This window comes from Agelaius tricolor, unplaced genomic scaffold (genome assembly GCF_023055355.1).
Source record: "Agelaius tricolor isolate 1412-34295 unplaced genomic scaffold, bAgeTri1.0.p SCAF_31, whole genome shotgun sequence".
In the NCBI taxonomy this organism is placed as follows: Eukaryota; Metazoa; Chordata; class Aves; order Passeriformes; family Icteridae; genus Agelaius; species Agelaius tricolor.
Window position 1 is genome coordinate 1,405,334 of NW_027269291.1, and position 226,137 is coordinate 1,631,470.

At 50.6% G+C, this 226,137-nt stretch overlaps 12 protein-coding genes across 28 annotated transcripts; 4 read left to right on the forward strand and 8 right to left on the reverse strand.

Moving 5' to 3' along the window:
- Positions 1–3,088: 3,088 nt before the first annotated feature.
- On the reverse strand, positions 3,089–27,990 carry CDC27 (cell division cycle 27). 5 transcript variants are annotated; one of them, XM_071451090.1, is made up of 19 exons: positions 27,751–27,990; positions 23,236–23,311; positions 20,529–20,676; positions 19,407–19,532; positions 18,393–18,490; positions 17,751–17,905; positions 17,415–17,629; positions 16,826–16,940; positions 14,765–14,898; positions 14,528–14,627; positions 13,708–13,915; positions 12,643–12,812; positions 11,240–11,392; positions 9,788–9,996; positions 8,926–9,043; positions 8,563–8,691; positions 7,784–7,858; positions 6,855–7,035; positions 3,089–4,421 (listed from the first exon to the last, which is right to left on the reverse strand). In XM_071451090.1, the coding sequence occupies exons 1-19, from the start codon at positions 27,775–27,777 to the stop codon at positions 4,339–4,341; spliced, it is 2,520 nt and encodes an 839-aa protein (XP_071307191.1). In that variant the 5' UTR covers positions 27,778–27,990; the 3' UTR covers positions 3,089–4,338. The 5 variants fall into 5 exon arrangements, with proteins under 5 accessions (XP_071307191.1, XP_071307193.1, XP_071307190.1 ...); XM_071451092.1 differs by having other exon boundaries at positions 14,765–14,880; positions 27,751–27,989; XM_071451089.1 differs by having other exon boundaries at positions 12,643–12,815; positions 27,751–27,989.
- Positions 27,991–31,875: 3,885 nt separating this feature from the next.
- On the reverse strand, positions 31,876–36,843 carry MYL4 (myosin light chain 4). The gene is made up of 7 exons (XM_071451151.1): positions 36,710–36,843; positions 35,878–35,905; positions 35,162–35,311; positions 34,466–34,639; positions 33,985–34,062; positions 33,200–33,243; positions 31,876–32,107 (listed from the first exon to the last, which is right to left on the reverse strand). Exons 1-6 carry the CDS (start codon positions 36,794–36,796, stop codon positions 33,215–33,217), a joined length of 546 nt encoding a protein of 181 aa, XP_071307252.1. The 5' UTR covers positions 36,797–36,843; the 3' UTR covers positions 31,876–32,107; positions 33,200–33,214.
- A 45-nt stretch (positions 36,844–36,888) lies between these two features.
- On the forward strand, positions 36,889–46,776 carry LOC139601833 (parathyroid hormone/parathyroid hormone-related peptide receptor-like). The gene is made up of 13 exons (XM_071451163.1): positions 36,889–39,737; positions 40,607–40,712; positions 41,103–41,213; positions 41,331–41,455; positions 41,607–41,701; positions 42,046–42,208; positions 42,555–42,708; positions 42,847–42,907; positions 43,453–43,519; positions 43,806–43,904; positions 44,156–44,293; positions 44,379–44,420; positions 44,640–46,776. Exons 1-13 carry the CDS (start codon positions 39,666–39,668, stop codon positions 44,964–44,966), a joined length of 1,560 nt encoding a protein of 519 aa, XP_071307264.1. The 5' UTR covers positions 36,889–39,665; the 3' UTR covers positions 44,967–46,776.
- A 217-nt stretch (positions 46,777–46,993) lies between these two features.
- Positions 46,994–63,278, reverse strand: DDX42 (DEAD-box helicase 42). Of its 3 annotated transcripts, XR_011683021.1 has the most exons (19): positions 63,127–63,278; positions 61,038–61,264; positions 60,277–60,427; positions 59,624–59,685; positions 58,590–58,626; positions 57,026–57,175; positions 56,698–56,802; positions 56,017–56,136; positions 55,464–55,640; positions 54,853–54,981; positions 54,527–54,626; positions 54,275–54,322; positions 53,698–53,795; positions 52,590–52,866; positions 51,908–52,134; positions 50,615–50,725; positions 50,017–50,118; positions 47,899–49,475; positions 46,994–47,186 (listed from the first exon to the last, which is right to left on the reverse strand). XR_011683021.1 is itself a non-coding variant. In XM_071451082.1 (18 exons), the coding sequence occupies exons 2-18, from the start codon at positions 61,256–61,258 to the stop codon at positions 48,339–48,341; spliced, it is 3,252 nt and encodes a 1,083-aa protein (XP_071307183.1). In that variant the 5' UTR covers positions 61,259–61,264; positions 63,127–63,278; the 3' UTR covers positions 46,994–48,338. The 3 variants fall into 3 exon arrangements, 2 of the variants coding, with proteins under 2 accessions (XP_071307183.1, XP_071307185.1); XM_071451082.1 differs by having other exon boundaries at positions 46,994–49,475; XM_071451084.1 differs by lacking the exons at positions 58,590–58,626; positions 60,277–60,427; positions 61,038–61,264; positions 63,127–63,278 and having other exon boundaries at positions 46,994–49,475; positions 59,624–59,674.
- Positions 63,279–63,465: 187 nt separating this feature from the next.
- Positions 63,466–73,466, forward strand: CCDC47 (coiled-coil domain containing 47). Its single transcript, XM_071451120.1, is given in 14 exon segments — positions 63,466–63,525; positions 63,528–63,564; positions 65,604–65,869; positions 65,991–66,098; positions 66,606–66,780; positions 66,963–67,084; positions 67,642–67,707; positions 68,455–68,556; positions 69,379–69,489; positions 69,801–69,886; positions 70,597–70,655; positions 71,181–71,290; positions 71,461–71,628; positions 71,869–73,466. Coding segments are annotated over 14 exon segments (1,536 nt in total). The 5' UTR covers positions 63,466–63,480; the 3' UTR covers positions 71,950–73,466.
- A 918-nt stretch (positions 73,467–74,384) lies between these two features.
- STRADA (STE20 related adaptor alpha) lies at positions 74,385–85,993 on the forward strand. 5 transcript variants are annotated; one of them, XM_071451128.1, is made up of 13 exons: positions 74,385–74,464; positions 74,910–74,989; positions 76,018–76,075; positions 76,977–77,005; positions 80,681–80,783; positions 81,272–81,393; positions 81,510–81,618; positions 81,733–81,856; positions 82,278–82,449; positions 82,997–83,101; positions 83,249–83,490; positions 84,161–84,203; positions 84,592–85,993. In XM_071451128.1, exons 2-13 carry the CDS (start codon positions 74,954–74,956, stop codon positions 84,742–84,744), a joined length of 1,296 nt encoding a protein of 431 aa, XP_071307229.1. In that variant the 5' UTR covers positions 74,385–74,464; positions 74,910–74,953; the 3' UTR covers positions 84,745–85,993. The 5 variants fall into 5 exon arrangements, with proteins under 5 accessions (XP_071307229.1, XP_071307230.1, XP_071307231.1 ...); XM_071451129.1 differs by having other exon boundaries at positions 74,910–74,965; XM_071451130.1 differs by having other exon boundaries at positions 84,533–84,631.
- Positions 85,994–86,301: 308 nt separating this feature from the next.
- On the reverse strand, positions 86,302–91,157 carry LOC139601817 (E3 ubiquitin-protein ligase RNF113A-like). Of its 2 annotated transcripts, none has more exons than XM_071451139.1 (10): positions 91,002–91,157; positions 90,536–90,612; positions 90,332–90,436; positions 89,674–89,781; positions 89,286–89,395; positions 89,006–89,112; positions 88,407–88,496; positions 87,724–87,817; positions 86,841–86,947; positions 86,302–86,437 (listed from the first exon to the last, which is right to left on the reverse strand). In XM_071451139.1, the coding sequence occupies exons 1-10, from the start codon at positions 91,099–91,101 to the stop codon at positions 86,358–86,360; spliced, it is 978 nt and encodes a 325-aa protein (XP_071307240.1). In that variant the 5' UTR covers positions 91,102–91,157; the 3' UTR covers positions 86,302–86,357. The 2 variants fall into 2 exon arrangements, with proteins under 2 accessions (XP_071307240.1, XP_071307241.1); XM_071451140.1 differs by lacking the exon at positions 91,002–91,157 and adding an exon at positions 90,709–90,959.
- A 1,643-nt stretch (positions 91,158–92,800) lies between these two features.
- Positions 92,801–104,388, forward strand: LIMD2 (LIM domain containing 2). 5 transcript variants are annotated; one of them, XM_071451158.1, is made up of 5 exons: positions 92,801–93,152; positions 100,894–101,004; positions 102,663–102,707; positions 103,102–103,241; positions 103,689–104,388. In XM_071451158.1, exons 2-5 carry the CDS (start codon positions 100,954–100,956, stop codon positions 103,846–103,848), a joined length of 396 nt encoding a protein of 131 aa, XP_071307259.1. In that variant the 5' UTR covers positions 92,801–93,152; positions 100,894–100,953; the 3' UTR covers positions 103,849–104,388. The 5 variants fall into 5 exon arrangements, with proteins under 5 accessions (XP_071307259.1, XP_071307256.1, XP_071307261.1 ...); XM_071451155.1 differs by having other exon boundaries at positions 92,803–93,152; positions 100,859–101,004; XM_071451160.1 differs by having other exon boundaries at positions 92,808–93,152; positions 100,894–100,995.
- Positions 104,389–106,635: 2,247 nt separating this feature from the next.
- MAP3K3 (mitogen-activated protein kinase kinase kinase 3) lies at positions 106,636–139,374 on the reverse strand. The gene is made up of 17 exons (XM_071451095.1): positions 139,082–139,374; positions 132,659–132,780; positions 132,004–132,093; positions 130,703–130,743; positions 127,651–127,750; positions 126,921–127,034; positions 125,578–125,698; positions 121,373–121,506; positions 120,522–120,583; positions 120,063–120,130; positions 119,738–119,830; positions 118,750–118,941; positions 116,670–116,818; positions 114,797–114,928; positions 114,021–114,150; positions 113,147–113,324; positions 106,636–110,679 (listed from the first exon to the last, which is right to left on the reverse strand). Exons 1-17 carry the CDS (start codon positions 139,083–139,085, stop codon positions 110,451–110,453), a joined length of 1,959 nt encoding a protein of 652 aa, XP_071307196.1. The 5' UTR covers positions 139,086–139,374; the 3' UTR covers positions 106,636–110,450.
- A 5,109-nt stretch (positions 139,375–144,483) lies between these two features.
- Positions 144,484–160,774, reverse strand: DCAF7 (DDB1 and CUL4 associated factor 7). The gene is made up of 7 exons (XM_071451138.1): positions 160,318–160,774; positions 155,500–155,658; positions 155,087–155,198; positions 153,945–154,063; positions 151,864–152,073; positions 151,175–151,292; positions 144,484–150,673 (listed from the first exon to the last, which is right to left on the reverse strand). Exons 1-7 carry the CDS (start codon positions 160,453–160,455, stop codon positions 150,501–150,503), a joined length of 1,029 nt encoding a protein of 342 aa, XP_071307239.1. The 5' UTR covers positions 160,456–160,774; the 3' UTR covers positions 144,484–150,500.
- A 956-nt stretch (positions 160,775–161,730) lies between these two features.
- Positions 161,731–194,786, reverse strand: KCNH6 (potassium voltage-gated channel subfamily H member 6). Of its 2 annotated transcripts, XM_071451073.1 has the most exons (16): positions 193,770–194,786; positions 190,539–190,769; positions 182,037–182,192; positions 179,307–179,416; positions 177,291–177,594; positions 175,582–175,793; positions 170,560–170,988; positions 169,453–169,852; positions 169,032–169,231; positions 166,755–167,007; positions 166,124–166,317; positions 165,529–165,628; positions 164,695–164,982; positions 164,048–164,228; positions 163,000–163,198; positions 161,731–162,659 (listed from the first exon to the last, which is right to left on the reverse strand). In XM_071451073.1, the coding sequence occupies exons 1-16, from the start codon at positions 193,843–193,845 to the stop codon at positions 162,372–162,374; spliced, it is 3,621 nt and encodes a 1,206-aa protein (XP_071307174.1). In that variant the 5' UTR covers positions 193,846–194,786; the 3' UTR covers positions 161,731–162,371. The 2 variants fall into 2 exon arrangements, with proteins under 2 accessions (XP_071307174.1, XP_071307175.1); XM_071451074.1 differs by lacking the exons at positions 177,291–177,594; positions 179,307–179,416 and having other exon boundaries at positions 193,770–194,784.
- Positions 194,787–201,242: 6,456 nt separating this feature from the next.
- ACE (angiotensin I converting enzyme) lies at positions 201,243–220,636 on the reverse strand. The gene is made up of 25 exons (XM_071451072.1): positions 218,241–220,636; positions 214,801–214,968; positions 213,420–213,507; positions 212,694–212,837; positions 212,261–212,452; positions 212,019–212,116; positions 211,314–211,486; positions 210,807–211,030; positions 209,295–209,439; positions 208,871–208,969; positions 208,544–208,666; positions 207,864–208,075; positions 207,230–207,366; positions 206,800–206,958; positions 206,300–206,387; positions 205,957–206,100; positions 205,572–205,763; positions 205,142–205,239; positions 204,712–204,884; positions 204,048–204,271; positions 203,670–203,814; positions 203,369–203,467; positions 202,844–202,966; positions 202,127–202,314; positions 201,243–201,874 (listed from the first exon to the last, which is right to left on the reverse strand). The coding sequence occupies exons 1-25, from the start codon at positions 218,448–218,450 to the stop codon at positions 201,684–201,686; spliced, it is 3,837 nt and encodes a 1,278-aa protein (XP_071307173.1). The 5' UTR covers positions 218,451–220,636; the 3' UTR covers positions 201,243–201,683.
- Between the last annotated feature and the right edge of the window lie 5,501 nt (positions 220,637–226,137).

Below are 226,137 nucleotides of genomic sequence, written 5' to 3' on the forward strand. Positions count from 1 at the left end.
CCGGGCCTCTGTCCAGTGCCACCCCTGCCATGGCAGGGACACTTCCACTGTGCCAGGGAGACCCAATGTCCAGCCTGGCCTTGGGCACTGCCAGGGATCCAGGGCAGCCCCAGCTGCTCTGGGCACCCTGTGCCAGGGCCTTGCCAAAGTCTGAGTAAAGAATTTCCTCCTCACATCTATAATCTAATTCTCTTCCAGTTGGAGAGAATTCCCTCTCTTGTTCTCAGTTCCCCCTCTTGTTCTATGTGCCTGTGTAAAAAGTTACTCTCCCTCTTTTTTCCTAAGCCCTTTTGAGGACTGGAAGGAAGTTTGAGATGCTCCAAACACACTTTGAGAGGTGGCCATGCTGATCCCACACAGAGCAGCTGCAGTCACTGTCCCCACACAGACACTGTCCTTGCTCTCCTTCCCCAGGGAACATGAAACAGCCAGGTTGTTTTTCCTGGTTATCCAGGAAAATCCAGACTAAGACTTTATTCTGAGGTGACAAAGTTTAAAAGCACTGGGATCCCTGGCTTAGGAAAACCCAGTTCCATTCCATTAAAAATAAAAAGCAATTCATGCTCGTGGATCAGCTCTAAAAGTTGCAGATTTGGACAGAGGGACAGAAAATAAGATGTTGTAGCACCAGAGTCAGTAGTGAACAACAGAACAAACCTTGGTAAGATGTAGGTGCTCCTAAAGAGCTCCTGGTGCTCAGCACACGGCTGTGATTCAGCCCTGGAACGATGGACAAATCCAACTTCATCGCTGCTTTGCCTTTGTCTGAAGGCACCTAAAGCTCAGCCTGCCTGAGCACAGCCTGGGTGCAGCACTAGGCAGAGCCCTTGGGGGAGGCTGCAGAGGGGCACAGGAGAACAGCTCAGCTCTCACTGCACCCAGACACAGGAACACACATCCAGGAGCAACAGGACCATGGGGGAAGCAGCTAGGAATGGGTTAATCTCAGTGTTGCTTGTACAGCCAAACTCGGCTCTCAGAAATTACCAAATAGGTTGGGCAAAAATGAGTGGTAAAAGGTTCAATCCAAGATGCCCACGTGCAGCAGGAGGAATTTCTGCACAGCCATGAGCCTTCCTTCCTGGCAAGCTTTTCCTCCAGCTCTGCAAGTGTAAGACACTGTGATAATTAATTTCTCTGCTGAGCAACAGCAGCTGCAACCACAGGGTGAGGACCTGCTATGGAAGGCAGAAAAAAAAAAGAAAATAAAACTAACCTGCTCCATACCTGAGAGCTTCTTGAATCTCCTGTCGCTGCAGGATGGGAGGTGAGGATGAGCAGCAACAACTTCTCTGGACACCAGGAAGGATTCATCCCCAGTATCCCACCCATCCCTGCCCTGGGCAGTGGATGGACACGTGGCAGGACACATTCCCTGTGTCCTGTCCCTCCATCCTTGTCCCCAGCCCCTCTGCAGCTCTCCTGGAGCCCCTTCAGGCCCTGGCAGGGCTCTGAGCTCTCCCTGGAGCTTCTCCTCTCCAGGTGAGCCCCTCCAGCTCTCCCAGCCTGGCTCCAGGGCTCCTCTGGACTCATCCCAGCAGCTCCAGGTCCTCACACCCATGTCACACCCATGTCACACCTCCCACCTCACCCAAAACTCCAGCCAGGGCCTTGCAGCCCGTTTGGAAGCTGTGGTAGATTTACAGGTGACACAGGACAGAAAAGAGCCCTGTGCACCCCAAGGTGCCCTTAAACCTTTCCCAACCTCTGTCACTTGCCCAGCTCCTGAAGGGCAAATCCCACCCCTGACCCAAAGCAGCTGGGGCTAAGCCTGCTTTTAAAAGTAATTTATTTGGATTTTCCACATCCTTTCATGAATTGCAAATATATTAACAGAAAAGAATTTTTTCCCCCTAGGACTGTACAATTTTTGAAATTAAAAAAAAAATCAAGAAAAGCAAAAAAAAAAAAAAAAAAAGGACAAATTACATTGTTTCAATGCAAATAGCAACACCACACCCACACTTTGCATTCTTCCATAGTTTTGTTGTAAGAAAATGAAATGACAGTTCCCTAATTCTCTTCAGTGAACACTTGCTCACCTCCCTGCCAGTGTCTCCGTGCTCAGCCTCTTCCTCCCTGTCCCTCCTCAAAGAGCCAAATTTTAGTCCTTCAATACTAATTTTGTGTTTTTCCTTAGAATGTAAAATAGCAGCAAGGGCTAAATGTGACCCTGGATTCTTGGGAAAAAAGAAAATACCTTTAAGGTAGGATGACCATACAAAGCCAGGAATGTTTTTATGTATTAAATCTTCCAAATAGCACAAACATCCTTTGAACATCCCAGCTCAATTAAGAGCTTTTTCCAAGGGGTTGAAAGTTTTACTGCAGTTTTCAGGGAACAAATAAAAAAGGAAAAAAAGGCCCCACAATTCCTGGATCTCTGGTCCCCACATGAACAACTTTTGTTATGGAAAAGTAAATAGCACCTGCTTCCTCCTGCTTTTTGTTTAGAAAATATGCTGGGAACCAAAAGGAAGCCAATTAACAGGGTAATTAGTGGCGTTCCACAAGTGCTGCCTGCAGACCTTACCGGGAGGTGCTGCTCAGACTCCTCTGGTGAGGGATGTGCTGGAAAACCCCAACCACAGCAGGAGAGACCCAGGAGCCTCAGGAGCTCCAGGCAATGCTGAGCCCTCGGGGAAGGGGAATCACCCAGAGCAGCCTCAGCCCCAGGAACGGATCCCTGTGAGAGCCTCGCTCCAGCCCAGATCCATCCCAGCCCCAGCTGATCAAAGTGCAGGGCACAGGCACAGAGCTCCTTTAACCTCTGCTCATTCCTCAGATTTTAGAGGGGTTTTTCCATTCCCTCCGAGGGGAATTGAAGCCTATTTTTCACTGCCCATCCTCCTACTTCAAAAAAAAAACCCCACTGCACCACAGAATTCTATTTTTGCTCAGAACTTGGGGATGATTTTTCAAAGGATAAAGGTGTCCATGTGGCTCTTGATCAGAGAGAAGCTGGGACAGAAGAGGTGCCAAGTGGACAAGGACAGAATTCAAAAGAAATTGAAGTGTGAAGGAAACTAAAGAGACACCTAAAAACCAATAGATTAAGAAAAAAAAAATTAAGACTGATCACAACAAATACGGTGCTATGAAATTTGTATCATTCCCAATTTATTAGGCATAAATTGCTCTTTAAAACTGCTTGTATCATACACTTTCTTTATCATCACTGCACAAAGGGCACCAATTGCTGCTGCAGAATGCTACAGAGAGCAGTTTGGACTCACTAACGTGGCACAGCTTTCTCCTCTCAGAAACAGACCCTCGAGGAAAGGAAAGTGTTCCTAGAATGGGAAACTGAAAGAACAGCTTAAAAAAATAAGGAAAAAGACAAATAATTGCACATTTTTGCATCCTGCTTGGACCACACTTTACAAAATAGTTTTCAAAGTGATAGCAGACCTAAGGAGATACTGATCTGAGACAATTATTTGATGCATTTGACCAAGGTTCTGATTGTATTAAGGCTTCCAGTCTTCCCACTCTCACAGGATTAGGGGTTTGATGTTTCACGTTACACTTGTATCTACATTTCTCTCTTGATTTTTCCCTTTATTAATTTTTATTCTTCAAAGGGGAAGAACAAGTTCAAGGGGTGCATGAAAAACGAAGCAAGGTGGTGCTGACAGAAATACAAAGTAAACACTGACCTTTCCAAAACCGGGTGAATAAATTAACTCATGGTTAGAACACGAAAGCATTTGATGAAAGCTCTGATCCTGCAATGTGATTCTCCTGCAGTTGCACCCTGGGCAGGGCCAGGGCTGTTTCACGTGGCCTGACACACGCCCAGTCCTGCTTGCTCACTGGAGACACTGCAGCTTTAAGGTCATTGACACTCCCTGGCATTTAAGTTACACTACAATATGCAAAAGTCTCGAACAGCCTGTTTGTCAACACTGTCCTTGGAGAACTTGGAAATGAGGTTCAGCACTCTGCTTACCAAGAAAGACCCAAACTAAGACACATTTCTGGAAAAAGAACAAGACACCTCGTCATTAGTACTATCCCCACATCTACTGGCTTCCATACAGCAAAGCACAAGTCTGTCTTCCATGATATTTTTTTCCAGCAAGGGGGAGTTCAAAACCAGCATTTTCTCCTCAGTCACTGCCATAAATGTGTAAGAGCCAACTAGTCAGACTCAGCAGCAGCTGGATATTGCACTGCCATGAACTCTGCTAAGCTCAGGTCTGAGGTGCACTCGTGGTGTCAGTGGAGAACAACGACAGTGCTGGCTCAGAGATGTAGAACCCAGGATGCCAAGGAAGGGGAGAACACGACAGTACCAGTCACACACACTCAAGCTCAGACACTGGCTCTTGGAGGTTAAAATTCATCACTTTCCACGGCGTGGAGCTGCGTGTCGTCCGCGTCCGTCATGCTGCTCTCCTGGGACTCGTCTGTGCCCACTGTGGGGACAAAGAGACCTCGGCTCAGGGGCTGTCCCCCTGCACAGCTCCCCCTGCCACCAGCCCAGCCCAGCCAGGGCAGCCAAAGCATCCACAGGAAAATTCTGCTTCCCCCCCCAGATTACCTGAAATTACTTTAATTTGTCCCATGTAGCCCGGGGACTCATTCAGCTGAGGCTGTGGAACTCTTCCACACTTTCTCTGCACAGCCAGGGAAGCTGAACAGTGACAACCCAACACTTATTTTGTTTATGCTTATTGGACAGATTAGGCTGTTAGGTTTTTTCCCTTTTTAATTTTTTTTTCTTGTTTGGTTGGTTTTTGGGTTTGTTCTGCACTGCTCAGGTGTGGCTCAGCAGTTCCAGTCTCTGTCTCCATCTCCTGGTCAGAACAGGCTCAGCCCAGGGAGCTGGGGCTCAAAATCACCCCAAATACAACAGCAGGGAGAGAAAAACTGGGCACTTCCAGAAGTGCAGTGCGGGGTAAAGTTTCCATATTAAAAACCACACAGGACCAATAAAAACCAAGGTGATGTACAGCTGTCACCTTGCCCTATTATTCAGTTGAGAATCTGCAATTGCAGGACACAGCCATTTGTCTATTAGTAAGAATCCAAATCCTGCTGTAGGTCCTTCTTTGTGGGAAGAGAATTAAATTGCTTATTAGCATGTATTTTCTATCTCCATTTCAGCCTGCAGACAGGTCAATATTTATGACTGTCCATGCTTTATGGAATTTATGTTCATAATCAAAAGCTGAGAGAAGAAAAACCTGGGCTATTCCTTTCTGTCAATTACTCCCCATAGTGTTTTATTTTCTCTTGATCCAAATCAAACTGCTTCCATGACCTTCATCAAAAGCCACCTTTTATATTCAGCACACCACGTATTTGGATCCAACATCCAGTTTAACTTCTGAAAAAAGCATCTGCAGACAACTTTAGCTGCAATTCATTTACTCTGAAGTTATTTGATGCTTTATGATGGAATATTTGCAGCCCTGGGAATGTCTTGCTCTCCTGGGATACTCTTAAAGCCACCCATGATTTGTATAAATTTAGAGTTACCACAATCTCTGTTGAAGTACATCTAAAGGAATTTCACAACCCTTCATGCCATGCTTTCTGTAGGGACAATATAGGAATGTGCCCTCTGTTAATTGAGTGACAAAACTATCCTTTGTCTCCTCAAAAAAAAAACCAAAAAAGCCCAAAAGTTTCTCTCCTTGATTAGGTGAAAAAGCCACCTCATAGGCCTAGGGGACTTCACCTCAAACTTAAAGATAGATAATTAGACAAAAAGCCATGAAGTCCCACCTAGGCAATCTGGGGATGAAAAGAGAACAAAGAAACAAATCACTTTTGTGTTTTACCAAGAGCAAAAACCTCTTGCACCTGACTCAGTTTTTCTCTGTTTATTTTGCCTTTTATTAAATCTTTTTGTTTCCAACACTGCTGATTTTATGGCCCCAAAGGTAGCTGAGCTATCTTGAGTAACAGACCTCCAAGGGCTTATGAGACCTGGCTCAGAGAAGCAACTATTACTGGACAATGGATGAATTCTGAGTGAAGAGAGCCTCCAGAGCTCTGACTCACTGGGCAGAATGTTCCACCTGTTAAAGCTGGGCCTCCCCAGGCTCAGGGCAGGGGCTGCAGCACAGAAATGTTAAAGCTGGGCCTACCCAGGTTCAGGGCAAAGGCTCCTGGAGCACAGAAATGTTTCAGCTGTTAAAGCTGGGCCTGCTCAGGGCAGAGGTTCCTGGAGCACAGAAATTTAAAGCTGGGCCTACCCAGAGTTCAGGGCAGGGGCTGCAGCACAGAAATGTTAAAGCTGGGCATACCCAGGGCTCAGGGCAGAGGCTGCAGCACAGAAATGTTAAAGCTGGGCATACCCAGGGCTCAGGGCAGAGGCTGCAGCACAGAAATGTTCCACCTGTTAAAGCTGGCCCTCCCCAGGCTCAGGGCAGAGGTTCCTGGAGCACAGAAATGTTAAACCTGGCCCTCCCCAGGCTCAGGGCAGAGGCTCCTGGAGCACAGAAATGTTAAACCTGGCCCTCCTCCCCAGGCTCAGGGCAGAGGTTCCTGGAGCACAGAAATGTTAAAGGTGGGCCTACCCAGGGCTCAGAGCAGAGGCTCCTGGAGCACAGAAACGTTTCACCTGTTAAAGCTGGCCCTGTCCCCAGAGCTCAGGGCAGAGGCTCCTGGAGCACAGAAATGTTAAAGCTGACCCTGTCCCCAGGCTCAGGGCAGAGGCTCCTGGAGCACAGAAATGTTTCAGCTGTTAAACCTGGCCCTCCCCAGGCTCAGGGCAGAGGCTCTTGGAGCACAGAAATGTTAAAGCTGACCCTGTCCCCAGGCTCAGGGCAGAGGCTCCTGGAGCACAGAAATGTTTCACCTGTTAAACCTGGCCCTCCCCAGGCTCCTGCAGCACAGACCTGACTCGTAGGGGTAGCACTCGCTGATCTGCTCCTCGCGCGTGATGGGCTCCTCGTCGTCGGGCAGGTAGCGTTTGTCTATGGCCTCCTTGATCTGGTTGTTGGCTCCTTTGGGATCCAGGTCCATTGCCCAGGAGAAATTCATTAGGGCCAGATGTGTCTGACCCAGCTTTTTATAAACCTGAACAGAAAAGAAAAAAGCAGGAAAGGCTGCATTTACATGAAGCTGCTACTTGAAGGTTTGGGGAATGAATGTTCCACAGTTCAGTGATGTTTTATGGAAAGCAATAGAGGGTGGGTAGGAAAAACTTATTATTATGTGAGCCCCAAGGGAAATAAGAATGTGTAGAAAGAGCAAGTGTTTCTATTTAAAAATAAAAAGAAATAAACTAGCAGCGAAGAGATTCTTTATCATTCAGGGCAGATGGGGAAGTTATTTATCTGTGTTAAGGATTTAAACAGTGAAAATCTTCAGTTTGTCTAGACATGGTCACTCATGTCAGTTTGGAGGTCCAGCCACTCCTGGACAAATACCAGTGAACACATTTCAGCACAAATCCTTTAACTCTCTCCAGTTCAAACAAAAGGAAGCAATCTTGCTGATAGAGAGGTCTCCAGCTCTGTGTCAGAGGGAAGTTCCTCTTGGTGCTCCCAAGTGACCAGACACTCCCCACAGAAAGCTGCAGAAGTTATTTAAAGCTTATCAGCAGAGGTGGTGGTGGGAAGGAGGATTTCTGTCACTAGATCACTTCTCTGGCATTTCACACAAGACGGGTTGGAATGTAGCTGCTTCTTGTTCAGTATTTAAAGCTTTGGGAATTTTTAGAAAACTGCTCCAAGTGGAAGCATCTTAGTGACAGGCATCAAATTTTCTCATTAAGCAGCAAAGGAAGTCAAGGAAGTTAGGATCACAGTGAAGTTTTACCTACCTTTCCTATTAAAAAGTAAACAAGAGACTCTTTGGGAACAATCTGTTTCAGTTCTTCAAGTTCTTGTAAAGCCGACTGAAAGGTTGGAAAGAGTGTTTGTATTAGGCATTTGAAACCAAACACTTGTAGTGAAACTTCTACTTTACTTTTAAATTAGTTCTTGATGCTGGAGCTGTTTACTCTGCTGTGACAGTCACCTGGCATCATTAAGAAATTCAACTGAAAAATATTTAGTCTGCAGTTAGAAATAAAAAAAAAAGTTTGAAGTAAAGTTTTCCCTTTCAGTGTGCAGACATGTTTCTGAGGCAAGTTTCAAACAGAACTTGGCTTGTCTTCTGGAGCCAAAAAACATTGGCCTGAGGAAAAGCTGCTGGATAAACAGTGTGGGAAGATCTTCTGTTCTAAACAGGGTTCAGGTCAGCAGGGAATCAGCCCAAAACTGCTTCACTTCTGACTTTGCACTCCACAGCACAACCTTGGAAACAGCTGGTTCTTATTGCTGTAATTGGATATGGGGCAGTTGGCTGAGTTCTTTTTAGAAATTTAGTATAAATGATAGTGGGTCAGACTAAAACAATAATTTAAAAAGCAACACCTGGTGGCCCCAGATTTTATTACAACCAAAACATTCAATGCCACCCTGCTGAGGGTGGCACTTGCCAAAGGAAATGCTTCCCATGTCCCAGGCTCTTGCTGCAAGGCCTGGTGCTCCCCAGATGACCTGGAAACATTCCCAAGGCATCCCCATTCCCAGCTACAGGAATTTCACCCACACTGACCTTGTACTTCTCATTTGCAAACAACACCGAGGCTCTGTGGAATTTGCATAGTGGGTTCTTGGGGTCGATGTTGATTGCTTTGTTCAAAGTGTCCAAAGCCTTCTCAGATTTCTTCAGTGCATGTTGGACCTGGCACACAAAGAGAGAACAATTCCAAAAGGGAATTGTTGGAAAAAGAACAGCTCATCTGCTGGGCAAGGACAAACCCTTCTGCCCATGTTTACTTACAGCCTGCTCCTTTAGGAAAGTACTTGCCCACTTCTAGACCAAGTCTGAGTTTTCTTCTACAGGAAGAAAAATCCTCCTCACCTCCTCTGCACCCCAAGCCCTTCTCCCCACCCACGTGAAGTGCCATGTACTTACTACTCCAATGTGACACAGCAGGACTGAGCTCTGGGGGTTGATATCAAGTGCTTTCTGGAAATGCATTTCTGCCAGACTGAACTTCTCCTGTTTGTAATAAATCATTCCCAACCCGTACCTGCAGCACAGAAACAATTCTAGTAAGTGGCACTGGATTTTAACCAAATTAGTTCCTGTTAGTGAATGTGACATAGCAGGAATGGTTTTTAGCCTTGCCAACACCATCTAGGGTGGGAAAAGATTTCCTGGTGGAAAAAGCTGTCTAAAATTTTATTTTTTTGTTTTCCATTGGGTGGCTGAAGAACTGATGTCTGATACACAGCAAGACTGGCTAAATAAAAGGACACAAAAGTTATTAACACTATCACACTCACAGATCTAACTTTTATTGCTTTATATATTAAAAAGCTGTAAGAAACAAAGTGTGTCCTAAGGTAGGAAGAGGCTGAGATCTCATCTCTCCAACTGCAACTGAGGACACATAATGCACAAAGAATGCTGCCCAACAGGACAAAATAATGGGGTAATACAGCCTAAATAATCTGTGAAAACAAACAAAAAAAAAATCAATTTTTTGCCTTCCTTGTGAAAGTAGCCCCCCACCTTCTGCAGGAATGGCTTTGCTCTTTTCCAGGAGGGAAGAGCAGTGGGCAGAGGGTGGGATGGTGGCTGTCCCATCCCTGGCAGGGGCCCTGGCCAGGCTGGATGGGGCTTGGAGCAGCCTGGGCTGGTGGAAGGTGGCACTGGATGGGCTGTGAGGTCCCTCCCAGCCCAAACCAGACAGACAGAGCTGTTCCTCCAGAGGGAATCCCTCAGCCCAGGGAGCAGCAGGGTTTGTAAAGGTTTGGAAAGCCAGACCTACCAGGCGTTGTAGTGCCGGGGGTTGACCCTGATGGCGTTTCTGAAACAGGCCAGAGCCTTGTCCAGCTCCTCTGTCAACACAAACTCGTGGCCCAGCAGGGTGTAGGCATAGGCATAGTTTGGATCCACCTGGATGGCCCTCTGGAAGAACTTGATGGCAATGTCGTGCTCCCTTTGCAAGCTGAAGCAGTTTCCTGCTGCACACCAGGCCTGCAACAACAGCAGGGCAGGACCAGAAGCCTTTTTACTACTCTTGAGTGATTAAATTTGAGCTGAACACATTTATCTATACTGCTTTAAATAATCGTAAATAACTTCTAGACTAAAAAGTAAAAATAGGAATAAATCAACAGTTAGTTCAGGCTCATTCCTGTGAAGCAAGCAGGGCTAAACACACCTTCTAAAATAAATAAAGAAGCAAGCTGAATTACAGAAATGGAGAATCCATGGACACCCAACAAGTCTGCACCAATTGGATCCTTTGATGACTAATGACTAAAGCTTTTGAAGGTGTTGAAAAGGCCAGAAATAAACCATCTTTAAGAATAACAAAGGGGGAGATGGTATTTTATTTCTTCAGCTCCCTCCAAGTGACAAATCTGGAAATCTGCAGAGGAAGAATTTTAGCAACAACCTCCTCTTTCCCTGCTGCTCAGCACCCATCAAGACTGTAAATACCACAGCCCAGGGTCCCCCACTTCCCCAAATTTTTAGCATCACTGCCAAAGCACATAACTATTTTCCACTGCTTGGATTAGAATCTGCATTTCCCTCTATCCTGACTAATCTTACTACAACCACCAACTGTTCACTGAGTTTGCTTTCCACTCTTAGACAAACTAGCAGGATAACATGAATTGGATTTCCTCCTCCACCAAAAAGATTTCAAATATCCTCTACAGTTTGCTCAATTCTTAAGAGCACATTTATCAACTCACATATTTTATTTTTACTGTGGCACTTATTGAAAGATTTCTGGGTTTTGGCATATTGTGACTACATTACCACACACCCTGCAGTTTAATGGACTTTGGTATAAAAATGTGCAACATCATGTCTGCAAATAAATTCTAGAACAAATATTTTAAGTGCCAGCAAATTAGCTACAGCAATTAAAAGGTACAGGAAAAAGATATTCCTTATCTCTGCACACTGGCAGCAGCAAGAGTGACTGACTAACCCATGATCTTCCTGGTTGAATAGTGCCAAGGCAAATTTAAATAACCATTAACAGATAAAAGGTTTCAACCTGTTCCACATAAGCTGATATTCAAATTTTAAGGAGCCATTTCAGGCATCAGCAGTTCATGCCAGCTCCCTCTGCAGTTTTGCCATGTTCAGGTGTATTCCCATTGGAGAGAACACTGGATTAGAGCTCAAAGTTCTGTTCTGAATCACTGATTTTACCACATACAATTCCCCTCTTCTCATTCAAGCCCACAGCATTTTATACCTCTGGTGAGTTTTTATCCATGTCTGTCAAATCCTTAGAAAGAACTGAAAGGGCAACATCTTTCTGCAGATGCCAGAGTGTTGTTGAATAGATTTCCATGCCTTCTACTCTGTAGTTTTCAATCCTCCTCACTTCTGAAAATATTCTCTCAGCCTGAGAACAGAAATGAAACTTGAAATAAAATTCCACCCACCAAGGCAGAGCACAGAGGTCAAGGTCCAAGGCCTCACATCCAGCCTGAGCATCCTCTCTGCTTTTTAAGTGTTCCACACAGAGCTGCAAGCCCTGAACTTTCCTTTCAAGGGAAGGAAGTGACTGGATCCCAGGATATTTATGCCAGCAGGAATGCAGCCAGCTCTCCCTCCTGCTGACTCAGCTGCATTCCTGTTTCTGTCCATGCATGAGTGAGGCAAAACCATCACCCACAAAATCAGAGAGAGTGCAACAGACTTTGATGGGCCAGCTGTTATGGGTAACCATCCAATAAAGAGTGACAGGATAAGGGGTGATGGTTTGAGGTGAGGAGGGATACTGGGCAGGGATTGTTCCCTGGCAGGGTGGGCAGCCCTGGCACAGGTGCCCAGAGCAGCTGGGGATGCTCCTGGATCCCTGGCAGTGCCCAAGGCCAGGCTGGGCAGGGTTTGGAGCAGCCTGGGACAGGGGAAGTGTCCCTGCCATGGCAGGGGTGGGAATGGATGAGCTTTGAAGTCTCCTTCAACCCAAACCACCCTGGAATTCTGTGATTAAAATCTGTAGGCTCACCTTGCTAAATAATCTATGGAAGCACCCAGCATCTGTTCCACCTGGAAACAGACTGTGCACAGCTCCAAACCTCCCTCTCCTTTGTCTCCTGCACACATTCTGCCAAGGAGTGCTGAAAACCCTTAGCAAACAGGCACATCAGCTGTCAGGACAACAGTGCCAAGGAGAGGAACTGTGGGACTACCCTGAACTGCTCACTGCTGATTCTGGAGCAGTTTGGCATCACCTCAGCTGTGCCAGTGCTTCCCTTGTGAGGCTGGGAGGGAAACTGGGTCACTGATGTGATCAGAATTAACTAGAATGGAGAGAAGTGTTTTGGTTTAGAGCTGAAATTGTTGAGTGATCCATTCTAAAACAGTGCAGTGCACACAATTCCATCAGCACAGCAGGAGACAGAGACAGGACACACAAGGAGGAGACCCCAACACTTGGGCACAAGAGGAAGTAACATTAAGAAAAAATTTTAGGAAAGCTCAACGAGGAAGCAGATTCAAGACCTAAATCCATTCCAGGTGTAACTTTTATATTTACCCATTTACCACAACTGCAAACTTTGCCATGGATTTTACAGGAGATCTGCAGGTTTTGTGTAAAACTGCCAAAGCAAAGAGAGGAGAGGAAGGCCTGGCCCCCATTCCTACCTGCATGTATTCTGCCAGCTCAAAGTAAGCTCTCCCAATTTGGCACAGCACCCAGCCTGTGTTGTAGTGGTGGGATGGCAAATGGCTCAAAATATTGATGGCTTCTTTGCAGTTGTATGAGCACAAGGCCAAATAACCTTTCCCCATGTCCCGGAGAAGGCTCATCAAACCTTCTAGGAGAAAAACACAATAAATAAAAGTGGGAAAAAAAAAATCACAGCTGAGACTTATTTAGTTGGAAGTGCTAATCCCAAAATCTCTCCCTTGTGCACTCCTCCTATGAAAACCTTTCAGGAGTTCCCAAACAAGGTTTATATACTCTTAAAATTATACACTTCATTAACATGAGCATGATATTCTGATTATCAGCTAGAAAATAACGAGTCCTTAAACTCTGGGGCTCAGAGTGAGTGGAGTTCTGCATTTCCAGCAGCTATTCAAACATTTCTTTAGGTCTGAGCAGTTCCCACAAGCCTGGTAGCCATGGATACATCCTCTTGCTGCCTGGAAACATTACTGAGCCAAAAGAGGGGAATTCAGCATTTTCCTTAGGATTTTCTGACAATCTGAATAAAGATTTGGTTTTAAACAAACGGGAAACATCAAGGGAGAACAGACCACATAAAGCCCATGTTAAGAGGTGACTGGGTTATGAGTAACTCCTTTGGATCAGTTTCCAAGGATAATACTGTCATAAATTACATACTTTAAATTTTTGAAGTTCTACTTTATAACAACGTAACATAATCATAATAATATAACTTATTCTATTATCATAATTTATACATTGCATAACAATTTATAATACTTTATATACTTTGAAAATACTTTAATCATTAATAAGGACCAGAGCTTGCAAGATTTATCTGCTGACAATTACCACTCTCAATATTCCTTCACATGTTTCTAAGTTAACAAGACGTTGAATTAAATCAGTTTTTATCACTACACAAAGGTGAGAGCTGCGTGCTAAACGAAATGGGAAAGAAGCAAATACTGAAGCAACATTAAAACCCAGATATATCAGATTTTACTCTTCTAGAGACCAACAGTGCTCAAACAGACCTGCTGCTGCCTTCTGTAGCGTGAAAGCTTGGATTTGTGGTGCAACAGTGGAAATTTTCCCTTCTGAAATGATGGAAGAGTCCAGTTTGGTAATTTCCAAACTGTCATTTAAGTTTGGTTGAGTTATTCCTCCCTTATTTGTTTTACTTTTTGTTTTTCTGTTTGGAATCTTAGGCGGAAACTTCATTTTTAATTTTTTGCTATTTTCCTGCAAATAAGAAAAAGAAGAGTTACATATAAAAGAATCTGTTCAATCCAGAAATCTAAACTCAAGAGTAAATTGTGTAGAATTATGTGTAACAACCATGCCCTGCTCATGGCAGGATCTGTTCTCAAGGTGCTGTCGTGAACGGCGGGAGAAATGTGACACACTATATGTGTGAATAGCAAATCTCCAAGTTTATTGAAAACTTACACATATTTATATTGGTGTTAATGAAGCTTATACATATTGCAAAAGTTGAGTTTATTATTGGTTAAAGCACACTTAGATTAACTACACTTACTTCTATCTTCTAACAATTATTTTGCTTTTATGTTTTTCTACTTAAGATATTTGCATTTTTTGGCAAGTGATTTTCTCTTCTGTCTTCTCGTTTTAGAGAAGGTTACTGTGACTTTTGTTAGTGATTGGACACTGGTTGCTTAGTTCTCAGCTTGTTTCTCTTATTTTTATCTATTGGTATCACATCGAAATGTTTTTTTTCAACTAACTAATTATTTAAAAAACTCTTTACAAGGTGCTACAAGTGCTGTAATACGTGGGAATTCACAGCTGGGTGAGGAAGGCAGGGATTTGCAGCACTGGCAGCTTTGGTACCTTGGTGGTGGAGCTGTCACTGGTAAAGAGGCGAGAGCTTCGCCGAGGCAGCGCGTTGGGTGGAGCAGCAATGGTTGGGCTCAATACCTGAGGTGTTGTACTGGAAAGGAAAATGGAAAAATGACACATGGACAGGTGAGCTTCTTTGCCCCACTTCTAATAATAATAATAATAATAATAATAACAGCTTTTAGATTTGCTTTAACCAAAACTGCTCCAGTACCAGGATTGTTTTACCTTGTCTGGGGACCAGAGCTCTGTGTTTGTGCAACAAGAACTGGAGTGACTTCCCGGCTGTTCCCGCTCTGGGAGAACACAGATTTTGTTCCAGCCTGGCTGATCCTGCTGACAGCCTGCACAACACAGAGTTTCTACAGGTTTGTTATTATGTCACTCAGGAGTCTCCATTTCTGCTGTGCCAAAGCCATCCCACTCCACCCACCAAGCACTGCACGAGGAGAAACAGAATTATTTGAATAAAGGAGAGGGCTCCCCCATGCCCAGGGAAAGCCATCCAAAGTGCTTCTCCTTCTACCTGTTAATAACAGCAAGTCTACAAAGCTTATGCACTTCATTTGAAGATAGAGAATCTCCATCTAATGGCAAGAAACTATATGTTAAAGTGCTTGTGCAAGAACAAAAGGGAATTAAAATGCATCATATCTAAAGGCTTTTTCCTGCAGAAAGTTGTAAAAAAAACCCACAAAAAAATAGAAAGATTTTTAAATTATCCTATTACAATCCCATTCAGAAGCCATTCACAAACTGCACAGCAACTCAGCCTCTTTTCAGAACAGATCCTCCTCTTCATATTTTAAAAAGCATTAAAAAAATTATCTTTCTGCCTCCTCCAGGGACACCAACATTCAACTCAGTGATGGCTGTTTGGAAGAGACACCAGAAAGGGACAAGGGGACCAGCACCAGCACAAGCAATGTCACTTTGTGCATTATCCAGCCCCTGAGGCTCTGTCCTTCTGATCCTTTCCCAGATTCTGTTACCAGAGCATGGTTTAGTGGCAAGGAAACTTCCTGCCCACTCAGACAGGAAGCCCTTGGATTCATCCTAATGCTTCACTCACTTATGTAAGTGTTTCCTAGGAAACTGCCTCTGTTCAGCCACAGCTCCACCAAACCTTGTCTGACACAAACTGGGAGAGCAAAGTGGAACTGGCACAGTCACTGCTTGCACTGGACAAAGCATGAAGCAGAATTTAGGTTGTTTATTAAAATGTATTTGATATTTACGTTTTTGTAGTGGCACAGCTCCATCTGGGCAGGGCCTAAGTGTGGAGTAGTGAAATTTACACCTCAGTGCTGCTGTGTCACACTCAGCAAAGCAACAAAACAGCAGCAAATCCAACTTGGTTTCCCAAAGCTCTTCAGCTCCCAGAAGAGCTGCACCTTACAAACTTTATTTCCATTTTCAGACTCATGGAAATTTCCCTTCCTATATGTGCACAGTCCAGCACAAGCCACTGTTTCCAAAGGGTCCTGAGCAAGCACAGGGTGGGGATTGGATCAGGCAAACAAAGCACATTCCTCACTGACTGTTTTAGCACAAGTCCCAGATTTCCCTTTCAGAATGGCACAGCATCAAGATTTGTCCAGAGCAAACGTGGCAACTCAAGTTATAATTTTCAGAGATTCAACATTATTTCAAAATAGTTCCCCCTATAAAACACCAACACCCCTCATGCAACTTGTAGATTTACTAAAAATACAGGGGAAAATCATCAGGTTTTTGTTTTTAGAAAGGAACAAATAGTTCTTCAACTGTCACCAACATTCCACCTCTCATTTATCACTATGGCAACTACAGCAGTTTCTTCCTGAGTAAAGCAGGCATTTTTTAGTTTTAGCAAGACTTTGCTGAGTGAAACAGCACCATTCTATCAGTCCTTCACAGACCAGCAGCAGGATTTTTATTACTCTGGTCTGTAAACTACAACTCAAGAACTACTTGCAAGAGATCAGCAGCTTCAGCTCTCTTGAGGCTTCAGAAAATACATTAAATAAATAAAACAAACAACTCCAAGTCTTCGCACTCCACCCTGCAAACTGCAAAGTTTGGATCTGCTGTTGTTGGGAAGCTTCAGCGTCTGTACAACCCCTCTGTGATGGGAGGTGGACAGAACACAAGAGATCTTCCCTAGGTTAGCCCAGCAACCACAGCCTGGGCATCTGGGGGGGAAAACTTGGCTCCCATGTTTTTTTCCTCTGCATTATGGATTCTTCTTTAAAGTGCACTGCAGTGCCAAGCTCTGGGCAGAGGAGCTGGGCTCAGAATGCCAGGTACCTTCTTTGAAGGTGCTCCGGTGGATGGCACGTCGATGACAGAGGAGGAGTTGGTGTAGTTCTGTAAATAGGATCCATCTCCAGGGCTTGGGGTTTCTAGTGGCAAAATTCCAAAGCTGAGAACAAACCAGAGAGGAAGGGTCAGTGTGTGAATGTTAGACCTGGTGAGCTGGGCTGATGCAGGGCTTAAAACACAGACCCAGAGCATGGAATATCCTGAGCTGGCAGGGACCCACAGGATCACCAGGAGCTGGACTTCAAGAAAAGCTCTTTACAGTGGCCTTTCTTCATAATAAAGTTTATTCCAGAGCAGTAGCATATTCCTTCAGAGATTGTTTTCAAGTGAGAACATGGCAATAAGCAATATCTTGACTCAACAATTCCTCTCCAAATAACCAACTGCTTGTTTAAAAACCAGAAGAGATCAACACTAGGAGCAAGAGCAGTTCCTGAAGTTGTTTGGGTTTCCCAAATTCTCCCACCAAGTGTGTCTGAGTGTGCTGTGCAGCCCCAGCCCTCCTGCTCCAAAGCCCAAAGAGCAGCAGCAGCAGCTCAGCCCTGGGCAGAGCTTGGCCATGCCAAGGACTTACCTTGGAGTTAGTGGGCTCAAAGCTGCAGGTCCCCCCAGTAAACTCCTTCCAGTTTTTGGTTTATTTTGAGCCTGTTTGGACAATATGGCAGTTCCTGACCCCAGAGGGACAGAATCTGAGGAAATCACAGCCGAGTCAATGTAAGACATGGAGGAATCTGAATTCAAGGAGGAATACTTTGAATTGGAGGACTCTAGGTTGATTCTGTTCAACTCCTGAAGAATAAAAGGCAGCTCTTAGGTACTCAGGGTATAGTTTAATTAACATCTTTCAGTTAAGCTGGAAAAATGAACTGATTTCAGTAAATGATTTTACAATGATTTGAGAAAAACTCACAATTGTGTCCTGGGGTGTCTCCATGAGGACACTCTCGGGCTGTCTGTGGGATATGTTGTGATTAGACACCACTGTTGTGCAAGTGTTGGGCAGACAGCTGCTGAAATTCTGTAAGGATGTTAATTTAAATGTTTGGTCAGGGTCTGGCTTTTCACCTGTAAGAATGGAAGGAGATTTAATAGTTATTCCTGGGTCTATACACTGAATATTCTGAGTCTGAATCAAGGACAGGGGACAAAGGGTTTTAGAAGTGTTTTAAAACATTTGGGTTGGGTTGGAAGGGACCTTTAGGAACATGTCATTCCAACCCTCTGCAATAAGCAGGGACACCCTTCACCAGACCAGGTAACTCTTTGTACTAAAGCAGAAGTATTCTTCTACTACAAAACCCTGGACAATCAATATTTTTTATAATTTTCATGTATTGGTTTTTCAAGCTATTCTCAGAAACAGGTTCTAAGTGTCTACTAAATGTAGGCTGGAAAGCACATTTGGATTCTTAGATCCAAAAGTGTATAAATAATGAAGATGGAAGAAAACAAAGACAGAAGTTTTAAACAATGGCTAAGTATTTTAAACGAATTGTTGCTCACAAAAACCTCTCCCAAGAATGACATGAGTGAAACAGTTCTGCAGACTCACCTATTTCACATAGTGATTCAAAAGGGGACCAGAGGAAAGGATTTAAACTAAGGCTCTTTTGGTAACATTCTGATCCTTTGGCAAGCCGGTCTGTCTTGCTGCAGAAAGAATGAAACAGTTCACAGGGAAACTTCAGCACAGCAGCTTTGCTCAACAGAGTTTTCCAGAAGAGGAGTTGAAAAACAAAAACATGTTGAGAGGCATAGAAACATTCCTCATCTTTCAAGCCCAAGAAATACTGAATTCTTTTGAAGTTACTTGACATATTTAGACACAGTTGTCAAAAAAAGTTACATAAGCACTAGAATAGCTTGAGAATTTTCATTTTTAGGGAGATGCAGTTCTTTGCAACAGCTTGTTTCTTTTTTGCCAACAGTAACCTGATTGCCAGCCTTCCAGCCATCTTGAGTATCTATGGATAATATTTTTGCAAAGAAATTAGCAGCTAAACTGAACACTTAAGTATTTGGCTACAAAGAAATAATATCGAGAATAATTGAGAATAGATATAGTAGAGAAGAATCCAAGAGCCCAACTACTCAGATCATTCACATTTACTGAAACCATTCTTGCATCTTGGCAAAATCAAAACACAATTGGCAAATTATTCTGCCCAGCACCCTCAGAACTTTGATTTGAGGGTTAGAGCTACACAAGCATAACACAGATAGTAAAAATCTAAATGGTAACACTGAGAAACAGGCTGAGAGTTTTCCTTAGGGAAGAATTCAGAGCAAATCCAAAGGTATCTAAAAATCTCAGACTTTTGGATTGCATTCTTACCCACCCGGAAAAGAGGAATTTGTGTTTTCAGTCTTTGGGTGAAAATTAAAACTAACCATTCCCAAAGCAGCCTGATTCCACAACTATCCACCTGAACTTATCATGCTCCAAAATGGTGTAAACCAGAGAGAGGTGTCTCCTGTAATGACTAAGGATATGTTTGGCTAAACCTGGGCTTGGTCAAGTAAAAACCTTCCAACTTTATTGGGCAAAATGAAAAAGCAACTTTACCAGTAGACATGTCCCAGTAAGGAGAGTGTAAAGCATGCAGAGTCACCAAACTCCATAACAATGTCATCATGGCTTTTCTGTTTATTCAACACTCCACCAGACAAGATCTGCTCTCCTTCTGCAAGCCTTTTTAAAAAACAAGAGGTTTAAAGGGGTTACAAGGCTCACAGTACTGGCACTCCAGTGTTTTCACCCTGCTGCAAACAAAAACAGAAATCCACTGTCAGTGTTCACAGGTTTTAAACCACAAACCAGTTCCTGCAAATGAATGTTAAGCAACCCATGGATTCCTCTACAACAGGGAGGTTCAGGACTCTGCAGTCAAACAGCTCTACTGGGAGGGAAGAAAAACAAAACAAACCCAAAAGCACAAAATTCAGCACGACTTTTCCAAAAGTGACCAATCCTGACATGAAGGACAAGAGAATCTTCAAGACACTTGATCTTTGAAGGTGCTTTATCTAAGCAAAACCAGTGCTTAATTTGGCTTTGTTTCCCAAAGAAATACAATCTGTAAGGCCCCTCATGCACTGAGTTAAGAGCCAATGTTGGAATATGGCAGAGATCATGGGTTTTAAAGCCTTTCTTTCTTGCAAGAAGGGCTCAAAAGGAGAATGAAGGGTCACTTTGCACCTCCTCCACCTGCAGGAGCAGCAGCACTCACACAGAATGGGCTGTCAGGCTTCAAAATTACTTTATACAACTGCTGGGGTGGGAGGCATTTTTCAGGCATCTGAGCCCAAACACCTGAACAAACAAATCAGCTTTTCTTGCCACTGCTTGAAATTTTACTTGTAGGTGTATGCTTCTATCAGAACAGACCATCCCCACAAGAAAATAAGGCAGAGCTGTATAAATGAGCCCATAAAGGATCTGTTTTCTTTCTACACAGATTGGCAATTCCTGTCTAAGTTACTCAACAACTTTTAGAGGTTTTTGCAACATGGGTTAATGCTCATTAGATCCATATCTGAAAGCAAAATAAATTGAACTCAATTTTTTTATGCTGAAGGACCAATGAATTTCTAGTTTATACAAGACAACATCTTCCAAAGAGAAATCCAAGCAAAAAAAAAATAAATCCATTTGTAACCCTGGACAGAACATGAAGGATTTACTCACTTGCTGAGGTCCACACAACATTTTGCAAGCAGGTATTTACACTGTGGGGTGGTACAGCTGTGTCCCTTTAGGAGCCTGTAAGCTTTGTAGGCCTTTCCTGAGCGGTAGTAACACGTTGCCAGTAAAAACAGTGCTTCTTCTGAGTGAACTGGGAAACAAATCATCAGTTACATGTTAATCATTTTAGTACCAAAAATCTGGGGGCAGAGAGTAAAAGCCAGCTATGGATAAGGTGGAATAAAATGGGTATGGTATTAGAAATTCATGCCTGAATGAAGTGTTCTTTATCTGTTGGTGGTTATCTCCCTATGCCATTTTCTTGGCTAGTCAGATGAACTCTTGACATCTACAGCTTTGAAGGAACTTTGATCCTTCTGGCCACCCAATCTGATGAATGATGAGCCAGCTTGCAGGTAGAACAGCAGCAAGCCAAGCAAAGCAGCCAGGCCAAAGCTGCTTCTTTACCAACCTGCTGCTCCACCGAGGCTGACTTGGCTCAGTGTCACCACACTATTTACAACTATTTACAACTGATGGCTGTTGCCAAATTTTCTTCCACTGCAATGAATTATGTACCATACTGAGGATGTTCTATTCAAAGAGCTTGAGTTGACATCCAGGTTTGAGACTGAGGTCAGACCCACTCATGGTTACACCATAAATGACAGAATCAACCCCTGAAGTGACTTTAATCTTTCCTGTAAATTCACTGATTTGGTATATCCATGGTGGCTTAACCCACTCTGTACTTCCCCAAATGTTACACTCATATCACCCTCACACAATGGTATTTTTAAATCAAAAGCTGTGCATGAACACAAGCAACTTCAAACTCCAACCACTCAATAAACCCACATTACCTTTATACTTTTCAGAAGACATTATCCTGCAAATGGAATTCAGCATTAAATAAATAATTTTGATGTTTGTTCACCCACCTATAGGGAAATCTTTAGAAAAATCAATACGAGCACTGTATAAAAACCTCTTTGGGAATCTGCCCAAATCCTTTGCTTCACTGAAAACTGACTATTTTAAGTTTTTGTCATCACCTGAACAGTGACAGTGGAAACAGAAGACCCAAACAGAGGACATTTTATTAAGCTTTATCCTAAAAACACCAGAAGACCTTTTTGAAAATTCAAGTTAAATCAATTTTTATCCCCTACTTGAACAGATTTTGAGAGTTCTGGGAAACCACCAAGCCACAGATGTCCCATCAAGGACAGTAATTGCAGATAGACCAAAAAGAAGTTTCTCTCAGGGTGAAATCACTCCTGCCAACATGGAGCCCCTGTATTCAAGTTCTGCAGCTTCCACTCTGCAGTGCAACCACTTCTTTTAAGCAGGAGCCAGATGTTTTGTTAGCAGTTAATTGCTTGCACCAAGTGTCAGCATTCATGCTGCTTTCTCTCAGCACTGCTGGCCACTGAAAAAGGCTGTTTGAAGTGTTCTTGCAGAGAATTATTCTGCAAAGATGTGTCACTATCAGGTATTTTTCTACTGGCTGCTGCAAAAAAGTGGATTCTCTTTGTTCCAAAATCCTTGGCAATTACCTTCAACCTACCATTTCCCTGCACCTCACAGTGTGTTGTGTTCAGGGGAGCTCTGTTATCCCTAAAATACTATTTTCTTCACAAACACCTGGATTATCAGGTTCCATAATACCCTACACAACATTTCTCATTTCAGCACCAGATCAAACACCCCAGACTCCATTTGTAACCCTGACACAAGGAAAAAGAAGCCTTTATTTCTCAAAACTTAGGTTTGTGCTTCCATTGTTGAGACCTGCATCGTGGGCATGGCAGGCAAAATATTTCATTACAAAACAGAGCATGAAATAGCTTATACAGTTTTAATTCAAACTATAAGCTTGGGTTGTTTAACATGAGAAATTATATGACACTTGTATTTCAGCTTAAGGATTGGGGTTTTTTTGTGTTAGTGGTTAGGGAACGATACCTTTCAAAACAGAGAATGAAAGTTGACCACCAGTATCAAGGAGAAAGAAGTACAGAAGAACAAAAAGCTTATCTGAGGTCATGGAGAAAAGGTTAGAGAAATAAAAGGTGCTAGAACACAGCAAAGGAGTGTTTGAAGGAGAAAGTACAGAGAAAGCACAGATTGGTGTTAGTGCTGCCTACTCACTGTCCAAGATACCCCAGCTTTACAAGGAAGTAACAATTAGCAGGGATTCAGCAGGAGATACCTGCTCCATATGTTCTGATTCTCACTGTCTCAGTTTCACAGTGCTTTTCTCTCACCATCACAAGACTCTCTTTGAGCCAATCAACATATCTGAGCAGCATTATCAGCAAAGACAGCTTTCAATGTCAAGCCAATTTGTAGAATTTGTGTGCTGCATCTATCCTCAAGTGCCCTTGGAAGACATGCAATGCTTGAGGGTTATTAAAAAACCCCCAACATTCTCCCATTTGGTATCATAAACCAGATCACTGTAAACACTGTGCTTAAACACACAAATCTGAATTTAATTTTCAGGAGATTTTACTGTAAAATAACATTGCTGCTGTTACATGATTTGATTTTCCAACCTAATTGCGAGGCATCCCTCTGCTTTCCCCAAGCAGAAAGCTTAAACTTCATGATGAGAACAGGAGGAAAATAAAGCAGGAGCAGAGGCTCACAAATCCCAAATTAGAATTGAAAGAAAGCATCAGGTTTACAATTGCAAAGTACACACCTTCAGCATATAACCTCTCTGCCAGGAACACGGCATCGCGATAGGCGTAGTGGTTCAGTGCTTGCCAGATAGCAGCCTGCAAGGCAAGAAAACCATCTTCATTTAGCTCTGAAAATGCAAAAAAACCCATCACCTCTCACTGGCAAAAGGCAAAGTTCAGCTTGGTTTTATAGAGCTATAAAATGAGAGGGGAGGATTAACATGCCAGCCAAGTTGTATTTGTTTCAGCTATTAGGAAGGAGGTTTAAAAAGCCCCACCAAACTCTGCACTGAAGTCATGTATCAACCTCAGAGTGTTTCTTACTCATTACCAGCCACAATCATCCAAACCCCTCAGAAATTACTGAGTCCTAGCCTGGTGCACAACTCAACACCACACAACAACACCTTCAGTGAAGATAAAACCAAAATCCAACCCCAACTGGTCAGAGTATCCCATTGAAGCATCTCCCCAGGATGCCAAACCAAAGCCCAACAGGCCCAGAAACCTCTCAGGGTTGATCAAGATGAGACTTGTGATCTAGAATTTCTCTAATACTCAGCAGCAACCAAAGACAAATAGAATTTGCTTCTAAAACCCATGAGACACTCCAAAACGAAAAGAAATATTCCACAGAGAAAGCAATACTGTCCTGCAGAGCTATTCCCAGCTGGAAAGGCAAGTGCCAATTCCATCTACCAAAAAAAAAACAAAAAAAAGAAATTTAAAAAATCCAAACATCACAGAGTTACATGTACCATATGCTACTTCTTCCAACACAAACTTGACAAACACAGGGTGTGAAAACTGTGCAAGTTCTCTTCACGGGAAGCCCACACAGCCATCATGAACAGCACACACCAGGGCTCCCAAGTACTACAGGGAATGTTACAAACAAATCTCTACAGGGAATCTGTTTTCTCCTATCAGTAGATCCCCAAGAATATGCTTAAGAAGTCAACAGGTGCTTTTAAGCTCGTGTGAAAGTATTTGGGAGTATTTAAAAGTGAATTCTCTTAGTCTGATCATTACAACACAAACACACTGTTGTTTCTCTCTGCTTGTATCCCATATTTCAGATAACTGAGCCTCAGAGCCTCCTGAAGTGATTCCTCCCTGCTGCCTTGAAAGGATCCCAGGCTGAAGGTGGTTCCACGCCCTGCAGGCAGAGCAGGACAAACAGGGAGATAGAAGGTCAGGGTTACAATCTTTGAAGCCATCCTGAAGCCAGAGCAGCCCAAGGTCTCCCATTTCTCTTGCTCCCAAGAGCAGTTCTTCCTTCACCAAGTCACAAGTGACATTTAGATGAACCCAGCCAAGTTGTGGCAGGTTAAAAATCCTGTCTTTGCAGGGCTGTAACTCAGCCAGCTTACAAAACAAAGGTGTGGGGGTGGGAGGGGGAAAATCAGGGTCATCTGACTGCTGAAACCAGAGCAAGTTGCCAGGAACAATCCTGCCAAAGGCTAAGAGGGGACACGAGGGATTTGGGGCTATGTCACAGCCACTTTGTAAGAGTTACACTACACCCTGGCTCAAATAACAATTGTTGTGGAGCAGAGTCCCAGTGAAAGCAAGAAACGAGCTGGTAGAATCCCTGTTCTCTAGCAATTATCATTTTGCAGCCCAAAATGTGCCTCCTGCCCTCAGCTGCCCCGTGCTGGAGCCTGGATCCTCACACACACTCTCCTAAAAGAGCAGGAAGAGGAAAGGAAGGCAGCAGGGAATCAGCCACACGTATGCAGCAACAATTGTCCATGGGAACAGATGCCTAAACCATGACTGTGCCTCAAAAAAGAGGATTTCTTGCCCACTGTCTACAAGGATTAATCTCAATATAGCACAGTAATTTAGTTTGTTCTAGAAGAAGCACAATGCATGTACACTGCACCAGTGGCACTAAACCACACCAGAAGAGTGTTCTCAGGGCTGCCTCATAGGAAGGAGAAAAGTTGGAAGTGTTTCCACATACTATTCAAGTGTGCTTGCAGAGAGGATGAACCTCCAGGTCCTAATCACTCTTTTAAAAAATAATTAATTTGAAATGCAAAATTAACAGGGGATTCCAAAACTACCATACACAGCCCTGCAGCAAGGCATCTTCATAAAGGAGAGCAGGAAAACAAAATCAGATTCAGACAGGTCCATCTTCTACCCAGAAAATCCTGTGCACTGTCCAAGTGTCACCTCATATCTAAGCCAAAGAGCTCTTAAAAGAGATGTTCTCTTGTGACAGTTATACAACCTTGGAAATTGTTTTCCAAGCTGTTTAGGCTGTATTGCCATGCTAAGCAGATTCTGCCATGGTTTCAGTCTTCAGGGTGGGCAGGGAGGAGGAGAGCCCTGGGATGGGCCGTGCTGCATTCCCCAGTTACACAAACTCTGCCCACTGAACAAGCACACGTTGGTCCTGCAGCTTGCAGCCAAGTCCAAGCACCATTGCAGTGAGTCACAGCAGATGATCACATTGAACAGCTAAATTCCAAGCAAAGTGCTCATTTTCTTTCCAAGATGTTTTGCAGAAGTATTTGGAAGGCATCCAGCCTGTTTCTTAGCACATGGGACACAGTTTTATGTTGGAGCTGAAGGGTTTTAAATCGACCGTATCAGGAAGAACAGCACAGGGCTGTAAACTCTGGCACTCCGTTCAACTTCAAAGAATTTTAAAAGTTAGCAAAAACCTAACCAGTGGCCAGAATGCCTTCTGGGACGTGAATTTCATGTAATTAAAGCACAACATTTATAAGGCTACATACAAACACAAATTCTGGTATTTATCTGTCACGCTGTGACAAATAAGTAACATCACAGCTGTGAGGATGTAAGGATGACAGTTCTTTCCTGGAATGCTGAGCCCTGTAGACATCTGAAAGGCTGGGGGAGAACAGACAAATAGACAGGAAAAAAATCTCTGCAATAACAAAAATGAGAACTAGTGTCAACTTTCCCAATCATTTCATTTAAGTAAATTATAAAAACAGAGCTAAGTACGTGGACTTCAGCTAATGTGGGAATTCAGAAATGCAATGGACTTTACCCAGACACAAATAATTCCTAAACTTATCAGTGCTCCTGTAAGTAAGGAACAGCAGTAAAACTGACAGCAGCAGAACTAGTGCTAAAGGAATGATCTGTCACTTAAAAGCAGAATCTAACTAGATGTAGTCAATCTAAATAGATTTATTCAACATAGCAAAGCCTCATCAAAACATCCAAGTTGGGAAGAGGTTAAGAATGGAGAACAGCACTAGAGGGGTCTTTACCCTGCTGAAATACCACAACAAGACCCCACTGTTCTATCAGGGAGCTCTCAGGAGAGCAGATATTTCCACTTGGTCAGTCTAGTTAGCACAGCACTGGAAACATTTGGTATTGTTTCCTGTCAGCTTCACTCATTCACACTGCAATGCATTCTTGCTTCCTTTTCTATTGTAATCCCATGTTTTCCTAGAATGCCCAGCTGGTGCAAAACAACCAGCCCAGCTCCACAGCTAACACCAGCGGTGCAGGATGGCCTCTGCAGGAGAGGGACCAGCTGGCCAAAAGCATTTCCACACTGCACTGACCCTGCTCTCAGAGGGGATGAGGAGAGCAGTGCCATCAAGGACACAAACCCCTGGTCTACAAGAATGTCCTCACTGTCACCATCTTCACAGACAGGGTCAAGTCAGCAGGATGGGTTTCCACAGGAGCCTTTCTTCCCCTTCCACCTTTTCATTAGAAAGAGAAGAGCCAAAAGCAAGAATTCTCACTATGTCCATTACAGAACACAATCGTGTACTAACAAGAGACACTGCTGCCAGGAACCTCTTGCTGTAACTAGAAAAAAAGCCCAAAACATCCTGTTAAAATGCTAAAAATATATTTTAGAAAAGAATGGGAATATGAATGAGACGACTGATTAATGAAAATTATGAATAGTTAGAGAATGGGCATACAGGAACTGCGGAAAGAAGAAGCAGCTTTGAATTCTGTGAATCACGACTTTTGGATGGGAAGGCTGAGCACGAGAACAGGAAACCCATCAGAGTAACTGCAGTGAGACTGAAACGCGAGAGAAAAAAACTGAAATTTACATTATTTTCTCTCCCATCAACCCGAAAAAACCAACTCCTTGGGAATGAGGAACGTCCTTCACTCGCACGACACGGAGGGATCCGAGCACGCTGCGAGCATTTAAACACGACACGGCAGCAAACGCAGGAAGGTGAGCGAAGTATCAACAGGTCTCCCGGGGGACCCACGGGCCCTTTCCTGGGAGCCCAATGGGCTGAGGAGCGGCGGGGACACCGACACCGACCCCGGGGGCCCGGGGGGCAAAGGGGCGAGCGCGGCCGGCCCGGGGATAGGAACGGGAGGCTGGAAGGGGAAGCCTGGCGGGCTCCGGCAGGAGGGAGGGCGGAGGAGCTGGAGGTCCTGCGGGCCCACCGGCCGAGGGGCCGCCGGGAGCGGCCCGGAGCCGCGGCCCCGGAGCGGGCGGGGCGGCCTAACCCGGGCCGGGCCAGGCTTTGGGGCCTGAGCCGCCCGGGGGTCGGTACCTGGACGGGTTCCTGCAGCACCGTCATCCTGCTCTCTCCGGCCTCCGCCTCCTGGTCGCTGAGCCCGAGCGGGGTGGCCCCGGTCCCGGCCCGGCTCAGAGCGAGTCACGGCGGGGCCCGGCCCGGCCGCGGCTCATTTGAACCCGCACCGACCGTTACCGGAGCGAGCGAGGCCGGCGGGCGCCGAGTCCGCCCGAACCGGCGGCGGAAATACCCGAACCCTCCGCCGGAAATACCCGAAGGCGCAGGCGGAAAGAGCCGAGCGTCGACGGAAAACAGCTGGGAAAGCCGCGCTCGGCAGCCGGGAGGAAACTCGGCGCCGGAGATAGCCGAACTGGGGCGGAAATGGCCGAGCCTAGACGGAGATGGCCGAGCTGGAACGGAGGTGTCCGAGCACAGGCGGAGATGATCGAGTGAGGACGGAGATGGACGAGCGTGAGGGGGCTGGTGGAGCCCGGCCGGGCCTGTGGCTCGTCCCTCAGAGCGCCCGTGGAATGCAGAACTCACACTTGGTGCCACAGAACGGGCTCTGGGGATCCCCAGGTGTGTCAGGAACCCCCGCGTCTCTCGGGGTGCTGGTCCGAGGGCTCCCCCTGCCATCACCAGTGCGTCCTGAGCCAGCCCGGCCCCCGCCCTGGGTTGGGCTGGTGGTTCCCGAGTCCCCGTTCCCATTGCCGGGGTCAGCACGGCCCAGGTCGTGTCCCTGTCACTGAGGGGTCCATGCTGATGGTGCTCCCCACATAGGCTCAGCCACGATATCACAAAATCGAAGGATCATGTGGGTTGAGAAAGACCTCCCAGATAATGGAGTCCAACCTGTGACCGACCGATTGCCACCTTGTCACTAGAGTGCCACGTCCAGAGCACTGAGTGCCACGTCCAGTCGGTCCTTGGACATCTCTGGGCATGGGGACTCCGTCAGCTCCCTGGGCAACCCATTCTGTGGAGAAATTCCTCATGAGGTCCTCATATCCAGGAGTAAAACTGCAGACAGGGGTGTAAGTACAAGGCAGGTAATTTACCAGTTACAACTTGGATGTGTTTGAAAGTGCAATATCTGGCACATAGAGCTTTAGCAAAAGAATGGAATAAAGATGCACAAATAAACCTCAAATTGTTAAATGCACTGACCTATCAATAGCCACCTGCAGCTAGCAGAGGCCTTCCTTCTCCAAATCCTTCTGTGGGCTTGCTGAATGAGCCATAACAGCAGCCCGATGCACACACACCTACACATGGACTCTGTGCTCTGTCTCTGTTCAGTGCTCTGTGCTTGCACTCGGGCCCCAAGGTCAGATTCTGATGTGCTGCCAAACACACGTGGGCAGGGGCTGTATCTTTATGTGAGAACAAAAGCTGTGTGTGGAGCTCAGCCTGCCTCCTTCCCCTCTTTCTCTGCACTTCTGCAAGGTGTAGTTACAAATTTGTTACAGGCAGCAAATCTGCGCGTGTTTGCATGAGCAGGTAAAGCTTTCTTCAATCCTTCACCTGAGACAAATAACAAATTTTAACTGCAGAACAGTGCTGTCCCCTGGGATGGACACCTGGTTTCCTAATTGGGGTTGATCCGAGTCATTTTGCCAGACAAAGGAGGGTGTGAGTAACATGACAGTGAAGTGTCTCCTCCTCTGAAAGCCTTTGGCCTCACTCACTGGTGGTGATGATGGTGGTGTGTGTACGTGGTCTGGGGCTCCAAGGAAGGAGCCTTTCAAGGAGCACAGTCCATATTCACCCTGCTCCTGATCTCATGCACTGCAGATAACTCCTCCCGGGGATGAAAGCTGGCTCCATCTGTCTCTCCCATTCCCCGGGGCACAGAACTGACATCCAGACCTTCTTTGGTATGAGAATCTGTCTTATCACAGCCTGAGGAGATACAGGCCCTCCGGAGCGTGGGGGCTCCTTGTACTTCTCCTCAGAGTCCCCTGGAATTCCTGTAAAACATCCAAACTGTAAAAGGTCAGTGTTTGCTGTTGTCTCTGGATATCTGGATTCACAGAGACTCCTCAGTCCTCCAGTGCAGTTCTGCCTGTGGGGTCACTCACTGGCACCCATAGATGCTTTTATAAATGCCCATGGGACTAAAGCTGCTTTCTCTGTGGAATGCTCAACTTTTCCAGAGGAGGAGGGGAGCAGCCTTGCCAGGAGGAGGCACAAGCAGAGGTACAGACACACATACTGTGCCTGTTCAAGTGCATCATTCCAACCTGCTTTGCTACAAACCAGCTCTGCTTTATCTTCAAGAGACACAACAGGTCCCTAAAGTAAAGTGTGGCTGGCTCTTCCCTCAGGGGGCCTTCAAGGGCTGGATATTTCACACAGAAAACCATTTTCCTGTAGTTCTGTCATTTCCCACTGCTTACCTTCTGTCTCTTTGCAGGTCTCAGGTTGGTTTTAATTTGGTGTTACTCCTTTCACCATGGAAGCTGGGGGCTCAAACACGAGGCCTGTGCTCTGCACAGAGGAGTGAGAGTGCAGCCTCTTGGCTTGTAGGGAGGGGAGTCACAGCTACAGCAGGAATATCACAGCTGGCAGGGATATCAGGGCTAGTAGGAATCTCGTGGCTGTACAGGGATATCATGGCTACAGTAGGAATATTGTGGCTATAGCAGGAATATCATGGCTACAGCAGGAATATCGTGGCTATAGCAGGAATCTCGTGGCTGTACAGGGATATCATGGCTACAGCAGGAATATCGTGGCTATAGCAGGGATATCCCAACTCCAGGGCCCCCAGTCCCTGCTGTGGATTTCCTCTGTGAGCTGAGGCAGGTCCCCACCTCTCCTCTGCTCCATTCCTCTCTGCCACAACACGTTCTGCTGCAGGAGCCGGTGCCACAGCAGTGACAAGGACAAACGTGACTCCAGAGCGAGTGTGCAGCAAGCAGGGTCCCTTCTGGCCCTGTCACCATGGTCCTCCAGGAGGTTAAAGCACAGAGAGCACATTAAAAACACGAGGTGCCCAGATCCTGCCCAATGGAAGCTGTGGGAATAGCACAAAGAGGAGCTCAAATCTAATCTTGCATCTATAAACAGCTTATGTTGCTTTTTATGAGCGGTTGAATCAAACAGTGGGAATTGGAAGCAGCTGTTACTCAGTCACTGCACAGGAACGAGCGAGTGGCAGCTGAAGTCAACACATCGGAGCAAAGTGCCTTCAATTTCTACTCAAAGGCAGAGGGAGGATGTTGGAAGAAGGAACAAATCAAAGGAAAGTGTTTTCTGCTCCCAGGTGTTCTGCTGATGGGAAGGCTGAGTTCTGTGCCATGAATTATTCACTGCTTGTGGTGATGCTCTGAAGATTGCTTTGCAGGTAGGAAGAGGGAGAGAGTCACCAGCTTGTACCACACAGCCCCCAGACAGCTCCTGGCTGGAACACACCCTCTGCCTGGAGAAGAGCCATCCAAAGACCCCATCCTGGCTGGGCTCCATTCCTGGCAGGACACTACCCACACCCCATGAGGGTGGGCCTGGCCCAGAAATACCTTTCCCCATTCTTCCCATTTTTCTTTTCCCATTTTTCTTCTCCCTTGCTGATTCAGCAGGAGTCAACTTTCTGAAAACCTTCAAAACTAGACTTTTGGATGTCTCATGATACAGAACAAAGAATGATTTTCATGCTTTTCTGATGTTTTGGGGGTTTTAAGGGCCTTTCCTGGCTGGAACAAGCAGTGCATTGATGAAGGAGCGGTGCCTGTGGGTTGCTCTGTGACAGGGACAGTGGCAGGGCCAGCAGGTCCCTCTTTGCTCCATGGTGCTGTTCAGTCTGCACCTGGAGGGAATGCTCCTGGGACAGTGTGATGAAGGATGGATGGCCCACAGTTTTGAGAAAGGATTGGTTTTAGGGCAGAGAGGAAATTAGGAACCTCCCAAAACCAAAGGATGTGTCTTTGATGCCACCTGCCCCTTGTGCTCTCCTTGCTCCAGCTCTGCATCAGCAAGAGGTGACCAGGCTGCAGCCCAGCTCCTGACCAGTGCCAAGGGTGGGGTGAGGATCCTCACAAGTCTGAACTCTTCCTTTGCAATCCCTGCCTTTTCCCCCTCTCTGTGGAAATACCCTGTTACTGAGGGCTCTCCTCCACCCACCGTGTCAATAAGTGGTTCCAAGCCAAGGCAGACAAACCATTTAAGGGAGGAAGGAATGAAATTTAATGAGACAAATGTCACAGGGAAAACCTGAAAAGAGTAACTTGAGGTTTAAAACCATATCTAGTTGCAGATATGTCACTGAGTACCAGGCTCAGGCACACACACGTGGTGGCCAAGGATGGCTTAGGCAAAGCATCCAGGGAAAGGACATGCATGGAGGAATCTTGCTCTTCATGGTGCTCAGGTGGGTTCAAGCATTTCTGAGAGCCTGGGAGACAAATGGGAGAGGTCTGAATGCAAAGAATCTTTGGGATGAGAGTATTCAGAATATTCTTTCTCAGATGAACCCAAAATGTCAAAAGCTGTAATTCAACACCATTTAAAAAAGAGTTTTATATGCAAATAGTTATGTGAAGAATTAAATCTCCTGTCAGTGTTTGCCACCCAACCATCTATATTGCTGAGCTGATGAACAGGAACTGGAGAGAAATGGATTAAAAAGGAGATAAAAAGGATGCTGAACATTCAAAGTTCAGACTTCTGTCTGTCTGCATTTTAACCTTCTGATGTTTAAAGAGATTTTGGGAGGAGAGAGATTTTTAAATGTTTAATTTGTGTATTTAGCACTATCTGAAGGTCATTTTTACTTTTTTTTTCCCCCTGGCCTCCTGCCTTTTACATAGCTGAGGGGTAGGAGAAATGTTTAGAAAAGTAAATAGATAATGAAATCATAAGAAATTGGTGGGGAAGCTGGGGTCAGGCAGCAATTTGGATTTTCTTTTCAATTGAATCGATTTTAGAGGGATAATTCAGCCTCAAAGAAACCTCATCCCCTTAGCAATGTTTCTCTCTTTTCTTCAGGCAGATCTGAAGGAACATGAAAAAGTTTAACAAACATCCATGGTACATTTTCCTTATTCTTTGTAACATTAATGGGAATGTTGATATTTCTCAGTTTGGAAATTTCCTCTCTAAGTACTTAATATCTTCTTAGCATCGAGTCATTCACTGATGCAGGTTTAAAAGTATTGATTTCCACTGGCTGCTGTTGACCCTCTCAGCTTCTGGCAGGTTAGAAAACGTGGCACCATAAACCACCTCTTTCTTTCCAAGCAGAGTCACCACCCAATTACCCAGACCACAAAGGACCATCTTAGCTGTGATTCTGTCCTGATAAATTTTAATTGGCAGGAGTTACAAATGAAATTCCTTATCATCAACATAACTTTTATGCCTTCAGAGCTGGGATTCCTGTGGCATTAATCCACTGCAGGTTTGGGTTTTGGCTTCCCTGCCCCAGGCTGTTACTTGCAGGATTTCCAATTTTGAAGTGAGCAGCAGGAGACGTCACTGAACTCACCTGAAGTTTCTCCTTTCAGCCAGACATGATGTGCTTGACAAAAGCTGAGGAGAAATGAGAATGTGAGGGCTCAGGACATGCTGAGAGCTGGGAGGAGCAGGTGGAGAGGCAGCAGGGGGGACCCCCAGCCCGGACCCCCCAGGGATGAAGGGGATGCTGTGCCAGGATGAATATTCCTCTTTCTGTTCCCACTGTTTGCATGCCATCTCCAGCCTGGTCAGAGTGATGCCAGCCCTTGGAGATGAGCCAGTACCATTATCCCCATTTTTCTGAGACCAAGGAAAATGGGTCCCCTCTTTTCCTCACTGCTCTCCAATTTTAGGGGTTCCTAAATGTAACCACCTCCCATTCCAGATTTTCACCCTCTTGGAGCAGTGAGTGATCCAGGTCTCCAAATGTTCCCAATTAGCCTCTGCTGGGAAAGATGCTGGCTTTGTTTATTTTCAATAGATTGCAACAAAACAGTGCCAAAACTGTGGATAAACCAGCCCTGAACTCCTTGGAAACATGCTGTCTTCAGCTGCTTTTCCTGGAAATCACTGGCACAACCACCTTGTTCCCACCCCAGCTGACATATCTCAGTGCTTTTTTGGAAAGGCTTGGGAGGGTGGTCCACACCTCCCTTCCAGTGCTCACCAGTGTCATAAAATCATGGAATCATTAAGGCTAGAAAAGACCATTGAGAACATCAGGTGCAACCAGAGCCCTTGCAGAGGATGCATTTTGCACCCTAAGACAAAACAGCCATGTCTGAGATGGCCCCAGTGGGAATCTCCTGCCCTTACCTTCATAGTTGATACAGCCATTGGCATCTTCCTGCCCTGCCATGAGCTGCTCCACCTCGCTTTCTGTCATCTTCTCTCCTGGAACAGGAGGATGGAGAGGTGAGGGGAAGGGTTTTCAGCCTGGCAGGACCTGCCCTTCTTCCAGATAATCAGAGACACCAGAGAGAGGAGAAGAGGATTAAAGCAGAGCTGTGTGTCACTACTGAGGAATGCTGGTGGGAGATGGTGGAGAGAAGAAGACCACACTGCAACTGTTTTCTGATTACTGAGGCTGTTCTGGAGTCTCCATCTTGCCTGGGTCATGCATGAAGCTGTGGCATGAGGTGGAAATGGCCACACACTCGGGACTATTGACTCCTAAAAGAGCCTGTGAGCAGCAGAGTGAAAAGGGCCTCTGTGATCTGTGACACCAGGCAGCCACCTGAGCCACTTGCCCAGAAAGAGCTCGGGGCCCACGCCTTGCCCCCAGGGCCACCCTTACCCAGCGTGACCAGCACATGGCGCAGCTCGGCCCCCATGACCATCCCGTTGCCCTCCTTGTCAAAGACACGCAGCCCTTCCACAAAGTCCTCGAAGGTGCCCTGCTCCTTGTTGCGGGTGAAGTGCTGCAGGATGGGCAGGAAGGTCTCAAAGTCCAGCATCTTTGTGTTCATTTCTGGAAGAGGAGGAGATGGGGTCAGGGATGAGCCCTCAGGGGACTGAATTCTCCTCTCTTGGTCTCTTTTCCATCAGACTGCAGGGGAGAAGCCCCTTGAGCAGACAGAACTATTGTATTGGACTTGAGATTGGAAAATCCATATGAGGAATGAAGTATTAACATCAGGGGACTGCACAGAGAGCCCTGATATCAGCCCAAAACGAAACCATCAGGTGCATCGTCTGTCACCACAGTCATGTGGCTGCACTGGGACTGGTCTGGTTATACCAGTTTGTACCAGTTCAGTCTGCTAAGCATCACTTGCCACCATTCCTGTGCGAGGACTGCCTGTCCCATATGTCATCCCCCATGGTATGGAGAAGGGAGCGAAGGAATTACACAGGAATGAAGCCTGCCTGCATAATTTCCTTCTCAGTTCCTTCACCTTGCAGGGTTCTTCCTACAGGGAATGTAACCCTCTACTTGCTGACAGGGAGCACAGGAATTACTTGTCCCACCCTGTCCCCAGCTTGCTGTCACCTTCTGGTTTGGGCTTGCCCAGCACCTTGAGGACCTCAGCGTTGGTGGGGTTGTGGCCGAGGGCCCGGAGGACGTCCCCGCACTGTCCGTAGCTGATCTGCATCGTCCCCGCGGGCGTCCGGTCAAACAGCCCGAAGGCTTCTCTGAACTCTGCCGGGAAGAAGAGCTCAGAGTGGCCCCATTCCCACTCCAGGGAAGCTCAGTTGTGCCTGGCAGGCAGGGAAGGGACAAGGGACGGACACAGACACGTGCACGTTGTGCCCTCTGAATGCGTCCAGCCCCAGTGAGCTTGTGCAATGTGGGCTGAGGTTTGCCAGACTCCTCAGAGAGTCACTTGGCTGCTCGAGCAGGTTCTGTCACCTCTGCAGAGCTGGCTGGGTGACCTGCTGGATCCCTGCACTCTCAGCAGCTGGCTTTGCTGCAGGACATCCATACTTATCCCCTTTTCCACTCACATCTCCACTCTCTGGGGCTGTCCCTGTGTCTCCAGAGGCTGTTCCTCCCACCAGATGCCCTGACTTTGACCCAGGCTGCATCCCGCACCATGAATGAAAAATACCTTTTCCCTGCCAGGCTCTGGATCTTGCTGGCCTTTCCCCCAGGGGGGGAATTTAATGTGTGGGGCCTTGGCTCTTATGTCTGTGGTGAAAACTACCTGGAAAAAGAATTCCCCATGTCTAAAGCCATTTCTGAGAGAAGCTGAACTCAGCACTTACCTTCAATCTGCTCTGCTGTGAATTCAATCTGTAAAGAGAAGGAAGCATGAGATGTGGACTGCTGCTGGAGGGAGCAAAGGGACTCTCCCCGCTGGACCTCTGCCCTCCCAGGCTCGGGGCAGGGGGCTGTGTCCATGCCGTGTCCCATTTCTGTGCCATGTCTGGCTGTGCTGTGTCCCCGACTGCTGCCCTCGCTATGGAGCTGACATCCCTGTGGAGAGCACAGCTGGCAGCAGCAGGGTGGGCAGGCAGGAGGGATGCTCAGACCACAGTCAGGACCATTTTGGGTGGAAAGGATGTTATTTTAGGGCCTGATCCCAAGTTCAAGTGATTAAACAGCCTCCATGCTGTGCCTGCTCTTAATAACACTCCTGCCATAGCTATGGCTTAAAAATCCTGAGGAATCATGGAAAAAGTAAGTTCCTGTTGTGGAGCTGTTGGATAAAGGATGCTCTTATGTGGAGGAGGCAACACAGGCAACAAAATACTTCGGGATGGAGACAGTGGGTGGCAGAGAAGCTTTTTGTTGCTCCTGAGGCCCCGACACGGGGTCTCAGCAGGAGCTGGGGTTCAACTGCAGCCGCAGCTCTGGGAGTGCTGTCCTGGTTCCCTCCAGTGAGTGCTGGGCAGGGCTGGGTGGGCAGCACTGAGACATCTCCCCAGCGAGGACAGCATCGCTCCCAGCCTGCTGCATCCACACGGTCGGATAATTTCCCCCTCCCTAGGCTGGCTTGCAGCCTGGCTATTGCCATTTGCAGAGCGCTTTGCATCGCCTGTGCCTGGCAGATGACAGGCACGGAGAAACACGGTGACGTCTTCATTCCTCACTCACCTTCACGCTCTTGGGATCGAAGGCAGGCTCCGAGCCGGGAGCTGCTTTGGCTGCTTCCTTCCTCGGGTCGGGTTTCTTGAGCGGCATCGCGCCGGGATTCGCGGAGGTGCGGGATGAGTCCTGCCGCCCAGCGAGGGAAGCGAACGGAGGGATGAAAGGCAAAGGCTGCTCCTTCCCTTATATACGGAGCCCAGTGCTCACCCTGGAGGGGCAGGCCAGCTGCTAGAGCAACTGCTACTTACTATAAAAGGAAGAAAACTCAAACGAGAGGGGCCCCAATTTGACAATTGCCCATTGTCATCGGCTCCTGGCTCCACGGAGCCACCAGCCCCCCTCCCAGCTGTACAGGGGGGACATGTCCCCCTCCAGCACCTGCACCGGGTGGGCTGCATGGGGGCTGCTTGCTAAATGATCACTGAAACCTAAACGCGGATGGCCACGGGGGCCAGGCAAGAAAATAGCAACAGGATGGCTGCTAAACCTGCCCTGATACCCACGGTGAAATGCGCCTGTCTGCAGGCAGGCTGCGAGAGCCAGCCCTGCAGAGCCCTTCTAAGACCAGGATTTACAAAGTGCTGCTTCAAAGGAGCTCCCAACCCTCTGAACACTCCCTTGGCCTCATGCTCAGGGTCTGCTTTGTCCCAGTCTCTCCCCAGGGCTGAGCTTGAGCCCTGGAAAAGACCAGTGTAGGTGCTCACCTCCCTCAGGGTGGCTAATGAGGAAATGGAAATGATGGCCAAAGCCACACCTGAATTTATCAGCACAGATCTTTCCCAGCTTTGCACAACCCATCCCAAGCACCTCCAAAACCCGCAGGGCAGATGGAGTCTCCATTTGGCTCCTCTCCAGGGGCTGGGCAGGTTCTGGTGGGAGATGCTCCTGCTCTCACCCTCCTCTCCCAGCTGAGGACTCAGAAAGGCACAAAACTCATTGAAGTTCAGCATCCCAGAAAATGGGGCTTGAGGGTTTTACTGAGACATTCTAAACCATCAACTTAGATAAAATGTGTGAGGCACCAGGGCACAGGAGGAGTTATGGGGGTCATTCCGGAGGAGGGAGCAGCCACAAACTGCTGGGAATTGTCTGTGTGCCATCATCTCCTCATTGCTAGCAGAGCCTGGGGGGCTGAGGGGGCTGGATGGGTGTCATTTGCAATCATTGCTTTCCAGAGCTCTCTAGAATATAACGAGTCATTTAGCAAAAAAACTCAACTTGTTTTGCTAAGTGTGAACTCAGAGCCTGGGTCGGTGTCGTCTGGGAAATCAAGGGAATTGAATTGCCCCTGAGCTGCCTCCCCCTCAGCATCCATTGACTCCAAAATAACCTCACCTTAACTCCATCTTCACTCCCCAGCAGCTTCTGGGTCAGAAATTAGCCCCAGCAGAGCCTTGAGAAAACATTCATGGCTCAGTCTGACTGTTTGTCCCTTGCTCACCCTCCATGCCCGTGCAGCATCCTGGTGCCACACCCACGCCATGGCTCGGGCAGTGGAGACAGGCAGCTGCAGACAATGTCCCCAGTCCCTCCTTGATTTTCAGCTGATGGCCACCCTGGGGCTTGTTTTGCTGTCTGATTCCATCAGCAGGAGCAGCAGCCCCTCCTGAGCCCTGCCCTTGGGATTTGCTGTGTTCCCTTGGCCTCCCCTCCCCAGCAGGCTCTGACCCTTACCACACACTCAGGGGGGCTCATGGCTGGGACCAGAGTGAGCTGCCTTGCCAGGAACACCCCAAGGAAGGCTCTGGGGGCTCTGCTGCTCTGTGCAGGACTGGGGCACTCACACAGGCAGCAAGAGCTGTGTCTGAGCATGGATTATGTGCTCCAGGGGAGGGGCCCAGGCTGGGAGCTGCTGTTCCAGGGATTTGGCACTGGGCTGTTGAATTCCAGCCTCATCCCACTAATGATAACCTGCCTGGGGAAAGAAGGCTCCCCTCTTTGTGCCTCATTCTGTGCCCAGGGGGACGCTCAGGCTGCTTGGGGGTCACAGGCTGCTGGAACTGGCTGGGTGGTGGGAGCAAGCTGGGCATCAGCATGACCCTGAAAGGCAGGGGACAGCCCTGGGGCCATGCCAGGGGGATGCAGGTGACAAGGGATGGTGACAGCTGGGACCTGCTCTGACCTGCTGCCCAGTGATGGTGTGGGACCCCATCCAGGAGGCTGCTCCCTCCATCCCCTGCCCCAGGACGGAGCCTCCAGCCCCTCTCCCGAGGACACTGAATGCAGATGTGCCCTGAGGTCACTGTGGGTGCCTGGGAGAGCAGGACAGATCCCAGCACACCTCCCCAGAACACATCCCAGCCCCCAGAGAAGGAAAAGGGTTAAACTGGCATCTGCCTGAAAGACATCCCATCGCAGGAGCATCAGCTCGAGGTGCTGCTCACGTGCTTGCACCCTCTGCCTCCCTGCCTCCAGCCGCCTCGCTGGGATTTTCCCCACCTTCCTCAGGCTGCTTGGGACCAGTCTGGGGCTAGAAGGGACCTAGGAACGTGGGGGCAGTGGGGGAATGCTGTGACAGCTGAAAAATGAGCCACGGAGCAGTGAGAGAAGTTTCTGAAAAGAGAAGAGGAATCTGCCTTGAATGAAGAGGATTTTAGCACCTTGGGCTAAGCCAATAAACCTCTGCCATCCCCATCCGAACAGGAATTGTTTGCACACACTCCCGGAGCTGCTTAAAGCAGGCAAGACACAAAGAGAGAATAGGATCAAGCATGGTGGGGGGAGAAACCCCCCTGCCTGGAGAGCCTGTGAGCAGATCCCTATAGAGATCCCACAGGGACAAGGAACTCACCCAGCCCTGATCTCCCAGGGTTGTGCCCCCCCTGCCACCTCACCTCAGCGGGGCTGGCAGCCAGGAGGGTGCTCCCAGAAGATGCTCTGTCCTGCTGACCACGCCAGCCCTCTCCACCACTGGCAGCGATTCTGGTCCTTGAAGTCCCCATCTGAGTGACACACTGGCACCATGGGGACATCTGGCCCTGTGGGAGGTATCCTGGTGACTCTCCTCTGCTGCTGCCTCCTGAGCTCGGCTCTGGTAAGTCTGCGTGGCCCTGGGGCTCCTCTACTCCCTCTCCTGGCTTTAAATGTTGTGCCGCTGGCCCGGGCAGGGCTGGCTGTGCTCCCGACTCTGTCCTGCTCTGCAGAGCTGCTGGGCAGGAGGGGAGAGCATCTCCACTGCTGCTAAAAGCTTTCCAGCAGCCATGGGGGCACTGCAGTGTGATGGCTTTTCCATTTCTTGGACACATCCAGGGCAGGGGTCAGTGCCTGGGAGGATCGGGGGAGCAGAGCCGATTACGAGCACTGCAGGAGGGGCTGGAGGCAGAGCTGGGCACAGCCAGTGAGACTCCCACAGCCAGGCCCCCATCCTGCTGAGGCACCCCCAGGATCCCTCTCCTGCCCCCCATTCACCCACCCAGGTGCTGCTTTGGGGAAGAGCATGGATAGGAGTCCTGGATCTCCTCTCTGGGGTTGGATTTGGCTGTGCTCACTGGAGGCAGTCTGGGGAAAGTGATTCTTCTGCACTCCAGCTCCTGTTCTCTTCCAAAGCTGTGTCCTCATCCTGGTCAGCTCAGCTGTTGCCCAGCTCAGCACAGGCAACAGGGACACCCAGCACTGCTGGTGGTGGGTGACAGGGAGCTGGGGCAGGAGCTCAACAGGCCACTGATTTCTGCATGTAACCATGAGCAGAAATGACCATGGAGAGGGTAGGAAGGGGCTTGGGGTCAGCATCAGCCTTGGAAGAGGGAAAAATGAGAGCAGGAATGCAGGAAGAGCTTTTTTCTTCCCTGTGTTGTTGAATGTACCCAAAGCCACCCAAACCTGACTCTCCTGGAGAGGGCTGGGAGAGCACAGCCATGCCATGGCTTGAGCCAAGGGGTTGTCACTTGGGCTTTGTCTGGGCAGGTCGATCCTGATGACGTTCTCACGAAAGAAGAGCAGATCTATCTCCTGGTGGAGGCCAAGGCAAAGTGTCAGAGGGACATAAAGGCCCAGCTGGAGAAGATCAAAGGTATTGTCCCTTCCCTGTGTTTGGGTGAGCCAGCCCTGGTGGAGCTGGTTACACCCTGGGGAATGCTGTCCTCTCTGCTGGGGTGGGATGGGGCTGAGGACACCCAGCTCCTGGGGGTTTGTGGAGCTCTGGGTGCAGCCAGCACTGGCTCCAGCATTTTCCAGACAGCTCCATGTACACCACAAATGAGAGCTGTGGAGGGGCCTTGCCCCCTCTGGAAGAGGTGGGATGTGTCCCCTTCCCTGGCCCCCTGCAGCCTCTCCCTCTCTCAGCCCAGGGGAATCTGTGGCAGAGCTTTCCTCCCTCTGGTCCAGCACACACCTGGGGAAGCCAGAGGTTATGCTGAGGCCCTGACTGGAGATGTGAGATGTGTCTTTGCTCTTTGGCCAGACCCCAGCTGCCCTCCAGAGTGGGATGGGATCATCTGCTGGCCAAGGGGCTCCCCCAGCCAGGAGGTGTCAGTGCCTTGCCCCGACTACATCTACGACTTCAACCACAAAGGCAAGTCTTGTACCTGGGCAGAGAGTGACCTCACCCTGGTGACAATCCATGGAGCAGGGACAAGTCTGGGCTTCCCACGGGCCCTTCTGCTGCCACAGTGCTCGTTGCTGTTCCCAGGTCACGCCTACAGGTACTGCAGTGCCTATGGGACCTGGGCCATGGCTCTCAGCATCAACAAGACCTGGGCCAACTACACCGAGTGTGCCCTGCTCTTCTCCTCCGAGAGCCGAAGCCACCAGAAGGTGACCTTGTTTGTCCAAGGTGCTGGGAAAGGGGTGTGATGGGGGCCAGGGGAAGTGCTGGGGGCAGGGGCTCTTCCCTCTCTGCTCCTCAAAGCAGCCCTGCTCCCCCTGTGCTCTGGCAGGGAGGTGGAGCTCAGTCCTTCTCTTCCAGGAGGTGTTTGACCGCCTGCACCTCATGTACACCGTGGGCTACTCCATCTCCCTGGCCTCCCTCATCGTCGCTGTCTGCATCCTCTCCTACTTCAAGTAAGGAGAGGCCAAAGTCCCTCCCATGTGGGAGAACAGGAACCCATCCCATCACCCGTGCACACAAGCCCAAGGAGGGGGCAGCCCCCAAAGGAATGGGAACAACCCCAGACCCAACACAAACATCAGCCAACTTCCCAAAGCCCCAGACATCCCCAGTGTGACCAGCTCCTGATCTCTCCACCCTGCCCTTGGACAGTGTGGACACCCCACTTGCTCCCAGATGTGGTTTCTGTGCCCAGACACCCCAGAGCCCCCTCTGAGAGCCCCCATTCCCTGAGCCCAGGTGTGGTGAGTTGGTTGGGCAGCTGGGGTTCGGTTGGTGTCACATCCCTTCTCCGCAGGCGCCTGCACTGCACACGGAATTACATCCACGTGCACCTCTTCACCTCCTTCATCTGCCGGGCCCTCAGCATCTTCCTGAAGGACCTGGTGCTCTACTCGGGCACGGCGCCCAGCAACCCCGACAGGAGGGAGGACGGCTTGCCAGGACAGCGGGGACACCTGGCAAGTGGTGCATGGGGGGAAAGGGAGATTTAGGAGCCCTGATGCAGTGGTATGTGCTTGGGATCCTCCCAGGCTGGGGCTGTGCTGCTCAGGGGATGAAGGTCCAGCTTTGGCTCTGCCCAACTCCTCCCTGTCCTGGTGGCACACTGGAGACAAAAGCCACAGAGTACCTTGGCCAGTGTACAGGGAATACCTGTCCTATGGGAAGGAAGATGCTGGAATACCCCAGAGGAGATGCAGGTCTCTGCAAGAAGAACATGGGCCACAGCTGGGTTTTGGTGACCAGAAAGCAAAAGCCACCAGGTTTGGCTTTTGGGGACCAGCCTGACACAGGCATCTCCCACAGGTTGGCTGCAAGGTGGTGGTGACTCTGTTCCTCTATTTTCTGGCCACCAACCACTACTGGATCCTGGTGGAAGGTCTCTACCTGCACAGCCTGATCTTCATGGCCTTCCTCTCCAACAAGAACTACCTGTGGGTCCTCATCATCATCGGCTGGGGTGAGCAGAGCCCAGCCCCAGCCGGGAGCTGTGGCATTGGCCATGGCTGAGAGGGAAGGGCAGTGGGATGCAGGAACTGGTTGGATGTGCAAAGGTGATGCTCCAACCCTGCTCCTCACTCTGTCCCTGCCCTTCCAGGCCTCCCTGCTGTGTTTGTGTCCATCTGGGCCAGCGTCAGGGCCTCGCTGGCAGATACACAGTATGTACACCCACCCTCTCCAGGGCCTTTGGGAGGGGAACAGTGCTGCAAATGCCAGCAAAGTATCTGTGGGCACCAGAGCTTTATGGAAATGAAAATTTTCAAAAAGAACAACAGGAGGGAACACCATTCAAGGCTTGTTGATAGAATTGTCAGTAATACAGAGCGATAGTTGTTTTGTTCTGCGTTTGGGAGGATGGTGGATGCAGGTTTGCAGCATAAATTGATCAATAAACAGCAGAGATGGATGCTAAAGGGCACATTCTGGAGTGAGGCATTTTAAAAGGAGAAAGGCCATCATATGAACAATAGGGGTTTGGGATGAGGTGGTCAAGGAGCCCTCAGGAACATTAATGCTCATTTAAACCTGCTTTGCCCCACCATGATGGTTACAAATGCTTATAGCCACAGCTCAAGATTTACACAAAGCCCACCAAGGGGTGGAGAGTAGGAGCTGGGGGTGCTGGGGTGGTTGGGGGTACAGGGAGCCATCCTTCCCAGTGCTGTCAGGTTTCTCCAAGGAGTTTCTTTACTGGTCTTCTCAGGTGCTGGGACCTCAGTGCAGGGAACATGAAGTGGATTTATCAGGTCCCCATTCTGGCTGCAGTTGTGGTAAGAATCCTGTGCATGAACCTCCAAATTCCTTTTGGGGAAAGAGGATTGATAAAGACCAGAGCTATTCACTTGTGGTCGCTGGAGTTTTGTCCCAGCCACTCCAGCACCCAGGGAGAGCCCAGAGGGATCCAGGAGCTCTGGCCCCTCCTGGTCTGACCACAGCATCACTGCCATGTCCCTGCCTGCACCTCACCCAGAGCTGCCTGTCTGTGTCCCTGGGGGTCCTGGGGCAGACCCAGCTCACAGTGGGCACCACCACCACCACCGTGGGGTCTCTTGGCAGGTGAATTTCTTCCTCTTCCTCAACATCGTCCGGGTGTTGGCCTCCAAGCTCTGGGAGACCACCACGGGCAAGCTGGACCCCCGGCAGCAGTACAGGCAAGTGCTGGCAGCACCAAAGCCTCGTGTCCTGCCTGTTCAGCCAGGATGGCTCCCCATGGAGGAGGAGCAGAGGTGTGGGAAGGGCTGGAGCAGTGAGGAAGGGTGGCAGGACAGTGGCAGCCAGCTCCTCTGGCAGCTCTGCTGGACTGAGGCTCTGGAGTTCTGAGCTCTTCCTGCTCCCACCTCCAGCCTGGCCATTGTGGGGCCCTGCAGGCCCTGGGGAATGATTTTGAGGTCTCTCCTTCCAGGAAGCTGCTCAAGTCCACGCTGGTGCTGATGCCGCTTTTCGGAGTCCACTACGTGGTGTTCATGGCCATGCCCTACACCGAGGTCTCCGGGCTCCTGTGGCAGATCCAGATGCACTATGAGATGCTCTTTAACTCCTCCCAGGTGGGCTGACACTCCCAGCATTGAGGGATGTTCATCTAGGGAGGCTCAGGGACCTCACACTCCACCTCTTTTGGTCTCTTGGCAGGGTTTCTTTGTGGCTTTTATCTACTGCTTTTGCAATGGGGAGGTAAGTGGGAAGAGTGAGGAGCTAAAGCTCCCTGTTCCAGCCCCAGGCTGTGATAACCAGAGCAAAAAGCTCAGATCCATCCCTCTCAATAGGATTTGGAGGGAAAGAAGGGAAAGGAAAAAGGGAAAGGGAGGGAAGAGAGAAGGGAAAAGTGCAAGGCAAGGCAAGGCGAGGCGGTTTTGCTGTCTCTGGGCACAGCAGCCCCCTCTGCTCTCGCAGGTGCAGGCCGAGATCAAGAAGGCTCATTTCCGGAGGCTCCTGGCGCTGCACCTGGGGCAGCAGGCGCGCCCCGGCAGCTGCTGCTGCGCCGGCCGCGGCTCCCAGGCCCCGCAGAGCTGCAGCACGAGCCTGGCGGGGCGGGCAGCGGGCGGCACCCGGGGAGCGCCGCTCCCGGCCCGGCCCCGCCCGCCCGGCTCCGGCCCCGGCTCCGGTACCTGCCCCGCGCAGGAACTGAGCCTGAGAGGCCCGGGGGAAAACACGGTGGATTTGACAGAGCTGACTCAGTGTCACCCCAAGCCCAGCAAGGAGCTGGAGACGATGCTGTGAAGTGGAGGGTGGATTCCCCACCTGGGCATGCAGATGTGCCTGGAAGGATGCTGGTCCTCACACTTTGAACTCTGCTTACGCTTGCATGGAGAGCCAGGGCTGGGATGGCAGCCAGAACAACCCAGCTCCCTTTCTGTCGGAACCAGGGTGCAAAGGGACCACGTACTCTCGCTCCTCCTCCACCCCGGCCCAAAACCAAGCCATAAAACCTCGTTTTCCTCCACATGCAAGTGACTGATGTGATCTCTGTGCTTACAAAGCCTTGAGTCCTCACCAGGAGACACCACCGTGCTCGTCCTACCCCCACAAGTGGGAGGTGACTTCTCCAGGGTGGTTAAAGCCCATCCCATGAGCCAGATCCTGCCTTGGACTCCCCCACCCAGCACCAGCTCCAGCCAGGGGGAGCACAGAGCACCCTTGGGGCTGTTCTGCAGCTCACCCTGCCCTCCTCCATCCTCTGCAGCTCAGCTCATGGATGGAGTGAACACCATCACACTACCACAAACTGGAGCGGGAGGCACTGGGACAGGGTGGGATGAAGGAGGCAGGACAAACTTTATGGCCTGCAAGGGTGCAGGGTACACTTGAATCCCCAACACTTCATCCATTACCACAAAGGCCCCTGCATGCAACTGTCGTGGCCCTGTCATCTCACTGCAGGCTAAGAAGTGAGTAAAGAGAGTCTGTCTGGCTTGTTTCCACCTTGCATTCCAGCCTGGACTCAGCAGTGGGGGAAAGGCTGGAGCCCTGGCCCCAGCCAGGTCTGTTCTCCCTCTGCCCCTGCCACAGACAGCAGCCCCAGCATCCTCCTGCCCTGCTGGGAAAGCTCACTGGGAAAAGGCTTTCCCGAGGATCTGTGGAGATGGCAGATAAATTAAACAGCATGGTGGTGGTGGCATGGAGCATCTTCTTCCTACACATCTCCTCAAGGCAGGAATTTCTTGGTAAGGACAGGGACCAGGTAAATGACTGTGTGCATTCCCATATCTTCCAGTGAAAAGCTGTGGTGCAAAGTGAGTCACAGGGAACTGGAGGGACAAAGAGCCAGGAGCCATGCCAGGGAAGGGCTGTAGGGATGCACAGTTTTAAAATCATCTCTTGGAAGGAATTAGTATCTTTGGAAGACACCAGCACAGGGCCAGAGCCCCTGTCAGGGCAGCTGGAATGCTGCTCACACTGCTCCCTTGTTCCCAGGGATGGAGGCAGCCCTCCCATGGACCTCACACAGCCCTGCAAGCTGACATCTGTGCACTGATCAATATTTAATCACTCTCTTCCCAAGAGGCTCCTGGGAGGTGGGAGAGGGGTGAGGAATTCCAATAATCCTAACAAGGAGCAGAGGAAGTGTTACCAAGAAGGGGAGAACCCCCAGCATTTGCCTCACATGGGGCTGGTTCCCAGTGGCATGAGCTGGGATCGGGGAAGGGAGGGAGCAGATGGCAGCTCAGACTATGGGGCTATTTTTACATTTTGTTTTCAAACTCCAATCTTTAATTGCAGCAATGAATCTTCAGGGTGAGAAGGGGAACACAGCTTGTAAAGCCCTGCCAGTCTGCCCTGAAACACCCTTGTATTCACACTGAGTGTGCAGAGCTCAAACCAGGGCAACAATTCCTGCCCAGACGGTGGGGAGGGAATTCTGGAAACTGTTTTATAAAAAACTCCAGCAGATCAGAGCTGGTTTCTGAGGGGGCCCAAATAACCATGTAGCCAGTTCAGGTGTCAGATCTTGGGGCTGTTGCTGAGCTCTCCTTCCAGGTCTGCCCATGACCCCACAAAAAGCTGGGGGAAATCAATCACATGTCCTGGGCTGTATCCTTTCCTCTTATAAAGCGGAGAAAAATCTATTCCCCAGGAGACCTTGAAGCTAAAACAGGGTTTGTAAAACATTTTGGGGTGAAAGATACCAAGAAAAACCACAGGAAGGATTTTATCAGCTACAATCCACAACCTCTGGTGAGACAGACACAGTCAGATCCCCAGACTGTCAGTTCTCCATTTGCACATCAGGGCAGCCAAAGAAGAGGAGAATAAAAAGCACATGCTGCATATTTTTGTACCAGTAATAAAACATTTACTAGAGCAAGCAGAAAGTAAATGCACAGCTGATAAAGAAAACATCACAATGTCACAAAACCCTGACAGCTTCTGGTACATCTTCCAGTGGAAACGAGCCAGCGGTGGGTGCTGACATGTCCCAACTGAAAAGTTCTTCCCTACCTTGTGGCAAAAAAAAAAAAAAAAAAAAAAAAAAGAAGTTAAAAAATGGGAATACACACAATGAGTTAAAAATGGGCAAGCAAGATTTTACAGATTTACTACATGTGTCCAAAACAAGGCCAGATTTGAGTTGTTTCTTTTCATTAATTGTTTTCTGAGTTCTCCCTAAAGGCTTCTGAGCAAGAGATCCCTGAATTTATGAATCTTCTTCCTTTAGCCACACTTCCTGGGGGGCTCCAGCCTCTGATTGTTGTGGTCTATCTACATTGTCTTCCCTTTTTTGTTTTTAATTTGAAGAAAGCACTCAACCCTCTCAGAACAGAGGGTGCATAGGCACAGCAGAGACACGGGTTTGCTATGCAGGCTTCCACCAGAATGAAGGATATTAGAAAACAGAAGGTTCTTCAAAAGAAAAAAAATATCTGGGCAATGGGATTGAAGTTAAAGTACTGACCACAAATAAGCCAGGGAGTCCAACCTACACTACAGGTGAATTTGTGGTTTGCTGGGATGGAGAAGGATCCCTCGAACAGCTCCACACACACCAAAATAAAAAACAACAACAAAAAAAAAAACGGAACCAACTTGCTCTGCCCCACCTTAGCAAAGCAAATTGATACATTCTTAGTGGATGGGGAGAGTGGTAAAGGGTAACCTGGAGGCCAAATTATTTGGGGAGAATATGTGATAAGGAGATGGAGGAAGAACTCACCATACTGACCAAACTGCTGCAAGATTAATGTCTAACAGGCAGGTCCTGAGCATCTCTAGGTGGACTGGACTGGTTTGTAAATGTGAACGCTGGTTAAGAAAAGACTAATTTATACTTCTATGGACAACAGTCTCTTAATGTTCCAAGGATGTGGAACAGCTTCTTTTTGTCAAGAAGATCTGTTTAAATCCAGCAGAGTCACTCGAGCACTGAATGTTTCAAAGCAGAACCCAGGGAGCTTTATCAAAATGATTTCTTTCACTAAGTGTTGTGTGCACTTCATTCGGGTGAGTCTGTCCGCAGATGAACTCGCATGGGGGCTCTCATGGTTCCCTTCTCCTGCCCCAGCTGCTCAACAACCAGTTCCCAACAACCCCGAGTAATCCTCTGGAAAACGACACCACCACCTGCAGAGATTCCAGGCTGTGAACCCCCAGCTTTTAACTGTCCCACCGGCTCTTCTTCCGTTTTGGGGGCTCTGGGACAGCAAAGCCATCTGTCTTGTTGTCTCGGCTGTTGGCCTCCTTCCTGTTCTCTCCGTTCCTGCTCTCGCTGTTCCTGCTGTCACCGCTGTTGCGGTTGCCGCCCGGCGAGTCGCTGAAGTGCCGGCCCTCGCCGTGGCGATGGACATCGCCGTGGCGGCCGTCGCTGTGCCGGGAGGGGTCGCCGTGCCGGCCGCCGCCTTCGCCGTGGCGCTGGCTATCGCCGTAGCGCTGGCCCTCGGTGTAACGCTGGCCATCGTAGCGCTGGCCCTCAGTGAAACGCTGACCATCGTTGAAGCGCTGGCCCTCGTTAAAGCGTTGGCCATCGTTGAAGCGCTGGCCCTCATTAAAGCGCTGACCATCACTGAAGCGCTGGCCCTCGTTAAAGCGCTGACCGTCGTTGAAGCGTTGGCCATCATTGAAACGTTGGCCATCATTGAAACGCTGGCCTTCGGTGAAGCGCTGGCCATCGTTGAAGCGCTGGCCATCACTGAAGCGTTGGCCTTCGGTGAAACGCTGACCATCGTTAAAGCGCTGGCCCTCATTAAAGCGCTGGCCCTCATTAAAGCGCTGGCCCTCATTAAAGCGCTGGCCCTCGTTAAAGCGGCCACCAGCGCCCTCCCCTCGGCCACCACCACCATCCCCTCGGCCACCAGCGCCGCCCTCCCCCCGGCCACCAGCGCCCTCCCCTCGGCCACCAGCGCCGCCCTCCCCCCGGCCACCAGCGCCGCCCTCTGTGCGCCGCGGGGCCTCGCCGTGCCGACTGTTCCGGCTGTCGTTGTAGCGTTCTCTGACGATGCCGCCGCCGCCCTCCCGGCTGCTGGCGCTGGTGTTTGTGCTGTTGAAGCCCTGTGCCCCGGCGCTCGGGAAGGGGGGCACGCTGCTCAGGCTGCCCGTGCTGCTGAAGCCCGGCACTCCCTTGGCTGCTGCCGTGGCTGCGATGGGGCTCTCGGGATTGGCGGCGTTCTGCTGCGCTGAACTCGTCGGGACGGAGTTCAGGCTCCCGGCGCTGGTCCAGCCGCTGGCGCCAGCGGCAGAGCTCCCAGTCTTTTGGTTATTTAAACTTGCAGCAACAAAGTGACTCTTGTACTGGGACTGCAGGAAAGGGAGAGACAAGAGAGAGCAGGTTTGGCTCTGTGCTGCCCCACAGAACACGGAGTCATCGTGCGGTCACAAGCCCACCTTGGATTTTGGGGCAACGGAATTCCTAGAAAAAGTCAGCCTTGGAATGAGTACATTCCTCCTGTGCTTATAGACACAGAGTTAGTAACAGGCACCTCCTACCAGACAACACCAACAAGGGAATTCTTACATTGTGGGGTTCATTTTTACACTGAAGGGAAAGAGCTTCTGTTTCCCCTTTTGATTGCAATTACCCTACTGCTACAAAGAATCGAGCCCAAATGCACAATCCAGAAAGAAAAAAAAGCAAAGAGGCAGCAGAAAACAAAGTAAGTTTGGCAAATTTGTGCAAATGTGTTCAGTCCAGCCCGTACCTAATTCCACCACTTGGGACTGCCATGCTGAGTGTGCTGCAAATGACACAGCCACAACCACCACCCTCAACTTCCCTTCCCTGCAATAACAGGGCTGCTGCATTTTCAGGGGAGAAAAGGAGCCCAAGCATGGAACCAACCTGGAAAGCTGCTTTCATTGCTGTCAGCCTGTCCCCCATGGCCCCTGTGGATGGCTTGTAGGCCTCATAGTTGCTCATCACACTGTTGTTGTTTCCACGGTCCTGTGCAAAAACACAATGGGATCAACCTCTGCAGCTGCCCTCACAGACACACTCAGTTCAACCACTGCTCACATCTATCCTGTCCCTGCACTCAGGAGATACATCCACTAAGGATGACAGACTTCTGGAGGGCCCTGACCAGTGGAATAGTTTGCTCCATTTTTTCTTTTCTGCCAGGAATCAGACTGGAAATGGCTGGAAATTTTGAAGTAATTTATTAGCATTTATTTTACAACAACAGCCTATTTTATGAGGAATCTCCAAACCTTCTGGATCACTCTAGCTCTAAAAAAAATCAGCTCTTAACAAGAGAAGAACAGCACAGGAGACTTTCACTTGAGATATATGATCCTAACTCTGAAAGATGCTGAGCTATGAGAACTTTTAAAGCAGACACTGTAATCCAGTAGCAAGATTTTTTAAATTAAAGAATAATCAATACTAAGTTAAAAGGTGCCAAGAATCTGTGAACAACCTCCTCAGCATCTCTACTTACAGTATTTTCTGAGCCCAGCCCAGGGCGCTCACGGTACCCCAGGCCACCACCACCAATATTCAGCTTCTTGCCCTTCCCTCCTTTAAACCGGGATTTCCGGAACCACGGGTTCTGCAAGAGAGGGACAAGGACACAGGGAATAAAAAGCTTCAGAAATGCATGTAATGAGGCTGAGAAAAAAGGGATACTGAGCATTGCAAAAGAAAAATGTAAATACTGTTTTCCATTTAACCACACAGCTGCTCTAGGCAATTGTGCCATGTGGGTCTGATGCTTTGAGCTACAAATGCTTTGTATGAAAACTAATTTTATGCCTTCAGCTCTCATTCAGGTTAAGGTTTTGGGGGTTTGCATTCTAATAAGCCCAGGAATAAACACAATTTCCAATGCCATCACTTGGGAGCTCTTGCTCATACTTTGGTTTCACTGATTTAGCCCAGTGCTTGGCTAAGGAGAAATGAGGGTCAGTCAGCAAAACTTTCTGTTCCAAGCAGTGGCCTGGGAATGTCAGCCCAACCAGACCTGCTGTTTCCAGTGTTTAAATAATAGTTGGCTGCACCTCTTTTTATGCCCTACAGTCTCTCCAGATGTGAATAAGTCAGTTGGCTTCCTACATGCTCCTCTCAAGGCAGTCAGGGGAGCTCTGCCTCACTAATTCTGTCCCTTCTGAAAATGCTGCCTTTGTCAGAAAAAGTATTTACTTTTGGCAGCTGCTGTCCAAGCTACTTGCTAATGTGTCCACATTAGCTAATCCATCTCTGAATCTGGGAGTTGCAAAAAAGCCTGGGCTCTCTTGCAGCTATACAGGCAGCAAAAGACAAGAAATTAAAGAGTTGTTAAGTTCAGTGGCACAAGCACAATTGCTGCAGCTTCCTGTCATGCCTATATATAGAGAACACTGCCAGGCAGGTGGAATAATCAAGCAACAATCCTTTCACAGAGGGAATATCCCTGTAATTGTTTTCTAGTTTAGCTTGCAACTAAGCTGCATCTCCCAGGTGCCTGCTATAAATCTGACTGTAATGAGACACTGGAATGCTCTGCTGGCATCAGCAGATTACAGCTCCTCATTTCCTAGGCAGTGCCTGGCCCCAAAATAGATCACATACTGTGTTACAAGATCTTCATGGATTCTTTCAGAAGCCATTAAAACCACAAGGAAACCTACTTTAAACCAGGAGAGATCCCCCAAAGGTCACTGCTAACACCTGATGGAGACAGCAACATGAGCTGGCTGATTTTGTGCTGAATCTGGAGCGAAACTTCCTCACCTCAAGTTCTGCTGGTTCATACCTGCATTGCCAAGTCCAGCAGCTCTTTGGAGACGTGCTGGTTGGCACCCTCCAGGTTCCTGACCAGGTCACCAGCGAAGTTGCTGTCCTTGGGGGTCAGCAGGGTGTAGGCCACCCCCTTCTCCCCCGCGCGGCCGGTGCGGCCGATCCGGTGCGTGTGGGTGTCGATGTCCCGAGCCACGTCGTAGTTGATGACAGTCTTGATGGAAGGGATGTCCAAGCCTCGAGCTGGAAGAAAAAAAGCAACGTGGTGGGAAGTGTCATTATGCCAATTAACTCAGAGCAATTGCTCTGGTACCAGGGTATCACCCTGCTCTGCTCCTGTGGGCAAAAAGAACGTCAGCTGATCAATGGACAGCGACACTTCCTTAAGACACAGCTTTTCTTTCTGTAGATTAAAAAATGTCAGACTGTAATTTGGGCATCATAACCCCCCTTGCCAATGCCATGTACTGCACGGGCACAGAGTGAGACTCCTGGGGGTGTCTGTGCAGAGCCAGGAGTTGGGCTCCATGATCCCTGTGGGTCCTTTCCAGCTCAGGATATTTCATAGTTCTGAAAAGCACCTGGAACACAGTGTCCTGCAAGTGCAGAAGCCAACCTGGTTGCCTTCCCCTGAAACATTCTTGCCTTTCTGCTGATACCCAGAAGTTGTCTGAGCTGCTTTCCAGAAGGTCACGTACCTGCCACATCAGTAGCTACCAGGATGGGGATCCCCTTTTTCTTAAATTCCGAAATGACTTTATTCCTCTCGCTCTGGTCCATGTCCCCATGCAGCAGCCCCAGGTTATGATCCTCCTGCTTGAGGTTATTGGCCAGCTCCTCTGCATTGGCTTTCTTGGTGACGAAGAGGAGGACGCTCCCCGAGGACGTGAACTCCACCAGGCGCCGCGTCAGCCAGTTCCACTTGCTGGGCCCAGAGGGGAAAATCTCCACAATCTGAGTGACATCTTCATTTGCCTAAGGGCAGAAATGTCCTCAGAGTCAGGAAGGTGGGAGCAATACACAGACTTCCCACACGTTCTGCATCACAAGTAATACAGTGCAGCGCAGCTTACAGCGCTACCAGCAAGTTTTCTCTGAAACGTTTAATTTTTACACATTTTAGGACTATTTCATGGATGATGCTCCCATTATACAGTCATAGTTTAGATCAATGAATAGAGGCCCAGTGATTGAGCTATGAAAGCTGGTGTTCTTCTTAAGCAAAATCAAGGAAATTTTTTCCCAGAAAGAAGGGGCTTCAGGCAGTCATTTCTTTTGTTATAAAGGGACCTGATGTAAAAACCAAAAAATACAGAGAACTGGTTGAAAGAAGGATGTTCTGAAGGCATCTTGTGAAATTTCTCAACAGTTTCAATATATTATTAGAAAAGTTTCTTCCCAGCAAGTTTATATCTGCCCACTTCATCAGCTTCCTACCAGATCCCAGCCTGCTGATAGCTCAGCTGTCACTGTCAAGCAAGTCCAGCATCAACATTCCCATGTAAACCATAGGATAGAGATTTTAACTTTCAAATTCTTCACTGCAATGGCTTTTTTTATGCTTTTTAGACAAAACTGAAAGATACAACCATTGATTCAGCCTAATAACAAAAATAAACCACCATGGCGGAAAGGTCAACAAGATAAAAATACAAACCCACTATTTCTAAAACTTTCTATTTTTGCTAAGCACAAATTATTTAAAACTAACTACAAATGATGATTCTTGCAGTTTAACTTAAATTTCAGAGAACAGAAACTGAACAATTCCTTGCTGTGAGTGTCTCACGGGTATTATGGCATTACCTCTCCAATGTCTCCTTGCACAACCCGAATTGGGTCGATCAGGATATCCCGAGCCAATTTCTCAATCTTCTTACGGAACGTGGCACTGAACAAGAGGGCTGGAAGAGAAACAGGCTTCAAATGCCTTGAAGTAGAAATTTCCTTTCAGAACTGTAAAAACACTGCACAGATGTTGTGAAGGAGGACTTGGATTCTTGAGTGTCAGTGAACTGAAGCTGAGGTTTTATGGGTTCTAATGGAAATTACCAACCACTGTTAGAATACCACAAAATGGAAACACATTTCATAGCATCTGAAATGTTGATAATGCAGGGCACTGCTGTGAACTTTCTCTCATGGCAGCTCAGAACACTGCATTTCAGGGCATATGAATATGAATTCAGGTAATCATCTTTGCTCTGAGTGCAGCCGGTGGAGGGATTACAGAGAGATGAGTTCAATGCCCACATGTCACAACTGCTCCCTCCCAACAGCCCACGCTGAGAGTAACACCAGTGGACTTTGGCACAAGTCTCCTGGTGTGGCTGTGTCCAGAACTGGAAATCCAAGCTCTGCTCCAGACTCACTGTTTACTCACTCTGTCTGTCAGGACGTACGTGGCTCGCGATTGATCTGACCTGGTATTCTGCAAAGGAGAAGAAATGCTCTCATCAACCCTGGAAGCTCATGGTTTAGAAAAATTAGGTCAAAATGCAGTTTCATTGCTTTATTTAACATATAATCACAGAAAGAATGAGTGCTTCTTATTCACTATTTAATTTTACAGACCCCCTAAGCTAGGACTGGGCACCATTGCTTTCCAAAATAGTGACTTGGGTTCAATACGTACCAAACCCCATATCAAACATTCTGTCAGCTTCATCAAACACAAGGTAAGTGACTCTCTGCAGGTTTGTAGCTTTCTTTTTCACATGATCAATCAAACGACCCTAGGGAGAAAAAACTCCAAGTTTTTAAAGCACCTTTAAAAACATGTTAATATGCACAACCACCTAGCTGCTTTTCATCCTGACTTACCAGAGACTTACAACAGAAAACCTCTCAAGGTTTTAGTCTAGAATTAAGTGTCAATATTCACGTCAAAGGAACAGATTTTTACAACGTTTTTCAAGCTGAACAGTGCAAAGCCCTGGTTTTGGTGGCCACAGTACTTACTGGTGTGCAGACCACAATCTCTGCCCCCTCCTGCAGGGCCTTGGCTTGCTCCCACATGCTCCCTCCTCCGTACACGGCCACCGAGCGCAGGTTGTAGGCCTTGCCAAAGCGCTTGCACTCCGAGTGGATCTGAGGGCGTGACACAGACACAGCACAGCTCACATCACACAGCTACCCTGGAAATGCAGCAGGGACCTTGAAATGCACTCCTCAGCTGCTAACTTAATGGAATGATTCCAGACTCCTCAGGGGTGAACACTTTGACACGTGTGGATAATTTCCAGTAACTTGAGAAACCTACTTAGGCATCCAACAATAATTTAACCTGCAGGCTCTATCCTTCTGCACATACAATTTGTCACAATGCATGCACAGCATTCTTATACCTAAAAATAATACAGGAGCATGGTGCAAAAATTTAAAATTTTAGGTTTGTCATGATTCTTCAAGAAAACCATGGTAATAAAGAGCTGTGAGCTGGACCCAGGCTACTCATGCACAAAGTAATTTTTTCAAATACTTTCCTGATGTTATCTGATAATTTCTGCCAAGGATTTTGCCTCCTTCTCCAAGCAGACTGGCTGGTACATGCAGGAATGCTACACACCTACCTGCTGGCAGAGCTCCCTGGTTGGGCAGACAATCACTGCAATGGGACCATCCCCTGGTTCCAGCTCCTTCTGATCCATGATGTGGATCAGCATTGGCCAGATGAAAGCAGCTGTTTTCCCACTTCCAGTCTTGGCTATCCCAATCATGTCTCTGCCACTTAGTGCCACTGGAACACCCTAAAAAGAAGGAGATTGTAAGCCCACTTATGCCCATCCTTGTGCTGGACAGTACATGAAAACTCAGGTAATGAGGAAAGCCCAAGACAAAAAACCCCTGAACTTTTCATACATTTCTCTATGCAAAAGACATCACTTGAATGTTCTTCATTCACCAAAATAAACAATTAAAAAGGAATATGGATAGAGTTACAGTGGTCATTCAACAAGAAAAAAAGTGAGCAAACTTGTATTTAAAAAACACCAAAGCCATTTTTCTAGAAAAACCCACTGTACTGCAACTAGAATTGCATTTATCTCCTCCTCATGTGGATGAGGGAGCTTTGCATGTGTTATTTTCGTTCTCTTTACAAGTCTGAGAAGCAACAACACTCACCTGACACTGTATTGGAGTGGGTTGGGTATACTCAGATTTCCTAATCTGATGCATAAGTTGCTCATCAAACCCAAAATGAGCAAAACTACTGCCAGGCCTTGGAGGAGCAGCCCCGGAGACCTTGGAAAGAGAAAAAGATCTTTGTTCATGAACAGTGAGAGAAAAACAGAGCAATCTGTTAAAAAAAAAAAAATAAAGGGTTTCTTTGCCTCTGAAAAAGAACTATACTTTTTGAGTGGACATTAAATTTAACTGGGTGAAAATTCCAGGTGTGTTGTGTAAATAAGACTTTCAGGTATAAAAATTTAATTATCTGTCAATCAACATGAGCTGCTAAACATTGTTTTTACCTCCTTGTGTCTAACTGGTGTTTTACCCCAAATAACTCCCTTCACAGCAGGTCACCCCACAAACACATCAGAAATGGCAAAGAACTAATTTCTGCATTTATTTCCAGTTTTAACTCCTAGCTCTGGAGGTCTTTAGTCCAAGCAGCATTCCTCACTGCCCACTTTCACAAATCCATAGGAGACTTCCAAGAAATCAGCATCACTGCAGGAGTCTGAGAGGACTGGATTCAAAAGCTGGAGTTCCCAGTGAAAATCTTCATTTAAACTAAGATAGTCCAAGGCTGAAAGGGAGTTCAAAGGTGCTGGCAGAGCAGTTTTGGCACCAGCTTACCCGGAGATTGAGCTTGTGCCGTAGCTCCACCACCTGCTGCGGGGTCAGGCTGGTGATCTCCTCATGCTCATCGTAGAAATTTTTCTCAAATGGTGGGTATTCAATCTGCAATGTAATGAATTCATTACTCAGTTAGTCCAGACTCAAGATTCTTTTTTTTTCTCTGAAGTTCTTAATTGTCTGCCAGAACATTTGTTTAAATGAAGCCATTCCAAGGAAATTTAGTATGACTTACCTAAGAAAGCATTGAAATATTACAGGGCCCTCCTCAGCTCCTGCTTTCTGGAATGCCTCAAACAGAACAGAACAAAACAGAATTCCCTCCTACCTCTGAATGGTCAATAGGTGGAAGGGGATCAATGATTTTTTTGGAGGGTGCAATCGGATTCCCATCGCTGTCATACTCCAGGTTATCCTCCTCCTCCTCCTGCACCACACCAGCAGTGGGGTTCTCTGCCATGTAGCGAAAATACGCTTCCTGCAGCAAAACAGATCAGCAAGCTCACACACAGCAGCATGCAGCAGGACTTCTGACTGAAGTGAGGTGTGTGCTAAGTGGCTGCTGGCTTTCACACCCAGCACTGAGGAAAAAGGCAACTACTTCCACTAGAGCTGATTCTTCTAATAAACACCAACAGATACATCCTGAGGGCAAGAAGTGCAAATGAAGAAAACAACTCCAGTGTCAGCTACACCACAAAATGCTCCTAAAAGCCAAACTTCTCTTGTGTCTGTTTAACAGCTCCTTCTACCAAGTCTTGTTGTGTTTACCAACAGAAGGATCTATTCTAATTTCCACAGGAACAAAGCACAAAGAACACAACACTGCAGGTTTCTAACCAGAAAACACATTGTTACTGAGCATATGATATTGATTTTTTTGAACATGCTATGCCAAAGATAGTTTCTTGACTTCCCCTAACTAGACTTCAGGAAATGAAGAGAAATCTATTTTTCACTGAGTCAACAACAAATGTGAAAGAAAGTATTTCAGAAGAGTCCTTCAAGACAAGCCCAAGTTAAGCCACTGTCACCCTGTCACGTGCCATCCTCACAGCTCACAAAGATGTTTGTGTCTCAGACTCTCACTGGCACACCAGTGTGACACTTCCTCATAGAGAAACACCAGTCTTGCTTGACTTGAAGCAAATATTTAAGATCAGATTTGTAAAGCAAGGCTCAATTACAAATATACGTAAATATACATATATACTCATCTGGATTTTCCATTTTCCTGGCCAATTATCCCTCAGAGCTATGCACACAATACACTTGAACAGCAGCTGCCCCCAGGCATAAAGTCACCTCAGCTCAAACTCTGACACAGCTACACTGGAAGGAGAGGCCCTCAAGGCCACACAACCCTGCCAAGCTCTGCATGAATGCAAGTAACACAAGTGTTAGTAACTACAACTCAGTAGGAAGGTACAGTTTGAAATTAAGTTTTTTCTCTTGATTATTTCTGCTATAGTGATACTCATAAAGCTCAATGAGAACTGGAGCTCCTCTGAAAACAGGGATCAAAGAGCCTGATTCTTGCCCTGAACAGACCCCACACTGCACTGTAAGGAGCCTCCACAGTCCAACAGCCTCTCCCTGGTGTCTGCTACAGCTGATGGTGCTAATTGCAAGGTGTAAGACCCTCAGACACTGACAATCTGTACAGGAAACTTCAAACTGACTGAAAGGAATCTTCATCAGTGAATGCAATTGTCTAATATTCTTCTTAAAACACCTGGAAGGGTAGAGAGCAGGGTAACCACTACAGCTTCCTGCTGAATTGTCTGGATACTGGAATTTTGTTTGTCCCTAGCAGTTAGGTGTTTGGAGAGGGAAAGTTAAAAAATACAAAACAACAAAAAAGAAGATAGAAAGACTGCATAGGAACTCACTTGGTCATCTTCCTCTTCAATGTCATCTCGAATACCCCTGGAAAAACAAGCGGAGAAAAAACTTCCCTGCAAGTGTTCCACAGACTCAGCTCAATAGTTTCATTTGATTAGTGCTGAGCTCCAGATTTCGTGGAAGACACAACACTATCAACAGGGCAACATTTATATTCCCAACCCATGGAGTTTTCATATCTGGTGCCAACCATAGCAGTGACCCTGCCAAGACTTCTCTTTACTTCTAGTACTGGAAGATTAAGATTCCATCTTCCCAGCAGAAGCCACATCAAAGATCATCCTGGTCTAAGCTCTTGATGCTACAGAAGACCCATAAGTGAAGAGGAATATGAGCCAGGAAGTGCAAATCCAGTTCAGAACTTCCCCAGGTGGTGATTTGGATCCAGTGTCTGTGTCAGGACCATGCATGATCTGATCAACCCCATGCCATGTAACTTCTATCAATTTATCTGACATTTCTATCAAGAATCGACAGCATCATTATTTTCCTTAGTCAAAACAAATGGATAAGCTGCACGAATTTAAACTGTTTTAAACTCCAGATGTCATGTGCTACCTAATCTATCAGCTTTAATGTCTAATACCTAGTCCAAGCTTAGAAGAGTCTCCAGTAGTCCAGGTACAGCAGCACTGACTTATTTTGCTCACATAAATGCAATTTTAAGCTAAACCACTCTGATCTCTCCAAGGGTGTGGGAAGCAGAGAAACTATCCAGGCTGATCTGGAAAGTGGCAGGAGTACAACATGTTGCCCCTATTTCTGTGACCTAGAAAGGCTTCTGGCAGGGGATAACTCAGTATTGCTGCAGTTTGCCATGGGATGCTGCCATGGATTCTTTCCTATTATCCCATTTTTACAGCACAAATCATTACCCACAGCATCTCAAGCACAGGTTCATGATGTTTATTAGGTATATACTACACTGCCTAATGAACAACCATCATCAACAAAATGCACTGGAATTCTCTGAGCACCATCCAAGACACAGCAGGCATGGGAATGAGAAAAGAGAACTTACTTAACGTTCTTTTTTTCCTTGTCTTTATCTTCAAGTCTCTTCATGTCTCGAGCAGCTTGATCCTAGCAGGTCATAAAGTTGTCACATGTTAAAAAGACCAAGATGGTAAAACATGGAAGGGAAAAATGTTCCTGAATAATTCAACCATTATGTCACAGAGACAACACTTCTTGGACTTATCTTTGGCTTGTTCCATATGTGATTATGCTAAATAAATTCTCCTACTAGTACCTTTGAATTTATATACTACTCTAAGCTTGTGACAGTGCTATTGAAAAAATAAATTCCCCATATTCCTCCTGAATCCAACTAATAACAGAATTGTAGCTAAAAATCAGCTCATAAATACAAACAATTTCCATTTAGGTAGTGAAAAACACAGAACACCTTAGTCTGACATTCAGAAACAAGCAGAGCTCTATGTTGCATTATTCTGACATCCTCAAAGCTGTTAAACAGTTAAATTACTGTAAGTCACATCCACTCTCTATCTAATCCATTTCTGAGGTCTAACTAACACCATCCTACAGAAACCACCAAGTTAAGTGGCATTTTGACTGCAGCTGCCAAAGCCCTGAGTGACATTTGCTGCCCCTGACTGCACACAGGGACAGCCACAGCAATGAATAAACATCCCCCAAGCTGGCTCTTGCCTCCACTTCAGCCATGAATGCCTCCAGAGGATCATCATCGCTGTCAGAGTCTGCTGATTTGGAATGGAACTGCTGCCGAGTGGGGGAATTCTCTGCAGGAATGTAGGGCAATTCCACATTGCTGGAATCCTCCTCTTCATCCTCAAAGTACCTGAACAAAAGTGAACAACAGCCCAGTCAGCACATGGTTTACAGCACTGTGCTGTCTTTGATGGTTTCTGGTTGAGTCAAGGTACCCATATGGACAAGAGAAGATGTTGAGATTTATTTATCTACAACTATTCATGTTAAAAGTTCAAAGCAATGGCAGGGCAAAGAGATATCATAAAATTGAGTCTCTCTTCATCTTTCTTGTAGGCTCCCTTTAGGTACCAGAAGGCCACAATTTGGTCAGCCCCAAACTTCTCCAGGCTGAATAATCCCAATTTTTGCTGCCTCATTTATACATTTATGCAGCCAAGAGAAGGGTTAGTAAAGAACTGTGGAGATCAATGTTTTCCTGTGCAAAAGACACCCAAATTTATCCTACTTGGCTCCAACTCTGAGAAGACCATAGAGCGAATAAAATATGTTCTGGAGAGGGGAAAGCTGGAGGAGGAAAACTTCTGCAGGCTACTGTAGCATCTCACAGTCTTGTAAGTATATTATGTATATTATTCTGTATTTATTTATATAAATGTCACAGATACTTCCCCCGACCTCAGAAACATAACAACATTAAAATCTAGAGATACATAAACATGAGAAGTGACTGCACTCACGCATTCTCCTCATCAAAATTGGCTCTCTTTGACCCAATTTTGTAGAAGGAAGGCAGCTGAGGAGGCCCCGATTTCGCAAATGCTGCCGAGGAGCCGGCGGTGCCAAAAGCACTGTGGGACTGCTGAGACAGCTTGGGCTCCTCCTTCTTGCCAGGTGTGATGGCAAAGCCACCAAACCCAAAGCCTCTCTTGGTACCAGGTCCACCTTTATTCCAATTCATGATGACCTGTTGAAACAAGAAAAGACAAATTAATGCTCTGGTTCAGGCAGTTATAGGTAATTTGTCATGATTTTTCTTGTGAGTTGATCACTTCAGTCATGACATGGGGACTTGTGGAACTCTGAGTGACAAGAGTTTAATCTGTTTCCCAAAAAGGATGGGGCTCTGGTCTTTTGTCAGTAGTATGAACATACCCACAATTCCAAAGAAGAATAAAACCAAAGTGGTTGTCTTCCAGAACAGGTCGTGTTTAGGGATTACTTAAGGATTACTTAAACACATTTAAGATGTTACCTGTCCTGTTTGCAGTCCAAGACAAACGAACCCAAGGCCAGAACTTTGAACACCAGGAGGAACAAGAGATGAAAAGGCAGCTCAGTGCATATTTTGCATGTCCACACTGTCCCATCTGTGTTTCATTGCTTGTCAATACCTCACTCCTGCAACCCAGCAACCTCCAGAGAAATGGGCCCAGAGCAGCACCAGGCCTGTGTGAGCCCAGGCACATTTCTGCCAAAAGCCAACTCTCAAACCACCTTCAGCCATATATACCATTTCTATTGTTATACAGATACAGATTTATGTGCTCCCCCATCTCTGTTTTTCAAACAGTATTTTAAACCCTCCACATAACAGTGTCTGCCCAGAAGTTGATTTTCTAAGATGGTGACTGAACTGATATGTTAACATTTACAGATTTTCTAAGATGATGACTGAACTGATATATTAATATTTACAGTTTCCATTCTTGAGTCATTTAGTTACCTGCATGGTCAAGCAAATCATACCTGTAAGGCAGGAAAGAGAGCAAGACAGCCTCTGCTTTCCAGGGCATTATAACTGACTGTCCAAAGGCTACAAGTCTTATTAACCAAATCCTCACACTGAGAATCTTCAATGAGAGCAGAACTCGCTGGCAAAAAAACAACTTCAAAACAATCTGAAGGTAAATAGTGCAGCTGGTCCCTGTGCTGAACATTTACCAGCGTGGGGCTTGCTCAATAAATCTCGAGTCAAGACCAAAGCTCAGTGGTAGATTTCAGGGGAAACTCTGCTGTTCAGCTCTCCATGGCAGCACTGACCATGGAGTCCTGTTTTCCCCCTTGTCCTGACACCCTGTAGCTTTTACACCTGCGGATCCGTGGCACTGGGAGATCAAAAACTACAACAGAGGAGTGAGAGGTGGAACAGCATTTCTGCTGTTACAGCGCAGTGGGAACCTCTGAAAACTGTTAAGTTAAAATCTGATTGTAAGAATCCTTCCTCACTGTACTGATCCACCTTTTTCCCCTTCCGCTCCCCCAAAAAATAAGGCGGGCCACTTTTTTATTGTCATACAGCAGCAGAAGTACAAAACACGGTCAGTTCGCCCACTCGCCAGCAGCGAGCGAGCAGGCAGAGCTTCGCACAGGACGCAGAGTCCGCAGGAAAACCCCGGGGGTTCGCTGCGCTGTGGCCCCGCTCCGCGGGAGGGAACTCGCGGGACACGGACCCGCCTGCGGCGCCCGAGATCCGCGGGCACGGCCGCGATGCGCCCCGGCCGCTCCCGTTCCAGGGGGAAGGGCGGAGGGACCCCCGCCCGCCGGGCCCGCCCTCCGCAGGGCACGGCAGGGACCAGGGCCGGGGGGCACGGCAGCCGCGGGCAGGCGCTGTCCCGGCACACCGGGCCCTGCGCGGGGCCCTTCCCGCCCGCGGAACCGCGGTGCGGGGCGGGCCCTTTGTGCGGGGCAGGCCCGGGCTGCCCGCGCCCGCTCCAGGCCGCGGCTACGGCGGGTGCCGCCCGCGAGAGGCCCCGCAGGCCGGCTCGGGAGGATCTGCCGCCGTGCCCGGCCCCGCTCCGCTCCCCTCCCTCAGCGCCCCGCACTCACCGCAGCCGCCGCCGCCGCCACTTCCCCGGTTACCGGGGCGGGGGGTGGGGACGGACGCACGGACGTGCCCACGCACCGTGCGTGAGTGACGCGCGGCGGCCGCGCGTGCCCCGGCGCACGCGCACCGCCCGCCGCTGAAGCAGCGGGGAGTGAGGGCGGCGGGACCGGGCACAGGCGGGAGCGGGACCCCGGCAGCGAAACCGAGACACGGTAATGTCAGCGGCGGCCCCGGGATCGCGCTGCTTTCCCGGTGCTTTCCCGGTGCTTCCCGGGTGGTTCTCGGGTGGTTCCCGCGCCGCAGGGCTGGGCTCGCCCCCCTTTCCCTCACGCGTGTGTACCCGCACACCCCCGCACATGCGGCGGGCCCGCAGTGCGCAGGCGCCCCGGTACGGCGGGCGCGGAGCGGAGCGGAGGGCGGGGGCCGGGCCCGTGACTCAGGTAACGCTGCCCCGGCCCCGCCGGACGGGACACCCCGCTCCCACCTCCCAGGGCTGCCGGGCAGGGCTCGCTCTCTCCGGGGAGCTCGGTACCGGCAGGCTCCCCGGGAGGGGCCGCCTGGTGCCGAGGGCACCGGGCGTGCGCGGCCTGTGCTGCGTCCCGTGGGGCGGGAGGGGCTGGCGGCGGGGCCGAGGGCTGCAGATCGCTGATTTTATCTTGTTAACCTTGACTCGTGTTCCGGGAAGGAGCTGGGAGCGTCCCTGGAGCGGCGGGATAACGAACACCTACGGGACGTGGTGTCCCCGCTGCGGGCGGGGGCACCGTGAGGGCCCGAGCTGCTGGGGACCGGCGCTTCTCCACCGAGCTCGGCTCTGCGCTCGAGATCTACCGAGCAAGCCCGAGCCGGTGAATGTGCAGCACAGGCAGCAGCAGCAGTGTTTGCCTTCGGGTTGTTGGAAGTAGTTTCTCTTGCCAGTGGGGTCTGGGCAGCCGGTGTGGAATTGGAGAATGAATCGGTTCCTCTGGCAAGGGAAACTCGGTGGCGTGCGGGTCGTGGAGGGCCTGCCGAGGGTGTTCTGCTTCCTGGAATTTGAACTTGGAAGCCGTTCTGACGGATTGCTGACCTAAGGGGGTGCTCCAGCTCTCACCCGCCTCTGGTTCAACTGTTTCCTTCGAATTGGCTGCAGAAGCTGATTTTGCATTAAGCTGTTTGGAATTGTTGGGTCTTCTGAAGGTGGATGTGCTCAAATAGTCTTGGAGTTCTTAATGTGAAATGTTAGAATTTGGTCGAGCAGGTGGCTCTGTTGTCCTGTCATTTTCAACAGTGTGTAAATTCTGTCCTATTGAAAAAATATTTTGGGGGTTTTTTTCTGCTTAAATTCACATAAAATTGTGACGTTCCCTCACAATTTTCCAAATTCCTGGGCTCGGTCTTGCTGAACTTTCCATCCTGAGTAAGGTTCTGTGACCATGTTCTGTGCAGGTTTTTGCTGGAGTGAGGAGTGTTTGACAAAGGTGTTTATTTCAGTCGTCCTTGTCATTCATAGCAGGGTTCCCTGCATGAGGCACTCAGAGGAATGCTGGTCAAATTTAGAAACAAATCATTTCTATTCTAAGTTTGTGAGAGAACACTGTGATTAACATTCAGGTTCCCACTCGGATCTGGTTGCGGGAGGGAGTAAAATGAGCCTGACAGCAGAGCCTGATGCAGCTGATCCTCTGTGCCTGGTTGTGGAGTGCAGCTGGGGGGTTGTTGCTGCCTTTTTTGGACCTTGGAGAAGGTGCTCCAACCTATAGGGGAGGTTGGGACTGTTTTGAACTCGAGCAGAAGAGACAGGAAGCTGAGGGCAAAACAAGGGGAACTGACAAACTCTGCAGGGTTCTGGCTGATGTGGGGAGAGCTCTGGGCTCCTGAGCCCCAGTTTACTCCTGTGTTCTGGGGAGCAATGCCATATCTGTCCCTTTTTCTGTCCCTTTTTCTTTCTTTTTTTTTTTTTTTTTTTTTGGCACAACTTCCAGCTAAAGAAATGCAGAAATCACGATGGGACTCTGTGGGAACTTAGTTTTGAGTGTGCAGCCTAGAAAGTCACAGATGAGCACTTTTGGACTAGCAGAGGCTCTCAGAGCATTGCTGTTTAAAGGAACCAAGTGCATTTTAAGGTTTATTACTGCTATTACACATTCAGTGCTCCGACTGTGCCTAATTGCTAATTAATAACAACTGTACACACAGAATGGGGTCTTGGAAGTGAGCTGGCTGGGAGATGCTGTTGGAGAGTCAGTTCTGTAGCAGAACATCCCTGCTTTCCATCTCAGCTCATTTGAACAGTGTGGCCAGATGTGCATTTGCAGCTGCCACAAGCAACAGAGTGCAGAACCTCTCCTTCAGAGTTATTTTGTTCTTGTACCAGCAGTCACTTTCTTTCTAGAGAAGATGGCAAGATCAAATTGTGCACTGTGGGTTGGGTGCTGCTGGAGGTGTGATGTAACAGAATTGACAAGGACTTTTTGCAATGATTGATTTAATTTTTTTTTTCCAGTGAAAATGAAGAATTTATATATTTTTATCGCTGTCCTGTTCATCCCATGGAGCTTTACTTTGGCAAAATATGATGAATTTGAGGATGGAGATGACATTATGGAATATGATGATAATGACTTTGCTGAATTTGAAGATGTGAGTGAAGATACAGTCACAGAGTCTCCTCAGAGGATCATCACTACAGAAGATGATGAAGAAGAAGCCACTGTAGAGCTTGAGGGTCAGGATGAAAATCAGGAAGACTTTGATGATGCAGACACACAGGTAAGGCCTTGCCTCCTTCCTCAATGTGTTTCCTAATAGTGTCTCTGCACCTTTCTTTCTCTTTTTGGATTTTACTTGCTGGGCTTTGGATTTTCATGCTGTTTGTGATTTCATCCTTCAGGAAGGTGACACCGAGAGTGAGCCATACGATGATGAGGAGTTTGAAGGGTATGAAGAGAAACCAGATGCATCTCATAGCAAAAATAAAGACCCCATAACAATAGTTAATGTAGGTATAACTGTTGATGCAGTGTCTATTTGGAGTTTCATCACTTATTTTCTTAAGACAAGTATGCCAGGAATGTCCCTGGGGTACTAAACAATGAACACAGTGTGTTTTTAGCTTGTCTGTGGCTTAAGTGTCAGATTAGAACTTGTCAGCTTGGTTGGTTTTTGAAGCCAATCTCTCTGCCCACCCTGCATCACCTTTTTGCCTCCCAAAATAATCTTTCACAGAATGATCAGGTGCTCAAGGTTTGCATTTTTATGGAAGTGAGTACTTTTGTCTTTGTGTTAAGCAGGTATTTTGGGAATGCTGTTATCAGTTGTTTCCTGGATGATTACTGTGCCCCAGTAAGCCAAGTTCTTTATGTAGGCTTAGCTCTCTCCTGTTGCCTTTGTGGAGCTTATTGCTGTCTTGGGGATGGAACTTCACTAGTCTGTGCTTCCCAAATATTTGTGTGTATAAAATCCACTTGTTCAATATATAAACCACAGTTTCTGTTCCCTTACACAGGTCCCTGCTCACCTTCAAAACAGCTGGGAGAGTTACTACATGGAGATCCTGATGGTAACAGGTCTCCTGGCTTACATCATGAACTACATCATTGGCAAGAACAAAAACAACCGCCTGGCTCATGCCTGGTTCAACACTCACAGGGAGCTGCTAGAAAGTAACTTTGCTCTTGTTGGTGAGTTCATAATGACAAGAATCTGGTTTTAGTGTTTGAATAAAGCTGGGTTTAGTCTGGCATTTAGGCTGTAGAGAATCCTTCTCTGTACTGTGGTATTGTGAGCTGTAAGCCCTCTGCTGAACTATGGTGTCTCAGTTTGTGAGTTTAGATTGAGGTTCTTTCACTGGTGTTTTCCTCAGGGGATGATGGCACTAATAAAGAAGCTACAAGCACTGGGAAACTAAATCAAGAAAATGAACACATATATAACTTGTGGTGCTCTGGAAGGGTGTGCTGTGAAGGAATGCTCATCCAGTTAAAGGTAAGATGAGGGAGTTTGTGGTGCTGTTTGTGTGTCACCAGTTGTCAAGTTCTAGAGGCTCTCCCATTCCTGTGTGGGCAACATGGAATCCCAGCTTGGCATTTGTGCTCACATTCAGACACAGAGTTCTGAGTACACACACATGAGGAAAAACTGATCATCTGAAGGTCTGTACAGACCTGTGTTCTGCCCCTTAAAGTTGGCACCAAAGAGCAAGTGCTTGCAGGAACAGTGTAAAAACCAGAGGTGTAGTGTGAACAGAGGTAACTCTAGGCTGAAGAGCCTATTTGCCATTTAGAGGGATAAATGGACCAGCAGGAATTCCAAGGAAGAGCAGCAAAGACAAACACAAAGCCCTGGAGCTGGGTTGAAACAGTCCCACAGTTCATGTTCTGACTTGGGGGGACAAAGCCCTGAGAAACTCCTGCAATACAGAAAGTGGGCCTGCTTTTGAGCTGTATTGGTCACACAGGGAAAACTCAGGTTAGACATTAGGAAGGTGTTTTTTAGTGGTGTCTGTTCAGCTGTTTTCTGTGTTTGCCACCTTGTGTTTTCAGTTTCTTAAGAGGCAGGACCTGCTGAACGTCCTGGCACGCATGATGAGGCCGGCCTCAGACCAAGTGGTGCGTACTCAGATTAGCTCTGATAAACTGTTGCTTTCCTTCACTTCTGCTCTGCTGCTTTTGATTGTTCCAGGTGATTTCTGTAGTATTCCATATCTTCCAGTTCAGTAACTATTGAAACAACCTCAAAGAATTGTTTGTGTTTCTTTCCTGCCTGTGAAATGCAAACTGCTGATGACTGGAAGTTGCTTTATCTGTGGATTTTATAATTCGGGTGGTTTTGTGAGTCTGTCATGATTCAAGAGGTCATATTGATAAGAAGTGGTTTTACAGTCTGAAATGCTTGTTGATTGTTCATCTGTCTGTTCACTCTGCCTGAATAGGATTGCTTAAACCCATATGTTGGTCTGGATATTATAATATTATATTCTTAATGTTACCTTTTGCCTTGCAACTCACTCTCAGAGAGCATGAGTGCCAAGAGAGGTTACATTTGGAAGAACAGTGACTGTGTGCACTGTGAATACTCTTCCCATGCATCTGTAGTTGTATTTACTTACATCAAAATATTTAATTGCAAATTATTTTTACAACTCTGCTGTTTTAGTCACTGTCATTACAGCACAATACTGAATGGTGTGCTCAGTCTAATTAAAAAGCTTCCTTACTTTAAGACATACTGAAAAGCTTTAAATCAACCACCTTTTCCTTAGCTGTGTCTGTCCTTGCATAGTCCTTGTTCTTAGGAATCAAAGTATCAGACAGACATTGAAATCTAACCAGGGCTAATAACATTCTGTTTCTCAGCAAATAAAAGTGACAATGAATGATGAAGATATGGACACGTATGTGTTTGCTGTTGGAACCAGAAAAGCACTGGTGAGACTTCAGAAAGAGATGCAGGACCTGGTATGTACATGCACGTTATAAACAGCATATAAGAATCTAATCTGCATATTCATTGTTTTCTTGGGAACAGCTGAAAACCTGTGACGTGTGGAAAAGATATTTCCATTTACAGATGAAAGTCTAATGGAATCAACCATCAGAAATGCTGCCCCCATCAGACCTGCAGGGAAGGAGGCAGTGGAAAGCAGCTCACACCTTTTTTTTGAGTATAGTTGGTTGAAGTGAGGCTGCAGATTTTTGTCAGCAAATATGTGTGTCACTCCACCTCATTTCATTTGCACAAAAGACATCCTCAAGGATCAAAAAGTAAACTTAATTAATGATTTGTGATGTGGAAAATTTAGGTTTAAGTCATCTGTTTTTACATGATCTGGAATGAAAACTTTCCGTATGTTCAAGCCATGAAAAGAATTGCAGAGCTTGCAAAGAATCCAGTGATAACAAATAATGTTAAAAAAATCTTTTCTCTCAAGTAATAGCATGATGTGTGGTTGGTAGGATGCCAGTTTTTGTTCTGTTATCAAACAATGTAAGCAAAATGCCTTAATCCACTTTGAACACTCCAGTATGTCTGTATTAGAATTGTTCTATCTTCTTCCTCAAAATGCTGACTCCTGAAGGAGAATACTAGCTCAAAGATTGTTGGTGCTGTGTGCTTTACCTTGTTTGAAATGACCCCAGCCAGGATGAGTGAACGAGTGTATTTTTTATTGTTTCTTTTCAGGTACTTTGAGAGGTTCCTCTGTTCCAGAACAGTTCAGTCTGATAAGATACTTACAGGCTTGTGTTTATTTTTCTTTTGCATTGTTCTCTTTGAAACAGAGTGAGTTCTGCAGTGATAAACCTAAGTCTGGTGCAAAATATGGGCTTCCAGATTCGCTGGCCATCTTGTCAGAGATGGGAGAGGTCACGGAGGGAATGATGGACGCTAAGGTAAACTTCAATTAATGAATGCAAATACTCCTTGGTAATCCTGGCATTTACAACTTGTATGTTCTAAAAAAAATTAAAATGAAAAGTTAAAGGAGAAAATTCATATCTTTATCAGTGTCACTGTGGCAAGCTGGGCACAGCAATTTCCTGAGTGATATATAGAACTGTAGAATTGTTTTGGTTGGAAGGGACCTTAAAAATCATCCAGTCCTAACCCCTGCCATGGGCAGGGAACCTGGCAAACCCCTCTGGAGTGGATAGGCTGCAGCTGGGTTGGTGTTGGGAACAACTAACCCCCGTTTCTCTTTCAGATGATCCATTTCCTCACACACTACGCTGACAAGATCGACTCTGTCCAATTCTCGGACCAGTTCTCCGGTCCAAAACTTATGCAAGAGTAGGTATAAAGGCTGTCTGGCAGCTGTGCCTCAGCAACACACAGGCAGCAGCTCTGCCTCTCCCTGAGCCTCCTAGTCCAGAGGTGCTTTCAGGGGCTGCTTCACCATTCCAAGTGGTGGGTGATGTGTCTTACCTGAATTACCACGTAGGTTTTTGCACGTGCCTGTGTATTATGCTCACAGGCATAGAAATAAATGAACACAAAGGAACATATTTTGATTTAATTATAAGACAGCTTATGTGTATACCTTGTACTAAAATTGTTGAGGATCTGTGAAATAGAGGTCTGAGATTTTCACATTAGAATACTGTGGGATTTTGGGCAGTGAATACTTAAACTCTTGAGAAAATATTTTGTTCTCCTAAATATTTAGAGATCTTTAGTGGTATAAACAACAAGGGGGTGTGTGAAGCTGAATGTAATTCAAAATACACAGGCCTTCTTAGTGCTCCCATGCCCACTTGACATTAGAGGGGCTGGTGCTGTGTGTTTTCACACTCATGTCTTTTCTCTGCAGGCTTTTGGGTAAAACACTTCTGGAATCTGATTAGTCCCAAACTTAACTTTGGGTTATAGCCAGGCTTTTAATGTTTATTTTTTTCAAGTACTTTCCAAGTGGCTTTTGGTTCTTGATGGCTTTTCAGACCAATGTTAAGTTACTTTGTATTTTTCTTCACTTTTTCCAAACACTTGTTTCTTTCCTCCAGGGAGGGCCAGCTTACAAAACTGCCCGAAACTAAAAAGACACTTTTGTTTACATTTAATGGTAAGGGCTCTATTGTCTGTGTGTGTCTGGGGGAGTGTGTGTGGCTTTATTTGGGTAAGTCACATGCTCATGATCTGTCACCTGTGGAAAATAATGTGTGATGAGTGACTTCAGTGCAGGATCATTGGTTGATAAACAGAAGGCAGCAATACACTGGAGACTGAGCAGCATATTGTCATGATAACAGGACACTCAGTCTTGCTGTTCTTGACCTCAGCTCACACTCCTCTCAGGGTGGTTTGTTTTTAAACCACAAGCCTTGCAGTTTGAACATGCACAGGCTCAGCTGGTTTACCCTGGTTTGAAATAAAAGCAGCCTGTTGGGAGAATTCTAGAAAAGAGTAGATCTTCAAATTTAAAGTAGATCTTCAAAATTGAAGCCTATAGCTCTAAATGAAGCTTCCTAAGGAGCAGGATAAGAGCATCTTTATTTCATGAACAGTGTGAGCCATAAGGGAAGAGCATCACAGCAAGCAGACAAGTACTGCCAGTCTGTGTGAGTGAACAAGGAACTCTTTATTTCAGTGCCTGGTTCAGGCAACACTTCCCCAAAGGACATGGAGTCTTTGCTGCCTCTGATGAGCATGGTTATCTACTCCATTGACAAAGCAAAGAAGTTCAGGCTGAACAGAGAAGTAAGTAGTGCCTGGTTTTCTGTCTTCTGACATTGTGTGAAACTGGAACCATTACCCCTGGCTCCTTATGGATCCACTGGATCCTTCTGTTTCTGTACGACCGGTAGAGATCCTGCATCCTGCTTGTGGGGAGCTCAGTACAACCTGAGTTTGCTTTTCTCTGTGCCAAGGGTAAACAAAAAGCTGACAAGAACAGGGCTCGGGTGGAAGAGAACTTCCTCAAGCTGACCCACGTGCAGAGACAGGAGGCTGCGCAGTCCCGCCGCGAGGAGAAGAAACGGGCGGAGAAGGAGCGAATCATGAACGAGGAGGATCCCGAGAAACAGCGGCGGCTGGAGGTGAGGGCAGCTCCACCTTGTCACAGGCACATCCCTCCTGGGGGACCTCCAGGGCTGCCTGCAGGGATAGCAGCAGTGGCAGCTTTGATTTCTGTTTGCTGCTCCTTTCTGAAACGCACAAAGGCTCCTGGTGAGCTCTGAACCCAGTGCTGCAGGGCTTTGTTGTTTGGCTCTGAAAGGATCTGCCTGGTCCTTGAAGGGGTCACCTGTGTTGATTCAGATCCCTGTCCTTGCCTACAGGAAGCTGCTCTGCGGCGTGAGCAGAAGAAGCTTGAGAAGAAGCAGATGAAGATGAAGCAAATCAAAGTGAAAGCCATGTGACTGTGCTGTGAGAAGTGTCTGGTGCCACCTGTGGAACTGTGATTCACAGGGTACAAAGACCATCATAACTCCATAATCCTCTGATTCCTTGAACACTAGTAACCATTAAGAGAAAAGTTCTTGCATTGGTGTTACTTATTTAAGTATTACAGCAAAATGTGTGGAGAGCTTTGTCTCGGCAGCTCTGTTCAGGTGGTACAAAGTTTTGCTACTTGTCTGTTAAAAAAAAATTGCAATATTCTTGAATGCTTTTTGTCATTTGTTCTTTAAAAACAGAAGATTGTAAACCTGTCCATGTGTGCTGGTAACATATTCATACTTTGGTTTTAAACTTTGGTTTTAGTTATTGTGAGGGAAAGGGGGAAAGGGGAAAAACTTAGGGGGAGGCAAACTGCACAATAAACATTTACTGTGTGCATTTATTTGCATCAAGGCACAACACTTAGAGCCTTCCATACACCGTATGGATTCTTCAGGGATTTAAGCCCAGTAGAATAGAAGTTCTAATAGAAGTAGAAGATTTTTTTATCTTCATTTTTTTTTTTACAAACAAAGGCCTGAAGCAGTATTAGGTCAGCTGTGGGCATGATTGGCTTATGTGTAAAACATAGAGATGGTTAGAACCAAGGGAATGGAATCCATGGAGAGTTTCCTACTTGTTTGGATGCTGCAAACTTAACCCAATGTGGAATCTGTGATGTCAGCACAGTGTTCCTTCAGGAGTGAGTGCATGGTGAGTTAGCATTCAGCCAGCTTTCCTTCAGTATTTTTAAAAGTTCAAGTTTGCCTCAACCCCTTCTCTCCTGATCTCAGCAGCTGCTGCCCTGCTCACTTCTGCCAGGAGCCAGATCTAGTGGAGTACCTGCAATCCTGATCTCCCCAAGCCAGTGAAAACCTTTCAGAGGATGTTCCTCCTCCTCATCTGGTCAGTGATCTCTTCAGGGTTTTGAATCTAAATGGGAAGAATGAAGTGAATGCCCTGTGCAAACACTTCGCTGGGAGAGCTCTGCATTTTATAAATGCTTCCTGTCCAGAAGGCATTTTATTGTTGCTTGTAACAGACTTTTAACAGTTTTGTGGGGAAACAATGTCCTGCATTTTCTTGTTCGATACTTCATGGAAACTTGGTTCTGAGGCAATAAGAATTAGCTGCTGTTGAAACAGCAATTGCTTAAACTCCTTCTTCCAGCATGGGATACTTCACCCTGATTGAAATGCAAATGTCTGTAACCTGATACATGCAAATACATTAATTTTATAATGGTTGGTAAAATTATTTAAAACCAAAACTAATGTAGATTATGTGAAATTTTAGCACTATTTAGCTTTAAAGATTAATATGTTATTGTTTCACAGAGTTCTTTGAAAGGAAATACTAGTTAGTGCTCTTTTGAGTAAGCAGACAGCTTTCCTGAAGTCCCATCCAGTTGTGGGCCATGGCAGCTAATTTTGTAATACAAACATTCAAATGAACAATCTAACGAAGAGTAAAATATAATTGAAACACTCCTGCTTTACTTGGCTTGTCTCAGTGTTCCTTTCATTCAGTAGGCTCTGAATGAGTGAGTTTTGGTGTGGGTTGTTAGCAGCAGGAGGAGCTGGTTCCTGCTGGGGAGGCTGCAGGAGCCGTGTCCCCCTTGGGCAAGCTGGGCTGGGCCCACATGGAGGATTTGCCCCGGGGTTTGTGTCACAGGTGGGCACAGCAGGGTCCCTGCTGGGGCACAGCCTTGGCCACTCTCTGAGGGACCCACAGAGTCACAGGACTCATTTGTTTGGAGACCTCACAGATGGTCCAGCCTGTGATGGATCCCCACCTTGTCACTGAGTGCCACGTCCAGTTGTTCCTTGGACACCTCCAGGGATGGGGACTCCACCAGCTCCTGGGCAGCTCGTTCCAATGTTTAAGAATCCATTCTGTGCAGAAATTCCTGCTGATGGCCACCCTGAGCCTGCCCTGGCCCAGCCTGAGGCCATTTCCCCTTGTCCTGTCCCTGTTCCCTGGCTGTCCCCTCCTGGCAGGAGTTGTGCAGAGCCACAAGGGCCCCCTGAGCCTCCTTTGCTCCAGGCTGAGCCCCTTCCCAGCTCCCTCAGCTGCTCCTGGTGCTCCAGACCCTTCCCAGTTCCGTTCCGTTCCCTGGACACTCTCCAGCCCCTCAGTATCCTTTTAAAGTGAGGGGACCCAGCACAGGGGGTCAATCCCTGCTGACCACTCTTTTGACAAGCCAGGTGCCATGGGCCTTGCTGCCCACCCGGGCTCACGTTCAGCTGCCTGTCAGCCATCACCCCCAGCTCTTTCCCAGCGGGCGTCTCTCTCCTGCCCGCCGTGCTGCGCGCCTGGATGTGGCCAAGGTTCAGGACCCGCTGCGGGACCCAACATGGCGCCCGCTCCTTCCCCGCCGCTCGCGGGAGCTCCGCCCGTGACGTCATACGGGCGCGCCCGAGCGTCACCTGTCGGCGCGGTGACGTCACGCGCAGCGTCTCTCGCCGGTGAGCGGCGGCGGCCGCAGCCTGAAGGGTTCGTGAGGGGCCCTTGGGGGAACGGGGCCGTGCGGGAGGGGCCCGGGGACGGAGCGGGGCTGTGCGGGAGGGCCCCGCGCCGGTGAGGGGCCCGGGGACGGAGCACGGTGTGCGGGAGGGCCCCGCGCGGGTGAGGGGCCCCGGAGCGGAGCGGGGCTGTGCGGGAGGGCCCCGCACGGGTGAGGGGCTCGGGGACGGTGCACGGTGTGCGGGAGGGCCCCGCACGGGTGAGGGGCCGGGGGCTGTCCTGCTCTGGGGGGCTCCGGGCAGCTCTTGTCGGAGTTACCGCTCTCCTGCGGCTGTCGGGCCCGGTCGGAGTTCGGGGCTGCCGGCGCTTTGTGGGGGTACCGGGTGGTGCTTACCGGGGCTCTCCGGGGCTGCGGTGTGTGAGGGCCTCGGGCAGCTCGGTGCTCGCCGGGGCTGACGCGCCGCTGTGCCCGCAGGTGTGCCGCCCTTTCTGCTGCGCGTGTCCCACAGCGGCGGATCCATGTCTTTCCTTGTAAGTAAACCCGAGCGCATTAGGGTGAGTGTTGAAGACTTCCAGCTTCCCTCGTGTCTCGGTAGAACGAATCTTGTGCTTGTGCAGAGTGGCCGGGCCTGGAGAGCACCATAAAGGCGCAGAAAAACTGATTTTAGGATTGATGACAGGACATAGGTCGGTGTGCAACCAGCGCTGGTTGAAAACCCTGCACTAAAGCCTTTATTGCTGGCACATACACCTGGATCTCCTTGGGGTGTGCTTGGAGGGGCTCTAATGAAAGAAAAAGAGCCATAAAGCTGCTTATTTTCAGTCGTTCTTTAAGAAGTAGCCTCCTCACCTGGGTCACAGTTTATGGGATTTTTTTCCCCTTCACTTTGCTTGCAAAGCTAAACACAAGAGCTTTGTTTGATTCTGCTTTTCAGCAGAAAATGAGGAAATTTCCAGCAGCAGAATCACTTCTGATGCATTCAAATGGTATTCTTAGATACAAGTTTTGAGTCATCATCACCTAAAGACTCATTGGTGCTTTCTAGGACTGGCTTCTCGTGCACTGAACAGCATCAACTGTTTATTAAACTATTTTGCTAAGTAGCAAATTCTGCTATGGAAGTGTTTGTGATTAATGATTGATGATATAACCAGAATATTTGAATTCTCAGAGGTACCACCTCTTTGTAAATAGTGAAAGCATTTTTTTAAACCTCTTGCACCTAAAAAGCCAACTTTTATTTGGCTGTATGAGGGGGTTGTTGCATACTTGATTATTTTTGCTATATGTGCATGCATAAAATCTTGTTTGAATGAATTAAATTATATTAATTTTATTGCAAGTGCATGTTGATTGGGAATAACAGCAGCACCTTTGTGATTGCTGGGTGCATGTCATTGGCCCAAAAAGGGAATATCTTGTCCAAAATAAGGGTGTCACTGGTGATGCAGCAATTTCAATCAATTTCAGACCACAGCAGAATCATTGAAATTTGGATTTTTTTTTTCTTGTGGGGAAGGGGAAAAGAAACTTTTGTCTAGATGGAATAACTGATTGTGTGGAGAATTTTTATTTCTTTCAGCGGTGGGTGTCTGAGAAGTTCATTGTTGAGGGATTGAGAGAGTTCGAGCTGTTTGGAGGTAAGTTTTCCTCTTGTTAAATGACATTGCTAGAAATGTGTTATTTTAGCTGTAAAGCTTGGTAATTTGGTAGTAAAGATGGATTTTATCTCTAAAAGAGATGATTAAATCTCATTGTAAATCCATGTATTTGAGCTGTCTAAGCCCAGAAATTTAACATGGAAGTGTCCAAGATGTAGCAAGTTCTTTGGAAATCATTTCCATGTTGATAACAGTTCTAAGATAGTTCTGTATTGCTTAGCATAACCAGATTTTTTTTTTGGTATGCAAAAGATGGATTTGGGGTTTGGGAAGGTTAATTATACGTTTTTTGAGTAAAAATGGATTTTGGAACTGCTCTGACAGGTTTGTGCTCTGCTTCTGCATAACAAACAAAGTTGCCCACTAGGATGTAGAATTCCTGGTCAGTGACACAGAAAACAAACAGAGCATAGGAAATGTGTCTAGATTTTGAGCTTCCAGGTGGAGTAAAGGAATTTTTATCACTTTAAATAATATTAGGTAGTTTCTTCTGTATGTAAGAGTCGTCTTTGAATGTGTTTACAGTCATAGAATTGTTCAGGTTGGAAGGGACCTTTAAAGATCACCAAGTCCTACCCCCCTGCAATAAGGGACATGACAGAAGGTTAATACTTAAAATTATAATAAAAAAAAAATTGTCACATTTATGTCAAAAGTCCAAACAGCAGCACTCTGGGAATCTCTTTGATCCTGTCCAGTGCTGCAGTGTGACCAGTGCTGCACCTGTGTGTGCAAATTCAATGTCTTTCTATAAACCAAAACAATCATGTCTGTTTGATACCCAGAAGGGTCAGCAGGGTTATTTATTTAGTTTTCCAGCTCTGTTTTAATGGCTGTCTGTTGAACACAACATGGTGAACAATTAATTTCTTTACTCCAGAGCAGCCTCCGGGTGACTCTCGGAGAAAAGTAAGTGACTTGTGCAGGCTGTGGTGCTGTGGTTCATTGCATGGAGATTATTCCTTGTGGAAGTTTGATTTTTCTTTTTATCTTAGTTATATATATCTCATCTCTGTATTTAGCTCTACAAGTGTGGATACAGGTTTCACCCTGGAGTGGAGATTTTGGTGTGTGGTTTTCAAACTGTGCGTGAGAACTCAAAAATTTGAACTTAATCTCTTGGATTTCTATTTGTTTGTCATTCTCCTCCCCCCCAGCCCCTCAAGGGTCTCTTTCTGAGGTGATTTAGTTCTGATCCTTCAGAGAAGGAAGGAAGAGTTTAGTTTTATGAAACCTTTGAAAAGTGTTTGTTCTGCAGGCCCTGACTGCTCACATTTAACACATAAAATACGACAATTAACACCAGAGTATCTTAATCTAAATGAGAGTATCTTAATCTAAATGAGAGTATCTTAATCTAAATGCTGCCCCACCTGCCCCCACCACAGGTGTGCAGGTGTTGCTGTAGTTTCAGATCATTACAAACACGAATTAAGTCTGATTTGATCATAACTGTGTCAGTTCCAGTTGCTTGTAATTGATTTTTCTGCCAGTGTCTTTAATTTACTGGCACAAACAAAGCTCAAAATAGGAAATGTACATGGAATGTTTTATAGAAAACTGAGAGCAGGATTTGTCCTGGATCAGACAGGATTAGGCCCTTTAGGGCAGGATTTGTCCCAGGAGAGCAGGATTGGACCCAAAGGAGAGCAGGATTGGGCCCAAAGGGAGCAGGATTGGACCCAAAGGAGAGCAGGATTGGGCCCAAAGGGAGCAGGATGGGACCCAAGGAGGTCAGGATTAGGCCCAAGGAGGTCAGGATTGGTCCCTTTAGGGCAGGATGAGACCCTTTAGAGCAGGATTAGACCCTTGAGGGCAGGATTGGTGCCAAGGAGGTCGGGAGCAGGATTGGGCCCTTTAGGGCAGGATTGGGCCCTTTGGGGCAGGAATAGGAAATGTATCTAGAATGTTTTATATAAAATTGAGTAAATTCACACCTTTTTTAAAATTACTGAGTGTTAGACATGCTTGGCTGGAAGCAAATTGAGAGTAGCATCTGTTTTGGTTATTTCTAATGGTTTTCTGGGGATATAAAAGCCTTTTTTTCCCACCAGAGCTGTAGAGAAAGGCACAGAATTTGGGGAGGGGGGTGGGAGGAAAATTTTTGTTGCTTCTGCTGAAGTGAGGGGAGGGAGTGAGGAGATGGAGGGGAAGGCAGCAGAACCAAACTGATATTCCCCCTTCCTGACTCAGATGAATTGGCAAATGCAGATCCTTGCAAGCATCACAGAAGTGATTGTGTTCTGGCATTTATACCAGTAGTTGCCTTTCAAAGATTCATTCCCTTTAAATCTACCTCAAATGAAACTGGACTCCCAAGCCAAAAGCCAGCTCTGAATGAATGTCATGCCATAAACTGCTCATTTGGGACTTCATTTTGCAGCTGCTTTTGACCATACACCAAAAATTGTCCCGTGTGAAACCGCTGAGGAGCTTTTTTGCAGTACCTCATAAATGACATTTCAGTTGAACTTTCTTTTTTTAAACTGTTGTATGATGTTGATAAATCTCTGGTTGAGCTCCTTTTGCATTAACTCTGTTATTGGTCACTGCTAACACGAGGAGAGGTGAGTGAAGCCCTCAAACTGGAAGACTTTTCAATAGGGAATTCACAGAATTTATTTTTCATTACTGCACAGCCCACGCCATTAATAAGATTAAATTTATTTAATTCTTTGCATCTGTTTTGTTGGCTTTTGCTCTCCCTGGAGTGGACTTTTAATAAAGCAAACCACTTACATGTTGCTCAGTGTCTCACCAGCTGCCACTGCTCCATGACTGCTTCCCAGCCCCTGCTTCCATCTCCTCGCTGGTGCCTTTGTGCTTCAGAGGTTTCCATCTGCCTGTGTGTCTCTCCTGGCAGCCTTGCTGTGTGAAATTGCTGCAAGAAGTAATGAATGACAAAGCTGAGGTCAGAATGGACAGGCCTCTTCAGCAGAACTTGGAAATCCTCAGTGGGAAGTTGCTGCCTGTTCTGAGCCAAGAAATAGCACTGTAGTGTTCCCTATAGGAAAGGCCCTGGGAATGCTGCTCCCAGGGGCTTTGGCCATGCTGAGATGGGACTGAGTTGGTTGTGCTGAAATTATACCAAAACACCACAAAGCTTAATTTCTGCCTTTTCCCTTAATGGAAAATGCAGCTATTTTAAAGGTAGGCAGATACCAAAAACACCACAAATGTTAATTTCTGCCTTTTCCCTTAATGGAAAATGCAGCTATTTTAAAGGTAGGCAGATACCAAAACACCACAAATCTTAATTTTTGCCTTTTCTCTTAATGGAAAATGCAGCTATTTTAAAGGTAGGCAGATACCAAAACATCACAAATGTTAATTTTTGCCTTTTCCCTTAATGGAAAATGCAGCTATTTTAAAGGTAGCAGCGTGCTCCTCAAAGCCAGTTGAAAAGGTGGAACTTGGGAAGTGTGGCTCTAATTTACTGCCAAGGTACACTTAGAACCCAGAGGTAATTCCCAGTAAACTCCTGTCTGTGCTCTTTGCACTGCATTTACCCGGGCTGAGGGTAGAACAGCCAGTTCCTTGTTTTGCAGCTGTCACTGTGTTGTTTCCATCTTTCTGCAATGGAAATAAAGAGCAGAGTCTGCTCTCATGGTAGGAAAAGGCACAAACTTTTTCTGCTTCATGTACCATGAGAAAGGTCTGGTAAAGGGCATTTGCAGTTGATGAAGAATGAGGTGGAAAAATTGAGCTGGTGTTCCAAATGCCAGGAGGAGTTAATGTGCTGGAAATTGGAGATAACTAAAGACAATTTTAGATACCACATAAATTTTAATCCCCTTTAGATCACTCTCCTTGTGACTTTGGACAGTTGAAGGAGTTGGAAGGTATAAAAGAACTTGCAAGAACATTGAAGTTTATCACCTGCAAAATCCTGCAGGGGAAGATTTCAGTGTATGTAAATAAGGCAGAAAGCTTCATGTCAGATGGAGTGAGGGAATGCTGCTTCCCTCTGTGGTCTGAGGGTGCTTTTTCCCCCTTTTTTTTTATTTAATTCAGAAGCACTTATGCTTTGCAGTTTTTGCTTTCATTTGGAGCTTCTCTTTTCATGTATGTCTGATTTTCTTCATCACTTGTACCATTCAGCAAAGCAGCTTCAGCTGTGCTGGGCTTATCCCAGGTGAGCAGCTGAGAACCTGCAGCATCCACCAGGAGCAGCAACTGTTGTGGTGCTGAGAAGGCCTAGGAACAGCTTCCCCTTGGCTCTGGCTCAGGCAGCAGGGTGGTGGCACACGAGTTTGTAATTCTAAGAGAAAGGCAGTTACTGTAAAGCAGAGTTTATGCTGTCCTGGGGAATAATAATTGGCTTTATCAAAATATTCCTGAATAAATTCTCACAGCGATTAAAAATTTACTTGTTATGTGTTTTGTAACACAGATGTCTGGACCTTCTGAAATGAGGCATCTCCTGAGTTTCAGTTGATAAATGACTATTTAAGATTATTTTGACAGCACCTAAATCCTCTTCTGTATTCCTGTTACTTTGAAGTGTGTGATGATGTGGGGCAGATGGTTTTTCCAGCAGATGATCTGAATTTCCTTTGACCTGACTTCGTTTTCTTTCCTCAGACAAATGAGGCGAGCTCCGAGTCGATAGCTCCTTCCCCTAAAAGGGACACCATGAGCAGCTTCCTGCCAGACAGCAGCTGCTATGAGTTGCTCACTATCATAGGTAATTCTTGAGGCCTGAGGGGTCAGAGTTCTGCTTTGTAAAGCAAATAATTTCTGCAGATTTGTCCTTTTCTTGATCGATTGCTTAGTTTTGATATTGGATGTCTGCATCTTTGATTTTAAAATCATTGGAATAAAAAATTGAGATGCCAGTCCTCAAGGTTTTCACCTGAGAGGGACAGGTAGTGGATCAGTGATGCTGGGGTGCAGTACAGTCAGCAGAGGCAGCCTGAAACCTGCTCTTGGTGCTCCTAATCACTGCTCTTGCCTCAGTCCTGCACTGGAAGGGCAGAACAATTCTACTGGTTAGGAGGGTTCCCCTCAGTGGGATACATGCCAAGGAAGGTGGCATGGAACAATTACTCTTTTTTACAAGGTCAGAAGTAGTTTCAGTGAGTGAGGGTAAAGGTTATTGAAGGCTCAGGGGCTGGAGGAGTTCTCTCAGTGCTTCCAAAAGCATCACTGAAGCTTTCATGCTTTCTCTTTCAGGCAGAGGCTTTGAAGACTTGATGGTTGTGAACCTGGCCAGGTATAAACCCACAGGAGAGTATGTCACAGTCAGAAGAGTGAACTTGGAGGCCTGCACGAATGAAATGGTCACATTCTTGCAGGTAATACCATTCATCATGCAAGCTTAGAAGAGGACAGACAGTGAGAGCAGTGCCTATCAATACTGCAGTCATGTTTCTGCACTTACTAAATTTAATCAAAATACCTTTTATTTTAGGGGGAACTTCATGTTTCCAAACTCTTCAACCACCCTAACATTGTGCCATACAAAGCAACGTTCATAGCTGACAATGAGCTGTGGGTAGTGACTTCTTTCATGGCCTATGGTGAGTGGAGAGAGGGTACCTTTTTCTGACCCTCATGTTGTGTGAAATGAAATTGAAGAGCTGAAGTGTCCTTGGGGCTTTTGTCCTGACAGGTGGCGTTTTGTTTCTTTCTAGGTTCTGCAAAAGATTTAATCTGTACCCATTTTACAGATGGGATGACTGAACTGGCCATTGCTTACATTCTCCAAGGTGTCTTGAAAGCACTTGACTACATCCATCATATGGGCTATGTGCATAGGTATTGAAAAATGCATGGGTCATTTTCCTTCTGGTGGAAGTTCTTGGAAATAATACTCAGAGTGGAGCAGAGGATGAATCAGGAGACACAGAACAACACTGAGTTTTGTATTACTTGGCTGTTAGAGCAAATCAGTTTGATACTCATGGAAGTGACATCACTGATACCACTAAGCTGCATGAAAGTCTTGGTGTGGAGCAGATTTATCCCACATTCCATAACATTTAGTCCTGCATTTCTCCTTGCCACAGAAACAGTCTTTGTGAACTTGCAAAGGTGATTAATAGATCTTTGCCCAGCATCCAAAGATGGTTATTAGGAGTCTGAGCCTCCTGATAGGAAGCTGATCAGGTGTTGTCCTGTGCATTGAGCTGTTCAGTAAAGGCCAGGGAAGCTGACTGTTGTGTTCCTTTTTCCCCAGGAGTGTTAAAGCCAGCCACATCCTGATCTCTGTGGATGGGAAGGTTTACCTCTCTGGTCTGAGGAGTAACCTGAGCATGATCAACCATGGGCAGCGACTCAAAGTTGTTCATGACTTCCCCAAATACAGCATCAAAGTGCTGCCTTGGCTCAGTCCTGAGGTTTTGCAGCAGGTGTGTTTTATGCTGTGTTGTATCTGTATAATTTTGTGAGCTTTAAGGGATGTTGGAGGAGTGTAGGGTGGGAGACATGAGAGAACCTGCAGAGTTGCTTTCTTTTGATGAGCTCTCGTTTATTTTTTTTCTTCTTTTTATCTCAAAACCAGTGACCCCTAGCAAGGGGAAGGGTACATGAAGGCAAGGAAGAAGGGGAAAGGCTAAAGGAAACAGATTTGGGGTGAATGGGCAAGTGGGTAGAATTTGATCAAGTTGACTCAACAGTTGTAATTGTAGGCACCTCTACAGGATGTCTCATTAACAAAGTGTTACATCAGATGCCATCCCTACAGGCTGGCTGATTTCAGTTACAAAATTGCCCATAACTGTGTGTTTAACAAACCAAAAAGCCCTCACCTCACCACTATAAACCAGTGTGTCTGTGGCTTGTGCTGTTCTTGTTCTAATCATCTGGGTTTGTTGACTTGCAGTTGAAACCATGGGTATTGCCCATTCAGTCACATCCAAGTCCCTGCAGCTAATTATTCTTTTCCTTTTCCTGTAGAATCTGCAGGGTTACGATGCAAAATCTGACATTTACAGTGTGGGGATAACAGCCTGTGAGCTGGCAAATGGCCATGTCCCATTTAAAGACATGCCTTCTACTCAGGTAAGCTTTGTAAGCTCCTTTCTGCTCCTTCGTCCCGGCACCTGGAGCTGCTTTCCTGCTCAGGGATGTGAGCGCCGCAGGGTGCGCAGCCTGCACGAATGGGAAACCTTGACTGTGCTGCTGCTCGTGCCCCACCTGCTCTTGCAGATGCTGTTGGAGAAGCTGAATGGAACTGTCCCCTGCCTGCTGGACACCACCACCATCCCTGCAGACGAGCTGACCATGAAGACGTCGCGCTCCAGCGCCAGCTACGGCGTGGGGGAGAGCGCGGCCGTGAGCAACGCGCGCGCGGCCAACGGCGAGCCAGCCCTGCACCCCTACCTCCGCACCTTCTCCACCTACTTCCACAACTTCGTGGAGCAGTGCCTCCAGAGGAACCCTGATTTCAGGTAGGGCCCTGTGGAAGCTGCTCTCCCCACCTGTGCTGCTCTAGGGCTGGGTAAAGTGGGGGAGGTAGCAGATATTGTTCACAGTTTTCTTTGCAAAAGTGGAGTGAGGATGTGCCCCGTCTGGTCCAAGTGTGTGCAACGAGCAGCATTAACACTCTGAGTGCTTCCTGTATGAGGGCCTGATGAATCCCTTTGCAGCCTTCCTTGGAGGATGAGTGGTGCTGCACATCAGGAAAATAAACAAACAACTTGTGTTTCTGGCCCCTGTGCCACCGTGTTTACCCAGTTCCCATCACTGCAAATGGCTGCTCCTCACCTAGCAGAGAGCAAGGATGGGAAGTGATCAAAGCTGCATTTTTCTTTGTAGTGAGGGCAATCTGTAGCCATGACAGACTTTTCAGGAGTGCCCCACTGCTCAGGTACTGTCCTTGGCCAGATGTAGGGTGTGCAAGTATGTAACTTAGAAGAAGGAGGTTGAACTCCTTGCATAAAACATTATGTGATTGTCTATGCTTAATAAGCAGTGCTATTGCTGAAAACAGGGAGACACCCAATAGCTGAGAAATGGGAGAGGCAGGAAGGACCCTGGTCTTTCCTTAGTCCCACAACCTGACTTCAAGCACTGACTCATGTTCTTGTGTGCTTCCCTCATTCTACCTCCCTTCCACAGGCCCAGCGCAGGCACCCTGCTCAGTCACCCCTTTTTTAAGCAGGTAAGGAACTAATTTAGCTACAGGTAAATGCTTGGCTTTGTCTGGCTGTGAGGGTGGGGATGTTGAGTTGCTGAATTTCCTGTGATCAGGAAGATTTAAGTCAGTTTTTGACTATTTGTAGTGCAGTGTGATGGTTGTCACATCTGGGGAGGTGCTTAGGCTGTTCTGGAAGCATCTCTTATCTAAGAGAGGTTCTAAATCTGCCTGGTTTGGGAGCCACAACAGCTCTTCCCCTGCAGGCTGCTGAGTTCTGGGGCGAGGCAGTTCTAACCTGCTCCTTAAGGAGTCCAAAGGGTGCCCTGTGCATTTCCTGTTGTTTCTGCCTGCAGAGCTGGGTGTGCAGCAGCACCTGAGCCCTCCTGGGTCTCATTCTGTCCTTCCTGTGCAGATCAAGCGCCGTGCTTCCGAAGCACTCCCCGAACTCCTGCGCCCCGTCACCCCCATCACCAATTTGGAAGGGACACTGCCCCAGGATCCCAGTGGCATTTTTGGGTTGGTATCAAATCTGGAGCAGCTGGATGTGGATGACTGGGAATTCTAGAAAAATAGGGACTACACTGAGGAGGAGCTTTCTGGACATTGTAATTTATTGGTCCTGTTCATAAAGCTGATGAATGTTACACACAGAAGAGTTTACAGGTCCTTGGGAAGGAACTTCAACTGTCTGTTTACTTAAGAAATAGCCTGGATACAAATGGACAGACCTGAGCTGGGAAAGGATCAACCCAAGGAGCTGTGGAGTATTCCAGAAGGTGCAGTGCCCAGAGCCCCCATTCTTCCAGCTGAGCTCTGGTGGAGCACTCGAGGGTGTTGAGTGAGTCTGTGTAGTTATGGTCTCTATTTATGTGTTTCTAAAAATCACTGGCTTCCTCACAGTTGAGGCTGCATGTCCCTGCCCTCTTTGGTTCTTTCTCTTTTAAGGGTGCCTTAGAGTTGAGGGGAGGTGGGCAGCTTTTAGTTTTGGGCATTCTCTTAGAACTACTCAAGTTCCTGTAACAGTGTTGTCACAGGGCAAGTTTTAAGGGGGGGGGGAAAAGGGATTATATTCTTAGTTACTGCTTTGTGATGGAAAATGGGAGATCAAAGACAAACTGATGCCATTCCAGGCACTCCTGCTGCACTGGGCATTGCTCTGCAGCACTGGATCCTTCCAGTCTGGAGAGGACTTTTGATGCTGAGCACTCTGAACTCTGGCTCAGACAGGGCCTTCCAGCCTCCCCTTCCAGCTTCCTGGGTCACCAGAGCAGTGGGGATGCCTGGGCAATGTACCAGCTTTTTTATCCCCTTCAGTTGAACTGCACGTGAGCTGGGCTGGTTTCACAGCACCAAACACTCACCTGCCTGTTCCTCACAGAGGAAAAGTGAATTGATTTTCATGCTCTTGCTCACAACTCCTGTACAGAATTGAACTTGAACCTCTCCATTACCATTGCTGTTCTGCCTTCCCTCACTGACAGGTAAAAGCTGCTCACGTGGCTCCCTGTGATTCATGGCTGTGTGACTCTGCCCTGCTGCTGTGGCAGCTCTCCCCCATTCCGTGGTGTTTGGTTTGTTTGGAGGTGTATTTAAGGCTTTTAGTTTGACTCTTTTTCCAAGGACCATGGTGCTGAAGGTCATCTGCTCTTTACTGAAGCACTGAGAATCCTTGTATAGGTGCAGTTGATGGGAGCAGTGGTGCTGGCAACAGGTCCTTCTTGTGTTTATAAATTGTACTTGAACCCAGATAAAGTTTGTTACTCTAGGTTTTTTTTTTCCAAAACAAATAAAATATTTCTGAAGTTGTTTTTTAAGTCTGCTGTTTGTGCAGGATGATGGAGTGAATCACAGAGGGTGACAGGCTGGCTGTGCATGCTTGCTTGTACCTTAGTTTCATACAGCTCACCAGTTTATGGCAGCTGCCTTCATGCTTCAGAAACATACTTCAACTAAAGCAACAAGCTGCACACACCTGCTCTTGCTCTTTTCTGGAAGTTTCAGTCAAATTCTCCCAGTTGCAGGAGTGTTTGTTAAGGCCAGGCCCAGTTCTACTTCCTCCCTATGATCAGGTTTGGTTCCTGATTTAATCTTACTGTTAGGAAGAAGATACTGATTCCCTGGCTTGTTAGGAAGTCTTACAAACAGGGCTTTATTAAGTTATGTACAAAATGTGTTCTGCTACTGTGGATCCCCTTCTTGGTCTGATTGTTGCTCCTCTTCTTCCTCCCCTTTGTGTTTTTCCAGTTTAGCCATGAGCTCTGAAAAACAGAACAGGCACAGTGAGGCTCCAGGTGCAGGGGCTGCCCCAGAGCCAGGGCTCCAGGTGCTGTGAACACCCAGGACCAGGGCAGCTACCAAAAACCCCTGGCCTGCAGAGGCTCAGCTTGGAGCCACCTCTGATGGCTGAGTTCAGGCAGGAGCAGTTGCAGTCATTCCCTCAGTGCTTTAATGACCTCACAAGCTGCTGCCTCTGCTCCCCACTTGCTCCCCAGGTTCCCCACCTGGGCAAGCACAGATGCTCAAGTTACATCTGTGATTCAATATTTCCTGACACTAGAACCTGCTCTCTGCTGGCAGCCAAGAGCTGTGAACGGAAGGAGCTGGTGCCTTTGCTGCTCAGGTGCTCCCCCAGAAGCCCCTCTCTCCCCAGGTGCCCCATACCTTTGGCAGGGTTGAAGACCCCGTTGGTTTGCTTGTCGCAGACGTAGCAGCGCTGGGATTTGCGGTAGTGCTGCAGGGCACAGCTCTCACAGAAGTAGTGCCGACACCTGGACAGAGACACAGAGCTCACTGCAGGGCCCCAGACACAGCCACTGTGTCCTGGGGTCAGACACTGCTCACTGCTGGCCACAGGAGCATCAAGGTTGAGAATGACCTCCACCAGAGTCCAACCTTGTCACCCAAACCAGAGCCCTGAGTGTCATGGCCAGTTGGTCCTTGTTCCCCAGGGATGAGGGCTCCCCCAGCTCCCTGGGCAGCGCCTTCCCCTGCCTGACAGCTCTCCATGGTCCCCAAGGGAGGCAAAAGTGAGCTGCAGCCATCCCTGTCCCGTGGAAGGTGTTATCACTGATGTGCAGCAACAGCACAGAGCCACCAGTGAGCTCTTCCAGACACAGGACAGCATTCAGAGTGAGACAGGGCTGTCCTCAGCCTCCTCCTCATCCTCACCAAGCTCCTGGCTTCCCCATGCACACATTTCTCTGCTCAGGCAGTGCAGCTGCCATTCAGTGTGCAGGAGGAATGATGGCATGAAAACAAAATCTCAGGCTTAAGGGGGAAAGATGAGGCAATGAGGCAGCATTTGTGGAAATCTAAAATGTGCTTGAGTAAGTGCTTGAGATCCCTTCCAAGGGGATGCTCCAGATGCAGCTGTGAGACTCCCTGGCTCTCAGGATTCCCCCACCCACCCGAAAGCCAGGGCAGACAACGAGCAGGTTCCACCCACAGCCTGTGGGCTGGGCTTGTCTTTGCCTCAATAGTGAATGAGTGACTCCCGAGCTGCATTGACAGCACACGTGGCTGCTCGTGCCAAACAAGCACTTACTTGGTGACCACGGGGTTCTTGAAGGAACCTCTGCAGATGAAGCATTTGAAAGGCATGTCCTCCTCATCACTGCTCACCTCGTAGTTTTCATCATCTGCAGAACAGAAAGTGAACCAGAGTGGAGTGAGAGGCCAGCCCAGCCCATGTGTGGGGCACAAAATAATAAATAAGGGGAGAGCACAGCAGGTGGGATTCAATCTGCTGGAAACAATGGAGCTCTGGCATCTGGGTGTTGCTGATGTCAGTAACACGTGTGGGACTCTGCTATAATTAGGGCTAATGAGCCAGCAGGCCTGTTGCTCATCTCAGGAGAAAATTCTTTTCTACTTCACCCACTCACTGCTATAAAGAGAAACATCCTCCAGCCCCCTCCTGTTTTTTAGATTGTCTTCCAAACCAGCTGCCACCAAGTTCTGGCTCCAACTGAGCAGAGACTAGCCCCCATTGGCACAGCAGCACTCATGAGCCCTGAGCACTCCTGAGCTCTGGACACTGAGTGACAAATGACATCCCACCCCCTGGGCATCAGGGGGACAGACAGTCCCATCTCCCAGCTCTACACAGCAGTGCTCTCCTTCCCAGAGAGCCAGGGGCTGTCTGAAAGCAGCAGCTGTGCTCAGCAGTGTCAGTGCTTGCTGCCCCCCAGCTGATCCTGCAGCAGGAGTCCCCCGAGGCCCCGGTACCGTTGACGCCGTAGCGGCCCTCGTCCAGCTCCCGCTCGATCTGCCAGCCGTGCTTGTAGTCCGAGCGGTCGTGCAGGAACTTGCAGCTGTCTGAGCAGCACAGAGAAAGAGGAAATAAGAGACAGGCTGCAAGGGCAGAGTGTTACCAGGACACCCAATTCCAGGGCAGCCTAAGCTCTGCCCAGCAGGAGAAATCTGCTCGCTCCTTCTCCAGGGCAGCACTAAGCTCCTGGAGCAGGTACAGGATCCCTCAGTGCTGACAGGCTGTGAGCATCATCCTCTCTGTGCCACAGGGACAGTTCCAGCAGTTATGCACATGGGAAGTGGGATAAGGAACAGGAAAACCCATCCCTCACATGCTCTGAGTCCACACAATACCTGTAAGAATGTGGGTCACTGGAACATCCCAGGGGTCCCTTCCAGGATCCTATAACCACTAATTAGAGGCCCTGGGCTTTCAGAAGGGATGGCACGAATGACAGCCTTACACAAACAGCTCTGCACAGAAGGGGCTGTGGCTCAGCACCCTGAACACGGGGTCACAGCTGGACTGGATGCCCTGGCATGCCTGGGGCTCAGCTGCAGCACGGGGCACTCACCCCCGAAGCCGCAGAACCCGGTCTCCTTGTAGTCCTTGCAGATGTCGGGCTGGTAGTCCCAGCGCACCGTGGCCCGCAGGTGCTCCGGGGCACGGATGGGGCCTTTCCTGAAGGGGGAAAAGAGGCTCAGCCCCGCTGCAGAGTGGCCCTGGAGCAGGGCCCTGGCCAGAACCACACAACACACGGGTCAGGCAGAAACTGGCAGTGACAGCAGAGTTCAGCCCCAGACGCTGCCTTTGGGATGGTGCGGTCACAGACCCTGAGGCTCATCCCAACCCACCTCACCATTCCTGAGGAGGCATTTCCCATCGATGTGTCCTTGGGCTTCACATACTTCTGGTAGTTGTTAATGCCACGGTAAATTTTATCATCTTCCTTTCCTCTCAGCTCCTAGGAGAGCAAGACGGGATCATTAAGGATCAGGAGAACTTCATGACATGAATCAATTGCCACCACTCTGACACCAGTCTCCCTTCCCACCTTGCCTTCCTTAACACCAAGATGCCAATAAAGGCACAAAACCCCTATTTGCAAAGGTTGCACTCCTGGCTCCTTGAACTTGTAGGGAAGATGAGACTCTGACTCTTCTTGGTGTGCAGAAGGGGATGAGCAAAGCACAGGCTCTCCTGCTGCAGAGCAGGAGTTCCTGAGGAGCAGGGCTGACTCACCTCCTGGATTTTCTGGCTGCGCTCAAAGATGGCCTGGGCATCCTTCTCCTTCTCTGTGTCCAGTTCATACACTGCTGTGGCTCCCATGTCTTCTGGGCCAACGGGTTTCTGAAAAGCAAGGAAAACTTGTGGCAAGAGTGGAGGGAACACCTGGACAAGACAGAGAGCTCCTGTCTACTTGAAGGGTTGTCACAGAGCAAGAACTGAACAGAAAAGCTTGCAGAGTGCCAAAGCTGTCACCTCCTCCCATCCCTTCTCATTCTTCCCAGAAGGTTGGGCAAACCAAAGGCTGCCTCCCTTGGTATCAGCCAAAGATGATCTAACCCTGAAAACACAAACCCAACAGTTGAGCAAACCTGATCCAACTGGTCCCTCTCCTGAAAAATCTCTGCAGTGTTGGGCAAGTCCAGTGGCATCCTGGAGTTTTAACTCCCACCTCTAAAAGGGAAAGGCCAACCTGTGATGGCCTCCCGTGGAGGAAGGGACTATCAGAGTAAACCCAGCACAAGGTGCTTGGCTATTAAGAGGGGACAGGGAGGGGCACTGATAAGAAAGAATGTCCAATCCCATGTTTAGAGTGGCAGATTCTGTCTGTGAGGAGTGGGATCCCCAGCCCCACCTGAGCTGACACCCCAGGCCCCCTGCTGCCTGTCCTTACCGCCGACCTGGTGGATTTGTAGGTGACGCCGATCTCCTTGGCAGGATCCTCATCCTCGCTGCTGCTCGGCGCGTACTCCGGCCTCTCCCTCGCGCAGCGCCTGGTCTGGGGGGGAGGAAAGGCTCCAGCGCTGTCCTGGCTGCGCCTGGCAGGCCCCCGCAGGCAGCCCTGGATGGAGCAGGAGCCCCTTCGGAGCTCCCTTACCTTCTGGATCATGGGGTTGGCGGTGTCCCGCCGCCGCTCCTTGCGCACCACGGTGCTGCCCTCCTCCCCGCTGCTCTCTGCGGGGAAAGCCGGGCGTGAGGAGCAGGGCCCGGGCCTGAGGCAGCCCCGGCCCCGGCGGGCTGGGGACACCCAGGCAGACCCAACAACCCCACCCTGGCAGCGCTGTCCAAATGCTCCCGGAGCTCGGGCAGCCTCGGGGCCGGGACCGTTCCCCGGGAGCCTGGGCAGTGTCCGACCACCTTCCAGGGGAAGAACCTTCTCCTAATAGCCGACCTAAATCCCTGTGACACAACTGCCGGGGTCTCTCACGCCCTTGGGCTGGGGAGGGCGGCCCAGCCCCGGTGTGGGCAGCTCTGGGGGCGGCACCAGGCCCTTCCTCGCCTCTCCGCTGCACCGCACCGCCCCAGCTCGGCTCCCCGCGCCGCCCGGGTCCCCCAGCCCTCACCCCGCTCCTGGTCGCTGCCGGGCCGTTTTCGCCGGCCGCTGCCCGCGGCCCGGACCCGCTTCTTGAACACGAAGCTGCAGACGCCGCTCTCCTCCGCCATCCTGTGCCGCCGAGACTGCGGCGCTGGACAGAGCGGCGCCGGAGCGGCCGGGGCGGCCGGCGCCCCCTGCGGGAGCGGAGGACTCAGCGCCCCGGGCGGGGCCGGGGGTCCCGGGGGTGCTGCTCTGGACCTTGAGCCCAACTCAGAGCCCAGCTCTGAGCCCAGCTCTGAGCCCAGCTCTGAGACCGCTCTGAGCCCCGCTCTCTGCACAGCCCCCTTCCTTCTGTACAGCCCCCTTCTCTCTGCACAGCCCCCTGCTCTCTGCACAGCCCCCTTCCCTCTCTACAGTGTGGCTGTCCCACCGCTGGCTCACATTTGGAGTGCAATTCCTCATTTATTTGCACTCGATGGCAGTGAGCCTGTTCAGCACAGATGCTCTTTGGGCAATGCAGAGTGACAGAGGTGGTAAATCACATCACTGCTGTCTCCTTGTCCAGTAATCACTCCCGTGAATTCCTCAATCGTGTTTTTTGTACAGGGAATCACAGGCAAACTGCACACAGAACACCTGTCTCTGCAGCTGGGCTCAGGCTTTGGGCCACCTCCAGCCAGCGTTTGGCTCTTTCCAGTGGCACCACACTGTGTTCAGGAGCCAAACAAGAATATTTGTTCCAAAATCATAATTTTCAAAGATATTCCCATCACTCCATTGTATATTTTCCTCCATTTATGGCCCATTGGAGGGCTTTGAGAGCTTAAAGTCCTCAGAGCTACAAGTTATTGCTGCCTCTCTCCTGATCCATGGCCACTCCAGCTTCCTTGGCTGGCGTGAAACCACCTCCAGGTTTTAACTATTAATATTTATATTAATTCCTGATGTTTTGTCCTGTTTGTGGGGAAATCCCAGCCCTCCAAACACCATGGGAAGCTGCCTTTATAGTCCAGGCAGTGCTTTTGCTCTGGGACCCTGCTCTGGCAGATCCACCACTCCCATGCTCGGCTCATCAGCTCTCCATGGAATAAACCCTGGGTTTCTGAAACCATCACACATCAGTTTTACCCCTCTGGAGGGTGACAAGTGGGGAGCACTGGAATCCTCCTTTCCTGCTGCTGCCTGATAGGACCCTTCCTATACACGCAATGGGCTGAGGTGTGGGAAATGCAGCTTTTGTAGACGCTGGAGGGATGGATACTTTGGGATGCTCCAGGATCCCTTATGGGGTCAGGATGGATCCTTTGGGATGCTCCAGGATCCCTTATGGGGGCAGGATGGATCCTTTGGGATGCTCCAGGATCCCTTACCGGGGTCAGGATGGATCCTTTGGGATGCTCCAGGATCCCTTATGGGGGCAGGATGGATCCTTTGGGATGCTCCAGGATCCCTTATGGGGGCAGGATGGATCCTTTGGGATGCTCCAGGATCCCTTACCGGGGTCAGGATGGATCCTTTGGGATGCTATAGGATCCCTTATGGGGTCAGGATGGATCCTTTGGGATGCTCCAGGATCCCTTATGGGGGCAGGATGGATCCTTTGGGATGCTCCAGGATCCCTTACCGGGGTCAGGATGGATCCTTTGGGATGCTCCAGGATCCCTTACCGGGGTCAGGATGGATCCTTTGGGATGCTCCAGGATCCCTTACAGGGGTGGGTGAGTGCCACGCGGAGAGAGCCCAAGGCCGTGTCCAAAGCTTGGGGCGAAGCCAATGTGCACACGCAGCTCATGGGAGAGAGGCTGGAGGAGCTAATTAGCGGGGGCGTAATTGCACCCCGTGCCAGAAAGCAGAAGGGTCGCCCCAGGGCCGGCGCTGTGGGATCGGGGAGGCTGCGGACGGCCAGGCAGAGGGAGCTGGGAGCCGGGGGAGCGGGGAAGGTTCGGGGTTAGAGGTTGGCTCCACACAAAGGAGCGAGCGGCTGGAAGCCGGTTCGACGCCGAGAGCCAATCGCTGCTGCGGCCCCGCGATAAAAGGGCTCGGAGCCGGCGCGGGGAGCGCAGGAAGCGGCTCCGCTTCACGGCCGCGGCCTCTGCGGCGGGACACGGGCAACAGAGCCCCGGGCACGGCACGGCACGGCACAGGCACGGCCCCGCCCTGCGGACCCTCCTGCTCGGCGGTGAGCTCGGCTCGGGGGCGGCGGGAGGCGGCGGCGGCGGCGAGACAATGCCGGCCCCGGGAGCGGGGCTGAGGGGCTCGCCCGCACCGGGGGTCCCGGTTCCCGAGCACACCGGGCTGGGGGGGCCGGGGCAGGCAGAGCGGCAGGCGGGGAGCGAGAGGCAGGGATGGAGAGGAGCGGGGATGGAGAGGAGCGGGGAGCGCCCCGGGGAGCGGCTGCGCTGCTCAGGAGCCGCCCCGCACTCGGGCTCGCCCCCAGCCCCGCTGCACCGGCAGCTGCTCGGCCTCGGGGCGCGGGAGGAGGTTCGGGCTCGGAATGGGGGAAAAGCGGAGTCCCGGAGCTGGCCGGGGGGTCTGGGCCGGGGGATCGGGGCCGGGGATCGGGGCTCAGAACCGGAGCCAGCTCCCCGTGCCCGCGGAGCCCTCGAGAGGGGCCGGTAGCGGCGGGGCGAGCAGGCCCTGCTGGCCCGATCCGCTCCGGGGTGCGTATGTGGGGCCGTATTTCGGGGCGTATCTGGGGGCTCACGTTCCCGCTCGGGCTGTAGTCCCCTCTTTGTTGTGTGCTGCAGTACATGCCGGAGGGCGGCTGGACAGATCCGTTTTATTAAGCTGATCAGAAAAAGCAGAGGTGGAAGAAAAACCTGTTAGATCCCGACCGCCTTATCCCCCTTGGTTAATGCCTGCCAATTCCCGATGTGTGTCTCCTACCGCCTCGTCCAGGCTGCATTTAAACCTTTCCAGCGACAGGTCTTTCATCACTTCCCTGGGGAGGCTGTTGCATGACTGTGAGATTTAATAACAACACAAATGCCCTGGGCTCTGACATAACCCTTAACAGCCAGGGATCTCCCAGGGCTTCACAAAGGAGAGCAGCTCTGTTTTTGTCGAGGGGAGAGGGAAAAAGGGAACAGAAAAAATGAAATTATTTATCCACTGCCACCCAAAATTAGCAGCAGATTTAGGAATCAAGCCTGAGTCTCCCAAGTCCCAGTCTGGTGCTGTAACTACTGTGTTTTGAGCCAGCCTGATCTGTCTAATCCCCTTGGATCACTTCAAACAAGCTAAGATAGCTTGTCGATCATATTTATGATCAATTTTCTGCTGGTTTTTTTCATGGTGTGGGTAACAGTTTTGAAAAGAAAAGCTGCTAATCCAGCCTTGAAAACTGGGCTTTGTCCACCAAAGACGTCGTGTGAGGGCTCTCACAGGGAAGACATCTGGTGCCTCAGCTGAGCTGTTGTGTGTTTAAGGCCAGGAGTAGCACATCTGCAGCATTATTAATGTAGATTACAAAATAATTGCAGGGCAATCGACCAAGCCTAGCCTGACACAGCCCCAGTGTTCATGTCCTTTTTAAATGGGAGTCCTACAAGGAGCAAATTCCCAGTTCCAAACTGAGGATCTGTCAGAACCAACCTCTTGGGCTTTGCTAAGTGGTGGATGCATCTTCATTCTTAAACAGCTTAAAACCGGGTTCCTGACCTTTTTTTGGTCAGCAAAAATCCCAGGAGGCTTCTCGTTAGGGAAGGGAATTTCTCTTCTGGTTTCCTTGAGTGGGTAATTCCTGGGAGTCTTCAACGACCCCTCTGGTCCTGGAGGGTGGTGAAGTTTTTCTTTTCCTTTTCTCCCGCCCTCAGCTCTTGCAGGGTTTTGCCAGGCAGCTGCCATGTCCCCCCAAGACATGTCTGCTTTTCCCTGCCAGTTAAGTCATTTTTATCTGCCATCTGGGGGTGTTGCAGCGCTTACCTCGCTCTTAGCAAAAGCCCTGGGATGGAAAACATTAAATCTGGACAAAAGGATTATTGCAATATCAGTGTTAAGCACACTTTAGACATGTTTTTCACTCCTGTGGTGTGCCCATAACCCTCTCCATATGTCCAGCTCGGGGTTTTCAGTGGCAAGATGCCTCAGCATCCTCTGATGTGCCTCTCCAGGGATTACTTTTCCTGGCACACTCATTGCTCCACTGCAATCTTGTGGATTTCGGAGAACCAGATCCTATCCTGGGCTCTATGGCACCTTGGATCCTAAAAAGAAGGATAGAGATGAAGGCTGAAAATAGCTGAGGCAGCTCAAAAAGAATGGTATTTGAAGAGATTTAACTACCAATATGATTTTGGTCGTGTTTTCTTCTTACACAATCTGCATTTGAACAGCAAACAGCGGCTTTTGCAGGGCTCGTGTGGAGGCAGGGACCATGGAAAGGGGTTGTGATGTGTTTTGGAGTGCCTGCAACTGGACCCACTCTTGCTCTTACTGCATCTGCAGGTGATGAAACAGCAAAAGCTTTTTGTGGGGTCTCTCAAAGCCCAAGAGATGGGCTCATCCCATGGAATCAGAGAATCCTTCAGGCTGGAAATGTTCTCTAAATCATAGTGTCCAGCCATTCCCGCAGCACTGCCAAGGCCATTGCTAACCATGTCCCCAAGTGCCTTAAACCCCTCCAAGGATGGAAACTCCACCACAGGAAATGCCAGTGCAGAGTCTGGTGAGTAACAGGTGATATTCCACGAGAGGAAATCAGCCAAGGCAGCACGGAGAGGTTGTGTTAGAGGAAGGAGGAAATTACTGGCAATTACAGCTCCATTAACTGGAGCACAAGGAAAGGTTGGTTTCTAGACCAGGTTCTGGAAGAGCAATCAGATGTGCTGTTGGGAAGCAGAATAAAATTCTGGGTGGTTTTAACACAGATTGTGTCAGGCTGGCTCAGTGTCTTCCTTGGATATGATAAATGACTTCTGAAACAACAGGGCCTGATGATAGAGCCCCAAGGAAATGATTATTTTAGGTGGAGACAGGAAAAGGGACGGGGAAAAGAGAGCAAAATGCAAGGAAGACACTTGGATTCTTCTGCAAGGAGGGATGTAAAACATCAGGCCAGAGGTTTTCAGGGGTGCTGGAGTTTTGTATCAGAATACCAAGGTCTGAGATCTCCCAGTGAGGAGCTGCCAGACCAGCTCACCTGTTTGCCACCACGGTGGCTGTGGCAACAGAGAGCCCACCAGGTGAGAACTGCTTAAAGGGAATCTGCTTCTCCTGAACGTGGTTACTCTTTATGGATCCCTCTGAGAGGCAAAATATGATGGGAGAAGAACTAATGTCTAATGTACATTTGAGTAGGAGAGCAGGGTGATGTTTCCAGGTGGAGCATGGTTTATGGAAGAGATTAGGGAAGAGCTGGCAAGGGCAGGGAAGCCATGAGCTGTTTGCCTATGGTGCTTGTTTGCAGCAGGTTGATATTGCACCTCATCAGTCCCTTCTGCAGAGCTCCCAAGGTTTCTCCCAGTGAAGCATTTCTGTCTAATGTCCAGCCAGAACCACTCAACCTGCAGTTTTTGTCTGGTGCTACTGAAAGTTTGTCTCTGCTTGGAAAAGCCTCTTCTCATCCTCCTGGCAGGATTCCTGCTACGCTTCTCTGCTCCATCTGAACTCCCAGCAAGACAGGAGATCCCAGGGAGCAAGGACTCCCTTCAGATCATGATTTTTAATGGATGCCATTAAACACAGCCACAATCCCAGGAAGTGGCTGCCTCAGTTTCTCCTTCTGGAAAGCAGGTGAAGCCCAGTAGGGTCCTTCTGGCCTGTGGGCCCCTCCCTGAGAGGCAGGGCAAGGACCAGCCCAGTCCCGTGGTGCTTCCAGAGCTGTGCACCTTCTCCTCAGGGCAGGCAGGGATGAAAGCGACAGAGGGCGGGCAGGGGCTTCCCTTGGGCTCCCCCTCGCTCCTGTGGGTCCCCCATTGTTGCCCTGACAAAGGCAGCCCTGTTCCTCCCCACAGCTATTCCTTGTCAGCATCCCTCAGCATTTTGGCTGCAGATTTCCTGCCCACTGGCAGCCTCTCAAGAGGCAGAACGTGGATGGAAAGGGGATGAGTGGAGCAGGCTGCTGCAAGGTGGCTCCTGGCTGTGGGGTGAGGCAGGGCCAGGCCCAGCAATCTCTCCAGCAGGGGAGGGGTGTCCCCAGAAATGTCTGGATTCTCCTCCCTGAAGTCCCCCAGCCTGTGCTGAGCCAGCAGGGACCTGCCCTGGCTCCCCAGTACCATGAGGTCAAGTGGCTGGCTCAAAGCCATACAAGAGCCAGGACCTGAAGCAGAATGAAGGGATTCCATGCCCGAAGCAGGAGCTGTGGCCACTGGGCTGGCTCCACCATCCCTTCCCTGGCACTGCTGTGCCTGGCTCTGGCCTGGCCTCTTTGATGCTGGCTTTGCACCACGCTTGGCTTCATGGTGGGGTCAGCTGTGAGACCCCAGAGTGCAGAGACTGAGCCTTGGGAGCAGGGTGATCCCAGGCTCAGGAGAGGCTCTTCCAGCTCCTGTTCACCTCTTCCCACACTGGCCAGCAGAGAGGGATGAAGGCTGTGGAGCTGGGGGGTCAGTGCTGGCCTGTGTGTGGGTTTCACTGGTCCTGCACAGGATCTCATGGACATCCATCCCCACAGCCACCAGCTCAGGCCAAGATTTCCTGGGGAAAGCCCTGGCAGCCTCTCCATGCTCTGGGGTCACTCCATGTCCTCTGAGGATGGAGGAGGAGGAGGAGGAAGGGGGCCCGGATCCCCCAGGCCGTGCTTTGCCTTTGGGGAAGCCTCCTGCAATGGAGCAGCGATCCCTGCAGTAAACAAACCCTTCCCAGGGCTGCTAATGGGAACCATCTGGCAGAGAGGGGCCCCTCGCCCTCTGCACTCACTCTCCTTCCCTGTCGGGACCCACCGGGCCGGGAACTGCTGGGTCTGCATTGGGATCCAGCCCCGCTGGGTCTGCACCGGGAATGGGTCGGGCCTGGGCTGGGAATGGGCCGGGTCAGCATCGGGAACGGGCCAGGCCTGCACCGGGAATGGGCTGGGAACTGGCTGGGTCAGCACCGGGATTCAGCCCTGCCGGGCCTGCACCGGGAATGGGCTGGGAACGGGCCGGGCCTGCACGGGGTCAGCACCGGGAACGGGCCGGGCCTGCACGGGGTCAGCACCGGGAACGGGCCGGGCCTGCACTGGGTCAGCACCGGGAACGGGCCGGGCCTGCACGGGGTCAGCACCGGGAACGGGCCGGGCCTGCACTGGATCTACACTGGGATCCAGCCCTGCTGGCCCCTCTGGAGAAGGGAACAGGGAAATGCTCCCTGCACCCTCCTGGCTGCAGGAAACCTGACCCGTCAGAGGCAGGCTGAGGCTGGGGACTGCCCTGGGGCCACCCCAGATGTTCCCTCTCCCTCCATCTGCCCCAGGGTCAGGCAGGAAGGTGAGAGGGGATGCAGGAGGCTGCTGGGGAAAAGCTCTGTGATGGAGCAGTGTTGCCTTCCTCCCCTCAAACTCCTCCCTGCTTGGAGCCATCGGTTGCTGCAAGGGGCAGGATGAGAGAGGCTGGAAGGTAAAGGGGTTCTCTCACCTTGTCCTGAGCTGAAAACCTGAAACTGCTGGCATGACCTGAACAGGAGGGGCAGTCCTCACTCCTGCTCTTCCCAGGCTGTGCAAGTGACTAAGGACTTTAGGGAGCAGAGATTTGGGACAGTCAGATCTGGCATTTATGGTGCCAGTCTCCACTGTGGGCTTTGTCACACGTGCCCGCTGCACCCCTCAAAGCAAGCGCGCCCCAAGGCTTCCCGAGCCCCTGTGAAGGCTTTGTAGCATCAGTGTGGCAGCTTGTCCTTAGGCTCTGCCTGTGTCACCACATTCCCCCTCTCCTGGAGGCTGCTGGTGGCTGCCTGGGGCCCCAGCCCCAAGCTGTGCTCCTGAGAAGAGCCATGACAGCAGCCAAGAGCCTCCAAGAGTCCCTCTTGCAGTTTCTCACTTGCTCTGGTTCCCTTATCGCCCCAGCACACCCTTCCCCTTTGAGATTTCTGCTCTTGCCTCCTGCCCTGCAGCAGGAAGGAGGTTTGAAGGCTGAAGAGCAGCAGCTGCAGCGAGGGGCTGGCTGGAAGCACCAGAGGGTCTGTGCACGGAGGGCAGAGGGGCTGGGTGGGAAACATCCTGCCATGGGGGGGATAAGTGGGTGGAATTGAAGGGAAAGGGGTTTGGGGGCATGAGGAGCAGAGAAACAAAGAGTGGGTGGAAGTAAAAATGGGTTTATCAGAGAACCCCTGAATGGTTTGGGTTGGGGGGACCTCAGAGCTCATCTCATCCCACCCCTGTGCCATGGGCAGGGACCTTCCACTGGAGCAGCTCCTGGGGAAGGGCACCAGCAGTGTGGGGAGTCTGGAAAAACCCAGGGAAAGAAAGTGGGACAGGGGAGGAAGATGAGCTGCGAGGGAAGGGAAGCTGGGGGAGGACAAATGTTTGTAAGAAAGGCTGGGGTGAAGGTGAAAAGCAGGTGAAAAGGGAGAGGGCTGTGCATCTGTGTCAGAGCTGTGTGTGGCGTGGGGACACCAGGTCTTTGGGGTCCCTCATGTTCCCTGCAGGGTCCGTGCTGGGCTGCAGGAGCTGATGGACCCCAGCAGCACAAAGAGCAGGTCCTGTCCCAGGAATGGGGGCAGGGAGGGGCTGTGGGGGTGGCCCCCAGCAGATGCTGGGTTCAGCAGCAGCAGCAGCAGCAGCCTGCGAGCAGGCTCAGAGCAGGAAATAACAACCAAACCGCAGCGAGACGGGAAATGATTCTGATAGAGCGGGGCTGGGCCTCAGCTGGGGCTGGGAAACGTTTGCAAGCAGGGCTGAGAGGGGCACCCAGCACCTGGGGAAATGCTCTTTCAACTCTGAAAGCAGCCATGAATTTTAGGTGCTTTGCTGATGTAACTCAGGCCTGCTGGGGGTTTGGCAGCCAAAGAGCCCCCTAAAGCCCAGGACACGTTTGCAAATGTCCCTCTGAGGTGGGCATTGAGGAGATGCCCCTGCCCCAAGCCCTCCACCCTGATGTCTCTGCCCTGGGGCTTTCTCAGTGTCTAGCCCAGTCCTTGGGCAGCAGGAAGGTTTTTGGGGTGGCAATATGAGGCCAAGGGGGTTCAGTAAGACAGGGAAGCAGCCTCAGGCAGAGGCAGGTGCTGGTTTTCCAGCCTCTAACTCATCCCCATCATTGCAGAGCCACCCCTTCCCCCTTCTTTTCTCTGCTCTGCTCCTCCCTTGGCAGCATCACTCAGCCCCACAGCTCTGTCCTCTGTATTCAAACCAGGGCTCATCTTTCACGGGTGTTTTGAGGGTAAAGTGTGGTGGGGAAAACCCCTGAGGAGCTGTCAGTGCCTTTTTAGCTCTTTTTTACCTAAAGGGGTGATTTGCAATGCTGGTGTTTTTTTCCTGTGCTGGTCCCAGCCCTGTCAGCCTCATCCTCCCAGGCACATCACAAGGGCTCAGCCTAAAGGCACCGAAGACAAAATCCCCATCACTGGCTCTGCTGAGCTGGGATCAGCAAGACTTTTCTGGGCTAAAATTGGACTCAAACCACAGTCCCTTCCTCCAGCAACACCAGTCCTTGAGTGGCTGCATTAGTGAAACACGGGGTGCTGGTTTTGCTGCCTTGGTTCGGGACCAGCCTTGCCACCAGTGGTCATTGCCTGGCAGGTGCTTCCACTCATGGCTTTGGAGTAGAAGCCATCCCATCACCTTCCAGGTGTTCAGAGCCCCAAACCCTCCAGCTGCTATCACAGTATTCCAGAGCTGCATCTCCCTGTGCCTCAGTCTCTGGGAAGGGCTGATCTGACCCTGCAGGGAGCTTTGAGCACACCCCAGCTCCTGCAGAGCTGCTGGGTTTGGTGATGAAACCAGCCCCACTCCTGATGACATTTCCTTTCCAGGTGTTGCAAGAGGTCTCTCTTTGACGCCTCTGCAGGGAACCTCGACCCACAGCCTTCAAGCTGAGGATTAAACAGAGGGAGAAGGGGAAGGAGCCATGTTCCAGGCCACGGGAGCAGCCAGCCCAGCCCCAGCTCATGTACGTGAGGTTTGTACCCTGGGGTTTGTAGGGGAATTTCAGCTGGGTTTGGGTTCTCAGGGGGGAGGGCTGTACACAGAAGCTGTGTTCCTGACCTGACACTTTAGGGTGATCAAAGGCACAGCCACAGCTACTCAAAGAGCAGAGCTGGGGACAGGAATGTTCCAGCAGAAGGTGCTGTTTGCTGAGCACACTGGACGCCAGCCTCAGGCTCTGCTCCATCCACAGCTCCTGGAGCTGCTGTCTGTTTGTTTGTGTTTCCATGGCTTTCCGTGATCACAATTGAGAGCTTTGGAGCTGGAGTGATTGGAGATGGAAAAACATAAAGGTTCAAGAACATCTCCTGCTGGGACAGGATACGGCCCTTCCCCGAGGGAAGATCTATCAGATATGGAATGGAGAGTGTGCCTGGCTGGCCAGGAGGCTGCCGAGAAGTGACAGCAGCCCTGGGCTGCTGCAGCCTTGGGAACGGATGTCTCAGCTCCAGAGAGGCAGCTTTTCCTCAGCTCTGGTCAGCTGAGCCTGGAAACAGCACATTAAACCCTAACCCCAGGAGAGCAGCTGTGGTTGTTCTCCCAGTGCCAAGGGATGCAACTGGTTTTACACAGCCTGAGCCTCCTCCTGCCCATGGCCCACTGTTGACTTTGGCTCCTGCTTCCAGTCCTCGTGGGACTGGGAGGAAAATCACAAAATCATGTCCCTGACCTCAGGCAGTGAGAGCAGCTGGGAAACCTCTGAGGAGGCAGCTCAGTGAGGGGAGAGCTTCCTGTGCCTCCCTTGGACAAACTGTTTCCCAAAATACAAAGGAGAAATGATGGGGAAGGACAGAGCAGGAGGAACAGGGGGTGGGGATCAGCCTGGGGCAGAGAGGGGCAGTGCTGGGCAGGCAGAGCCAAACTGGGTGACATCCTGGGGGCATGTCCTGGGGTCACACTGCCCTGACCTTGGGAACAAGGCAGGAGGGGGACGAGCCAGCCCTGGCTGGTCACCTTGCTGGAGTGCCCTTGGATCCCGGCTTTGGGAAGGAGAGAGCACTTCCATCAGTGCCCAGGAGGGTGGAACTGCTGGGGTGGCTGTCAGGAGCCAGCAGGTGTGGGGTGGGTGCAGGATGTGCACTGGTGAGGGGAGATTTGGAAGGGATGAGCTGTTGCAGCTGCAGGGACTCGATGCAGAGAGACCCTGCCTGAAACCTGGGGCACAGGTAGGGGCTGCTCAGTGCTTGGGGCTGTGCCCCTGAGCTGCAGCAGCCCCAGAGCTCAGAGCTCTGCCCTGTGCCCTCCTGTGCCCTCCTGTGCCCTCTCCACACCCCCAGGGCTGTGCATCTCATTTCCTGCACAGCCCCACTGTCAGGGCTGAAGGGAAGAAGAGGAACTGGAAACAAAACCTTGGCCCCAGGAGGCTCTGGGACAGCGAGGGGCACCCAGCTGTGCCCAGGGGGAAGGGGCCACTGCCCCCTGAGCCTGGGCAAGCACCCACAGGGCAGCATTTCCCCCTGAGCCCTGTGCAGCTCCAGCAAGGGGAGTTAATTACCCCCTCCCAGGGGCAGGAGCAGAGCTGCTGTGTGGAGGTGCGTGGGTCACAGGTGATGGTTTGCAGGTGCAGGTACAGAGGGGTTTGGTCAGGGTCTTGTGCCAAGCTCTCATTTTGCTTTCTCCTTCCCTTTTTAGGAGGCCAAAAGCAGCTCAGGAGGCAGCACAGTGCAGCGCTCCAAGGTACCTTTGCTTTTGCTACACCGTAGACTCATCCCAGAATGGCCTGGGGTGGAATGGACCTCAGAGCCCACCCAGTGCCACCCCTGCCACGGCAGGGACACCTTCCACTGCCCCAGGCTGCTCCAAGCCCTGCCCAGCCTGGCCTTGGGCACTGCCAGGGATCCAGGGGCAGCCCCAGCTGCTCTGTGCCATCTTGGCAAGGGTGGAAGGGCCAAAAGCCCCCGGGCCAAGCTCCCACCCAGCCCAGCATCAGTGGAGTGGCCCAGGGAGGGTGAGGGAGATGGGGCTGCCTCCTGCTCCCCAGTGCTCTGGTGAATGGAGGGCAGTGGAGGGATCCAGGTTGTCCCAAACTCCTTCCTCATCCTCTGTGTCCCTTTGCTCTGCCCTTGGCCAGTCCTTCAGCCTGAAGGCGCAGGTGAAGGAGATGTGCACTGCCTGCCAGAAAACCGTGTACCCCATGGAGCGCCTGGTGGCCGACAAATTCGTCTTCCACAACTCCTGCTTCTGCTGCAAGCACTGCCACACCAAGCTCAGGTGAGCCAGGCTGTCCCTGTGCTGGGACAGGTGCCACTGCAGCTCTGCAGAGACCCTCCCAAATAGTCCCTCCCATTACAACCCCTCCCTTGGCCAGTAGCCAAAGCCCCCCAGCCCACCCATCACAGCAAAGCAAAGGTTTATGTGCACACCTGGGCCCAGCTAAACCCTACCTGCTATGGAAGGAGAGAGGTTCACCATGAGAGCAGCTCCAGGGGAACACGGAGCTGGGCCAGAGCCTCCTTCTAGAGGACTCAGGGCCAAGCTGAGCTCCCCTGGGACCCCCCATTTCTCCTCTCAGCAGCCCCCAACAGCCTCTGCTGGTGGGAGGGAGCTGTTGGCCCTAAGGGTCCCCTCCTGCATGTTGTCCCCTCTGCTGTCCCGGTGTCCCCAAGCCCCCCAGTTTCCCCAGTGTCCCTGCCTGCTAACCCTGCCCTCCCTCCCCAGCCTGGGCAGCTACGCCGCGCTCCACGGGGAGTTCTACTGCAAGCCCCACTTCCAGCAGCTCTTCAAGAGTAAAGGCAACTACGACGAAGGCTTCGGGCGCAGGCAGCACAAGGAGCTGTGGGTGCACAAGGAGGTGGAGAGCGGCACCAAGTCGGCGTGAGCGGGGCCAGCCCCGCCCCCGGAGCCCCGCAGAGCCGGAGGAGCTGAGCCGGGAGAACTGAGCTGATGTAGAGCAGGACCTGGGCCAGGGGAAAGGGGGAGCCCCTCTTTGGGGGTGCTCAGAGGGGTCCTGCAGGCTGAGAGGACAGGGCAGAGCTGAGCGGGGTGCAGCCCCCAGACCTGGAGCCCTCTCTCTGCAGGCCCCTCTGCCCAGTGAGATCAGAGCAGAAGCAATGCCCCCCATGGGACCCCCAGCCCTGCTGATCCATTTCAGGCCTTGTCACCATGGAAAAGGGATGAGCTGGGGGCTTCTCCAGCCTTTGAGCCACTGCAGAGCTCCCAGCCACACCAGCCCTGCACTGCTGGGGCTCTGGATGAGGAGGGTCCCTGGTTTACATCAGCTCAGTTCAGCTGGGATGGTTCAGCCTTAAGGTTTCACAGTGTCTGTTTTTTATATTTGCCTTCTGGTACGTTCTGCGCTGGAGCCTCGCGGCAGCTTTGCCTGCGCGCCTTTATTTTTGTAATACAAGGTTTCCCAGCCTTCCCTGTCCTGTCCTGTGTTCCCAGGGGCCTGGGGAGGTGCTCAGGTCTGCCTCTTGCTGCCCAGGCAGTGTGGAAATAGCAGTGTGGAAATAGCTTGTGTCCTTGTGGGATCAGGGAAACATTCCTGGGTACCTGTGTGTCAGTGAGGCTGGGGGAAAGGGAGGCAGGGAAGGGGAAGAGGCTGCCCTCCCTTCTTTGGGGAGTGCCCAGAGGGCTCCTGCACACCATGAGGAGTAGGCAGAGGTGGCCAGGGTGCAGGCCCCTCATCAGAAGCCCCCCCTGGAGCCCCCAGGTTTTTGGGAACTGAACCAGCATTTCAAATTCCACATGGGTCTTGCCCTGTGAGCTGCACAGCCCAGCTGGAACCTTCCACCAGCTTCCAAATGGAGCCCAGAGCACCCTCAAAAGGCATCCACCAGCCTGGGGATCCCCTAGGACCAGATCCACCCCTTTGCCCCGATGTGTCTCACACTCTCCCCTCCCCATCATGCCCTGTGCCTCAGTGGCTCTGCCAGGGGCAGGATGGGGTCAGTGCTGGGGGGGCCTCACAGGTCTGCCCTGGGATCACCCCACTTCCAATGCCCTGCTTTGGACACCACAGGCCCTACAAATTAATGAGCCCAGCAAGCCCTGCCAGGCTGGAGACACCAGTGCAGGAAAACCAGAGAACGTGGATGAGTCTGGTTTTAATTATTATTTACCTCTTTCCTCCAGGCACACTTTGTACAGCTGTGCTCAGGAACCCCTATTTGTCTTTCAAATTCTACAGGAATTGAGCTTTTCAGAGCCCCCACATAGAGCAGCAGCCTGTGATATCAACATCCCTGACTGATCCCATCAGCTCTGCCGAGCACGTCCTGTCTGGGAGAAGCCAAACACAGCCATGGAAACAGGAGATAAAAATGAAAGAGGGAGGAAGATGGGGATGGGTAGCCCAGAGGAGGAAGAAATGGGAGTCTCTGTGGTGCTCAGTACAGCCCTGCTGGGGCTCAGGTGGGCACCCACAGCCAGGCAGAAGCCCCACAGTGGAGATCCCTCATGGTCACAGTGACATCTGATTTTGGGGACAGCACTGGCTGAGTGACCAAAGCCTGATGTTGGACAAGTTCATTCTCCTTTCCACTGAACGTCTTTTCAAAGGGCTCCTGGGACACGCAGCCACCACAGGGACTGTGCACACACACCCTGGCAAGGCTCTCAGGGGGCATTTGGGATTTACACCCCAAAAGAGCCACCCCTGAGCAGCTCTGCTTGAGGGGCTGTGATGCTGCAGGCTTGGGGCCCCTTCCCTGGCCCCTTCCTTCTTCAGAAGGCTCAGAAAATGAAAGCAGAGCCCTCAGTTCCACTTCCTGCCTCTGGCAGGCCTCACTTCCCATTCCCTCAGCTCCCAGGCTGCTGACAAGCAGCATTTTAACAATGCAGGAGGATTTTAAGGAGGTAGGGAAGCATGGAACCCCCAGGTTTTTAAGGTTGGGTTTTCAGTCAGAAAGAGAACATTAAACCAGAGAAATAATGACCTTTCCTTCCCTCCTCCTCCCTCTTTGGGAAGAACCTCCTCAAAGTGAAGGTAACAGAGAGCTGCCAAGCTCCTCCTTTGGCAAAGGCAGGAGCTGGGGGCTCTGACACACAGGGGGTGTCGGGTTTGTTCTGGTTCCAGGAGACATTTCTGGTCTGAGACAACTGCACCTGATGGGTCTCACCTGTGCTTGGTTGGTTCATGGACAGGGTTTCTACTGCATCAGCTGCTTCCTCCCCTTCTGGTCTGTTCACATTTTACACTGACAAATATTCCAGTGTTACATCCCAGGAAAAGGTGGCTGGAGGCTGCTTGTGGTGAGGCCAGCTCCCCAAGGGCCAGAGTGGCACCCAAACACTGATTGAGTGACAGTGACAATGAAGAGAGAAGCTGCATGAACAGGAAAAAAAAAATCAGCCTTTCAGCAAGGAGAACAGATGCATTTTATAGCAGCACTATTTTGGTTTGTTCCTAACACAGCAAGCTGAAAAAAAAAATAATAACCTGGAAGTATTTGGAGATGTGGTTACCCATTCTCCTGCCCTACTCAGGGGCAGCAAATTCTCTCAAAACACTGGAACTGTCAGTGCAAGACATCCAGATTCCTCCACTTCATCTGGGAAGCTCCATTTCTGGAAGGGAGCTCATAGTATCATCCACTTGTCTGAAACACAGAGGTTTTCCGTCTCCAAATTTTTGCTTTTTAAAAGGACAGTGACCAAAACAGGCTTTCATATAAATGATAATTTTATTGTAAATAAAATGATACATTGGCCTGGCTTTGCACTGCAAGCCCCCGGTCGGTAAATAGAGACTACTGGGTCGAGGTCTTCTGCACAGTCCAGGTTAAAGCCCTTTCTCCCTGCTTTGCATCACTTATGGTGATAACAAAATCCTTTTCTCCCTTTTGGAACTGCTCCTGGCACACCTGCCTCTCCCCTCCTGGTCAGTCTATGCTGGTAACTGGTGCCAATGGGAACTCTTTGGAGCAGCTTCCAGACCTTTGGAATATTATTCCAAATTAGGCAAAAAAAACCACCCCAAAACCCCATCCCAATTGATGCAACCTAACTGCCACAGAATGGGCAAAGATGGGATTTTCTGGAGAACAAGCAAATAACCTGGAATGCACAGAATCGTCACACCAAGACCAAAATGTCACTGCTTTGTTTCCTCACTGCCTCAGGGACAGCCACATTCCCCCAAGTTCCTCTCCAATGGGAATCTTGGACATTTTTCTGATTAGTTTGAACCATTTCAGGACACTGGGACTCTGATAAGAAATTCTTTGTCAAACAGAATATTCTCCATTTCTGCAGCACTTTCCATCAGGGAACCCAATACTCAATATTCCCTATATATCCTTCCCTGGAAGGAACAGCAGGAAATCCAACATGACATTTGGAACTGACACAATAGCTTATTGTCAGCCTGGCACTCCTCCTCCACTCTTCCCCAAATGAGTTTATTCCCAGTTTTTTCCTAGTCTGCCAGGATAAAGAGGCCAGATTTAATTCAATTCTGAGGTATAATTACATTTCTGTCCACTTGAAACTCTTTTGCTGCCAGGGCTGTTAAAAGCCCAATGTCAGCCCCAAGTTATTAATCAGAGCAGTGGACTCAGGAATCCAGATCTTCCTTTTCCATAATCAAGAGGGCTGTGAGGAAACAAAGAGGCATTTTGGCTCGGCTCTACTCATTATAAACCATCAGCAAATTCTCTGCAAAACCAGCTGCTTTTTTTCCTTTTTAAATTCATAAAGGCGTCAAATTTATTTCCCCACCTCCCCCCCACCCCGTAACAGTCGATATATATAAAAATCACCAAATATGATCTTTTACGATATAAATTAAAAAAAAAAAAAATAAAATGAGGCATCACCGTTTACATGATGTAAAAAGAGCTAAAAAAGAGCGATATAAACTACATTCATAAAAGTGCATCTCCAAACATACAGGCAATGCTTTGGCTTGTTCCTGTGCCGAACGCGCCAGTCCGAGCTGGCCCCGTGTTCTCTGTCACTGTACAGGGGGTGCTGCTCCCTGGCAGGCTGGGATGCAGGGGTTTGGCACAGAGGAGGCACAGCCAGCCCAGGGAAGGGCTCTGAGCTCTGGGGACAGCCCTGAGCCATCGTCAGTCCTGGCTGCTCCTGCTCTGCTCTGCTCTGGAAGCGCCTCCCGGGATGCGGGTGAGGTAAAAGCCACGACAGCTCCTGAGGATTGAGGTGCTTTGACAGAAGTTCTGCCCTTTCCTCACGCCCTGTTCTCTCCCAGATCACAGCACGTGGGACAGCAAGGGAAAAACCAAGGGAGGAGGTCTGGATTTGGTGAGGACAAGCCAAGGACAGAGGGATGCAGACGTCATGGTGCTCCTGATTCCTGCAGGTGATGGGCAGGGGATGAAGACTCCAATCTTTGGTATATTTAGGATGCAAGGCTTGAAGAGCTGGTGCTGACCCCCCCTCCTTTTGTCATGCAGCCTGCAGGGATGGTCCCACACTCCCAGCAGAGTGGTGAAAACTCCCCAGCTCCGAGTCACAGCCTCACCTCCCCTCATGGCAACAGTGAAGTGCAGGCCAGAAGCCAGGCCAAGGGCCTGGACAACTTGGAGTCAAGTTCCTGGCTGGGAAAAGATCAGTTGAAGTGCTCTCACTATAATTAAATAAATTATGGAACAAGGGCTTTCATGAAAGGGATCCCCTAAGTGCCCACAAGTGGGACAGTGCATCCTTGGAGCAGTGCAGGGAGCCTGGAAAGAAAACCAACACCAGTTTTTATTGGCTACACTTTGCTCTGGGTTTGGCACAGAAAAAACATTTCATATTGTTAAAGCTTTTCAGGACTTTTGGTTGGTAGGGGCTTTTAGGGTTCTTTTTTTTCCTCTTTTAATTCAACACAGTATTTTTCATGTGTTGAAGGAGCTTGGTTTCATTAAAACTTGCCTTATCCTGCTATTAGTATTCACTTAAAAACTTAATTTTACTGCATTATGAAGCAATTTTCAATTTTTTATGGGGGAGAAGAGTGGAGGTGTGTGGAACCTTAATATGGTTTCCAATTCAAGAGCAGAACACCTTCAGTGTTGCCCTATAAAGCAATATTTTAGTTAATTAACATTTGCTTTTCTTAGCTCAATTTCTCAGAGATAACTTATAATCACTCCATGAATCCCCAGCACTTAAAAACTGCTGGTCTTTCACGAGTGAAATAAAGATTATTAGTGCCCAAATCAGCACAGAGGAATTGAGGCCATCAGGACCTCAGTCCTCTGACCTGTGCTGTGTTCCATGTGCACAATCACTTGGATATGCTTTGCTGGTACCTGCATGGGGATCTCCAGGTAATTTTTAGATATTTGCTACCCTTTTAAATGTTGTCTGAGGTTCCCTGTTTGACTTGAGTCCTACAAAAACTTATTTAAGTTAGGCCATAACATTTTTATGGAACTCTTAAACGATCACTTGCACACCTGTAATTCAAACAATGCACAGCAAAGCTGAGCTTGATTCCAGCTCCCTGTGCACAACACAAGTGTCCAGGTAATTCTCCCCAAGAAACCCTCAGTTTTCCATTAGGCCATGTGCTCAAAGAAACTCTGAAGTAATTTCCTGGGCACCAGATGGATTATCTTTGGTTAAAAGGATGGTAAAAAGTTACCAGCCAAAGAGACAGATGCAAGAGGAAGCTGAATTCCATGGAATTCCCTTGCAGAGGGGTTTTGTTTGGACCCAGCAGCCCCAGAGAGAGGAAGCAGGAGCACAGATTTGTTTGGTGTGACACAAACTGAGTGGCACTGTCCAAATGCTGGGACAGGTCAAACCTAGCTCCAGATTTTCCAACATGAATGGGAGAGCCCTTCCCTCAGGCCCTGGAGTGATTGCATTCTGCTGAAACTTCTCTGATTATCCTGACATTTAGCTGGAAAGAACTCCCTCACCCCCCCAGCCCCAAATCCAGGGGTTCATTATAAAATAACACTATTCACATACTTTTGAATCAGTATCTTCTGAACACCTTCAGATGCTGAATACTCAAGAAGAAAAATATACCATACTATAATGGACATGACACATGGCTTTTTGCTGGATTCAGGTACTGGAGATGCCTCTGGAGCCCCAGGAGGGGAAAACCAGGGGCTCCCCCAGGCAGAGCTGGAGGCTGATGCATGTTTCTGTTTTGGACAGAGAGGAGCTCTTCCAGCTCCCACATGGGTTCAGATTTCTCCTATGTTCAACCAGTGATGACACTTGTCAGATTCCCCTTCCTGCAGGAAACACGCAGCCAGCTGCAGGGTCACAGCCAGGTAGCAAAATCTGGGGCAAAACCGCAGCTCTGCTTGGGCAGCTGTCGGCAGGACGAACACCAGTCCAGCACACGAAGGAATCAGGCACGAGAGCAGACCCTCAGTTCCTTGGCAGAACTTCCCAAAGGACCGGGCCTGGCTGAGTTGGCATTTTGAAGATGCAGCACCACAACGGGCAGTTGCAACTGGACGAGACAGGGCACGGAGAGCCCGGCAGGAGCTGCGAGCCAAGGGAGGTAATTCAGTACTGGAGCTGTGCAAACTGGTGTCTGAGCAGCTCTTCAGCAGAGGGTCTGTGCCTGGCTTCCACAAAGATCTGCTTTAGGAAGTCCCGGCAATGTTCCGATATGTGCGAGGGGAGCTGGGGGTTGGTGGGCTGCGTGGCGATTTTGAAGATCGCTGCCATGGCTTCGTACTCTGCCCACGGGGGCTTCTCTGTCAGCATCTCCACCACGGTGCAGCCCAGGCTCCTGGAAAGCAGACAGGGAAAAACCAGATGAGAATTCTCTCAGTAATGCCCAGAGTTCAGGGAGAGCTCCCCAGCAGCTCTGGGAATGCTCCTGGGGGAGAGCTGCCAACAGCTGCTTTTCCTGTGCCAGGGAAGTGCCACATGTCCTGCTCCCCTTTGCTCAAATCCTCCTCTCAGGGAACATTTGTGTTATCAGGGGGCAAGAGGTGCCAGCAGGACGTCCCTGAGGGCACCATCTGACCTTGCTGGTCCTCCAGGTGCTGCTGCTTCTGTTGTACCTCAAAGGCACTTGGAGAATCACAGAGTCACAGCAAGGGTTGGGTTGGAAGGGACCTTCAAGACCCTCCTGCTCCAACCCCCTGTTCCAACCACCTTCCACTGGACCAGCCTGCTCAGAGGCTCAACTTGCTGAGCTGCAAGGCAGAACTTAGCAGTTCTTTTTAACAAACAGTCTAACAGACTTTTTAACACTCAAGGTTCAGTGAATCGGAGCTTGTTGACCCCACAAAGCCATTTCAGCAAAATCCCTTTTCAGTCACAGCCTCAAAATGCCCATGTTGGGAAAAAAATAACCTAATAATATCTCCACAAGAAACCAAGCATCACTCAAAAAATAATTGAAGTCGTAACAGTTCCCAAGTGGGAAGGCAGTAAGTTAAATCCCTGTGGGACAGATGCATCATTACCTTAAGGAAAAATTCCTTGTAAAGTTAATGGGGCTCTGCAGGCTACTTCAGGGCAAGGATGTGATTCTGGGGACATGGCTGAGCCACCTTTCTGAGGCAACGTGACTCCAACACCTTCCCAGGGAAGATGGCTGCTGTAGCACTGCACTGATTGGGGTTTATTCAAAAGATTAATTGCTTCCTCCGGGCCACAGATTAAGTAAAAGCCATTAGTGAGTTTTTAATATCCAATCCTGCGGTTTTATCACGTATTTACATTAAAAAGGCAAAACTGCCTCCTCTACCTTAAAACTAAACCTTCTTTTGAGGTGAAATGCAAGGAAAAGGATGTTGAGAGGCAGACTTGCATCAACTGCCAAGACAAGAAGGAAAGGAATTAAATGCAGTGAATATACAAGAACTGATTTCTTGACAAGGTCTGAAATCCAACGTGAAAATTTTACAGTTTTCCAGCCATTTCAGGCTTACTAGAAGAGAGTACAGAAAATGCAAACCATGTGTGCTGAAGTGCTGGGGGTTTGCTCAAAAGCAAGCAGGGATATATTATTGTTTAGACTGATTTATACCGTTTAAGCAGATCCGGTTTCTTTAAGATATTCAGCAAACAGCAGGAATGTTTTTCATGTCAAGTCACTCCAGCAATAACAAATAGCTCACATATTCTGCTATTTAGGAAAAAGAAAACTGGAGAGGGGCCTGCAGCAGTGGCACAGAGCCAGGTGGATGGATTTGTTACGTTTCTGAGCCTCTGGGCCATACACATCCACCCTGGGACCAGCGCTGCACTGGAAAATTCTGACCCCCCCAAAATAATGATTGGGATTGTAGGAACTAGAGTCTGGCCAATGGCAGCAGCTCTTTGATGGGAATGGACCAATGTCAGCACCAAGAGGAAATCCACAACTGCACCAGCCCAGGGGGAAGGGCACGTGCTCTACTCTCTCCCCAAGCATCCCAAATGGGAGAGTCTGCAGGACTTAACTCTTTGCAGACAAGACAAGTTTCAGCCGTGTTTCCACTTGCTGCTTGTACAGGAAACAGGTCCTGCTTTACTGTGGAGGCACAACCAGACCTTTTGTCCCTGTTGTTTACTTAAGTTTTATAATCTCACCTTTTTAAGGCCCCCAAAATTAACATTTTGGCACAGGACCATTTTGCTCTTTTGAGAGAGGCTGCTCCTTGGCTATGCCAATAATAGCACAGCTACAGTTTCCATTCATGCAGATCACCTCTGATCTGACCTGGATCTTTTCTGTTATTCCAGGTTCGAGCATCTTTCCTTTAAGGCTAAAATTCTATTAATCTCCAGTACATTTTAAGCATAACTCTCATTTTATATCTGAATGAATGGGCTTTCCCTAGACAACCTTCAGCTGCTCTTCTAAGGGATATCATAGAATCACAGAGTCTCCTGTGTTGGAAGGGACCCACAAGGATCATCATCCCAATTCCTGGTCCTCCATAGGACACCCCAGGAATTCCACCAAGTGCCTGAGAGCATGAGAAGGATGAAAACATTGCACCAGCCAGAAAGCAAAAAAAACCAGCTATCAGTTTGAGTGAGGAATGAGTGGAAACTGCTCCTGAAAAACGAAATGAGTTGCTGGGTGTTAACACCGCCAAGCACAGCTGGCAGAAGATTATGTCTTGAATTCCAACCAGCGGCTTCAATTTTCTTTCAACTTTTCATCCAGACAAGGTGTGAAGCTGGATGCTCAGATGGCAGAAGGTGCTGCTGTGTGTGTGTGTGCAGAGATCTGTGGGCAGCAATGAGAGGCTCACCACACGTCTGCCTTCCTGCCGTAGCCCTCGCCGCTGATCACCTCCGGGCTCATCCAGTACGGGGTGCCCGTGACGGAGCGGATGCCTGTCCCCGACATGCAGATTGTCTGCAGCCTTTTGCTGGCCCCAAAGTCCCCCAGCTTCACGTTCCCAGCAGAGTCACGGAGAATATTGGCACCTGGACAGAAGCAGAAAAACACCAAGACAGCTGTTTTCATGAGATCCAGCTGTTGGATCTGCAGCCTACAGAACGAGATCCAAGCACAAATACCCGTGCTCATGGTATGGCTCTTTCCCCATTAAGCCTCAGGTGACCTGCTAAACATCATTTCTTTAATTCAGGTTGTAGACAAGCCAATTGCTAATGGCTGTAAATGGGAAAAACTTCAGGGAAAAACACAAGGAAGTGAAGGGGGGAGGGAAATGAGAGCTGAGTCAGCACCAGCATTGTTACAGTGCCTGTAAACAGCTCAACCAGCCTAGCAGGGCCCCCAGGCCAAGGGCTGAGAGAGAACAGAGCTGTGTAGAGAAGGATTTTATTGGGATGCTGCTCTGTGAGTGCAAGCATTGCTTTCTGGTCAGCTGGGTAACAGATGTAGCTAATTAAACCCCTTTGAACTCCTACAATAAACAAGTCAATCTCCACTTGGTCCTGAACACGAAGCACCAGGGAAAAAGCAAACTTTGGAGCTTAGCTTTTATGTGGACACAAACTGAGGTTTAGACCCCAAAACCAATTCTTCCTCCAAAACTGCGACGAAATCAAGAACCCCATTGTTACCATTATCTGGGACGTGCCCACACGAAACCCTTCTGCTCTCCAACTTGGAGCTCTTGTGCTGGAGAAGCTCTCTTGGCCTGCCCCTGCTCTCACCCTTGATGTCCCTGTGCACGATCATGTTGCTGTGCAGGTAGGAGACGCCCTCGAGGATCTGCCGCGTGTATTTGCGGGTGACGTTCTCCGTCAGGGCCCCGTACGCCTTCAGCTGGTCCTTCACTGACCCCTGCCACGAAGCAAAGGGAAAGGATTGGCCAAGAGGTGACAGAGCACAGACCCTGCAGTGTCCATTCAGCTCCCAAAAGGCCTGGGTGTTATACACCAGCTGGCCCTGCAATGAACTCTGCCCTCTGCTAAAGGATTTCTATGAGCATCTTGCCCTAAGATGCCCTTTTTAAGAACAGCAAGGCTTCATGGCAAAAACAGCCTAAGGAGGTTCTGTCTACTGGTACAACTTGTTGTGATGACAAGCAATAAAACAGTTCAGCAGACTTATCTGGGTCAGAAGCCTTGCTTTTTGGAGAGTCAGTTTTAGCCTCACTGTACCATGATTTTGGTAATTCAGTTACCAGGATTTACATGTTGGCCCAAGTTCTTTGAGGTACTTTGGTAGAACAAATTTAGACTGAAGAAAAGAACTGGCTTTAATGACTGTCACAGGGAATGTATTTCAAGTAGAAGACACTTAAGGAAAAAACCAAAGAGGTTATTTGGGCATAAATAAAATGAAGTGATGGCATTATGAGCGTGGGAAGGCACAGCCCTAAGAGGGTCTGAGGCAGATGACATAGTTAGGGGGATCACAGCAACTAATGAACCAGCTAAGAAACCCAGCCACCTCCCCTTCTGAGCCCTGACTGTGCTGCTCTTACCCCTGGCATGTACTCCATGAAGATGGTCAAGGTCTTCTCTGCTCGATCCCTTAAGCAGCCATAATACTGCACAATACGGTCATGCTGGAGGTTCTTCAGCAGCTGAATTTCACACTCCAGAGCACTCACCTCCTATGGATGTTGAAGGAGAAAAGAAGATTGCAGCCCCAGGAAACATATTATAAAGAATAATAAATTTGTCATGTCACTGGCAGGATGAGACCACTACCACACTGAGAAGTGTAATCCATGACATCACTTTACCTGCTTCTTGGAAAAGGCAAACATTACCAGGGCTTGCTGTTCATTTTTACTGCATTATCTGCGGGTATTGGTGTGGAAGCTTTGATAAAACACAGGCTGTATCATACACGGATTTAGTACCAGAAAAACTTTGTTTCTTGTTTCTTGCCTTGATTCTGTCATCTGCATGGTGGCTGAAAGGATTCTCCACCCACAACACAGGTACAACCTCCCTTCTCTCACTAGGCTGTGGGCAGGGAGTGTAATTATGAAGCAGCTCTGAATACAGGTACAGAACTGGAACTTCAACCCACTGGAGAGCAAAACAACAGGTGCTGAGGGTTGTTAAGTTTCTGTCACCCAGTCCTGTTCTGATCACACTGATGATTTACTGGAATCAAGCCCTGCAAACAGCTTCCTCTCCTATTTACTTCAAAGAATCTGCAGCTCTGCACATGAAACTGATCCCTTGCTTTGCTCTTGCCACAGTGCAAAGTATCACAGTGCAAAGACATTATCCAACAATTTCAGATGGAATCACAAATGTTTGCTGCTCAGAAAAAGTATCAGGTTCTTGCTGAATCCAGGGATTGAACAGGAGGAACATCAAAGGTTCTGAAGCATGAGGATTTACAGAAAAAGGAATGATTTCTCCCCAAATTGGTCCCATTTTTACCTTTCCAGCCCTGCCATGGGAAGGTATCAGGTTCAGCTCTCTCACTCTGGGAGAGGATGCAGAACCTTAGAGCAAGAACCTGGGTGTTGTAGGCACACATGGAACCAGTGCAAGCGGCTTAATCAGACCAAATAATAGTGTAAGGTTTGGAGTGTCAGTGCCTTCAAAATATATTTCAGCCTGTTCCTCCTCAGACAGAGTTACTGTCTGATTTACAACACAGACATAGTAGAACTTCCCAATTTAGGACATATCTTGGCACCAATATCCCATATAAAATCAGAATAATTAAATCTTCATGGATCAGTTATTCTAGCTCAAAGTGAATTTGTTCAATATTGGGAAACTGGTACACTGTTAAAACACTAGCAAAGAACCCAAAAGCCCTTCCAGCTGCATCCCCTGTGCAGGAAGCTTAGTGCTGTCCACTAATGTCAAGGTGCATGTCCCATCTCCACTGTTGTCACATCACTGTTCTTGATTATTTTACACCCCACAGCTCCATTTGTTTTTAAGGACACAGAGAATTCAGAAGTGAAAATTGGTAATTAATGCACTTGATACAGGATGTACCACATAAACCCAGAAGTGGGTTTTGCATGTGCAAGCAGCTTTTTTTTGTTCAAAAAAGAAAAAAAACCTCTACTCTTGCTGGATTTAGTTTCATTCACATCCATGTCTAACCAGGAACACAGGGCAGTCTAGTATTCCTCAAGCAACCTGGCAAAACCCCAAAAAGCTGAGAAAGGAGAGCCAAGAATGAAGCAAGAAAATGGATTTTAGTTTCGAGCTGAAGTTAATAACACAGAAAAGTAATTTTTAAATGACTCCTATTCTTCTCCACATGCCTCGAAACCTTAGTACCAACTAAATAAGATGCCAGCTTTCAAGGACAGACAGAGAGAGACCTTGTACAGGACCTCAGAGGCTTTGAGGAGCTGAGATGAGAATTACCTTGCTTGTTTCAGGGCTCTCTGGATCAAACTGCACCTGCTTGGCTGCCAGCTCCCTGCCCGTGTCCACGTCGTAGCACAGGTACACGCGGCCGAAGGCGCCCTGGCCCAGCAGCTTCCCCCGGCGCCAGTTCATGGGAGCACTTGGAGCTACAAGAGAACAGCAGTCACTCCTCCTTCCACTGCACTCTTTAAAAACAAAGGGGGGCTTTTCGAGGAGCAATCTCCACCATACAGGGGCTGAAGCAGGTATTCTGTAGGTGGATGAACATGAGGTGCTCTCCCAGAGCAAGGAGGCAGTGGCAGAGCTCTGAACAGAACCCAACCATCCAGACTCTCAAGGATCTGCTGACTGATGTCCCATTCAAATGACACCACAAAACATTCTGCAAATGTGTTTTACAGACCAGTTATTCAATGGGCTTGGTGAAATTTCATTCTACCAGCAGGTGGATTCTACATCATTACTTTAAGAGATGATGCAGCAACTAAAGAGCAGCTTCCAGCCCTTGATCTGAAGTTATCACATGCATCAGATGAAGAAGAGCTGGATTAGCCTTGCTAAATCAATCCCAGCCAGCTGGGAATGACTTAAGCTTCTGGGACAACTTGAAGGACATTATTCTGAGTTTCTTTGCCAAGCTAGTTTGGGGTTAACCTCTGTGGGAAGGATTTTACTGCAAGGCTCTCTCTAACCATAAAGATTAGAAGTCATGATTACCTACTGGACATGGATAAAGTAGGGACTGTGTCAGCACAGTGTGGGTATCTTCACCTGCTGAACAGTTAGACTTAATAAAAATACCCATGGGACCCAGGTAAAGCAGCATCTCCAAGCAGCAGGAAATTCCATCCTCAGGGCACTGGGAACCCTCACATTCATGAGCAGCAGTCTCCTGACCCAGAGATTAATACCTGAGCCCAGCTATTCAGACTGCCCTTAATCCCAAAGCATATTACTCAAAGACAAGTGCTTTAGCTCCAACTTTGAAAGCAACACTACCAGACTCCTGCAGTTCAATGCATCCAATTATGTTGGATCTAAAAAGAAACTCTAAAAACAAAGACAAGAACCAGCCATCTGAACAGTGTGAAAATACAGAAGAGCTGAGAGATTTGCTTTGACATGTCTAATTTAATCAGATTTACTGGCAGGCAGTATTTTAGTGCGTTCCTTACTCTTCATTTTGATCCTTAAATTACTGTATGGGATATACAAAGTTCTTCAATAATGACTTATGTTCCACTTATTTTTTATTTTTGTAATAGAAAGCTGTCCAACAAAACAGCTCAAGGATGCCATTAATATAGAAGTAAATCCTTCTACTAAGGAGCAAATGAAATACAGAATAACTGTAACCCAAAAGCCTGACTGAAAATGTTAACATAGCAAGAAGATAAACAAGCTTGTCTGCCTGTTTTAAGAACCCTGTAGATCATCTAGATCAAGCAGATTTTTACTTCTTAGCTGAATTTGCAATGCTTTCTAAAGGAAAGGCCAGAAGAAATCTGAGAAGAAAAACACTTGTGGGTGTGACAAACAAGTCTCAAAGCACAGCCAGGGCACGAGTGTGAGGTGTTCACAGGGGTCTGAGGATGAGGGAAGAGATGAGGATCTCACTCCATGTTTCAGAAGGCTTGATTTATTATTTTATGATATATATTATATTAAAACTATACTAAAAGAATAGAAGAAAGGATTTCTTCAGAAGGCTGGCTAAGAATAGAAAAAAGAAAAAATCATAACAAAGGCTTGTGTCTGGGACAGAGAGTCTGAGCCAGCTGGGCTGTGATTGGCCATTAATTAGAAACAACCACATGAGACCAATCACAGATGCACCTGTTACATTCCACAGCAGCAGATAATCACTGTTTACATTCTGTTCCTGAGGCCTCTCAGCTTCTCAGGAGAAAAAAAGGATTTTTTTCTCCTAAGGACAAGGATCCTACGGAAAGGATTTTTCAGAAAACATCACGGCTACGCGCGAGGTGGTCGGAATGGTTTGTCACAGCCAGGCTGTGGCACTGCACCGGGTCTGGAGTCCCCTGGAGCCCTCCCTGTGCCCGGGAGCCCAGCCTACACTTGGTGGCAATGTTCCTCTCCTGCACTCCCAGCGCGTTCTCGCTGTCGGCGCTGCGCAGGCGGCCCCGCGGCTCCAGGTACTGCAGGGCCAGGCCCAGGTTCTCCCCGTTGGTGCTCAGCGAGCGGCTGGAGGGCACCAGGGTGAAGAGATTCCCTTGGTGACGTCGGATCCGGGGAAACGTCCTCCGGCCTGGGGAGAAGGAGCGGCTTTAATAAATGCTTGCAAGCGGGAGGTAATGGCTGGGGGCTGAGCAGCGGGGAGAAGGGAGAGAAATCCCAAGTTCTGCTCTGTTCCCATGGAGCAGAATCTGCTGCCAAACAGACGAGATGCAAAAATGTAACAGCTCAGGGCTGGTGCTGCCTGATTTCAGTACAGCCCTGGATTGTTCCCAAAGCAGAAGGCAGAGAACACTTTGTAATGCCCTCGGTGTTGTAAGATCTAAACTTACCTTCCAAAGGAAAAATCTGGTTTACAGACTCTGAGCACAAACTCTTAACAACTACATACAAAATGACTTTCTAGATAACGTGCCTGGACTTGCAAATAAAAACCATAAATAAAGATTATGCCAACTTGCACCTCATGAAATTTTGAGAGATTATTTTGCATAAAGCCATCTGATTGAGCAGAGATGCAACTCTTCAAGTCCCTGCTATATTTAAAAGACCCAGAAGCAAGTCTGCAATGCAAATTAGCAAAGTATAATGAATCTCTGTGGTAGGAAAGTACTTATATAGGGCCAAGTCTAACAATTACATCCACAATTCCCTACTCAGCCTGGATAACACCAGAAAGGACAAAGAATTACAAAGTAAACAAAGAATTACAAACAACAACCACTTGTCTCCACGAAAATGTGGCATCATGCAGCATGAATCTCAACACTAACTGCAAGCACCAGGGCACTTCCAGGCTCTTGTGTAGAGGTTGCCATTGCCTCAGCATTTTTCCCCAGCCTGGAATGGGAGGTGTGGGACCAACTCACCGTCGCTGTAGTCCTTGTGCTGCATGGAGACGTTGTAGCGCCGAGGGTAGGTGCCACCTTTGCCTGCTTTGTCGTAGATCTGATTCTCACGGTCTGCCAGGAGAAGCAAAGGCAAAAGTGAGGCTCCTTCAAAAAAAAACGTAACTTCTAATAACAGAATTTTCCTGTAACAGCAGGTTTTTAGGAAGGGGCAATAAATAACTTCATAGCTTTTCCATCATCGTGTCCCCACTTCTTCTATTTATACAACCCCAGCAAGCAAGGAGGGCGGCCAGCCAAGAGCACAAAGTGTCTGGGTCAAATAACCTTTGTAGCAAAGACATACCTGAGAACTCCTGCCTATTGTCAGGAAAGCTCTGTGCCCTTGACATCCGCGACTTCCGAAAAGAAGGGCTAACAGAGAAAGAAGGCAAGAGTAAGTTTTGCTATTGTTTGGGGTATTTATTTTGTTGTTTTATTTTCTAAATGAACAAGTAGAGCCTTGTCTAAAAGAGATTTAAATACCCTGCAGCCAGGTGTTCTAAGAGGGGCGGCTCCACACAGGCTGCTCGCTTCAGAACTTTGTATTTATAACCTAAAGCTACTGAAGCACCAGTTTGCTGGTCTGTGGTTGTGTCAGAAAATAACACAGCCTTAAGACATAGTTAATGCTCTTGTTAAAGCTCTTGTTTCCCTCCAAGAAAATGTATGAGATAGAAAAGAGGATTTTCTGTAGGTACAACTGGCATTTCCACCTGAGCACCCACGTTCTCACCAGTTTGTACATTTGTACCTGGCTGCTCACCTGTCCAAGGACTGGCAGCTTCCTGACACCGAGTTTTCAGCACTGCTTAGAGGGTCCAGCATCTGCAACACAGAAGAAACCACACAGCAACATGAGTGCAGTCCAGGGCCCAGGAGAGGCTGTGACAGAGGAGCAGAGCCCATGACTGTTTGCCTGCAGGATGTGCAGTTGAAGAAGGGAGTCTAAGCCTATTTAAATGTATAATTTTCCTTTATCTCCCACAGAAAATAGGTTCATATAAAATTTGAGGCAGTGCTTTAGTTGTTGAAGGACTTTGCTGTGAAAAATGCAAGCTTTAGCAGCCTTGTGCTGAGTTTTGATCCCAACTGGCTCCAGGAACAGTCTCTGCTGGTGCTGCTGCCTCCACCTGCAAGTCGCCCTTTGGCCTCACTTCCCACTTTTCTGAATGGAGAGCAGAGTTTCAAAAGCAAGAGGGTCACACAAACCTGGTAATAGGAAACCTTGTCACATGTGTGACACCACCAAAACTGCTCAGTCAGAGCTGGAGGGGCAATGGCCAGAACAGGGAACTGCTTCTGGCAGCCCAACAAAGGCTTTGAACTTACACAGCTACAATCTGAAGCTGTTTAAATGCACAAAGCAGCACTTCATAAACCCAGAATGGTTTGAGTTGGAAAGGATTTTAAGGGTCATCCAATTCCACCTCCTACCATGGGCAGGGACACCTTCCACTAAATCAGGGATGGGGCCAGGGATGGGGCAGCCACAACTTTCTGGACAACGCGCGCCTCACCACTTAAAGGTGTTGGTGCAACCAGAGCCAGTGACTGTTTGGGAGAGGAAAGGAGGGCCCAGATGCCAGCAGAGCCCCTTGGCAGGTGGGTACTCACGCACTGCTCGCTGGTCTCGGGGATGAACTCGCCCTCGCTGTGGATGCTGGTGTAGGAGCCCTGGCGGGCGATGCGCTGCTGCCGCTCGGGGACGTAGCCGGGCGGGGGAGAGCTGCGGCCCGTGTTCTGGGAGCCTGTGACAGGGACAGCTCACACTGCTGCTGGGACACTGCTGCAGCAGCCACCCCACCACAGCACAGCTCCATCCCCCCACAGGGACTGCAGAGGGAACCCCAGAGTCCGGACAGACAGGGGACCAGGGAAACCAAACTGATGTGCACCAGCCCCACCAGAGCGCACCAAACCTCTACACCCCCCCAGAGGGAACCCTACAGCCTGGACAGACATGGAGCCAGGGAAACCAACCTGTCTGATGTGCACCAGCCCCACCAGAGCACACCAAACCTCTACATCCCCCCAGAGTGAACCCTACAGCCTGGACAGACACGGGACCGGGGAAACCAAACTGATGTGCACCAGCCCCACCACAGCACACCAAACCTCTATCCCCCAGAGTAACTGCAGAGTGAACCCTACAGTCTGGACAGACATGGAACCAGGGAAACCAACCTGTCTGATGTGCACCATCCCCACCACAGCACACCAAACCTCTATACCCCCCCAGGAGGGAACCCTACAGCCTGGACGGACATGGAACCAGGGAAACCAACCTGTCTGATGTGCACCAGCCCCACCACACCACACCACAGCACACCTCTGTCCCCCAGAGTAACTGCAGAGTGAACCCTACAGCCTGGACAGACATGAGACCAGGGAAACCAAACAGTCTGATGTGCACCAGCCCCACCAGAGCGCACCAAACCTCTATGCTCCCCCAGAGGGAACCCTACAGTCCAGACAGACATGGGACCAAAGAAACCAAACCGATGTGCACCAGCCCCACCAGAGCACACCAAACCTCTACATCCCCCCAGAGGGAACCCTACAGCCTGGACAGACATGGGACCAGGGAAACCAACCAGTCTGATGTGCACTACCCCAACCACACCACACCTCCATCCCCCAGAGTAACTGCAGAGTGAACCCTACAGTCTGGACAGACATGAGACCAGGGAAACCAAACTGTCTGATGTGCACCTGTACTGATGTCTTAGATGCCAAGTGATTACTGCTCAAGCTCCTGATAAAGTTATTTCTAACCTCTTCTGCTCAACCTTCTGAGCATAATTCCAGTTCAATCATCTGTTAGTGGCACTACCTAAAGAGTTTCTCTTGTGCTACCTACTGAGAGAAACTTCACTCTTAGGGTTTATTTTGTCCTTGCATATCTCAAAGAAGATGAAACTAGATACAGGGAGAAAAAGATCCCTTTTTGCAGTGACCTATCCACCTGCAGCTGCCACCAATTCCAACTGTGAGCTCCAGGAACTGCTGTGGTGCAGGCCAATCTGCTCGAGGTCACACATGAAGCCAGAGGCAGCAGGTGGAGATCAGCTCTCAAGCTGTGCTCCTTACCACACTGTCTTTAATTAACTGTGTGTACTCAGGTGCTAGGAAAGATGGGTAAAGATCAGCAAATATTCTCCCAAGGAAAATATTTTCTATAGAAGTTGTAATAAAGAGCGAAGGTGAAGACCTGGGAGAAGCAGACTGAAAAGCAGAGCACACACCTTTCAGGGGGCTGCAGAAGGAAAATGAACAATGCTGGCATGGCTTAGAGCACAAAGGGGGTGAAGAAAAAGGGATTCATAATATCATAGGATCATTGAGGTTGGAAAAGGCCTCCAAGATCACGAAGCCAACATTGCCAAGTCCCCAATCTGCTGCTCAGAGCTGGCACCTGATGTCCCAGGCAGCTCCCAGGGCTGCCGAGCCCTCTGGAGCCCTCTGGAGGGGTGGGATAAGCCTGGCAGTGCTGGGGCTGCCCCAGCCCTGGAGCACTTTCACTCCTTCCGACAGATGCCAGAGCCAGAGCGAGCCCGGCCCTGGCACCGGCCCAGCTGCTGCTGTGGAAAGGCCCCATCCCTGGGCAGGAAAAGGAAGTCGGCACTAAATCCATGTATATCAAAGGAAGTGAGTGGAAAAAACACAAGCCCTGCCAGAATGCTTAGTAACTTTTTTTTTTTTTTTTAACTTTTAAATAAAAGTTATCGTTACTTCCAAAGCTCTGAGCTGGTGACAAGAGGCTGGGGCTGTCTGGAGCTCAGGAACCACACAGGTCCCTCTCCTGCCTGCAAAAAGCTTTAGCTGGACAATGCTATGGACTCTAATTGCATGGCATGGTGTGAGTTGGAGAATCTCTATTAACACCAGCAAACAGGGCACATTCCTCTTCCAAGCCAAAGACAGGAAAAGAGAAGGAAGAAGAAGAAATTGATGCAAGACCAAGCTATTGCCAAATTACCAGCAGACCTCTGACACAACTGGAACTTTTCTGGACCTCTCATAATGTAACAGCCTGGTACTCTGACACGTTCAGAAAATAAAAGCAAAGGTTTCTTGACTGATGAATGATAAGCTGTTCAGAAAGCATCCATAAGCTGGGATTGGAGGAGAGAGTGTGTAACTGCCCCTTATCACTGTACAGCTCACCCATGACAGACACTTGCTCCAGTCTGTTGGCTTTGGCACCATTACCTGGATACCTCAGAACGTTAGTAAAGAAAAATATGTACACAGATATATTATAAATGAAATAATTTTGGCATTCAATTTGTCTGTTATAGAAGATATGTGGTGTTCAGACATGCATGGATACCACTTCTCAGGACCAAGGAATGTTGCTCTTTTTATGCATATTAACTTCAATCTAGGAAGGACAGTAAAAGTCTTTTTGTCCCCATTTCAGTCACGTACTTCACAAGCTTTCAGTACTTTGTTTGCTTGCTGCTTCATAAAAGCAAATTGTAGAGAAGGGGGTCAGCAAACTCTCCACAGGATACAAGTCCCACACTGAGAGCTACTGCTCCAGCTCACAAATCCTTCCCTCTGAGCTCCCTCTCCCAGCCACCCCTGCTCAGAGCAGTGTGGATCCAACTCTGGCTTGGACCCCCCAGTATGGACACTGCTGTGGTTTAAGCTGGTTTATTATTTAATGCTTTGCACTGCAAATACTGATCTAAAATCATGTAATAGTTCTGCCTCAAGTTCACAGAGTTGATGAAACTGAAGCACTCCTTTGCTACAGTGAAGAACTTGCAAACAAAACAACTCTGACATTCCCAGCTCCTGGTACTGCCCTGTGGGACTTGCATCACTTGTCCTCAGGCATTAGCTGTGACAAGCCCCAGAATAGCTGTTGTAGCAAACAGAGTCATCCTCTGCCTCTGTTTCCAGCAGAATTTACCTTCTCTCCTTTCTGAAGCAGAAATACGCAGAGCAGCATTTCAGCTCTGGCCTTCACACTCTCACCTTCCTCCTGCACCTTCACTGCTCATTGAGCTTCACACCAAGGAGTCAAACCCTAAGCCACAGACTTTTCTGGGGGTTTTTTTGGCCCATAAATCCTTGAAGGTGTTTTAGGTGTTTTAGTTTTTCATATAAAGGTTAACAGCTTTGAGAATCGTTCAAGAACAGATTTGAATTGTGCTGCATGGTTAAGAGGAGGTTGTAACACAGAAATTGGGAGAAATCAGACATATCTGCCAAAGATGGAAGTCATAAAAACTACAGAAGTCTTACATGAACCTTTCCCCCAAACAGGAGTTCACTGGGCTAACAGAAACCCAAAGAAATGAGACAAAGGTACATATTACTCTGATTTTTTTGTGCACCTCTGATTTTGTCTTGTGCTGATAATTCTAGAAGTTAAAGTTGAGGAAACTCAGAATGTAGGACACTAGCTGGATATGCAATAGTAATTCCCAGCAAAATGCTTGATTACAGGAGTCAGGAGAGATTCCAAAGCCCAACATAAAAAAAAATCAAATCTAGGTTACATGAACTGAAATTGCCAATCTAAATACAAAGCTTAATAGACTCACATCAGCTTTCCAAATTTCTAACCACAATGGCTCTGGCTTTAGGACATCCCCTTTAGCAGCTCCTCAGCTGTTCCACAACTTAGCAAGGAACTTTGAAACATTCTACTGTAAACACATTAAGAGCTTTTGAAAATGAACTGCCTTGTCCCAGAATAACCTTTCAATTTCTCATGGCTCTCCTAAATGCTGTACCATAAACACTAGTGCCCAAAAGCTGCATTTCAACAAACAAAAACATTTAGAAGTGGCAAAAATACTCACTGACAGACAGATGCCTGCTTCTGGGTTCTGGCTGCTGGTAGGGTGTGCTCACATCCCCTACAGATTGGGAAGTTTTAATCCTGACTTGCTTGGGCAGTCCAGAGTGGGGTGAAGAACTGGTCTGTTGGGTAAAATGGAAAGAACAGAACAAAATAAAGTGAGATGAAGGAGCTCAAGCAGTCTGGCCACAGTTTAAAAAAAATATTATGCTTAGTACCAAGAAAGTGCTGAGCAACAGTTCTAGAGCCTGAAATCTTATTAATTCAGAAAACACAAACAAAAAGACAGCAAAAGAGCCAGGTTTACAATTAGGGTGTAAAACAGGAGGCAGAGAACTACAACAAGGGCAGCTCAACTCAAGTGCAGGATTTGCAGGCCTCAGTGTCTGACACTGCCAGGTACCTGAGGGGCTCCTGTCACCCCCTGAGACCAGAACACAGAGGCACCTCCAATTTCCATCAGCCACCTTGGCCAGCAGAGATAAATTCTGAATCTTGCACTGTTTCAGAAGCAATCTGACTCCCCACAGCCTTTAAAAAGTAAATTCATAACTCAGACTAAGTAAAAATAAATTCTGGAGAGTTTAATAGCACCAACAGTCAGGAGATGCCAAGATGCAGTTATTCGTTCATCCTTCCCCTGAACTTACATAGGTATTATCTAATTAAAGGTAATTTTTCCACAGAGCCCTCATCTCATTCAAAGCAGGAAGAGGAGTGAGACACATGAAACCACCCCAAGCCACTGAGATTCTGTGTTAAAGCAGGGGCTCAATACCTGCAGACACTTTCAATTTTAACCCTGATCCAACACACCTAGTTTTACAACAAGGTGTAATATTCCCCTCCTCTTGAGTTACAGAATTTATCTTATTGAAAAGAACATAACCAAAGACACCTGAAGGAAATAAATTCTGACTTCCAAAAATTATTTGAACATGACAGGCAAAGAAGGTGCAACAACTCAAATACTTTAATTCAATATTAAATTCCTGGATGGTTGCACATTTAATGAGTGCATACACTTGAAGGGAATATGGAAAGAGTCTGATTTAAGTCACAAAAACTCCACCATGGGCAGGTCCATGGGAGCTGGATAAAGGGTGCAGAGGTCACCCTGCTTAAAAAGCTGCAATGTTTTAACCCCCAAACTGAAGTCAGGGAAAAAAATCCAACACAAAAAGACACCTATAGCTGAGCCAATGCCAAGAGGATAAACACATGCATTTGTGCCTGGGAAAAGTGATTTTATAATCCCTGTCACACTCAATTCATGCTGCCATCATGCTTTAGAGTCTTAAGGGTAAAACCCTTGATTTTGCAGGCCCAGAAGTTGTTACCCACATGGTTTCTGTCCTGGGACAGCAACAGTATCCTCAGGCTTTTCACATTCGAGCTCCGGTCCAAGAGATCCACAGCTTTATCCAGGTCATCTTGGTTTTTCAAAGGAATAGAGAGCTGCAAGATAAAGAGCATGGAAGAAAATCATTAGAAAAGAGAGAAAAAAAAAATGCTACTTCTACAATGGGTTGTTTAAATACAATGGGTATTTAAACAAACATTAGAAAAACACCAGACTGTAAAACAGGATTCTGATTGCTCAGCTATTCCACAAATTTTCATTCCAATGCTGTCTTACTGTCCTTTTTAATGAGGTTTTCCTCCCAAGTCAGAGAAATGGCTGACTCTAATGCAAATTCCCCTAAAGCACCACCCACACAAGTATGAATTGCTACCTGGATTTGCTGTTTGCAAAGAACAGAGACTTGTCAGCCCCTGACTCTCTGATGAGAAAATGGTCTCAGCACACTTGTGAATCCAGAACTAATGAACAAGTGAAAATTGGGTTTCATGTAGAGTGTCCCAAGCAACACCAGAGCAAGGGAACAAGATGCTGATGTTTGTACAACACACCCATCAGTGAGGTGCTTTATCAGGATCAGCACCTTTGCCTTCAGATCAGGGATTCCACAATGGTTTGTATTAAAGAAAGACCCAAAAATTAAATTTCCGAGTCGAGAATTTGTGCTGGGGAAAGGAGGCGTCGGTGCAGAGAGCACTGAGAGCTCAGTACCTCGTTGTTCATGTAGTGGAGGTCCAGGGGCTGCCCAAAGGCTGTTTTCACTTTCTGCTGCACGTCTTCGTAGCGCACGGGACGGACAAACGGAATGATCCTGGGAGGAAAGAGAGCCACGGCCTCACTGCACAGACACACTTGGTAATGCAATCAAATCACACGGCTGAACCATTAAAACCACATCTGAACGGCCTCCTTTCATCCACAAGCAAGCAGGCAACCTTTCAAATTTAAATTTATATATGTATTATTTCAATAAGGAGTTATTGATCTCTGGCCCGTTTCCATACAGTTTGTCAAAATGCAATATTCAGCTGGAGAATTCAAATAGAATCCCTTTGTCCCCGGGCAGAAAAGAATCCTTTTTTGAATAAATGTCTTTCACATAGCAGGATACAAATGCCCTGTGCACCTTGGCTTAAAAAATACCACCTGCTCTGGCACAGATGAGATACTGCCACAAAGAGCTGGATTGTGAGCACCAATTAACAAACTTGTCACGAGGCAGAAAAAACAGGATGCAACAAGGTCTCCCCCGAGCCTACTCTTCTCCAGGCTAAACAATCCAAGATCCTCTTCACACATGAACTATTAAAATATCTGGTTATACTTTCTGTCCTCAGTTGGAAGATTGGTGTTCTTTCCCATGCAATTCCTGCTAGTTAACTTTGAGGAAAAAAAAAATCTTTTGCAATGAAAAAACTTTCAGGTTTTTTATATTTCTTTTGCTACAGCAGCACACTACAAATGATCAAGGGACTGTTTGGACTTCCAAGTTACTGAGGGGACCATGGAAACTCAAGACTTGTTCTTGACCAACTCAGTGAGACCCTGAATTATCTCACAGGAGTTTGTGGGGAAAGGGAGGGAGAGGGGCTTTGTGTAGGGGCCACAGAGAGCAGCTGTGGCTGCCCCTGGATCCCTGGCAGTGCCCAAGGCCAGGCTGGATGGGCTTTGGAGTGACCTGGGACAGTGGGAGGTGGCCCTGCCCATGGCAGGGGTGGCACTGGGTCTTTGAGGTCCCTTCCATCCCGAGCCATGGTGGGATTCTCTGGCTCTGGGATGAACCTGTGCTTTGGAGAGAAGGTTTGGTTTCCCAGTCATGCATCCACACAGCCTCATCAGCCCTGGGTGTCCTTTCAAGAGATGCAGCTTTTGTTTTAAATAACCCTTGTGTTCCTCAGCCCTTCCCATCAAGGGTTATCTTCCTACCAGACCTACAACATTCAGCTGTTTGGAAATAATTGTCCTTGTTAAAAAGCTGCCCACAATAACATTTTCTACATATTCCTAGGAAACCCATACATGAAATCACAGTACTCTGGCACCACACAAATGCCATGTGGCTCTCAGTCCCTTATAAAGGCTCCCATTCTACACTCAATGCTTTCAAAAGCAGAGCTGTTCTCAGGTGCCACAAATTTTATTAGTTTAAAAACTCTGTGCACTCCTCTAACACAAAATCCTGGACTGCAGGGTTTAAGGAGCCCATTCCTGCCTGACCACCTTAAATATTTGTGGTTAGATCTGGCAGCTCCTGTGAAACCAAGCACACACACTGACATTCTGGTGCAAGCTCCCTGTCTGGAACTGCACACTGTGCTGGGAGCAGGGAATTCAGGCGAGCACAACTGCATAATTGGACTGACACACAATCAACCTTTTCATTTTAGGGAAAAAAAAAACCAAAAAACAACAGGAGAAAACCCTTCTGCCCCCTGGAATGCACCCAGCAGACAGGCAAGATGATAAGCCTGTGGTGACAGGAGAGCTGCCTGTCCTGACACAGTGTGACAAGGAACTGTGACATGTCCCACTGTGGCTCTGTTGTTGTCCCCACAAAGCCCCTGACACAGAACAGTGCTGAGCAGACCTGGCTGGCAAAGGAGGGAGCAAATCCCAGTGATGATCACCTGTAAAATTTCTCCCACAGCACAAGAAGTCACTGACAGAATTATTCACGTAGGATTTCAGTGAAAGAAACGGTTCAAGTTTTGAGGAAGAGTAGAAATTATTCTCCACAGCCTGCTTTGCCAACAAAGAACACTTCTGCTTTCCTAACAGAAATCCCAAAATCTGACAAAGGAGGAGCTTCAACAACCTGGCCAATAACCTCTGTCAGAACAGGCTGTGAGGATCACTACACACAACTTCTCCTCCTGTGCCATTCACATTAAATTTGCATTTTATCATGAAATTGTGAACTACTTCATGATGGAAGTACTGCCTGGCCTGGGAGAAACCATCTCACAAGATGGCTGTGAAGATGGCACATACATTCATGCTTACAACCCAATCAATATCTTCTGAAATACAGACACTATAGCCCAGCATCAGGATCATGTTTTCCCTCAGTGAGAGCAGAGCCAGAGACCACAGACAAGCCTGGAGCCCTCCTGAGTGTTCACACAGCCACGAGTCATTAAAATGTTTCAAGAGTTCCTCTTCAATTGATGGCAAATAAGAGGCTTTTTGGGACCTACTTTGAAATATTTCAGCAATTTTACCCATTGTAAACAATGCTGTAAAAACTGAAACTGCTATTTCAGTTATTTCTTGTACAAGAATGTCTCTCAAAACCAAATATCAGAGGAAATAACAAAGAAGTTTTTACACCAATGAAAAAAAAAATCTTCCCTTGCTGTATCTATTGCTCAATCACAGCAGGGCAGTGATAGTGACAGGGCATCAGGAAGTGAGAAATTAGAAAAGAATGATGCTGATTTGATCAGCTTCATTTGGTTTCAGTTAAATGAAACAAAATAGGAACATATCTGAAATAAGACTTTCAGGCTGAATTTTTTTCAGGCTGGACAGCTTTTAAAAATGCTGCAGTTCTCTTACATTTATTATGGAAATAAATCAGTGTTTTATGACACACTGATCTCTAAAAATACCCAAGTTGTGTGTGAGCTGTTTGCTATTGCCTTCACTGTGTGATTTCCATTCAGGAAAAAGGAAAGCAAAGCCAACCAAATATTGAAGCTAAATTACTGATGACTAAATTACTCTCCCAAGCAAAGAATCAAAGCAGTGAAGGCCAACTTACCGTCTCTCCCCATTATGTTCAAACTTTATCCTGACATCATTCTGCAGGAGAAAGAACAAAAGGTGAGCTCACAATCAAACTCTGGCACACACAACAGCACACAAATGCACCACATTACGATTTTAGTATTTTAACTTTCTCCATGGAAGCTGAAGCAGACTGTGGAAACAAGTGGCTGATACATGAACACAGCACGTGAGGAATGGAGAAACTGCTGAAGGAGAAAGAGAAGGAAAGGGGTAAAAACTGAGCTGCAATTTTTGTAAACTGACACTTAAACAGAGGACATTGAAATAAACTTAAAAAAAATTAATCTATCTTTAACACTGCATTGAAAAAATTTGAAATTCAGTCCTAATTGCTCATTAACCTGAAGGCAATTTTCTTTAAGCATGCTCAAAGCATGCATGGCAGGAAACAGAGAGGGAATGTGCTACATTTTTTATTCCTGGTCCTGTTTTTGAATTTTTATTCCAATTTATTATCCTTTATTCTTAAGACATGGACTGAATCTCTGCTTTTCCAAAAATGCAGCCCCTGAAACTCAGAGGTACAAACAGGTTGATTCTTTTATCACCTTTTAAAGCCCCAAGGTTTCAGCAAAGGGGTCATCACCAGCACCTGACAGTTAAAAGCACTGAGTGTGCAACCTGTGCAGCCACTGTAAGCTCAGAAGATGCTGGGTGGCATGCAAGAGTCAACAAGCTGAACTTTCAACTCTGGCCATTGGAAGTTCAAATCCCAATTTAGGTCAGAAAGATAAAAATAAAAGGGAAAAAATCTGCCCTGATAAGACTCCATCATTTCGGCCGCACGATTTATGTGACTGGAATAGATTAAGCCATCTGTGAAAGCCTCAGACAATAGGCAATCATACATCTAGGAACTTCAAAAAAAACGTGGCCAGGAAATGCTCTTTAGCTGGAGGAAGTTTCTGGCAGGCCCAGTGGTCAAGAATGCAGTTCAAAAGGACCCATGGAGTCCCTGGGAGCACACGGAATTCCTGCAGTGCTGCTGGACCAGGGGAAAATGAACTTCCCAACCCCAGCCACGAGCAGCTGCAGGTGGGGCACTCACATGTCACTTTAAAGAGGGGTTTTTTAGATGTGGGAATAGAAAGAACTTAGTCTAGAATTACTCCAAAATGAAAAAAAAAAAAAATCTAGAGAATTCATCTGAATTGATCAGTAAAGGAACAATGCAGCAAACAGCACAGGAATTACATGAAGTCACTGCACACAACTTGAAGACATATTCCTAATTTATAATTGCTAATATGGAAATGAAGTCAATTTTCTTACCGGAATTTTTTTTTCTTCCACTGCAGAGGCACACTGGTTCATTATTGCAGGGCTGCCCAAGAGGGGGGGACTGCTGGCATTGTGTTTTTTCTTTAAAAAAGAATAAAATCACTTTAAAAAATGGAAATATGACTGTGAAATCAGAAAGCCACCTGCTAAGGTTTTTAGCTGGGCAGACCAAACCCCGTAAAAAACACATATGGGGAGAATGCAGTATACATATGTGTATAATGTAATATATATTAAATATTTTATTCAACTACATAGATGTATAGCATATATAATATATACAGTTTGATATTAATATCAAATATTGCTATTAATAATAATATCAATAATATAATGTTGATATCATTAATCTATTAATATATACAGATATTATATTCGTTAATCTTATAATCTATATTAACAAATAATTATATTCATTATTCTATTTTTTATATTTTTATAAAAATTTTATAAAAATATAAAAAATAGAAAAGCTACCATATTTGCCACAGCCTGAGCAGGATCAAGGAGCTACTTCCCATCTGATGCTTTGGCTGTTGGAAGCACAGGACAGAGCCAAGGATCTGAGCCAGTCAGACCCTCTGTCCACCTGCTGTGTCCCTTCTGTCCCCAGGTCCCCAGCTCAGGCACTCACACACCATTTTACCTGTCTGTTGGAGTGAGCAGTGTCCTTATTCTTCATGGTGTCATACCCAGGGAGGCGGTGGCGCCTGCCCATCTGCAGTGCCACCAGGTCCTTCATGATGGACTTCAAGGCCTCTTGTTCATCTGTGATGCACACAGAAGAATTGCAGGGGTGAGTTGTCTGGGTGAGCACCAACCATGACATTTCTGCAGCTCTGACACTTCTACACTGGTTTTCTGCTGGCTCATAGAGCAGCAATCCTTTTTAGGATCTTTGCAAATACATTGGGATTTAATGTAGTCATAAAAAAGCTCCAACTTAACTGAATATGACATAATAAACTGACAGATAAATGTTAAGTCACTTGTCGAATATCACAGAAGGATCTGGCCAGAGTACAGATGAGAATGAATATCCCCAGCCCCTAATTCTGTTCAAAAGTCTTCACAACCAGCAGTAAAACCTGGACAGATTTGCTAGACCATCACAGGTCATTTAGGAAGGGCAAGCTGACGTGCTTCTGCCAAGGAAAACCTGGGAAAAGTCTGTTCTTTCCCATTTTATGTCCTGTTAACTCTGAATTCTTGCCTGCTAGTGGAACAAACCACGGCCAGTAGAAAGAGAACTGAAAATCTGGATGAGGATTCATCCTGGAGTATCTGTGAACACAAACCCATTTGCACTGATTGCCCCAACACGTTCCTCTCTTCCCTCAGAACAAGCTGATGGAATAAAATTCAAACCATTTTATGGGATTTCAAGATCTGCTGAGCAGGTTCAAGCTGTCCAGCACTAGGAACACTGTCTGCTGGCAAAGTGCAATGCAGCAGGTTCACTTCAAGGCTTCTTGCCTTGCAGCAATATAAAAACACACATGGATATTTTTTCTTGTATGTTCCACTGACTAAGAATTACTTTCTGAGGATTCCTGATGTAACCAATTTAAAATATTCTTTCCCACTGCCTGTTTGTTTTGAGAAGTGGTACTCAGCAGAACTTTGTGCTTAGAGAAAAAAAACAAAGATGTACAAAGAGAGCAATGCACAGTGGCTGTGATGGATGGTAGATGGAGCTGTGGAAATGAATCCTTTCCTTGAGCAAGGATAAGGACTTGAAACTCCTTGACACTGCAGAAGGTAAAGGAAGCTGCCAAGTGCAGCTCTGTCCAAAGTGGGGCTGCACTGGGCACTGGCTGCCAGAGCAGCACCTCAGGCTGGCACTGCTCCTGGCACAGCCCTGCCCTCTGCACTGCCTGCCTGCTGTCTCACATAGCAGGACCCAAAAAGGTTTTAGGGATCAGGTGTTGTTTCCTTGGCAAATCATACACTCAGTTAAATCCTTCCTGATGTTAAGGCATTACTTGGGCATGGAACTTGAAGCAATGATTTGGTCAGCTCTGGACATGCCAAGGAGAATCTGGCTTTTCTAAAAGAGTTTGAGAGGACCTGAAAACCCTAAATTTGAAAGAAAAACTTTTTTTTTTTTTTTTTTTTTGATAATTGGGATTTTTGGAAGTGATGTGAGCCAGATGAGGTTATCACAGTTCCTCCTTTCTTCCCTCACTCTGCCACTTTGAGAAGTTTCAACTGAAATGAGCATTTCTGAAGCTGTTTTGTAAATAACTGAAACTTAATTTTAAGAATCCACCATGGCTACACACTCATCCCTGATTCATGGCACTGGTTTGATAGGTAATCACTTGCATTTGGAAGAGCTGTCCTGGAACAGCTGCTGAACATCAAAGGATGGACTGGCTCACACTGGCACTTCTCTGGAAAAGGCACTCACTGGGACAATTTGTTTCTGCAATTTCGTGTCGTGCATTTGCTCACGAGTCTCTCCAAAGCAGTCAGCTTATGTTTTATGCAGAAGACTGGCTTCATAATTAATCAATGCCTGGATAATAAACTAGATTTTCGCAATGCTGAAAGATGACAGATGTGGGACACATACAGCTTGTAAAGCACGCAGGCAGCAGATCCTGCTGAAAGTTAAAAGCAGAATGAGAAAAATACACTTCTTTGTTAGGAGGGAACAGCTGAAGTCCCAGTCAGAACAGAAGTCAAACTAGGATTATCTCTGCTAAAACAAACAGTTTCTGCCCAGCTCTGTTTTAGCTTTCACAGGATCCCAGAATGGTTTGGGTTGGAGGGACCTCAAAGCCCATCCAGTGCCACCCCTGCCATGGCAGGGACACCTCCCACTGTCCCAGGTGCTCCAAACCCTGTCCAGCCTGGCCTTGGGCACTGCCAGGGATCCAGGGGCTCCTCACCCTCCCAGGCAGGAATTTCTTCCCAACATCCCATCCATCCCTGCCCTCTGGCAGTGGGAAGCCATTCCCTGTGTCCTGTCCACTTGTAAAGTCTCTCTCCATCTCTCTTGCAGGCTCTCTTCAGGCACTGGAAGGTCAGTCCTAACTTGGTCCTGAGAGCACCCAACATCTGAGATACATCCACTGTGACTCCACAATGTTACACCAGAAACATCAAGCCTAGACCAGGTTATGAAATAAAAGGAAAAGAAATCTCCCAATGCATCTGCAGAAGGTGTTAATTACAGAAAAAAAAAATCTTAAAAAAGGAATGCAGAGCAGAGAATATAAAAAAATCCAAATCAAAACCCAGCAAATCTCTGCTGTCCAAGACAAGCCAAATGAGACAATAACCACATTGTGGCAGTGGAGAAGGGAGAGCACTCCTTGACATTCCAACTGCATGTAAAAGAAGCAAGTGGTGTAAGTAACACAACCAAAGCAAGAGGCTGCTTTTTGAGAAGCACATCAGCCAAAGGAAATAAGTGCTGGGATCTATCTCAGCACTAAGTAACCCCTTGTGGGATGAAAATGTGAAGAAACAGCTGTGAATGAAGCTAAAGTTCCAGGTAGGCAATGGCACAACTTTTTCCTTTTTTTTTTTTTTTCTTTAAGTTTCCAACTTTACAGTTGAACATTTAACCTTTTGCCTTTACTGGAGTGTCTCCAATTTACTGGTATTCTTTCATTTTGATGGTACTAAGAACAGCCTTGGAGTCACCTGGCAGACAAAGGCTGAAACCGTGCACAACAAAATGCCACAACCTATGGCCTGGAACATCCCTGAGGCTCCTACCACCCAAAACACTCAGGGAAGAGCTGGGACACAAGTTTTCCACTACAGTGCAGTCTGGGTTTGGCCAGATACCAGGAGGATGAGGAGCTTGTCTTGGCAGAGTTCCTCTGGGCAAGAAGCAGACGAGCTATGAAAGCAGTTTATAACTGAGGGCTGATGACAAGAAATCAAGTCCATCAAAGAATAGGTCTGAGAGTAAGAATTCTCCTCTCAACATCACTGGAAAACAAAGATCAGTGGCTGAAGGGTTGGCTGCAGGTGTTCTACCCCAGGTCCCAGGCTGTGTGGAGTCAGCAGTCACTCACTTGTGGCACAGAGGACACATCCAGCCAACTGTGTGTGCTCTCTATTACAGACTGCAGCTATGAAGTGAATTTATTTATTACTGAGGCAACTTGTGAATTTGCAGCACAAACTCTGAAGGGCAGCATCTGGCAAACGCTGGAGCTCAACGCTCTCAGCACAGGGTGGGATTGCTGGGGTGTCCTGAGCTGGACTCCACCATCCCTGTGGGTCCCTCCCAGCTCAGGATATTCTACGAACCCCAGTCAGTGCCCTGCAAGCTCTGTATCTCACTCACTGCAGCCATTCTAGCACCAAAATATTATTTATCTTCATAAAATGGGAACAGTTAATGTTCTAACAAAGAGGATGGAAGAACTTCAGCTGAGTTTGAATCTTATTGTACATTTTTAGTGGTCTTACACTGAGCTATTGGTTCCCTACTACTAAACCATACATCCTGTAATTCACCCCTGTGTTGATGAGGTAGGACATGACAGAGTATTTATCTCTTAAAAGGATAAAATAAAGTCAAATACTGAGCTTGCATAGGGGAAAAGTGCATCTGGTGAGGACAGCACTGTGATGGATTTAATGCTGAGAAGCCTGAATACTTCTTTAGCTCCATCCCAACAGAGGATTTCCATAGACTGACTTGGAGAAGCACGTGGAGCAGCCTTACATTAACTGCACAATGCAGAAGCTGCTACAAATGAAAATGAAGCAATTTTTGGAGCACTGAGGGACCCTGTTTTGCCTGGTCTCCAGTAGGTCTGGGAAACACAGCTCTGCTTTGTGCGGGAAAGATGTTGTCCAGGAAATGCTTTTCATGTTTTAAAAACTACACTCAAGGATTTTTATAACTTCGATAAAAGCGAACTGCTGCTCACAGAGAAAGCTGTTCCTCTCCACAAAGCATTTACTTCAACCAATCCCTGGTTTGTTACACAGGTCTGAACAAGTCGGAAATGGAAGCAGTTTGGAAAAAGAACAAAAAAAAAAAAATCACAAAGTTAGAACAGCAGAAGGATCTGCATGTGTCTGTGGACACCCCTAGTCCAGGATCATGTTTTAGATGGTGTCATAGTGGGACACATGATCCCATATTGTGTAAAAGAGAAAGAAGTGAACACATCTGTGTGTTATCTACCCCCCCCCACAACAGCAAAGCTGGTTTGGGTGAGTGACTGGCAGATCTGAGGGCAATGAGGAAATTTTACACAAATTGTGTCTATGTTAGAGGTCTCAAAAAAGCAGAAAGAGTTGAAAAGAGTTTCGAGTCCTTTGCTGTGGGTGGTTTTAGTGGTACCAAAATGCTGCTGTGTGCAAGCTCTAGGAAATCACAAACGACCTGGTTTGTAGAGTGAGAGGAAAAATCAAAGGGCTCTAGAAGGCACATCAGTGCAGGATACATTCAGGGTCTCTGTTCTCATTCCCAAGTTAAGGAAGGGCTGGGATTTGGGATTGGGGCCGGTCCTGACCCGCAGGCTCAGCCCCGCTCCCTCCGCGCTGTCACCGGGTGCGTGTGAGCCAAGGGAAGGAAGTGACACAGGCAGGAAAAGCCAGCGCAGGGGAAGCTGCAGGCAGCAGGGCCTGCTCCCCAAAGCCAGCCCCGCTCCCCTGCACGCCTCGGGCCGCAGGGCCCCGTTCTCCAGCCTGCCAAGGAGGGCAATGACCCTCAGGGACTGCCCTGGATCCGCTCAGGTGAGCGCCGGGCTCTGCAAGCCCCGACATCAGCACCGCACGCATCCTTCAGGTGGGTTAAACACCAGCCCAAAGGAGTCAGAGCGCCGTGTACAGCCCAGCACCCGTTATTGATCAGATTATTTGGTCACAGTTGCTGAGTGAATTTAGGTTTTTCCCATTGCAAAGGGAAAAATCTGCTTGCAGCTGTGCCATGATGCACTCAATGCTATGGTGGAGTGGTCCATGAAATTGTATTTTTTCATTCTGTGCTCACATGTTTACAAACACAGGTCCAACTGCCACTGGAAAACACTTTCATGGAAATCCAAGCTCCGACTTCTAAACCATTTTAAGTTTATGAAGCACCCTGCTGCTCTAAACAGAGTGGATTACACTATTCCTCTTTGTAGCAGAGAAATCTAGCGATGGTTTTGCATGAATTTGTTGTATTTACCAATTTAAAACAGAGTAAAGAGATATTGAAGTAGTTGTAGAATAACATTTGCAATGCTTTTTGAATTTAAAGTATAAGTTAATTATGTACACAGACTAAATGAAGGAGAGTCTCAGAAAACCAAATTTGGTTGCGGGGAAGAAACATTTTAAGTTGCAGCCCATGAAGCCATGAAACTCCAGACTTAGAAAAGCAGGAATTTCCTTGCCAATATGCAAGTATGAGTAAGTTCTGGTTTAGAGCAATTAAAAGTTTAATTCTAGCACCTCTCTCTAAGCTGAAAACAGAATTAGGAAGCACAAGACCCCCTCCATAAGCAGTTCTTTATACAGGACATACAGTCCAAATCCAAATTATTTTGAATTAATCTATCCAATTCAGTCATGGCAGCTCTTCATAATAAAGTTTTCCTCTTGAAAAAGAGTTCTTCCAACTCCTTTACTTGTTTTTACATGTTGCTGTCTGCGCTGAGAATGGCAAATGAGAACTCGGAGGGAGCTCCATAAAGGAAAATCTATTTTGATGGACGCCCAAGCTGCGCTTAATAATAGAAATTTCCCTGATAAAGCTTGAGCACAGCAATTCCCGTCTCAAGCAGAGCCAAGTTCTGGAGGCTGGAGGAGCCCCCGGAGCTCAGCCCGGCCCGCTGCTCCCGCCGGCTGCGTCTGGCCAAGCTCGGTACCGGCGGGGGCACCGCACGTTTCGGTAAACACCGATTTTCACCATTTTAACCAAATCCTTGAAAATCCACCGCTCCCCGCGGCGCTGCCGCTGCCGGGCCCGCCCGCGCCGGCCCCGGCGGGTCCGAGCGCCCCGGAGCGGGGCCCGGCCGAGCTCCCGCCGCCCCTTCCCGCCCGCAGCGGCCCCGGCCCATGACGCGGCCCCGGCTCCCGGGGCTTCTCCGCCGCTCCTCACCCATGTCTGCGGGCGGCGGCCCCGCTCACGGCGGGCGCTGCGGGACGGCGCTGTCACCGCCGCGGCTCCATGGCGGCCGGGCCGAGGGGGAGGGCTCAGAGCCGCCGCCGCCGCCGCCACATTCCCAGGCCCCGCGCCGCCGCCTCCTCCCGGCGGCCGCGCTCCGGGAGCGGCGGGCGGGGGCGGGAGGGCGCAGGCGCTGCCGGTGCGTCCCGGTGCCCCCGGTCCGTGCGGGCCGGCCCCGCCGCCGCCGCCCGCAAAACAAACCGCTCGGCGGCCGCCGCGCACCCGCCGCCTCCTGCCAATCACAGCGGCACCCGCCGCCGCCCGCCAATCGGCGCCGCCGGGGCGCCCACCCGACGGCGCTGCTGGCCAATGGGCGCTCGAGGAGCCGCGCCGCCCGCCCCGCCTCCCCGCGGAGCCGGCTGTCAATCACGGGGGCCCATTGCGCCGCGGCGAAGCCACGCCCCCGTCAATCGGAGGCGGGGCATGTCAGGCCACGCCCTCCTGCTGCTGTCAATCAGAGTGACGGACAGCGGGGCCGGATCCAGAAAAGATAATAGAAAAGGAAAAATCGAATTTTGTCCGTCTGCCCGTGCTGTACCTGCCGTAAAGCACCTCTGGGAATCCAGCCACAGGGTTAATGAGAAGAAATGCTCCCTTCAAATGAACTAATGAATTATAATTAAAAAATCCTGCTCTATTGGGTCTGATGCAACTGCTGGGTAACTCCGTTCACACACCACTGTGTGCTTCTGTCATCATCCAGTCCAACCCAGAAATTCCACTCTGAATCAGGAATGCTTTGGGTTGGAAGGGACCTTAAAGATCATCTCATTCTCCCCCCAGTGTTTAAATCAAATTACACCTTTTAAAACAAACCCCAGCCTGCTCTTTCCCAGTGTGTGTCCACTGCACCTGCAGGATGGTATTTCCATGCTGTCCTTTCCACCAAAGGAACAGGAGAAGGGGTTTGTTTTGAAAAGGAGCCCAGCCCTGACTCCCTGTGCTGGCCAGGGCTGCCCTGCTGCTGGGAACCCCACCTGGAGCAGATGTTCCAGCTGCTGCTTCTCAACCTGCCAAGTGTCTGGAAGTGGCTTTGCTCCCCAACAGCACGGCAGCAATGTCAAAGGGGTTAGGGAACCTGGATAAGGCACACGGACAAGAAAACTAGACTGGAAAGGGAAATTGCTCAAAAGTGTGAACAAGTGCAGGAATCTGAACCTACCCATCAGGAGGGATTTGGGACTTAGTCAAAACATGACAACATTATCTGCAACATAATTTATTTTTATTTTTATTTTTTTTAACTGTCAAGGTAGTAAAAAGCTCTTGGAGTGTCATACCAGGTAGACACAGAAATAGGAAAAGGGATCCACAGACCCAGCCACTTTCCCTTCTTAATACAAGTCTTGTATTTGTGGTATCATGTGGGTAGTTTTTTGTCCCTGATCCAATTTGAATTCCTCTCTCATTTGACAGCACCATTATTGATCTTGGAACCACTTTTTGACATGCTTTTTCACAGCTTCATGATGGTTTATCACTACCCTTTACCAACCACTACATCTCAGTTTCCTGTCCTCACTAATTTCCAATAAAATACTCCACAGATTTCTCCTTGCCCATAAATTCACATCCTTGCACTCTCTGCTGCTACATTTAATCTCATCTCTATTTCTCACACTTCACTCATCCAATCTCCAAGACACTCCAGTTCCCTCATATTATTGAAGCCTCCCACTTTTGTTCATCACCAAATTTGATTTTAATGCTTGCTCTTTGTGCCAGGATCATTATAAAAAGGCTTTTCTAAGAGAGGGAAGATCCCACCCCATGCCCTGGGAGGCAGAAATTCAGTATCAGTTCCCCACTGCAGCAGCCCTGATTTCAAACCACTCCATCATCACCTCACCATTTGCTATCTTTGCCTATCTTGTCCTGCTAAACGAGAACGATTCCATGTCCCTTTGTGCAGAAACTTGCTTTACTGAGTCCAACAGATATTAGACCAGCGAGTGGCAGCTTGTGACAGGAGGCAGCAGCTCCTGGCAGATGGCAGGGACACCCACCCTGGTGGAACTCGCTCGGGTTCCCATCTCCCACTGCCCAGGGTGTCTGGATTTCACTGAAGCTTCCCCGCACCTTCTACCGAATTGAAAATAGAATGATTTGTCCTTAACAGCTCATCACTTCACCCACCTGTCAAACCTAATGTGTAAACCAACAGATTTGTCTCTTGGTTTGTGGTTTCCCCATTTTACAGACATTCTCCCATCACTATCTACATGCAAGTGCCATCAGGACTTTTTTTGGACCACTACAGACCCTCACACCTTTTTTTCCCCCTCCCCGACAAGCTGGTAAATCATTCCTGAACTGCAATCCAACTTTCTACCAAAATAAGTGTCCCTTTTTTGTGTAATTTGAGAAAAAGTGAATAATTCCTTTCTGACTTTTACTGTGTACTTAATGCTGTGCTGGAATCACAGAATCCCAGAAGAGTTTGGGTTGGAAGGGCCCTTAAAGACCCCCCCAATTTCACCCCTGCCATGGCAGGGACACCTTCCACTGTCTCAAACTGCTCCAAGCCCTGTCCAGCCTGGCCTTGGGCACTGCCAGGGATCCAGGGGCAGCCCCAGCTGCTCTGGGCACCTGTGCCAGGGCCTGCCCACCCTCCCAGGGAGGACACAGCCCATCAAATCCTTCTCTCTATCAGTCTGAACCCAGTTCTCCTTGTCCTGCCATTACAGTTCCTGCTGAGGATCAGGTTATTTGTTTCACACCAGCTGATACTCCGTGGTTTTCCACCCAGATTGTCCACATCCTTCCAAAGCTGCAGCTTTCCAGCAGAGAAGCTTCACTCCTGTAAACAGCAGCTGCAGAACAGACTTAATTCTTGAATTTATCCATTTAATGTAAAATCATCAGTAAAGATATCCACAGAGACTCTCCAGGAGCTGCTCTGTTTCCAGTCAGCCCATTTCTTTGAAATGAACTTTATAAGGCCCAATTCTTTAACGCTGTCACGCAGCATCAACTAAGAAAAGGAAGTGTAATCCCTATTTTAGGGACTTAAGGGCATTGCACAGAGAGACAGTGACTTGTTAGAAGTTACACAGGAAGTCTGGAGTAGACCTTTGGGATTTAGCTCTTGGCACCTTTTCCTAGTGTCTTAATCACTATGCCATCATCTTATTTTCTATTGTGGTAGTATTTCCATTTTCTGAAGCATACCTGACTGAAAGAGCCCCTTTTCCTTGCTATCAGATGTACTATTTCTTCTTTCCTTCCTGCTTCCCTTCTTGTTTAGGTAGACACATCCTTCCTGGGGAGCAGAGCAGGCTCCAGGCTGAGCCTTGTCCCATGCCAAAACTTCCTTATTCTACATCTTGGACTCCAGAGCCACAGAAGGGAGTGAGGAGGAGAAACCCTGTAAACAGAACCGGAGAATCCTTGAATGCTTTGGGTTGGAAGGACCTTAAATCCCATCTATGCCAGCCCTGCCATGGCAGGGACACCTCTCACTGTCCCAGAGTGCTCCAAGCTCCATCAAGCCTGGCCTGACACTGCCAGGGATGGGGCATCCTCTCTTCAAAGGAGGCATGAAAGGGTTCTGCAGATGTAAGAATAATCTCATGAATCCCAGGCAGTTCTGTCTCTCCTAAAAATCCCTTGTTGTTCTCTCAGCTTTGAAAGCAAAGCGAATGGAACACTCATCATTTCCCAACTCTAGGACAGCATGGCAGGATAAATATGGGCCCAAATGCATCTCTCCCCCAGCAGAGACATGAATCGTGTGAAACTCCTGTAAAACACACCTGCAAGAGCCTTTCCCAGCCGGGAGGAGCAGGTGGGCACCTGGACCTGTCCGGTGGCCCAGGGCTGGGCCTGGCTGCCAGCAGCATTCCAGCAGAGGGGGCTCTGAAGCTGCTGAAAAACCAGAAGCTGTGCTGCCTTTGGAATGGCAAAATTAGAGAAGGAAGGGGAGGAAGAAGATTAAAAATATTATATGAGCTGACAGTCTGGACTGTTTCTAAAACAGCACGAATGAAAAAGCTCAGAATTAAATGTGTCTTCCAGTCACAGACCCCAGAATAATCTCAGTGACCACTTTTTCTCTGCAGCTATTGCTGTGCATTGTGTTACCACAGAGGGTTTCTTTCAAGTATTTTCGAGCCCTTTACTGATTGCTGATTAATGATGTGCTTTTCACTTTCAGCTGGTATCAGAACCATGGCCACAGAGCAAGACAGCTGTGCCAGATGTTGGCTGGTCCATAATATTTACAAAAGGCAGAACCCCTCTCATCTTTTTTTCTACCTCCATTCCTCCTGTTTTGCCACGCTGACAGGCAACCTGCTTCACCCATTATCCACCAGTCCACCACTTTTTGCACTGCTCCAATTTGCACAAGCTGCCTCCTTCCACCATAGTGGCAGCTGAGAAAGTTTCTCTGGAGCATCCCAAAGCACGAATCCACGGACAAAAATAATCTGTGAGGATGCAGATGCATTTCTAGGGTGAAAGACAAACAATTCTTAGAAAGAAAGTATTTTTTTCTGAGCAGGAGTTACTAACACAAAGTCCATATATAGCTTAAAAATCACTGCAGCATCTTTGCAGGCAAAGATGTGGTCATGAAGCTTAATAAGCTTTTATTTCAAAGTACACAAAGAATTAGAAAGAAATCCAAGCATTTAGTTGAACTAGATTGAATCTAAATACTTAGGGAAGTCATCAGTCCTGCTTGCCAAGCCCCAAGGTACAAATTTCCAAGCTCTGCCACACTATTCTCCTCTTGGCCCCAGTTCCAGACACGACAGCAGTGACTGAGTGTGTGGAAAAAACACCTTTTAAGAGAGGTCACCCTGCCCAGGAGAGACTTACAGCTACACAAGTGCCCAATTGCTTTGTTTACACTTTGCCTATATTCAAAATCCCTCAGAGACTAATTATTTGAACTCAAAAAAAGAATCCCTCTTCCCCTCGTCTTAAAAACAAAAGCACGCAGCAGATAATTCCCATTTTTTGGTGCAAGGAAGAAGCAAATGTTGGAAAACATGAGCAGAAACAACACTGGGATGCACAGACCCTGCAGCAGATTTTTAAGAAAGCAAATATTTAATGTACAGCTGCATTAACCATTCTGTTGGGAGTTCTGTCGTGGCTGGGCTCCTAATAATGTATTTGGGGAAACTTGCAACTTAGGAGTAGCTGAAATGATCAAGTTTGGGTGGGTATTTGTAGGATGAGGGATCAATATACTTCACCAGCTTTGCAGAGGCAAGGCAAAGCAATCAGCCTCCTCTCACAGCAACCAAGTCCACACAGAAGGAAGGAAGGGTCTTTGTGGTTCCCTGCTCCCCCCACGTTTTCACTCATCACACAGGGAACTGCAGTCAATCTACAAATGTTCCATTTTTATTACAAAGTATGAAAGGCAGAAAATACTGTACCTAATACACAGGAGGCTGAAACTTAGAAAGAAGGTTAAAAAATCTGAATAAAACTACATAGGAAGCAGGAAATAGCATAAAAGGATGCAACATTCCACTTTCAAGCGAGTTCAGAAAATTGCCTTAAAATTTACAGTTTCAACAATATGGTTCCATGACTCAGGTGTTAAAATCCATTGTAACAAACCCTTTTATATTTTCTCCATAAAAATAAAGGAATATAGGGACACTGCAGTTATCCATGTCAACAATATATGTCTGTTGAATAGCAGGATACTGGGACTCCTCTAGGACAGAATAGTAGCGAAGTTGCAGGTGGAGAAAAGGACAGAAGTAAAATTACTATTGCTTTAACATACTCTAGTGAGAACAAGAAGTCAGGAATCTCATATGGATGTTTGTACAATCATGCTACAAAGATTACACCTTCAGGAAATTACCACAACAGGACTGTGAATGGGAAGAGCAGAAGGGAAAACACCTAAAAGTAGAATCTCCTACTCGGCTACTGGTAACAAAAACGCTTCGGCGCAATGGATTTAAATTACATTTTACACTGCTAGCAAACCCGAGGGTTAAAAAAAGGTTATTTTTAAATAGTAGATTTCGTAATTCCTATTTCCCAAGTTGTCAAAAAAAGCAACAGATCTTTTTCCAGCTGCACTGGGACTCTGTCCTGCTCTGGTTCTTGCCTTTCTGCCTTGCTAAGATCCCCCAGACCCACCCTCAGCACTAAGAGGGGCTGGAGTTGCATTTGTTGCCCATGGAAAGCAAACTCCAAGGAATGGGAGCTGGACCACAGGTTTACAGCTGCACATGGCCACAATATTTTGTCATTAAGTAGCTTTTTTTCCTTAATTTTCTTAGATTTCCTATAAAGAAACCAGCTTGATGGAAGCCACTGAGATAATTTCTTTATGACTGTGGAAATTCTTGCTTGATGCTAAGTATCAGAGGCTGCACAAAAGGCCACTGAGGTCCTTGGCAGACACACTTGTCACCTGAAACAGGCAGCAGCAACTCTCACAAGTCCCTTTGCACCTGGTGTCTGCCATGAATCACCAGAGGAGCCTTCAGTGACTGGTATTTAGCTGCATTTCTAATTACTGTTCTTTTTACTGCTGGTGAAAGGTGATTGGAACTTCTGGAGATCCCTTCCAGAAAACAAATCGAGTCAGGGGCATCCTCAACTCTCCTCAATACCCTCAAGAATGAAACATTTCTGACTCTTCTTGGGTAAGCAGGGGAAGTACAGCTGCATCAGAAAGTGCTCTTTAAGTGCCACATACAATTAATTCCCTGGACTCCCTGCAAAGATCAAGAGAAACTGGGGCAGAGCTGACAGTGACTTGCTCATTGCTTTCCATGTCCACAGAACAGCAGGTACAGGCTTGCTGTGAGAGCAGAAAGCAGGAAACACACGTTGGGGAGAATTTGTGTTACCTGACAGGAGAACTGGGCATTTGAGGTGGTGGAACCACTTTGCTACCAGCAGTGGGAAAACTCAGCCCTTGAGTACTTGGATGGGACTGGAGCTGTGCAGCCTGCTGAGCCCTGAGCTTGGCTGTGCTGCTGTCCACTCTTCCCAGTGTGTCTGGAAAGGGTTAAAACACCACTAACCAGCTGGTCAGTTCAATGGTTCAGGCTGTGGGAATTCCCAGGCAGCAGCTGCAGTTTCTCTCTCACAAAATTCAAGTTATCCAAAGACTTCAGGCACATCCCTACACAACCAACCCAGCACTGTCACCATCGTGCTCTGATGGTAAAGAAGAGGATTCCCAAACACCACAAAGTTCCTAAACAAAAAGGACTCTCTGGGGGACATGCAGCAGCACATCCCTTGGGTTGGCCTTACAGGACAGTGTCAGTCTCAGAACATGAAGCTTCAGTTTAACATTTACAGCCTTGTCAAGTGCTCATATTTTTGGCTTTCAGTAAAAACAAGTGAGGGTCCATGACATCCCCAGTTTAGGATTTTGGTGACAGTCGTTATTTAACATTTTCTACACAACACAAATGCCTACCCTACAAGGGCTGAGGAAAAGATCACTCTCCTCCTAATCTTACCAAAAATATACTTGTTAAAGTGCCATCTGCAAGAGAACAAAATGGACACACTCAGCTCCTTATTCCCATTGACAACAAGCACGAGAACATCTGTGAATTCCTCACCTGGTCCCTGGCAGGCTGTGATCTACAGACTGAGGCAGCTTCTCATTGCACCACGAGGCAAAAATAGAGCTTTTCACTATTATCCAGAACATTCAGTAGAGTAATTACTGCTGAGTTTTGAAAGGATCATTAACTTTGACTTATGAGAGGCAATGCCTCCCCCGTTAAATACATTTCAAGGTTCCATAAGAAACAACCTGTTTTAGCAGTCTCCTTTCATATTATTTGAAACCACTGTGTTTTCTTTCTAAATAGATTGTCAAAGCACTCCAATCCTTGCCTTTTAAATCCCTGCACACACAAGTACAATTCCCACAGATGCAAGCTACCATGGCCCTCCTCATTGAGACAGTTCACAGAGCTGGCACACTACACACTAAATCAACATTCAACTTGTTAACTGCAGGTTTTTCACCACCCTAACAAATCTTACATCATCAACAGCTCCTGGCTGAGAGCCAGCAGGTTGCCCACATAATAGTAGGAATCTGTGGAAAGCTCGGTTTAAACAGAACATAACAACCAAACAATAGTTTAGTCTCTTGAATTAATCAACTGGAGAAGTGATACAGAACTTCCTAACTCAGAATTATTTCTGTCCCAGAACCAGGCTGGCCTCTACCAACAACAGCACATGCTTTTCTGCTTTGCTCACCTCACCTGTGTTCACTCTTCCCTTAATGTTACTTTCTACTCAAAAAACATGAGGTATTTGCAAGCAGTTGTTCTGCATCCTCTGCTTTGTGCAGTAAGCACCAAATAACAGAAATTGAATATCAAAGTATTTATTTCCATGAGCTTTGGGAAAAAATAATGCTTATGGGGGCTTCACACCCTACAAAATTGAGTGTCAAACAGGGGAATTGTGATAATCTGTGTATTTCAATTCACAGGCCCCAGGGACAACTGTCAGGGTTTGTTTTGTCTTGCACACAAACACCAAGCAGAGCATTCCCTCCCTGGCACTGGGTCAGCAGCTGCTGGCAAAAGGGCACAAAAGTCTTTCCCTTCCTTTTCTATATAGAAGTGTCATTTGCACTACAGAACATCTCACCCATGAGGATTTTCATGTCTTTTCACTCATTAACCTTTCAAGTGACATCTTTGAAGTTATTTTAAGTATTATTTCCCTGTGCCAAAACAGTCTCTAGTGATTTTCAATGTAATTTCTTGTGAAGAATGACAATGGATTATGCCCAAAGCAATATGCTGTAGATCCAGAAGGTATCCCAACTGGCTAAAAAAAAACCAGGATATAGGCTTTATTTAGAATCCACTGGAGTCTCCAAGATTCCTTCACTTGCCTTTGATGCATTTGGGGTAAGTACACAATTTCACAAACAGACTTCCATCAGTTTCATGGATGCAAGAACTGACACTGGGTCCTCTTTAGGTCCCTAACAGGACTGATTTCCAACAGAAGCAGAATCTACCTGGCTATTCAGACCATGAGTTCCTTTATACAGGCTCCCATTATCTTAGCATTCATTCATCTTTGACTCATGCCATCTGTACAGGAATAAACTTTGAAGCAAAAAGGGGACATGGAAAGCACGAACATTGCAGGTAGTTCCCTCTCAGTAACAGCACCTCTTGCCTGCCATTGGTAATTAAACAGAGCATGACAAGCCTGTGAATGTATTTCAGATGACTCCTAAAGCTGTGAATGCCATTAGCCACACCTGCTAAGAAAACCCCAATTTTTGCTTCATCCTATGTAAGTTTTTTCCAGTTTCAGATGAAGTGCTATTGCAGAAATAGCATTTGGCTATTTGATTGTTTGGCTAACACTGCTCTGACATCTAGCTAAAGCCTGCCTGTGGAACACACTACTCTCAGTAGTGCTGCTAATAAGAAAAATTGACCTTCAAGTCAAATCAAGCTTTGTCAGAAATCCCACAACTGAACACACTGACAAAACATCAGCTGGCACAGTGTTGGTCTCCTGGTTCTCTGCTATCAAAAGGAATGATGGAATACAGCTGCCCCTAATGAATTCCTATCAAATTCCTGAGGCAATGCTTTTCTGAGCTCCACGGTGAGAAGCAGCCTGCAGAAGAGTATTTCTCTGTGTCCAGAATGACAAAACTTTGCAGATTCTGTTCTGTATTTGACAGTGTTCTCAGTGTCAGCTTCAGTGTTCCACAGCAGCTGCTTTCCCAACTTGCCTTTCCTGCATAAACTGACAAGATGCAAGTTTGCCAGTGTCCTGCTATTTATAATCTGCCTCCAGTTGCAGGTGAATACTCATTAGGTGGAAAGAATTTTGATGGTTTCTGACATTTACATAGAAACTGGGCTGCACACCTTGCAGAGCATTTCTGGCTGTCATGTCTTCATCAGGGAACTGCAGAGCCTTCAGCACAGGACCTGTGTTACAGTAAGACTCCAACAAGGATTTTTATCTTGCCTAATGCATTCAGCTTTCATTGAACAGTATTATTGCAGAGTGATCACTATTCCAAACAGAAGCCCTCTGGCACATCCCCCAAAGTCAGGAGGATGACAAATGCCAAACCTTGGCCTCAATGGCACAGCTTCTTTCCTTCCAGATCCACCTTTGTGCATCACATTAGGGAGTAACTTCTTTCAGAAAACCAGCTTTCTTTTGGATAGCAGACCAGTTTTTCTGACTTGTCTTGTTCATTCAACAAGACCTGGCAGTATGAAGCAAATACACTTCACAAAAAGCTTGCTTTTTTGCTCCCTTCAAGACCTCCTAGGAACACAGGCCAAACACTACCTCTGAAGTACAGCCTGACCACAAAATTTGCTCATATTATTTGCCAATCAAGCAAGCTACAAAGTGTGAAACCATTTTATTTTGATTTAGATAAGGTAAGTCTTCCAAGGGGGAATAATTTGGAAGTGTCAATCCCAAGCCCATTACAAATACATTTCTTCAGGAATTGTTTGCCTCCTGGGAGCTCACGTCATGCACAGATCTTCTTTCTCAACCTATCACTGCTCTGTTTGCTAACACGACTGCAGGATACACACAAACTCAGTCAGAATTTAAAAATAAGACCTACCATAGTAACAACTGCCTTGAGCATCAGAAAAGTGTAAGGAAATTGTGCAACAAGTACTTGTACTTCACAGCACCAGAAAATTCTGCCCAGGTCACCAGATGCAGGGAGCCAAGGCAACAGTTGATTCTGGCAGGCCTTTACTGCCAGGGAGCTGCAGTGTTACTGTGGTTTGTATCCATGAACAGGTCCTGCTTTGGACATATGGAAGTGGATCACATATCAAAAGTAAGAATTAGGGAGAAAAACCTTACTCAATAGAAAGTTAGCCCAATATATAAAAAACATACAAACGTTTAAACAGTTTAGAGGCAGCAACAACAGAAATGATAAAGATTCCTGCCAAGGTGGCCGTTAACATCATTGTCTTTTTCCCCCCACCTTGTTTTGCACCTGCATCTATTAAACTGGTGGATGTGCTGCCTCAGCTGGCTGACAAACACATGGACATATGCAGCAACTTAAAAGCCTGCAAGCTTATTAATACAGTCAACAAACAAATATACAGAACTTTTACTGAGGGAAAAAAAGGAATTTCACAAGAAAACCAGAACCCAGAAGTTCCAAGAGGCTCAGCACGTCTCTGCATTTTAGAGTTCTTGAGAGACAGGAGACCCCTGCCATCCATTCTTGTAACAGTTTCTTGTAACAGCAGATGCAAAGCAACAACAGATACTGGCCACTTGACTGGTGGTGTTCTTACTTTAGAGGGGAGGGGGGAGGACACAGCCCTGCCTCACTGTGCACCAAGCTGCAAAGTTAGACTCTGAGGATCTCCAGGCAGTTGTTGTAGCAGATGGCTATCCAGTCTGGCTGGGTGGATGCCCACTGTACATTGTTGATCTCTCCCTCGGCTGTGTAGGCCAGGATGGGGTCCTCAATGGCACGAGGCATCTGCTGGATGTCCCAGATGAGAGCCTGGTGATCATCCGCTGCACACAGACAACAAATGCAGGTACAGTCAGTGAAACAGCATCTCCACATGTGCCCACTGCAGGCCTAGAGCCTCAGGAGCCAGCTAAGACATGGCTGGTCCAGTCCTGATCCATATTCAAGCCAGACACAGCAACACCATTATGCTCTAACAAAACAAACTCGGATCATGATACATTATCCAAGACAGAGCTGATAAATGAATGACCAGTGGAACTCAGAAACAGCAGAAAACATTTAAGAACTGCATTACAAAAAAACTAAGGAGCATTAAAATAACAGGAGGTTAGGCAGAGCTGATGCACAGCTTGGGCACTGGTCTCATCACTCCAGTAGGTGTCTATTTCTGTAACATTTTGGGAAAGTCACCTAATAAAGAGCTTCTAAATTGCAAGTATTCTTCAGCAAAAGGCAGGCAGAGAATTGCATATACTTTAGGATGAAGAGGATTTTGCAAATGCAGTAGAGGACTCCAAGATTCCCCTGTAGGTCACACTTACCTGCTGTACAGATGTGGCAGGAAGAGTGAGGTGCCCAGGCAATTCCATTTACACATGCTCTGTGGTTGTTTAACCTGGCAACAGGGGTGCAGGGAACTCTGACATCTAGAATCACAACCTTCAAAAAAAAACCAAACAACCCAGCTACATTAATAAAGTGCATTTTTTAAAATTAATTTATTCCAAATGCAAGATATTTTGAGGTAAGGCTATAAACATGGCTCTTTCCTAAAGAATGTGGTAGGCAAGTAAGCCCTGCTCCTAAAGAACAGCTTCCAGCTGGTCAGTGTGCCATGTGTCTCAAAAGAAGTCAGACTTCACAGGGATCTTGTGAGTTAGGCCACAGTGGCAAACAAACTGTGCTTCCCTGAAGCAGCCTTGGTAACAAACCAAAGCTGGACTGGGAAAGAACAAAGTGACTCAAAGATATTAGGTGAAAATTATTGCCCAGCTGCTCACAGACTCCTCTTAAAAATCAGCTGCAATATATACAAGCCATAAAGCTCAAGTTTATAATGCCAAAGTCACTTCTTTAACTCCTCAGTGCACTAAGAACTGGTCCTTAATCATACTTCAGGTACTGATGCTGCCCCCTTGCCATAAATACCGGGCTGTAAATTAGTGTCAGGCCACCTGCCCCAGAACACAAACCACCATCAGCAGCCAGGGGAGAGGAGCTGCTGCCTCACCTCCATGCCATCCATGGCCATCGTGGCCAGATAGTTGGGGTCCTGCTTGTTCCAGCAGAGGCGCAGCAGTGGGTGGTGCTGGGGGTCCTCGTAGATGATGGTGCTGTGCTCCAGGTGCCGCAGGTCGAACATCCTGACCGAGCCGTCGGCGCCCACCGAGGCGAACATGTCCCTGCCGCCGCCCGCGCGGCTGAAGGCGATGTCGTACACCTGTGGGCACAGCACGGCACAGCTGACACCGGGCACGGCACAGCTGACAGCTGGCATGGCACAGCATGGCACAGCTGACACCTGGCATGGCACAGCACAGCTGACACCGGGCACGGCACAGCTGACACCGGGCACGGCACAGCTGACACCTGGCATGGCACAGCTGACACCTGGCATGGCACAGCTGACACCTGGCATGGCACAGCACGGCACAGCTGACACCGGGCACAGGACAGTACAGTACAGCTGACACCGGGCATGGCACAGCACGGCACAGCTGACACCTGGCATGGCACAGCTGACACCTGGCATGGCACAGCACGGCACAGCTGACACCCAGCACAACACAGTACAGTACAGCACAGTACAGTACAGCTGACACCTGGCACAGCACAGCTGACACCTGGCATGGCACAGCATGGCACAGCTGACACCCGGCACAGTACAGTACAGTACAGCTGACACGTGGCACAGTACAGCTGACACCTGGCATGGCACAGCATGGCACAGCTGACACCTGGCACGGCACAGCTGACACCTGGCACGGCACAGCATGGCACAGCTGACACCTGGCACAGTACAGTACAGCTGACACCTGGCATGGCACAGCATAGCACAGCTGACACCTGGCACAGCATGGCACAGCTGACACCTGGCATGGCACAGTACAGCTGACACTGGGCATGGCACAGCTGACACCTGGCATGGCACAGTACAGCTGACACTGGGCATGGCACAGCTGACACCTGGCATGGCACAGTACAGCTGACACCTGGCATGGCACAGCTGACACCTGGCATGGCACAGTACAGCTGACACCTGGCATGGCACAGCTGACACCTGGCATGGCACAGCATGGCACAGCTGACACCGGGCATGGCACAGCTGACACCTGGCATGGCACAGCATGGCACAGCTGACACCCAGCACAACACAGTACAGTACAGCACAGCACAGTACAGCTGACACCGGGCACAGCACAGCTGACACCTGGCACGGCACAGCACGGCACAGCTGACACCGGGCACGGCACAGGACAGTACAGTACACCTGACACCCAGCACAGCACAGCACAGCACAGCTGACACCTGGCACGGCACAGCTGACACCTGGCATGGCACAGCACGGCACAGCTGACACCTGGCACGGCACAGGACAGTACAGTACACCTGACACCCAGCACAGCACAGCACAGCACAGCTGACACCTGGCACGGCACAGCTGACACCTGGCATGGCACAGCACGGCACAGCTGACACCTGGCACGGCACAGCTGACACCTGGCATGGCACAGGACAATTCAGCACAGCTGACACCTGGCATGGCACAGCTGACACCTGGCACGGCACAGCACAGCACAGCTGACACCTGGCACGGCACAGCATGGCACAGCTGACACCCGGCACAGTACAGTACAGTACAGCTGACACGTGGCACAGTACAGCTGACACCTGGCATGGCACAGTACAGTACAGCTGACACCTCACACAGCACAGTACACCTGGCATGGCATGGCACAGTACAGTACAGTGCAGTACAGCTGACACCCGGCGCAGCACAGCACAGCTGACACCTGGCACAGCACAGCACAGTACAGCTGACACCTGGCACAGCACAGTACAGCTGACACCTGGCACAGCAGGTTAAAACAAGCATGTTCTTAAGTCAAGAGTCTATGATGAGTAAAAAGAATTGTTTCGATAGCCAGTAGTATTTAGGTACTCAAAACTATATAATTTTAGAAAATCTGTATACAAACTTACATAAATGATCTTTTTGAATCATTAAATTGTTCAAGAAAAAAAAAAAGTTCTGTTCCTTTTCTAGTGCTTTTAGAAGATGCAATGTGAACAATCAAACCCCCCATTCACCTCTTTGTCATGTGCAATAAGCTGGGTCTTCACGTGGCCAGACACCAAATTTACTCTTCCCAGAACCTGTCCTGTCTCCAGACCCCAAATAGTGCAGGTTGTGTCAATACTAGAGGTACCTGAAACAAAACCACTTCTATTAGCAAAATTAATATTGTCACAAATGATTTAATTGCTTCCTGGGTTAATGCAACATCCCCCAACATCTACAGATCAAAATAGCCACGAGAACAGCATAGAACCAAAATCAAGAATGTCAAACAGGCAGCAGTCTTCCATGCATTTAAATGACCCAAACCTTTTAACTGCAGAAATAGCCTTCCACACAGGAATCAAGTGTAAATAGCTCATGTCTGCTTCAATCTATTCCAAAGCCTGATGCAACTGTGAGATCAGCTTTCCCATCCTGTACATCTCTTGTGTGTGCCAAACCCCAAATTCAATCAGTGTTTTGATGGTGTGTTATTATTAATTGATTGCTGATGTGGGCTGAAGGTGGGGTTAGCAGTAAAGCTCTTAAGAGATGAGACATGTAACACACAAAAAATAAATAATGTAGTAAATAATTACTAGGACATATTATCACTGTTAATCTCTGGGCAAATCCCCCTGACATAAATGGCTGTTCCCTTCTGGGAAACAAACCTCTGCATCAGTCATCCTGGATTCACAATTTTTCCTGGAGGCTATAATTAAACCTTAAGTGTTCAGCCCCCTCCTCCAGCTGAATCAAGGACTCTTGGCTCTCCTCCTCCTGCTGAAATGGCTTCACAAAACACACAGCTCAGTGCACAGTTTCAAATCCACTGCAGAACACCCTGAAATAAGTCACAGAGCTGATGGACATCCTTACTCAGAACTGCAGCAACAGCTCAGCAGCCCTGAAGGCCAAGACTCCCTGTCCCCAAATGTCCCTAGTCCAACCTGAGTGACCACTCTGCACTGAACAGGGCACCTTTCAATGAAAAAAATAGCCCCCATGACATGATTGAGATGATTGTTTTCATGTTTTAATGTAAAACAACAGCAGTTTCTACAATGCAGTCTGTGGTTAATTAACCAGTGGACATGCACAACAGCCACAGACTTGATCAGATTCGATTAAAAAGTGTGCCAAAACCATAACATTTTGTCAGTCTCACCTAACAGGTAAGGATCCACTTCATTCCAGTCAAATGATGTCAGTGGAGCACAGAAATCCGAGTTCTTGTTGTTGTTCAGCAAACACTCCAGCCGGGTCTCAGTTTCACCCACCTTCAGAGAAAATGAAACATCTGACTTAAAAAGCAACATCACCTGACCTGTTCCCCTGGCACAAAACATTAGGAGTTAATCCCAGGTTTCTTTCCTCTCAGCTTTACAAAACACAGCCACCAGCTCCATTTTCAATAAGCTGATTAAAACAGCAATTGCCATGATAATTCTGCTTCTCTTATAGTCCTCAAACAGTCACATTATTGCAGTCAAGAAAATCTTGTTTTGAGTGAAAAAGAGATCAATATATAACAGAATTCAGTGTTCATGGTTCATCTTTTCCTAGGGAGGATTTACTCACCCTCCACACTCGCAGGTAGTCACCACTGGTGGCCAACAGGTCTGGGTAGACTCCCTTGGTGTCTGGGATCCACATCAGCTTTGTGGTGGGGTAGGGGTGATCAAAGGTGTTCCTGCAAATGAATTCTGAGCTCTCTTCGTCCAAACCAACAAGTTGCACCTGTGAGAAACCATTTTTAAAAGAAAGCATTTAATCAAAATACTCATTTCTAATGACAGCATTAAGAGTGAGGGTGTTTCAGGACATTTTCTGTCACCTCAAGGACGACACAAAAGGATCATCATGTCAATGAAATGAGAAATCATTAAGTGCTGCTGGGGCATATAAGTAAAGAGAATATCCATAACCATACAGTGCTTTGATTTGAAGAGATGATCCCAAATGAACTGAAATCCAATCCTGAAGGATTAAAGACCACCCTTCTCTTTTCCACATCACAGAGCCCAGTTTAAATCACACACTTAAACTGCACAAACATTATTCCAATTCATCCTTAACTGAACTGATGCTGACAATGTCATCTTCAGAGAGCAAAACAAGCTGGAGTTTGCACAATTGAAGTGCAATATCATGGAATTCTTGGCCACAACCTTGCAGACTGTGATGGATCATGGCAGGTAGCTGGCAAGCTTTTTCAGCACCACATGACCCAAAATGTTCTGTCACAAGTGCATGAAAAACTCATAAATGAATCACATCAGAGAGGAAGAAAGTAAACCCGAATTCAAACTTAAAATATTGGGGAGATAAAATGGTTACGTAATTCAACTGTGTGAACAGACCAAGAAAGCAGGTCTGCTGAGAGATTCTAGGTAACTGAATCCCAAATTAGAATTTTTGCACCTTGATGTGTCAGGGGGAAGGGCTAAACTTGCCCCATTGTGAGAATGATGCAAAACAGAGCAAACAAGAAACTATCTCCACACAGCCTGGCCATGACAGCACCTGAAGGAATGCTTCAAGTCCCAGACATGATGTTATTAGAAAAATATTGACATGTCAGAAAGTGCACAGAGAACAAAAGGTGCTGGGAGGACTTGTTTAACCTGCAGTGACTACAGGACCCAAACAGGATGAAAGTCCCACTGTGTGAAATGCTGCTCAAACACAAACATTATGGGGACAACTCACTGCAATTGGTTTGTAAGCTGCTCACAGTAGGAATTTCCTAGTACTTTCCACACAGCAGCTTCCTCCTGGGAATAGTAGTTTAATGGACTTTTTCTAAGATATTTATCTGAAAAAATCCTAAATTTATGTTTATCCTGGGATAAGCAATTTGTCTAATCAACTACACATTTCAGCTAGATGGGAAATTTATCATATTTTCCCCTCATAACAGAAAACCAACAAATGCTTATGTGGATCTTAAACTCTAATTAATTTGCAGTTTTATGAGCTCATTTAGAGATTTTCTTAAATGCAGAGCCTTGCCCCCCCCTCAATGAGAAGCTCTATCCTTTCCATCTCATAACAAACACTAAAAGATGCAGCCAAGTATGCTTCCAAAAACTGAAATACAGCCTGTCTTGCCCTCTCTTTATTACAACTGCTCCTTATGATCCTTCACACCCTAGTATAAATCAGTCAAAAATCTCCCAGACTTCCAAAGTGATTGACAAATAGCTTTCTAACTCCTTTAGGGATCAGGAGTACTAAGCAGATTTTACAAAGGAAGCACATTGTCCTTGGTGATAGAAAATCTTATGGCAAGGTTAGGATCAGAAGACAAATGACCTCTATCATTTCTCCTTTGCTTATGGTGTTTTCCACTCAACATGAGTGTATTAATCCTACACAAAGCAATCAACGTCCTGATCGCCAGAAAAGCAAATCTCAAACAGCAAAATATCCCCTTTCACTGGTGTTCATGTAAATATTCCTGCACTGCACATTCCCATTTAACCCCTCCTCAGACCTTAAGATGAAGCAATTCAGCATCTCTGATCTCTGACATGTTCAGGTGCAGGCTGGGTTAGGGAACAGAAATTGTTATTATCACCACCAGAGCTGCTGCAGCTCAGGTGCCTGCCCAGCCCTCAGAGCTGGAGCAGCTGCCAGGGGGAGCAGGAGGAAAGCTTGAGAAGCTCTGCTCTTCCAAGCCCTGCAAATTCAGAGCTGGGACTCTTCTCTCAGGGCTTGACCACACAGAGTCATTACAGAGCCCCTCCACTCATCCTCTCGAGGGGATGGAACGTGGAATTCTTTCTAGGATGCTGATTATATCAGAGCCCTGTCTCTCCTCTCTGCAAGGGAGGCAAGAATGCTGCTGCACAAAGGAGTGCCTCAGGTCCAGCCCAGGTAAGACTGGGCTAATGCCTATGGGAAAGGAGCTGTCAGTCTGGCTACAATTTGAACCATTCTACATCTCCCTCTAAGTCTTGCCAGTGAGAAAATGAGAATTGGTGTGTTCAGACTCAACTGGTTTTGTGATTAACTAGGAATGCTAAGTATTTATTTGTTGCTCCAATACTTGAAGATAGGAAAATCCACATCTAATTTTAGCATATTATAATCCAAGCAGTTATCAACATAAAGCATAATTGCAACAGTGCATGTCAGTAAAGAATCACCTTTAATCAGGATTCCTTAGGATTTTTTTAGAATTTATCTCCAACTTGATACAAAAGAATCAGAACTAAACGATGCAGAATTTGGTAACAGCTTCTTTTTCTTATATGGTTGGAGGAACAGTGAAGTAAGTCCACAGTAGTTTGAAAACCCCCAAAACTTTAATCTAATTAGTAACTACCCAAAATGACATTTCACAATTATTTTAGGGTCATGTACAATCAGAAAGATGTCACTGCACCAATTAATCTCCAGCATTCAATCAATTTTTCTTTGCTAGATCTTACAGAACAAATGACCTTCTGGCAGAACAACTGCCCTGAAGCCTCTTTGTCTGAGGCACTGCTTGGGAGGAGGTGGAAATCTGGGGAGCACCTGGTCAGAACCTGTCTGTCTGCTCCAGTGCTGGGAGCGAGCTGTGCACACCACAACCTCTACTGCCTCCTGAACTGGATTCTGCTTTTGTCTTGCAGGTAGATCCCAAAAATCAGCCTTTTCTGGTGTTTTCCACAGATATCTCCTGGTCCATGAAGCCACAGCCAGGAGCATGTGGAGCATTTTAAATAGCAAGACCTAGGAACACTGCTCCCTCCCATTGTGACACTGATCCACGAGGGTTACAGCCGCTCACTGCTGCTTCCCAGTCCAAGAAGTTTAGGAAACACCACCTCAAATTATTTAATTCCTCCATCCAGAGCAAGGCATCTGTCTTCTTGTAGCAGTGATTTCATCAGGGAAGGTGGACAAGCTGAAACAAAACTCGCTGGGGTTCAAACAGGTCTTGGCAAGCAGCTTCAGTCTGTGTGCCCCAGAGCCCATCATTAATGTGATGGCTGGCAGGGTGAGCAGATTTGCCCTTTTACCTTCTCAGAGTACAGACTACAAAAATGTTTCCAAGTTGGTCTTTGAACAAACTGGAAGTTTTCAAGCTCAGGCCCTGCCTGTCCCCAGCAGCATTCCCAGAACACAACACTCCCCAGGAAAAGGACACAACTCTCACACAGGGCTCACACTGCCTGAACTACACAACGTGTTCAGCAAAGCCCAAATTGAGGATTGCTGTGAGGGCAGTGATCTAACCACCCTAAGAGATGTCACCCGTGCCACTCCCTGTCACCACACCCTTGCACAGAGCCCTATCCCCAACATTCTGTCAGTATTTTCCACAATCTCCATTAAACACCTTGACAAAGCTACGTGCTATAAACCAAGCTCTATGGGCAAACTTTCAGTTTCACAGAAATTTCAGGATGCTCTGTAACTTCATCCATCTTCTCATCTCTATTTCTATGTAATTCATTGTACCAGACCAGCACCTTGAAGGTTGTTCAGAAGTGACTGCAGACTGTGTTCTGAGAGATGAACACAGTCTCTGTTACCGGTGTGACATTCTTCACTTACACTTTGCAGGGAAACACTGAAGATACAATCTCATGCCTCATGACACCCTTGTTCTCAGGGAAAAGTACTGAGGAATCAATACTGAGAGTGGTTTATATACTTATGAAAAAGTTATCAAACACAAGTCCTCCACAGCAAGAAAGTACAATGAGAACAGCACATTTCCAACAGTCTCAGACACCCTGTACATCACAGAATCACAGGGGCAGGAGTGGAACTCAGCTCATCCAGTCCAATCCCCTTTTCCAGGCAGAGTAACCTGGATCAGGTAACACAGGAACACATCCAGGTGGGTTTGGAACGTCACCAGAAAGGGAGACTCCACAAGCTGCTTGACCAACCTGTTCCACTGCTCTGCCACCCTCCATGGAAAGAAGTTCTTCCTCAAATTGTGGTAGATTCTTTATACCTATATGCACATATATGTACAAACCTCAGTCCTGGCCACAAACTTTCCTTTGTATTGACCAAAAAGCCAGACAAGCCCAAGCCAGGAGAGCTCGTTTTATTTCTACAGCAGCATCATCCACACTCATCTCATACTCACACCTTTAGTTCCCAGCTCTTTACACCACAGAGAACTCACAGCACACGGTGCTTATGTGACTGAAGTCAACTCAGTCGTTAATGCCGACGATCAGAGGTCACGAGAATCCCTGCAGCAGCGTTATCCCAAAACCAGCAGCACCCAGGGCTCGTCAGAAGGAGACCAGCCCGACCCTGGTCCAGCGCCTGCACTTCGGGGGGCACCTGACGGTTCTGTTCAGCTGCCCCCCGCCCACCCAGCCCCGGGACGAGGCGGGCCAGCCCCCGTTTGCCCCAGTCCCTGCGCCCACCGCTGCCCACCTTGTTGTTGTACTCCTCCACGAAGCTCCCCAGCGCCAGGCGGAACCGCTTATCGGGCCGGACGCTCCAGTTCATGGCGTACACGGTCCAGGGCGCCTCATATTTGTAGATCTCCTTCCGCTTCCCGTGCAGCGACATGGCTGGGCCGGGGGGGCCGCGGGCCTGGCCCGGGGAGCGAGCGGACGGGTCCGGCTGCAGCGAGCGGGGAGGCGGGGCGGGCAGGGGGGAGGCTCAGCGCGGCCCCCGGGACGGGGAGCGGAGCAGGCACGGCACGGCACGGCCCCCTGGGCGTCGGGCAGCAGGGAAGGCTCGGCTCGGCTCTCGGAGCGGCGGGGGAAGCGCGGCGCGGCCCCCGGGGGAACGGGGAGGCCCCGGCTCGGCCCCCGGTCCCGGCCCAGACCCGGCGGCGGCAGCGGCGCTGAGGCCGTTTGGGACTCGGCCTCTCACACAACGGGAACGGAAGCCACGCGGGGAGCCCCACCCACTGCACGCGGGTTGGATGCCTTGACTGTCATTTAGAGCGTCGGTTGCCTATTGGGTAATCTGCCTGTGCGCTCGGCCCGGTTCGATTTTCTATTGGTCATTTTGCCCTTCACTCCAAACGGACGCTCGCGCTCTGGCTGGGGTAACCTACGGCTGCGCTTGGCCCCGTCCAGGAGGGCGGGCGCGCTCGTTGTCGACATCTTATTGGCTACCCGGGGTCGCAGTGACTGGAGGCGGGATCTTGAGCCCTTGTCGGTGATCGATTGGCTGGCAGTGATGTCAGTCACGCCAGCCCGAGGCGGGTGGGGCCACTTCAGGTTCTCGAGTGTGCCACGAGTTCGAATCCCGCCTCGGCCGAGTGGCGGACGGGCCCGGGTTTATCTCTAATTAACAAGAGGTTAATTATGGTGTTTATTTGACCGCACCGCAGGTGGGCTCTGCCAGCCCCACACTCCTTGCATGAAGTAACCTGGGTTTGACCTTCTTGGGGCGAAGATGCCCGGGATGAATTCATGGATGCTCCCAACCAACACAGCCATAATTCACATTAGGTGCCAAAAACATCTTTATTAGCAAAGTGTACACTAAAACTCCGGAGAAAGAGCTGCTCACAGTTTGACTACTCTCGGAGGGAGCTCGATACATTACTTGAGCTGGCGGCCTAGGACTATCACAGCATCTACCCGAGCGAGCGGCGAGGCGGCAGCACTACGTGGGCTTCTCCTACGGCCTCTGCGGAGAGAAGGGTGGCAGGGGGAAGCACCTATGGAACCCTTATCAAAAGAGAGAGCCTGGGACGGGTGACTGGATACGGGGCTTTTCAGCTTTCTGGGATTGTGCTTTTGAATTTTGTGCTTTATGCCCAGGCCGGTGACGAGCTGGATTTACCTGGGGAGCCGTGGGATGCGTGTTGGGGTTTGCAAGGTGTGATCAGCCTTGCTGGAGAAGTCAGTGCTCTGGGACTCGTGCTGAAGCAGGCTGAGGTGGCAGGGGCTGTTGGCCCTTCACTTCTCAGTGGCAATCAAGTAGGACAAGCTTCTGTCCTCTGTCCTTGTCCTGGGCTTGCCACCTGCAGTTTGCCCTGGACCACACCGTGGAGATCTCACACTCCTCCTCTGGTGACCACCCTTCTGTGGGCTCTGCTGGGCTGAGCCTTGTCCCAGCACAGTGGTCCCAGCTCCAGAGGTTTCCAGCACAGCAGCCTCGCAGCCCAGAGCCCTGGATTTGCTCTCCTCTGGTTGCTGTGGCTCTTTTGGCTTGTGCCCTTCTCGAGAAGAAGCCTTGGCAAGGAGGAGGTGGTGGGAACCACGTGGCCTAACCAGCTCGATGGTGGCTGTAAGAACTGTTCTAGGTTCGCTCTAATGTGCAAATGAAATCTACTCTATGGGAACCGCTGGAAAACGTTGACCTCGGAAGCCAGCCACTCTATCCTTCCTGTCACGGTGGCAGAAGATAGCTACAAATATACCCCTGAGCCAATGGCATTGTCCAATGTCTTACCCTTGCAGTCAAAATCAACATCAACTGGCCGGGCTTGCAGTTGAGGTTCCTCTTGACTGGCCCCCACATCTCTAACTTGCAGGAAGCACGGGGTCGGAGAGGTGTCTCTGAATGTCCTGGTGCTCGGAAGATGCCTCCAAGTGCTCGGGGAGGGAAGGGAAACGAGAGCCCCTCGAGAGTCCCTGGGTGCTTGGTGCCCTTTGGTGGGGAGGCTCTGGGCTGGGGAGAGGTGGGGAGTGGTGCTCCTGCTCGGAGTAGACGGTCAGGGTTTTGTCAGATGACACAGACAGCTGCATCCCGCTTGACAAGGAGTCCCTGGATTTCAAGTGGAACTTTTCTACCTCTGTGTAGCTCGGGCTCTGGTGGGAAACGAGGAATTGTATGAGTTATGGTAAAAGCAAAATAAAGCAGCCACACTCTCTCCTCATCAGGCTCCAAGCCCCAAAATGTTATTTTTCACTTGAGGGAGCCTCAGAGCAGAGGAACCCACTTCCTTCCCTACTGATGGGGCAACCTGGCAGCGTTGGGGATGGCAGCTGTGCCCCAAAACCAGTGATGCACTGGGCAGATCTGCTCCCAAGTCAAGACCCCGTGGCTTTGCTGGGCCCAATGAGTGTTTGGCTGTGCCTGGCCTGGAGAGAACTCGGGGCTGGGACGGAAGGACCCTGGTGGGTGCTGAGCCATCAGGGGTGCCCTTACCTGCTCCTGGGTGGGCAGCTCCTGGTCCTGCAGCGTTGCACAGGGGCCGAGCGGCTCCAGGCTCCGCGGGACGATGCCGTACATGGCCAGGCTCTGGGAGCTGGGCGAGATGGGGCTGTACGCGGGCGGCACTTGGGACAGCTGGCGCTGCAGGAGCTGCAGGATTACATGAATGTCTGACGACATCCTGGACTCCAGCCTGGGGACAGAGCAGCCAGAGAACCCTTTTGCATCCTGCAGCTGGGCAGGGGAGGCACTGGGAGGAGGTGCCAATCCCGCTACCCCAGGGCAGTGATGCTTTGCCTGCTGCTTGTTGAGGTTTTTAGAGAGCTTCAAACCAGCACTGCCAGAGAGAGAGATCAATCCTGCCATCTCTCTCCTGCCACACTCAATCATCCTCTGCCCAATTTTATGTGGAGCCAAACTGGGATCTGGAGCAGGGATTTGAAAAAAGCTAAAATTACCCTGGAGGGGGGAAAAAATTGCAATGGTTAGTTTTAATCTGGATCAATTCTCCAGGCCAGCTGCCTGTGCTGACAGATGGAGCAAGGCAGGTTAGTGCCAACCACTTTTAACTCAGGAACAGAAGAAAACAGAAAAGTAGAAGTCTCTTCTTTCTGCCTTGTCCTTGAAGTGAACAACTCTGGCAGGAGTGGGCACAGCCCCACTTGCAGGACACGGTCACAGCATCACTGACAGAGTGGGCAGATCTGTCCCCCAGAGCTAGGATGGTGCACTGGAGAGACACCCAAACACAAGTGTGTGGTGAAATGAGCTCAACAAGGGCAGCAAAACCCAAAGTGTCAGGGAGGTTCTGGGAGTGGTGACAGATGCCAAGGGTGGTGGCACAGCAGCAGATGAGGGGCTGGGCTGCAGTCAGGGTCAGGACTTGCCCTTTGAGAAGCCGCTGCATTTGCAAGGCACTCCCACCCCCTTCCCAGGAATGCAGTGTCCCAGAGGTTGCTGCACACAGAGCCCACTGCAGCCACCTCTAGAAAACAGAAAGTGATGGCCCAGAGTCCCCCAGGTCCTGTCCACCCCTGCCCACCTGCTGAGCTGGGCCTGCAGGAGCTCCAGCCTGGACTCGATGTGCCCTGGCCTGCAGTCGCCGTGCAGGGGCACGTCCTGCGAGCTGTGCACCAGCGAGATGTGCTGCAGGGGCTCTGCAGGGTGGGCTGCCTGCCGGTCCTCCCAGAAGCTGAACATGTTGGGAATATCCAGGGGAGTGGCTGGAAGGAGAGGAGACACCTCAGCACTTGTCCATGCATCCTCCAGCCCCAGTGGAGATGCTTCAGATTCTGTCAGCTGACACACATGGAGAGCCATGACCAACACACATGGAGAGCCATGACCAACACACATGTGGAGCCACCACTGACATCATGGAGAGCTCTCCCCAGCACACATGGAGAGCCACCACCCTGACATACATGGAGAGCCATGACCAACACTCATGGAGAGCCACCACCCACACACATGGAGAGCCACCACCCACACACAGCCACCACCACATGGAGTGGCACAGGAAGGACACAGCAGATCCAGCTGGGGACAAAAGGCAGCCAAGACCCTTGGTCTTGGAGTGTGGCTCCCCTCAAATGCACATGAGCAGCTTATCCCTGCTCCAGGACAAGGCCACCACACCCAAGCATGTCTCCCCAGCCTCCTGCCAGCCCAGCCTGCAGCCCTGGGTACCTGTGTAGGACTGGCTGCTCTCTGCTGCCTGCTTGCCAAGCTCCGTGTTGCCAGCGCTGGTGGTGATGAGGCTGAGCGAGGGCAGAGTCAAGTCATCCTTTTTGGGTGTGGGGAAGGGCTCAGCTTTCACAGGGCTGCCAGTCTTGGCCTCATCATCACTGGCCTGGGAGCAGGGAGAGGTGCTGCTGCCCAGGTCATCCCACTGGTCCTTACTCAGCGGCTCCTGCGGGTTGGTGAGCTCGGAGTAGGTGTGATACTGCTCTGGGTCAGAGATGCCCGTGTCTGGGTCTGTGGGACAGCACAGCAGGTCACTCTGGGGAGTACCACACGTGAAAAACACAGCCCCCCATTCCCTCTGGATGCCTGCAGGGCTGGGGCACCCCAAGGGGAGGGAGGGGAGGCAGCTTGGGTGCCTGCAGGGTGGTTTGCAGGGACAGAGACACCAGCAACCTCTGCTTTGGGGCAGCTCCTGGGTAGTAATGGATACTGATGGCAATCCTGCCCTGCAGACGGGCTCTGCCAGCCCAGGGGCACTCACCAGGCTTGTGGGGCTGGCAGGGCAGTAATGGACACTGATGGCACTGTCCCACCCTGCCACCCAGGGGCACTCACCGGGCTTGTGGGGCTGGCAGGGCAGTAATGGACACTGATGGCACTGTCCCACCCTGCCACGCAGGGGCACTCACCGGGCTTGTGGGGCTGGCAGGGCAGTAATGGACACTGATGGCACTGTCCCACCCTGCCACGCAGGGGCACTCACCGGGCTTGTGGGGCTGGCAGGGCAGTAATGGATGCTGATGGCACTGTCCCACCCTGCCACCCAGGGGCACTCACCGGGCTTGTGGGGCTGGCACGGGGAGTGCTTGCGGCGGCGAGCCCGGCGGTAGGTGCAGTCGTACTCCTCGCTGAGGGGTGAGCGGGGAACGCTGTCTGCCTGAGGAACGAGAGGGGCTGCTCATCAGGGAAAGGCTGCCATGTCCCATCCATGCGTGCCACGGGGGCTACAGCCCTTGCCATGTCCTCTTCACCACTGCCCCGTCCCACCCTGTGCCTCCGGGACTGGTGTCAGAGCTCAAGGGGTTCCTGAAGCTGTCCTTGCTGCTCTGAGACTGAGGTAAGTGTGACAGGGCCATGGGGAGGGAAGGAGCACCCTGAGAAGTGGCAGGACATCCCAGAGTGGGACAGAACGTGGAGGGAATTTACCTTCTTGGCTATATTTCAGGTCTCTGAAACAAAATGTCAGGAAAGGACAAAGTTCAGTCACACACTATAAAAGTAGATGTGTCCTGCTGTGGGGGAATCAGAACTCCCTGGAGAATGTCCTGGGAAATGTGGCTGTTGCACCTCCTGACATCGTTGCTTCAGCCCTCCCACTTGCCAAATTTAAGCACTGACCACATTTGCTCCCTGGGGCAGCCCTGGCACTCACATCTCGCAGGTTGAAGGTGATCTCTAGGTTGCTCCAGAAGTTGTCAGAGAAGGCTGGGTACATGTCCAAGACCTCCAGCAGGTCCTCACGCTGGATCTTGTGCAAGTCACAGTAGGTCAGGGCCCTCACGTCAGCATTGGACTTCCCTGGGCGGGCATAGAGGCTGATGGGCTCCCCAAAGATGTCATTCTTCCCTGTGCCAAGAGACAGCTCATTATGGACATGTGGGCACCCACTACTGCTCCAGCTATTCTGGCCCAGCACCCTTTATTTTGGAGCTTGTGGACAAGGGGATGCCCAGCAAACCCAACCCTGACTGTGTGTTGGGGATAACACTGTAAAAGCCACCAGTGATGGTGACACCAAGCCAGGGCAGAGGGTCATCAGTGATGGCTGGAGACTGCTGAGCCATGCCCTGCTCTCCTCATTCCTTTGCAGCTTCCCCCTGGCATCTCCCAGGGATCTTCCTCTCCCTATCCACTGGCATGGGGACCCATCAGATGCTGAGGAACAACCTTCCCTTCCCCAATATGTGGGGAAGTCCTTTACCCTCACCTTCCACCCTTCCTCTACTGCTCACCACCCTCTGCCCCTCGCCCGTCACCCCTCGCAGAAGAAAGGACTTTTTCACCTAAGATGGCCACCACAATGTCTTCCCTGAGGATCTCAATGGAGCCCCGGGAGATGAAGTAGAGGGTGGTGAGGACATCTCCGTAGTGCACCAGGGTGTCTCCGGGTGGGGCATGAGTGGTCTTGAACTTCATGGCCAGGGCGCGCAGGCAGCCCTTGCTGGCTCCCCGGAACGCTTTGCAGTTCTGCAGCAGCGTGCGGTTCAGGTGCAGGCAGATGTCGGCCTGCAGGCAGTCAGGGAAGCCCTTCAGCACCTGTGGAGAGCCAGGGAGAGATGCCATCATGCCACTGTCCCTGGGAGGGAGTGCTGTGACAGAGCTGAGAGAGGCTGTAGGGCACTCAGCATGAAACAATGGGGCCAAACAGGGAGACCGTGTGCCCGGAAAGCCAAAGGTGGGGACATTTTCCCATCCCTGGAAGAGTTCAAGGCCAGACTGGATGGGGCTTGGAGCAACCTGGTCTAGTGGAAGATGTTCTTGCTCATAGCAGGGAGTGGGACAGTTTGAGCTTTGAGGTCCCTTCCAACCGTAAACCATTCTGTGATTCCGTGATTTCGATCATCTTTTGATCTTCCCTTGGTGGATCCCTGCCTGTCGCTGGCTTTCACTGCTTGTGGCTGGGGACAAGAGCACTCCCAAGCAATAATTAAAAGTAACCAGCTCAATCTATTTATACCCACTGGTGGCATATCCCCTTTTTCTTCTTTACGCCCACTAATCTTGGATGAATGAGAGCAGAAACTGGCACAAAGAGCACAAAAACCTTAATTAAACAGCACCTGCCTGAATGCCAAGAAACAGCAGCACAGGACAGTTGTGTGCACTGACAGCTAAATATACCTGTGCAAATACCTCATGTTGAACAAAAGCTGCATCTGAAGGTGACAGCAAGGTAAAACTCACAATATGGAGAAAGCTGCTGCCACCAATGACTCACAGTGCCAAGGTGAAAACCACCTGGGTTTGGGTTTTTTTTGGAGAGCAGCATATGGCCCTGGGGTCCTCCTTGCTGTCCTCTTTGCTCACATCCCGCTGGTGGCCAAATCTGGAACAGCCATGCTGGGGCTGGTGAGCACGACCTGTTCCTGGCTTCAGCTTGATCTCCCATGCTAGCAGAAGTGTTTCCCTACTGGGAAATCAGGGGTGGACGAATTGATCAGGCTGTGGGGTGATTGATGAGATCACGCTGTGTCTCTGCAGCAGCCAGCAGGAATTGGTGTGAGCAGCAGCATGGCTGAGCTGCAAGCTCAGCTCTCCCTGGGGATGTGTGACCTGGGTTTGTACTAAGCCAAGAGCACCTGTGCTTGGGTAGGGTGGCACTGCTTCTCATTATTGCCACTGATGTCCAGCCCAGGTTGCCCCCTCCACCTGAAAGGTTTAACTCAAAGCTCTCCCAGCAGCAAACCCCCAGATGCTGCCCACTTGTTTCACGTGGCAGCAGCAACTTTAGAGGGAGATGCTGAATTCATACAAATCTGTGTCCTGATGCTGCTCAGGATCAAATCTTAAGGAAAAGAAGGAGCATTAGCAGGGAATGAGTGGGCTGATAACCTCCCCATGGCTAAGAGTCCAGGAATATGAAGCCTCATGTCTCTCCTTGCCTTATCCTTTCTCATTCCTCTGCCTTGCTGCTGGCTGGGCCATCGTGTCTGTGCACTGAATCCCAGGGCTGTGAGTGCAGTCCCCAGCCCAGAACACCTCGGCTGAGCCGCATCCTCATCCCCACGGAGCCCTGGCACTGTCGGCTCGGAGACACGGTGCCTCTCCAGCACAGCTCCGCCATTGATCCCCCTTTGCTAACAAACAGCTGCCTCTCTGGGCTCTAATTAAAATGGATCGAGGTTTATTTAAATGCCCTCCTTTCCCTGCTGCGAGAGCAGGATGCACTTTGCTTAGCAACCGGTGGTGTGGAGAGGAGCTGGATCGATACCTGCTCTGCTCCTGTGACACCAACAGACACCAGCCTGAAAGTGCTCAGTGCCAAGAGGGACTCTCAGCTCCCCACCAAACCTGCTCTCTGACCAAGACATGTGCTCATGATCCTGGAAAACCTCTGGGTAGATGTAAAGGAATGGGCAGAAAAAGGAGAGAAGGAGAAAGGGGGATGCAGGAGGTGGAAATGCAGGAGGTGTAAGGATGAAGTCTGTCTCCAGCCTCCCAAGTCTCCTGCCTCCATCCTGATCCAAAGGATGGAAATGTTTGGGTGTACCCAGATCTAGACGCCGTGTTGTTTAGGACAAGGTGCTGTGAGGACACAGGGCCTGCCTGCCCGTACTCACCGCGTTCATGTCGATGCCATTGGTGTAGGACCAGGCGTGCTGGAAATACTCCTCCAGGCGCTGGCGCAGGGGGTTGGGGATCTGGTGGAAGCGGATGAACTCCTTGACCCGCAGCATCTGCGTGTGGTAGCGTGCTGTGCCTGAGTAGAGGCGCTGGATGATGGCTGAGACGTTGCCGAAGATACTGGCGTACATCAGAGCTGAAACGAGAGGGCAGGGCTCAGAGGGACATGGCGAGGTGCGTGTCCAGCTACACGAGACCTGGAACCAGCACATTCCCAAAACCTATATCTACCAGGACCTGAAAACATGTATTCCTATCACCCCATCCATTTGTCTGTGCGGAAGAGGCACAGGCAGAGGGAGATGCTCCAACCTCCGAAGCAGGGATGGGAACAGCGGCACGTGCGCGGGCACTCACAGCCAATGAGCATGACACAGATGGAGAAGATCTTCTCGGAGTTGGTGTTGGGCGAGACATTGCCAAAGCCCACGCTGGTGAGGCTGCTGAAGGTGAAGTAGAGGGCAGTGACATATTTATCCTTGATGGATGGGCCAGAGGAGAGGTCGCTGTCGTTGTAGCGCTTGCCGATCTGGTCACCCAGGTTGTCCAGCCAGCCGATCTTGTGCTCCATGTAGGGCCTCTCCACGTTGCCGATGGCGTACCAGATGCAGGCCAGCCAGTGGGCGATGAGGGCGAAGGTGCACATGAGCAGGAAGAGCACGGCTGCTCCATACTCCGAGTAGCGGTCCAGCTTCCGTGCCACCCGCACCAGGCGCAGCAGCCGGGCCGTCTTCAGGAGGCCAATGAGGGTGGTGGTCTGCAGGGGAGAGGTGAGACACCTCAGGGACCAGCAAAGGATAAATATGGCATGTTCCAAAGGCATGTTCCCAGCTGAGCTGTGCTTCCTTTGAAGGATAAAAATGCATTTCTAGAGTGTGAATCACCTTGTCCTGGAGGTGACCTCTGAACTGGGTCAGATGAGTCACAGCACAGGAAGGGCAGCTTGCCTCTGCTGATCATAAAGGCAAAAAGCTCTGGGATTAGAGGTGAGCAAGTGAGAAGAGCCAAGGCCAAGCCCGTGTTTCCATATGGGTCCTCGCCTTGCCAGACATTGCTCCCAAAAGTGCTGCCTTTCACTCCCAGATGTGGAGCCTCCAGGCAGTACAGTAACTACAGGGTTATCCCTCTGCCAACATTTGAGTTTGCCTGGCAATGCACCCCCAAATTCACCCTCACTGGAGTGTGGGGTCAGCCCTTAAACTGTGCCCCCAGCCTGCTCTGCTGGGTCAGCCTCAACAAGGGGAGTGGATCCACTCTGAACACTTAGAATGGGGACTGCCTGACCCAGCTACTTAAAAACCTGTAAAGACACCCTTCTCCACCCTGTGACCAACCACCTATCTCCCCAGGGATTTAGCCATCCACCACTTATATCAAACCGCCCACATCCCTTTCCTTCTTTCTCATACATCTCTCCCTGCCCATCCACACATCCCCTCCTGTCCCGATGGACCCTGCTCTTACCTCATCAGAGCCAGAGCGGAAGATGAGCAGGTCGAAGGGGATGGCAGCCACCATGTCGATGAGGAACCACCCCTTGAAGTAATGGATGGCGATCTTGCCGGGGTGGCTCACCACCTCGTCGTTGATGTTGACGTAGGTGGTGCGGAAGTTGATGACAATGTCCACGATGAACATGATGTCCACGATGAGGTCAATGATGTTGAGCGGGTCGCAGGAGTAGCTGCAGTCCCAGCGCTTCTCCTCCACCTGCTCCTCGTTGAGCAGGAAGGCGGCTGAGTAGGGGGTGAAGACGGCTGTGTAGATGACCAGCAGGAGGATGAGCCAGTCCCACACGGCCTTGAAGGGGCTGTAGTGCAGGATGGTCCATCGGTGGATGCGCGGCGCCTGCAGCTTGTACTCGGGAAGGACGTCGGCGCCCAGGGACAGCACCTGCCAGGAGAGGGGTGTGAGGAGGATGCAAGGCCAGGAGAGAGGCTGGATAATGCCAGGAACCAGGCAAGGGACTTCCATGTACTGGTAGGGCATCAAGGAGCACACAATGGTTTCCTACAGCTTTTTCACCTTTGTTGGCTGCATCTGTGTTTGTCCAGTTCCCACTGTGGCTGACACCAAGGTCCTTGTCTCTGATGGTCTCAGCACCCTTGGGGCAGCTTCTTATCTGCTTTATGGCCATCTGACCCAGCAGAGAGGAAGGTGCCTGCTGCTGAGCCTCCTTCTGCCCTCAGCTCTGTGCCACCTGCTTGGGAGCTGCTGGGAGTCCCTGGTGCAGGGCTATGGGATGGGCAGCTTGGAGATGCCCTCACACGGCTGTGTCACCCGAGGGTGACAGCATGTTATGCATCCTGCAAGCCTTTCTTGGCCATAGCAAGTATCTTCCTTCCCCTGGATGTCCTTCTGGCACACTTGTCCTCCAAGCAGAGGGACAGCTTGGGCCACCTGTGAGCATCCTCCCATGCTGTCACATGTCCCCACGGCTCACTGCTTTCATGGGGACACTCCACAGCTCTGGAGAGTTCCCCACATATCCAGGCCTGGCCCACCTCCCCCCCCAGGACCAATGCCAGCTCCTGGTGGCTCTAAAGCCACTGTGGGGACACAACACAAGACACTGGGTGTGGGAGGGGTGGGGCTGCCCTGCTTTGGGGGCTGAGGGGTGGTGGCATGAAGGGGCTTATTTGGAGCTGGAGGCAGCTGGATCTCCTTCCTGCCTCTGCTGCTCTGTTGTCCCCCAGTGTCCCTGTGGTGCTGGGACCAGTGCCAGTTGCAGAGGAGGGTGAGGGACACCTCAATTCTCTCTCCTGGCACTGAGCCCCCAGCTAAAAGGGAGCTTTTTTGCTGGGCTGCAAAGGAGAGGACAGAGGAAAGAGAAGAGAGGAGAAAGGAGGATCCATATATCCCAAGGCAACAGTGATGAGCAGTGATCCTGTCAGTGATCCTGCCCTGACAGGAAGGATCAAGGTTTCTTGTTCAAGGGTCTCCCAAGGGCTCCTGATGCTGCGATCCAAAGCAGATCCATCCCTGTACCCCCATCCCACAACAAGCCCCAGCCGCTCCCACATCCCAGAGCCCCAGCGCACGGAGACTCCCGGTGTGCCCCAGCCGTGTCCCCTGCTCCTACCTGCCTGCAGCTGGCCCTGCGGCCCAGGCGGCAGCTGCCCCTCGAGCTCCGGGTGTCCACCATGGGCGCCCCCAGCCCCCCGGGCCCGGGCAGCGTCCGGCAGGGCGGGCGCAGCGCTGGGGCCGGGGCATTGCCCACGCAGGCTCGCAGGCACTCGGCCAGGCGGGTGGGAGGCATGGGCACGAAGGGCACCCGGGAGCCCGGCCCGCGCTAATCAAAGGCGATCGATGGGGATCGGCCCCGTGGGGACGGCAGCGCCAATGGAGCAGCGGGAGCCGCCGACGTCGGTGGGGGGCCGAGAGGGGAGGGATTGGAAAAAGTGACCCAAGAGCAATCGTTGTGGGGGGAATGAGGCACGGCTGGGCTTGGGGACCGGCTCCTGCGGGGATGGTGGGGAAGGGAACGAGGCAACGCTTATAAAATGATTGATCCCAAAACTAGGATGCACCTGGAAGAGCTGGGATGGGCTCCTTCAGCTTGTGTCTGGGAAAACCAGCAATGCTCCCAGCCTCAGCAGCTGAATGCTTGTTCTGCCTGACTGGAGGCATCTCTGAATTCAGGACACCAAATACTGTTCCCTATGCTGGGGCACCTGGCCTGCCCCCCATCCCTGGCACCTAGCTCTTGTGGCAGAAGCAAGAACAGGCTAAGCACTCTTGCTTTCCAGGCAGGAATGAATAAAAAACCACAGTCCCAAAGATCTGAGGCAGAAAAGGGTAAAGAAACAACCCCCAGAAGAGCATCCAGACCAACACAGAGCTAGGGAGCAGCTGCAGCCTTGTTCCTCTGCCCCTAAGGATGGGAAAGTCACCCTTGGGTGTCCTGGGTGGCCCTGGGAGTCTGAAGGTGGCAGTGCCAGTGTTCTCCTGGGTGCCCCTTCCCTTTGTCCCCTTCCTCCTGGTGGGGTGCTGGGTGCTGGCAGTGAGTGAGGGAGTGCAGAAGGGAGAAGGAGGAGGAGGAGGAGGGAGCAGGGTGTGTGTGAGCTGTAGGTGACAGGGGGGGAGGCTCCTGTGGCCCTGGCTAACCCAGGCCATTGCTCATGCCCCCTGGTGCCCCAGCACCCATCACCTTCCCACTGTCCCCCAGTGTCCCTTGCCTGGTGCTGGGGATAAGGGGACTGACCTGAGGTGGGGGCCCCTCCAGAATCACCAGCAGAGCCTCAAACACGAGTGGCTGGGCAGGATCAGGCCCGTGGTGCTGGCTGCAGGCTGGCAGTGACCCAGTGTCACTCCCAGCACCTCTCCTGGCACAGCTCAGCCCCCCATCCCTGTCCCCAGCACCCACCTGCCCAGATGGGGGGACTGGGACACATTCCACATTCAGACAGGATCCCAGCCTGCTGACACCGAGCCCACAGCATCCCCACGTGCCTCCAGCTGTGCTCCAGAGCCCTGTGAGGCTGTGGGGCCTCCATTGCTCTGGTGGGCTGCCCTCTGTGCCAGCTGAGTGCAGGGCCAGACCATCCCAAAGAGCCCGGCTCCGCTCCCTGCCCACCCGCGGGTATTTTTAGTCGGCGTCTCGCCGCTGTCTCTGCCTCACCATGAATTATTTAACAGCCAGGAGCAGGGAGCTGTGGCTTGGCCAGGAGCTGTGGGGGACACTGGGGTGAGGACAGGCAGGGGCAGATGCAGCAGGGAGGACAGGTCCATCCTGTCCCGTGCCACCACATCCCATCCCACCTGGAGACTGAAAGTGAAGATTGACCTCAGTGGGTGCTGCGCTGCCGGGCCCTGCAGCCACCAGCTCTGACCCCATCACTCCACAAGCAGGCACTGACCCCACAGTGAGTGGCCAGCACCGCTGTGACAGCCACCCCAGTGTGACCATTCACTCCTGGTGTGCTCCTTGTGACGGGGACCGGGGCATGGAGGGTCCTCACTGTCCCTCTGGGCAGCTCAGGGGCCAGTGCTGGGTCACTGCAGCCACTCCCAGATTAGAGGGACTAATAAAGGGGACAAGCCAGGGGGAAAACAAGCCTAAGAACTGTTCCATAAGGTGTGAAGTGGGGAGCCCATGCCCTGTGCATGGAGGCTGTGAAGTTAAAGATTTGCTGGCACCGAGACAGAAGGAGAATCCTGCATAGCACCCCACTCTGATGGAGCAAACTCCCAAGCCTGGAGGCTTTTCTGGGGTCAGATGGCTGCGTTCTCATTAAATTTGCCCTAGGCTGCTGCTGGCAGCAATGGGAGGTGCCCTTAGATGTATTTTGTACATTGAGGCTCCCCAGTGCCTCAGTTTCCCCACGGCTAGAAGAGCTCCTAACCCGGGACTGTGGGATACACCAGCACCTTTCACGCACACTGACATCCCCGTGGGATGCACTATGCCATGCGTGTCCCTCTGGGTGACAGCGACAGTGCAGTGCCACCTGCTGTCTCCCGGGGGATCCTGTGGCCCTCGGTGTGCTGACACCAGGCCAGGTCCTTGGCTGGGCACCTCGGGGCCAGCAGTGCCCCAGGGGCTCCATTCCCAGAGCCGGGGGGCAGTGACAGCGGCCAGAGCTCCCCACAAAAGAAGCCACATGCACACACAAACAGGCAAACACGTGTCCCCTTCAAGGCCAGCAGCACGAGCAGTTCATGCTGGTGTTTCCCCAGCCACAAATTGCCAGAAATACTCATTTAAGGGACTAAAATGAGAATTCCAGCCATTCAGAGGAAGGCATAACCAAGCACAGGGATACTGGCATTTCCTCTCCTCCCAAAGCCACTGGAGTGTTGTGACTGTCCCCAGCAGCAACACCAGCACCCCATTGTCACAGACGTGTTTTCTGGAAAATCCTTTTGTTAGGATTTTTCTCCTGAGAAGCTGAGAGGCCCCAGAAATTAAATGTAAACAATAATTATCTGATTGCTTGGGATGTGGTTTGGAGGTTGCTTACCAACAGGTGCATCTTTGATTGGTCTCATGTGAATTGTTTCTACTTTGTGACCAATCACAGGTCCTGCTGTGTTGGGACTCTGGTCAGTCACAAGATTTTATTATTCATTCCATTCCTTTGTGAGCCTTCTGATGCCTCCTTTCTCTTTCTTTAGTATAGTTTTAATATATAATTTTCTTTTAATTTACTAAAATAATAAATATAATAAATATTTATTTATTTATATAAAAATATATAATAAAGATATTATATATATTTATATAAATAAATATATTCAAAATTATATTATATATATTTATATGAATAAATATATTTATATGAATAAATATATTTAAATTTATATTATATATATTTATATGAATAAATATATTTAAATATATATAATATATAAATATATATAATATAAATATTCATAAAATAATAAATCAGCCTTCTGAAACATGGAGTCAAGATTCTCATCTCTCCTGGGGACCCACAAACACCACCACCACACCCCACCACTGCCTTGTGTGTGACCCCATACCTGTGTGACCTTCTCGGTGACGTTCTGGGTGCGCTCCATCACCTTGTGGGGAGCAATTATCTCGATCTCTGTGGTGGAGCCTGAGCGGTGCTTCTCCAGGTTGAACTCCACGAAGTTGAGCGTGAACTGGGGGATCTGGCTGATGGTCCTGTACTTCATGAGGTCCGAGTCGGACGTGGAGTTCGGGGGGTTGGGTTTGACGTGGGAAGCCTCTGGAAGAGGATGGAGAGGAGCACTGAGAAGGGCAGTGAGAGCAGGAACAGATCCCCAGAGCCCTGACCTCGTGTAGGACCTCCAGGAGGCTGGGGGCCACCACAAGGTGCCACCAAAAGGTGCCAAAATCTGCTTGGCCATAAAGGCTTGACTTCTTCAGGCTGGCTCAGATGTGGGATGCTCAGCCTGGGATGCCTGGGAGAGGGCTGTTTTTCCCACACATCACCCATCTTTTCACCATTAAACCTCCTGCAGGAGGCTCAGAGCAGCTGCCAAAACACAGAGACACTCAAGCGTCCTTTGCTACCCTTGATGACTGTAGTGGGTTGGGGACCAACCCACTGAGATTCACCAGGGAGAAATGCCAAAACTGGCATGAAAACAGACAGGAGGAGGTCATTCTCCCCCACCCTTTGCCTGACAAACATAGTTCCTGAGCTGCTGTGCTGGTTTTTGGCCAAACTGAACCAGGAGTCAGATGTATCCTCCACCCCCAGCTCCAGGCAGGGAGGTCAGAGCTTTCTCTGGAAGAAGAGCTGTAGTGGGTCCTGATATTTCTCCCTGGGGCCCTGCCTCTGGGTCACCCCAGGGCAGGACCAGGGAGGAAGCTGTGTAGGTGGTCATTTCATGGTCAGGCTTGTGGCAGCAAGTTGTCAGGAGTGGGAGCCTGTACCCAGAGCCAGAGCTCCAGGAAGGTCCCCAGGCTCTGTGCTCAGCGTGTACCAACCTTTCCAAATCCTACAGGCAGGGGCAGGGTTGTATTTTCAATTCTTTATCCCTTCTAACCCTTGCACTCTGACATTGTCCCAAGTGGTGGTGTGGGAAAGAGGTGTCTGAAGACATTTGTGAAGGTGCCCAGTTAGCACCAGCCCTGCTGCTGCCACCCTTCTCCCTTCCCTCCCTCTACATCGTGTCTCCTCCTGAGGGTCTGTAACCTGTGACTATTGGAGGTTCATGAACCCCCAGCCCACTTTTACAGCCAGATTCCACAGATCGATCTCTCTCATCCCCAGCTGAGAGCCTTCTCCTTCTAGACCTCCATTCTAATTTGTCCTCATCACTCTCATGAGAACCAGAGGTCTGGACATGGATAGCACGATGAAGGGTCATTCCCTCCAGCCCTTCAGAGTGGCCTGGCCGGTGACTCACCCACTTCCAACACATGGACACAGCTCACACTGCACATGCCTGCAGAGCCCTTCCCTCCCTCCAGGGAAGGTGGGATGGCATCGGGACGCCCCTTGTGTGGGGCAGCCAAATGCAACCTCATGCGGTCTCACACCTCACACACAAACCATGGATGGCTCTACCTACAGAGCAGGACCTGCCTGTGCAGGGAATCACATGGAGACCAGTGGGTTTTGGGGAGAAGACCCAGGTAATCTCCCCTTTGCAGAGGGAAAAAGAGACCGAGACCTCCCCCCCGAGATGTGCTGGGGCCATGGCCAGAGCCCTGGCTCCCGCAGTAGAACCGACGGCTCCGGGGTTTTCCCTACCTGAGTTTGCCCTCCTTTCCCTGAATTTTCTCTGGAACTCAGACCTCGCAGCCTCAAAGTTGTCCAAGGAGGAGACCCTGCGGAGGCTGTGGAAGCTGCCCCCAGGGCGAGACCGAAAGAAACCCCATGCGGGGTGTGGGCCCAGCACGGGAGGCTCTTGTTTCGGGGACGAGTGTTGTAGGGTGGGGTCGGCCTCCAGGCTTGGCCTCCGCTCCTTTTCCAGGAGGGATTCGGTCTCTGACTGCATACAGTTTTCCTTGGGCGATGTCTTCAAGTCCCTCAAAATCAGGGAGTCACCACCAGGCTTTAAGACAGCCAGGAGAAAGCGTTGTATTAGAAGGAGTCCCCGCGTGCTGTGGGGCAAGGTGAGGGAGCCGGGGTGGGTAAGAGGAGAGGCAGAGGGCTGGGAAGCACTGCAGTTCCTGAGGTCATCTCCAGCCCAGACCAGGACCTGCTTTGGAGTGGGGCCACCGAGTCCCTGGGGACTTGGCAGCTCCCAGCTCCCGCCGGAGGCTGGGCGGCCGCGGGGAGGTTTGCGAGGCGATGCTGCACAGGTGGAAGCAGGTGAGAGCAAGAGAAGAGGAGGCCTAGGGACAGGCTTGCCTGCAGTCCCTGCAGTGCCATGCGTTTCTCTGAGATGGCCCCGTGTCCCACCACTGGGGCTGCCCTTCCCTCCCCTGCTGCAAGAGCTCAGGCCACCACCGAGAGTCAGTGCCCAGGGCCTGTGCTGGTGTTTATGGGGGAGGATGTGCTCTGCACCAGGAAGCACTGGAGGAGCTGCTGGGTTTGCAAATTTGGCCATATTGCTCCTCCTTCTCCTATAGCCACTGTAAAACATTGCTAAACCTTTTTCTCTGGAGACCTGAAGAGTTTCCAGATTTTAATTTCTGCAGTGGGGTGTGCAAAGCAACCCCGTTCTGGAGTAGAAACCCATGAGAATGTGTGCCTCCAGTAGTACTCACAGGAGGAACTGTGGCACTCCTCACCATCCCTAAGGCTCTTTAGGGCAGGTTTTAGGATGGGGTGCCTGGAGAGGCTGACTGCTGGCTGGCCCTGCATCTCTGGGCTGTGGCCATTTGACCAAGCTCCAGTGAGATGATGCAGCATCAGATTGTCCTCAATGCACATTTCCCATTCCACACTGCATTCCATTTCCATTCCACGCTGCAGTGCCCCATGCAGCTCCAGCCTCGGGGTACCCAGAGCTTTTTAGCAATGCTGGTGCCTATGGGAATGATGCACCCAAAACATCTGATAACCCTATGCATATCTTCAACCTACCATAAGCACAACCTCTGAGAAGACAGGCACCTTCCATCTCATTATATCTATGAGCTGGGCAAGCAGATTTATCCAGGCTGCCTGGATACACCCAGCACAGCCAGACCCTGGCACATGGGGATGCCTTAGCAGAGCAAAAGCCTCCTGCTCACAGCCTTGGGCTGCAGCATTTCAGAAAACAGCAGCTCTTTGACTGGAGCTACCCTGAGCACTGTCAGGAAGCCACCAAGAACAGCAATCTCTAAACAGCTTTTCAAGGTTGGTGACAGCATCACCTTCCACCATGGGAGGAACAATCTTTGCTGGAGGGCTGAGAAGCTGGACCTGCCTGTGCTGCCTGCTCCCTGCCAGGAAATCATGGGGAAATGAGCCTGCCAGTCCTTGCTCAGAGCACACCACGCTCCTGCAGCCACCAGCACTGCCCTCCTTGAGGTGGGGACAGCTCCCTGGAGCTCCACCATCCTGGACAACTCTGAGTATGGAGGCAGAGCTTCCTCCCAGCTTTGGCACATCTCCCACTCCCCCCTCAAGCCACGGGATGTGCAGAGCAGCAGGGAGGAGCTGCAGCCCACACGGCCAAGCCCAGCAGGGCCAGCACTGCCCCCCGTGCCCTGCCCTGCCACAGGAGATGGCCCAAACCACAGCAGCCAAGGGGGACTGGGATGGGGACAGCGAGGAGGAGCGCTGGGACCTGGCCTGAGGCGTGGGCTGGTATCAGACAAAGGCTACGGTTACCTTTCCATAGTCAATGGCTACTCCATCAAACTCACTGGTGGGCAGAGATTTCCGCTGGATTTTGAGGCGCCGCAGGGACGGGAGACTAAACTTCAAACTCCTACCTTCACCTTGTTAAAAAGAAAAACAAAACACAAGAGAGAAAGATGTGACCTAGCTGCATGTGATGGCTGGAGTGAGGCGGGACAGGGGAGAGGCTACGGAGAGTTTTGGGTGGCTCTGGGGAACGCACATGCTGTGTGTGGCCTTTCCTCCTCCAAAGCACTGGATATTCCCATGCCACCACAGTGCCACATGCTCAAGGCAGACCCTGACCTGGCAGCAAGCTCCTCTGAGCTGGAGAAGAGTTCCCTATAACTGTGGATGTGAGATGGGAAAGGTGCAGAGCATCCCTAAGCCAATTAAAGAGGTTAAAGCCAATTAAGGGATTTGGTCCCGGAGGAAATAGAGCCTCTAAATCTCCTTGGTGGAACTTTAGGGAAAAAACCCCCCACACAATAGAGATGGTAATTTAGAAAGGCATAGAAAGAAAAGTAGTTCTAACAATTTTGTTCCTGGATTTGTTTTGAATTTTCAGTGAGGGAATTTGGACCACAAAAACAGGATCCCTTTCTGGCATCACAGGGGACCAGGAGACCACCTCACGGGGGCCTGGGGCTGGGACAAGGGCAGCCAGGGCTGCTAGGAGCTGTGAGAGAGGTGCAGGAGAGGAAGAGCCCAGATCTGGAGAGGGCCCAATGCCCCTGGTTGTGACACTCAATGCAAAGTCACTTGTCCTCTTCTAGAGGAGACCACGGTCACTTGCTACTGCAGAGTTTGTGTGAGCAGCTGGGCTCACACCCTCAGGGCCTGGGTCAGCCCTGAAGCTCATCCAGCAGCACCAACTCTGCTCCCTAACTGCACGAAAGGTGGCCTAAATCCTGGGGCACGTGGGACGTGGCATGACCTCCACAAAGACATTGTCCCCTGGGAAACAGCAGCACGTTGAGGAGCTCTTTGGTTTTGGCAAGAATAGCTTCCCTCATCTGGCCCCAAAACACCACTGAGCTGCTTGGGCAGGGTCCCAGCCTGCCCAGAAATGCCCCTGCCCATGGGGTACCACACTGGCTCCCTCTGCTCACCCCATCCCCACTGCCTAGAGCAGCTTTTCAGCTGGAAGAAGCAAAGCATCCAACATTCCCTGCACACCAGTGAGCTGGAGACCAGCAATGCAGCCCCCTGTGGCTATGCAATGAAAGACTGAGCCAGAAAACCTGAGCACAAGAGCCTGATCTGGATGGGCACCAGCAGCTCTGGCCTTTCCACACCCCCTGTCACTGGAGTGGGAAACCCAAGAAACACAACATCCCTTGGGATGCTCAACACAACATCCAACATGCAGGGAAGTGACAGGGGCTCTTGATTTGGGTGCCTCCTGCCATGTCTTTGGGTGGGATGGGATATGGCTGCATCCTGTGTTGAGACATTCTGAGAGCTGGCGGGGCTGCAAAGCAACGCTGGTGCTGGGATTTAGGATTTCCTCAGCAGGTCATGCATAGAGGGCAGCTGGTACTAAAGCAATCCATCAAAACCATGAATCTCATCACTTCACAGGCCTACAAACACATTCATCTGTCCATTCACACTCACACATCCATGAACCCCTGTGTGCGTGCCTGCCCTGAGCACACACAAACCCACACAAAACTCTGCTGGTGCCATACACAGACACCTGAATGCTCCAGGATATAGATATGGACCGAGCAGGAATGCACTGGGACTCACACAAACCCCAGCTCAATGGCCACGTGTCCCCATGGCTCCCTGATGTGGCCCTGGCTCTGGTCCTGCTGTGCCACCCCATGTGCCAAGGGGGGACAGACCCATGTTGCTCCCACAGCTTTATTTTGAGGCCTGCCCAAAGCCTCCCAACAGCACCTGTAGGGAATGTCATCATGGAGGCAGAGCTGGGGTTATTTCCTGACTCAAGGAGAGGTGACCAGCACTGAGGGCTGTATGCAAGGAGGAGACTTAGAAGTCACATCTGCCTCCCTGAATATCCACATCCCCTCAAGAGCCTCACCACAGCTTCCCCTTTGATCCAGTCTTCCCAAAAAAGGGAATTTGAGTTTTCCACTGTCTCCAAAACCCTAGGATGAGCCTAGGAGAGCGGGGAATAGCCTGAAGCTGGGGCAGGCTGAGCTGTTGCAGTGCAGCCATCCTTGTGCCATTGGCCTGCAGTGACACCCCCACAGCACAGCCATGCTCTTGGTGACCCCAAATGTCCCCTGTGACCCCGCACACAGGTCCTGCCCCCAGCAGCACCTCCAGCCCAAGCCAGTGTTAAATATGGAAAAGATCCAGCAATGCAGAGGGGTTCACAGAGGGGAGACTCCACAGCTCCACTTCCAGCAAGACCCCTTCTCAAAAATGCTCCATCCCATGCAGAACAGGCTGGGCAGTCCCCAGCCCTGTTCCCCAGGCCTCTGGGATTTCGGGAAGTGTCTGCAGACAGCTGTGAGGGCAAGGGAAGCCCAGCTGGCTCAAACAGCCCTTCCCCATCCAGCTGGGGCTTGGCCGGGCCAGTCCCTGAGCAGGCAGAGCTGCGGCTGTGCAAAAACCACAAACCTCTTCCCATGCAGGATCCTGCCCAGACACTGAGGCATCCTTGAGTCCCCCCGTGCTCCCCAGCAAGCCCCGGGACGAGGATGCGGTGCTGCCCTCCCGGCCCCGCCGCCCCCGGGCACGCACCTTTGTTCCAGCTGTGCGACAGCCGCTGGTGCAGGCTCCGCCCGGTGCTCTTGGCGATCAGCTGGGCCAGGTCCTCGAAGTTGAGGATGAACATGATGACGACGCCTTCCTCGTTCTTCACAGGCACCACATCCACCAGGCAGCGGAAACACGATGCTGCCGAGCAGAGATAGGCTCAGGGGGGGCTGCTCAGGAAACCCTGACCTGCCCCTCCCCTCCAGCACCAAATATTTTTGGCAGAAAAGTGGGGGTTTTGAGCACTTTGATGGGCGTAATCCCTGCTGATGGGTAGTGGAGGGCATGGAACATGATCTGAGCCCTGGGAAAGGGCCATATCCCTGAAGCATCCCAATCACACTGATCACATCTCTTTTTTCTGTCCCAGACAGTCATTTATATTAATGTACTTGAGAGCAGCAATTAAAGAGTGAGTAATTAAGAACTCAGGAAGTCCCAGGTAGTGGTTTAACCTCATTAAGCATCCTGCTTGTAATCACGCTGCAGTTAATTGCCCTGCAATCACCAGGCAGTTTTTGGGGACGGGATGCAGGCAATGGGGGTGAGCCCACGTGGGCAGCAGGACCAGGTGGGATCAGTCCCCAAGGACATTCCCTAAAGGCCTGGAGTGGCCAGGCATGGCCTTGTCTTGTCCTGCCACGGGGAAACTGAGGCACAAAGGGGGCACAAGGACTGGCTCAGTGTCCTGGGAGTGCTGTGAGGAGCATCCCAAATATGTCCATAGGGATTTTCCTGTTGGATGTCAGCTCGACCCTGTGGCTCTCCTTGTGCAGCAGCCAGGCACCAGTCTGCAATTAGAGGCAACTGAAAACACCTGCAGGTCCTTTCCAAGGCACCAAGCGAAGGACACGGGTGGTTTCCCACCTCCTTTGCCAGCTTTATTCCCACCAAATCCTCCAAAAACCTACAATCACTGAGTCCCTCCCTTGAGCTGTGTGCTGTTGCTTTGGCAGCGATGGGAGCAAGACCCCTGAGCCAGAGCCGCTGCCAGTGACACCCCCAGAGCACAGCCATGCTCTTGGTGACCCCAAATGTCCCCGGTGACCCCGCACACAGGTCCTGCCCCACAGCAGCACCTCCAGCCCAAGCCAGTGTTAAATATGGAAAAGATCCAGCAATGCAGGGGGGTTCACAGAGGGGAGACTCCACAGCTTCACTTCCAGCGAGACCCCTTCTCAAAAATGCTCCATCCCATGCAGAGCAGGCTGGGCAGTCCCCAGGCCTCTGGGATTTTGGGAAGCGTATGCAAAACCCCCCAGGCTCCTTTCCCAAAACTCCTAGAGATGATGGAGCAGCCAGGTACCGCTGCAGCCGACAGGGAGCCAAGCCACGTCCCTGCCCGGATCGCGGATCCCGCCTTTCCCCGGGGATTAGCGGCCGGGCAGAGATGCGGAGCCGGCGCTCCCGCTCCGGCCGTGGCCGCGCTCCAGCCGGGAGGGGCATGCCGGCCTTCCTGCGTATAATTTTAAGGAGCTCAGGGCCTCCCGTAATCAGGAGCAGATGGCCGGCATCGGGCAACTTCAAAATCTGCCGTGACGTCAGGGATGTGCACATACACGGACACACACAGGCACAAGAACGGGAAAGAAACGGACACGGTGAAACCTGCTCAAAGACCCCGGCAGCTGTGATTTGTTCGTTTGTTCTTTCTTTCTCTTTCTCTCTCTTTCTCCACTGCTCACCAAAGGGAGAGGAAATCCACTTAAATGTGCGAGCTGGGGAGGAGAGAGTGGATTTTTGGCAGTAAAGCTGTTTGGGGGACTGCATGGCATGTGACAGGTTACCTCTGTGTGGAGCAGGAAGAAGAGAGCTCCTTTCCCTCCCTTTACCAGGATTTTTAGGGCTCTTTAGATGAAGAGATGCCCTGTAAGAGCTGCTGAGTGAGGTGGCATGTGCCCAGTGGGGTGACACGGTGCCATCCCCAGGATGCCACAGCTCTGCCAGTGTCGATGCTGGCACTGGTGTGTGCAGGGGCCGTGCACAGGGGAGCCCACTCAGGGATGCTTTCTCCTTTGGTGTGTTAGAAAATGAGGAGGTTTTTATTCCCCCCAGGGGTTTTGAAGTATCACTGATTTCCTGGAACCCACAAGGTTCACTGGAATGGGCAGCCATCAACCCCATGCTTCCCCCTGGACTGGGAATTCTGATCCAGGCAGCCCAACCCAGCTCAGGTGCTCTGGCCTCCTGCATTCCTTCACTGCCTCAGGTGTCCTTCCTAAGTTGCTCCGTGGCAGTGGGAGGGGATGGGCTCTGAGCTGTTCTCAGGGGGGCTGGGTCCTGGCAGGCCCTGTGTGGCACAGGAAAGGGTTAATCCCATGGCCAGTGCTGAACAGCTGAAAACTGGGCCCAGTTACATCCAGTTGGAGGGATATAAGGAGCAGCTGGGAGGTGGCTGGGGGTGGGTTTGGGTGGCAGCTGGTGCCTGGTTTGATCCTGCAAATCTGGGAGGTGCTGAGCTTGAGCAGCCCTGGCCAATGTCACTGTGAGCCCCTCACTGATCCCTTCTTAAATTAAATAAAATAGACTATTTCTGTTGGGAGGGAACTACAGCAATAATCTAGTCTAACTGCCTGGCCAATTCAGGCTTGGCCAAAAGTTAATCCCCCTCCAAAACCAGGGCAATCACCCCAAAAGTGGCCCCAACAGGCACAGCCCTGCTCAAACCCACATCTCACAGCACGGAGGTGTCAAGGGAATGAGGGAGTATCAGGGTCAGGGATGGGAGCAGCACATTCCCTTAGGCCTGGCCCAAAGGCAGGGCATTCCCCCAGGATCTGGTCTCTGTGCAGCTGTGATTTGGGGTACCCCCAGCCCTGTGGAGAGGCTGCAGCCGGGAGAGCTGTGGCACTCTCTGCCCTGACTCAGTTTCCCTGTGGTGAGCCAGCCTGGGCTCTGCTGAAGGCTGAGCCTCCTCATCCTTCTTCCCAAAAACCAGGCCCTGCTTAGCACCAGGGCCTGAGCCAGCCCCAGGAGGCACCTCAGGCCTGCCCTCAAAAACCAGGCCCTGCTTAGCACCAGGGGCTGAGCCAGCCCCAGGAGGCACCTCAGGCCTGCCCTCAAAAACCAGGCCCTGCTTAGCACCAGGGCCTGAGCCAGCCCCAGGAGGCACCTCAGGCCTGCCCTCAAAAACCAGGCCCTGCTGTAGCACCAGGGCCTGAGCCAGCCCCAGGAGGCACCTCAGGCCTGCCCTCCCATCCTTGCTCCTCAATCCACTGTCCCCATCCATCTCCCCTTCAGCTGTTCAGCTAATCTGTCTCCATCCATCTAATTTTATCCAGCCACCAAACGATCTCTTGGAGGAGCCCTGGGGGGATTCACAACCTGCCTGTGCTCTGTGGCCACCAGCATGAGGGTGCCTGTGCCCATCTGGGGTGAAACCCAGCCTGGGGGCTGCAGACAGGGCTTGGCAGGTGGGGTAGGACATGGATGTTGGTTTGGAGGGTCCCACAGCCAACGTGGTGGGCTTGTATTCCCTAAATTTCTGTCAGTGTCCTCTGAAATAACCCAAATAACCCCAAAAACCCCAATACCTGAAAGTCCCCCAAATAACCCCAAACAAATCCAAATAACCCCCCAAAAAACAAAAAAAAAAACCCCAAATTAAACCCAAAAAACCCCAACTGATTTGAAGTACACCTAAAAAAACCCCCATATACACCAACATAAACCCCATGAACCCCAAATAATTCCAAATAAGCCCAAATAAGCCTGGGGGCTGCAGACAGGGCTTGGCAGGTGGGGTAGGACATGGATGCTGGTTTGGAGGGTTCCACAGCCAACGTGGTGGGCTTGTATTCCCTAAATTTCTGGTTTGATCTTCCAGCACCCAGGTCCCCCAAGCTGAGTGAGTGAGTGCCTGGAGGTTTGTGCTTTCTGACCCACCGTGTCTTCTGACCTTGATAAAAGCCAACACTTAATAACATTAAAAATGTCATTGCTGGGGGCCCTCCCTCCCTGTCCCCTTATCCCCTGCAGGCAGCAGTGGTTAATGCATTTGTCATCAGCATTGTCATCAGTATCATCAGTATTAAACTAATCAACAGGACACGGGGGTTTCCAGAGCCGGACACAAGCCAGCATTGTTATGAATATTAAAAAAGAGAGCTATTAATCTGTGCCTGGAGCTCTTCCCCAGGCCAGGAGATTTAATCTGCAGGGTCTCATGGCAGAGTGGCTAAAGCTATAGTGGGATTATATAAAGGAGCAGAGGAGAGGGGCTGGGAAGGGCATGGAGGGGACGGGAATGGGAGCAGAGCTGTGCTCTGGGGCCAGAGAGGAGCCTGGAGGACCAAGCTGTGCTCCCATGCTGGGATAAATCCCTGTCGGGGCTGCTTGGAACTTCAAAGGGAAGTGCAGATTGCTGGGAGGCCCTAAAGCAAATCCCTGAGGTGGGGATGGAAAAAAATGGAGAGAGAGTCTGAGCTAGTGGGAGATTGGTCACTCCTGGGAGCCGGGGTGAGCCCCTGCAGGTCTGCATCCCCTGCACAGAGAGGGAATGGGCAACACTCAGGGTCTGCCCTGGCCCCTCTCCCCACACCCAGACAGGGCATCAGGAGACTGAAACCTGCCAGGACACCAAGACAGCAAAAATGACCTTATTAAGTAACATCAGCGGGACAGAGGTTCCCCTGTGCAGGGATTTGTGTGCTCACAGGCCTTGCTGGCTGGAAGCAGCAGCGGGGAAGGAAAATCAGGAGTGTCAGCTGGCTGAGGATACCCACCAAATGTTGCCACTAGAAAGATCCAAGCCTAGCAGGGTGATTTTGGGTGCTGGTGGAAGGATGCTCTGGTCCCCAGGAGCCAAAAGGGGTCCTGGATCAATCCAGTGGGTTGGCAAAATGCATCTTAACTCTGCCAGGGCAGGGATCTCAGGAAAAAGGAAAGAAAAAAAAAAAAGCCTGCTCCAGGCAGCATTCTTGGAGGTGCTGGGGATGATCTGGGCCTGTCCTTTTGTTCATAGGACATCAGGTCCAAGCAAAAAGCATCTGTGGGGATGAAAAATGTCTCTTCCAGTTCTCTGCCTGGTCACACCGGCCCTGGGGCACAGCCAGGGCAATGGGGGTGCCTGGAGCTGCAGCACAGCCGTGCCAAGGATGGCAGAACTGGCTCTGCAGTGCAGGATCTCTGGGACCAGAGCTTTTGCCATTGTGAGGAGGGATGTTTATAAGTTCCCATCTGGAGCTGGGCTCTGCTGTCCATCCCTTTCCCGAGGTCACAGATTGACCCTTAAAGCAAACAGCAAGCAGCAAACAGCCCTAGCTTGGCATAAACCCCATGGGTTTGTACAAGCCAAGAGCTCAACTTGGGGTTGGGGTTTGGCAGCTGGCTGTGCCTTCCTACTCCTCCAACACCCAAGAAGTCCCCTTAGTGCTGCCTTGACCCCACCATGGGGCAGCAGCAGAGGCTCCCTGGGGCTGCCAGCACCCTGACAGTGCCAGGATGCAGCAGCTGCTGGTGGGATTTGCCCTCCTGCTCCCAGCACACCCGTTGGGCACGTCAGATGTTGCTGTTTACAAAGCTGCATGGAGAAACCCTGCTTGGATCCATCCCCCTGCCTCAGCCAGGCCTCCTGGCAGCAGCTGCTGGAGAGGGGCAGTGCAAGGGATGTGCCCTGGGCTGGGGACAGAGGGGACGTGTCCCATGAGTGCCCCTGCTCCCTTTGGGTGTGGTGGCACTTCCAAGCCATGTCTGCCTGGCTGCGTGCTCAGGCCCCCCATTGCTGTTGGGGGGATATGCTGAGAGGCACAGGGCACCCCAATCACTCTCTGACCCTCCCAGGGGAAAACCCTGGCCTCTGCACCAGTGTTATGAGTTTGCTGGCCTGATCCCAGTCCTTAATCCCAGTTCCATGGGGACTGACACGAACTGCTGCTGGAGGGGACAAGCTGTGGGCTCTGCCCAGCAAAGGACGGGGTGGAGGGGCTGGGGCTGCCCCACCAGCTGCTCCAGCTGTCGCAGCCACATCTCCCCTTTCATATTCATCAGCATCACATTCACGCAGATTAAGCAGAGCGAGTGCCACCAGCTGCTGCTGCTCAGGCCGTGCTGGCACCGTGGCACTCAGCACCTGTGGCCACCTCCTGCTCTGGGGACCCCGTGAGCCCTGGCCAGTGGCTTCACTGCAAAGCACATCCCCAAAAAACCAGCCCTGGATGTGGCTCAGCTCCTTGGTGTCATCCTCAGGGGATGCTGGAGGATTTGAGCTTGCCCTGGCCACAGTGTCTGCAGGGCTGGGGGCTATGGCTGCTCCTTGCTGTGGCAGAGCTGATCCCGTGCTGACCCCCCTGTCTGGGCCAGCTCCAGCTGTGTAGCATCTTGTAAGGAAATTAACTTTTCACTGATCTCCCAGCTTTGAGCTGGGGATTAGAGCCCACACGCGCTGCGAACGGGCTCTTCCCTCTTTCCAAGGCCTTTTTGGGGCTGGGATGGCAGGGAGGGACAACTGCCCTGCCTGGGCTGGGCCCACCTTCCCCCACGGTAAGGTTCTTGGTTCCATTTTGGAGCTGGGCTCACTGCTGGCACCCCTGGCTCGTTTGTCTCTGTTTATAATTACAATCAGGTGATGACAGCGTGGACATCCCCATGGGGACCGAGCAGCCAGGCTGTCCCCAGGGACAGGCACCCCCATCACTCAGCATCCTGCCTGACCCCAGACACCCTTGGGTGGCCCCTTCCTACCTGCCTCCCTCCATCCCAGCCTGGCCCTGCTTGGGTGTCTCCAACGGGCAGAATTTGGGTTTAATATTGCCTCTGTCAGCCAGAAAGGCGAGGAAACAACCCCGCGAGCTGCAGAGCCGGGAGTACCGCAGTAATAAACAGCAGGTCGAGGCTGGAGATTGGTGCTGCTGGTATGAAAAAGAGGACAGGCAGGTTCGGAGCTCCGCTGGCTAATTAAGCAGCAGCTCCCTATAATGCAAAAGCCTTTTCTTCGCCGATAAGACCCATTTATAATGGGCCGAGCGGTCGCAGGCTGAGTGCTGGGGGGAAACAATTGGAAAGCATGCTGCTGGTGGGGCTGGGTTTTAAAAATAGACATGAAGGGTTTGCTTCTGGGCTTTTTTTTATTTTTTTCCCCCCCTCTTTTTTAATAAAAAAGAGCAGAAAGCAGCTCAGAGCTGCAATGAGAGTTCCCCATGGCCTAGAGGAAGAGCAGGGCTCTGAGGACAGCACCGAGCATCCCGTGAGCCCAGCAGGAATGCTTCAAAGCAGGGAGCACGGTGATGCATCAGGCTCACAAGCCAAGTAGTCCCCAGGGACGGAATGGGAAACTATCCTGAGGGAGGGAGGGAGGGAGGGAGGGAGGGAGGAAATGGACCAGGGCTGCACACGCTGTCCTTGCCACAGCCAGTGCACAGCCACTGGCACTGGATGGGAGCAGGGGGACAGCGTGTGCCACTTCTCTGAGTGTCTCCTGCACTGTGCTGGGCTCCAGCCAGGCCCTGCAGCTGCTGAAGGGGGGGACTTGCACCCAGACCTGGCACCACTCATGGCCCCTCTCCACCCAGGAGTGCCCCACAGGAAGAGCCTCGACCGAGTGGCCGGATCCTGCCGCCACAGAGGGTCAGATCCTGCCGGGATAACGCCAGGATAACACGCAGAGGTGCTGCCAGTGAATAACTCTGATACCACCTGGATGCCAGCCCGGGAGATGATAGGGTCTGGGAGGGAGGCCAGGACACCCGGGTGCCAGCCCCCAAGATAGGGTGCTGGGCTGGGAGCCAGGGTTCCTGCCTGCTCCTTCCTTTTGCTTCCAGTGGTTCTCCTCTAACTGGCTGTCTGGGAGCTGCCAGCAGATTGGGGTGCAGCCCTGTGCTCAGGCCAGCTCCCATCAATACAACCTGAAGCAATGGGAAAGCTCCATAGGTTAAAAAAAGGAAACACTTCATATTTTTAACCTCTCCTGTGAGCACTGGACCCGCATTTCCCTGCCCCTGGGAGCCCTGGCCACTGCTGTTTTGCAGCATCAAGCACTAAATATTTATTTAACTTCCTGCCGTATTAGAACTAATCACTCGTATTTTCCATCAAAGCTTCATTTTCATCTTAACGTAATTCCATCTGTGCACGCACAGCCGCATCCTGCTCACTGGAAAGGCAGCTCTGAGGCTGTTGGTTGCACCCACTCTCAGCAGAGATGGGGGTTCTGTCTCATTTCATCTCAGAGCACAGCCTGGGAGCCCTGTGTCCAAGCCTGGCTTCTCCATGGATTCTCATTCCTGTCACAGGGATCCCACAAGCAATGACATAGCTTGTCCCAGGAGCAACGAGCCACCCCCAAGGGCTCACAAATGACCCGATTCCCAAATAATCTGGCAACATCCTCTATTGCTCAAGGTCCCAGTGTGCTCCATGACAGCAGAGATGCCTCCATCCCACAAGGAGCCACCATGGGTTTGTTCCCAGCAAAGCCCTGAGCCTGGGTGCAATCCTGATGTGTGTCCCACCGCCGGCTTCCCACCACCCACCCCACAGAGCGGCTCTTACTGTCTTTGCGGTAGTAGAGGATCTCCAGCTTGCACTCCTCGGAGCCCAGCAGGGCCTGGGTGAGCTGGGCAATGGAGCTCTTGGTGGTGTCGGGGCCCGTGAGGAAGTCGCAGGTGCAGGGCTGCTGCATCACCTCCACGCGCGAGTAGCCGAACATCTCGCAGAAGCCGTCGTTGCAGTAGATGATGGCGCAGTTCTCCATCTGGGCGTTGGCAATGAGGAACTTGCGGTCTGCAGGGAGGCAGGAGAGGCAGCACGAGGCTTAGAGGGGTGGTGGGGACCCACTGGGGTGTGGGGGGCGAGCTTGGGATTTTTGATGTCATCCTCTGTGGGGCTCGTGCAGAGACGGGTGACACTGGTGACAGTGGGGGGACAGCGGCTGACCTCAGCCCACACAGTCCCAGGACTGCTCTGCTCTTCAGAGAGAAGTGTCCCCAGTTCAGTGTGAATTTGTGACTGTGGGACAGGGGGACCCAAAGGGGGGTTCTCAATGGAGCCAGTTTTGCTGGGATTGGCCAATCCCTGCAGCCTTGACATTTCACCACAGGCGTGTGGGGACTCCCTGCTGTCTAATGGGCAATCTGTCCCTGACCGGCACTGCAGGCAGAGGGGAGAGCTGCAGCCTCTGTCCCTTCCCAGGAGCTTATCAGGGACCTGAGTTATCTCAGAGACTTTCCACCCTTGCTCAGATTTGACTGAAGTCAGGCAAGGGGCAAGAGGAGGAGTGAGTGTAAGGCTTGGCTTCATGGGAAGCAGGGGTGAAACCCATCACATTAATGATTCTCCTAATGTTTTATAGGATAATTGTGCCTTTGGGCTGAAGGTGAAATCCAGACTCTGCTGGGCTTTGTGGCCCCGTGCTCAAAAAGTAAAGTGCTTAAGGGAAGGAAAAGGGAAACTGAGGCAGAGAGTGGTGCTGCCCCATTCCCTCCTGGTGCTGCAGCCACCCAGGCTGGGCTGGGGCCAGACTTGCTGCCTTGCCAGGCCGTGTGGCAGTGCTGCACAACCCACGTCATCCAGCCCACATGGAGCCACTTCCATCCTTATCTTGGGGTGAACTCTGATTTGGTTTGATTTTGTGGGTTTTTTTAAGGATATCGGGGAGTGCTGGGCTCTGGGACAGGTTTGCTGGATGCCCATGTGGTGAATGCCCCTCAGCACGTCCCCCTCAGCACCATCTCCCTCAGCATTTGGCACCAGCTCCGGGCCTGAGCTAAAGGCAAGTCTGAGCAGAGGGTCCATTTGGAGGCTGCCTCCCAGCCCAGACCCCAATTAATCTCCTGGATTACCCAGGAATGGCATCTGCAGCTTGCGTGCTCCAGAACCCTGCTGCACTCCAGCCTCATGGGGAACTTCACCCAAATGCAAGAGAAACCTCTGCACAGCTGTGGCACCGAGTGCTGGGACCTGGTGGGGTGGGGGGACCCCTCCCAGGCACATCAGAGCTGTCCCCAATGGCACCTGCGGGGTCCCAGCTCTGCAGGATTCTTCCCAGTAAAACCAGTGCTCCGAGGGATGCTGCGCAAGTCTCCTGCCTCATTCCACCCTCTGGCAGCGCCTTGGTAGCCCTTTCTGGGGGACTCCCACTCTGGCACCCTTCCCTTTCCCACACAGGGCTGGTGCTGGTGCTGATGCTGCAAACAGCACAAACCACCACAGACAAACGTTTCCCAGTTCCTTCTTCCCGATCCTTCTACATCCAAATTGCTTTGCCAGCACTAGGAGGGGACCTCCTCCCAAAGCCCTGCTCCTGGGGCACACTCCCCACCTGTGATGAGCAGTGTCCCCATCCTGTGTCAGCTCCACGGACTGGATCCAGGCTGGATCCTGGCTGGGCTGGCGCAGGACAGGATTTACAGGGCTGGCAGGGCGCCGGAGCAAGCTGTGCTGAGCACAGGGATGTGACCACGACCAGGATGGGAAGGAGCTGCAGAGCCAGGTCTCCTTGGGGGTTTTTTCACCCCCAATTTGCTTTCTGTCCTGCTCTCACCTGCAGATTTCCCCTTGGCCCCACAGTACAGGGCTCTGCACCAGCCCTGGCAGGGAAGAGCTGGGCCCCTCTGGCTGCAACGGGGACTCACCAGGAGCAGCTGCACCCAAGGGAGCTGCGGTGCTGGGGGTGAGGGCAGCACCCACAGGCACGGAAGAACTCATTGCCTGTAGCAAAGATGTATTAGGTGTGCTGGTTTGCTGTCTCCCAACACCTGTCACAGCACGAAACTGCCGCGGGGGAGCGTGGGGCGATGTTTGGGCAGAACGCAGCTGGTGCCCGACATGGCTGGCAGGGAGCGGGCAGGGAGCGGGGTCTGGCTGTGTTCTCCTGTCACGCCTCACCGCGTGGCCCCGCTGCTCCCCAGCCGCCGCTTCCCAGGGGGAACTGATAGGAACCAGGGACAGTTTTTCTCACTTTCCATCCCCAGGGTCACGTCAGTCACCGCCAGGCCAGGCAGCGCAGAGCCTGCAGGGATGGCAGCGCCAAGGAATTTGCCCACTCGGGAAACTTGGACACCCACAGAAAAAAAAAACCCCACAGTGAGCCGGGGCAGTGAGGGGTGCACGGCCCCGGCACCCCACAGCAGCCCCCCGAGCTCAGTTTTTGGGGGACCCCGGTGCCCTGGTTCCCTCCCGTCATCCCCAGCATTGGAGGGGGGACCCAGCCCAGTTGGGGCGCCCAGAGAGTGGGAGCGGAACCCCCGCGCCCCCACCCAGCCACACGCAAACCCCAGCGCTCCCCTATGCGCACGGACTTTTCGCTATATTTGACACGAAACCAGCCCCAAAATTCATATAAAGGGATTACTCGGAGCAACAGCAAATGGCAACGTTTCACCAGGGACGGCGGCCGCCGAGAGCGCAGAGTTGAAGGCAAACAGGCGGCGAGCCCGGCTGCGCTGGGGTACACCGTGTCCCCCCGTCCAGCCCGCCGGGACCCCCTCCCCGCCAGCCCGGGCACCCCGTCCCAGCCCGGGGACCGGGGGTTCGCGGTGTCCCCGGGCAAACACTGAGGCCGGGGTGGCTCGTCCCCCGGTGTCGCCCTATCTATAAATACCCGCGGGGACACTGCCGGGCTGTCGCCCACCCCCTCTCCCCCCTCGGGAGGTCACAGGGGCGCCTCCGTGCCCCCGGGGACACCCTCCCGCCTTCCCCCCTCCTCTCCCCGCTGCGCTCCGAAGTTGGGGGGCCGCCCCGGCCGCGGGGGAGCGGAGCGGGACCGGAGGGCGCGGTACTCACTTTGTCCTTCAAATTTGCGAATGATGGTGTCCAGGTAGGTGTTTTGGGGGGCCACATGGCCCCGGCGCACCGGCATCGCTCCGCTGCGCTCCGCGCGCCCCGGGAGCGGCGGAACTTGCCGCGGGCGCGGCGGGGAGCGCGGCCCGGCCCCGGAGCGGCGCGGCACGGCACGGCGCGGCCCCGCTCCGCCTCACCCCAGGGCTGACCGAGCTCTGGAGCCCAGCCGGCCCGGGGCTCCCATGCTCCCGGTGGCCGGAAGGGGGAACCCCTCCGCCCGCCCTGCCGCGCCCGGCCCCGGGCGGGGGCGGCCGGGGAAGATGAGGATGGGAGGGGGAAGCGGGGGAGAGAGGGGGGAGGACCCGCTCGAAAGCGGGAGAAAATAATAGAATAAAATAATAAAGAGTAGAAATCCCCAAAGTGCTTAGTCACCGCTGCCCCGGCCGGCCGGAGGCTCCGGGGGAGCCGTCAGCAGCAACAGCTGCCGGCCGGGCGGCGCGCACCCCCCGGCGGCCCCCGGGGCTCCCCCGGACCCCCCGGCATCCCGCGGCACCGCAGCCGCACGGCCCCGGCCGGCAGCGGCCCCCAGGGCGGGGGGGCTCCGGGGCGGGGCGCGGGGCGGGCCGGGGGCGCAGGTGGGTGCTGGGGGTGCGGGGGTGGGGGCCTGGAGGGGCTGGGGCAGGGCGGGCGGACAGGTGAGAGAGGCTTTGGGGATGGTTTGGGGGTGGAGGGAGAATCCCTGTGGGGCGTGGAGGGTGGGGACGGGGTCCTCGGGGCGCTGGCAGAGGATGTCCTGGAGGGAGCGGGGTGTTGGAGCTGGAGGTTGTGCTGGGGATGGGGGGATTTGGTGGGAGTGCAACTGAAAGGTGCTGGGGCGCTGGAGGAAGGGGCGGTGAAGGAAGGGGTGCTGGAGAGGGGTGCTGGAGGAGGAGGAGGAGGAGGAGGCACCGGGAGCGCCGGGAGCTGACGGGTGGGGATGGTGAAGGAGGATGGTGGAGGAGGGAGCGATGAAGAGCGCTGGGGTGCTGGGGTGGCAGAGGAGGGGGTGCCGGGGCGCAGGGGGTGGTGCCGGTGGTGCTGAGGTGCAGGGGGTGGTGCGGGGGCGGAGGAGGAGATGCAGAGCCGCAGAGGCAGCAGAGGGGGTGCTGCTGGGTGCAGGGGTTGGAGGGGGCAGCGTCTGGGGGTGCAGGGGGGCAGGAGCAGAGGACAGGGCGCTGAGGAGGGGGCGCAGCCCGAGTAGGGAGTGTCGGAGAGTGGGAATGGGGTGCAAGGGAAGGGGAGCGCGGGGGCTTTGTCGGGATGTTGGGAATGCCGGGGGATGCCGGTGGGGAGGTCAGGGTGCTCCCAGAGGTTTCCGAGGGGGAGGTCAGGGCGCTCCTGGGGTGCCGGGGGTGTCGGCCCCGCACCTGGCGCTGTCCAGCCGAGGTGGTGCTGAAGGGGCGGGCGGGAGGGGGGGACCGGCTGCTTCTTTTGGGGGCGGGGGGCTTGGTACGGGACGGCCCAGCCTGGCACAGGGCTCTGCGAGCACGGGAAATCCTTGAGGAACACGGAGTGTTCTGAGAGTCCTGAGAACTGTGAAGGACATGGAGAGTCCAGAGTGTTCTGGGAGCTCTGGTGGGCATGGAGAATACAGGAGGTTCCGGGGTCACAGAAAGCCCCATGGGCTCTGTAGAGCACGGGAGCCCTGCTGGTTCCCCAGCTCTCTGTGGGACATTGGGGTCCCACGGTGATGCTGCACTGCTAGGGCAGATGTTCAGACCTAGACCCAATTCAGTTCTTCCCCTGCCCACCTCAGAGGTGGAGGCCAAGGGGGACCAGCTCCCTTTCCTTCCTGAGAAATCCACTCTGGCTGACCCTCTTCTCCTGTGTCCACTGCTAAGGACAGTGTCCACTGAGGGGCTTTCTATTATTATTTTGTTATGCATGATTTTTCAGGCATGAAATTGCTCTAAGAGGATTATGGTCCATTATCATCAACAGAAGTGTTTTGCTGGGATTTTCAATTAATATTCCAGTGCACCTCAGGGATGTCCATGTGGACCAGGCCATGCCAGTGGGGCACTCGACCCACAGCATGGTTTGCCTGGTTTGCCTCCTGTCCCTTGGCCAGCAATGCAAGTGGGTGAGGCAAGTGCCCTTTCAGCCCATTTTGGAGGCTCAGTGCTGTTTTTATCTCCATCTCTCAGAGAAGTCAGCCTTCCCTAACGCAGAAAAACTTGTTCTATTGTTGAAGAGGGTGAAAAACCCATTATCTCCCCCCATCCACTCTGCACACTGCCTCTGCCGTGATTTACTGCGACTCGTGGAGGATGTTTTGCTCTATATTACACAGATGCAGCTTAATAGCATGGGGGAGGGAGAGGGACACAGAGTCCAGACTCCTGCCTTCTCTGTTTTCTTGTTGATATACTGTGTGACTCAAGGGAGACAGCTCTGTGCCGCAATTTCCTTTAGAAAATAGGGACATTGGTCACTTGGCCTGGTAAAACCTCTTTGAGATTCCTGGATGACCAGTTCTGCAGGGGAAAGCAAACCCTTACTACTACAGCTAATATGATAGTAATTATGATTATTAATCACCAGGCAGCCAGGATTTAAGGTTGGCCTCCTGCCCTCCTCTCATCCCATAAATCAGCCCGGGATGTTCATGGACGCGTCACGTGCACGAGGATGTGTCTGACAGAAAGGGCACGTGCCAGCCCAGAGCCCTTCTGGGGGGTGCCCAGAGTGGAGGGTGGGGGCACCAGCACAGCTCTGGGCACGGGGCAGGGAACAGCCCCTCTGCCAGGGCTGGGCTCTGCAGGGACCCCAGAAAGGCTTGTCCTGCTCCAGCCGTAGCTGTGGGGCCCCTCTGATCCCCCTTTCTCCAAGCAGGGCGTTTGTCCTAGCACGTGGAAGAGCCTCTCCTGCCAGCCCCGTTCCCCACACAGCCCTTGCATTTGGAGCTGAGTCATGTCATTCTCTTTCAGGTTATTATTGACTAAGCTCCAGGAGCTCCCCAGTGCACCCTTGGCTCTCGCAGTCCCCTCACAGCTCCCCAGGCCCCTCAGTGCATCCCTGTAGGGGCAGGTCACCCATGCAGCTGCCACTCCATGCCCTGCCCTCTTTGGAGCACTTTATGCCCAGACTTCTTTCAATTCCCTGGGTTTTAAGCATATGCTTGTAGTTAATCCTGCGCTTACAGTTTATCCCAAATTGGAAAAATTGGGGTCTTTGGGCAAATTCTCCTGCTGTTCAAGTCAGCTGAAGGGCTCCCTCTAATTTAACTGAACAGTAATCCTCTCTCTCCCTGCCCTGCTCTCCTCCTCCTCCTCCCTCACTCAGTTCTACTTCTCCCCCCTCCTCCTCCTCCTTTTTCTCCTCACTGAACGTTTTTGAGGTTTTACTCCTTTCCCCTTTTTTTTTTCCTTTCCCTTCCTTCCCACACCCTGGGGAATCAGTGGGAAATTACCTGGTTTCCAAGGGCAAAGGAGACCTGGGTGCTTCCCGAGGGTGTCCTCCCCCTCCCTGCTCCTGGGATTTCTGATCTGTGCAGGAAATTTTCACCTCCTCAGGGAGGGGCTGCCCTGGGCAGGCACAGGCACGTTGGGAAAGGAGTGCAGCCTTCCTGGGGTATGGATTTGTGGTGGGAGGTGTGGGATGGAGGGGCTGGGAGCCCACTTGGATGCCAGCATGGCAGCTGCCGGCTGGCACTCGCCAGGAGAAATGTTTGCCAACCGAGACGCGACATTTCTGCCTCTTTCTGCAATTAGAGCCACACTGCAAACACAGCTGGGAAGGGAGAGACAGGGCTCTCATGGTCCCCAAAGCTGCTTCCAGCCACCAGGACTGTCCCCAGGCACTCTCAGGTGTCCTTCTGCCTGGCACGGCTCATGCCCCTGCTTTGCCCTTCACCTTCAGAAGATGCTCCATGGATTTGACACGGGATGGAGGAATTTGGGCTGTAAATTTATTTTGCAGGTGGAAGGATGCTCCTTGTTTTGGCTCCTTTCTCTGCCTCACCACTCCAAATCTTGATGTATTTTTTCAGGCTCTCACCTCCACACTGTTTGTTTGTTAAGTATAAAACAAAAACCCAAAACAAGGGTAAAAAAGCGCAGCAAAATTGAACTCTCTTCAGCCTGGGCCTTCCCAGCCCTGGGAGACTGCGAATCTGGAAAGGACTCGGTGACATTAAACCAAGTCACGGACATTGTTTCTCCTGACAAAGCCACTTCCCACTTGTGAGTGGCAGGAAATGCCACGGAGCCTCTGCTCTGGGCCGTGGCCACTCGGGTCATGGCACCCCCCTGGCACCCTGCCTGTCCTCCCTGCACAGCAGGGGAAACTGAGGCACGGGGCAGGCTCGTGACTCACCTGCCAGGAGGATGGATGGGGCCTGCAGGCTGCAATAACTCGTGATGCTGCAGGGAGGAGCAGGGAAAGGCAGCATGCAGCGGGTCTGCCTGACTGGGAGCTCCCCTGGGCACGGCGGAGAGGAGCCTGTGCCAAGTTCCCAGCACTTTTGGTGGGGACAATTCTCTCCCTGTCACCTGGGCTGCCTCAGTGGGACAGTGTCAGCTCAGGGGGCAGCCCCAAAGGGTGGGGACAGTTCCCCACCAGCACTGGGACACGGGCAGAGCCCGCTTTGGGGTCCTGCTGCTGAGGCACCCGGGGACAGGGCGATGGTGCCTGTGCAGGGCAGGGGCTCTGTGGGGCTGGGGAGGTGGTCAGCACAGCTGGCACCCCTGGGTGCATCCCCTGGGGAGGATGGGACCCCAGTGGGTGCCCAGTGCATCCAGCCACAGGCAGGGATGACACCCCTCCATCAAGGAGGGACATCGGGAGGGTAGAGCTGTCATTTGCCTTGGATCCGGCCCTGTCCCCCTTGGTAGGGAATTCCAGCTGAGCCATGGGGCTGGGAAGAGTCTGTACTTGCTTAGGGGGGAAATATGGGGTCAAAATTCACCTTTACTCCCCTCAGCCCTGCTTGAGCAGTGGGAGGGAAGGATGGTGCTGACCAGAGCTCACAGGGGCTGCAGGGATGGAGCTCTCCCGGCCCCTCCTGCATCTCACTGCATCCCTTCCACAATTCCTGTCCCCTGAGACCCCCCCAGGGCCACCTGGCCCCTCTCCCCTGCCCACGGTGGCCCCTTGTGATGGCCCCAGCTGCTGCCAGGCTGTGGCTGTGCATTTCCAGGCGCTCCCTGTCCCCCGGAGGGGAATGTGAGGAACGCAGCCCGTGCACCCTGTCTGCTCCTGCCTGGCCACCCGGGCTAAGAATAGACCTGCCCTGGCCAGGCCCCACCAGCACCACGGGGCCGTGGGGTGTGGGAACCCCAGCCACCTTCCCGAGGGGAAAAATGGACCTGAAAAAAAATGAAAAATGGGTTCCTCTGATTCCCAAAGGGTCCTTGTGCTGGGGAAGGGAGCCCAGAGTGTTTCTTGCTTTGAATTAATGTGATTTTAAAGCAAATCTCCTCTGGAAGATCCATGTACAGGCAGCGGGGTGCAAAGCAGCCCCCCAAGCCTCAGTACCTGCTCCCTCCCGAGCTCCCCTCCAGGAGCTCTGTGAATTAAGGGGGAATCTCCTCCTTTTTTCTGCTTTTACGTTTCTTTTTTCTCCTTAGGGAGTGACTTCGCTGAGCCTCCTAATTTCAGCTGCAAGCATGATGCAGAAGGCAGAAGGCAGCAAAATCTCTCCAGATGTTATCACAACGGGGAAGGGAAATCATCCTTGGTCTAAAGCTATCTTGTAAAACACTGCTGCTGGCTTGGCAGAGCCCTTGGGGCACGAGCTGGCCCTCACTGCCCTCAAAAGTTTCACCCAGGCCCCCCCCATCTCAGCCAAGAAGCTCCAGTGGAGCTCAAGGTGGCACCTTCAGCCTCCCCTTGGGCTGCACTGGGCATAACCTTGGGTCCAGCCCCAGCTCCTGGGTGGACTTTGCCCCCGTGTTGAAGATAGCCTGGTGTCCAACCCCATCCCATCTGCTGCGTGGACCTTGGCCCCATGTGCAAGGTTGGCTGGTGTCCAATCCCACCTGCTGCACAGGGCTTGGACCTGTGCTGAAGGAGCCTGTGTCTGCCTCTGTCCTCTGCATGGCTGGTGGGCCTGGGCTGGCTGTGTGCCCCTGGACACAGCTCAGTGCACCCATCATCCACACTCGTGTCCCTGGCAGGACAAACTCAGCTCCTGTGTGGATTCTCTGATGTCTAGCTAGGGCTCAGTGTATGTTGCACTCCCTGAGTGGCAGTGTTCAGTGTGGCTCTATTTATTTTTTCCTTTTTCTTTTTTTCTTTTTAATCCTCTTCTCCAGAAAGCAATTTTCATGAAACTTGCAGGATCTTGATGATCTTGGAGACCTCTTTTCCTCCACTAATGGGGCAGAAAGGAGCCAAGGAGCTCAAAATTACCAGCGAGGAGCCGAGCTGGGATGGAGCACACCTGCACCAGCCTGCTTTCCCAGGCTGAAAATACTCTTGGCTTCCAGCTCAGCTCTCACCGTGCCAGGTCTGTGCTCCATGAGCAACGCACTGCCGGGAAGGGGGGAGAGGAGGGAGCCTGGTGTGCCGGGATGGAAAGCAGATGCCCCGGGATGTGGTGAGGGAAGGACACGGTGTGAGAGCTGCTCTCACTGATCCGGGCTGCTGCTCGGGCTCTGGCACTGGGCAGAGCCATGGAAGGTTGGGGTGCCACCTCCCCGTGGGCGTCCTGCGCTCGAGGAGATGGAAAGCAAACAAACACCCGAGCGTGGGCGGGCAGACACCTGCCTTCTGCTCCTCTGCCAGGTGCAGAGAGCCGCTCCCAGGCCTCAGCCTCCCGTGGCCGAGGGCAGAGGCCATGGGATGGGATAGGGACGGGTGGATCATCCAGATCCCCTCATTTCCCCTGCCGCTTCGGGCTGCAGCAGATCACAGCTCTTTAAGGCTGCAATAATCCCCAGCCTGGGATTAGTTTTGCACCTAATCACTGCAGAACAAATACGAAGTTTTATTTACAGAAGCAGAAGAAAGACGAGGCTGGGGACGGGGGGGACGGGTGGGCCTCAAAGCACGGCTGATCCCAAGATAATCAGGAGCTGGAGGGCAGGAGGCGATCGCTGACCTTGGAACCCCCTCCCCGGCTCTTACGTAAGTGTGGCTCTGCTGCTGGAGTGACAGCAGGGGTGAGCTCCAGCCTGCTGACCCCCCAGCCCTTTAAACAGCTCATGTCTGGACTTTGGGGATTCCTGGCCCTGATTCAGCCCCTCCCTGAGGCACGTGCTGCACTGTGAACCCACGAGCTGTCAGCTCTGATGGAGCCGCGGTTCAGGGGAGGATGGAGATGCTGCAAAGGGAGGCTGAGCTTTCAGATGGGGAGGGGAGAAGCTGGCTGCTGCAGTTATGTTGCCCCAAAGCCAGACTGGTCCCCGGGGATTTGTGTCTGCACTGGGTTGGGGTGGCAGCTCTCCTGTTTGAGAGCCTTGTTCCACAGGCAAGAAGAAGCTGAGCTGCTGCTCCAAGGGGGACAAGACATAGGTTTATTTTTCATCCATGCAAGCGAACAGCCTGGTAGCAGGCAAACCAGGATGTGCTCCATCCCTCCCCAAACTGCCCTCTGTCACTCGAGTCCCTGTGGCTTTGCCCACAGGTCAGAATTGGCTGGTGGGTGACCAGGCTGGACCAGCTCTAGCCCTGGGCACAGGGGCAGCTTGTGACGGCTCCGTGCCTGCCGGAGCCTCAACTTCTCTTTCCCCTGATTCAGACATTGACAAATAAATAGCTCTTCTCTGCTCTGGCTCTTGCATAGTGGAAAGGAATGTCTGACCTGATAGGAGAGAGTAATCCTGGGTTGTGGCAACCCATGGGTTCCTTGGCAAGTGTGCCCATGGCGTGGCTGCCAGCCTGGCCAAGTGCCCATGCTTGCACCCTGTCTGTGTTGCCCTGCTGGTGGCTGCCTTATTTCAGTTCCATTTCTGAGATGGATGTGAAGGCCTTTCCCCTGGCTAGGAAGAACTTGACACCGAAGAAGATGGTGGTGATCAGGAAGATGAGTGCCAGGGCAAGCAGGACCCAGCCCCCAGCTGTGGCTTGACTTTTGGTCAGGGACATTCCCAGGAAATCAGTTGTGCTGGAGTCGTCTTGCTGGGCTGGAAAAGAGAGAAAAGAGAGACATGGTTGTTGCTGGGGGCTCTGGGCTGTGGTGTGTTGGGCCACCTTTGCTGGTCTCTTGGATGCCCTTTGGCCTCAGCTCCATGAGGAATCAAGGAGAAGTATCCAAACACCCTGTGATCTTTGGGATGGCCAAGTGGCACCAAGAGAGCTCCATTTCATTCTGACCCTGGTGAGGGCTGAGCCCTGGCCAGTCGTGGACCTGCTGTGCTTGGCTGAGCCCTGCATACCTGTGTAAGGAGTCCAGCTGTACTCAGGCCAGCCCAGCACCTCCCCGTTCTTCTGGTTCTCTTTCTCCAGCCATGTCATGAGCGGCTCGAAATAGCTCATCAGGGCCTCTGCTGACATGTTGGGCTGTCCTGTGATGAGCTGCATGGCTTCGGGCCATGGCTTGCTGAAACCCAGCTTCAGGGCATCCCTGTGGCAGGAGAAATCAGCTCCAGTGTGTGCCTCATCACCCTCTTGGCTGCCAGCCCCTCCCTTTCCCTTGGAGTTCTTGGTGGCAGCATCCCTGGGTACAGTCTGAACCCCCAGAACCATAGGGCTGCCAGCCTGGAGCACAGGAAAGGACATTTATCTGTGGGGGAAGAGGGGTTTGCATGGATTAAAAACCTCCAGTGAATCCAGCCTGATGCAGAGCAGTCCCTGGGTGAGAGAGTTAATTTTGCAGGTGCTTTTCTTGAAGCAAGGGGGTTGTTTTCCCTAAGGAACTGGGGGCTGGGAGGAGGAGGAGGAGGAGGAGGAGGGAGCCTTCCCCCTGGCAGGGGCCTAGCTACCATCTAGTGGCTGCCTTTGCAATCACAGCCCCAGCGCCCAGCCCAGGGTGTCCCCCCAGGTATGGGATGGGAGGGATGACCGGGGGCTGTGTTGCCTCCTCTCTTGCTGGGCTGGCTTCAAGGTATTTGGGGATATTTTTGCCTTGGCTTTACCCTGCCCCACACACCTACCCCAAGATCTTCCCAGCCTCCTTGGACTTGTAGATGTCACAGGTGTGCAGGGGACCCTTGTGCCCGGCTGCATCACAGAGTGCTTGGTGGAATTGGAACTGGATCACAAAGCTGACGAAGTACCTGGTGGAGAGGGATGAAGAGATGGGAATGGACCCTGCTTGTGCCTGTGCAACAGGGGGGATGTGGCTCCCCTCATTCTCTGGCTGCACCCCCCCAGTCTGGAGGAGCATCACTGGTTTTGGAGCTACACCTTCTCCAGCTCAGCTCAGCCTGCTGAGGCCATTTCTCCCATAATGTGTTTTATGTTTGTTGGAGGGGATGAGCTCATCTTCCTTGGATAGGGAGAAAGTCCCCTAAATTCAGACTTCTTGTCTGAAGCTCTGTCAGGGTCTCTGGAGCTGCCCAGCCCATGCAGGATGGTACCACCAGCCATGGAGAAAGGTGTCATCACTGGCATCTGACCTGGGGATCCTGCTTCTATGTCCAAGTGGTGTCCCTTGTGCCCCAGCCCTGCTGGCTCACCTAATGTAAGGGACGTTAGCAGGAATGTGAAACTTGGCCCCGGGGTCAAAGTCATCTTCAGACCTCAGTGCTGGTGGGCACAAGCCCTGGTACTTCATCCTGTGTAAGAGAGGGAGAGTCAGGTCAGCCTGGGGAGGAGGAGATGGGGCAAAGTGGGAAGGAACAGAGTGGGGTGTGAGGACAGGATGGGGCTGTGTATCTCATCATTCCCATTGCAGTCAGCTGGACCACAAGGAGAAAACACCCAGTGGGATGACAGCCAAGGCCCTTATCCCAGACAGGGGTCTGAATTCAATCCTACCTGAGGTTCCACCACTCCTTGTTGTACTCATCCTCCTTGATCCGCCCATCAAACACCTTCCAGCGCCACTGGTCCATGAGGTACCCGAAGGGCAGGAAGGCAATTTTGTCCAGGGCGATGCTCATCAGATAGTTAATATCACTTTCTGCCCGGGGCATGAAGATGTGAGCAAGACAGTGCTGTATCCACCTCTCCTCCCTCCGTGGGTCATTCTGCCCCAGAACTGGGTGCCCTCAACAGGTCCTGTCCCCTCCATTCATGCAAAGCCACCATGTGTGTCCCTGAGCCCTTCAACCTTGCCCAGCCCCTCCTGACCATGTGCATGTCCAGCTGTTCCCACCAGCATCCCCACATTTGCTGTGTGGCTCTCCAGCTCACCTTCGTTTTCCATGACTTGGTCCAGCAGATTGATGCTGTGGAGGTGTTTGGGGGTGGAGACAGACAAGGCCATGACATCCCCAACAGCCTCGTGGAAGCCAGGGTTGGCCCCATCCCGGAAGGAGACAGGCTGGTCCTTGTACTGCAGGAAGTACTGGACATGGCCCATCTCGTGGTGCACTGTGATGAGGTCATCCATATTCACCACGGTGCACTGCTTGATCCTGGACCAGGAGACAGGGGTTGGGGGAGAATGGAGAGCAGGGGTGGCATGAAAACCTCCAGGAACCATCAGGCCCCCTTGAGCTATTTTTCCTTTCTATGTGTCCCCTCCCCACATCTGATGCCAGGCCAGGCTGGTCCTAACTCCACTGGGTTGGTCTCTTCCTCCTCCTGCATCTCCTGCTGACCCTGCCCATTCCCTGTCCCTGTTCATCAGCTTTTCCATTCTCCAGGACAGGACAGGGCAGGCGTGGATTGCCCTCCATCCACCATGGGGACTCCTACCAGCATCCTAGGAACCGAGAGAAGTGCCACAGCTGGGGTGCCACAGCCACAGAGCAAGATACACTGGTGGCATCAGCCCACCTGCCCTTATTCTACAAAGACCCTTTCTGCCCCAGCACCACACCAGCAGTGGCCACCCCCTGCTCCCCAGGGGCACCTGAAGTCCTTGCGGTTGTAGAAGTCCCAGGCTGAGGCGTGGCACACCACCTCCCGCCCATCCGATGGCTTCTCGATCATGGACTTGTCCCAGAACTCCTGTGGCATCGGGATGAGGCCCAGAGAGGTGAAGAAATGGTCTGACTCCTCGAACATTCTCTTGGGTGTCCAGCCCTGGGGAAAGAACAGGGACCCGCTGAGGGGCGATGTGGAAGGATGGGAGGACAGGGGTAACCTTGTTCTGGGCAGGGGAACCTCCTGGAGTCAGCTAGACCTGGATCCAGGTCTTGGCATACAGAGGTAGGGAGAATACAGATGAGACATGGAATTTTTTGGCAGCATTATAGCATTTGGCAGCATGGGTGGTGGTAACAGCCAAAGGTTGCTGGGTCCCAAGGGATTTCCCCAGAGCAGCCTAGGAAAGCACTGACCTGGTTTTTCATGGCCGGGGTGGCATCCACCTTGGTGGCATCTGGGAAAGGTACCACCAGGTCGAAAATGTTGGACCACGACTGAGCCCACATGTTGCCTGGGAAGCACAGAAGGATGACACAGGTCAGGAGGGAGACAGGGAGAGGAGAGCAACCAGTTACTCCCTCCTCCTGCACAGGTGGATCACCCTGCCTGGTCCCTGCCCTGCCTGCACAAGGGCAATGTAGGCAGGAGCCCAGCCTTGCAAGAGAAGTCAAATCATGCTGAGCATGCTGCCCTCCCCCTGGGTAGATTGGCCTCTACAGACCCATCCCAGGGGAGCTTTTCCCTTCAGCCAGAGCTGAACAGAGACCAGTCTTAACTCTTGGCATGGCACAGGGACAGCCACACCTGGTGGGAGACGCAGTGTAGCTCAAGCAGAACCCTTACCTAGCAGATGGGCAGGGATGGGACCCCTCAGGTTTATGTGCTCTGCACCATAGTTTTTGTAGAGGGCTCGGCGTACATAAGCATGCAGGTTGAGGTACAGGGGCTGCAGCTGCAGGTACAGCCTCTCCAGATCTTCCTCGAAGGTGGGTGTCTCATACAGGGATCTCCAGTAGGCCCCATTGTCTGTGTAGCCTGTGGTAGGGCAAGAGCAGAAGCTGTCAGACTCTGTCCTTCTTGGGCAAGACTCTGTCTTGCTGTTCAGACACTCCAAGAGAGATTGAGAGTAGATCTCCTGGGAGTTAGTGATACTTCCACACCCTTGGGATTTTGGCTCCCCGTTGTGTGAAGAGGGCCATGGTGGGCTCTAGGGGAGCAGGGCACTGACCATTGAGCATGGCTGCCTTGTTGCTCAGCTCCACATATCGCTTGTAGTTGTTCCTCATCTTCTTCCCAGAAGCATCCCGCCAGCCCTTCCAGGCAAAGAGGAGCTCGTCATAGTCCCGAGAGTTGGCCATGGTGTTTGTGAGGTCTGAGAGAGAGCAACAAAGCCACTGAGATGCTGTTGGATGGGCTGAGCAGGTGCAATGGTTCTCTGGCATGTTGCTCAGGGGCTATCACAGAGAAGGTGAAAGAACCCTTCGTGGCCTTTCTTCATGCCCCCATTAAAAAAATTCCCTCCCTTCTGGGCCAGCTGCTGATGCCCCACAGGACACCCTGCTAGATCTTACCAGGATCCAGTGGGTGACAGGTTTTGTTCTCTCTGCAGACCTTGGCCACGCTGTAGGTGGTCTCCATGTCTGAGAGCAGGGTGTTATACTGCAAAAGAAATCAGAGTGTGTAAAGTGGTTATCCTAGCTCCTGATATTGGAGGATATTGGAGGATGTCCCAGCCCATTGAGGTTTTGGGGTGCTTTACACTGGTCCCTTCCAAGATCAAGTGTGACCCCAATGGAGGTAACACAGAATCCATACAAGAGGGCCTGGGGCCAACAAGCAGTGTGCTATTGTCACCCAAACATCCAGGCCCCATGCAGCCTGGGTTAGGCAACATTTGGGTGGGGAATCCTGAAAACAAGGATTTTGGCTTTGTGTAGAAGGTACCAAGTTATCACCTTTTTCAAGGCAGATGGTGGCTGCCCAGTGGCATTTCCTAAATTCTGAAACTTTTGTCTTCACACAAGGTGATGGCAAGGGACACCCTCTCTTGCTCTGTCCCCTTGCCACTCACCTCCTTCAGCTCATTCTCAGGTAAGGCTGCCCTCTCAATGACACTCAGCTTCTTGAGGATGCGGGTGACACTTTGGTCCTGGAAATCAGAGGTGTCAAACTGCCTGGCCCTCATGCCGTACTCCAGGGTGTGCTTGGACATGGCCAAGTTCTTCTCCAGCTACAATGAGAGAAGAAGAGTTACTTCAGGGAGAAGACACAGGCCACTGCTAGAAACACCACCTGGCATCCCTGCCACCCTCCCCACAGCTGCCTTTGTGGGTACCTCATGGGATGATGAGGGTTTTCAAGGAAAAGGGTGAGAACGTTATCGTTTTACAAGGGGCAGAGGCTGTCCTGGCTTTCAGAGGTTCTGTGAAATGTGCCCTGGGTACCCCCTGCCCTCCCTGGCTGCTGGCTCTCCCTGCACAGCCCCAGGGTCGTTCCCATACCATGATCTCCTTGTTGTGGTCAGTGATGTTGGTGTTGTAGGCCCAGGATGCCTCGGTGTAGGCATTCCACACTTCCTCAGCTGTGCTGTTGTACTCGGACAAGAACTCTTTAGCTTGTGCCTCATCTGCTATTTTGTCTAGAGGAGGAAATAAATTGGGGAAGAGACGAGAAAGGTCAGGAGAGTTACAAGAGCACTATCCCACGGAGAAGCCATAATTAAGCTTTTCCCAGAACTGCAGGTCCATTGAAGGATGCCACAACCTGGGAGCAGGCTGAGCTAAGAAATGGGGAAGAAGTGCCCAGCTGGGGTGTCCCATTAGACAGAGAACAGGATGACAGGACAAGTTGCATGCCCTAGACTCTCCCACATGAGCAGAAAGGACACAATTAAGAAGAGAAACTCTTCACCCCATGACTGATGACACCACTGTGCAGCTTCAGACAATGGCACCTGCCTCCTGGGAAGCAACACCCCGTGGGACTTCACTGGAGCTGGCTATTTCTCTTTCCTGATATGGGGAACACCCCACCCACAGCAGAGACCTTCCTCTGCTTCTGCCTGTGGATTAATGATGTCCCTTGGAGGACTTCTTCCTGACCCTTCCCTCACCCAGGAGGGAGCTGCAGCCTTACCAATGCCTTCAGGGTAGCCTTCAGGGACAGGGGGACGCCAGTCAAACTCAGGCCAGCCCAGCACCTCATTGGTCTTGTTGTTCTGCTCCTGAAGCCACTTGGTGACAGGGCTGAAATACTCCAGGAGGGGCTCAGCATCCATCTGACCCGTGCCAGTGAGATTCAAGAGGATTTCCTGCCACGACTTTGAGGACCCAGCTTTCAGCACTTCCCTGTGGAGGAGCAGAACAGCAAGAGCCAGCATGAGGCCAGAGGATGGATGGGAGAGGAGCAGTGATAATATCTCAGCATCTTAAGGGTTGAAAATGCAGTTCCAGGGTGGGACATGAACCTGGGAACTGCCCTGGAAGCCACCACCTGTCCTGCATGTGGGAGCTGAGGATTCCCTGTCACACACTCATGCATTTAACACCCAGGGAATCAAAAGGAGCCAACTGTGCTTTAGTGACCTCTTGTCTGGGTGGGAGCTCATGGCTGGGACAATAGCAATACTCTGGTGAGGACCACTCACCCCACCCCAGTGCTTCCACGTATTTCCATCCATCCATCCATCCATCTGCAAAGCTATTTCTCCAGTTCACTTTTCCTTCCTTCCTTTCTTCTTTCCTTCCTTTGCACACCATCAGCTTCCATGCACACATCTGCCCATGGCGATTTTCCTGACCCTCCTTTGTCCCCACCTGAGTTTGTCTCCAGCCTCTTTGGACTTGTAGATGTCACAGGTGTGCAGGGGACCGGTGTGGTTGGCTGCCTGGCACAGTGCCTTGTGAAACTGGAACTGGAGGATGAAGCTCACAAAGTACCTGCCAAGGAAGCCCATGAAGGTCAGAACTGGGGACAAGGGGAAGCAGACAAGTCCAAGAGCTCAATCCCAGCATTTGTGGTCCAAGTGCTGGGAGATCTCTATGTCTTGAGCAGGAGCAGCACATGACAGTCCCTGCCCATGGAGGTCATCCCCCACCCACTGCACCCCAAACCTTGGTCCCCTTTGCCAACAGTTCCTCTACCTGATGTAAGGAGTGTTCCCTGGGATATGGTACTTTGCTCCAGGGTCAAAGTTGCTCTCGTTCCTTGAAATCGGGGCGCAGATGCCCTGGTATTTGGTTCTGTGGACAACATGAGCATGGGAATAATAAAGGGTCAGAAGAATCTAGTCAAAGGATGGGAAGGCTTGGCCCAGTGCTGAAGAAATCTGCACACTTAGAGCATAATTCCATCCATCCATCCATCCATCCATCCATCCATCCATCCATCCATCCATCCATCCATCCACTCACCTATCCTTCCATCCTACCCACCCACCCATTTATCCATTGTTCTCCTACCATCTCCGTGGCTACTTTTACGCTTTTTCTTTCCTCTTTCCTGCCTCCCTTCCTTGCACATGCCCAGCTTCCCCAGCCACACCCACCCTTGGGGACTGTCCCCCACCTCAGGTACCACCAGTCGTAGTTGTAGCGGCTCGGCGGCGTGCGGCCACTGAACACGTTCCAGCGCCACTGGTCGATGAGGTAGCCAAAGGGCAGGAAGGCAATCTTCTCCAGGGCCATCTTCAGCAGGTAGTTGATATTGCTCTCTGCATGAAACAGAGCCTGAACCAGGCTGGAAAGGAGTCTGCATAGACAGCACTACAGGCACCAGGATTTTAGTGGGCAAGAGGGTGGATGAGAAATGGGGACAACATCTCGACACCCAACCTTGCTCCTAGAGAAGGCTGTGTAGGACACAGGAGGTTTCTATAGATACACTTACTACCTGGGGCAACACGTGCCTTTTACTGAGTGGGGACAATGAGAGTGACAATTGTGGTGTCCCCTTGCCCTTAGCCCAGCTCTCAAAGGTCTTTGTTGAGTGTAAATCTTCACACCTCCACCCTGGAGCCTCAGGGTGAGGGGCTTTGGGGGAGTTTGTTCTGCAGTCACACCACTGCAAAGGCTCTGATGGTTTAGACCCAGAACCAGAGTCAACTCTAGGACAGCCACCACTGTACCATGAGGAGCACAGGGAATGGTGACATCTGTTTTCCCCCTCAAGGAAACCCGGGGAAGGAAGTTTGGAGAAAGACCTGCTGGAGACCCAGCTGAAGCTGTGGGGTCAGAGAAGGGTTGGCAGCACTGCCCTGAGGGGCTATTGGCTGCCATCACCATGGCAGCCTGGCTGCCAAGGGCTGGCAAGCCGGGTAGCAATGGCTTGAGGCAGAGACCATCTGCCTCGTTGTGTTTATGCAGCACTGGCCCCATGCTCTTGGCTGCTGTGATGTCTTTCTTGTCATAAAACGTATTTAATGACAAGGCAGGAGGATCCCAGGACTGTCCCTGCTCCGCCAAGCAGCGCCTGGGGCAGGGCTGGGAGTGCTCAATTTCTTCTGCCACCATCTGCTTTGATGTGCTGGCTGAGGGATGTCGAGTGGGAGGATGAGGCTCTTGGATGAGCTGGGCAGTGCCTGCAGTGACAAGTCCTGCCCTGCTGTGCTGGCTGGCAGCTGGACACTCACCCTCCGCCTGCCCTCGTGACTGTGCGCGTGCATGCTTGGTGCCACCTCCTCAGAGCCACACCAGCAGCTCCAGTGGTGGATGCTTCTTGGGGAGGGAGGGAGGGAGGGAGGGAGGGAGGGATGCTAGAAAGGTCAAAGCCAATCAAGCACAAAAATGTTGTTTTCCAGTCTGGGCTCTGCTGGTGAAGGGAAAGGCACAGACGAGCTCTGGAGAGCATCACTCCTGCCTCAGGGGTGAAGAGGATGGAGCCAAGAAGGGCTCTACGTGGACCCATGGAGACAAGAGGGGGTTGTGCATGGACCCATGGAGATGAGAAGGGGTTGTGGCAGCTCTGGGCTGCATTTCCAGACTGCAACCCACCCTGGCGTGTCTCAAACCCTTCCCAGTGCCACGGGCAGTGCCAGAGCCCTCCAGGTCACCCAGCAGCTCCCCAGGGTGGCTGCCATACCTTCATCCTCAGTAGCATTGCTGAGGAGACCGATTTTCTTGAGGTGGCTGGGGGTGGAGACAGAGAGGGACAGGACATCACCGATGGCCTCGTGGAAGCCAGGGTTGGCCCCGCTGCGGAAGGACACGGGCTGGTCCTTGTACTGCAGGTAGTACTGGATGTGGCCCATCTCGTGATGCACTGTGAACAGCTGCTCCATGGTCACCGTTGTGCACTGCTTGATCCTGGGGAAACAGCATTGCCTGAGCCCAGTGAGGGACCCCTGAGCTGCCTGTGAACCCCCTTGATAGGAAGGACTCCCCACAGTCTCAGAGAGCGTGGCAGCACCCCACAGGGTAAGGGAAAGTGGAGGGCAAGGGAGGGCAGCATGGCCACTCCAGACCTCCCCTCAGAAAGGGCCATATTGGGGTGCTTGGCCAGGCTGGGGGTACCCAAAAGGGGGACCAGCAACGGGCATAGGAGAGGGCCTTGCCCTGTAGCCCTAGGTCCCTGCATGTCCCCACAGACCTGAAGTCCTTGCGGTTGTAGAAGTCCCAGGCCGAGGCGTGACACACCACCTCCCGCCCATCTGTTGGCTTTTCCAGCATGGACTCCTTCCAGAATTCAGGGGGCATCTCCAGGAGCCCCAGGGAGGTGAAGAACTCCTCTGAGACCCGGAACATGTGAGTGGCATTCCAGCCCTGGTGGGAAGCAAGCAATGGGTTATGGCTGAGGAAGGGGCTGCCCGTGCCCTGGGCATTGCCTCCAGTGCTCCAGGACTGTGGGAAGGGGGTGAGTTGCTCCCAGGGACTGAGGTCCTGCCCCTCTCTCTGTGATGGGGAGGCCCAGTCCCAGAACTGGTGTGAACATTGCTAAAAAGCACCGAGTAATGGTGCTGGAGCTCAGCAGGGGCAGGAGAAGGGAGCAGGACTTATACCCAAGAAGGGCTTGGAGCTGTGTGATGGTGTGAATGCAGCAATGCAACCCCCAGTCTGGGGAGTGGAAGCAGTCCCAGTGCACTGCCCACTTTTGTCCCCCTGCTGCCTCTTTGGTCATTGCCAGATATGGAATAAGGTCATTTCTTTGTGCCTTCCCCTCCCAGACATAGATTTTCTGCTGTCCCTTATACAAGTATGAGAAATTACTCCCATGGGGTCAATGTCATGGGCCAGCCGTGGCAACACCTCCTGCTTTTTCTCCCTGGTCCCTCCAATGAGTCCCTCAGCCCATCACCTGCTGCACCATGGTGCTCGTGACGTCAAGGTTGGGCTTCTCAGGGTAGGGGATCATCAGGTCATAGATGTTGTTCCACTGCTGAGCCCACATGTTCCCTGAAAAGAGAAAATAGCTGGAGCAGAGCTGGTGGCAGGTCAGAAGAGAAACACAGTGATAACTAGGAGCTGTCTGGCCTTGTGTGTGTCCCTCTGACCCCAGCAGCACCTCTGGGCACAGGCTGGGGGAGGCTCATCTCTTACCCAGGAGGTGAGCAGGGATGGGACCCTTCAGGTTGATGTATTTGGGCCCATAGCGCTCGTACAGCTTCCTCCGGACGAAGGCGTGCAGGTTGAGGTAGAGTGGCTCCAGCTGGTTGTAGATGTGCTCCAGGTCCTTCTCAAAGGAGTCTGAGTCGTACCAGGAGCGCCAGTAGCTGCCTGTGTCATTGAATCCTACCAGGGACACAGGGAAAGCCTCTGTCTCCAGACCCCAAAGGCTGCCCCCACTACCCACCCCTAAAGGTGGGACCAGGGACTAGCAGCAGGATTTTTTCCCTTTCCCTAAAGTGTTGATACTTGGGAAACAGAAGCTGCATGTGGGGCGAGGAGAGCAGTAGGGCATCCCAATATCCCAGTCCTGACTTCCACCCCGGTCCCTGATCATGCCCTGTTTGGGGTCCCCCTTGGTTTGTACCATCCTCGGCGTAGGCGGCGTTGCTGAGCTGCACGAACTCCTGGTACTTGGGGCGCAGAGGGTTCCCCGCGGCGTTGTGCCAGCCCTCCCAGGCAAACAGCAACTTCTTGTAGCTGCGGGACGTGGCCATGATGTCCGACAGGTCTGGGACAGAGGGGACAAAGAGAAGAAGAAATAAGAAAGCAGAGTCCTCCTATTTTTTGGATATTTTTCAGATTGCTGGACAGGGAGGCATTTGCTAAAGCCCTGCAGAGGTGCCACCACCACCACCACCACGCTAGACCCAAGTGCCTGTCACTCTAGGACATGAAACAAAAATGTGGACACTGGATTATCTAAGGGAAAAAAGAGGGAAGTTTAATTCTGACTTCAACATTTATAGATTTCCAAAAGTGACAGTGGATTGGAGGGTGAAAGTGCTGCCTCTCCAATGACACTGGGCAAACTAACAGTTTATTAAATTTCTCTTCTTTTATAAAAGAATGCAAAACAATAAGTTATTTACATAAAATGTGTGATAAAGTTCGTTACAAGAATGTAAACATTAGAAGGCTTACAAAAACTTAAAAAAACAGGGCAACAAGTGCCCATCCTCACACTGGGACAATCCTGATTAACACGAGTGGCACATGCCAACCCCAACCCACTAAGGATGTGGGGACCAGGACAAAGTCCTGGCCACGGGGTGCCCAGCAGCTGGCAGGATGAAGGGCACAGGGAGCATACCTGGCTCCAGATCCCAGCAGGTGCCATTGGGCAGGCACACCTTGGCCGTGGAGTAGATTTTGTCCATGTCGCTCAGGATGGTGTTGTACTGCAGGAAAGGAAAAGACTGCTGAGAGGAAAGAGGCTGCCAGGGGACAGGAACAGCCCTGCAGGATCTACTCCCAGCTCTGGAGTGTGCGTGTCCAGACGGATGTGGGGAAGGATTGGTGTGTTTATACAGCACATTTTTGGTGAGATAAGTGTGTTATCACTTGGGGTTTTGGCGTGGTGGGAGCAGGGAGGCTCTTTGGGACAGACAATCCATGCTCCAGAGAGGGGCTGTTCATGAAGCTGTTTGTCAGCGGGGCCATGGCACAAGCTGTTTGTCTAAATGGGTTAAAAAAAACAGGAGAGGAAAAGCCAGAGGATGAGGGGGTTTTATTTCTGTGAACTGCAATAACTGCAAACAATAGCAACAGGAGGTTTCCTGGAACATGCCTGGGAAGCCCATTCTCAGGGAAGGAAATTCCTCTGCTCAGTCCCTCTCTCCACTCCCATTCCTCTGCTCCATCTGTGCAGAGGGGATGGAGATGGGGACAATGGTGGCTGTGGGATGGAGCTGCCCAGGGAGGGCAGAGACATGACTGATGTGCAGGGAGGAGACATGATGCTGTCTGTTGTCTGGAGGAGGGCAGGGATGGGTTTCCTGGAAGGAACTGGGGCTGAGAGCTCTCCGGAAGGGATTGCATCACGAGGCCTTGCCAGGGCTTGGCTGGGAATGGCTGTCAGGGAGCTGTGGCTCAGGATGGAAGGGCCTGTCCTGTGCTCATGTAGCCTGGGAAGGAAGGGCCTGTCCCCAGCTTCAGTCTGGGCAATATTTTCATGCACAGAAATCAAAATTCAGATAAATTACCCTGAAAGCTCAGGACTGTGATGGGGAAGGCTCAGGATGTCCTGATGTCCCTGGCATGGAACTGTGTCACCAAGGCACAGCAGTCCTTGTCTTATGGGGAGCTCAGGAGCTGGGTGGCTGCATTGGCCCTTCTTTTCAGAGGGCTGCATACCTGCTGAGCCCAGGGGGGTTGGGACAGCTGGCTCCAGCCATGGGCACAGCCTGGATGGTCTCCAGGTGATGCTCAAGACTGCTCTGTGTAAGCAGGAAATCTCCAGTTCCTGCTGGGACAGCTCCAAGATTTGGTTGGGGCTGGCTAATAGGGCCAGAAGGCACCCTGCATACCCTGGAGATAGCACCCCATCTCCACCTCAATCACAGTGTGGGGGCCAGTGACACCCTCCAAAATGCAACAGGCCAGCAGTGGAGTCTGGATGCTTGTGAGAAATCCCCCTAAGGCATTTCACAGCACCCCAGCCTTGCCCAGGACACCTCTGCCACCTTGCCTACCTGCTCTCTCATGTCCAGGGGCAGGTTGGAGGGTCCCAAGGTCTGGATTGATCCGATGATTTTCCTCAGCTGGGGATCACTGAAGTTATTCCACTTGTCACCATAGAGCTCCTTGGCTTTCTTCCCCCATAGCTCTGTGAAGTTCTGCTCCTCCAGTGATGCTGTGACCTGCAGGGTGAGAGGGGACATGGGGGCTCAGGACCAGCCCTGGGACATGCCACCACCCAGGAGATGGTTTGGGGGCCAGGGGCAAAGTCATGAGGGTTTGTGGGAGTCAGAGGTGACAGGACATGGGGTGACAGGCAGGGCTGTCCCCAGCCCATGGCACCCATGGATAGAGACAGCAGCTTCCATCTGGCCCTGCCGTGTCTGCAGCCCCTGCTCCCCTGTGGAGCTCTCCATGAGCACCCACTGGTGGCCTGTGAGGGTGTTTAGGAAGGAGCTCCAGGGTCTCATATAGGCTGGGAGTGCTGGGATAGGGTGTCCAGGCCATGCAGTCAGGGTGTCTGGGTGCTCCTGGACTGGCTTTGACATCTGCTGGGCCCTGGTTTTGGAAGGAGCTCTGAGGTCTGGCTTGGTTTTATTTCCAATCCTGCCATTTCTCACTTTCACAGAAGCCCAAAAGATAACTATAAAGGTGCCACATTCACCTTTCTCCTTCTTGTATGTCCTCACTATGTCTGTACACTTCTATTTCTATACATTCCTCAATTGGCTGTCTGCACCCTCAATGCCACATCTGGTGTTCACCCATTTGCTCTGAGTCCCCACTTTTGGGTGCCTCCCTTCCTGGGGCCATGGGCTGGCAGTAAGCTGCCAGCACTGTGGGGTGTTATTTAGGCAGCTGGGGCTGTGGCCCTGCTTTTGGGATGGGGTGCATTGCAGGTGTTTGTATCCCAGCCTGAGCAGTGTCAGCTGTATTTTTGGGAAGCTGCAATCTTTATCAGAGTGTCCTGGCCCTGTGCAGGTGGAGGGAGATGGTGCACAGTGCCTGGTCAGTGTCCATGTGCCATCCTGGTGTGATTTATGGAGCTCATTAGCTGTGACTTGTGGCATTTTTAACTTGGCTCCAACATGCCTGGTTTGTTTTATTTTAATCTTCACATTCCCTCAGCAGGCCGCAGGGAAGGAAGGGAGTTGTGGTGTGGCAGAGTTGGAGGCTGCCCAGGGCAGATACCCTCACAGCTGTGGGAATGCCAAAAGTGCCCCTGGCTACCCTCACTGCTCCCCCTGCTTCCCTGGGACATCCCAGAGCCCACAGCATCACTGGCACCAACTGGCTCCAATCCCCCAACGTGCCAGCCCCACAGACACCCTGCCCTTGCATCACCCCTCTAAACAGGAGATGCCTTTACCCCTTCCCAGACCCCGTGCAGAGCTGGGGGAGCTGGAAGAAGCAGAGTTCAGCTGTGTTTTGTTTTCTCCTTGAACAGGCACCTGCGTTTGGTCAGGCAAACTGCAGCCTAAACTCTCCTGACAGCCCTGGTGGAGTGAGCTGAGGCCACTGGTGTTCCCTAGAGCCCCTTGCCGTGGCCATGCCCAACAGTGCTGGCCCTTCCCCTGCATCTGGGCTCCCTCTCTGGAGGGGATGCCCCTGTGGGGGGCTCAGGAGCCCCTTGGCACCCACAGCCTCAAAGCCTCCCAGCCAAGAGCTCTGCCCCAGTCCCTCCCTGCTGGGAGCACAGTGCAGACTCAGGATGCAGTTCAGGGCACTGGGACTGCCTCGGCCCAGGCATCTGCAGTGGTTCTGCACCCAAACATGAGCAGCCCCCAGGCCCCACTGCCAGCCTCTTGCCCAGAATCCCAGCTTACAAAAGATGGTACATTTATCTGTCTGTCCAGCATCCCTCTGTCCATCCCTACCTTTGATTTCCTGCCTCTCCTGTCCCTTTGTCACAGGGTCCCCTTTTGTGGCAGACCCCAGAGCTGCCCATGCCCTGGTGGCCTGGCTCAGCACCTCTTGTGTTGTGGATGTGCAGGGTTTGCCTGGCCCAGTGCCCCCCAGATTCCCCAAATCCAGCCTTTTGGGTCCTGCTGGCCAGCTGTAATTCCTTTAGCAGCCTGTGACTCCCCATCCCACCCCACCTCCCTGCTGCCCCATCATGGACTGATCTCAGGGCTTCAGATCCCCTCCTCTGCCTGGGCTGGCTTAGGAGCCTCGACATTGCAGGGAGCTCCTGGACACGATCCTCACACACTTAATAGCACATAAAGGGGGGAAAGCTGCTCTGGAAACGCCTTCTGAGAAAAGTCCATGCAAGGTGCTCTCCCTGGCCTTAATTATGGACTCAGTGTAGCTGGGATGTTCCTGCTCTGCCCCAAGGTCCCTCGCCCCACCACATCTGCAGCTAGAGCTGGATGCCTGCCCAGACATCACGTCAGCTTGACAAAAAAAGGCTGAAGGGGCACCTGGGCCCTCTTGAGTGTCCTGCCAAATTGGCAGTGCCCAGACCTGGCAGTGATCTTTCCCCTGCACAGGAAGATGCATTTCCTTCCTGCACAGGACACACTGTGCTCCCGTCCCCACGGGATCTGGAGGGTTCAGGGCTCTGTGTGCCAGTCCCTGTGTGACTCTGGGCTGGACAAACACACCGTGGTCACCTATGGGCTGCGCTGCCCCTTGTGCCTCTGTAGCCACAGCACTGGCAGGTGTGCCCTGAGCTGTGGCTTGTCCATGACCCCATGCTGGGGCCACCAGCAGCTCCTTGAGCACAGCTGGGACTGGGGAAAGCACTGCAGCCTGCCCAGGCACTGCCACTGCCCCGGCTGGGCTGCAGCTCACCCGACTGAGAGCACACCCAGGGCTGCTCCCTGCCCTTCTTAATACACCCCAGACACATCCAAACTCCTGGGAGAACACACCCCAGACTGTGGGATGCACACAGCATTGCTCCCTGCAGAGGTTCTTCCTGCACTGATCTGGGCTGATGTCTAGTTCCCTACAGCCTGGAGTGCTTTCCCACCTCTGTCTTTGTCCCCGTGGGCTGGGGACACAGGGACAAGAGGTGGCAGCCTCAGTCCCGATGCCACCCAGCTGCTTGTGTGCACTTTGGGCTCCTGGTGTCCACCCCAAACTAAAACCCTCAGCACTGGGATGTGATGACACCAGGCAGGGACAGGGACAGGGACAACTGACAGTTCTGGGAAGGGGGAAAGTGGAAGGTGCTGGGAGGAGGGAATCACCTCTAAAAATAACCTTGACTCTGCTCTGGGACCAGAGCTGTCACTCCGGGGCAGAGTCTCTCTGAAAGCCAATTTGGGGCAAACCCCTACAGCTCCTGGACTACAACTCCCACCCTTGGTTTGCCACCCCGAGACGCTGAGACAGAAACCCGCAGGGAGGAAGGGAACCACACCAAGTGCCTCCACCGTACCCAGCCCCCCCAAACCCGGCGCTGGGGACATCCCCGTGGTGGCATCGCCCCCGTCCCGCCGCCCACCTGCAGAGCAGCATTCTCGGCCGTCAGGTTGGTGTTGTAATTCCAGCTGGCAAAGACGCTTTTGGAGAGGACGATCTCGGCCGTGCGGTTGTAGTCTGAGGCGAAGCTGGCGGCCCCTTCCTCGGTGCTGTTGTGCTGGGGGGGCTCGAGGTCGGAGCGAAGGGCACCTGCGAGGCTCAGCCAGAGCAGCAGCCCCAGCGCCGCGGGCATCGCGGCGGGAGCGCGGCACCGAGGGGCCCCGTTCGGTGCCTTCCGAGACGGCTTTGCCTCCGCCGCCGGCTGCTTATAAGCCAGCAGCTTTCGCGCAAACCCTGCCCACCGAGCCTGCCTCCCCTCGCAGATAAGAGCAGAGTATTCCGTTCTCCCTCCGGCGGCTCCAAGGCTTGCGGAGAAGGAGCGGCGAGCGATCGCTGCCTTGGGGTGCAAAGTCCTTTTGGCTCCTGGCAGTGCCGGGAGGGAAGGGGAAGGGGCTGGGGCAGGAGGGAGGGAAGGAAGGAAGGAGATGGAGGAGAATCCAGGGAAAGGCAGAAAAAAGAGAGAGGAGAAAGGCTGGGGTGGATGGGGTGGGTGAGATGCAGCTCCATCCCTGCAGGGTCCCAATCCCCTCCAGATTTGGCGCAGTGGTCCTTAGCAGAACTCAAGTGGTCCTTAGCAGAACATCTCCCGTCGCCCACATCGCACGGCAGACGCCCCTCGGCAACGCCCCGACCACCTGTGGGGGCTGCCAGGGCAAGGACAGGAGGGAAACTGCTCCTGTGGGACACAGCCAGGGTCTGTCTAGCACTGCTTCCTGCCAAAGGGACCCCCTTCCCAACAGAACCTAATTTCTCAACAAAACAGAGCATTTCTCCTGGCTGTGAAGGAAATCACATCGCATCACATCACACCAAGCGTTTTGGACTTGGAGGAATTGGGCTGATGACAAACGAGTAACAAAAAGTTCCTTCAAAATGAAAACCAGACCTGTGTTAGTGGGCTTGATAGCTCCTTTGTTTTGTTTTCTATTTATTCAACTAAATCCCTTTTCCCCAGGGCCTGGCCTCAGCCCTGGGAATGGTGTGTGGGCTGAACTTAGGCCCTGGGTTGACTGACCTCATGACTCCTTGTTGGAGCAACCACCCCACAGACACAATAGTGAACACCTGCCAAGAGAGAGCTTTTTTAAATGAGGAACAGGGGGAAATCTCTTGACCTTTTATCCCTGATGGGAGATGCAGAGCAGCTGGACACCATCATGGACCCTTGAAGGAGTAAGTGGGGTGACTCCACGGGGACAGTGTGGCCACTCGAAGAGGGACACGTCCTCCTGTCAGCACTGGGCACCCTCTGGGGTGTGCAGAGCCATTAAAAAAAAAAAAAGGAACTTAGAAGACTGCAACCCTCTGATGCCTGTTAAACCTCACACCAAAAATCACAACTTCACATCCTGTTCTAGCACCCTCCACCTGCACAGGCTGATGTGGGCACATGAAAACCCTTCAGCCCCCTGACCCCAAGCCCATGGGGAAATCCCCCATGCACCAGCACCACCTGTGAGCCTGGATATTGCAGAGCTGGTGGCAGAGTCAGCATCTGCCTCCAGCCCCCCTTGCTGACCCCTTTCCCCACCAGCCATAGTTTTCTGGAAAGTCCAGTTTACTGGGAAGTTGGAAAAAAAAGGTTGGTTTGGGTCCAATTTGGCTGGAGACCAAGCGCCAGTGAATGGAGATTTCCTGTCCCCCTGCAGCCTCTGTTCCCAGCTGCACCAGGGAGGGGTTTTCCCGGCCCTGGGTCGTGGTGCAGCCTCTGGATCCAGTGGGGGTTGCAGGAGATCAGTGAGGCCAAAACAGTCTGTGCAATGTCACTGGTATCCAGGAATCCCAGCATTTGAGGCCTTTTTCCAAGGCTGATGTGTCCAATGGATGATCCTTCAGGAGAAGGGTAGTGCTCCATCATTTTACACAAGAATGTCTTCCAAGGTTGGTGCAAGAGGGGCTGCTGCTGCTGGACATTGTGCAGAAGAAAAAGTTCCTCTTGAAGGAGGAGTTCCATCTCCAAGGATGCCCATGGCTCTGTGTCACCCTATCTTGTAAAACTCCGGTTGCATCAGGCGGAAAAATATCCCACATGTAGGAGAGCACTGGCAGGTCATGTGGCTGTTGGTCCAGGAAGGCAGGTGAGAGGCCTGCAAGCTGTCAGATGCTCGTTGCTACCTCTGTGCTGCCCCAAATCCCTTCTGTGCTCCAGCACCCACCAAGGATGGGCTCTGAGTCGCCTGTGGGCATTCTGTGGAGCACTGGGACCAGTCCCTGCTGTCCCCACCCCTCTGAGGGGCGCTGGGGTGGGTGATGGACACCCATCAGCTCCCAGCCTGCAGGGTACCCAGCGCTGCCAGCACCACAGACCAGAGGGGCAGGAGATTCTGAAGAATGTGAAAAATGCGTTGCCAGGGAGACGGATGCGGAACTGCTCAGAGGATGTGGGCTGGACGTGATGGATGTCCCCAGCAGCTGCCCTGGCCCAGAGGGTGCTTCCCATCGCTTTGCATTGCCATCATCACTCTGTGGAGACTTTTCCTCCCCCTCCCTGGGGCACGTGTGGCAGGACACGTGTGCGATGGCCGCGGTGTCACCGCAGCGCATCGGCAGTGACACCGCGGCCGCGCCTCACACGTGAAGGAGCATGAGTTGCTCTCAGCATTTTGGGTCAGACCTGCAAAATCTCCCTGCCCACAGTCGGCAGTGCTGGTGCAGCCCAGAATTCCCAAAAGAAATAAATAAGGGGTTTTGCTGGTAAATGTTTCTTAGGGGGGCTACAAGGTGTCCATGATGGTGGTGTGATGGGAGAGGGTAAGCAGGAGCAAGAATTTGGGGATGGCCCTGGTGCTGGTTGGGAAGATTTGGTGATTTATGTGGGTATATCCCAGCCCTAAGGCCTCTGGCTGGGGATGCTCAAAATTATCTTCCCCTTCTTTTATAATAAACCACATTTTTGGTTTCTCCATCCCACCATCTCTTAAAGGGTTCAAGGTTGCTCCATAACTTCTGTCTGATCCATCTCTCTAAAGAACCAAGGAGCTTCTGGAGGTGAGAGAAAGGATTCCCTTCTGCAGAGAAATCATTCCTTCCTTATTTAGACCCAAAAGGAGCTTTTTTTAGCCCAGAGTGCAGTGCTGCGTGCCACTTTTCCTGGTGGCTGTGCTTTCATGGGCATGACAACTCCTGCACCTGTTGGTACAAACCACTGCATTGAGAATTTTTCCTCCCTCTCCAGACCCTGAGTTTAGAGGTGGCTGCTTTATTTACTGATGAATTCAATCAATTATCATAGCGTATAATTCGCTAAGCTGCTTTCCCAGCTGTGGTGATGCTGTCATGAGGGAGAGGGGAAAAAACACCTCTCCAGTCCAAATTTTTCATCTAAACAAATAGGGTTTTTTTCCCCTCAGCCTTCCAAAAAAAATAAAAAGAAATGCCCAAAGCAATCAGGCTTTTTACCATTTATTTCAGACCTCTGATTGCAAAGACAATTTTTAGCTATTCCAGTGAATGTTGAGGCTGCTGGAGCCCCTCGAAGTCACCTGGATTTGGGGACTGTAATGGCAAGAGGACACAGAAGTCCTTGCTCCTGCTGTCTGAGTGCAAAAGGTCTCTGCTGAGCAGTTTTGGCATCACTGTGAGGCTGTTTCCAGCTTTTCCCTGGATTTAAGGTGTGTTGAAAGCCTGGCGTGTCCCCTCTGAGTGGGGATGGGGGGCAATGAGCTGTGGGGGAGCTCACCCTGGCCCCACGACATCAAGTGTTGCTTCATCACTCAACCTGCCGACTCAGTAGAATGCAGCAGAAAGCTCCTTATCGTCACAGTTTCCACCCCACCCCATACAAACTCCTTCTAGCACATACCTGCCCTAGGACAAGGGTCTATTGTCCCAGGGAGACCGGACCTGGCGCAGGTGTGGGGACACATGTGACCCAGGCTGGCTGCACAGGGCAGCCTGAGAGGGACCATGTGTTTTCCCCAGCTGGGCAGCTCGGTGGGGCTGGAGCTGAGTGGGACAGGGACAGATATGGGGTTTTCACCATCAGATCTCCTCAGCCTCATTCCCAGACTGGGACCGGTGCCAGCAGCTCAGGGATGTGCCCATTGCAAAGACAGTCCTGAGCATGTGCTGTGACACTGCAAGGCCCTGAGTATGCAGTGTGCTGAAGGCACTGGTGGACTCAGGGCTGCTAAATGATTCCCATGTTTTGGAAGGGTCCTAAATAAATAAAAGACCCCTGTAGCCCAGCCCTTGGGGAACCCCCAGCCACAGTGCAGGATATGTGCACAGTGCCAGGCACACAGTCAGGAACATCACAGGGCAAGAAGTAAAAACTTGGTGAGAAATCATTGCTAGTTCTTCATTCTTCATCCTTCATCTGTCCTCATTTCTCCCTCCTTCCTCCACTTAAATTTCTCATCTTTCATCTCTCATCCTTCATTCTTTGTCCTTCATCATTCATCCCTCATCCTTCGTCACTCCATCCCCCATCTTTGCCACTCAGCAGAGCTGGGCAAGATACAGGGTGAGCAAAGAGGCCAACATGTTCCCCTCTGCACCTATCAACCCAATAAAACACGGCAAAGTCCATTATTACTCCCCCCACCTTTAATAAATGAAAACAATCCCAGCCCCGAGGCGAGCGAGCGTGACTGTTCCTGCAGCATTAATCATCCTCTGGGAGCCCAGCACGGGTTATCGACGCTGTTTATCCAAGCTGCTATTAAAAAATGGCCATAAACTTGCCTTCAGCCTCCCCTGAAGGAGATGAAGCGTCTGCAGGGGCTGCGCTGGGCTGATTGTATCGCCCACCCCACGCAGCAGAGTTGTGTTCCTGGGGAGGAGGAGGACAGGGTGGCTTAATTGCTGCCAGGAGGAGAACCAGAGTCTTTTCCAGCTGATTTGCAGCCTGGGAAGGATCCAGGTTCTTGAGGAAGCTTTGTCCCAGCTGGGAATTACCTGTTTTTCAGCCCTCACAGCTTCCCAGGGAGCTGGAGATCAGCCCTTTTGATGTTACCCAGTGCTTAATCCCAAGCCACCCTTCAGCCACCCTCTTGGCAGCCACTGAACCTTCCAACATGACTGTTATTTTTTCTCTTATGTTTAGTGAAAAATGGTTAATTTAGCCCCAGGTTTGGGGTTTCACATGGAACAGCAGCTTGAGGTTGTTTCAGGCTGCACCTCAGCTCCTCCAAGGCAGCTGGGCTCTTGAATCGCAGTCCTCAGGGGAGGCATCTTGCAAATTAGCATTTCTTAGCAATAAGAATTTGATTTAGGAAGGAGAAGAAAGAAACCAACCAAAAGAAGTTAGATCAGCAAAATGGTAATTTAATAATCTGTAGCGGAGAGAGGGAAGATGCCCATGCCAAGGTGGGAGGCACAGTTGGGCAAGGACAAGAACTGCTGGTTTTTCCATGAATTATCAGTTGATGATGCTCTTATTGATCCCTGGATTCTTGGCATCCCAGGACCAACCTGGAACAGATTCCAGCTCAGCCAACAGCTGGAGAGCTGGGGCAGCATCTCCAGAGCCACTTCAGCTCACTGATCTGAAGGAATCTGTGGCAGTCCCAAGCACACCTGAGCATGCTTGAACACCTCTAAGCATCCCTGAACACCCCCCAAGCATCCCTGAGGAGCCTTGAACATCCCTGAGAAGCCTTGGGCAGCCCTGAGCAGCCCAAGAGCTCTCAAGCATCCCCTCAACCTGCAGCTCCATGCCAGGACAGCCAGCACAGGTTCTGGTCCCTAGGTGACACATCCCCATGCCAGCAGTGCCGCAAGGATTTCATTACCTCCAGCCTGGGGAAAGCTCAAGCAGATTTAATAAAGCCATTATGCCCCTGGCAATGCCTTTAATTAAAGAGCTCGTTATAAATGGCTGCTGCTCCCTGGTAAGAGGAACTCAGCAGTGAAGCAGCTCATTTGTCCCTGGGTTGGCTGCCACCACGGCCCCTCAGCAAACACTGCCATTGTTCCTGCTGTATGGATGGGACAAGATCCACCTCCATTTAATCCTGAAGGCTTAAGGTCTGTTCTCTTTCCTTGTCTGCTGGAAGTTGAGATAGTTCAGCTGGACACATGTTTATAAACATTTCTAAACCTATTTGGTATTGGGTTACACAGTGCTGCTCTCATCAGGGCAAAACTTTATGTCCTGCCAAGTATCCTAAAGGATGAATCCCCAAATCTCATCCCCTTTGTGGATTTTCCAAGGGTCTCAGCTGGGCTGTGGTGGGGGGAATCCTCCCTCTGCTCTGCCCAGCCCATCCCAGCCATGGCACAGCCCGGTGGCTGAAGGTTTTCAGTTTATGGTGGTTTTTATGGCTTTAGCAGATGACTCTGCCATAAACCATTTTCCAAGCAGAGATAAAGCCCCAGTGGAGGCTGGATGGTAGCAGTGACTCCTGTGGCACTGCCATACCCCCTATCTTGTGCCTCACCTCCCTCTGCTCCCAGGGGTGGTGGCTCTGGGACTCTGCCCCGGACTTTGCTGCTGCTGTGTCAGGTCTCCATCAGGGTCTGGGGCTGCAGTGGGGTTTCAGTTCTGCTGAATCATCACCATGGGTGGTTGTGGGTCCCCATCTCCTGGGGTTTGTGTCCCCCAGCACAAGTCCCTGCTGGGCAGGGAGAAGGGAATGGGGATGCTGGTGGGGGTCTCAGCTGGGACTTGGGGTGCCTTTGCTCAGGGTTTTTGTGTGGGTGACAGCAGATTCCAAGGGCTGGGGGAGCAGCCCTGCACCCCAGCAGAGGCTGTTACACCCGATCCTCTGCACCACGGGAGCCCCAGGTGCCACCAGCCGCTCCAAGTGCCAGGATGCTCCAAGCTCCCGTGGGTGGTCGAGGGCAGAGGGGGCTGCAAACCCCAACGTGAGTGAGGGTGTGCTGGTTCCCTGGGCTGCTCTGGCTCTGGGGGTCCCTCTGGGGGTCCAGCCTTAAGGCTGCTGCCGTTCCTGCCCGCTCCGTGCCTGCTGCCTGTCCCCTACGGGTGATCCAGAGCCGAGGATGCTCCAGATCTCTGGGCGCTCCCTCCCTCCGTCCCTCCCCTCTCTCCCCAGGCCGCTGCGCGCCGCGGGCTCCTGGTGACATCTAGCGGTGTCACACACAGGGACAGGCACAGGGACAGACACAGGGACACGGACACACAGACACAGCGAGGGGGGTGGTCCGGGAGTGCTGCTCGCCCCGGTGCTGCATCCCCGGGGGCTCTGCCCGCACTCGGCCAGGAAAAGCTGAAATGGGGACTCCTCTCCTCTCCGCCCAGTTCCCTTGTTTCCCCTCATGTCGGGCCTCCAGGCTCTTTCTCCCTCAGGGATTTTCTGCAGGCAGTGCAGGATGTGCCCGGTGTGCTGGGAGGGCTGGCGGTGAGGCAGACGGAGGTCGGGGGGTGATGTCTGCCATTCCCCTGTGCCATTCCCCTGTGCCATTCCCCTGTGCCATTCCCCTCTGCCCTTCCCCTGTGCCATTCCCCTGTGCCATTCCCCTGTGCCATTCCCCTCTGCCATTCCCCTGTGCCATTCCCCTGTACCATTCCCCTCTGCCCTTCCCCTCTGCCACTCCCCTGTGCCATTCCCCTGTGCCATTCCCCTCTGCCATTCCCCTCTGCCCTTCCCCTCTGCCACTCCCCTGTGCCATTCCCCTTTGCCATTCCCCTGTGCCATTCCCCTGTGCCATTCCCCTCTGCCCTTCCCCTGTGCCATTCCCCTGTGCCATTCCCCTCTGCCATTCCCCTGTGCCATTCCCCTGTACCATTCCCCTGTGCCATTCCCCTCTGCCATTCCCCTCTGCCATTTCCCAACCCACCAGCCCAGCCAAGGGGCTCTGGTTCCCAGGATGTCACTCCAGGGCTGCTGGTGGGTGCAGGGATGAGCCAGCAAGGC

Bases quoted from the DNA above. Each gene is read 5' to 3' on its own strand.
- CDC27 (XM_071451089.1), bottom strand. From the start codon at position 27,777: ATGACGGTGCTGCAGGAACCCGTCCAG. The intron at 17,906-18,392 runs GTGAGTCTGCAG...CCATTCTTACAG, and splicing joins TGAATCACTATGTGAAATAG to GTGAAAAGCCAGACCCTGAC. The intron at 7,859-8,562 runs GTCAGTGTGGGT...CCAACCTTTCAG, and splicing joins TTGCAAATGAGAAGTACAAG to TCGGCTTTACAAGAACTTGA.
- MYL4 (XM_071451151.1), bottom strand. From the start codon at position 36,796: ATGCCGCTCAAGAAACCCGACCCGAGGAAGGAAGCAGCCAAAGCAGCT. The intron at 35,312-35,877 runs GTAAGTGCTGAG...TCTTCCCGGCAG, and splicing joins CACAGCAGAGCAGATTGAAG to AGTTCAGAGAAGCCTTCGGG. The intron at 33,244-33,984 runs GTAAGGGCAGGA...ATTTCTCCTCAG, and splicing joins TGGCTGTATCAACTATGAAG to CTTTTGTCAAGCACATCATG.
- LOC139601833 (XM_071451163.1), top strand. From the start codon at position 39,666: ATGGGGACATCTGGCCCTGTGGGAGGTATCCTGGTGACTCTCCTCTGC. The intron at 39,738-40,606 runs GTAAGTCTGCGT...TTGTCTGGGCAG, and splicing joins GCCTCCTGAGCTCGGCTCTG to GTCGATCCTGATGACGTTCT. The intron at 42,709-42,846 runs GTGAGCAGAGCC...CTGCCCTTCCAG, and splicing joins CCTCATCATCATCGGCTGGG to GCCTCCCTGCTGTGTTTGTG.
- DDX42 (XM_071451082.1), bottom strand. From the start codon at position 61,258: ATGAATTGGAATAAAGGTGGACCTGGTACCAAGAGAGGCTTTGGGTTT. The intron at 52,135-52,589 runs GTACGTGACCTT...TTTTTCTTCCAG, and splicing joins GGTAGCTACTGATGTGGCAG to CTCGAGGCTTGGACATCCCT. The intron at 49,476-50,016 runs GTTGGTTCCATG...CCTTTCCTGCAG, and splicing joins CAATGAAAGCAGCTTTCCAG to TCCCAGTACAAGAGTCACTT.
- STRADA (XM_071451128.1), top strand. From the start codon at position 74,954: ATGTCTTTCCTTGTAAGTAAACCCGAGCGCATTAGG. The intron at 77,006-80,680 runs GTAAGTGACTTG...TTCTTTCCTCAG, and splicing joins CGGGTGACTCTCGGAGAAAA to ACAAATGAGGCGAGCTCCGA. The intron at 83,102-83,248 runs GTAAGCTTTGTA...CTGCTCTTGCAG, and splicing joins AAGACATGCCTTCTACTCAG to ATGCTGTTGGAGAAGCTGAA.
- LOC139601817 (XM_071451139.1), bottom strand. From the start codon at position 91,101: ATGGCGGAGGAGAGCGGCGTCTGCAGCTTCGTGTTCAAGAAGCGGGTC. The intron at 89,396-89,673 runs GTGAGTCAGCCC...TTGCTCTCCTAG, and splicing joins GCAGCCAGAAAATCCAGGAG to GAGCTGAGAGGAAAGGAAGA. The intron at 86,948-87,723 runs GTAAGTGCTTGT...GTCTCTGTCCAG, and splicing joins AAGAACCCCGTGGTCACCAA to GTGTCGGCACTACTTCTGTG.
- LIMD2 (XM_071451158.1), top strand. From the start codon at position 100,954: ATGTTCCAGGCCACGGGAGCAGCCAGCCCAGCCCCAGCTCATGTACGT. The intron at 101,005-102,662 runs GTTTGTACCCTG...TTCCCTTTTTAG, and splicing joins CCCCAGCTCATGTACGTGAG to GAGGCCAAAAGCAGCTCAGG. The intron at 102,708-103,101 runs GTACCTTTGCTT...GCCCTTGGCCAG, and splicing joins GCACAGTGCAGCGCTCCAAG to TCCTTCAGCCTGAAGGCGCA.
- MAP3K3 (XM_071451095.1), bottom strand. The intron at 119,831-120,062 runs GTATGTCTTTGC...TTCTCCTGGCAG, and splicing joins CAATAGGCAGGAGTTCTCAG to ACCGTGAGAATCAGATCTAC. The intron at 110,680-113,146 runs GTGAGCCTCTCA...TCTGCTTTCCAG, and splicing joins GGCAGGAAGGCAGACGTGTG to GAGCCTGGGCTGCACCGTGG.
- DCAF7 (XM_071451138.1), bottom strand. From the start codon at position 160,455: ATGTCGCTGCACGGGAAGCGGAAGGAGATCTACAAATATGAGGCGCCC. The intron at 155,659-160,317 runs GTGGGCAGCGGT...GGTTTCTCACAG, and splicing joins TGGAGGAGTACAACAACAAG to GTGCAACTTGTTGGTTTGGA. The intron at 150,674-151,174 runs GTAAGTGTGACC...GTCTGTGTGCAG, and splicing joins CTGCCACATCTGTACAGCAG to CGGATGATCACCAGGCTCTC.
- KCNH6 (XM_071451073.1), bottom strand. From the start codon at position 193,845: ATGCCGGTGCGCCGGGGCCATGTGGCCCCCCAAAACACCTACCTGGAC. The intron at 166,318-166,754 runs GTGAAAAAGTCC...CTCTTGGCACAG, and splicing joins CATTGTGGTGGCCATCTTAG to GGAAGAATGACATCTTTGGG. The intron at 163,199-164,047 runs GTGGGCAGGGGT...CTCTGTCCCCAG, and splicing joins CTGCAGGCCCAGCTCAGCAG to GCTGGAGTCCAGGATGTCGT.
- ACE (XM_071451072.1), bottom strand. From the start codon at position 218,450: ATGCCCGCGGCGCTGGGGCTGCTGCTCTGGCTGAGCCTCGCAGGTGCC. The intron at 205,240-205,571 runs GTAAGGGTTCTG...TGTGCTTCCCAG, and splicing joins CATCCCTGCCCATCTGCTAG to GCAACATGTGGGCTCAGTCG. The intron at 202,315-202,843 runs GTAGGTGTGTGG...CTCCTGCCACAG, and splicing joins GAGGCTGGGAAGATCTTGGG to GGATGCCCTGAAGCTGGGTT.